At 38.8% G+C, this 288,358-nt stretch overlaps 6 protein-coding genes across 14 annotated transcripts in view; 2 read left to right on the top strand and 4 right to left on the bottom strand.

Annotated features, from left to right (window-relative positions):
• KCNQ1 (potassium voltage-gated channel subfamily Q member 1) overlaps nt 1-436 on the bottom strand; it is a 379,098-nt gene extending 378,662 nt beyond the window's left edge. Inside the window, exon 1 of the mRNA XM_070957421.1 lies at nt 60-436. Coding sequence (XP_070813522.1) covers nt 60-436 — 377 coding nt within the window. The remainder of the gene's footprint in view (nt 1-59) is intronic.
• Nucleotides 437-66,140: 65,704 nt separating this feature from the next.
• Nucleotides 66,141-111,352, top strand: TRPM5 (transient receptor potential cation channel subfamily M member 5). The gene is made up of 25 exons (XM_070957420.1): nt 66,141-66,211; nt 67,224-67,374; nt 68,256-68,436; nt 70,574-70,740; nt 70,943-71,114; nt 72,333-72,397; nt 73,090-73,281; nt 74,122-74,224; nt 75,051-75,169; nt 76,701-77,051; nt 79,288-79,419; nt 83,690-83,813; nt 87,733-87,878; nt 89,545-89,657; nt 94,591-94,683; nt 98,815-99,070; nt 100,307-100,425; nt 101,548-101,680; nt 102,839-103,013; nt 103,975-104,143; nt 105,834-106,012; nt 107,336-107,468; nt 108,239-108,311; nt 108,837-108,927; nt 111,263-111,352. The coding sequence occupies exons 1-25, from the start codon at nt 66,141-66,143 to the stop codon at nt 111,343-111,345; spliced, it is 3,591 nt and encodes a 1,196-aa protein (XP_070813521.1). The 3' UTR covers nt 111,346-111,352.
• A 1,788-nt stretch (nt 111,353-113,140) lies between these two features.
• Nucleotides 113,141-118,807, bottom strand: TSSC4 (tumor suppressing subtransferable candidate 4). 5 transcript variants are annotated; one of them, XM_070933293.1, is made up of 4 exons: nt 118,649-118,807; nt 117,227-117,335; nt 116,615-116,685; nt 113,141-115,262 (listed from the first exon to the last, which is right to left on the bottom strand). In XM_070933293.1, exon 4 carries the CDS (start codon nt 115,181-115,183, stop codon nt 114,134-114,136), a length of 1,050 nt encoding a protein of 349 aa, XP_070789394.1. In that variant the 5' UTR covers nt 115,184-115,262; nt 116,615-116,685; nt 117,227-117,335; nt 118,649-118,807; the 3' UTR covers nt 113,141-114,133. The 5 variants fall into 5 exon arrangements, with proteins under 5 accessions (XP_070789394.1, XP_070789395.1, XP_070789398.1 ...); XM_070933294.1 differs by lacking the exon at nt 118,649-118,807 and adding an exon at nt 118,128-118,264; XM_070933297.1 differs by lacking the exon at nt 116,615-116,685.
• Nucleotides 118,808-123,959: 5,152 nt separating this feature from the next.
• On the bottom strand, nt 123,960-197,040 carry CD81 (CD81 molecule). The gene is made up of 8 exons (XM_070933292.1): nt 196,781-197,040; nt 161,356-161,470; nt 144,183-144,280; nt 142,447-142,521; nt 137,214-137,324; nt 133,648-133,722; nt 130,894-130,983; nt 123,960-128,651 (listed from the first exon to the last, which is right to left on the bottom strand). The coding sequence occupies exons 1-8, from the start codon at nt 196,844-196,846 to the stop codon at nt 128,589-128,591; spliced, it is 693 nt and encodes a 230-aa protein (XP_070789393.1). The 5' UTR covers nt 196,847-197,040; the 3' UTR covers nt 123,960-128,588.
• Nucleotides 197,041-201,090: 4,050 nt separating this feature from the next.
• Nucleotides 201,091-243,420, bottom strand: TSPAN32 (tetraspanin 32). 5 transcript variants are annotated; one of them, XM_070957414.1, is made up of 9 exons: nt 243,332-243,420; nt 238,218-238,335; nt 236,273-236,370; nt 229,114-229,188; nt 220,931-221,032; nt 218,170-218,262; nt 215,832-215,915; nt 212,645-212,784; nt 201,091-204,149 (listed from the first exon to the last, which is right to left on the bottom strand). In XM_070957414.1, the coding sequence occupies exons 1-8, from the start codon at nt 243,404-243,406 to the stop codon at nt 212,674-212,676; spliced, it is 756 nt and encodes a 251-aa protein (XP_070813515.1). In that variant the 5' UTR covers nt 243,407-243,420; the 3' UTR covers nt 201,091-204,149; nt 212,645-212,673. The 5 variants fall into 5 exon arrangements, with proteins under 5 accessions (XP_070813515.1, XP_070813519.1, XP_070813514.1 ...); XM_070957418.1 differs by lacking the exon at nt 201,091-204,149 and adding an exon at nt 204,707-204,886; XM_070957413.1 differs by lacking the exon at nt 201,091-204,149 and adding an exon at nt 210,677-211,182.
• A 20,343-nt stretch (nt 243,421-263,763) lies between these two features.
• Nucleotides 263,764-264,498, top strand: ASCL2 (achaete-scute family bHLH transcription factor 2). The gene has a single exon (XM_070957412.1). The coding sequence runs from the start codon at nt 263,764-263,766 to the stop codon at nt 264,496-264,498; it is 735 nt and encodes a 244-aa protein (XP_070813513.1).
• The last annotated feature ends 23,860 nt before the right edge of the window (nt 264,499-288,358 follow it).

The raw sequence follows: 288,358 nt of genomic DNA, 5'->3' as shown, positions 1-288,358 counted from the left end.
GCGGCGACGGCGGCAGGACCGGCCGGCGCGAGCGGAGAGCAAAAAGTGGTTCGACTCACACGGTGAAGTGATAGACGAAGCACTTCCAGCCGGTGGGTCTCTCCAAGAAGTTGTAAACCCGGCCTTGGATGTTGCTGCGGCTGAGCAGAGGTCTGCGGACGCTGTAGATGGAGACGCGCGGGTCCAAGCTGATCGGCGGGCGCGGGAAATCGGCGCTCATCACTACCGTGGCCGCTTCGGCTACTTCGCCGCTGCTCGGCGGCTCTTTCGCGCCCTGGGTTCCTGCGGGCGAGGAGACGGCAAACGGCGCGTAGTGGGCGTTGGGGGTGTTCTCGGCCAGCTCCAGGGCGGAGGGCTTCAGGCTGCCTTTCCTGGTGGAAAGGGACAGGCGCCCCAAGCTCCACGCCTTGGAGGAGGAGGAAGAAGAAGACGACATGGTCCCGTCCTGGAAAGCCGCGGGGAAGCCAGCCGGGGGCGAGGGAGGGGGGACGGGGGCGAGCGAGAACGCTGCGCTCCCCGGCGGGCGAAGGCAGGCGCAGCTGGAGAGTCTCAACAAACGCGCACTGGCTCTCAACACTGGCTCGCCCGCTCCGTGCCCGGCGGAGAGTTTCTCCTTGGCCCTGCCCACAAAGGGGGAGGCTCCTCGGGAAAGGTCCCAGTTCTCCGGTTCGCAGCCGGCAGCCGCCCAAGGAGTCGGGGCTCAGGAATCCTAACGCGTACGGTTCCCCTCTGGTTAGGACGACCTGCGAGTATACGCCTCATAGCTCCGTACCGTCCTCACAGAAATGAGTTGCATCTTCTCATCCCCTCCTTAAGTACCCCCTAAGTGGCCAGTCGGAGGGTGGAGGGTAATTTGCCCAAGGCTACCCCGCAGAAGGGCCACAGCAGATGACAGTCGACCTTGGCTGACCTCGAGAAAGCAAAACTGGATCAAAAACTTGGTTGGTGTTTGGATGGAGAGATCACCAGCAACTCTGGTGATAGGGAAGTGAAGCATATCAGAAGAAAGCCTTGCAAACGACTTCTAATGAGCTGCTCCCGCCCCCCATACAAACACACATGAACATATTCTTGAAGTCACTACAAGTCAAACTCAATTTATGGGTCTATCCACAAAGGAGATTTTTTTTTTCTACAGTTCATTAGAAGTATTCCAGTTTTGGAGGTTGCTTGGTTAATTCTTGTTTTAGGACCACTCAAAGGGACTTCATTAAGCCAAAATGGGAAAGAATGACTTCGAATTGGTACTTGAGGATTTTCTAGAGGCACTCATAAGACAGGACTTCTCATAACATATATATTAGGAGTGCATGCAGAAGTTATAATGGACGATACATGCATAATGAAGACTTGTGCCACATTTTTCTGTGACATTGTTTCCCCTCCTCCTTTAATAATGAAGTCCATTCAAAGCACAGGCTGTGCACAGTTATTCTGAGCATTGCTGCAGGACAGAGGGAAAAGCAGTGACTTGTGAAACAGGAAACCCACAACCACAAAATAATTACTTCGAATTGAATGTATTTATTTCCATGTAGAAATTATATCTTCTTTGCAAATCATCTTTGCCATGCTGTTATTTACATGATATCTGCACCCTAAGTAGTAGAATGACCACCACTTCTTTAACTGCAATGGTGATTGCTAAAATAATGTTCATGAAACACTTTGAACTCTGTAAAGTACAATAAAAAGTATGGTAAATCTTGGCAGCAGTATTGTTTCGTTCTTAAACCACACCAAAGAGTAAATTAGTCAACTGTATGATTTTTTTCTCCCAGCTGTACTGTCGTCAAACTTGTCCATTGTCCCACTTTTTTACGCAACCACTACTCAATCCCACATTGAATAGGCTTGTTTGGGTGCCCAGAGAGTTTCAACCCCTGTAGAGAGAAGCAAACTGAAGCAATGCTTTCAAGCTGAACAGGAACTAGCCTGACTATATTACATATATTAGAAATGGTCAGTTAATATGCCCTGATCCCAAGAAAATAGATACAGAGGTGCTGCAGCCCTAAAACAGTTAAAGTTAAATTCTCACATAAAACATTGCACTCTTCTAAACTGAAATGAATACCTGATCGTAACAGGTTGCAGTTTATGTAAGCCCCTGGCTATCAGCAAATGTATTACAAGCACCAGATAGCTGTAGCTGTAGCTAGACAAGTAAGATAGAGGGAGCTAAACATTACTGTTTATCTTGAGCCATAGAAAGCGGAAGCATTTGCAAGCAGTTCTTTTTACAAGCCATGGATTTACAGCAGAAAGAAGAGAATAAAAATGGATGGCATACCAGAAAAAAGAACATGAAAGAGCATGAGTGAGCACCAGTGAAATAACAAATGGCTTCTTACATTGAATTACGCTGTATTTGCTTAGCCATGATTTGTTGAGTAAGCTAGTATTGGCTGGATTTACACAATGTACGAAGCTCTGAGTTATATTTAGCAAACCACAAAGGCTGGGTTCACATAGTTTGTTAAACAAAATTACAAACCCACATTCTGGACACATTTCTCCATAGTTATTGTATCCGCACAGTTGCAGCAGGCATCTAAGCTTTCAGAATTCAGTTCAACCTGTGTCAAATCACAAAAGCAAGTCATTTTGGATCTTTTCGTTGGTTGTTGGGCTCAGTCTGCATCCCACTGTAGGATAAATCACTCCTCTTTGGACTGTGTTAAGTGCTATCGATAATAGGATCAGTAGAGTTGGAGATATATGGATATAGAAGCAGTATTTTCCCTATGGAATTTTGTCTCTCATAGTTGTTGAAGCTTGCCAGGGGAAAAAAATGTTGATAGTCTAGTCCTAAAACGTGAATGTCACTGCAGGATTGACCGGTTGAAGTTACCACAGCACTGAAAAAGTGACTTATAGCTGATCCTCACACTTATGATCAGTGCAGCATCCCCACAGTAATGTGGTCAAAAATAGGGCTCTTTACAACCAGTATGTATTTACATTGATTGCATGTCCTGTGATCAGCATTTACAACCTTCTCAACTTGCTTCTGACAAGCAAAGTCAATGGGGGGAAAAGGAGTCACTTAACAACTGCATGTGTCTCTTAACAACTGCATGTGTCACTTAACAATTACAATGATTCACTTAAAACAACCATGACAAAAAGGTTATAAATTGGGCGTGATTCACTTAACCACCACCTTGTTCATCAATGGAAATTCTGGTCCCAGTTATGGCAGTAAGTTGAGGACTATAAGTTCCTTTTTGTTTTCTACAAAAAGATACCTATCGTATAACCCACAAATTTGTACAAATATAATCTCATCTCGGGGACCCAGTGGCTAAGATGCTGAGCTTGTCGATCGAAAGGTTGGCAGATCAGTGGTTCGAATCCCTAGTGGGGGTGAGCTCCCGTTACTTGTCCCAGCTTCTGCCAACCTAGCAGTTTGAAAGCAAGTAAAAAATGCAAGTAGAAAAAATAGGGAACACCTTTGGTGGGAAGGTAACAGTGTTCCATGCACCTTTGGCATTTAGTCATGCCGGCCACATGACCACAGAGATGTCTTCGGACAGCGCTGGCTCTTCGGCTTTGAAACGGAGATGAGCACCGCCCCCTAGAGTTGGGAACGACTAGCACATATGTTCAAGGGGAACCTTTACCTTTACCTTAATCTCATCTCCCATCCTTTTAAAAGCAAAGTTCTACAGTGGATGATGGCTCACTAATCCCGGGTAATATTGAAAAGAAGAATTTAGGTAGTCTTGGTAAAAGACCATATTGTCACAGTGCCACACCAATCTACATGTGTATGTCAACAGTATTACTGAATATAGGCAATTATTTATCTGAAAAATAATAGAACTGGAAAAATTGCAGAAAGCAGACATTAAAATAATCAGGGGGTTCAATCAAGGGAAATCAAATATGCTGATGGCATTTCAGTTTAGAAAAAAGGCAGCTGAGGGGGCATGTGTGATTGAAGAGTAGAAGTGGACAAGGAAATTTTTTTTATCAGTTTCTCAATAGACTCAATAGACTAAAAATTATCCAGTGAAGTAGATTAGGAATGGACAAAAGAAATTTGGAGATTTAATAAATTCGTGGAGGGTAGATTGATCAAAAGCCAATAGTCTTGAATACTCACTGTTACTACCACACTGAGAGTAGCATGCTTCCAAATACTATACGTAGGGAAATGAGTGGGAGGCAGAAAGTTTCCATCTCCTGCTCATAAACATTCCAGAAACCTCAGGTTGGTCACTGTGACAATCAAAAGTCTGGACTAGGATGGGCCTTGACTTGATCTAACAGGTTACTCTTATGTTCTAATGAAAAGCTAATTTAAATACATTTCATTCTAGATTCTAACCAGTTTTGAAAGCAAAAAGTAACTAAACTCAGTAATTGCCAGTGACTGATTAAATAATGAAACCCACTGGGTTTTGCTGATTTTTTTTTTAGCTTTTGACACTACTGACCGTAATATTCTCTGTCTCTATTATCTGATTTGGAATTAGGAGACCCACTGCTGTAGTAAGTTTGCCAGTCTTAAAGATTCATGCGGAAGCATGTTATATGTCTGTCTGTCTGTTTGCCTATCATCCATCATCTATCTACCTATCTATCATCCATCCATCTATCTATCTATCTATCTGTCTGTCTGTCTGTCTGTCTGTCCGTCCATCCGTCTGGACTAGACTAGACTAGACTAGACTAGACTAACAGTTGGAAGGGACCTTGGAGGTCTTCTAGTCCAACCCCCTCCTCAGGCAGGAAACCCTACATCACATATCTATCTATCATCTGCTTTTCTTCCTGACATAGGAATGTGAGAAAGGTTGTGGATCTCCTGAATAATCAATTTGGTACTCTTTGGGGGCAGACAGGAAAACAATTTAAAAGTTAATCCATCGTTGTGCATTTGCAACACAGGTTGTTCTAGATGATGATTAAAAACAAATGCAACAGCACACCTCTCCAGAGATTAGATAAGGAATTTGGGGGTTCACTTGGTCCTGCTATCTATGAAACCCAGATGACAAAGTGACTGTGAGTACTTCAGGGCAATATGTTGCAGCCCTGTTTTGAATCAGGATTATTGATTCAAATCAATAATGTTTGTTTTGTTGGTGTTGGTGACCACCTTTAAAGCGCTCCATGGCTTAGGGCCGGGGTATCTACGAGATCGCCTTCTGCCGCCAATAGCCTCCCACCGGCCAGTTCACTCGCACAGAGAGGGCCTCCTCAGAGTGCCATCGGCCAGACAATGTGGGCTGGCGACCCCCAGGGGGAGAGCCTTCTCTGTGGCGGCACGTGCCCTCTGGAACTACCTACCCCCAGAGATACGCACGATACCAGACCTCCGGACTTTTCGTCGGGCCCTGAAAACACATCTATTTCATCTAGCCGGGCTGGCTTGACCCCATCCTTGCGGTTTTAAATTTGTAATTGGTTTTAACTGGGTTATTTTAAATTGATGGCCAAAATTATTTAATGTTTTTAAACTGCTTTTAAATTTTATATGTTGTGTTTTACCATGGCTGTTCACCGCCCTGAGTCCTGTTGGAGAAGGGCAGTATACAAATTAAACAAACAAATAAATAAATAATAAATAAATAAATAAATAAATAAATAGAAATATACTTCCTGTCAGTCTTCTCTGAGGTTCAATGAGAAATTCCAGATGGTATGAGCATGCACTCATCGGATGAGTGATACAGGACAGAAAACAGTACTTGCATCTCATTGATGTCAGCTGCATTGGGTATCAAATTGATTTGAGGGGAATTTCTAAGTGTCTTCTATGAAAAAGTTTGAAATGGGATTACCTATTTTATCTTACCCAAACCTGCTTGAATGCTAGTTAATAGTCAGCAGCTCCACTCCCGAATCTGCCAGTTAGAACAGCTAAATTAGCAAGGACAAGCAGCAGGATTTTCTTAGTGATGATGGCCTCTCTATGCTGGAGCTTCAGCTTTGTTCTTGATGTCTCACAACTTTAGTGTAGACTATTCAAATTTATTTCATTGTCTTTAAGGTCAGGCGAGATTTTCCTGAGGAGGCTTGATTTTAGTAACCACAACCTTGCTGTCACTTATGATCTCGATGCATCTGAGATCATGGGAGTGAAGCAGTGGCTTTACAAACAACTCTTCTAACAATACAATAATCTTTAGTGCATGATTTGGCTATTGGTAGATTTTTTTTTTTTTTAATTTGATTTATATGCCGCCCTTCTCCGGAGACTCAGGGCGGCTTACAATGCTTAAAGCAATGCTTTAAGATCATTTTCATTTCTGTCAATAAACATTTGTTTCTCACAATAGACCATATGTGACCCATTTCATTTCTCTGAACATTTGTATGTCTTAAATCTGGGAGCGCGGGAGGACCCCTTGCAGGGCCGAGCTGAGGATTTTGTACAGTATCTGGATGATAAAATAACTCAGATTCGGGAAGACTTGGCCGCCGACTGGGTTAGTTCAGACGAGATGACTGAGGCAGGCCTTGAGAGTGTTATCTGGGAAGAGTTCGATCCTGTGGCTCCCGAGGACATGGACAGGATCTTGGGACGACTGAACGCAACCACATGTTTATTGGACCCGTGTCCCTCCTGGTTGGTGCTGGCTTCCCGAGAGGTTACACGAGGCTGGCTCCAGGGGATTATTAACGCTTCTTTGAGCGAGGGTGTCCTGCCGGCCACCTTGAAAGAGGCGGTGGTGAGGCCTCTCCTCAAGAAGCCATCCCTGGATCCGGCTATTTTGGCTAACTATCGTCCAGTCTCCAACCTTCGCTTTATTGCGAAGGTTGTTGAGAGTGTGGTGGCGCGACAGCTTCCCCAGTACCTGGATGAAGCTGTCTATCTGGATCCGCTCCAGTCCGGCTTCAGACCTGGGTACAGCACGGAAACGGCATTGGTCGCGTTGGTGGATGATCTCTGGAGGGCCCGGGATAGGGGTTATTCCTCTATCCTGGTCCTATTAGACCTCTCAGCGGCTTTTGATACCATCGACCATGGTATCATGTTGCGCCGGCTGGAGGGACTGGGAGTGGGGGGCACTGTTTTGCGGTGGTTCTCCTCCTATCTCTCCGACCGGTCGCAATCTGTGTTGACAGGGGGGCAGCGGTCGACCCCAAGGCGCCTTGTTTGTGGGGTGCCGCAAGGGTCAGTCCTCTCGCCCCTCCTGTTCAACATTTATGTGAAGCCGCTGGGTGAGATCATCCGTGGTTTTGGGGTGGAGTTCCATCAGTACGCTGATGACACTCAGCTGTACATTTCCACCCCAGACCATCCCAATGATGCCTTGGAAGTGATGTCCCAGTGCCTGGAGGCCATGCGGGTCTGGATGGGGAGAAACAGGCTTCGACTCAACCCTTCCAAGACCGAGTGGCTGTGGCTGCCGGCGTCCCGGTATAGCCAGCTGATGCCATCGCTGGTTATTGGGGGCGAATCATTGGCCCCCACAGAGAGGGCCCGCAACTTGGGTGTCCTCCTGGATGCGCGGCTGTCCTTAGAAGGGCATATGACAGCCGTGGCCAGGGGGGCTTTTTGTCAGGTTCGCCTGATACGCCAGTTGCGCCCCTTTCTGGACCGGGACTCCCTACGCTCGGTCACTCAAGCACTTGTCACTTCTCGTCTGGACTATTGTAACGCTCTCTACATGGGGCTCCCCTTGGGGTGCCCCCAGAGGCTCCAACTGGTGCAGAATGCGGCTGCGCGGGGGATTATGGGAGCGACGGGGCGCTCCCATGTGACTCCTCTCCTGCGCGAGCTGCATTGGCTTCCGGTGGACTTCCGGGTGCGCTTCAAGGTGTTGGTGATCACCTTTAAAGTGCTCCATGGCTTAGGGCCAGGGTACTTACGGGACCGCCTTCTGCCACCAATAGCCTCCCACCGGCCGGTTCGCTCCCACAGAGTGGGCCTCCTCAGGGTGCCGTCGGCCAGACAATGCCGGCTGACGACCCCCAGGAGGAGAGCCTTCTCTGTGGTGGCACCTACCCTATGGAACAATCTACCCCCAGAGATACGAGTGATCTCCGACTCCGGATTTTTCGTCGGGCCCTAAAAACTCATTTTTTTCAGCTAGCCGGTCTGTCCTGATTTTAGGGTTAGTTTTAAAATTTTTTTAAAAAATTTTAAATATTTATTTTAATTGACAAGTTTTAAATTATGAGCCAAATTTATAAATTATTTTAACTTTATTTTAACTGTGATGTTTGTATAGACGTTTTTTATCTGGCTGTTCACCGCCCTGAGTCCGAAAGGAGAAGGGCGGTATAGAAATTCGAATAAATGAAATGAAATGAAATGAAAATGTCTCGATCCATTTTCACATCTTTGGTAAAAAGTCTACCAAGTTATATAGATTAATTTACTTGCTCCAGTTTTCATTGCATCATACAATCTGTTTAACATTTTTTGGAAATCATTCAGGTTCTTAGCCAACAACGTCATCATCTGCATACAAATGTGCAGTACACCTACTGTATATTCATATTTGCAGCCAATTAATTTTTGACATCATTACAGCAATCTATAAGTAAAGAACCAAGAGGATATTACACAACCTTACTCCTGGCTTAATATTGAACCATTAACCATACAATGTATTTAATCTCACACATGCTTCCCTTTCATCAAGTACTGCTCATATTGTATTCAGCAACCAGCTTTCAACTTCTATGTTCACAGAAACAAGGCGGACCTATTCACTTTATTATATTCTTTGTTTTCTCTGACTCATCAAATGCACAGTCAACTTTCTTTCTCATCATGCATTTCTCAATGATCTCTTAAAGAGTAATAGCCTTGTCTGCAGAGCCCATGCTGCACTTCCCAAACGTTGCTTGTTGCTACCCTTTCAATTGGTATTTTGAAAAATATTTTCTCAAGCAGATTTATTAGAGTAAATTGCCCTTTAGTTTTTGCATTCACACTTGTTGTCTTTCCTGTTATGGAAGAGAATAATGGAATCCTTCCAGCAATAAGGCATAGATGCAGTCTTCACATACACAGACAATAACAAATTGCAAAGCCACTGCATAAGCAAACCACACCTATATTTTAGCCTTTAACAGAACAATAGAATAACAGAAGGGACGTTGGATGTATTCTAGTACAATCCACTGATCAAGAAGAAGACCCTATGTCAGGGATGGCTAACCCTTTTCTCGTTGTGTGCTTTCGGCACACGACAAGATGCAATGCAATGTGTGTCCCCCTGAGCATGTGCACATTACCCCCTCACTCCACACATGTGCACAATTTCCCTCGCCCCCATGCATATGTGCATACGCACCCCCCATTTTTTGCCTAGCAGGCATCCCTGCAGCCTCCTGGGCCCAAAAACGGCTGTGGGGGGCAGGCCACACACACCCATGCATGCATGTGAAACCCTGTGCATGCGCACGTGTCACCCCCCTGCGCCCCATCCCCCGCGCACCCCAGAAATCAGTTAGCTGGCGGGAGGTGCATGTGTGCATGCACTGGGCGATGGCTTGCACGCCCGCAGAGAGGCACATTCCAAGTGTGATTTTACCAAAGCAGTATAAAGTGATACTAATGATACCTATACAAACCTGCAACATTCTCACAGTATTTATCATTTCCTTTTCATATTTTTTTTCTGAGGTGGTAGCTTTTACAGCATTTGTCTCAATTCCTCTCTAACATAATCAGTCACTATTATTTCCAAACAAATATTTAAAATATTCTTTCCATTGTTTTCTTACCTTGTTCCATCCCAAATCATTTCATTTCATTTATTTTTAATTATATCTTTTTTTTCTCTGTATATATCAACTTTCCCTCAACCTCATTTTTACAGCAAGTGATTCCTTATGTGCATTTTTCTCATATACATCCCTCTTCACTATATTCCACCAAGCATCTTTTCCCATACATTCCATAGCATAAATATGTCACTTATGTGGCATTCTGTAATTTACATCTTTCCACTCTGCCACCAACCATCTTCTGCAACCTCTTTCCTTATATTCATGCTCCATTCATTCTTTTAAGGGATTAATTTATCTTTCAATATATTTCTCATGGGACTCATACTTTCCCAAATGGGACTCATGCTTTTATTTCTCGCTCTTATTTTATTTACCTCTAGTTTATCGCACCTCTTTCCTTTTTTTCCATTTCTTTTCTCTCAAGATGAATTCCTGACATTACCCCCAAAAATGGACATTCAATACATCCCACCATGATTGTACCTCATTTTTTTTTCTTTTTATGAACCTGTAATCCTTTTTATCAGGGTAGAGTTGGGACGACTGAAGCACAACAGGAAGTTACGCACTATATTTGAAGTTATGCAGTTATAACTTCTAATATGAAATTATGTGAGGTGAAAAATGTTTGTTTTTATATTGGCTTCGAATGGTGATTCTTAACCCACAGGAATGTTTTAGAAATGGGACAACTGTCAAATAATATCTGTCTTGAAATAAGCTTGCTTAAGTAGCCACTCAACAAAAAGTGCTACATCGCTGGCTTGACTGAAAAAGAAAAGGTTTTGTTCAATAATTTATATGACATGCTTTGCAAAACATTAACCTCATGCACTTTCAGGTTTATTTGCTTCTATGGAAGTTCTTGCTTAATTCATTAAGCCATTGTGCCAGGTTATCTAGGGCTTGGGGTGAGGTTAAGGCACTGTAACATTCCACAAGATATTCTGTAATAAATCAAAAGATTTCATGCCTTCGAGAATATAATTATCCCTTGATTGGGATTCTGTTTTCCTCTTTGAGCTTATTTTGGAAAAGTGGTAGTTCACAAGCTTCTTCTCAGAGCTCAGGTTCAAGGGTTACACTGGTGCTTAGACAAAAATGTGGTGGCAAGATAAGTTGCTATGTAAAGTTAAGCACACAGGGACACACACACAAAGTTATTTTCGGCTCCTGACAAAGGTGTCTCAGTGTTTCTTCAAATGTTTTGTTTAAGTATCAGTTGTTTGCTTCAGAAAAGCAAACTATAACAGAGAAGATGACTTTGTTATTATCATGATAATTATTCACAGGTAGCTCTTCAAACCTGCCAAGACTACACAAAAGGAATCAAATTAGGCTAGGTAACTACTTGGTGAGCAGATGTCACAAAACATGGCATTGCATCACTACAACAGCACCATAATACTGACATCATAGGCACACATGTTAAGGGAATTATTCACACCCAGTATTCCTGATTCTAATCTCATTTATCCTCATAACAACTCTGCATGGAAGGAATCAAGGAAATACACTGAAATTGTACTAGGAATTGAATCTGTGTAAATAACATTTTTTATTCTCAAGTCTTTCTCCAAAGAAATTTGGGGAATACAATTATTGAAGTGGTTCAATTTTTTTTTAGGTATTTGAAGTATAAATGTTAAACAAGTCAACTATTTTTTACAAAAGCTATTCTATGAGCAACTTACAGTATTTTTTTGTGGAAACTCTGAACATTTATAGTATATTGGAAATTACTGGGAATGGATGGAATTCCTTCAAGATAAGGCAATACTATTTTTACATATATGCCAAGGATGTATTTTCCCCCCCTCCACAGTAAGCAAAAGAGGAGCGTTTCACAGCATTAGCCAAGTCATGTTCCCATCAGATTTTTAAGAAAACAATTCCCAATACTATTAAATTATTTTCAGACAGAATACAATCAGCTCTTTCTCTTTCTTAATATCTAAAATAGACAGGCAATATTTGTTCCCTCTTCCTGGGCATAGTATCGTAAAACGATGGCCCATTTTCTATTCTTACACAGTAAATTTGCAGGAAAATAACTTCTGCTAAAACACTGGCAACAGAAGAGGTCCTCTTTAAAGGGAATCCCCAAAAATAATTAGATTGTCTTTTTTAAAAATCTCATTAAGGGCTATCAATGTGCAGATATTGATCTGAGCTTCTGTTTTCCTTTTGGACATACCAATGATTGAAGCTAAAGCACCTTTACCCAAGATATATACCTTGGCTTCAAGAATTGGAAAATGAATTGGAAAAAATACAAGCGATTTCTGCACAACAGATACATGAACAATTGATGTACAGAATGATATATGTATAGGCAAACACCCCCACCCCCGCCCCAATTTGGATCAGAAATTTGTGTAGAAAGCCATCATATTGCAGGTGATTTGCAATTATACAGGATCACCTGTATAGATTAGAGGAACTTTTCTTTTAAAGCAATAGTAGGATTGGGAAAAAACAGAAGCAAATTAGTTTGTTTACATTGTCTCATAGCATTTTTTAAAAAACCAAATTAATTTCTATTCTCAGTTGACCGTCTTTCATTTAAGGTGCTTAAGATCCCTCTTGGACATGCCCCTTTCATTGCATAATTTAATCTTTCATTTCATTGAAAAAACCACTGTTCATTTTCACTTAGCCTTTTCCTCTTGTTTATTCATTTCTCTTGTAAGTAATTTGTTACAAATAATTGGCTTCTGCATTTCAATTTTGTTTTGTCTTTATCACTGTCTTCTTCCTCTCTTTCATTCCTTTCATTTTGGCACTGTTGATAAATACATGCAGATGTATATATGTTAGAATATTAAGCAGTGCCATTGTAGACTGAAGAAGGGCAGTGGGCTATCTCAGTCAACTGTCACTAGCAAAGGATTAATATGAGTCGTGGGACACAGTGGTTAGAATCCAGTATTGCTCACTGCCAGGATTTCAGTTCTGACCAGCGCAAGGTTGATTCAACCTTCCATCCTTTCAAGGTTGGTAAAATGAGGACCGAGGTTATTGGGATAATATGCTGACTCTCTAAACTGTTTAGAGAGAGCTGTAAAAGCACTATGAAGCGGTATATAAGTCTAAGTGCTATTGTTATTGTTATGAATTATGCAAAAGTAGATTCTGCAAGTAGTTGCTCAGGAAAATGAACATATAACTTGAAAATCCTAGCAATGGCTCCTATCACATTTATTATGTTTCATCCCCACAAAATAATCTAGCTTTCTATAAATTTTATCCACTCTAGTTAAAAAAAAATTAGCAATCCATATTGTAAAGTAGTATCATTGAGCAAACCTCAAACCAGTTTCTGTAAAATTGGGTGGACTTCATTCCTTCATAATTGTCTAATGTTTCTGGAAATTTTGACCTCCTCTGATTAAAAAAAATAAAAGAGTTATAAACATTTTAAATTTTTTTTGTTTTTTCTGTGGTAGAAAATAGATGGGCAAAGTTCTGGTTTCCCAAATAACGTTGCAGAATCAGGAGTTACCTACTATATAAACAAGTCAACTGCATTATGGAACATAGCACTGAATATTTGATGAAGGACAATAAAGGAAGAGCCACTAATTTAGAAATTTTCGATTCAAACTTCATTAATATTCATAATTCTTCAAGGCCATTTTTTTGGGGGGGGCAAGAACTTAATTGTTAGGGCTGTAAGGAGGTCATCACGATAATCAAGGTTATGATGTTTATAGAGCTAATTTTCTCCTTTAAAATAAAAATTTAAAACTGTAATTGTGCCACTGCTGTTTGGCAATTTGTGGTTAAATTTTTTTGTCACATATTAAGGTCATTCCAGGGGCTGAAAAGAACATATATTGAGCAATAGTCCATTGATAAATCTTTTTTGCTGTACCATATCTTTAGCAAAGCCATTATTTTCTCATTTTCAGCACTTGCTCAACATTAATATGGGGTTACTGGCACATGCTTATTTTACAAAACTATTGCAATGATTATGCAGATAAAGTGTACTGTATATGCAAATCTTTTGTAATGTGTTACAATGAAACATTGATCTGAATATTTAGAACAGTCAACTATTAGCATTATTAATGCCTTGAAAAATCTACTTTTGAAAGTTACCTTATTCAAATATTTACCATTAAATTTATTTCTAGGCATCTGATATCCTAATAAGATTGTGGTTTTATTACTGCCTTTCTGATGGATCAAAACCACCCTGGTTTCCATAGTTGTCAATTAATTTCATTTCTGTTCTGCTTGATTAATTTGTCACCTCTAAGGTTGATCTGATATATTAATCAGAAATATATTAATCAGGAATAAGCAAAATTTTAAAAAGACAAAAAAAGAGTGAATCAAATAAATGCAATAATATACTAACAACCAGCAGAATAAATCACAATATAATATTCACTCCTCTATTACAATCTTAATATAGTTGTTTCCCCGATGATAAATTTAATACATTAATAGGTATAAAATAAAAATAGAAACCATATATGTACTATAATTTATTAGTTAAGAGGTAGCAAACCAAAAGTAATATTTAAAACAAATATAAACATGTTTTTGAACAATTCTAACTTACTTTCTTTGCAGCAACACAAATTTTAGCTACTGCACATTTAATGACAGATTACAGTGACAAACTGTACCACTTGACCACTTAATACTTTGCATATTTTATACCACTAAACAAAACCCTGGTTTATAGCAAAAGTTGTCAATTTACATCGAAAGTACAAAATGAGGGTCATTTTGCCTTTAAGTTGCTTCATAAACTACAACTGTTATAAATGTAGCAATATTATTTTCTGCTGTACATAACACCTCTACTATATGTTGATATTTATTATGCAATATTTAAGTTGTAAAGTAGCAACATGCATGTAAAATATATTCTTTCAATTACTAGAATAGATTACTACAACCCAATATATCTAGTCCAGAGAAGTACAGTGAAAATAATTAGATTGATATTTTCTTTAACTCGTATTACATTTAGTACCAGGTTGCTATGGGTGTGATCTCCTGGAATTATTTTAATTATACAAACAATAAATATATTGCACAAATTAGCAATTAACTGTGTGTATCTACTAAGAAACACAGAAATTATAATGAATTAATGTAGCGTTGAAAGTATCATTTGTTATTTATTAAGTAGTACCAAATATACTGCACATCATCCTTTGGAAATAATGTCAGTGAGGGCAATGGGATTATATCAGGGTAAGTGATCTCAGGACTTCAATGGCCTATTGCAACAGAGAATAATAATAATTGAGAGTATTGCATGTAATGTTATATAATAGGTTAAAACATAAACATTCATTTGGCTACGTATTAATTTGTCAACCTGGATGGCTCTCTCAATAATAAAGTATTCTTGGTGTCTTACACAATAGGATTAACACATCATGTAAAAAAAATAACAAGTAAAATTAAAAAGGACAAAATCAACAGTATAATTCATGTTCACATTTCTAGCCAAGTACCATCCATTTGTAAATTTATGGCCATGAAAATCCAACAGGATCAGGACAACCCATTACCCAATAACTACTTTAAATTTGTGCAATTCAAGTGTTGCTTTTGTGTCATAAGACCAGTTCACTGGAATGGCCTCCTGTGAGAATTGTGCTTTTATCTGAAAATGTTCTGTTCTGAAGGGTGTTGTGAGGCTAATGCTAAATGCTGTCTAGAATTTATGTTTTGCTATTTTTGACTATAGGTTTTTCTAGTTTTAATTGTTACTTATTGTTATTTCATATTTTAGCTGCCATGTTGTTAGCCATCCATTGGAGTTGAGCATCTATAATAAATATAACTAAATAAGAAAAAAAATAAGAATCTGTGTACAACCATAATGGTGTATAAATGTGGTATATACTTACATAAATAAATATGCAGAGTTGTCCTTGAGGACAATTTTGGACAATCAATTACTGTAAAATGCTGTGGTAAGAATACTGATTAGAACTTGGAAATATAAATATATCATATCAATCCAGAAACATCTTCACGGGTTCCCACTTTTACCACATAAAACTATTTACTGGATGATTGGAATAAAAAAAAATAGGGCACACATAGAAGGTGACTTGGTAACACCAGAGAACAACTTGAGTGTAATCATAACCAACTGGCCATGAGACAACTATATAGTATAATACATCTGCTAGAAGAGCTAATACAATTTTGAGTTGCATCAGAAGGAAGAGCAGATGAGGTGCTAAGTCCTCTCTACTTTGTATTAGTGAAACAACATTGAAAATAATGTCTACAATTCTGGGCACATTTCCTGAAGGATATTTATAGGTTAGAACTGATCCAAAGGAAGGTGATAACGTTCATACATGGACTTGGGAATGGGCTGAAGGAACTGACATGTTCACTGTTCAGAAAAGAAAACATGATTTAGTGTTGAGAAACACAAAAGTGTATAATAGATAAGATGTTTGGAAACTACATTCTATTTCCATAGAAATTTGGGGTAATAATAATAATAATATTGCAAATTCCCAGATTTGTTTAATATAAAGAGAAACTTCCTAACATTAAGATCTGTATAAATGTGGAACACTCTATTTAGGACATGGACATTCCATCTCAGGATGTTTTTAAGAAGAGACCATCTCTTGAGCATAGTTTAATTGTTTTTTCTGAACTCCTTGGACTAGATGATTCTTGTGGTTTGTTTCATATGAGTTGATGATTCTATGCTGTTCATAATTTGAAACCAGAGTATCTCACTTGGTGTGTCTATATTTATATCCTAAGATCTTCTTCAAAGGGCCTGTTGGGGTACAGTGAGTAGCCATTTAGGACTAAGCTATGAATTCTTGTAATTTCCATGAGACACAAATAATTTTTTCAACACCAAACAAATGCATTTTTATTCTCCTGGAGCATTTTAAAAGTGTATTGATCCTGCTGTTATTGTTTAACATTTTTATTTATGCTTTTACTTGCCATTGTTTTGGTGTTTATTCCTTATGTTATTGCTTATTGCATCTTGAGAATGTACCAGTAATTTGTATATGTATTCCAGTTGATAGGTTATAGGCAATAATATGTGGGTGGCAACCATGTCTAATTTAGAGAGGACAGGTTGCCTGGAATAATGTGACCATCCTTGAAATGAAACTGGGCTTCAGTTGTATGGTTAACATATTACCTAAACTTACTGGCATTGTCCTTATCTGTAGCAGGAAGTGCTACATGAACACAGGTATGATTAAGGCTGATAAATTGAACTACACCTTCTTTATCCTACTTGAAGGTATCAATTGACTAAAGCCATGATAGATTCTGGAAGTGGTTGTCTATGGACTGATTTGGTAAGAGCAGATTTGTAAATTGCATTCGTAAGAGAAGTAGGCAGCAGGAAATTAAATGAAATGGAACAAAGAAGTATTAAGATAGAGTTGATCTTATCTTGAGATGTGGAAGTGCTTGAATACATACAGAGAAATGAAGGTGAAGGTTTTTATTATAAAGGAGAGGGCTAAAACGGATGCCAGAGAACATGGAAGTTATTGGAACAGAGTGAAATTATGTATGTTCCTGAGTTCTATAGAACCATGTGGAGTGATGATAATGAGATATATGAAAAAGAATCTGGTGGAATAAAGTAAATGAAGGTTGTGAATAAAAAAAACCTGTATATAAAAGAAAGATAGGTACTAATATTCAAAATGAGAAAAAGAGTTTGTATCAATATATGTGCATATTGTATAGATAGATATAGATATAGATATAGATACAGATACAGATACAGATATATATATATACTGTAGATATAGATATATACATTCATACATACATACATACATACATACATACATACATACATATACAGGTTAACAAAATCACAAATGAGGAGGTGATAAGCCGCCTGGGAAAGCAAAGGGAAATCATCAAAGCCATTAAAAAGTGAAAGTTAGAATATTTTGGACATGTGATGCGACATCCAGAAAAATATGGCCTCCTTCATTTAATCCTCCAGGGAAAGATTGAAGGCAAACAAGGTCCAGGCAGAAAAAGAACATCATGACTTCAAAACCTAAGGGACTGGTTTGGACAAAACTCAGCAGCACTTTTTCATGCGGCTGTTGACAAAAATAGGATTGCCAACATGATCGCCAACATCCAATGACGGATATGGCACAAGAATAATAATAATACAAGACTGTGCAAAGTGTTAGGCAGTTGTGCAGAAATGCTGTAAATTAAGAATACTTTCAGAAATAGAAGTATTAATAGTTTATTTTTATCAATTAACAAAATAAAAAGTAGAGTAAATAAAGTAAAGTAAATAATTAAATGAAAAATAATCAAATCAATATGACTACCCTTTGCCTTCAAAACAGCATAAATTCTTCTAGGTACACGCAGTTCTGCATAGAACTGTATAAGTGAAGAACACACACACACAAACACATAGGGAGAGAGAATAATTATAATGATATAAGTGTAATTATATAATTATAATCATTATATACAATGACAAGGCTTGAATTTTGAAAAGTTTTGCGTGAAAGTGGAGTTGAAAGTTGGTTGTTAAACACCTAAAGAGTCTTAAATTCCATGTAATAAATAAATAAATAAATACATTCCATGTGTCAGGAGGAAACCTACTGAAGTCTTCTTCAGTTACTGCTTGATATCTTCCATGGATTCTCTAGCATTAGGCAGCAGACAGAAGGATATAAACTTGATAAATTTTTCTGCAAAAAAAATTGTAACCATTCTAAACCTGCTCTATATCAGGGGTGTCAAACTTGATTTAATTTTTTTATTAGTTTTTTTTTATTAGTTTATTATTTTATGAAGTATAAAATACAAAGAAAAAAAAACATGAAAAAGACGAGAGGAAAGGAAAAAGAGGGGGTATAATGTAACGGGAGAAAAAAAAGAAAAAGCCACCAACTTCCGACTCTCTTTGGCACAATCAAAGGTAACAACATTACAACCACAACTTTTTGCTTTTACACAACAGTATGTTCAAGCCCATAGCACAAGAGTGTGTGTCCTGAGCACACTCTTGTACTGCAGTGAGTCTTGGACCCTCTACGCATGGCAGGAGAGAAAGTTGAACACCTTTCATATGCTTTGTCTCCGACAAATTCTTGGCATCACCTGGCAGGACAAAGTTCCAAATAGCGCAGTCTTGGAACGTGCTGGAATTTCTAGCATGTATACACTATTGAAACAGCGACTTCTATGCTGGTTGGGGGATGTCGTGAGAATGGCTGATGGTCAGATTCCGAAAGATCTCCTGTATGGAGAATTCGTGCAGGGAAAGTGCCTCAGAGGGAGACCACAGCTGCGATATAAGGATATCTGCAAGGGGGACCTAAAGGCCCTGGGAATGGACATTAACAACTGGGAAACCTTGACCTCCGATCATTCAGCTTGGAGGCTAAAGACGCAGCATGGCCTTCTCCAATTCGAAGAGACACTTGTTCGGCAGGCTGAGGCAGTCTCGGAACCAGTGAAATCTGGGGGGCTGGGCAGGGGACAGAATGTATCTGCCCTCAGTGTGGAAGGGATTGCCACTCTCAAATTGGCCTTTTTAGTCACACTAGATGCTGTTTTAGGACCTCTTTCCAGAGACGATACCATAGTCTCTTGAGACTGAAGGATGCCAATGAATGTACAAGCCATTTCTATAACAATAAGCCTGTCTAGTTTACAAAAACAGAATCAAAGTTTCATTTTTTTTCTCATTGCAAATACAGACTCCGAAAGCAATTTCAAACTAGAGACAAAATTAAATATAATCTCTTATTTGGATAAAATAATAATTTTAACCATCTCAGCTTCCTCCTTGCTGTAGGGAATAATATATCATTCATTCTCATATTTTTAAATCTAGACCATAATATTTTACCAACTTTAGAATATTATTCAGCATTACTGGGTATCAAACGTGATCCCTTTGCAGGCCATATCAGGATTTTGTTTGCCCTTGGTGGGCCGGAGTGGGTGTGGCCTGGTCATCACGGCCAACTGGGTGGGTGTGTCTGGGATCCGGGACATGTGTTCGACATGTCTGCTTCTATATGGTTAGCAACTTTTAGAAGGATGCCCTGGACACTGAAATCATTTTAAGTCAGAAAATCAAACAATAGCAAAGGGCCACTTCAGATAGGACATCAAGAATGCAAACTATCCTTTGTAGGAATGGATTTCCAGAGGGAAAAAAATGCAGATTACAAGAACCAGGAGCACTACTCAGGTGACCCTGGGGAGACACATAAACCTCCATGTGCTTCAGCGACCCTCTAAAAGGTTGCATAAATGAATCATTTCTTCAATTTATTGTAGCAACAAAAAAAAAAGAAGCCTTAATAGCTAACAATAATGTTGTGGCATCAAACTTATATAGCTACCCAATTTAATCGGCTACATGAAATAATGCTCTAAATTAGAATATAGTTAATTTCAAAACCAAACAAATGGATATATTTTTCTATTATACCAACCAAATCTTAAAACATGTTCTTTCAAAAAAATAAAAAAATAATAACCTCCTATTTCTCAGAGTAACCTATTCTTTCGTCTTTCCATCTTTTCACTTTTTCTAACCATAACTGTGTTAATTCTTAAGAGAAAACCTACAATTTTTAGATAGAGGTTATATGAAGGGCTACTACAGAACAAATGGGTGGTGGATGGTGAAAAATAAAATTAATTGATTTTTTTTTTTGATAGCTTGGATAAAGGCATTGATTTAAGGATTGTTGGGGACAGTATTGTAGACCAATTTCTTTATTCGACAATGATTATAAAGTGATCTTGATTGACAAATTCAAAAAAGGTTTACAAAAGTTTATTCTTTAAGATCAATGTGAACTTTTACTTAAAAGACAATTAAAAGATAACATGAGGATTGTATTGGATGAATACAAAGAATATATAAAAAAACATAATGAAAAGCAAGCCACAATAATTTTTAGACAATGAGAAAGCCTTTGATAATTTGAATTGGCCTTTCTTGTTTAAAGTTTTGGAAGATATGGACTTTGATGAGAATTTTATTAGCGTAAGTTACATCTTAAAACCTGAATTATGATTAATGGTGACCTAACTAAACCATGTGATATCTATAAGGGGCAAGATTGTCCTCTGTCTCCTTTATTCTTTATTCTGGTTTTCAGTGGGTAAAATAGAGACATTAGACAAGATGAAAATATAATGGGATTAAAATTTTTAAAAGTGATTTATAATTTGAGAGGTTTTATAGATGACATGGCTTTGATTTTTATAAGATCCCTTGAAAGGGATTGAGTTTTTGATGAAAAATCTGAAGGATTTTGGCCCATTTTACGCTGATGACACCCAGCTGTACATCTCCACCCCGGACCACCCCAACGATGCCCTTGAAGTGATGTCCCGGTGTCTGGAGGCCATGCGGATCTGGATGGGGAGAAACAGGCTCAGACTCAACCCATCCAAGACCGAGTGGCTGTGGTTTCCGACGTCCCGATATAGTCAGTTGACACCATCGCTGAGTATTGGGGGTGAATCGCTGGCCCCCATGGAGAGGGCTCGCAACTTGGGCGTCCTCCTGGATTCACGGCTGTCTTTAGAAAAGCATTTGACGGCCGTGACCGGGAGGGTTTTTCATCAGGTTCGCCTGATTTGCCAGTTGTGTCCCTTTCTGGATCGGGACTCCTTACACACAGTCACTCATGCCCTCGTCATTTCCCGCCTGGACTACTGCAACGCTCTCTACATGGGGCTCCCCTTGAGGAGCACCCGGAGGCTCCACCTGGCCCAGAGTGCGGCCGCGCGGGTGGTTATGGGAGCGACATGGCGCTCCCATGTAACACCTCTCCTGCGTGAGCGGCACTGGCTCCCAGTGGTCTTCCGGGTGTGCTTCAAGGTTTTGGTTACCACCTTTAGAGCGCTCCATGGCTTAGGACCTGGCTACTTACGGGTCCTCCTACTACCACAAATAGCCTCACACCGGCCGGTACGCTCTCATAGAGAGGGGCTCCTCCGGGTGCTGTCGGCCAAACAGTGTCGACTGGCGGCCCCCAGGGAGAGGGCCTTCTTTGTGGGGCACCCACTATCTGGAACGAGCTCCCCCTGGAGATACGGAAGATCCCGGATCTGCGCACTTTCTGCCGCACTCTTAAGACCTTCCTATTCCAGCAAGCTGGCCTGGCCTAACCTTTTCTCCTTTTTTCTTTTAAATTGAAATTTTTAATTCTGTTTTTAAATTATTGGGATGTTTTAAATTTGTCTTGGTCTAAATTGTTTAATCTGGTTTTATTTCTGCTTTTAAATTTTGTATTTATGTATTTTATTTTGTGCCTGTTCACCACCCTGAGTCCTTCAGGAGTAGGGCGGTATATACGGTAAATCTAATAAAACAAACAAACAAACAAACTATTGTCAGATTTTAATATCAATAAACAAAAAGAAAGATGTTGGCAAAATATAAACATACAAGTTCAAGAAAACCTAATGGAAAAAAATCTGGCTTTAATATTGAAAAAAGGTTACATATCTGAGTGTTATTTTGACTAATGTGAATTGTATCTTGTTTCAAAATAATTATGTTAAGGTATGTAACAAAATTAAAAATACGTTGAGCTGGGAAAAATTGCATCTGTCATTGTTGGAAAGAATTTACATGATTAAGATGAATTTATTTATTTATTTATTTATTTATTTATTTATTTATTTGTTTGTTTGTTTGTTTGTTTGTTCGATTTATGTGCCGCCCTTCTCCGGAGACTCAGGGCGACTTACAATGCATTAAGCACTAGCCTTCATACTTTTGTATATACCTGCTTAGTAGGGCTTTCGCCCCCCCCCCAAGCGGTGTTCTTTTTTATACAAAGTCAGCTTATTGCCCCCACAATCCGGGTCCTCATTTTACCTACCTTGGAATGATGGAAGGCTGAGTCAACCTTGAGCCTGGTGAGATTTGAACTCGCAGTAATTGCAGGCAGCTGGCAGCTAAATGCTACTTTAACAGCACTTTAGTCCGCTGCACCACCAAGGCTCTTTTACCTAAAATGTTATCTTTATTTCAGACAATACCTATATTGATGACTGATGTACAATGTCAAAAAGGTATTTTCAAATTTACTAGGCAAGACAAGAAACCGAGAATTAAACACACTTTTTTAAAAAAAAGTTGTATGACTTAATAAGACATTTTTAAACATAGGTAAAAATTAAAATAGTACAAGTTATTTTCCCACAGGCAGCTGTTTCAAGTAGCACTATCAGATTTCTACTTTGTTTGAAAGGCAAAATAGTATTTGTATTGGTCAACTAAAAGAGGCCTCAGGAAGTTTATTAAAGCAAAAGCACTGGATAGTAGCCAATAAATATCTAAATTGTAACAGGAAACAGTTCTGAGCTTCTCCACTATTTATGCAACCATCTTTTTAGCTATAAATGGATGGCTACATAAACAACAATGTAATGTGAATGTTAGATTCTTAAGCACATGCATCTGGGAATCCCATGTTACTTTCTAACTGCTTGCTGTGCATTGACAATTGCTTGGACAAATTCATGGAGGATAAGTCCGTCAATGACTACAAAAAAGAATGGCTGTAAATATCCTCCAGATTCAGAGAGAGAGGAAAAAAAACCATCCCTTTAATAGCAATTGTTTGAAAATAATACTTCTATGAAGGCATTCCCCCAGTTATCTGAAAGGGCAAGAAACTGATTGGTCTTACATTCATATAAAGGGATGTTTAGCAAGCATATATTAAATATTTTGAATCAGTTGGATTGGGTTGGGCAAACATTGCTGGATACCACATGAGCTACTTCTAGTCCAGGTGAAGTTTCACTTTTGCTGTGCAAATATACTAGATAGGTTTAGATATCATTTAATTCATAAATATTGTTTTACTCTGTGGATTCAACAATAATTTATAAACCACAGTGGTTAGATTCATATCTCACAGTATACCATAAACAAACTGTGTTATGACTTTGGAGAAGGTGTGAATCCAGCCATCCATTTTCGCCGATAAATGCAGCAGCAATTCTCTTATAAGCAGAAAATCAAGTTGCATTAAGAAAACTTAAGCATTTAGCGAACAATATGCAAGCTTGCATTTCTCTACTTTCAAACTTCTCTATTTTCAAACTGTACACACATATATTATGATTTACATGTTCAGACTGGATTTGGCAATTTTTATCCACCTACTGAGTCCTTCCCAAGGACATGGGATCGGCAAATTTTGGTGTTTGATGGTGTTAGAGGTATTGTCACAGGGTGTTCAGAGTAAAGCTGCCTTTTACAATTGACGATGGTAAATTTCTCAATGCCAATTGTGGTCCAGTTGTTTTGGGATTGAACACCATTGTTTATCATTATTATTACTATTCTTTCCCTGATCTTCCCTTGGAAAGCATCCAGAACCTCATCCATCCCAAAGGTGCTTTTCAAAAGGCAACTGGACTTTTTGTTTTTTTCCTTGAAGATGCTTCGCTTCTCATCCAAGAAACTTTGTCAGTACTGACTGAATCCTTCCATTCCCTGCCATTTAGTTAGAACTGAAGCAGCTTCTTGGATGAGAAGTGAAACATCTTCAAGGAAAAAAAGAAATAAAGTCCAATTATCTTTTGAAAAACACCTTTGGGACAACCATTACCTGGATGACTGAGAATCTTCATAGATATTTAACCTCATACATCATTTCTGTGCCATTGTAACAGTATTGACTTCACCCTATTAGTCAATAAACCATCAAAGAGGGAGAAAACATTAGGAACTTCAGGAAGTTAGCCAAGGGTCAGGGCAATGATCATTACAAACAGCAATTACAGACCAAGATTTTCCCTACAATTATGAGAACCATTCCGAGAACAACAAGCAAAGGCAGGAATGTGTGGGAGTGTATAAGATATTATATGTAGCCTCCAGAAGACAGTGTTCTAGCTTCTAGGGCACAGTGAGAACACTAAGCTCCCAAACAAAAGAAAAAAAATATGCTAGAGAAAGTTCTGACTTCAAACATTTACAGAAATATATAAGAAGCTTGCAGCCAGACACTAAACTTATTTCAAGTGACTGCATACCACATGGAATATCTGGAAGTTGACACGGCAACTGGACTTCTTTTCTTTTTAGTTTGAAATGTTTCACTGCTTATCCAAGTAGCTTCTTCAATCTGAGCAAATTGGTTAGGAGGACCCCATATATGTCCTCCAGAGAGGTTTCATTTCTCACCTAATCTGGATAGGCTCGTTAGGCAAGTAGGCAGAGATTCTACTGGGATGTAAACGATTCAGCTCCTAGCTGAATTGAGAATCTTCATTGACAACATGGAATGTCAGGTTTCTGCAAGTGGAAGAACAATGTGAGGCATTTAGTTTCTATGAATCCCTCCTACCACAGTCTTTTTGGGCATTTCCTATACAGTGTTGTTCAAACTTTAACCTTGAGAATCCCACAATTTTAATATTGTCAAGTTTGGAAAAGAAGCTACTTGAATAAGCAGCAAAACATTTCAAACCAAAAAGAAAAGAGGTCCATTTGCTACAACTTAATTTCCAGACAGTTCTACCTGGATGACTAAAAACGTTTTTATCCTATATTGTTTCAGAAGATGTGTCAATTTGCAAAAGTTTGTCTCTACCACCCAAGCCCAGCCCAGCCTGGCCCAAGAACTATGGCTGCAATTGTTGCAGAGATTAGGAAAATAAATTCTTATCAAAAAGGCATAGAAGTGCAGAGATGAGAAAGCTACCAACCAATATAGCAACGGTGAAGAATGTTCACTATAAAGGGATATCAAACACTATGTGATGCACCCCTTGGGAGAAATCACCTATCCTAAAATCTTCCTATTTTGCCATCAATACAGTGCTGGCCATGACTCGTAATTTGGAGATTAGGAAGCTGCCTTATGTTGAATTGGCCATTGATCCTGAAGCTTAGTATTGTCAGCATTGATGGCCAGGGATTTTATAGGTCTTGAAACAGAACATTTAAAGAAATCAAAGACTGAACCTGGGGTCTTTTCATTATAAAGAAATTTTCATTACTGTGCTCCAGTCATTGTCATAGGACTCTTGGTCCCAGTTCTTTCCTACCACTAAGTTTCCCTACCTACAGTATATTACTTAACACATAGTTTGTTCTGTCTCATGAGATTATGTAGTAACATTAAACTGGAGGACATGACTTGCCATAGATGAAAGAAGGTAAACACACATGCACACACACAAATCATCATGTGTTTTGACTGCACTTTATATACATATTTATTCAAGAGTAAGGCTAACCAGGTGGCAACATTTAATCCATTTTAGCCAATCTTGAAAAGCTAAGAGGGTCAGACCAGGTTAGTGTTTGAATGAGGTGGGGTTTTATGGTTACACTGGGTGGATGCTCCCTAAATGATAGGAAAATTTAACTTAGCTACAAAAAAGAAAGAAAGAAAGAAAGAAAGAAAGAAAGAAAGAAAGAAAGAAAGAGAAAGAAAGAAAGAAAGAAAGAAAAAAAGAGGCCATGCAGATTTAAACCCTTCTAACTGAGCAATCCACACTTGCATGCTTCCAAATGTTCTAGGGACTCTGAAAGTTGAATCTGATGGTGACAGTCTCCTCATTCCTATTTTTGCATCTCCACAACCTCATTTTCTTTAAACTTAAGAGAGCGTGTAAGAACCTTTCGCAGATCTTTCCTCTGCAAAATTGTCTAATCCCCTTTCAAAGCTATTTTGACTATGTGTATTACCTTGCCTATTACAGTTTTCCAGAGACTAAGAATTCTTACAGCTGCAGAATTCCCCAACCAGCAAGGATTAGGTTAGGATCAAGAAAAGATTGGGCATCCATTTGTCTGGAATGGTTTAAGGACTCTTGCCTTGGGCAGGGGGTTGGACTAGAAGACCTCTGAGGTCCCTTTGAGCACTATGATTCTTTCTATCTAAGTTATTTTCTGATGTACAGTATATTGTCTGTAGCAGTATTTTTCTGAACTTTTAAGGTGGGGATTCCAGAACTGTAACAGAATTTTAAATGATTTATGGGTTTGTATAATAGCTTTCGGAGCCTGGCAACATTTTCAGTTCTACTATGATAGGTTTTAGCACAGCACTTCTTTTTTCATGACTATCATACACTTCACTGCCTATGACACTCTTATGTCCTTACTCTTACATAATGCCAAGGCACAGGGTGATTTATTTTCTCGTGTGATATGTGCAGGCACACCCAGTTGGGTTTAAAAAAACATGATGACTTGCTCAGCAAATCATAGCTTAATATCATAGTTTCAATGTAAATATACACGGTTAGGAATTTTCCACACACACAAATTTATTTACAATGCAAAAATCATTTGGACCAGTTTTTTTTTTCATGATAATGTTCATTCAACCAGCTGGAAGAATTCCTTAAGTTGTCATAACCAAAATGATTTTGATGTCAAGTTGTTTACTGTTTCTCTGCTCACCCCAGCACTTTTACCATTTACAGTCATTACTCAACTTGCCATTGTAAACCAACACAATAAAGGTAAAGGAAGAGGATTGGTTTACTCTAAATGCCCCTGTGACTGGCCTTTCATCCAATACTGAGACTGCTCAAACAATGCAATCCATAAACATTAAATAAAAACTGTTTATATGTTAAAATTACTGTCATGGAATGTTGCTCTGGAAATAGTGAATTTCTCAGCAGGACCAATCATTTCACCCCATAAAGCAATTGTAAAAAAATGCAACTCTGTGCAGAGGGGGAGATCTGGGAAATAGATAGGATAGGAAATTTTTAAAAAGTTCCCAGAAATGCAAGGAGTTATATTGACCGGGTGCAGCAATAAGGGATTTGACAAAAGAAACTTTAATTCCATCATAAATATTTAGAGTATAAAATCGGCTTGACTTACGACTACAATTGATCCAAAAACTTCTCTTTTTAAGTGAGAAATTTGTTAAGTGAGTTTTGCCTCACTTTACAACTTTTCTTGCCACAGCTGTTAAGTGAATCTCTGCAGTTTGATAAGTTAGCAACCCCATTTGTTAAGTGAATCTGGCCTTCCCAGGTGACACAATGACATAAATATGAACCAGTTGCCAACCATCTGAATTTTTATCACATGATCATGGGGAAGTTGCAAAGACCGTAACTGTGAAAAACAGTCATAAGTCACATCTTTCAGTGGCATTGTAACTTTGAACGGTCACTAAACAAACTGTTGTAAGTCAAAGACTACCTGCATCTATTTGGAATGGGGGGGAAATGTCCAAGAGAAGACTCAGAGACCATGAGGAGCATTTTTTATCATTCTGCATAAACCAAGGAGCCAATGCCTTTTTTTCTTTTCTGCTATCGTACTCCCTCATCCTCTGCCTCCTCTGCCATCTGTATTGTCTCTTTCTAGCATTGAAGCTGGAGACAGCAATTTCTTTCCTAGCCAGATCTTGGGAACTTAATCCCTATCTCAGAGTAGGCAGAATTTCCATAGGTCATATCAGTCAGTAGTTGTCTTTGAAACCGTGTCCTAAAATATACACAACTCATCTCTCACCTTTCCTTCTTCATATACGGCCCACGAGGACATAGATATCCTCTTCCCTAAGCAGAAGGCTCCCACCCCAGCTGACTCTGAGCCTTATCTCTTATAAGCACCAGTTTATTATTTGGCAGCCCTGGAAACATGGACAAGCTCAAATCCCAACTCACTTTGCTCTCCCCTGGGTCTTTCTTGTCTTTAGTAGACACCATTCCAGATGCAGGAACCATTTTTCTCTCTGTCTTCTTCAATGTCCTAAAGTGCATGCACAGAGCAAAACATAATTTTATAGCCAATCAGCCTTTCTTTAAAGCAGAGGTGAGGAACGATGGTCCCTTTATGACTTGTGGACTTCAACTTTGAGTCCAGAATGGAAAGCCAATTCAATTGGTGCAAAGGTTAAAGTGCTGGCTTGGAAACTAGAGACTGCGAGTCTGCTTGTCTCTTAAACATGGAAGACAATTGAGGGACTTGGGGCCTGTCGCTCTCTCTTTCTTAAATTCATACGGATGTTGTCATGGGGAAAATCGTTCCCCACCCCTGCTTTAAAGGTTGTCTATGGATGTGTGTTACCACCAGTTTGTTTTTATTTTCTTCCTAAATTAGCCTATAACCCATTTGCAATATTTGCCAAATGCATGTTAGGTACGTTTAAGGCTTCTTCTCTAGCAAATGTCCCTCACAGCATTTAATTGCTATTGCCATTAAATAAACTTTTTAGCCTGTCTGGCTATAACATCACCTGTACATCAGTATTGTACATTTCTTGGTTTTCTTTTCAACATCCTGGCTGTTTTCAGCATAAATCTTCTCTCAGGCCAACATGTCACAACAACCAGATACTTTGGGGGCAGCTATAGAAGCTGCAAGATAAAGAAGGTGTTGAGCTGCTGGAGTAATCTCTTTGTTGGGAGACTCATCACCTAGCAATGACAGAAAGGGCTAACGTTAATGGTGGACGTAGCCAGAGTTTTTAAAAAATGCACAGGGGATTCATTCTCTCTCTAAAACGGAGTTTCCCAAACTTGGCAACCTGAAGATATGTAGATTTCAACTCCCAGAATTTAAGTTCAACTTTAGAAACAGAGGATTCTGAGAGTTGGAGTCCACGGATCTTAAAATTGCTAAGTTTGAGAAACACTGTTCTCAAACAATCATTTTTATCCACTTTTCCACCATATGCAATAGGAAAGAGAGAGTGACTTTCCCAGATGCATGAATTAATTAATTTCAAAGTGCTTTGAAAATTAATCTCAGGACTCTGAAATTAGACAGAAGGCTGTTAGAAGCTTGATGGCGGATATGTATTGATTGCTAGCAGCTCTCCAGAGGAAATTTTGTCAGAAGATGTCGGGCACTGACATCTTGGCATTTATGCATAAAGCATATGTTCTGTCTTTGCATTATACCTCTGAACCTCTTTAAAATAGGACTTTTTTTTTTTACTGGTAGGCTCCATGTTTTCCTTCTTTCTAGCCTACTTGAAATATTAAGGAAATTGTTTGATTTAAGCCTGAATACAAAATTAGCAGAATGAAATTTGAGGGTAGTAAAAACATGTGATACCTTTAAAATTATATTCTCACTCTAATTTACTGACATCATCTTACCAAGCATGAAGGAAGAATTCTTTTCTTGCAGTACTTTCTAAAGTACAAAATGCAGTGGTGGGATTCAAATCATTTAACAACCGGTTCTCTGCCCTACTTATTTCTTCCAACAACCAGTCCACCAAACTGTTCAGAAAGTTAACAACCGGTTCTCCCGAAGTGGTGCGAACTGGCTGAATCCCACCACTGACAAAATGCCTTTCTCTGGAGTGGAGGCATTTAACATCCCTTCCACATTTCTAGAAAATTTTACAACATCATTCTGTTTTACCATCAGAGAAATGTTTCCAGATTCCAGTGATTACATGCTTTATATTGTTGCTACCTAACAATTTCATAAAAGTACTATAAATAATTTACCTGTTAATGCTTATTACCTCATTAGCTTTCTTAAAAGGCAGAGCATAATCCAAAATAATAAGAAATTGATAAATAAATACATGAATGTTAAACCACTTCCAAACTTTTGGCAAGAAAACTTCAGGGAATAGTCCAAGTAGTTGGCAAGAGTCAACATTGACTCAAAGGGACTTAAATCAAACCAATTTAAAAAGCAAATAAATATTTATGAAATGAATTACTGCTCATTAACAAATTTGCATTGGATCAGGCTGTTCTGTCCAATTTTATTTCTGAGGCTCTCATCTGCATTTCATTTTCATGTACCTTTCTTTTCAAATCTCTATTTTATAATATAATTTATATTATTAAAGGCGCTGGTTAACTAAAAACAGGGAATTGCCTAGGACAACTAAGGAGTAATTTATAGTTACATGTTTTGTCTAATTAAAGAGACTAGCAACTTTTCTGTGTATAAAGCATGCAGTAATTACAGTACGGAAATATCCTTCTGATAGCTGAGTCACTGCTCTAACCAAAGCATCCAGTGTACATTTTAAATTGGCCAATCTACAACCAGAACAGGAAAAAGATTCATTTCACAAAGCACCAACACTATTGCTAAACATATTATCAATGTCACCAATGAGAGTATTTAAAGTCAATTCTATATTATCATTTGTGCAATTCCCATTTCCATTCCATTCCACCACTTGGGCTGGTGGGGAGAAAATTAATCATTGGTTAATGTACAGACATTGAATGAAGGCTCCTGTCCTTAATGGCTTACACTGAACGAGACACAGTGAGGCAGATTTTAGTGTAGATCGCATGGAGTTGCCACAATGCACAGAATTAAAGAAACAGAATTCAAAAAAGTTAGGAAGAGAGAATATTTATAGTGCAATTATCACTTTACTTGTTCCAGATATGAAGCAATTTAAGGTGGGATCTTCTCCCAGGGATGCATGGTGTTTGGGAATTTCATTAGATGACCTAGAAACCAGAGCTGGTGGGAATTAATTCACAAATGAATGCTATGTCATGTCAGGGTGCTTCTAAAAAAACCAATGGCAGATCGTTTTCACACCCATAGATACAGGCAGTGATGAAAATATTATGCTTGATTAAGTGCCCTTGAGTTCACAGCTCTAAAATAATGTAGCAATAAAAGAGGCAGATTCTCCTTGTAGCCCCTAATCTAGATAGAGAAGATACTTTGCTAACAAAAGATCTGGACAGACATAAATAATAAGGTCTCTGGTGACATCCTCAACTTCCTTTTGTGCAATTTCTCCCCACTAGCCCAAGATCTGTCTCAATCCTCAGCAAAGAGCATTTCCTTTTAATTTGACATAAATAACTCTCCCCTCTTATCATTGTTTAGAGTGAGACAATGTTTTGGTGCTTGGAAGGCCTTATTTGGGCAGGTGAGAATTACAGTGGGTGGGCTGATGATAGAAAGTGAGGTTGCATTCATGTGGGCAAAGATTAGCTGTTCTGCTCTTTTTTGGTATTTGGGGGAGATTTTCTTGTTTTTAACTTTCTTGTTATTTTAATTTAAAAGTAACATTTTTCTCACTTCATAATGGTGGGAAACTGAAATTTAGCTGTGCAATTGGATATGGTTCTGGGGGCTGCAAAAACACAGGAGGCATTGGGGGCCAAATACAATTCATTTAAGTTATTGAATCCAAAAATACCTCATCAACAGCTTTTCCAGTCATAAGAAAGTTACCTATAACTACTGTTCTAGTCTTGATTCATTCACAAAATTTCCCATTGATAGCAATAGCAATAGCACTTAGACTTATATACTGCTTCACAGTGCTTTACAGCCCTCTCTAAGCAGTTTACAGAGTCAGTATATTGGCCCCAACAATCTGGGTCCTCATTTTACCCACCTTGGAAGGATGGAAGGCTGAGTCAACCTTGAGCCTGGTGAGATTTGAACTGCCAAATTGCAGGCAGCTGGCAGTCAGCAGAAGTAGCTTGCAGTATTGCATTCTAACCACTGTGCCACTGTGGCTTTGCTGATAACAGCAAAATAGAACCTTCTCTTGGCACATCCTGATCCTTTGGCAAGGTCTAGGATTTCCCAGGACAGCACTTAGATATCCGTCACTGAGAACAGGAATACACCTGAGATTAAGAGCTTCCCTACCCCCACCCCAGTGATGAAAACAATGCATTTACAAACTTAAGTTCAGTAATATTAAAGAATTCATACCAGGGATGAAATGCTCCCGGTTCGGACCGGATTGCCTGATCCAATAGCAGAGGCGGGTGGTTCAGAGAACTGGTAGCAAAAATCCACTGATTGAAAGTCAGTCTCTTAAGAAAATGCCAGAATACATACACCCCGCATGCCCAGCTGAGCCGCACAATCATCAGAGGCTTTTTTTTATTTTTAAAAGCATTTTTTCCACAACCTCTTTGGCAAAAAAAAATGCTTTTAAAAGTAAAAAAAAAAAAGCCCCTGATGATCGCGGCTCAGCTGGGATCGTCAGAGGCTTTTAAAAGCATTTTTTCTACAACCTCTTCATCCAAAGAGGTTGTAGAAAAAATGTTTTAAAAGAAAAAAAAGCCTCTGACGATCAGGCAGCTCAGCTGGGATCGTCAAAGGCTTTTAAAAGTAAAAAAAAAAAAAAGTTGGCCATGCTCTCCCAGTCACATTACACCCTCCCCCCCCACCAACCCACACCCACAAAACCGGTAGTAATAAATTTTACATTTCACCACTGATTCATACTGCACAACACAGAATAACTGTTCAACAATTCTCTTCTTTGTCATTCAGCCTGTGGTCTATTTTATTATAATTGGACCAAATTACCTTGCAGATGTTTCATTCCTTTATTGTCCTGTATATAAGAATGATTCACAACACCATCAAATGTGATGACAATGGAAGACATGCTGCCAACAATTCGTGTTCTGTACCTAACCTTGTATTGCTACTTTATTGTTTATAGTCTACATCGCTGAAACCTCACCCTCTTGGATCTACACTATAAATGTTTCATTTCCTTGAATTTCTCACCCATGCTATCTATAACATTTTAGGGCAAGCTAACCCTGAGATCAATTGAAGAAATTTCCAGTTAGCAGAAATAAATTAGTCACTCAGCTGCCTGGACATCATGCCAGAATAATAATTTCCATTAATGAGAGAAGGAAGTAGCTAGGAGATGCATTCCAGAGACTAGGAAGGGTGGGGCGAAGTAAGGAGAGCAATAAGGAACTCTTAAAACAAGGTAAGGCGACAACGTTAAAGAAATTTGGCCAGGTTTGACTTAAAATTGCTGCATGGAATTTAGAAATGCAGTGTCAAGACTTCTACAGAAGACCCACTTCTGGGTAATGAATACAGAAGGATTGGAAAGTGAAGAGAAAGAAGTTAATATTGTCTTGTTTCTCTCTTGAACCCCTCTTAACAAATAGTTTCCTAGCTATCAAGTTTTCTCCTGAACAGCAGATGGATCAGCCAGTAAATTTCATTATAAGTAATGGCTGTCATGAGAATATTTTCAATATGCTATTTAAAAATTTACTTGATCTTCAGAAACTGTTTTTAACTTATCAACTGTGCTCGAAATGTGATAATATAGGAGTAAAGACAACAAGAATTGCTTCAACTTAAGCAAGCTTCAGTTGCTGAATTGCCACTAAACTTGATCAATCCTAAATACACTCTGCCCTAGGTACATTCACTTGGAAGTAAACCATTCATTGCAGTAGGATGTAAGCAGAGTCACCTGGATTAGACACTTGGTATAACAGCCTGTTCCTTGTAACCTACTTTATAATTATGGCCTAGGTAGGTTTGTCAAGGAAGCAGGACAAAAGTGGCCAACAGTGCTTTATCTAATCAGCTTGCTTTATTGGAAATCATTTGCAAAGCTGCTGCAGTGAGATATATGATGTTGCATAAGGAGGACAACTAAAAGAGATCCTAACTTGGCGCTAATACTCTATGGATGCTTCCTTGTGGAATGATATTGCACTGAAGAGCAGCAAGAACCAGTGCCAGTGCTTTTCCACCGAATATGCCTCCTTCTGATCCAGTGAAAACAAAAGAATGCACAGAACTACTAAAGAGCCTTGGTAGTACAGTGGTCTAAGGCACCCTGTTATTAAGCTGGTTATTAAGACCAGCTGCCTGCAATTACTGCAGGTTCGAATCTCGCCAAGGCTCAAGGTTGACTCAGCCTTCCATCCTTTCTAAGGTAGGTAAATTGAGGACCCAGTTGTGGGGGCAATAAGCTGACTTTGTATAAATATACAAAAGGATGAAGGCTATGCTTAGCGCATTGTAAGCTGCCCTGAGTCTCCGGAGAAGGGCGGCATATAAATCAAATTAAAAAAAAAATTAAATGCTAATAAATACAGGTAGTCCTCAACTTGCAACCACAATTGTGTCCAAAATTTCTGTTGCTAAATGAAACATTTGTTAAGTTTGCCTCATTTTATGATTTTTCTTGCCTCAGTTATTAAGTGAATCACTGCAGGTGTTAAGTTAGTAACCCAGTTGTTAAATGCACCTGGCTTCCCCATTGACTTTGCTTGTCAGAAGGTCACAAAAGGGGATCACGTGACCCCAGGACACAGCAGCTGTCATAAATATGAGTCAGTTGCCAAGCATCTGAATTTTGATCACATAAGCATGGGGATGCTGCAATGGTCATAAGTGTGAAAAATGTTCATAAGTTACTTTTTTTCAGTGCCGTTGTAACTTTGAATGGTCACTTAATGAACTGTTGTAAGTTGAGGACTACCCGTATGGGGATTGTTGCCTAGCCTAGCCTAGCTAAGGATAGAGAAATACATTGAAACAGGATCATATGAGAAAGACACCAAGTAGATTTGTGCGCTGTCAAAATCAGGAGCTTGAGAGGTGAGTGGGGAAACAAGCAAAAATCCCAATGTGAGGTCACAAAAGAGACAGACTACAAGGAACCATCCAGTCATAATCCAAAGCAGGCAAGAACATATGGAGCAAAGTGCATAGGATCTGGAGTGTCACAATATTGCTTCAAAGACAATCAATGCCAATTTAAGCCTCTTGTATTAGGAAGTAGTTACAGAAACTCCCTCATAGGCTCTGCTTTCATTTTGGAGCATCATTTGGGCTTACTCAAATCAATAATGTATTATTTAATAAATAACAATTTAAACTATTTCGTAAGGGTAGTTCCAACATAGCTAGACATAAAGTGCATTTCCTACAACCCTTTGCAATCTCAAGCCTCTCAACTCTAGGACAAATTCCTCTTAATGGCAATGAAATCAACAAGCAAGTAACACAATAAATTATACCTACAGTTTCCACATTAGTATGATTCTTAAAAAATGAAGTCATCACTTTTTAGGTTGAGCACAATCCTGTCGATTTACATGGACATGTGAAGTTTTCTTGCCGTGATGTTGAAATGGTTAGCCATTGCCCCCTTTAAAAAAAAACTCATCTTCTTTTCATTTGGAAAAGAGATGGGCATCAAAGTCTTTCTATAAGACATTCACACAAATGGACCCGAATAATGAAAATAATCTTTGCTCTGTACAGAAATAACGCAGTTTCTTTTAAGTCTTTCTGCTAGTATTGTAGGGAAGATTTTATAGTCTGAGTTTAGCAAGGATATTGGCCTATAGTTTTTAACTTGTTGTAGGTCGGTATCTTCTTTTGGAATAAGTGTAATATATGCTTCTAACCATGAGTTGGGTATTTCCTTCTGTAACATTACTTCATTCATAATTTCTAGTAATGGGAGACTCAGTGATTCCTGCAAAGCCTTATAATATTCCGCCGGTAATCCATCTGGACCTGGTGCTTTCCCAGTTTTTTGTTTTTTAATTGCTTCTGTCAACTCCATCATTGTTATATTCCCTTCTAACATCATCTCAACATCTTTTGGAATCTGAAGTAAATTCGCCTTATGTAAATATTGTTTAATATTTTCCTCTTCTATCTTTTCTTTTTCATATAGCTTTTTATAATAGTCTTGTACAATGTTCTTCTTCTCCTCATTTCCAAATCTAACTTGTCCTTGATCATCTATTAACTGTGTTATTTTCCTTGAGTTCCTTTCTTTTTTCAATTTATATGCTAGCCATCTGCCTGGTTTATTAGCATCTTCAAAATATTTCTGTTTAGCGTTCCTGATTTTTTGTGCTAGCTCTTCTTTTGTGCTAGCTCTTCTAATCCCATTTTATGTTTAATCGTGTCCATTTTCATTTTAATGTCTTTTTTTTGTGGGAACTTCTGAAGTTCTTTTTCCAATATCTTATAATCATCCTCTAGAATTTTATATGCTTGCCTTTTCTTAATATTTCTTTTCCTTGTATAGTTAATAATCAGGCCTCTGGCATAAGCTTTCATGGTATCCCATCGATTCTGCAGTGATGTATCCTCTTTTCTATTTTCTTTGAAAAAAAAAGCTAATTCTTTCTCCATGTTCTGTAGGAAATCCTTTTCTTTTAATATTGTAGTGTTTAAAGTCCATCTAGACCTTTTCCTTTGTCCTTTCCAGCTCATCATCATTGGATTATGATCTGCCCAAGTATTAGCTTCTATGGCTATTTCTTCTATGTTCGAGGTCAAGTCCATTGTCAACCATATCATATCTATTCTGGACCATGATAAATGTCTATTGGAATAAAAAGTATATTGTCTATTTTTTGCATTTCTTTCTCTCCATATATCTTTTAAATTTATTTCCTCTATCATCTTAAAAAAAGATTTCGGCAAAATTTTCCTACTTTGTTTTGTTGTCTTTTGTGTATTATAGTCCATTTTCTCATCTACTATTCCATTGAAGTCTCCCATCATACAGATGTTGTCGTAGTCCAGCTCTATTAATTTCAAATGTAATTTTCTATAAAAGTTTTCTTGATTGTCACCAGGAGCATATATCGCTGTTAGCAATATTTTCCTGTTGTTGTCTGTCATTTCTACCATCAAAATTCGTCCTTCTCCATCTTCATAAATTAGTTTGAAAATAAATAAAGACAAAACGAAGATGTTGACAAAAAATATGTTAAAAAAACAGAAGAATTGGCGGAAGTATCAAGGATGCAGGTCACGAATAAGGTTAAATATTTGGGAATACATTTGACAGCAAGATGTGGTACTCTTAAGGAGAATAATTATGATAAGCTTAAACAACAGATAGCGACAGATCTAATAAAATGGGAGAATTTGCAGCTATCATTGATAGGGAGAATATCAACTATTAAAATGAATATACTGCCCAGACTTTTATACTTATTTCAGACAATTCCAATTAAGTTGGGAAAAAATATTTTGAAGATTTAAATAAAATGGTGTTAAAATATATATGGCAGGGCAAAAAGGCAAGGATAAAACTAAAATTGATGCAAGATGTCAGATCAAGAGGAGGTTTTGGTTTGCAGGATTGGGAATTGTATTATCAAGCTTATAACTTGATGTGGATTAAAGAATGGATAACGCTAAGAAATATTAGATTGTTGACTTTAGAAGGACATGATTTATTGTAGGGTTGGCACGCTTTTATGTGGTATAAAAGTACAAAAGTACAGGGTTATTTCAGAAGACATATGATACAAGAGTCTTTGTTATTAAACTGGGAGAAGATCAAACAATGTTACTATTTAAAAATTCCAGTCTGGTTATCACCTATTGAAGCAGTCTCACACGCAATAACATTTAGGAAGGAACAAATTGTTAGATATGGTGAATTATTAAATGAAAGGGGTAAACTTAAGTCAAAGCAAGAACTAGAAGAACAAGAGCTTGAAATGGATTGGTTTTCATATATGCAAATACAGTCTAGATATGATGAAGATTCTAAAAAGGAGGGTTTTTATAGTAACTTGACAAATTTAGATAAAATCTTAACAGGTTCTGATGACCATGTAATTAAAAAACTGTACAGTCATCTATTAGAAGTAAAATTGGCAGAAGAACAAGTTAAAGAAACAATGATTGCAGGGGGGGGGGAAATGTGGGTCATGGGATTGACTTAGAGAAATGGGAAAAATTATGGTTGCAGAATTATAAAATGACAATGTTAACAGCATATAAGGAAAATTTGTATAAGATATTTTACAGGTGGCATTTACCCCCGGCGAGAATAGCCAGAATGTACAAGAATAAATTGGAGAAATGTTGGAAGTGTCATCAGAGTCCGAGCTCATATTACCATATGTGGTGGACATATGCAGAAGCTAAAAGATATTGGACTAAAATCCACAAATGGCTGGAAAAAATGACAAAGAAACATACTGACTTAAACCAGAGACATTTTTATTGGGGATTTTACCAGAAATATATAATAGAGAAATCAGATATTTAATTGTGAATGTTTTAATGGCGGCTAGAATTGTATTTGCTAGAAATTGGAAAGGTGAGAAGATACCCACGGATGACGACGTTATCAAGAAAATCATGGAATGTGCTGAAATGAGTAAATTGACATTTGAAATCAGGGAACAAGAAGATAAACAATATTATTTGATATGGGATCTATTTTATCAATGGTTAGACAAGAAAGAATGGAAATGAAATATGAAATATGAAATAGATAATAAAACATATAAAGGGTTTTTTTCCCCTTATAGAGGACAATTTACTGTTAAATAATTGGTAAATGAGAATAATAATGTAATAAACTGTTAAATAAGAAAATGTTGGATAGAGGATTAAGCACAAAAGATTTGTAACCAATCAATACACTTCCTGTAATTGTAATGGATGATAATTGTTTTATGTTTTAAGTTTTGTTTAAAAATAAAAAAAATTTCCAAAAAAAAAAAAAGAAAAGAAATAACGCAGTTTCAAATCAGCAGAATTTTAATATAATCTGACACCATTATTCCGAGGATCCATTTGACCAAAGATTAGTATGGATACTGAATCATATCAGGAGACAATTACATATGACAGACAGTATCAGGGGTGGGTTCAACTTATCTTTACTACCAGTTTGCAATGGGACCGCGCATGCGCGCTTCGCTCACAGATCACCCATGATGACGTCGTGGTAGGTGGGTGGAGCCTCCCGCCGGTTTTACTACCAGTTCTATAGAACCGGATCGAACCGGGAGCAACCCATCACTGGACAGTATGTGTGTAAGTAATCTATATGAATATTTATATATGATATAAAATGCATTGTAAGAGTGAATATTTCTTTGCTACTGTTATATATCAAAAACACTAGGATTTCTTGAAAGCATATGCATTGAATTTCTTTATTGCATTTCACAGCAAGGAATGCTTACGTCTATACATTTATTTGTAGGCAGAGAAATCATGAGAAACGAAATCAGTTAACATCAATAAAGATTTGGACAAAGGAAATGCCAAAATGATAATAGGAAACTAAATGAAAAATTGTGCCACCAGAACCTCCCAATGCAAACAGAATAAGGGGGAAAACAAACAAACCAGGGAAGGGATTAAACAGCAGAAACATAGAGCAGAATTAGTTGAATTTCTTCAACTAGAAATCCAGCTGGCTTTAATCTAACAACACTACACATGTTTTTATGGATCAGACAAATACCAACAGCATGGGAACTGTAACAAGGAAGTTCAAGTCTGTTAGTTTAGGAAGCTTCCCTCATAATACAGCAATGAGAAGTTAAATGACAATTGAATTCTGTTTCTAGGCAGCAAAAGCATCTGCGGGGATCATGTTTATTTATTTATTTATTTATTTATTTATTTATTTATTTATTTATTTATTTATTTATTTATTTATTTATTTATCACATTTCTTTGCCGCCCAACTCCCAAGGGACTCTTCTGCTATGTTAGATAGCAGAAAAAGTTTCAGGGATGACCTTCAGATAATGACCTCGGAGAGAAGCTAGCTTCATTGTAAGATGGGATGGGAAACATTTTGGTGGCAAAGAAACATTAGGAATATTTGAGAAGCTGGGAGCTGCAAGTGGGTAAGGACAGCATCGTACTTATTGGGATAAGTATGATTGGTTTGGGATGATACCATCATCGTTGTTGTCATCATTATCATCATCATCATCATCATAACCTGTGATATAGCCATTTAATGGCTGAAGTTTCCTCTGTGGCCTAACTCTCAATGGTGGGAAACTGTATTATCAAGAGTTCAGCTGTCATGATCAGAAGGTGGCTTTGAGGACTGCAGAAAGGGAAGCACCATCTGCTCTGAAAGAGTGCTAAAAGGTGACAAGCCACCTCATGGTCCGGCTTCCTGCATTCTCTAAAGCAAGTGGACTACTTCATGTGGGAAAGATGTGTCCTATGCTTGATATTATTTGCTTCCAGAGAAAACAGAAGAAAGAGCCGTTTGTCTAGAAAGGAAGGAGGGAGAGGTTCTACCTCCTGGGTGCAGTTGGGCAGAAATAGGATCCTTATTTTTTTTTTAAAAAAAACCAAACAAGCCAGGAACTATTTGCTCTCATTTGTGTCTTCTAAAGCTGCAGAAAGTGGTCTTGCTTTTTGCAGCTTGCCCTCTGCACAGAATAGTGTTTCAGGGCTGGCATCAGGAGCCTGGCATTTGCCAAGATCCTGCCAAATCCCGCACCTCTGCCACAGCTTCATGCTGCAACTGCTGGTATGGCTGTTCTTGAACACGCAAGCATGGCAAGACTATGGAGATGGAACAGCAGCCATCAGAGGGAGAAGGGATGCAGGGGACGGTGAAGGAAATCCAAATGGAGGATTGGAATTAGACCTAGGCCTCTCAAATTCCGTGCTTGCAAATACAAATATTTTCAATGAGTCAGTATTTGTCCAAGAGTCCTATGAAAAAATAAACAGACTAGCAACCCACTTGGATGAAAACATTTGGCTTTTAAGATTAAGTAGTTCCATTGTTTTCAGGTATTCATTGTTCATATTCACAAAACAATATGAAGTCTGTAGAGAGAGAAGCTCCCACTTCTTTGCTAGCCTTACTTCAAATGCTGGCGCAGATTGAAAACTGTTCATCCTGAGCTGTATTACCCTTGTCCTCTGCATAATTGAAGTTATGACCTGCTACATTCTAAGTTCAGCAAAACTATTTTGGGTTAACCTATTTTGGGGATCCAGGTAGTGTCCTAGCACATCATATGAACCAACCCATTATCAGGGGTGAAATCCAGCAGGTTCTGACAGGTTCTGGAGAACTGGTAGCAGAAATTTTGAGCAGTTTGAAGAACTGGTAGCGGAAATTTTGAGTAGTTCAGAGAACCAGCAAATGCCACCTCTGGCTGGCCCCAGAGTGGGGTGGGAATAGAGATCCCAACTCAGAAGAATGCACAGGTGGCCTTTCAAGAATTTATCATATTTTAATAGGTAAAATACAATCAGTTCAATAACTCCTTGCTCTCCTACTACCTAGAAGACCATTAGCCAGAATTAGTGCACCACTGGATGAAAATATAGAAATAGTAGAATTAGTTTTGGCCATTTAATTTTTAGAATTTCTGGCCTGGGAAAATACGCTTGATATGACTTCTTCCTTTTAATCATGCATGTTGTTTAAGAAGAGTACCTTAAATCATTATTAGAATGGTATAAATTAACAGTGGATAACTTTGAATGCCTGGAAGAAAAGCAATACAGGCATTTACTACGGATTGAAATCCCAAATACTTTGGACAGTTTGAGGGCCAGGATGCTGAACTATAATTGGCTTCCTAATTTTGATGTATAAGCCAAGAATATCAGCATGTCTACCCCCAATATTTAGTGTTAGGCATAAAAGAGCCAACTTGGTGTAGTGGTTAAGGCATCAAGCTAGAAATTTGGAAAGAGCATGAGTAATAGTCCTGCCTGTCACAAAGCCAGCTGGGTGACTTTGAACCAATCACTCTCTCTTAAGCCTAGAAAAGAGACAATAGTGAGCCACTTCTGAAAGGAAACTTCAGGGAGTTATCCAGGCAGTCTCCAGGAGTGAAGGCAGTGTTGGCACTAAAAATGAAGTGAAATGAAATGAAGTTTTATAATTCTATAAACCAAAATAAGCACTCTCAACATAGCTGTCATATAAATTACAAATTACAAACATCAACCAGTGCTCATGAAGCAAAGGTTAGATTTGTAGGAATTAAAATCCTGCCCTTAAACAGTATGTTCATATTAACGAACATGTATTACTTGTTCCTTTTATCTAATAAGCACGGCTATATTTAGCAAATTAGATTTCATTTTTAAAGAGCTTGTTCCCTTTTTCTGTCCACCAGTAAGTTCTATAATTACAATAAAGATGTCTTTGCATTCAGTGCGATTGTATCTGTGCAACATTCAAATAAATGACTTGTGGATGAATACAAATTTGCAGAACCTGCCTGTGTAAATTTATCTCCCATTAGGCAAAACCATTTTGGATATAAGATTTTATCAATACTGGAAGGCAAAACGGGAAAAAAAATCCAAAATGGAGATGAAAAATTGATTGATGATATTGTCCTGATTCCAAAATATTCTGCATTTGAGAAAGCAATAACTATTTACTGTTGATTAAAAGCTGATATTTTTTCTATCGGTGGTTTAATAATCATGGATAGTTTCATTAAAGAAATTAGGAGAATTCACTATCTCATTTAGAATATATGTAATTTTGTAATGGTTTGAAGCTCATTAGAAAAAGAAGATATGCAATGTTGAACAAGTGATGAAATTTGAACATAGTGGGCTTTTCCCCCCCCTCCGCATATGTTGCTAAATAACATTCTTGGGGATCCCTCTAGTGGCTAAAGTAGAAGAATAAAAATGCAGTTTCACAGAGTACAATCTGTTGTTTTACATAAAAAGTAAACAAAATGCTTGACTCATTTAGTACATTAGCTTCAGAGAATGTTTACCAAGATTTCTTTTAACAATTTATATACAGTTTTGCTAGTTTATGCATAAAGTTTAGAATTAATTACTAATCAGAAACATCTGTCTTTCATATTTGTTAATTTTGGTTATTGCATGTAAGATGCACAGAAACCCAGGGGTGAAATCCAAATTTTTTTACTACTGGTTCTGTGGGTGTGGCCTGGTGGGCGTGGTGTGGCTTGGTGGGCATGGCTTGGTGGGCATAGCAGGGGAAGGATACTGCAAAATTCCATTCCCTCTCCACTCCTGGGGGAAGGATATTGCAAAATCTCCATTCCCACCCCACTCTGGGGCCAGCCAGAGGTGGTATTTGCCGGTTCTCCGAACTACTCAAAATTTCTGCTACCGGTTCTCCAGAAACTGTCAGAACCTGCTGGATTTCACCCCTGCAGAAACCATCTATATAAACACAATATATAGAGAGATTAAGTGGTTATTTACAGAGATCTTTACGACAGAGATGCAAGGACACAACAAGAAATGAAATACACTGCAACAGTAGCTAACTGCACCGCCCCCCCAAACCCCTCCTATAAAGAGGTTATATTTATGTCTTTTGCAGTTCTAGCAGGTGTGTAGAATAAAATACCCTAGACCAGTGATGTCCAACCTTGGAAACTTTAAGACTTGTGGACTCCAACTCCCAGAATTCTTCAGCCAGCATGGTTAGAAGTTGAAGTGGGACTTCCGGTGGCTCCACAGACGTCGAGGACGGTCTCCATAGACCGCCAGCCACCCGATCTGTTAAAACCGCCCTGACAGCGCTAAACAGCTGTCCGGCGGTTTGAAAAAACTCTCCTTCGGGCAAAGAAGGAGAGGAGAGCCGGAGGGGGTGGGTAGAGCTCCCCGAAAGTCACTGGATTAATTCCAGGGACTCGGAGGGTGAGAGCTCCTCAGTTCACCCCTCCCATCGCTCCGGATCGCTGGTGCCTCTGTCTTCAGAGCAAGACGTCTGCGTCCAATTCTGCCGGCAAACAGTGAGTTTTAATGATTTTCAACAAGGCAGACAGAGCGGAAGCAAGAGTGCAAGCTTTTTAAGAGAAACAGAACTTAACTCTGTGAATACATTGTTGCAAACGGAGCTCTCTGGAGCTGGAGGCTGGGAGGAAGCCTTTGTTATGGGCGGAAGGGAAAGTGAAAGTTAAAAGGAAACTGCTTGTTAATAGCCCTCTGCCTGAAGAGAAAACTACTGGGTTTTGAGTATAGTTTGAAGAGAGGATTGTTTATTTTGGAAAAACTTTGGAATATACTTTTTAAGACTGTTTACAAGATTTTCTGGCTGTAAAAGGAAAACTTTTCTTTAAATAAAATGGCTGCTAAACAACTAAAGCCACCAACTTCTAAAGGGGGAGGAGGTTCCCCTGTAGTGACTCAAAAACAACAACTTCCGGCTGATACACAGTCACAAGACCTTAAAGAATTTATAATGGGTGCCCTGAATAATCAGACAGAAATGATGAAAGGATTTTCAGAGGAGTTAAAGAAACTTACAAGTGTGGTGGAGGAAAAACATGATGAAATAAGAGATGACATTGTTTATGCAGTTTCAGGATTGGCTACTCACATGTTAAAGATTGAGGAGAGAGTGCGGGAAATTGATGATGCTAATTTGGAGATTGCAACTAAACTGGGAGAGGTTATGATACAGACAGAGAAAGTGGATGACGAGATGGTTATGTTACAGTACAGGTCAATGGAATTTGCCCTGAGGCTGAGAGGTTTGAAAGAAAAGAGTGGTGAAAATTTAAAAGATGTTTGCTCCAATCCTTTAGCAGAGCTGATTCCAGAAAGGCCAGAAGATGTGGCAATTCAAATGGACAAAATTTACAGGGTCAATTCCTGGCTGGCAAAACAAAAGCAGCTACCAAGAGATGTGGTGATCTATTTTACAACAAGGAGAGTTAGAAATGACATTTTGCAAGCGTCTTATAGAAATAAAATTAAAGTGGAAGGACAAGAGCTGGTGGTCCTGAAAGAGCTTCCTCCTAAAATGTTAAGAGATAGAAAGCAGTTTGGCTTTTTGGTGAATGAACTAAGAAACCAGCAAATTCAGTACAGATGGGATGTCCCATTTGGGATAATAGTGCCATACGCTGGGCAAAGACATCGTTTAAACACAGTTGGAAAAGCAAAAGATTTTTATGCCAATGTTTTAAAGGCTGGAAGGCCACCCTCACCAGGGGGTGCTAGAAAGCAATTGGAAATTACTCAACAAGAGAAAGATGGAGGGCAACCACAAACCTATGCTCAAGTATTAGCTGGAGGAGCTATTCTGGAAGAAGATCCATTACTGACTGGGGGTCCACCACCAACCTTGGAATCATTAACGATGATTCAGCTGCCAAAAGATCAACGACTGACAAGGGCTACCTATAAACAACATATGGCACAACAGCCTCAAGATCCAACTCAACAAGCCCAAAAAACGCAAGCAGTGGGAGGAGCTAGGCCGAAGTCTAAAATGGCGGAGGAGGTTCAGCTGATGCTCTCGAAGCTTGGAACGCCCAGAGATGGCAAATAAATTTCTATCTTGGAATGTTAACGGTTTAAATTCTCCACAAAAAAGAAAGAAAATATTTCATTATTTGAAGCAATTTCAGAACGATGTTATTTGTTTGCAAGAAATGCATATTAAATCTTCAGATCAAAAGTACTTGATAAATTCGAAATTAGGTACACATTTTGTGGCATCAGCACCAGAAAAGAAAAACGGCCTAGTAATATATGTTAAAAGAGGCTTAGTGGCCAATTTAATTGAGGCTGATACTCAAGGTAGATATATCGCAATTGAATTAACAACACAGAGTGGGAAGCTGCTTGTAATCGGAGTATATGCACCTAATCAACAACAAGATAAATTTTACAAACTTTTACATACCAAAATACTACAATGGGACTATAGATCCTTATTTTTAATGGGTGATTGGAATGGGGTATTAGATACCCAGAAAGATAAAAAAAGTCTTTCCAAGATTTCCATGCGTGCTAAGTTGCCTAAATCTTTTTTTGATATTTTGGAGGATATTGAGCTTAGAGACATTTGGAGAGAAAGGAACGTATTGGAGAGTGATTTTACTTTTTTCTCAGATAGGCACCAATCTTTTTCGAGGATTGATTTTATATTAACTACAAACGATCTTTTTTCTAGGGTGAAGAGTACGAAGATATGTCCAAGAACTTTAACTGATCATAGCCCGGTTTGGGTGGAATTAGAGCAGGAGAGAGGGGAAAGGAGGTCTTGGAGGCTAAATGAGAATTTATTCAGATATGAAGACAATCTGTGCGAGCTTAAAAAACAAATGAAAGAATTTTTTATTAATAATATGAACAAAGGAACTTCGATGGAGATGGTATGGGATGCGTGTAAGGCTTATATGAGAGGAACATTAATCTTTTTGAATAATAAACATAGATTAAAACAACAAAATAGACGGAAAGAGATAGAGGAGGAAATTAAAAAGAAAGAACAATTGCTTATAATTAATCCGGGAGATAAAAAGGCAAAAGATATGATTAATATTTTAAGAGAGCAATTTAATATGTTAATGGCGGGGCAAGTAGCAACTAGCATACAATATGCCAGACATAACACATTTTGTAATGCTAATAAACCTGGGAGATGGTTGGCTTACACGATGAGGAAAAAACAGAAATCACGTATTATAGATAAAATAGAATTTAGAGGTAAAGAGATTTATCAACAGAATTTAATAAAAAAGGCTTTTTTGGAGTTTTACACAAAATTATATGCTAAAGATGCAATTCAAGATGTTGATATTGATAGATATCTAAAGATGGAGATTCCTGAATTAACGTTGGAACAGAGAGATAGATTGAATCAGCCAATAACTTCTGAGGAAATTGTTGGAGCAATTAAACAATTAAAAATAGGTAAGGCTCCGGGAACAGATGGACTAACAGCTGTTTATTATAAACATTTACAATCCGAAATGTTAGAACCACTAAAAATTTTATTTAATAAGATACAATTAGGAGGAGGAGTACCACCTTCTTGGAAAACAGCCTTTGTTTCACTAATTCCAAAGGAGGACCGAAATTCCATTAAACCGGAGAATTTCAGGCCAATTTCACTTCTGAATACTGATTATAAGATTTTTGCTAAAATATTAGCTAATAGACTAATGCCAGTTATGCAACAAATAATTCACAATGATCAATCAGGGTTTATAAAAGGTAGACAAATGAGATATAATGTTAGACAAATTGTAAACTTATTGGAATATTTGGAAAAAAATAATCAAGTCCCTGCAGCGTTTATATTCTTGGATGCAGAGAAGGCATTTGATCGTTTGAACTGGCAATTTTTGTTTAAAATAATAGAGAAAATGCGCTTTGGGGAATATTTTACACAATCAATTAGAGCGATATACCAGCAGCAATCAGCACAAATCATAGTTAATGGAGGTTTAACAGAGGCTTTTAAAATTGAGAAAGGAACAAGACAGGGGTGTCCTCTGTCCCCATTATTATTTATTTTGACTTTGGAGGTATTACTGAATAAGATACGTGATTCACAAAAATTGAAGGGTATTGTAATTAGACAACAAGATTACAGATTAAGAGCCTTTGCAGATGATTTGGTTATTACCTTATCTCAACCTATAGAGTCGGCTCCATACATATTGGATATAATTAATCAATATGGGAAAGTATCAGGATTTAAAGTTAATTCACATAAGACAAAGATGATAGTTAAAAATATGACTACATTTGAAAGAGACAAATTAGCAAGATTAACAGATTTTGAAATAGTTAAAAAGGTTAAATATCTAGGGGTATACATAGCAGCTTCAAATACAAAATTATACAAAAACAATTATGAGGTACTTTGGCAGAAGGTACAGAAGGATATGGAAAATTGGAAAAAATTACAGTTGTCTTTATTGGGAAGAATTGCAGCAATTAAAATGAATGTTTTACCTAGATTTTTATTTCTGTTCCAAATGATACCTGTGCTTAAGAAAGATGAAAATCTGAGAGAATGGCAGAAAGGTGTTAATACTTTTATTTGGGCTGGGAAAAAACCCAGAATAAAAATGAAAATTATACAAGATACACGTGAAAGAGGGGGTCTTAAAATGCCTAATTTAAGATTATATTATGAAGCAGCGGTTTTATCACAAATCAGTGATTGGTTTAATTTAACTGAGGGGAGAATTTTGAATTTAGAAGGTTATGATTTGTTATATGGATGGCATGCCTATTTGTTATATGACAAAAAAGTGGATAAAGTATTTAAGGTTCATATATTAAGAAATGCTTTGTTAAGGGTTTGGAAAAAATATCAATATAAGTTAAATTATAAGATACCTTTATGGGCAAATCCTAGACATGCAATAGAAAATATAAGTATAGAACAAAAACAGGAGGTGATTACTTATAAAGAGCTTCTTATTATGGAAAGGGGGGTAATGTATTTGAAATCTTTAGATATACTGAGAGAAGAAGGTATAATTTATACATGGTTTCAGTATGGTCAACTTCAAGCTAGATGGAAGGAAGATCAAAAAATTGGCTTTGTGCAAAATGAGGAGAATTTGGTAAAACAAATTAGAGATCAAAAACAAATGCATATTAAAAGGTTGTATAATGCTTTATTGGAAATAGATTCTGAGACGGAATTGGTTAAAGACTGTATGATTAAATGGGCACAAAATTTTCAAGAGCCAGTAATGATGGAAACTTGGGAAAAGATTTGGATTAGAAATGTGAAATTTACACAAGCACAAAATTTAAGAGAAAATTTTTATAAAATGTTTTATAGATGGCATTTAGATCCTAAAAAATTATCATGTATGTATTCTAATGTGCAAGCTAAATGTTGGAGATGTGACTGTGATGATGCAACTTATTATCATATATGGTGGACTTGTAGAAAAATCAAAGCATTTTGGATAAAGATTTGGTGGGTGATGCAGAATATTCTTAAAAAGAGACTGAAATTTACTCCACAGTTGTTCTTACTGGGTATAACTACGGACTGTACAGTTGCAGAGACTAAATTGATTTTGAACTTGATAACAGCAGCAAGATTGCTGGTAGCACAATACTGGAAGAAGGACTTTTTGCCTACTATTGATGACTGGATACTGAAAGTAACTAATTTAGCTGAAATGGCTAAAATTTCAGCATATCTGAAGGATCACACACAAGAAAGGTACATACAGGACTGGAGAAGATGGATTGATTATATACAAAATAAGTATCAGACCAAAAAATATCAAATAGCTTATGAATGATTTCTTTTATTTGTATAAGCGTTATATAAGTGACATTAGAAGTATTATGTTTAAGAAATAGGATTTTATATATGGGGGGTTAAGAATTTTTTTTTATAGGGATGTTAGTTTAATGATTGGTTATGCAATTTAGATTATTGTTAAAGATCAATAGAAATACCTTGTGTTCTGCTCTGGGAAGTCGGGGAGGGGGAGGGGGGGTTGTGGGGGGTTGTGGGGGGTTGTGGGGAAAATATGTTTGTTTTTAAAACTTTTTCAATAAAAAAAAAAAAAAGAAGTTGAAGTGCACAAGTATTAAAAGCTGGCAAAGTTGGTGTTGTAGCACGGGAATAACGAGAGGCACAAGCAGGCTAGTAACAACAGCTCTTTAATTCAGGGTGAGACTTCAGCGAAAACTCACAGGCAACAGTCCTCTTTATATACTTTCCAGAGGCGACCAAGAACCAATCAGGATTCACTATGCATTTGAATTTCCCGCACAAAATAGATACATACACAACACCCCTCCCTTCCCAGAAGGCACTTATTCTATCTATTTACATATTTACATACAAAATCACGCAGGTGATCAGGGCGTGTCTTAATCCTGGTTGACCTGCGCAGTTCAGTTGTTGGTGAGGCGTCGAGCTGGTCGGAGGGACCTCCCGTCTCTCCCGGCTCCGCCAATGGAACCTCCTGGATTTCTCTGGAGGTGTGGCTATCTCCGGCTGGGAGTGTCGGCTCGCTGGGGCGGCGCTGGAACTCAGGGTTGCCAGATAAGTATTCCGGCTTACTCGGGCTTGAGGTAGCTGTGTCGGGAAGACTTGGATAGTTAGGACATGAGTTTTCGTTTGGTAAACGTTTACGCAATTGATCTATATGTCTCCTCCAGATTTTACCATGCCCGATATCAACTGTGTATGACTTTGGACCAGTAATTCCTACGATGGTTCCCTCTACCCATAAGGGCCCATTGGTGTAGCTTCTAGCAAAAACTAGTGATCCTACTTCGAAGTGTCTTAGTCCTCCCCCTTCCCCAGTGAAGCTATCGGAGGAGTAATTAGGATGCAGTCTGTCTAGAATGCATCGTAGCTTTTGGCCCATTAAAAGTTCGGCCGGGCTGTGGCCCGAAGTGGGGCACGGGGTGGCATGCTGTACCGCTAAGAACTCATCTATTCTAGCCTGCCAGTCCCCTGCATCGAGTCGAGAGAGGGCTTCTTTGGCCGTTCTTACAAATCTATGTAAAATTTATTTGGATATGACAAGTTGTATAAGAAATGATATGATCAATACTCTATTCATAAAATATGTGGGTGTGCGTGAAAGAAAAAAACAATAAAACTTGATATATAAAAAAAACACTGCTTTGCAGGCACACATACCCAAATGTTTGTAATGTTTTTAAAAGTTCTGTTTTTTGTATTTCTAAAAATCTATTTTTCTACAAATCTTTTACCTAAAGGCACAAAAGAATTATTTTTTCTACAACATTCATATTTATAGGCACAATTAAAAACATAACATGGCAAAATAAACATATCACTGTAAGTATAAAAGGACATATATTGTATCATAAACAGCTATAGTGTAATTTTGTAAAAAAATCTCCTTCTCTTTAAGGCCTAGGCAATATAAGGCAATTCAAGATAAAGTAGAAGTATTTTGGCTGTATATGATTTCTGAATACAGTTTGAAGCTGGCTAAGATTAAATGAATCCCTTCTGCATATACAAAAAATGTATATACATATTTAGGCAGAACTTTCCCTTCCAAAAAAAAAAAAAAGTTTGGCAACAAGTATGAGGTTTCCATTACAAAGAACATAGGATTGCTGGCAAAGAAGGATGTCTCATGTTGTTTTTCCTTCCATAATGGCAAATTCAGTGTGCATATATTCTTTTCTTTCATTTTCCCAACTCTAGGAAGGAACTTGTTTGCTCAACAACATCATGCAAAGAAGAGATGAAAATAATAGTTTAGCCATCAGAAAATTTGCCTAAATGACAGAAGCGTCAACAAGTTTTTACGGATGTGGAAGCAATCATCATTTTGATGTTGTGCTGGTAGTCCTTGTTTGGCAGCTGCCTTATTTAGTGACTATCCGCAATGGTAATGAAAAAATATATTTGCATGTGGAAGCGAAAAGATATTGGACTAAAATCCACACATGGTTGGAAAAAATGACTAAAAAACACATAGACTTTAAGCCAGATATTTTTTTATTAGGGATTGTGCTGGAAACATACAATAGAGAAGTGAGATATTTGATTGTGAATGTTTTAACAGCTGCTAGAATTGTATTTGCTAAAAACTGGAAAAATGAAAAAATACCAACGCAAGATGAAATTATTAAGAAAATCATGGAATGTGCTGAAATGAGTAAATTGACATTTGAAATTAGAGAACAAGAAGATAAACAATATTACAAGATATGGGATTTATTTTATCAATGGTTAGATAATAAAACATGGAAATGAAATATGAAATATGAATGTTATAAATATATTAGAAAATAAACTTATTGAAGCAACAATGTAATAGTTAAATAAATGATAAATGAGGATGTTGATTTGTTTGACAATATAAGAAACTAGATAATCAGTAAATTTTGAATAGGAGGATGATGCACAAAAGATTTGTAACCGACTAACACACTGTTTGTATTTGTTGATGATGGATTTGTTTTATGTTTTGTTTTAAAAATAAATTTTTTTAAAAAAAAATCTTTGCAACCAATCCTCACATTCATCATCTTCACAGATCTATAAATCAAAGGAAAGCTAAAGTGAGATCATAAGAACAGTTGTGATTTCACTTAGCCACCACTTTGCTAAATAACCAAGTTGCTGGTTCCAACTGCGGTCACTGAATGAGGACTACCAATACTCCAAATATCCACATGACTGCAGCTAATGGCTTACATGATGACTCCAGACTGCTTCAGAAACAGTAACAATGGAAAGGAAAAATAAGCAAAGCAGGTACAATAGAAAGCTATATTTTCTGTATCCTCTCCTGTGGACCACTGTATCAGCAGCAGGGTAGGCAAGTTTTCTATTTCAGAAAGAATAAAGAAAGGAGTGAAACCAGAATATAACCTATATAGTAGGGGAGAGGCATGTATATATAGGTGTGATCCTGACCCACACCAGCCTGGAAGACTCCAGCCTGGGTCCTGAAATCTCATATGCCTCTGCACTTGACTTTCAGCTCTCTGGCTGTTTGGGCAAACAATTCTCAAGTTCCATAACTTTTCCTTTCCATCTCCTGCTGCTCCTTGGAAAATCAGTCTCCTTAGTCCACTGCAGAATGAATAAAATATCTTTTACCTTTTGTCACATTTAAAATTACAATTCAGAAGCAACTTTTGGAGGATTGCTGAACTCAAAGCTTGAAGGGCTGCCCATGGCCGTGAGAACTCAAGTTATTTCTCTTCAAAGCACTAGCAATTCAACTGCTTTTGATAATGGCAGTGAAACAGCTACTGATAGTAACCAAAAGTGGTTTTGGTTACCAGAAAGAAAGATTTGCCTATTTTTTGCATGTTCATTTATTTGTCTGTTCTCTGTACACCGTGAAACCAGTTATTTGATTAGATTCCTTTACCATAGGGACAGAGGCTGGCTATTTCTATCATCATCCCTGCCACAAGATCCAGAAGCAAAGCAAATTTGAGTGAAACAAGAACAGCCTCCTTCATAAGAGAAAAAGAAGAAAACAATTATGCTTTAATTATCCTATGCAGCTGCAGCATTGCAAATCATGGCTACTGAAGAAGATTGTCAACAGGTAAGACAATTAAATATTTTTTTTTCTATCTTCAAGTTAGTGTTGACTTCAGGCAAGTGCCCATTCAAATACCTGCAATTTTCTTAGTAAGGTTTTACAGAAGCCTTTGCCTCCTTCCTAGGGCTGAAAGAAAGTGACTGGCTCAAAGTTACATAGCTGACTTTGTTCCTAAGGCAGGACTAGAACCTGTGGTCTCCTGGCTTCTAGCTTGATGCTTTAACCACTAGTGGCTCTCTAGTTTAAATATACAGAATTTAATTAGTTTTTTTTTTTAGCAATAGCTTTTTGCGGAATGGGCAAGAACTGACTAAAGCAGCATTGTGGGTCACAACAAAAGTTCTATTTTTTTCTATATGCATCACAACATTGCATGCACACCCTGAAAGCACATAGCATGTAGTGTGAAGCCCTGAAGGGACATAGCATGTAATGTGAGGCTTTCATCATTACAATAAAAGTAACAAAACCTCACAGATGTACATAGGTTTTTATTCTTATATTTAAGAAATATGACAAACATCTCATCATGTTAACAATTTTAATGAATTTACCACCCTAACTTCATATTTATCCCTTTTACAACTGTTCATAACATCTCTATTTCTATTCTAGCTATGTGTTTGCTAAGAGCCTAAAATGACTTGATCGCACATAATCAATCCTTAAATTGTTGCATCTTGCTACACAAATGTAGCAATATTTAATACCATTGTGTAAGTCATAAGTAATAAAAGACGCTAGACATGGAATACAGTTAACTTTTTGTGATAGCACTGTGAAAGCAGCAGTCTTCACAGACATTACACTGTAAATGATACATGACCTATATTTCAATATTATCTGTGATGGTGAGGGACTAATTTTATTTACTTATTTATTTATTAATTTTTTATGCCTAATTCTCACCCAATGGCATTATATAATAATGCTAAAGTCTCAGTGGATACCTGACCAATCTCTAAAAACAGAGACCTTAATACCCATTCATGTTTGTCTCCAAATGCTTTTCTGAAATAAATTTGTTAATTTCTGATTTGGGGTCCCCCCCCCATTGTTTTGGGGGGGGACATCCCCCCCATTGTTTTAGTTGATACATCTGGATTTCAGAATACTGCTTCATATGGTTCTGCTGTGGTTTGAATTGTATTCCAAACAAAGATGCTTTGCTTTACCTGGAACAGCTGACATCCTGAGATGATACCTTTAATACCATCAAACAATAACATCTGCCTATCCCAGGTCTTTGCAAAGGACTCAATAGGTGGATAAAAATGTCAAAGCCAGTCTGAACAACAGGCTGATTGTGCGCCAGACACAATAGTAATACCTAGCCCATGGCCTCATGATTGATGGTTACTCATATCTACATTTTGGATATTCATTTTGAATGTTAACTGTACTTCATTTAGCAATATAATCTATTAACATTTTATGGACATTAGTCAACTAGAGTTTACTACAACAGTCAACTATATTAAAATTAGTGAATATTTATGTCAGTTGCAGCTACTAAATCTATTCAGCGTATTTCTGTAAGTATTTCTTATCTTACTTTTGAAGTAGAAGGCTTTGAGATTGCAATTTCCAAACCTGCTAAATAGGTCCATGCTAACTAATAGTAGCCTCTCAGGTATGGATATCAGAAAAAACACGTATTGTGATTTAAAAAATATGTAGGACAAGCAGGGATAAAATGGCAGCATGTGTATAGTCATGTGGCTTAGCATATTATGTGAATACAGTCATATTCTCTCAGTTTGTTCCTCTTTTGATATTTCCTGGTAACAAGGAAAAATTCTAAAAACACAGAAGGTTTAGACCAATGGTGCTGAAACTATTTTATCATGAAAAATACTAGATAATTTACAGTTTTGTTTTTTTTTTGCTTGTTTGGTAACCACTATCCAGAATCCTTAATAGGTTTACATTGTAATTTTGATGAAATTGTAATGTTCAAATGTCATGCAACATTCAGAGTAATGCATTTATGCCATATAGATAAGATATTAATGTTTTAATAAGCTACATTAAAAACTGATGTTGGAACTGACTGGAAAATGAAGTAAGAGATATGGGTAGTAAAGTATGCGATACAGTTTAAACTAAGGCCTTCAGATTGTTTGAAATGCTTCAAGAAAGTAGTCAAATTTAAGAGTTTCCAATTTTTAATATTAAGGAAATATAATCTGATTACATACGAGACATAACAACAAGCATTATAACAAACAATTTCTGTTAAAAATCTCTTGTTTTTTATTCTCCTATTTGTCATTCTTAATAAAAGAATTTGTTCACACTTTAGATAATTTACTTCTTTGAAAGAACATCTGGAGTCGAGTTACTTTAAAAAGTGGCTCATAGTAGTTTATATTGTCCTGGATAGTTAAAGTTCATTTAATAGGAAAGCAATGCAAATGAATAGAAAGCAAACACCAATAACCTCAATAAATATGGGGCAATGTAATTGCGCCATGGAATTAAAGTGCAATAACCTACTAACTGTTGCAAACTAGTCTAACAAGCTGGCATCAACTGGAAAACAGAACAACTCACACCGCCTACATGTGAGAACATGACTCAACCTAAGCAGACCCAACCATGACCTCAATCAGTCTTCATGTGATTTGTTCATTATCATTTTGAAATAGGTCATTTGGCAGTACCGATCAGATAAATAGTAAATAAAAATGTTAATAAAGCCAAATTTATTATCTCTCTTTATGTGTGATACCTTGTTACCTTGTTTTCCCGAAAATAAGACCCAACCAGAAAATAAGTCCTAGCATGATTTTTCAGGATGCTCGTAATATAAGTCCTATCCCCAAAATAAGCCCCAGTTAAGATTGTCAGCCAGGTGGATGCATTTAGTACTCTATTTCCCCAAAAATAAGACCTGACCAGAAAATAAGCCCTAATGCATCTTTTGGAGCAAAAATTAATATAAAACCCAGTCTTATTTTCAGGGAAACATGGTATTTTTATTTAATTTCCAGCTGGAGTTCAGGAGAGACCTAACTTTGCATCCTGCTTTAAGTAATAATACTACTCTAACATATCTCAAGGCTTCCTTGTTTTATTTCACTCATTCATTGGCATCCTTCAGTCTCAAGAGACTATGGTATCGTGCTCTGAAAAGAGGTCCTAAAACAGCATCTAGTATGACTAAAAAAGGCCAATTTGAGAGTGGCAATCCCTTCCACACTGAGGGTGGATACATTCTGTCCCTTGCCCAGCCCCCAGATTTCGCTGGTTCCGGGACTGCCTCTTTGCCTCAGCCTGCTGAACAAGTGTCTCTTCGAATTGGAGAAGGCCATGCTGTGTCTTTAGCCTCCAAGTTGAACGATCGGAGGTCAAGGTTTCCCAGTTGTTAATGTCCATTCCCAGGGCCTTTAGGTCCCCCTTGCAGATATCCTTATATCGCAGGTGTGGTCTCCCTCTGAGGCGCTTTCCCTGCACTAATTCTCCATACAGGAGATCTTTCGGAATCTGACCATCAGCCATTCTCACCACATCCCCCAGCCAGCGTAGAAGTCGCTGTTTCAATAGTGTATACATGCTAGAAATTCCAGCACATTCCAAGACTGCGCTATTTGGAACTTTGTTCTGCCAGGTGATGCCAAGAATTCATCGGAGACAGCGCATATGAAAGGTGTTCAACTTTCTTTCCTGCCGTGCGTAGAGGGTCCAAGACTCACTGCAGTACAAGAGTGTGCTCTTGTACTGCAGTGTTTTATTTAGTTCCTTCACATTTATTCTATGTTCTAAATACTATAGAGGCTTGTTGTGTCCTGCATTAGCTCAATAATAGCAACCAATACACAAGCCCTTGTGTGTTGTGTATATAATTAAGCTGATTCAGAGAGAGGATAAAGGCTTCCGTTTTGAATGGACTAGCTGTTGAAAATCAGTACTACAAGTTCATATGGGCTGAAACTAGCTAGCTCTGTTATTAGAGTAACAAAGAAGTATTACAGAATTACTCTTTCAATTTGTTCTGGGCACAAGATATAAAGCTAATTTCCAATTGAAAAATTATGGGACTTTAAATACAGCCAACCTTGTTTTTTTTCAATACTTTTTCAAACTTTCTAACAAATATCCAAGATAGGTGAAAAATGAAACCAGCCTTAAATGTTGCCCTTTTCATAACTCCACCTAAACAATCCCATGTTTTATTAGTTGTCCATGAAATTAATTTGGCCCAAATTGTTTTGTTGTAGCTAGCAGAATGGGAGGTCAATGCCAGTTAGCTCCTAAACCCTAATTGAAACAAGAATTCCTCTGACATTTCAGTGCAAATACCAAGCCTGAACTCCATTCTCCCATCACATTTCAAAAGCTCCATGTGAAGAACAGCTATTTTCCAAACTAATGTTTACCACATTCCTTTGCCCTTGTTTGGAAACTCTGTACTCTGGATCTTGAGCGAAGACTATTCATTCTCACTTAGAATTCTGCAAGGCAGTCAGTGGGCCATCAGCAGCTTGGCTGGGCTCTCTCAGCAGTGATGGACAAGCAGAATATTTTCTGATACTCCTGAGAAGAACAAAGACCAGGGCTAGCCAAGCCCTCATAGATAGCCCTGGCTATCTGTTTCACTAGGGAAAAATGTGGGCATGATTTTTTTTTAAAAAAAAATATTTTGTGTTTGCATACCTAGGTGTGGAGTAAAAATATCCCAATGCAAATACTGTAAACCCACTTGGCCTCATCATTTCTAAGAGCAGCAACTCAACGCCGTATACAAAAGGTTGCTATTTGACTATTGTTGTTTTAGCACAACAATGTGCTTAGATCCTGAACTCTACAGCACAAAAGAAGAATATGGAAGTGTGGGTCACCTGACTAAATGTTAAAAGAGTGAGGAAACTGAAAATGGAGAAGATGTAGAAGTTGGACAATTGAACAATACAAAACTAGAGATATTTATATAACCAGTGAAAATTAATGTCTGTGGCCTTGTGCAAACATGTTGGGTTTGGCGAATTTAACTTTCTCTTTCCCTCTTTTTTCCTCCCAAGAGCTAGTATTTTTTTTTCTATTACACTTCCCTTCAATATTTCATTTGCATATATTTTTCCTTCTCAGCCCTGTTTATTCCTGTTTTTCAGTTATCAGCCACAGCCTCTGAATTTTTAAATTCTTCCACATTTGGTTTTATTCAAGTTCCTTCCCTCATCTTCTTCCTTTTTCTTAGCAGCATCCCATTTTTCTCTTATTGGATCTTGGCTCAGGCTTTTCTTTTTGATGATTTAACATTTGCTTTATATACACAGGTGTTGTATTTTTGTGAGCACCCCCATGCTGCCGCATTCCTTTCCTCTGTAATTCAGTTACTGAAGAGTTTGTGATAATGCCTTAGAAAAGCTCATCACAGATTGTCACCCAGAGAACATGGAATGAGACATGGAATGAGCCGCGGTGGTGCAGTAGTTAGACTGCAGTACTGCAGGCTACTTCTGCTGATCACTGGCTGCCAGCAGTTTGGCAGATCGAATCTCACCAGGCTCAAGGTTGACTCAGCCTTCCATCCTTCCAAGGTGGGTAAAATAAGGACCCAGATTGTTGGGGGGCAATATGCTGACTCTATAAACTGCTTAGAGAGGGCTGTAAAGCACTGTGAAGCGTTATATAAGTCTAAGATCTATTGCTATCAAGCCAGACTCAGTTCAACGGAAATTCAACTTTAGGCTGAAAGCAGTGGTGAAATCTAAAATTTGTTACTACCGGTTCTGTGGGCCTGGCTTGGGGGTGGTGGTAATGTGCCTGGGTGGGCACGGCCAATTTTTTTTTTTACTTTTAAAACCATTTTTTCTACAACCTCTTCAGCGAAGAGGTTGTAAAAAAATGCTTTCAAAAGGCTCTGACGATCCCAGCTGTGTTGCCTGATCGGCAGAGCCTTTTTTTCTTTTAAATGCCTCTGACGATCAGGCAACTCAGCTTGGATCGTCAGAGGCTTTTAAAAGAAAAAAAGCCTCTGGTGATCAGGCAACTCAGCTAGGATTGTCACAGGCATTTAAAAGAAAAAAAAACCCCTTTTTTTCTTTTAAATGCCTCTGACAATCCAAGCTGAGCCGTGCAATCATCAGAGGCTTTTTTTAAAACTTTTAAATGCATTTTTTCGGCCAAAGAGGTTGTAGAAAAAATGCTTTTAAAAGTTAAAAAAAAGCCTCTGATGATTGTGCGGCTCAGCTGGGCATGGGTGGGGGGGCAGGGATTTTTGCTACCGGTTCTCCGAACTACCCGCCTCCATCGCTACCGGATCGGGTGATCTGGTCCAAACCGGGAGCATTTCACCCCTTACTGGTAACAAGCACAAAGCTGAATTTTCCCTGGAAGAACTGCTTTGTCATTGTGGATCCAGGAAGGTATTGTGGTTTGCAGAACTCTTTACAGTTTTGGCTGATTTCACAACAATGACTGCTTCTAAATAACATTGCAATAAAAAAGTGTTATACTACAGGTAGTCCTTGACTTACGACCACGGTTGAGCCCCAAATTTCTGTTGACAAGCAAGGCAGTTATTAACTGAGTTTTGCCCCATTTTACAAACTGTCTTGTTAAGTGAATTGGTGCAGTTGCTAAGGTAGTAACATGGCTGTTAAGTGAATCTGGCTTCCCCATTGATTTTGCTTGTAGAAGGTTTCAAAAGGTGATCACATGATCCTGCAAAGTCATAAATAGGAACCAGTTGCCAAGCACCCAAATTTTGATCACGTGACCTGAGAATCATAAGTATGAAAAATGTTCATAAGTCACTTTTTCAGTGTTGTTGTAACTTTGAATGGTCATTAAATGAATGGCTGTAACTACTACCTGTACTTATACATTTGCCTCTCGATCCAGTTCAGTAGGCTGGTTTTTTGTTTTAAAACCAATAAGAACCTGGGACCCAAATACGTGAAAGAATGCCTTTCCTTATAATATTTTAACTGTGCATGTAAGATCTGCAAGGACGGCTCTTCTTAAAGCACGCACCGACTCCTTTGAATAAAAACAACCACCGCCTGTGCTATAGGGCCTAACTAATGAATAATAATGATAGCATGAATTTTGCCTGTAGGTCATTAACTTCTATAAAATACTTTCACTTGGGATGTTTGAAAAATGGATGTGAGGACCGGGAAGAGAAAGATAAATACAACAAACCTGGAGAGCTATAGAGATATATTTCATAAGCAAGCCTGAAGAGGAAGTATATACAAATGAAATACTCTTTTGCATAAAGAAGAAAGACTGTGTACATTGAAATGATTAACCTTGTTTGGGCAGCTTCCTCTGCTTTGTTTTTAAAATGGGGGGAAATCATTGAAATCTGAGTCCTTTTGCATACAGCGCTTACAGTAAAAGCTGATTATACTGTAGATAAAGATATATATATATATATATATATATATATATATATATATATATATATATATATATATATATATATATGTATATGTATGTATTGACATTGCACTAACTGAAGTTCATTGTCCCAGCTTGGTTGATTGACATGAACAGAGGGACACAGTTAATATCTTTCACAGGCTAAGGGCCCCATCCAGGAGAATGTAGAAAACACTGCAAATCATGATCTATTTATTTATTTTTGTGGCATGTAGGATCACTGAAGTTTTAGATGTTTTTATTCAATTGCATATAGCCTTTTATTCTTTTCTATCTATCTGTTGGAATGTAATTATGAAAAAGAGCTCAGAATTTTGTTCGTTCATCAGAAAGATAAGTTTCTGAAAACAGGAAAGAACCTCATTTGTTGTGATAAGAGAAACCAATAATAACAAGTAACAGGTTCAAAAGTGAGATAGGTCTGCAGAGGAAAGAAATCTTGAAAAAAAAATCCTAATGCATCCCTATGGGCTCAAAGAGTTGCTGAATGTTAGAAGTCCTATCAGCCAACTTCATCTATCTCTTGCAAGAATTTTTCAGCTATTGGTTCCCCAGCTCCCTGCTTGAAGTCTCCAACAGGAGTGTTATGTCCTTATAAGGACATTTGCCAAGGGATTGGTTACTTCCACCGGCGGGAAGTTTGTCATTGGCCGGCTGGCTGGCCCGAGCAGAATATAAGAAGGCTCGGGAGCCACTGCCAGCAGTCTGTTTTTACTATTCTAATAAAGTGCTGAACGGACCAGAGCTGAGTTGCGTTTCTTTCTGGCGCCGATCTAACATGGAGAATGCCCATTCTTTTTTTTTTTTTAATTTGATTTATATGCCACCCTTCTCCGGAGACTCAGGGCGGCTTACAATGTGCTCAGCAATTGACTCAGTGATGCCCACATATGTGGTTGGAGAGTCAAAATGGCCAAAATAGTGATGGAACCTCACTAGAACTGGCTGTGAAAGCTCAGACTTAAAAGTCCTCAGGAAGATTATCATTCTATGAGTTTCCAACTCTGTGAATCTCTAACTTTCTTCACACTTGACTTAGTTACCAGTTTGCTTCTTTAACAGCCCAGCCATGACAAGGTTCCACATATCCAATGAAAATGAAAGCTCTTTGGACATATTATTTCTTAAAATAGTCACACATTTCCTTTGATAACTTAGGAAAGGTTAACAATATTAAAGTTTGAATTGTGCACATATTCAGTCAATCATTAATTCTACTCACCCACCCTCATCAAAGGTTGCTCATCTGAAGTTCTTCCAATTGTGAGAATAAGAAAGATCCCACAATAATTTCCAACAACCTGGCACCCAAAAAACTTTTCAGGTCTTATCTGCAACTAAAATACAATACTTTCCTAGGAACTAAAATTCATAGACTTAGGCAGCAGACATTTTTGAAAATATTTGAAAGTGTTACAATTTTCAAGTATACTTCTTGAGGTTGGAAGTTAGTGAAACAAGGTGGAAGGAAAGAGAAAAAATGTGGCCATCCTGTCTCCCTCACATCCTGGATATAAATTGTTTCAACTTCTACCCTCAAAACGACGCTATAGGGCACCACACATCAGAACAACTAGACACAAGGACAGTTTTTTCCCGAATGCCATCACTCTGCTTAACAATTAATTCCCACAACACTGTCAAATAATTTACTAAGACTGTATTACTATTCTTCTTCTCTTCCTTACTAGTATCTATCTCTTCCCACTTATTACAACATTACCATGTTGCTTGTATTTTCCAATTGTTTTTATTTGTTTCCTAGTATGATTTGATAGCTTATTAGTAACCTTGACTATCACTAAGTGTTGTATCTTTTTATTCTTGATGAATGTATTTTATTCTCCTTATGTACACTGAGAACATATGCACCAAAGACAAATTCCTTGTGTGTCCAAACACACTTGGCCAATAAAGAATTCTATTCTATTCTAAAAACCATGAGATAGGGGACCTAACAAGAAAGCCAGTTCCCTTTGGTTAGTGCCTACTAGTCTTAGAAGTGGCTCACAAGTTCTATTTGGGTGAATATAAGAAGCAGAGGTGACCTCACAGCACCCATGGTGTATTGGGAGACACTAAATATGGGTTTAGGGTTCTTTTTATGAAAATTAATATTAGTATGAAAGTAGTTCTAAAAGCAACTCATAGCAGAGTAACAAAGTGAAACGAGGAGCTCTCTCACTGCACTTCACAGATTCACCCTCTACAAGCAGTTGATTTAAAACTATTTTTAAAGCCACATTTAATGCTTATCTGAATATTACCTAACAAGGGCTGTGTGGGGGCATGTAATGAAGTGGGATCTCTCCAGCAGGTTCTGACCAGTTCTGGAGAACCGGTAGCAGAAATTTTGAGTAGTTCGGAGAACCAGTAAATACCACTTCTGATTGTCCCTGCCCCCATCTATTCTCTGCCTTCCGAGTCCCAGATGATCAGGAGGAAATGAGGATTTTGCAGTATCCTTCCCCTGGATGGGGAGGGAATGGAGATTTTACAGTATCCTTCCCCTGGAGTGGGATGGGAATGGAGATTTTATAGTATCCTTCCCCTGCCATGCCCACCAAGCCACACCCACCAAGCCACACCCACAGAATGAGTAGTAAAAAAATTTGAAACCCACCACTGGATCTCTCCCCCTTTACTTCACTGTGGTACTGGCGCTTGTGAATTGCTCTTTGGACTGGCAATCAGGTGTGCTGAACTCTTGAATCAATTATGAATCAATTGCAAGCCCAATGTTTGATCCATAGGGAGATGGGGAGGGGATGCAGTTGTAATAGATACTATGTCCTGAGTTTAGCAGTATTCCAGATTAGCACCAGACCTTGTCCGGTAATGCTAAATCTATGCTGAATACATTTGAACAAAGTATATGCAAAAAAGAGCAAGTTTTGAGAAATCGCTAAACTCACCTGCATAGCCATCCATCAAAATTCTATCAGTCTTGCTGCATCCTACCTTAAAGAGAGTTGATATTTTTCCACTTGTTGCTGAGATGTAGTGGAAGGGCATACAAAGCCATGGGAACTCAGCAATCACTTTCTTTAACTTCTTCTGCATTAAAACTGTTAGGAACAACAACATTCCTTGATCCTGTTAACTGAGGCAAAATAGGATTTAGAAATCAAGGCAGTACAATTTACATTGCCATAGTTTTCTTGCTGACTTAAGAAAAGGGGAAATAAATATAAATGCAGCCACCAGAAAAAGCATTTTTTAATAAGTTAAACAGAAAGTAATTTACTTTCCATTTATCGACTTATTATCAGCACCTGACCAGGTGCTGTTCTATGCTGCCACCTATTATCTGTTCTTAAATATTGCAGTACACCAAATGAAAAGTGAAAACAACAGTGTTAATATTGAGATTGCTCCTGTGAGCTGCATCTTCTCACAAAGCTGTGTTTTTTTGAGTGGAAAATAGGTATTTGTAGAACATAAGTTCTATATTGTGAACTGTACCATACATATAATTTATAGGGCTAAAGACTTTGCTTTGGATATAAGATGGTAAATCAACATTTAGATTCAGGTCCCGAGGAGAGTGGTTTTTCCTTTCTCTTAAATCAACATGCTAACATGAACATTGCTTGGAAAAAGGTAACATATTGACTTAGTGGAAAATCCTGCTTCATTTTTTTGGCCCTGATTTTGGCTTGTATCTCACAATGTTCATTTGTGATTTGCTTTGCTTTGAATCATATGATTATTTATCACTGAAGCCTAGTCAGATCATGGGTTAAATATAGGCAAGGATTATGGCATGCTCTCAACAGCTATCAGTTTAAAAGAAAACCAACACAAGGACAAGAACAACAAAAAGCACCTTCAAAGGCCAACTTATAAACCTGCCTGCCAAGAATGCTAGTGTCGCTTTACTTACGTCTTTCAGAAATGTTTAACTAGTTATTTGGCCATCTGTATTTGTGTAATCTCTAGTTCCCTACATCAGAAACACTGCTGATTTATTTCTCCCTTGAGAGGAAAACGGTTTATGCAATCTACAAAATAAAAATAAGGAACCATCAGTATGTGTTTAAATAAAGCTTGTGATTGAAATCCACCATCATTTGGTGCCATCTGTCATTTGTGCAGAATGCCAGGTTATTCCAATTTTACCTTTAATTAAAACTCAGTACAATACCTTACCCTACCCTTCCTACTTTTCAGAGCAATAAAAGAGTTCCAGGGTGCTTACTCATTTGGAAGGCAATCATTGGAATCATAAGGTGTTTAGTTTATGGGACACATAAATAATTTAAAGGCATAATTTAAAAACTCCCCAGAAGACAGTGAAATCCATTGCTTCAGTGTTGAAATTTCAGAGCCTCAATAGATGGCCACACTATTTATAAGTGTTTATATAATAAATCCTCATCATAAGAATTAGTCATCTTCTTTGGCTTCTTCTAGCCTTCTTGGTTCATTTATCTGCAATTTACTTAAAACAACCATGTGGCTGGGAGTTATCCTCATAATTTTGGCTTCCTTTTCTTTCTTCTGTTCAGATCTTCAGTTTTACAAAATAACATTATAATTCTTAACCATTTTATAAGCATATGTTGCCCAAATAAAGAGGTGTTGGGGAGTGGGAGATGAAGAGATGAAAGGCTGAGAGTTAAATCAGATATTAAGTTGACGCTTATGGAGCAATATTCATGCACATAGATTAAGTCAGCTGAACCTTTGATCAAGCTACTGACATTGTGTGGGTTAAAAAAAAGCAACCAGATTCCTCCTTCTCAAGAGGTTGATCCAAACAGTCTTTTATAAGACAGAGCCATGAAATCAATGGGACTTAAAAGAAAATACAGCAGTGTTAAAAGTACTTCCCATTGATTTCAGGGTATTTATATTAGGTTTAGTATGACTGAGCCAAGACGCAATTTATTAATGTATTTGGGTTCTCATACACACAAATAAGAACAGAATGGGAGTTAAAATTCAACATTTTAATTGTCATAGGCCTAAATTAGTAACAATTAATAATGAATTAGGAAGCCAATGACCTTCCAGAAGTTACAGAGCCATCAATCATTGAGTGCCAGTGTGAATATTGGCGATACAGTTCAGTGACTTTTGGAGTGCCATGCTTGATGTTCATCCCAAAGGTGCTTTTTTCAAGAGGCAACTGGACTTTCTTTCTGTTTCTCATCCAAGAGAAGCAAAATGTCTTCAAAGAAAAACCAGAAAGTCCAGTTGCCTCTTGAAAAAGCACTTTTGGGACAACCATGACCTGGATGACAGAGAATCTCCATAAACACTTGAAGTACATGATTATGTATGTATGTATGTATGCATGCATGTATAGATAAATGATAGGGAGAGAGAGAGATTTAGGAGTTGACAGACAGATTTAGGAATTGGCAATTACATATGCATGAGACTGCACATAGTAATTTTCACTCTGGGAATATATTTAACAAAAAGTGGATTCAAATTGCTATAATTAAATAATTGGAAAAATTCTCTCTCTTTCTATTTTGGTGTCATGAATCCTTACTGAAGATTAGCTATATACATTAGATCTCCAAACTTTTTTGGGTGTGGGGGGAAGGTATGAGAACCTGCATGGAGAGGGAATTTGCTGCATGGAGAAAGAACTTATTCTGTTGCAGGTGTCCATTTCCCTGATAGCCAGATATTTTTTATATGGTGGAATAATAATTGCCAAAACATTTTAAGCTGCTACAACTTGATTTTTCTCTTTTCCCTAGATGTTTGTTTTTCAAACCCTTAAAAGAAGAGAAAGCATCTCAAATGAACAGTTGGTCTTGAGGAATAAAGTGTAAGTGTTTTTAAATGATTTGAGAGAAAATAATAATAAAGCAACACTGTTATAGTTCTGCACACATACATGTATACATAATCTCTCTTGCAATTCCCTTTCAGAAACACTACAGTATACAAAATACAGAAAAGGGCTGTAAGGTACTGGAAAAAAGAAATTAAATGTAGAGTAGAAGAGGGGTTGGGGAAGGAAGGCTACAGTAAATGAAATTTAAATTAATATAGTTCACTAACTACCTTGTACTTTTCTTTCGTTGTGTCACATCCGTCTCCCACCCACTATCACTGTGGCTTATAGAGTCTGCAAATGGTCTTACTAGTTTACTGATGACCTCAATGAGCCCAGAGCTTGGTGATGTTTCTTTGGTGTTATTTTGTTCTTATTTTGGATAATACAAGAACTATAATAAAGAACACCCATTCGTTCTTGACTCTATATCTTCTTGTATTACCTTGCACCTTTTTAAGGTACCCCATCCCTATTATCTTAAATTTATTGTTGTTTTTCTCTGGCAATAATCAGCTCTCACATAACAAAATAGCTGGAAACAAATTTCTCTCACATACATTTTAACTTCATTTACTCTTCTTATTTTTCAAGTTTCAATATTCTATACAGAATAATTGTCATCTGATGGATCAATAGCTACCAAGCTATTCATCATGGGTTGCTGCTCATCATGGGTTTGATTAACTGAGAATTTCTCATAATGCTTGGCAAGAGGAGAAGAAAGTACACTAGGTTACTAGCCTACAACTTGTGTCAATTGTGGCATTATCTACTTGTGATAAAATCAATATCATTTAGTTTTGCCAAATTTCAGCCGAGCTCAAATTTACCCTAAGCATCCTTATGCTATTCTATGCATGCTTAGATCAATAATCTAGAAACTTTGCAAGCCATTGCTATTGTTCCTACAATTACATTCACTAAAAAAATACTACTAAATTGAAAAAGTCCAGTTACAATTTGGTATAAAGTTGAGTAGTTCAACTCATTCTTTTTTCAGAGAATTGAGTCAGGACAATGTTTCTGCAGCACTCCGGAAGGAGAATACACAGAATGAAGTGTACAGTAATGAAGAAAAAGCAAGTAGAATGGAATTACCATATTGTATTGGAGAAATTGACTTCTTGGCTACTGGAAAGAAACAGGGAAAGGTACTACAAAACCTCTCAGCATGATCAATATTCAGTAGAATATTATTGTTATTCTATACTGTATTGTCACTGAATCTTTCTAAAAGAGATCCTTAAGCAATATTTTGTGTCAATGCTCATTCAGGGTGTTCTTTTTCATGGAAGAGACTGAGATTCAGTAGCAATATCAGAAAACAAAGGGAATCCCAAAGGTGCTTTTTCAAGAGGTAACTGGACTTCCTGGTTCTTCTCTGAAGAGCTAAAGAAGCTTCTTGGATGAGAAGCAAAACATCTTCAAAGAAAAAACAGGAAATCCAGTTGCCTCTTTAAAAAACTACTTTGGGACAACCATAACCTGGATGACTGCAAATCATTTTGAGGAAATTATTATCTTTGATGAAGGATCTATGGGGACACTGATGAAAAAAATAATATGCTACTTGTAATATACTGTAATATGCTGTTTACAGCTACAGCTACTTGAATGTCTTCTTTAATCTGGTGTTTGATTCAGCTTGTGTTGGATTAGCTCCTGGAATTCCCAGTCACTGTGATCTCAGTCTTTGGCCTTGCAGTTGGGGAATTCTGGGAACTGAAAAGACAACATACCTGGAAGCCATCAGAATGGTTTCTACAGAGTCTTCCATTTTTCAAAGGGGTAGAATGAAGGGGCATGACGTAGATACACAGCACTGTTGTTCCCAAGTTGTTCTTATTTAAAATAGTCCTTTGTGTTCTTTCCTACTCTCACAGTCACGATAACAAAATATTAGAAGCTAACCCCATAAAAAATGCCCATAACCCACTAGTAACATTTACATGTGAGACAGACCGGCTTCTGGTTTCTACAACCCTATTGTTTTTTCATGTGTTTTGTCTGAATGTCCTTTTCTTGATTATAGTTTCTTAAGGTTCCGTGTGCCATCCATCCTGGAGTTATATTTGACCTCATGAGTAACAAGTGGAACCTTCCTGCTCCCAATCTGGTTGTCTCTTTTGTTGGAGAAGAAGAACACTTTCAGGTGAAACCTGGGTTACGTGATACATTGAGGAAAGGATTGGTTAAGGCTGCCCAAAGCACAGGTGTGTTTTGTTTTGTTTTGTTCCTGAAAAAAAACAGCATTATCTTTAATCACCTTGTTCAATAAGACTCTAAAGGACCAAATTTCCAAAAGACTTTATGTTAGGATATGGTTTGAGCCTAACAAGTTGTCCAGGCAATATATGTGTTCTGTGACTTTAATATGAATATATATTGTGTGACTTTAAAGTTTTACTGCTGATTCATTGTAATGCTGAGTCATGCTGTAATTAGATAATCACTAGTTGTAAATGTATTTAAGAAAGGTACTGTAAAGTATTCAGTTAATGATAAACTACCATAGTGTGTGGAGTTGCTACCATTGTGCTATCATCGTTGGATGGATCTGCTACCATCGTGGTTTGTGAACCAGAGTGAGTTTGTTATTCTAACCAACTACTGTTTGTGTGGTAAGAAGAGATTTTTGTATCACTGGACTGATTTAACTGGCAAAGACTTGGATTGATTTAAAGACTATGAGATTGTTTTTTCACTATAAAGTAAACTTTTGATAAACCAGTTTGCACATCTCTTATTCATTGCTCTCAGCAACGTTTCTCTGTGCGCTACACTCTGCTGGTTGGTAACACAACAACAATATCCTTAACATTTTACATATTAAAATATACCGAGAATCTTAAAACGTTTCAGCTTTTGTTGATTCAATTGGCTAAATTTTCTGAGAAGACTCAATCCTATTAGAAATTGGTTTATTTCACTTAGAAGTCTTTTAATTTCTTCTAAAAAGAGCATGAAAAGATCCAAGCAGAGTTACCTTTATAATCAGGTCACCATTTCCTAATCATCATATCTTGGATAGTAATGAAATCCTTGGGCACAAGTAAACAACCTTATTTTATCATTTTGTCCATGGTTTCACTCGGCTTCCTTCATTCAGTCCTCTGTTCAGAGAATCCATATAACGACTTCTTACCTGTCTCTCTCTTAGCTTCCCTAGTCTAAACTGACAAATATGTCCCTTATATCTGTGCTGCAATCCTCAACAGTCAGCTTTGCTACATTCAGGAAGGAAGTCTTCATTTCTCTTGCACATCTTTTTATGCTGCCTCTTTGATCATATAGGTCTGAAACTTGACAAAAGTTGTTCCCCAGCAAAGCAACTACTATTGCAATACATTTCATCACATTCTGTCTCAGAGCATTTACATGTTTACAGGTACTTTAAAAAAAGAGCTTAGTTCTAAGATCTGTGCATCAATTTCAATGAAATTTGGTACTCTTCATCCCTACATGAGAATTCATTCTCTGCAGAGAAAAATGGTGTGTAGCCTATAATGAAATGGGTATTTGTACATGCAAACACATGGGGATATGGTGGGTCAGTCCCTATGGCTCTATCAAACGGGGATCCCTAAACCACTATCTGTTATGGCAACCTCTCACCATCTTTGCTGTGTAGGTCTGACTTGTTGCTGCTGCTACTATCATTATTTATAGAAAAAAACCTGTTCTTTGCATCTTTATTCTGGAGGAGTAAGATGGAATTTCTTGCCCTTCTGTAGCTAACAGATGTGTAATGGACTAAATTCTTCCCAGAAGATTCAAATTGCTTGTTATATATAGTAAAGTCAAGGAGGAGAGAGAGAGAGAGAGAGAGAGAGAGACAGACAGACAGACAGACAGACAGAGACAGAGAGAGACAGAGAGAGAGAGAGAGGCAGAAAGAGAGAGAAAGACAGAGAGAGAGAGAGAAAAAAGACAGAGAAAGAGCAAGAAAGACAGAGAGAGAAAAAGAAAGAGAGAGAGAGAAAGACAGAGAGCAAAGAACAAGGCAGGATACCTAGAAACAAGTAGCTCATTTTTAGGTTCCCAGGCTTTATGATCTCAACATTTTAGCCAAGTTGTAAGGTTTAATTTTGATCAATTGACGTCTGGGAGCATTGTCTCTCATTACATAACCATTTTCAATTTTCCAGTGTTAATCTATGTGGGAATAGAGTTGTTTCTCTGAATCTTGCTTTGGTTTGAATTAAACTAGGCTATCCCTAGAATGATCCATATTAGATGAAGCTCTGCCCCAAGCTCTAGATTTAATCCCTGAACCTGGATTAGGCAATGCTACATGTCTTTAATTCTTAAGTTTATTTAATATCAAGGTCGAAAAATAAATCATTTCAGGTGCCTGGATTTTTACAAGTGCTCTGCATGTTGGAATAACAAAACACATCGGGCAAGCAGTCCAAGATCATATGTTGACAAGTACTTCGTCTACAGTAAAAGTAATTGCAATAGGAATAACTTCCCTGGAGAAAATACAGCAGAGAGATCTTCTGGAAAATGTCAAGGTACCCTCTTTTCATTGGCAAAAATATGGAAAACATACATATAGAGGATACTTAAGAACATGTAATGTTCTGGGAACTTGCTAAGAAGTCTTGCATTTGATGAAAATGATTACATGTAACATATGATTGAATCATATTAAACAGGCATGGTCCAGAATAATAATTTGCTTTTGTGTGAAAAGTGATGTCTTCTTTTTCATAGAATGACATTCTTATAAGCCACAAAACTGATTATAACATCCAAGGGCCTTTGTATTCCCTTGACAATCACCATTCCCATTTCATTTTGGTGGAAGAGAGTGAGCCAGATGGGACAACAAAACTGCAACTTAGCTTGGAGAAATATATTTCAGAGCAGCATACTAGCTATGGAGGTAAGAGGCCCATTCTCAAAGAAAAAAACAATAGTCAAGAAAGGTCCTTATTTGCCATTTGGGCACCATTTGGATGTCTGACATTTTCAGGGGGTTATTGTTGCTTAATGATGGGACAGAGTCAGATTTACTTTAATTAGAACATAATCATTGAAATCAGTAAGACAAATTCATAGATAATGCAAATTTGGCAGCTAATACTGTACCTGTGTAAGTTCTTTGGTTTAGAAAAATATGCAGTAACTCTGTGAGTGTGTGCTCATATGCTCCATAAACATATAAGTCTATGTGATTGTTTGCTCATAACAGAGAATGCAGTGATCCACATGCAAAATGTAACTGTTTTATATGTATGAAGAAGTTAGAGAGATAAGAAGGGAAACAAGGAGGGATGATTTATACCAGTGATGGCTAACCTTTTTCGGACCGAGTGCCCAAAGTGCACATGTGTGCCCCGTGAACCCCCAAAATGCAATGCGCACGCGGCCCCCATGCATGTGGCCCATGCATGTGCATGCGGTCCACGCATGTGCTCCCATTTGCAGATGCAGTCCCCCACACATGCCCTATGCCCCACGTGTGCCCCTCTCCCTGTGCATACGTGGCAGAGACCCAAAGACCAGCTGGCCATTGGGAGGCACACGCGAATGCGTGCCAGAGATGAACTAGGGCAACGGCTCGCGTGCCTACAGAGAGGGTGCTACGTGCCACCTCTGGCACACATGCCATAGGTTTGCGATCACGGATATATACTGTATGTGGTAGCAGCAGAAGAAGCAAATGTTTGTATTAGACATTTCATAAAATGCCATTTCTTCTCGAAAGATGGTTTTCAACTAGTATTAGTTTCTTAATGAATTTGGTCTAAGCATCAGCACATGTTATCCTTGGGCATTGAATCTTAGATGAGCTCATCGCTGGTCATGCTTGGATCCCACCCTCTCTCTCCCTCACTCCCTCTCTTACCCCCTCTTCTCTCTCTCACACACACACATCTATCTCTCTTACTAAACCAAAGTCAACAAAATCCATTACAGCTTAAAGTGATGTGTGATCCCTACAAATATTGTTTAGTTCCTTCTGCTATTTTGTTGCATAGTCAAGTAGAGATGATATTGGGTATAAACTGATTAGAAACAAATAATCAGATGAATTAGTAAATATATATTTTGAATTTTGTGAGAAATTTATTACATATTTTATAATATATTAACTCAGGAACAGGTAGCATTGAAATCCCAGTTCTCTGTTTACTTGTGAATGGAAGACCTCACATTCTTGAGGTAAGACATGAAAATTTTGTTGTCATAAGAATTCTAACTATGCAAAGATTCTGGTGCTGGGCAAGAAACAGAGGATTCTTAAGCACAGGGGCCTATGTGGATGGACTGCTTAAAAATGAAACATATAATATACAGTAGTTGCATAATTCCTGGATAAAGTCCAGATAGAACTTCACAAAACAAGAGACCAGAACATTTTTCAGTTCCTTATTTAGTTAAGTGAAATAATGGGAAGAGGAAGAAATAAGGTTGCTTATGTTGATCAAGATGACTGTCTAGAAGCTGTCTAAATACGAAGTATTTTAAATAAAATAAATAAAATATGGGAAATGTTATATAGACTTAATAATATTAAGTATCAGCACAGGGTGTCCATGGGTACCAAGGTTTTTTTAAGGGATTATCATTGGAATCCCTTCTTTTTCTTTTAAAGTTTACTTCATTTAATGTTTGATCTGATCTTCATTGATTGTTTGCCATTGACTTCAGTGGGATTTTGAAAAACTTTCAGTCTAGCCTGCAGCTCTGCAATTCCCTAGTCTCCCTTCCAAATTCCTGACCAGATCAGCCCCTGCTGCAATCTGACTGGGTTTGATATAAGTTCCATTGAATTCAATGAATAGATTCGTATACAATTATATGGTTTTCTTTTGTCTGAACCTATATGACCCTATTTGTTTTTGTTTCAATAGCGAATTTTCAGGGGGTTGAAAAATTCTATCCCTTGCCTTATTTTGGCTGGATCTGGTGGTGTAGCTGATATCTTAGCTGCACTGATGAGTGAGCCACACTTAATTGTACCACAGGTAGTAGAAAAACAATTAAAACAGAAGTTCCCCACAGAGCATTTCACTTGGAATGACACTGTTCATTGGACTGAAATGGTAAGTTAATTTCTTAATGCATTAAAGGACTGTAAAAATATTTTGGGAACACCTCCATTTCTTCTATGTCTTCTGTCTATCTCAAATCTACACCCTCTCCCCTAAACATATGACTTTTCAAGACAAAAAACAAACATGCCCAAGACATTATATTTTAGGAAATATACAGATTATAAAAGATATCAATAAAACCATCCTATAAAGGTAAAATATAACAGCCTTAAAAGAACATAAGGTAAAATGCTGCTATCAATACCCTGAAAATAAGTGAAAAAGAAAATTTGGGGTCCCTCTATGACCTTCCACTGTGCCATAGGGGAGGGTCTGGGGGCCATGCGACAGCGCATCCCTTTGTTGTGCTGCTTCTCACATGAGAATGAGGCATACTTTAGAGAATAGTTGTTGTCAGGTGTTTGTGAACATTGGCGTGTCAACCCAAATGTTCTGGTGTGTCACCTTTGACAGACATTTCATAAGTTCACCATCACTCGTGTAGGCAGTCCATCAGGCAACTTAACCCCATTATCAATTTGCCCATCTAACTGACTGCAGACTAACTGCTTATCTCCCACAAGCATCTGAGCAACAGCTTTCTGAACTAGATTTAAAGGCAGCTCTAAGCAGAACATATTAAAAGAGTCTAATTTTGGAAGTAATTATAGTAAACTTCAAAGAGTTTGGTTCATTTACATGCCCTGAGTATTTCCAGACAAGGCTAGTATTTATTCTTCTTTTAAGTAGGCCCAGAGACCATGGCTTGCCTCTCATAACCCTTGGCATGTAATATCATCAAAGCATGAATAATCCGTAATTTTAACTGTTGTCTACTTAACCCTTTAGATCCAAAGTATTATCACCCAGGAGCAGCTTCTAACAATGCATTACTTTGAGCAAGAAGGTTCTGAAGAACTGGATACAGTTATTTTGAAAGCCCTGGTTAAAGGTAACCTACTTTTAATCAATGTTCTTTGTTTGTTAAAACACAAACCAAAATCTCAGTTGCTTGATGTACAGACTTTTTTTTTACCTTAAACATAATCCGAATAGCGAATCACACAAGATAAAAATCCATCAATTTCACAAACCAATTCCAATTTAAGCTTCAAAAATATTAAGCTACTATTTTAAAAATAATCAATTGCAAATCAAAGGCTTGCTGAGATCGGAAAGTGACATAACCATTTTTATATTCATGAGCCATGATTGATTAATTGATTATGTGCCATCAAGTCTCTGCATGCTTCCATGTAGTGGTTAATTAGCTGACTGTCTATTATATCATGTCTTTTTGTTGCACCATCATAAAAATATTGTTGGACAACATGTGCTACATATTCATACTTGGAACTGGAAAAAGGCACATGCTCACATCTGGTTCTGTTTTTTTTTTAAAGGATAACCTTTTTTCTGTATAATCACATCTGTAATATATAAATCATCCACATAGAACAAGAAGGTTGAAATTCAAAAATGCACAATTCTAGCTGAACATCTTTACATATTAACAGATTGCTTCTCTAGTTTAATTATAGCACCACTTTTTCTGAGAGAATTAAACACCTACCTAATTCTGCCCCATGAAGGACACCTGAAACAGTACACAAACCAAAACAAATCAGATAAAAATGTGTAACACAATGTAGATTTGAAGCACATTATTTCCTTGAAAAGATTGTGGTTACAAAGTTGTGTATGCTTACTTGGCAGTAATTTATGACCTCTGAGTAAACCTCCACTGTGAATTTATTCTTATTTGATGTTTGTGACAGCTTGTAAGAGTCATAGTCAGGAAGCCCAAGAATATCTGGATGAACTCAAGCTGGCTGTGGCCTGGAATAGAGTGGACATCGCTAAAAGTGAAATATTCAATGGAGATGTGGAGTGGAAGGTAGATCCTTCTTTTTAAAACATACCTTTCAATTATTTATAAAGTTTCAGCAAGATAGAGCTATTATGTGCTTCCAAATTTTGAACTGGGAATCTATGAACTGGAGTTACTGCATAATGAGTCCACCTACACTTTAATGTCTTTGATATCCGTTGAGAAATTCTCTGTGATGGCTCTAATGCATTTTGCTAGATATACTAATTCAGGGGTCCCCAATCCCTGGTCCGTGGATCAACACCGGATTGCGGCATGCCAGAAACCAGGCTGCACAAACAAGCGAAGCCCCATCCATGGGATGCAGTCAGCACATGAAACCATACCCCCTTCAGTCCATCCTCTCTCCACGGTACGAGTCCCTGGTGCCTAAAAGGTTGGGGGCCACTGTACTAATTGATACATATTGTGGTATTTCATCCAGGAGGTACAGGTTACTCCATATAGTTGATGTAATCAGATAATGATTCAAATCCTCTACTTAATCATTTGTGGGGGAATGTATTTATTTATAAATTTTAATTTATTTTAATACATTTTAATTTATTTTTAATAAATTTATTTTACTAGAAGAGTACTCAAATCCTCTGCTCGAAATAAAATTCCCTATACCACCAGGCTTGAAATTTTAGGCATAGCCTCGAACTATGCCGTCTACGTTCCGACCTAAGCTTAGTTCATAAGATTATTTACCAAAATGTCCTACCTATAAATGAGTACTTTAATTTCAACCACAATAACCCAAGGGCTATCAATAGTTTCAAACTCAATGTAATTTGCTTTAATCTTGATTATAGGAAATATGACTTCTGCAATAGAGTAGTAAATGTCTGGAACTCTCTACCTGATCCTGTTGTTAGTCTCTCTAATCCCCATACCTTTTACCTTAAACTGTCTACCGTGGACTTTTCATGTTTCTTAAGAGGTCCATAAGGGGGTGTGCATAAGTACACCAGCATGCCTACCATCCCTGTCCTACTGTCCCTATTTATATGTACTCATTTTATGTGTTTATGGCTATGTTGTGCTTATTTATTTCCTTTTATATGTGTCCATGTCTATGTCTATACTGTTACTTGTTTCCTTGTACTTGTTGACAAACAAACAAACAAACAAACAAACAAACAAATAAATAAATGAATGAATGAATGAAATCATGTAGTGAGGTTTCTCAAGATGCAGGGTAAGATGTTGCCTTAAGGACTGTGTAGTCACCTGTAATGTGGAATGCTCTCTTCACGTTGCATCATTGGTAGATAATTTTTGTATGGTAGTACTGTCTAGTTCATAAGCTTTTTAACTGAACATTTTTTTCTTACATGGTAGATTGAAAAGTTGGACAGAGGGTTATTTTTTCTTGCATTCTTGTACCTGTCCAATTTTAGCTCAGTTCAGAGAGCATAATTTGCAGCATAAAACAATTTCTTATAGTCTTTTGGTTCCCATGAAGCATAATATGTTGGAAAGGATGATACCGTTCCCAATGGTAATATTTAGCAGTATTATAATCACAGTTGTTTTGCATTTCTTATTGTAGTCGGGTGATTTAGAGGAAGTGTTGATGGATGCCCTGGTGAATGATAAGCCAGAGTTTGTGAAATTGTTCATTGATAATGGGGCCGACATATATGACTTCCTAACATACAGCCGTCTTCAAAGCCTGTACTGTAACATTTCCCCAAAGTGTCTCCTCTATATGCTTCTACTTAAAAAACATGAAGAAAACAGACTTACTTTGGCTGGAATGAGTGGACAACATCACAAGGAAGTGGTGGATGTGGGTCCTCTCTTCACTCTTCATGAAGTTTCCAGGGTACTGAAAGATTTTCTACATGATGCCTGCAGAGGTTTTTACCATGACCAAAAACCTGGAGGAAAGAAGAAAGTGGTGAGTGTTTTACTACAAGTTGTGTTTAATGATGAACACAATACCTTTATTTATTTATTTTTTTAAAACAAACAAACAAACAATACATTTTTTCTGAATAGAGGGATGGTCTGAGACAGATCTGGTCCGAAGACCCCCCCGACAGCAGTTTGTCTGGCTGGATTTTCGCAAGGCTCGTCCGAGCCTGCTATTTTCCAGCCAGTCTCACTACGATGCTTCCGTTTTTTTCGAACACAATACCTTTTGAGGTCTTAGAACTCCAAGGCATAACTTAAATACTTTCAGAACCAAAAAGCATGTAATGGCAGAGTGGTATACTCAAAGGAACCCCAGTAGAAACAGTCCCAGTCAGACCTTGAAATCCTGTCTTCAAGGCCAGGAAGCGTCAAGTTCCTTGAGAAGTAATAGTAATAATTTAGTGAACTTGTATGCTACCCAACTCAATTTATTCTGTATGGCATAACACAATACAGCATTGGTTTTGAAAAGAGCAGTTGTATTCATGCTGCTTCTTCTTCCTGGGAAATCCTTGTGAGGTCCAGCAGCCGGAATATGTAGACTATTTAGCCATGACAAAGTCACATGCCCAGGTGCACCATGAGGAGGCTGGTCTACATTGCACCCCACTCAATGTCTTTGGGTGAATACCGTAAGTAGGCAGGTATTGGAAAACTGAACTAACAAAATACATCTTAACCTAAATAGGCTTCAAAAAATACTGTGACACTTCCATTGTAAGTACAGATTAAAACACCTCCTGTGCCTTTCTGCTTAGCAGGACTGTTTTGCCTTCCTGCCTATCTGCTCATAGTCTCTGGACATTTTTTTTCAAGCTATTGAGTTCTGATGAAGCTGAAAATACTACACACAGAAGAGAACGCATCAGGAAGACATTTTTTTTCAAGCTATTGAGTTCTGAGATGAAGCTGAAAATACTACACAGAGAAGAGAACGCATCAGGAAGACATTTTTTTTCAAGCTATTGAGTTCTGAGATGAAGCTGAAAATACTACACAGAGAAGAGAACGCATCAGGAAGACTTCTTCTCAGACACACACACACACACACACACACACACACACACACACATTATATATACAACACTTTTATTGAGGGCCTACCAGAGGTGGTATTCAGCAGGTTAACAGAACTGGTAATGGAAATTTTGAGTAGTTTGGAGAACCATTAAATACCACCTCTGACTGGCCCCGCCCCTGAGTCCCAGCTAATTGGGAGGAAATGGGGATTCTGCAGTAACCTTCCCCTGGAGTGGGGTGGGAATGGAGATTTTATAGTATCATTCCCCTGCCATGCCCATTAAGCCACGCCCACCAAGCCATGCCATGCCCACCAAGCCACGTCCATAGAACCGGTAGTAAAAAAAATTGAATACCACCACTGGGGCCTACCATATCGTCAGTGGACAGCAATAACCTCTGAATCATCCCTCTGAATTTCAGTGCTGAAATATTTGGGGGGGGGGTGGGTTGTGTGTGTGCCTGAAATAAGAGATATCTTATGCTTGTGGAAGCTTGCTTGAATTTTAATACATTAGTGCCTGGTGGAAACTGCTTTTGTTTTTGCCAGCCCAAAATAGAAGCCAATGTTCCAGAAAGCTAGGTTTTGCAGTTAATTTCCACTTCTTTATATGATATTCCATGCAGAATGTTCCAATACCAATTCCTATTCATTAAGGATACAGCAACTCTCTTAATTTAACGGAATGAATTGTCTCATAATCCTGCTAAACAACAACTTTAAGAGAGCCGGGAGATGTGTGTATAATATGTGTGTGTGTTAATTTTGGTGCAGATAGAAATGCACTGTGAGATTTGCAACCGATACCCAATTATATTAGAGAGCCATTGCAATATAAAGAATCATCAAACATACAGGTGCATTTGATTTGTCTCTATAACTATAGCATCTGGAGACGCATCTTATATGTCAAGATATCTATGCTGATTTTACCAAAATGTCCCCTCCCCGTCCCATTGGGGGAAAATTATTTAATGAGAATGGCCAAAAAATTCAGGTAAAAAGATAGCATAAGTTTATTATATACCTGGGTTCTAATCAAGGATTGCTCAAGAACAGACCATTTCTGTTTAGAAAAACTGTTGTGTAAAAGCCCCAGTGGATTAACCTATTAGATTTACATGCTTACAATAAGCCAGCGGTGGCATCTTAGACTAAAAATATTGTTTTTGAAATGGTAAATTGTTGATTTATTTAGGACAAGACAAATGCAAGAAAGTTCCCAAGCCTCTTTGATATGAATCAGAGAAGTGAAAATCCTTGGCGAGATTTATTTTTATGGGCAGTGCTTCAAAACCGACACGAGATGGCGCACCTCTTCTGGGCCATGGTAAGCTTCAAGAATTCATTCTTCTCTGTGTGTATGTATGTTTCTGTGTATGCATTTGACTTAAAAGGCAATTGTGTCTGTCCGTGAAAATATTTCAACATTTACAGTATAGAATAATTTTAGAGGGAACAACCAAATGAGCACAAAAGAATATTATGCAGCTCTGTGTCTTACCTTTGGACTTCGAACATATTCCACTCTACATCTTCTTTTGAAGGCCATATAACTGCTTTGTAAACATTCGATCTAAACATTGATTTGCAGGTTGCTTTTTGGAATAACTTTTTATAACTTTTACAAACGATGCAAATGAAAAACAGGAATGTTGTAAAACTGCAATATATAAAATGTCATGGTTGAAAACCTTAATATGTTTAAAATCAAAAGACAGTTCTTTCAAGTTCTTGGGCTGGCTGAACCAATATTCTCCTGTGTCGCCCTGCATAAAAACAATTTATAAACAGTATGTGAACAATGGCATGCAAATATTTGTTTTAAATACAGTGAGTGTATTTTTGATAAACCCACAAATGTACTTCAATCACTGTGCTTTACTTGAACCAATGGGAAAGAAGAAGTCAACACCACCCCAAATATAGATTAACCACAGATTTGATCAGGGACTGCCAGAGGATCTCTAAAAGACTTTTTTTTTTTATTTGATTTATATGCTGCCCTTCTCCGGAGACTCAGGGCGGCTTACAATGCATTAAGCAATAGCCTTCATACTTTTGTATATTTATACAAAGTCAGCTTATTGCCCCCACAAACTGGGTCCTCAATTTACCTACCTTAGAAAGGATGGAAGGCTGAGTCAACCTTGAGCCTGGCGAGATTCGAACTTACAGTAATTGCAGTCAGCTGGTGTTAATCACAATGCTATCAGTCTGCTGAGCCACCAGGCCCGTTAATCACTTATTGATATTTTTCTATCCTATTTGTATATTGTTGGTGATGTTTTTGCTGCAAGCCACTTAGATTTGTATAGACTAAAATGACATCAAAGAAAGCCATTTCGTCTGGTGGTTAAGGCACCAGGACAGAAAGCAGGAGACCATGAGATCAAGTCCCACTGTAACCACGCAAGCCAGTTGTGTGATTTTGGGCCAGTCATTCTCTCTCAGCCCAGCCCAACTCACATGGACATTATTGTGGAAAAAAATAATAGGAAGTTGGATACGTTTGACATTTTGACTTAAATAATACTGTGTTTCCCCAAAAATAAGACCCTGTCTTAAAATTTTTTGAACCCCGAAATAAGTGCTTGGCCTTATTTTCAGGGATGTCTTATTATTTTGAGGCACATGGAACAAGACAGGACTCCTCTTGCTGTCTTATTTGATTTCCAGCTCTGTCTCCCTAATCCTAACCAGAGGAAATGGCAGGGACCGGCTGCGCATGTGTTTAAATATTTTCGGGGAGGGCTTATTTTTTTGGGGGGGACTTAATTTAGTGCATGTGCTCAAAAGCCCAATTGGGCTTATTATCAGGGGATGTCTTATTTTAGGGGAAACAGGGTAATAAGTAATAATAATAAAGTAAAATAAATAAATAATAAAATAAAAAATAATTTATTTATTTATTAAATAATAAAAATGATAAAGGTGGTATACAAATAAAAATAAAAAATAAAAAAACCCACTTGAAATCAATAAAAGAAATGAATAAATGCTGGAATGACCCTATTCAGACTAAGGAAAGACACAAAAGCCTTGGTAGTACAAGGGTTTAAGGCACCCTGTTATTAAGCTGCTTAAGACCAGCTGCCTGCAATTACTGCAGGGTTCGAATCTCGCCAAGGCTCAAGGTTGACTCAGCCTTCCATCCTTTCTAAGGTAGGTGAAATGAGGACCCAGTTTGTGGGGGCAATAAGCTGACTTTGTATAAATATACAAAAGGATGAAGGCTATTGCTGAGCACATTGTAAGCCGCCCTGAGTCTTCGGAGAAGGGCGGCATATAAATCAAATTAAAAAAAAAAAATCTTCCTCCCTCTCTTCCTCTTCTTCCTCCTCCTCCCTTCCCCTCCCCCCCCCCTCACACACACACACAATTCTTGAGATATTGCCTTTTCTCAAGGGCCATAGCGTAGCAGCCTGGTTACTTAACTAACTAGATTAAAAACTTCACTTCTTTGTAAAAATAACCCGAGAATGCCTCTTGGTGATTTCACAGCCAAGCAGGAAATCTTGGAGTATTTCTGTTTCTGCACAGTTAAGGGTAAAGGTTTAAACACATTGTTTCCTTTAGTCAAAAACAAAACAAAAAATACCAGACACAGCTGTACACAAAACCAAAAACAGAAGCCCTGTCCTGCCAGTATTTTTCAGATTTTTTTTTTCTTTTTTGCAAAGCTTGGGGGCTTCTGTCATGTCTCAGCAAGTTTAGATTTACAGTTTACAGCAGAAGCAGAAATCTCTGAGAGAGTCTTTGAAAAGGAACATAAAAATTGAAGGTTCTTGTAACTTCGTCTTTGAAATTGTGGTTGAAAAGAATTAAACAAAATGCCCTTCTAAATAGCACTTTCAGATCATAATGGTACAGGGCAGTAAAAAGAATCCTTTGAGAACAATTTGAGAACAGTTCTTTCTGGTGGCCATTGGTTTTAAAAACCCTATGCCAGCAAAACTATATCTGAGGCATCCTAAACACTTGCCAGTGCTCTACCTATATAGTGCTGGATGGGAGAGAAGATGTACTTTAACTGTCAGGATTTATTTCATATAGTGAAGCATTTAAAAGCTACAAATCCAGTAGATGATTTTAGGGCCTCTTTCCTTCTGCCTTAATATTTTAGGAGGATGTGCATGAGGCTTAAGTTTTGTTTTTGTTTTTGTTTTTATTTGATTTATATGCCACTCTTCTCCGGAGACTCAGGGCGGCTTACAGTGTGTTAAGCAATAGCCTTCATACTTTTGTATATTTTATACAAAGTCAGCTTATTGCCCCCACAAACTGGGTCCTCAATTTACCTACCTTAGAAAGGATGGAAGGCTGAGTCAACCTTGAGCCTGGCGAGATTCGAGCTTACTTTAATTGCAGACAGCTGGTGTTAAATTACAGTGCCTTTGTCTGCAGAGCTATCCAGGCTCTTGTCATCTATAAGCAATTTAAATAACATTTAACCTGATTAATTGTCCATAAGAATCCCAGTTGCGTTCGGTTGGTCATGTTGTGATGATTGGCCCCTCTCATAAGGCTTAAAAGAGCAGCAAAGGTTCTTGGGCTCTTTGTAGGAAAGCAATGTTGCTAAATCTATTTTCCAATCAGCGTCTCTTGTTTCTGAACTTTGTGGGGCTTTGCCAAGAAAGGCCTTTGGCAGGGTGCCAAAGAAGATAAAGGTTTGTGATAAGCCAAAGGACTTTTTCTGAAGGACTTGTTTGGGAATTAATTTGGACTAAGCTGAGAATGAAGTAATTCCCAGCTGCTATAATAAAATAGGGTTGTTTAAGACTAAATTGTGTCACAACAGGTCACAATGAGAAGTAAAATGTTGGATTAAAGTAGAATAGTAGATCTTGGCCTGATCTAGCAGTGCTTATGTTTTTCTCATTGTTCTTTATTTGGCTGATTTTAACCACTGCCTTCTGTGAACTTTTCTCCTTGGCATGAGCCTTGTATAGCATGAGGATTTAATATGGCATAGATGACTGGGCCAAAATGCTTACGCTTTTTACCCTGCTTGTTCTCATACAAGAAAGGGGTGGTTTGGATGCAGCCTTTGGAAAATGCAAAATTCAGCTTTGTCAAATTGACATGTCTTTGATTATGATCATTTCAAGTTGAAAGCATTTATGGAATTTACATTATGGGGCCCACTTTTCCTTTTCAACTCTCAACCAGGTTCACTCTGCTGAATGTAAGCGTATATATGAGTCTTTAAAAGGCCAAACAAGATCTAACAGAGAGACAGCTTGGTACAGTGATTAAAGCATCAGGCTACAAACTGGGAGACCATAAGTTCTAGTCCTGATTTAGCCACAAAGTCAGCTTGGTGACCTTGGGCCAGACACTTTCTCTCAGCCCTAGGAAAAAGACAATGGCAAACGATTTCTCAAATCTTGCCAAGAAAGCTGCAGGAATTTGTCCAAACATTAAGCATCAACACCAGCTCGAACGTATGTGAGATCTAGTTAATTTTGCTACACTGTGAATGCATGTATAATGTTTTCTGTTTCATAAAAGGCAGGCCATTGAAACTCCACAGTTATACATTTGACTAAATTTGGGAAATACAGCATTTGAGTAGTATTATATGTTATCTTCTTCAGGGTCCAGAAGGAGTTGCTGCAGCTCTGGCTGCTTGTCAAATAGTACGAGAGATGTCCCACCTGGAAACCGATGCAGAAGTGGTGCGCAGAATGAAAGAAGCAAAATATGAGCAGCTAGCAGTGGGTAAGTAGATGCAGCCTGCCCAGAGATTCGTGCCTGTACAGATCATAGTGTGTGTGTGTGTGTGTGTGTGTGTGTGTGTGTGTGTATTTTCAATAAATGACTTTAATATGATGGAGATGGCAAGTCCAAAAACAATTTCCAGAAAACAATCTGGGGAGGTTATTCCCTGTCTTCCACTCTAGCCTGCCATGATTCTATATTTTCATTTACCTTTATAATATTTATTGGTTAGTAAGAGGCAACTAAGCCCAGAATTTCACCCTTTCTTGCCACAGTTGTTAAGTAAATCACTGCAATGGTTTACGTTAGCAACACGGTTGTTAAGTGAATCTGAGTTCCCCATTGACTTTGTTTGTCAGAAAATCACAAAAGGTAATCACATGACCTTGGGACACTATAACTATAGTAAATATAAGTCAGTTACCCAGCGGTTGAATTTTTGTCACATGACCATGGGGATGCTGCAACCATTATAAGTGCAAAAAATTGTCACTTTTTTCCCAAGTTCGTTGTAATGTTGAACAGTCACTAAATGAACTATTGTAAGTTGGGGACTACCTGTATTTACAAAGTCCCATTTATTTAACCAGAAAATATTTTTTTAAAAAAATGAGCTGGTGGGACATAGAATTTGGAAGAGAGTATATTGTATACCTCTAGCTGAAGCTCCCCTTAGTTTCTATCTGTGGTTAGAGATCCAGGGAATGACACCAGAAGCCTCACGCAAAATAAGTATTATATCGCAAAGCCAAAATAGTTCCAACCATAAGAAAGAGCCTTGGTAGTACAGGGGTTTAAGACACCCTGTTAAGGCACCCTATTAAGACCAGCTGCCTGCAATTACTGCAAGGTTCGAATCTCGCCAAGGCTCAAGGTTGACTCAGCCTTCCATCCTTTCTAAGGTAGGTAAATTGAGGACCCAGTTTGTGGGGGCAATAAGCTGACTTTGTATAAATATACAAAAGGATGAAGGCTATTGCTGAGCACATTGTAAGCCGCCCTGAGTCTTCGGAGAAGGGCGGCATATAAATCAAATTAAAATAAAAAAATAAAATAAAAATAAAATAAAATAAATCCCTTCCTAAGCAACGAAGACATCAAACTGATGACATTCCACCCTGCCACAACCTTTATGTTGTGGTCCACCAACAGCCTGTAGAGCTGGCAGCAGAGTCGGACAGTGAGGAGGCTGGGGAGGAACATGGGCCAGGCCTAGAGTCTGGGGAAGGCTCGGACGAGGGTTCTGTGTCGGAGGCAGAAAAAGGGCCATCTGGGAGGTACATGCTACCTCCAGAGCCTCCAGAGTAAGATCTCAGCAAGGCAGAGGAACAGGGGGAGCCTGTTCCCAGTATGCGCATGCGCAGAGCTGCCAGAAGGCAAGAACAGTTAAAACAAAGGGGACGACTCTGCAGTAGGGCTTGGAGATGATTGGCCCCTCCCATAAGAGGAGCAAAGGCACGTGGGCCTTTGCAGGAAGCAACATTGTTAATTCTGTGCAGTTTAAAGTCTGAAGCTCTGTTTGATTCTGGACTCCGTGTGGCTTTGCCAATTAGGTCTTTGGCAGTGTGTCAAGGGAGATAAAGCCTTATCCCGAAGGACTCTTTACAACTATTTGGGACTCATCTATGAATGAACAGAATTCACAGCTGTTAAAATAAAATAGGTTTTTGGGACTATTTGTATGTTTTACTGACTCAGGAAGCCTAGGTCAGAACATTTTATTGTGAAGTTGTGTGGAATTAGAGAGTTTATGTCATCACATCCATTGAGGACCTGTATACTGCATGAGTCAAAAAGACGTCTGTGAAAATATCTACAGACCCCTCACATCCTGGACATAAATTGTTTCCACTTCTACCCTCAAAACGACGCTATAGAGCAATGCACTCCAGAACAACTGGACACAAGGACAGTTTTTTCTTGAATGCCATCACTCTGCTAAACAACTAATTCCCACAACACTGTCAAATTAACTACTAAGACTCTATTACTATTCTTCTTCTCATCCATATCTCTTCCCTATCTCTTCCCACTTATGGCTATATCCATGTTGCTTGTATCTTTACAACTTAAATTGTTTTTATTGTTTCCTAGTATGATTTGATTGCTTATCAGTATCCTATGACTATCACTAAGTGTTGTATCTTATGATTTTTGATGAATATATTTTATTTTTTCTTTATTTACACTGAAAGCATATGCACCAAGGACAAATTCCTTGTGTGACCAATTACACTTGGCCAATAAAGAATTCTATTCTATTCTATTCTATTCTATTCTATTCTATTCTATTCTATTCTATTCTATTCTATTCTATTCTATTCTATTCATCACAACACTCATTTCATTACTTGCCTCTTGTGAAACCCTCCAGTGTGTTCATTTGTATTTTATGGATCCTGGCTTGAATGAGATCTTTCCACTTACCTAAATAAGAGACAAAAATGCCTCTTTCTCTTCCCTCTGGACTAGCTGTTGTCCTTTCCTCTGCAATCTTTCTGCCCCTCAATGAAAGTAAAGAAACCCCCTTCTTTAAGATAAGCACCGTTTCCTTCTATTGTTCAGTCTAGGTTTGGAATGCAAATATTTTGAGAACTTCCTTCTTTATAAAGTAAGAAGAATTGTGTGAAAGTAATATTTAAAAACAGACAAATCTCTCAATTACCAGGGAGGATGCACCTGAAGTTTGGATTTTAAAAATCATTGACTTCCCTCTTTTTTTTACAAGTAGCTTCTATGTTTACAAGCTTGTGGGATCCAGTATAAAATGGAAAAATCTCCAATGCCTTTATTTCTTTATATGAGCAGAGGGTCTAAGACTTTTCTGTAGAGGAATATTCATATGACACCTTCTAGATCGTGAAAGAATTCTAGAAGGGGAATTGTGGGGTTTCGGCCAGTTTCCAACAGCCACCAGGGTCGACTAAAATTGCTTCCATTTCAATCTAGATGTTGCAGTGAAACGGAGCTGGGTCATTGGTGTTTTCAAAAGGATAGAGAAAACTGGCCAAAATAAATGAATGGTTTTCCTTCGTTTTTTTAACTACAGCATCTCTTTCTGCGTAGTCTGTATCAGGGGTCCCCAATTTCTGGGCCTTGGAGCGATACCCATCTGCAGCCTGTTAGGAACCGGGCCACACAAACAGTAGGCAAGCAAGTAAAACTTTATCTGGCATGTGTGGGATCTAGCTTGCATCTGAAACCATCCCCCCACCCCCCGGTGGAAAAATTGTCTTACAGAAAAGCGATCCCTGGTGCCAGAAAGGTTGGGGACCGCTGGTCTAAATGAAGTGGAATTAGAGGCTGGATTAGATGACTATTAAGATCTCCTTTAATTATGTACAGTATTTACAACAGTATTTCAGTTTAGCAGTTTTATTCCAAAGGGAAATGCAGTTATTTATTCTGTCCAGCCCCATTATCCCAATAAATGTAAAGCAAAAGAGAAGAGAAAGAAAAATAAAACATATACAGTAAATATATACATTATATTTATAAACATATTTTATAAACATATCATTTATACATTTACTGTATATTTATGTTTTACTTTTTTTCCTTTACATTAATTGGGATAATAGGAGGAAATAAAACTAATGTGCTTTGATTATCCTGATTGACTTTTCATGGGCTTCGTTTTTACCTATAATTCTGTAATCTGAGCATGGGTGATCTGGGGAGAAAGCCTTAAAATAATTAGGAACAGGAGGCTTGTAATGCATCTTGGTATTTTAGAACCACTTATAGTAGAAATGAAAGATTTCTGTGCCAGAAGAGTCTATGAAAGGGCCATAAATGGACTCTGTAATTTTGTCTAGATCAACATCTCTGCTTAAAACATGTGTAAATGGATTCAAAATCATAGTCCTCATACCTCATTCTGTTTACTTGATCTTCATCTTTACTTTTGCTTTGGCAGAATTGTTCAGCGAATGCTACCATGACAGTGAAGAGCGAGCTTTTGCTTTGCTGGTGAGGAAGAATCGATATTGGAGCAAAACGACTTGTCTCCACTTGGCCACAGAAGCAGATGCCAAGTCCTTTTTTGCACATGATGGGGTTCAAGTGAGTACCCTTCAAGGTGTCCCTCTCTTGAAGGTTTTGGATAATCCACAGTTCAGAAGAAAGAGGAGAGAACATTGTTACGCTTGTACTCAGATTCAATTTATGTTCACTCACTTGTGCATATGGATCCTGTAGAGGCACAGGAATCTCACAACCCCCCTTGCCTCTACCTGGGTTTTTCAAATAGGTGGAGCTAGAGGGTATGAAATATAAACCTGGTCAACAGCCAGGAAAATAATTAAAAATGCATGCAAATAACTTTCAATCGAGCATTGAGGCATGTAAAATCTGATGGAATATACAGAGACCTGATGAACTCAAATATTTTTACTAGTTACAATGTACATTTTGTGGATAGAAGCCACCAAGTCCAGACCCAGAACAACTCAAAGAGTGGATGGGATTCAGGACCCCTTTTATTTCCCCAAGCCCTTGCTTTCATGATTCATAAGTCTGATAGCTATCAATGGGAGTCAGGTGGTTCAGCACCCAACTTCCTTTGTCCATTTTCTGATGACATTCTTCCTTTGATCCTTAACAACTTGATTCTTTCATATCTACCACCTGAAAGGACCTTTTCCTTTCATCCTCTACACATGCCTCCTCTATTTTTAGGTTATGGCCACTTCAACCTACTCTCATGTTCTTACATATCTTCTCTGAACAGTGGAATCAGATATTAGAGGGGCCTGCGAATCATTTTTTAGGAACTTTGGAATTAAAGTCATATATTATGCTCAGTGGGAAGCGAACCCATAAATGACAGCAATACCATTGTGACACACTGTTTTCTTAAAGCAAGAACAAAATCTTTGCACACTAAGAATAAAAACAATAATTGATAACCTCACCAGGAGAAAATATTCTCATTGGAATGTAAGAGATAATGTAATTCAGCATTGTGAAAAAACTGTAACTACTGTACCTGAGCTATTTTTACATCTAAAGCTTCATTAAATGACTGATTGCTTTCTCGGTTATATTAATAATGAAGTTATATTAACAATGAAGATTGTCCTTTGTTAATAAGGTCCATAAATAAACAAGGGAGTGTTATTCTGAGTTGTCAGCTCATCAAAAATCCTAAGGTAGCCTGCAAGAAATTAAAACACTGTAGACACTAAGGGAGATGTTCTTGAGGACATTTGTAAGAACCATTACTTGGATAAAGAGGGCTGGAACATCCTTGAGGTCCTGGGAAGCAAGATAATATTCAGAAGTGACTCAGGCAAACATCCCCTCCGCCAATTTGCTGAGGTAAAAGAAGGAAGGGAAGAAAATTACAACTGGAATTGCAAGACTCTATGATGGCCTATCTCAGTAGAGTTTTAGTCTTCCTGGGAAGTTGATTTTCTAATTTGGTCTGGTGGGGCTGACAAACACATGTAGTAAATGTTTAAACGCAACATACTGAAGATTTTACAGATACAAAGCAACAGAGAAGCCATTTCAAAAATCTAACAGAAGCAGGGCTGTTTTATTTTATTGTTTTAGTTTAGATATTTCATTTTTAAAAGTAGTAATTTATATAGCCACCCATCTCACCACAGTGAAAAAAAATTCTACCTAAAGGGACTCAGCAAATCAGCAAGTCTTTTTTCCCCTTCTTAGCCTTTTAATTGTATAATATCATTGGTTTTTCACATCTATCTTCTCTAAATTTCAGGCATTTCTGACAAAAATTTGGTGGGGAGACATGTCAACATCCACCCCAATTTTGAATCTGATCTGTGGATTTGGGTGCCCTTTCCTGATTTACACTAACTTGATTTCATTCAGGTATGAACCATAGATTCTTTTGCATCAAGAGGAAGAAAAAAGCTTGAATGCAAGCATAGTGATTGTAATAGTGTATTACACTATTACACAATAGTGTAATAGGAATGGCCTTGGGAGACAGGAGGAAGTGGCAAAGCCTAGACAACAGTCTGATAAATGAAATTTGAGTCTGAAGAAGGAAGGGTGGTAAAAGGGTCTCAGAAGGGACCTCCTTGGTTTTCAGGAGAGTAAAAGTGTGAGACAAGAACGGTACCTTGAGACTTGCAAGATTGTTAACATAACCATACAATAAAGATACAGCTGGTACGCCTGGTTGTGTTTCTTATCAGGGCCATTTCACTAGTTTAACAGTGACCTGCAAATAATGAAATGGCAACAGAATATGTTCCTTCTATATTCTGGAAATAAAATATTCTACTTTCTCTATTTAAAACATGTTTATAGAGACAACTTTGCTCTTTATATCTGCAATCAGAATATATTTCAAAAGTATACTCAACCCTTTTTTTAAAAAAAAAAAAACCTGCTATGTTACTGGAGAAAGCAAACTCTCTTATCACTCACAATCTTTAGCCCTGTGTTCCTGACTTCTGCTTTCCCTTTAAAAATGACTTATTAAGGCCAAGGCATCAGTGAAGAAAGTTAGAACTTTGAGGACAGTAATAGTTCCAAAAGATCATGAGAACATTTTGTCCAGGTGAATGACTAATGTAAGAGTCCAGCTCTGTGGTATCTGATTGGTATCTGATTGAAGTGGTATCTGATTGAAGGGGAACAGCTTGGGGAATCAAGATCTGGGTGGGAGATACCCAGTGAAAGATACCAGATTCAGATTACTTGGAAATAAACAAAATTATTTTTTACCCATTTGGAAATACAGTAACTCTTTTATCTCTGAGTCATGTCCTTACCGGCAGGAATCGGGGGTTATTTGATCTTTATGATAGATGGAAATGGAATTTCTTCCTAGCATTCTAGATGCAACCAGACAGAAAGCTCTTGTTTTAATTTCTGCGTATTATGCTGTTGTTTTACTTTTTGCTAGGGAGGAAACAAATGGTCAAAGATAAGTGGTTATAGTTCAAATGACAAGTTTCTTATTTCTCTGTGACTGGAGCATGCAATTATGTTCCTGGCCCAAGGGTAATTGAAGTGATGTTCCTCTTCAGGTTCCCTTCACACTGCTTTTATCGGGGGGAAAATATCATGTACTTTTATTAAATTATTTGAGATTCTTTATATTGCTACCTTTTATAATGCTATGAACAAATGTTCACATTTTCAGGATTCTAGTCAGCAAAACGTTATGTCCTCTCAAGGTTTAGAACAATATTATTCCCAAGACATGGCACTTTAGCCATATTATAATAGCCATATTCAGAGGTGGTTGCATTTCACAAGGTCTCTCCATTTACAGCAGGTTTTCATTATGCCAGTATTGTATTCTCTAAACCTTCCAACTATCATACTTGGCTTTCTATGGTACTTATTAATTTATAAATCAAACACATAGGCTGCTCAACTCATTGTGATTTTAGGCAGTGTATTAGCGTAGAAACGTTTATACATGACATTTCTTTGCAAATGTCTCTGGGGTATACATGCTCCCCGATGACCTTTTAATAAATTTAATTAGCTATTATATTTTAAGCTGTCTTTTCAGCCAATTTCCCTTCCTCTGCATTTAGATGGTGCATAAATATAGACATAGAAGTACACTTTCCTTTCAGTTCCAAGTGATCCTAAGTTGGCCTCTGTCTGAATTCTGCTTTTTCCATGTGTCAATTTTAAAATAATTATGCTACGGAAGTGATAAAATCAAGCAATTGGAAGGGATCAAGTTTGCATGCATCACTTTTCTGAGTATGTAAGCCTCACAGCCAGTGGTGGATTGCTCCCGGTTCAGTCCGGTTCTATAGAACCGGTAGTAAAACCGACGGGAGGCTCCATCCACCCAGCACGACGTCATCATGGGTGATCTGTGCATGTGCAGAAGCGCGCACATGAGCAAAGCAAGCGTGCACGTGCACCCCCGTTGTGAACCGGTAGTAAAGGTAAGTAGAACCCACCTCTGCTAACAGCCGCTAGGAGCAATACATGTCAAGATAATTAGCAGAGTGACTTTATCCTTTTATCTGCTTTTCTTGTCCAGAAGACTTATAATTTTGCATTTATCTATGTAACAAGCTTTAAACTTCCATCACTTCCATCCTCTCTCAGATTAGTTGTCTCTTTCTCTTCTGATGCATGCTGTTTAGGATCTCACTTGATTTACTTCATCTCCATAATGGAGAACATGCTACTGGTTCTGATAGATTGGTGCAAGTTAGGCTTTCCTATCATAATGTCATTTCTTAAAACAAACTCAGTTTGCTTTCATGAAAGCAAAGAAAGAACCAGCCTCAAGAATGCTCTCTAATAAGAACTGTATTCGTAACTTCTCTCACCGAACATCCGTTTCACTGTATAAAACTTTCAGCTATTCAGCAAAAGTTATTTGACCCAGAGCAGAACGAGATTTAAAGATTAGATAGAGAATTAAAATAAAATTTAAAAAATCTAAAAGAAGGCTTATTGGTGTAGAGAGCTTATTTGTAGGAAACAGTGGTGGGATTCAAATTTTTTTACTACTGGTTCTGTGGGTGTGGCTTGGTGGGCCTGGCATGGCTTAGTGGGTGTGGCTTGGTGGGCGTGGCAGGGGAAGGATACTCTAAAATTTCCATTCCCTCCCCACTCCAGGGGAAGTTACTGCAAAATCCCCAGTTCCTCCCGATTAGCTGGGACTCGCAGAGAATTCGCTAGCAGAGAATAGATGGGGGCGAGGCCAGTCAGAGGTGGTATTTACTGGTTCTCCGAACTACTGAAAATTTCCGCTACTGGTTCTCCAGAACTGGCCAGAACCTGCTGAATACCACCTCTGGTTGGAAAGCAGTCAGAAGTGCTACCTATCTTCCGTCTAGTAGAGCTATTAAGTTGATGTAGAAGGTTCCTAGAACGAAAAAGGGTAGCAAATGTACTGGAAGAACTAAGAAAAACAGAAACTAGGAAATAGCAAGAAGAATGAAAGTTTGCAAATGGAAAAAAAACCCTTGTGACATCTAGACCTGAATATGATTCCCTATTTATTAATATTACGGCTATAATATTGAAAAAGATGTAAAGAGTGCATTGTGGGAACTGTTTCAGGTGAGGAGCATAAAGTCTAAAATATTCTTAATGTTTGATTCTGCAACAATTTGCAACAAATGAAGAGTTGCAAGTGAATTATTAGAACCCTTGGGTTTCTTTCTGTAAATTTTAAAGCAACTAGAAAGACTAAATGTAACATGGACAGAAGTAGTTGAAGTAGGCTTACTTCTTAAGAGTTGGCCTCTAGAATATGAGAATATTTGAATTGTTGAATGTATGCCCTGTCTTCCTGATTTGTAGGAGCAATCAAAGTAGTCTACCATCCATAAAATCAATGCAATGAAAAATTGACATCAATTCGAATAAAATACCGTTAAAACAATAGCAAAAAGCTTGATGATAGAGATGCATTTTTGCCATTTTACTGCAGACTCGGACAGAGGAAAACAAACACATTTCTTTGTGTATGTTTGTATGGGAGGGGTCTATATTCCCACAACCGCATCCCCTCTGCCTTTCAGGGTTTTACCTTTGGCTTTCTTGCTCAGTTGTCTTGTTTCTTCTTTCTCTAAATAACTAGAGCTTTCACCTCTGTTAGGACCTCAAAGCTATTTCTGTCTTCCTTTGTTTCTTTTTCTTTAAATGGAGAGCTGCTTCCTGTGTTGCTTTTTGCTGTAATGCCTCCTTTCTTTAGTTTTGAGCTCCAGGGTGGCCACTTACTACTTCATTTTTTTTAAATTTCAAACATTACTATAAATCTGTACTGACAAATTTGTAGCCAGACTTCAGAGTTCAGAGATGCCACGGGCACTAGAGGACATGTCTATTCATTTCCCTTTTGTTTCTAAAGGCACCACTGAGAGAAAGCTTTTTATACATACTATTTGAAGTGATGTATCAGCAGCCAGATTTGAACTTGTCTCAGAAAGAATGTATGTCCCTTGTATAAAAACCTATGTGTCCCAAAACATCTCCCTGCATCTTGTGAAGCTCAGGTTCATTTTCTCAGGGTATCATTTTGTTCACATCTTGAGAACTTTCAGCTTCTCTTGGGCTAACTAACCTTGTGCATAGAAAAGGTATACTTCAAGAGGGAAGCATCCATAGGGGTGCTGATAGTGGCATCCAAATAGCAGATGGCAGAAGTGGTGTTACCATCCCAGCCTTGTTTCTTTGTCTTGCTGTCTGGCATTTTATCCATTTTGGCCCTTGCTAATGCCACTGCTTTAAGGGGAAAAAAAACCTGTCTTTAGATACTTGCTTTGAGCTTCCATACCTAACAACCTAAATTGTACTTCCAGAGTCTCACAACTGTTCTCTTCCCCACTCCTAAAGTTCCTTGGGCAAAAGTGTACCATACCCGGTTTGTGGGGGTAATAAGCTGACTTTGTATAAAAAAGAACACCGCTTTGGGGGGGGGCGAAAGCCCTACTAAGCAGGTATATACAAAAGTATGAAGGCTATTGCTTAATGTATTGTAAGCCGCCTTGAGTCTCCGGAGAAGGGCGGCATATAAATCGAACCAATAAATAAATAAATAAATAACTGCCAGCTCCACATGTATATTTTCCACCAGGCTATTTAGATGAAATAGGACTGTGGCGAACCTGTGGCACGCGTGCCACATGTGGCACGTGGAGCCATATTGGTAGGCACGCGAGCATTGCCCTAGCTGAGCTCCAGCGTACATGCTACTGCAGCATTTTTGTATCAATCTCAAAAATGAAAATTTTATTGTCATTTCAACTGTGAAAAAACAAATTTGTTTTCAATATCATTAAGCATTAAATCTATTTCTTTGCAGTGAGGAGACACAGTCAGTGGAGGACTCAGAATCATTCAAAGATCTTGACCGCCTTGATACAGAAAGGACTTTGCTGTCCTACACAAAAACAGAGTAAGATTACATACATGGCCCTAGAAATATTTTTTAAAGATGCATTTATTAATTGTAGTTGCTATGACCATCCAACCATGTTAAATATAGAGTGTGATTTAAAATTGATGAAGGATGTACTTTTCTTTACAATGTCGAAGTTGTACTTTACTAAACATTTGAATCCCTCAATTTGTTATTTTTAACTGTTATGTTTAACAGTTATTTTTATGAGTATGAAAATCCATCTACGCAAATGCTGCAGAATGCGGAGAAAAATACAGCATGTCAGTGCCCTTCCACAAGTCGCAACTGTGTGGCTTCTCCTTTTGCATATATTGAAATGTTTCATGGGGCTAAGTAGGGCTTTCTATCATTATGTCTATAGAAGTTAGAACTGTATGCCTTTTTGTCTATGGAGATTCTCATTCATCCAGGTCATAGTTGTCCCAAAACTATGCTTTTTCAAAAGGCAATTGGAGTTCCTTTGTTTTGCTTGAAGACGTTTCACTTCTCATCCAAGAATCTTCTTCAGTTCTGACTGAATGCCATTTGGCAGAAATCTGTTTGGGGAGATCTAGAAGTTTGTTTGTTTTTTTTAAATGATGCAGTCCTATTAATGCTTTCCTCCAAAAAGAACAATAGCAAAATTATGGTTATAGATATTTGATCATTGGGAATAATTACCTTTATACCTCCAATTCTCAGTGGACATGCAAATCCAAGAAACTCCCATTGCTTTATGAAACATATTTGTTGCCCCTAAGCTCCACTGAAATGAATGGGGTATACCATGAGTCAGCAACCTGCGGCTCTGGAGCCGCAAGTGGCTCTTTCATCCCCCTGCTGCGGCTCCCTGTCGCTAGTCAGCTCCACAATTGATAAGGCTTTTGGTTAGGATAGGTGGAGGAAAAAGGATACCGCACTAGGAGGAGACTCTATGGTGGGGGAACTGGACTTCCTGTCAGGTCCAGAATTGAACGGGGAGCTTCCAGTTAGGACCTTTGTGGCTCTTTGAGTGTTTAAGGTTGCCGACCCCTGGGGTATAGAGTCAAGCAAATATGTCGTTTAGGAGATGGTTGAACTCAGCCCCTAGTTAGGATGCCAAATTCTTGTCACTTTGGTTAAAATATATAAATTCTTGGTGTGTTACTTAAATGTAAATGGCAAGATCTAAATCCACTGTGGCTCCATTAAGTACAAAGAGATGGTTTGTGGTTTTTTAAAAAAATATGCTGAAAAAACCCCAAGCTTTAATAGTTACTAGGCAGCTTGAATTCTGCTTCCTCCGCTGTATGGATGAATTTTAATACAATATACACTCTGACCACCTTTGCTTCTAATATTCCTGCAGTGAAATTATTACTGCATTTTTTTAAATATTAGTTTGTTGCTATGGGAATGGCTCGGATGAGCACTCATATCAAATGTATGTATAACCTCACTGCAGACTTGCTCACCCAGAGCTCAAAGGAATTGCTCTTTTTATAATGGCTACATTTAATGTTTAATAAAAGTGCCAGGGGAAATTTAAAAACTGTAGTAGGAGTCAGTTCCATTGAGCTTCATTCGAAAGCTTTCTTTCTATACATGTCCTTCTCCTTAGAATCTGCTCCTAGTGTTCATTATCATTCACCATCAGTCACACTGTGAATTACAGAACAGCAATATAAATATGAAATAACCAAAAGAGACGCTATATCAGATGAAATCCACCAGTAGCCTTGTTACAAAGTGTCTTAAGGAAAGTATGCTATCATTAAAGTTGCATGTCCATTGGAGAGCATTCCATGAATCAGAATATAATTTGGATTTTTTAAAAAAAATTCAATTTCAAAAACAAATATTACAATTTAGACTAACATAAAAAGGAAAGCCAGAGGGAAATAAAGGAACAAGTTAAAAAGTAACAGAAAAAAAATGCATCAAATAAATATATAATCAAAATGGCCTTCAACTTTTTCTAGTATAGAGGTAATAAAACAATACAACAACCTCTTTCTAGGTTGTTTCTTTCTAAGTAATAACAACAATTAAAATACCATAAAGCACTAATCAACATTCTGAAAAAAACAATATTCATAATAGTGTCCTCTCTTAATTTTAATTTAACACACAATAAATAGTCAAATATGAATAACTGTATGTTTGAAAAACTACACTATTTCACTAGTCCTCAAATTCCAAATTTTTTCCCCTTATCTTGTAAGATAAGGAGAAAACAGTGGTCTCCAAGTCACAAGAAATTTAGTCAAAGTATTGTCTCTAAGCAAGGCAGTCAATTCTGCTATATGTCAGCTAGCTCTATTAGTTTCAAAGTCCATTGACTTTCCATTGTTGGTATTATTTTAATCTTCATTCAACCTATAGAGCAGGGGTATTAAACTCAAGACCCGCGGGCCGGATCTGGCCAGTGGGGTGCTTAGATCTGGCCTGTGGGGATGGGCTGGAAATACCAAAGGACCGGCCTTTGCCTCTGCCAGCAAAAACAGAGCTCGGGGGGGTGGGGTGGCATGGCGTGGCATGGCGTGCACTCCGTTTTCACTGGCAGAGGGCTATAAAAAAAAGCTAAAAACAAAACAAAAGTAGAAATGTTTCCCTTTTTGCATTTGAACATGCAAGAAGGGACAGGAAAGGAGAAAAGGAAAGAGGAAAGACAAAGAAAAAGAAGGAAAGATGGGAAGAGAGCAAGGAATAAAAAATAAGAAAGAGGGGAAGGAAGAAGAAAGGAGAATGAAGAGGGAAGGAAAAAGAGGAAAAGGAAGGAAGGAAGGAAGGAAGGAAGGAAGGAAGGAAGGAAGGAAGGAAGGAAGGAAGGAGATTATAATGAGAATCAGGGAGGGTCTCAGGGAAGTCCTGCCTTAGCACTTGGCCACCACAGGTGCCCCCGACACGAGTCCTGTGCTATGACCACCATGACCATGCCTATCCTGGCCATGACCACCATGACCACCACCACCCCGGCCTCCAAGGTCAAACACAGCCCTGATGCAGTCCTCAATGAAATCAAGTTTGACACCCCTGCTATAGAAGCTTCTATAAGCCCCTTCTTCAACCCTGGATGCTCTGACATCAGATGTCCACAAATGTCCATAAAGACAAAGAGATGGGACTCTCTTTCAAAATCTCTGCCCTGTGCCTGTCAACACAGAAGTAAGCTATGCTGCATTCAGGGAGAATTATTCTGGAGTATTTTAAATTGATTTCCAGGGTTAAAATGCTATTGCACTCCCCCTCTCCAAGTTTTCATTAAATGTGCTATTATCAGCCTTCCTACGGTAGGTAGATGGACAGAAAACACAACCAGTTGAGCTAATTCTAATTTATTGTAAATCTATGTTAACAGAATTTTGCAAGTCTGAAAATACAGATCTCCTGTAGCCTGATAGGGTAGGAAGGATCCATTCTGAACTTCTTTCTCTGCCCATTATGCAGCTCTCCTCTCCCTTATCTGATCTAGGGAGCATCTTTCTACACCTTTGTTCACCTTCCATGAAATATCATTTCAAATATCATTTACATCTATTCTAGTCACATATTTAGATGTTTGTTATCATAAATCTGGTTATGCTTACTCATAAATGATCATAAATGCAGATTAGAAATGCTGTTTAGACGCAAACCTCTTTTCAATTCATTAAGGGTCACTTTAGAGAGAATGTGATGCCACCACTATGGTATTCATAGATATGTAAATTTGACTTGCAGTGAGATTTGTATTCATCAGTTCTTTGGATGCTGTTTGCTATTCTTAATAGATGGATCTTAGGAACTCATTCCTGAAACATTCTGAATTTATGTCAATATGATCTGAACCTCGGGGGGAAACGTGGGTATCTATTCATCAACTTACCACTGGAATCAATGAGAGCAATCAAAGTTGTATCAACGAAGTGAAGATTTCATTGGCTGTCATTGTTAAAAAGATGCATTAAATATCCCCATACTTTGATAAGGTGGGGAATAGAGCTATTTAAATATAGCAATTACTATTGAATTGGGGAGAAAACTTATCTGGATGCAGTTGCTTAATTTTTATGGAGGAATTTGGGGAAAATAGAATGATCAACCTCTCTCTAAAGCTAGTCTGAGCCTTTGGCAGAACCATGTCAAGAAATGCATTGCTATGGGTCTGTTCTTTCACTTTTGCAGGGCTGATGCCAGACTAGAAGCAGAACCTGCCTCTGGGAATATTACCTATGCAACATTTATGTTTACCCGCTGGAAAAAATTCTGGACTGCTCCTGTTACAGTCTTTATGGGGAATGTTGTTATGTATTTTGCTTTTCTCTTTCTATTTGCCTACGTCTTGTTAGTGGATTTTAAACCTCCACCTAAAGGTCCTGCTATCAAGGAGAACATACTCTACTTCTGGGTCTTTACACTAGTTTTGGAAGAAATCAGACAGGTTGGTGATTTACTCTGTGCTGTCTGCCAGGTTGCTAAATTTATCAGGTCACTGGACCTCTCTAAACCAGAACATGGCAGGAAAAGCAAGGAAAAAAATGCTAGTATTTTACTATAGACACTAGCATCCTGATCCAGACTGGAGCTTCTGTGCTGAAAGATTTATACAGTCAAGAGGAAAGAATGGGTCCTTCTAGATTATTAATGGCTTCAGGAAGTAGAAATCTGCAAGTGGTTGATAAGAATAAATTATTGCATTACTTCAACTATTTCATATCCTTTCCACTTCCTCCCCTTTGAAGAGGAACTGTATGTATCTGCATTTTTTCAGCTGCAGCTATGCAAAAAGCCTTGAGCTACGGTCAATATTGATTGCATTCATTAAATTTTGGCACAGGAAAAACTGAATGGGATTTAGGACATTGATGCAAACACATCAGCAAGTATGATGCCATGCAAATGTCTAGCTTAGTCCGTGCTGATTTTTAATTTCAACTTTTATATTCAACAACTCTGGGAATCTGATAGCTTCAGTGATAAATTGCTCTTGGGCTACAAATATAGACTCACAAGTATTTCCATGATGTCTCAAATTAGAGTATGAAGACTTTGTCAGAATGCAAGAGCATTAAAGTGGTAGGTTCCCTCTTTCCCACAAAAGCCACAGTATCCTATAATCATGAAGCCTGAGAAAATGTATAGTTGTACAATGTATAGTTCAGAATCAATGAATTAATTTTCCGATTCTGTAGATCCCATCTAAGGGTGCTAAGTATAGGCTGGCATAAACAACATGGCTATGTCAGGAGGGCCATCCAAGCCAGGGGTGGTATTCACTTACTTTCCCTACCAGTTTGCAAATATGAGCACGCGAGCATCCACGTATGAGCCTGGCCTTCAGCACATGTGCTTTGCTGGCACGTATACTTTCTGCGCATGCGCCCGGCCTAAAAACCTAAATAGGATGGCATAGAGCAGGGGTGGGTGGGTGAGCCCACCTGTGATTTCCGCTACCGGTTCAGATGAACCGGTCTGAACCAGCTGAATACCACCTCTGATCCAAGCCCATACAAATAGTAGGATGCTCAGGAATGAAAGACCTTTTAGTTATTCAGATGCATATAGGAAGGCTAGGAAAAAAGTGATCCTTATTTTCAATTGTCATATATTTCATACTCAATTTTGAAACTATTGATGAAGAAATGAAAGTGTTAACATAATAGCTGTTAACTTGCAGAGTTTCTTTACTGATGGAGGCATGAATCTAATCAAAAAATTCAAGCTCTATGTAGAAGATAATTGGAACAAATGTGATATGTTGGCTATTTTCTTGTTCATCATTGGAATCACTTGCAGGTATGTGACTTCATATGCTTCTCTCTTCCCCCCCCCTTTTTTTTAAAAAAAGTATGATATTACAGGTAGCGACAGAAGAGATGATACAGTGCTGAGAAAATACGTGGCCAAGCATGGTAGATAACTATCATAAGTGGACCCAAAGGTGCTTTTTCAAGAGGCAACTGGACTTTACGGTTTTTCTTGGAAGATGCTTCACTTCTCATCCAAGAAGTTTCTTCAGCTTTGAAGAAAAAACGTCTTTGAAGAAAACACAGAAAGTCCAGTTGCCTCTTGAAAAAGCACCTTTGAGACAACCATGGCCTGGATGACTGAGAATTTCCATAGACATTTACCATAAATGGAGATTATGAAAAGATCACTAGTTCAGAATCAGAAATGTCTTGGGGGGAAAAAACAAGGAATAACTTATTCAGTTCTTGTAAGAATCAGAGGATGCCTAGAAAAATTCAGTCCGTACAAACCAGAAGAGCTATAATTCAACAGAAATATGGGGTAGATGACTGCTATTCTTATTGGTATAGTTGCCATAGCTCTTTTCCAGGAGCAACAAGGCTATTTGTTATTAATTAGCTGTATTTATTTGAGTTTTTAATCCAGCCAGAGTCACTGTTATGCAAGATGGGCTGCCATATAAATGGGATAAATAAACACATAAACAAATATCTAAATAGTTCAAAATGAAAACCTTATCATGCCTGAAAAACCAGTACTGGTTGCTAATTGCTTTCTGGACACCTAGTGATTTGTCATGATCTTGGATCAGATTAGCTGACGAGACGTCTGTAAGGATTCCCCCAATTTCAGAAAGTATTCCTTGGGAATATGGAGAGAGCATTATTTGCAAGCTATGGCCCATACTTTTGGAAACATAAATTTACGCCCATACTTTTGGAAACATAAATTTACACCTGTATTTATAAAAGAATGTAGTTTGAGCTGTTTTAGTCTGATATTGATAGTTATGTGTTTGTGTTTTCATTATACCTTCCTATTGTGTTCCTATTTTATTTTACTTTATTTTTGCATCTTTTCCACGATAACTGCCTTTGTCCTCTTATCAGGGCAGAAAGGGAACGCATAAATTAAATATCAATACAAGAATATTTCTTCACCCTCCAGAATGTTTAATTCAACCTTTCATGATGGTCGAACAGTATTCGCAATTGATTTTATGGTGTTCACTCTGAGACTGATTCATATTTTTGCCATTCATAAACAACTGGGCCCAAAGATTATCATTGTGGAAAGAATGGTAAGTGCAACATTGCAGAAAGAAATGAAAATAAATGGGGCTGGACTGGGTTTTCAATCCAGCAGGCTCAGGGGAAATTATGCTATTAATTTCAAATGTCTAAGTATCGTTACATCCACCCCTGTATATGCCTTTATTAATGTATCAACTTACTAAGACATCTACCAGGCACTCTGTTGAAGATTTCCTTGCTGTCTGTGCTGGGAACACACAAAATGCTCTTCCCCGTCATGTATTCCCAGTGATGGTATTCATTTTTTTTTACTACTGGTTCTGTGGGCGTGGCTTGGTGGATGTGGTGTGGCTTGGTGGGTGTGGCAAGGGAAGGATACTGCAAAATCTCCATTCCCTCCCCACTCCTGGGGGGAAGGATATTGCAAAATCTCCATTCCCACCCCACTCCTGGGGGAAGGATATTGCAAAATCTCCATTCCCACCCCACTCTGGGGCCAGCCAGAGGTGATATTTGCCGGTTCTCCAAACCTGTCGGAACCTGCTGAATTTCACCCCTGTGTATTCCCCTCTGTGTTTAGAAACCTGCCAAACCCCCCCCCCTTTTTTTTTTAAATTTTCTTTCTTGCTTCCTTTTACTTTTTACCTCAACTTTTAAAACTATTTTAATTTTAGTTAGCTATCTTGGACACTGTTTTGAGGAGAAAGTCAGTATAACATAATGTTGAAGAAATAAAAATAAATTCCACTCTTAGGAGATGCTTATATTTATCTTCTAAATGCAATATATTTGAAGGGACTTCTCCTAAGTTGGAAGTACTAGAAGTTAAAAGAAACTGAAGTGATTTCTCCTGCAAAAGCCGCAGGAAGGAAACTTTTCTTTCCAATGTGTGTGCGTGCGTGTGTGCTCAATTTGACTAGATATATGACTAATAACTGCATTCTAACATATCTGTGCAGCATGCATTAAACAAAATAGTCCTTCCAATAAGTCTAGGTCCTAGTTCAGCATGAAAAAGGATTTTTGAGAATACATGGTGACAAGGAAAAGAAATCCATTGTGATTCTCTCTGAATGTTTCTAATCCAGTAGCCCCCAACTTGACTTTTCCAGATGTCTTGGGACTATAACACATCTGGAAGGGACAAAACGTTGGGGAAGATAGTTTCAGGTTTTAGTTGTGCATTTATTTATTTATTTTTACAGATGAAGGATGTTTTTTTCTTTCTCTTTTTCCTGAGTGTGTGGCTTATTGCGTACGGTGTAGCCACACAAGCTTTGCTTCATCCTGATGACAGTCGTGCTGAGTGGATTTTCAGGAGGGTCCTTTATCGTCCCTACCTTCAAATATTTGGACAAATTCCACTGGATAAAATAGATTGTGAGTTTAATTTCCAGTACTTCAGCAATCCTACTTTTTGATTAAAGGGGCTTTGGCAGATGATAATAAATCAGTCCACAGCATTCTCATTGCACTGTATCTGAAGTCATCTGTACTGCAATATTTTTATTGTATTCACCGTGATGAACGGCATAATCCACCAGGATAACCAGATAGCAATTCAAAATTTAACAGAGGGTGCCGATTTGCACAGCATTATAAGTCCTATTACTGAATCATACCAGCTAGAAACATTTAGTTGCACGTGGGTAAAGCTATCATTTGCATAAGATAGAATTGACAAAGGCAGCAGCGTAAGGCAAACATGAAAGCATTTTGGTTACCTATGGCAAAAGCCTGTTCTAGTCCTTCACCTTGAAGATCAGTCTAAAAAGTTTGGATTTAGGTTTTAGTTAGATTCAGTGATATCAATGAGGTTTATGACAGATTCTTCCAAATCCTTTGGCTGGGGTGTTTCTTCAGAAGTTGTGATAGAAATGGCAAGGTCCAGTTGTCCTCTTTTGCTACATCTTTTGGTTTCCCTGTTAAATTCTGTTCTACTTGGAGGTTTTGGTTCCTAGGCCTGTCCCTTATAGATGCTGCTGCTGAGTTTCAGCTGCATCAGTTCCCTGATTCCTTTGTAAACTCAATGTAGTAGAACCTTGTTTTAGCAAATCATTCTGAAGCTTTAACAGTTTCAACAATCTTTCCTTTCTTCCTTTTCCTTCCTTCCTCCCTCTCTCCTCCCTTCTTTCCTTGTTCCCTCCCTCCCGCCTTTCTTTTCTTTCTTCTTTTTCTTTTTCTTTCTCTTTTTCCTCCCTTCCTCCTTCCTTCCCTCACTTCCCTCCTTCCTTTCTTCTTTTTCTCTCTCTTTCTCCTCCCTCCCTCCCTCCCTCCCTCCCTCCCTCCCTCCCTTCCTTCCTTCCTTCCATTTCTCTTTTTTAAAACTTCACTACCACAGCATCTCGAATGGATTTTGAAAACTGCACCTTGGGTCAGCAGGGGAACCAGACGGCGAGTGACTTCTCGTGCCCCAGTGCCTACGCTAATTGGCTGGTCATAATACTCTTAGTCATTTTCCTACTGGTTACAAATGTGCTGCTTATGAATCTCTTAATTGCCATGTTCAGGCAAGTATAAAAATGAGGGTCTATAAGAAAATATAAGAAGCCTTCTATCTAATAGCCCAGATAGAATAATATATGTCTCTGGGACGTATCTTTTGTGTGTGTAATAGATGGAATTCACAAAAGGTTTTGCAAAGAAAAGCAGTAACAAAATGAACAAACTGAGAGTATAGCTATGTATTCTGAAATAAACCCTGTTGAGTAAGTGTATTGTGATTTACTTCTTGAGAAGTGTTCGCTGGACTGACATATTACATACTAGTTCTTGACTTACAATCATGGTTGGAACCAAGATTGGTTTGCTAAGCAAGGCAATTCTTAAGTGAGTCATTCCCAATCTTGTGATAAATGGTTATCACATGACACTGGGACATTGCAACCATTGTAAATATATGCTGGTTGCCAAGTGCCCAAATTTTGATCAGGTGACCGTGGGGATGCTGCAATGGTCATAAGTGTATCACTTTTTTCAGTGCTATTGTAACTTTGAGTGGTCATTAACTGAATGATTGAAAGTCAAGGACTGGTCTGCTTCCTTAGCACTCATTTCAATGGAATTTGGTTGTCCAGGGTTTGTCACAAAAAGAATTGCTGATAGAATCAGGAAGGTTCTCAATCCATTTAAAATGAAGACTTACAGTAATATTATTCAGCATTTTATTAGTAAGTTTAAATATGTTACTTTTGCAAAGTTTAAATTCTTAATAAAGTTGCACATGTTGCGCAATAGCTGATTTATGCAGATAGTTAAATAAATAGTTCTATCTCTGAAAATAATCTATTTAACTTTATTTTCTCCCGAGATTAATAAGGGAGAACTTTTTATAGCTTATATTGAGTTCTAGACATTCATCTTCAAAAGACTTTTTATGAAATATACCTGCCATCTTGGGACCTTTAAAAGCCACTGAAAATATTTACTATGATCTCAACTAGCCCAGAGATATATGGCAATATAGTTGGATAGCCTTATTCAAATATGCAGGACTACTGATGTGATTTTCCTGGCTTATTCATGTGATCATATTATCTCTTCCTGATCTGGAAGTCCTAAATAGCTTGTGTTCCTTCCAGTTTTGGGTGATGTACCTTTGAGACACAGAACAAAAATAAGAACGGAAATATAAACTTTGTCTATTTTAAACCAAGGGACATAACAACACTAAAACAAATGCAGCCTAAAATATTCTATAGTCAGTGGAAACAGCTACATTCTCAGGTAGCAAATAAATATATCAGATGTAGATATTACATGCTTGGATATCTCCTAAATGGCAGTTGAAATATAAAGCAAGCTGATGAAACAAACAGCTTGTTGAGATTATTGGAAGAAATTTTAACAAAATGGTGCATTGTCTTAGGTGTAGTCTCATTTGTCCTACTCATCAAGTAAGCCGATGTTTGAAGATTCCAGGAATATATTACCATAATTCAGATCAAACTCAAAGCCTAGAACTACCTCTCCAAATCCCTTGAAACAATTACAGTATCATGTTTCATACAAAATGAATTGTGAAATTCATTTTACCTCAGCAGAATCCAAACTTGTTTACTGTCACTGTTAATCACACCGAAAAAAGCTGGCAGACTGCTTCCTCAATTAGAAAAAAAAACACCAAGAACTTTACACATTTGAAAACAATCTTCTCTTTAGCAAATAAGATCTGTTGATACAACCCTTCTTCCTTTTAAGTTACACTTTTCAGGTTGTTCAAGGAAACGCAGACATCTTCTGGAAATTTCAGCGATACAACTTGATTGTTGAATACCATGGTCGTCCTGCATTTGCTCCTCCTTTTATCATTATTGACCACGTTAAACTATTTCTTAGATGGGCCCTTAAGAAGACCAAACACAAAAAAGAACATCTGGGTAAGCTATGGGAAGAATGGTAAAAACAAGTTGAGGATTACATACATACATACATACACACACACACAAACACACACACACACATACATACTGTACATACAGTACATATATTAATGTATAATCATAAACTGTATTATCAGTTTATGCAGTAGTAAAGTTCATTTCTATATAATTAGCTGTGGATTATTATTATTTTTAATTGAAATCATGTAGGGGATGAATAACCTTCCTCACTATGGTGCGATCCAAATGGTTTGTAATCCAAACTATCTGGGTCATTTTACATTGCAGAAATCTGCATTAAAATGGTATTATCTGTAATTACATTAAAACAAATTAATGTTAGAAGCAAAATTGAATTAAACATTATTTTTTAATTAAAAATAAAAACTCACACTTTCTTAAAAATGTATCAGTAGAAACTAGATGTCAGCTTCCAAGCTGCCATAAGGAGAGGAGAGGCTTGAACTTTCACCTACTTAATTCCCCTGAAGAACTCTCTCCACAGAGATGGGATGGGGGGGGGACATTCCTGTGAACTGACGGAGATGGGATGACAAGAGTGGCTTGGAAGATGGCCAATGAGATGCAGAGAATTGGGAACCGGAAAGAGAGGTTTTGGGGGGCCAAAGTTCAGTGCTAACTGCGCATTGAATCAGGGTCAGTTCGTTATGCTCAATAAAGAGAAAAATTTCCTCAAAGATCGGACGTTTGGAAATTCATTTATTTGGAAATAACAACGAAGCTTGACACTATTATTGCTGTAGCAGAGAGAATAAATGAATATCTGTAAGATCCAAAGTTACAAAGGCAGAAGACTATGGGGCATCCCCCTCCAAGAGATTTTTCAATTCTATTACAAGTAGGCTACTACATTTTAAATCAAAATAGGACATTTGTCTACATCGGGGCTGCGAGGAAGCATTCAGAATGGAAATTAAGGTTGCCCACAAATCATCCAGGTAGAGATGAAAATTTGTATGGGGAAACATTTCCTATGTTGGGGGTGCAGGAGTGGTGTCCTGTGCATTTGTGAACTTCTTTCAAGATACAGCAATGAGTCATCCATTGGACGTAGACTAAGTGGTTCCTTTCATACTCACATTCTTAAAGGGTATATTCAAGTTCAAAGGAACTCAATGAAAACTGGGCGTACGGTATTATTGAGTGCCTTCAATATTCATTTGATTGTAGTGTAATATTTAAACTCTATAAAAAAACTAGCAAGTGATGATTTTGCTATATTTTGTGTTGGTTTCCACCCCCTCCTTTGGCAACTGTTTTCTTTTCCACACCCCAAATCTAACTCTCCCTTTCCTTCAGAAAGAGACATTCCAGAAGAACTGGATCAAAAATTTATAACCTGGGAGATGCTCCAGAAAGAAAATTACCTGGTAAATTTGGAAACAAAGAAAAAAGAAAGCAACGAGGAAAAGCTGAAGAAAATGTCAGACAAGTAAGTAAGGGTCAGCAAGTAAAATGCAATTTGATGTAATTAAAAAGCAACATATTTACATGTTTATAATCAGGTCAGCAGCAAATGTTTTATAATGAGTTTCTTTACTTCATTTTCATTCTCTTATTCTTTTCCTGGTTCCCTTTCCCTTTTTGAAGCTGTTAATTCCACCCCCCACATGCAACTTAATCCAACATCATTGTTCTTCAATCCAACCTACTTCAAATGTCCACTGTACAAACGGATCTTTCTGTAGGTGACATGGGAAACCCCAGCATTCAAAAATGCACACACGTTATTTGGAATATGGCCCTTGCAATGAAAATGTCAGGAATGGCATTAATAGAAGTCATTTTTTGTGATAAACTATTCTAAATGTAGAGATGAACAGCAGATTCTGAAGTTTAGAGTCCAGTTCAGACATCCAATGGTTCTTACAGGTTCATCAATTGAATTCTAACTAGAACAGGATTGCACAGAAATGTCAACAGATACCTCCATGTAGAATCTATGTACATGGAATTTGAGTAGCAGGTAGCAATCACTCAAAATCCAAACTAGAAGATATGAGTTGCTATAGTACGTGGATGGATTCAATCAATCTCACTCTTCATTTCCTAGATGGATAATTATTAATTCACAGAAATTATTTGCAGTAGAAACTATTCTAAATATGTCTTGGATAGATAGTTCTACTGAGCTCTTCAGGATCTCCTCTATGACAATGTTCTTCTTCTGACTCTTATTATTCTTGGTTTATTTTTAAACAGGGTTGACAGCCTTTTAAAGAATTTTAGTGGTCTAAAAGAGCAAGAGAAACAGCTTAGATCTTTGGAATCACAAGTAAGATTTTCTTTTTATGCTTCAGTTGCACAATTTTTTATTTGTTCATACATATATTTTACAAGATCAACATTCAGAAATCATGATAGGATTTCATGCATCAATCAATTTTTTTTTGTTTGGGGCATGCTTAGGTGAGGTGGATAAACAATAGTTTATGGCCTTCTCCAGACGGATACTTCAATAATAAATATACCTTTGAAATATGTTACATTCAAAGGACACTTTGGATTCTAAACCTAATAAACAGTTCATAGATTCAAAGGTCTCAATTGGACAAAAGAGCTAAGAAGAAACTACAGTATATGCAATTACGGTACCTAGAAGTAAGCCTACCCAGAAGTTAATGGGTAGAGGATTTCAAAGTTCAGCTTATGATCTACATTCTAATTCTATGACTGTATCACAAAACCAAACCACTATGCCATCAGCTTTGATTTCAGAGAACTTTGCTATAATTAGTATTATAATTGTAGTATGTCTTTAATAGTAATGGTATCCAAATAATTTGTTTTTATTATGCAGATTAGCTATTGCACAGTTATACTTTCTTCAATGGCAGATACTTTAGTGAAAAACAGTTTATTTTTCAGCAGGCCAACTTCAAACTACACATGTGAGTAATGTGCTAATAAAGATTGGGTGGAGTGGGGGAGGAATGCAAAACAGGGTAAAAAACCCCCCTAAAATCCATTAAAGGATTTTAGGACCCAGATTGTGGGGGCAATAAGATGACTTTGTATAAATATACAAAAGTATGAAGGCTATTGCTTAATGCATTGTAAGCCGCCCTGAGTCTTCGGAGAAGGGCGGCATATAAATCAAATTAAAAAAAAAAAAAAACCAGGCTAATAAACAATTCACACCAGAATTGTTGTAGAAGCTTACATAACTGTGTTAAGTACAATGGCTATGACTTCATACATTGCATTCAGTTATAATGAAGGTTTTTTTTAGCTTGAGCTGGGTTTTGTGAATCCAGCCATTTTAATTAATTGTGCCAATAAAACAATGCTTTATTCAATTAACTATGAAAAACAAGCCATAGCCCTTAGGAATGTGTAAACCTTATTTTCTTAATCATTGTATTATAAAGAAAGACACAATGATGTAATGGTTAGAAATTTAAAATCTTGCCACTGCTTTTGACTGGCTAGGACCTAGGTTAGTGGTAGCTAACCTTTTTTTCCTTGGGTGCCAAAAGTGTGCGTGTGCGCATGACAGCGTGTGTGTGCCCACACCCATAATGCAATGCCCCCACATGCCACAGCTCCCTGTGCATGTACATGCAATCCCTCCCATGCTCCCTCGTCCCCCCGTGCATGCATGCGTGTTTCCACGGACCCGAAAATCAGCTGGCTGGCAGGAGGCGCGCGCACATGCACGAGCGACGGCTCATGTGCCCGCAGAGGTGGCTCCACATGCCACCTATGGCACGTGTGCCATTGGTTTGCCATCATGGACCTAGGTAGTGCATAGCAATCCCTCTGCATTCCAGCTTAATCTCCTATGTGAAAATATGAGGAAAATGTTGGCTTGGTACATAGGAGACAAAGTCACCTCTCGATGCCAGGCACTTTAGCCAAACTAGTTTTGCTACATACTAAATAATATCGAGTGCCCTTCAAAAACACATTTTCAGACTGAAACAATTTCAACATCTTTGATCTATCTGAAGGTAGCTGTCAGCCCTTCAAGGCAGACTTTCATTACTTTCATAAGGTGTTAACAGCAGTAACAGAAACTTGCAAGTCTGAATGTGCTTCTTCCCTCCCTCCATTTGTGTGAACTAGGGAGTAGCTTGTCTGAGATATTTTCTCAGGTTACAGTTTTGCCCCGGACTCAGGTTTTAGTTGACAGTTGTCTTGGTTGCAGCTCATCCTCTAGTTATTCTTTCTGCCTGTTCCGATAGTCTAGGAATGTACAGCCTAATTTAGGACCTACTTAGCTTCAGCAAGTCTGCTCCTCTGTATGCTCATTACCACAGAACTTTGGAAGTGTAGTGGTTAGACACCAGATTAGAGAGACTGTGGGTTTTAGCCTCTCTTTGAGCTTGTGGCCAGCTGGGTGACCTTGGGCCAGTCACACTCTCAGCCCTAAGGAGAAGGCAAAGACAAATCACTCCTGAAAATCTTGCCAAGAAAACTGCACAGGGACTTGTCCAGGCAGTTACCAGGAGTCAAAATTGACCTGAAAGTACCAAAACAAAACAAGCAGGCTCTCTCCCTTTGGAACAGCCTTGTGGCGTCTTCAAACATACCTATTTCTTACAGTTATGTTTCTCTGCACTAAAATGAACATGCTATATAATTATTAACCTTCAGATAGCACAATACTCCCTTGGCAGGTACAGAAGGGGCATTTGAATATCAAACTTGGGATATTTAAGATTTGCATATAGGTGGGGGGAATATCCCACACACAACAGCATAAATTATCCACATAGCTGGTTAATTTTAACACCTGCTAATGAGAACAAAAATCTCACTTATCTAATTATGAGCATTAAGATAGCATTGCCCAAGAGTTCCCAGATTTTAGGGATTAGGGCTTCTTTTGAATATGGAAGATCTCATACCTCTTTCTCATGGTAAAAATAAACATAATATATGTTAAAAGTAAGCACAAATGGACTTTCATTTAAGAAAAAAATAATAACCATGTACAATAAGTCAGTATAAAAATGGAACTGTTTTCTCTACCTCTCTAGGCATGAGATAGTGGAATTTGGTCCACAATTTGCCAGATTAATCTTTAAAGATTGCAAATCTATTATTTTCCCATTCTTGAATATCTCTACTGAAATACACAGAAAATATGTAAGGTTTTTTAAAAAGACAAGCTAGCCTTGATAAGTGGCATTATAAGTAATTTGTTCAAATCTCACTATAGCTGCTCATTCTTTATATAACCAATATTTTCATTTAAATTTTCATGTTTCATAAATGCAGGCACTGATCAAATGGTTGCACCAGAAAATGAAGATGGGGTAGATACCAGTCAGTTTGACGATGTGATGTATATTAATAACTGATTTCTCCGTATAATTTTATCTAATGGATATTTTCTTTTAATGTCAGAGCACCAGTGTCATAACTACATATTGCCTTCCTTTTACATTATATCCGATGTGTTTCCAGTAAATTATCTACTGAAATCTCAAAAATGTTTTTTTATTCCGATCTTCATCTTTAAAATAAATGTTATGCTGACTCTGTAAATTCATTTAGACCAATTTGTCAAACTCAATTTCATTGAGGGCCGCATCAGGGCTGTGGTTGACCTCAGGGGGCCGGTCGGGCATGGCCAACTGTGTGGTGTGGCCAGCTTGATGCCACTCCCCAAATTGCTGGCATGCTTCCGTGTTTTCGCACTGGGTGTTGTAGCTCTGTTGCCTGAGCCTGGGCTATCGACAGATGCAGACTCTGAGAGTGAGGGAGGAGTTGGCAAGGCCTCCCTCTCCAGGACCCTCCTCTCTGGCAATGCCTCCGGAGGACACCAAAGGCCAAAAGATAGGCTCAGAGCCAAGCACGCCCCCGCAGCCACAGGTGGACAGCGACGAAGAAAATAAGTGCTGTCTGGACCCTCGGCAGAGGCGCAGGGAGAAGCGTGCGCAGCAGAGGGGAAGGCGTGCCAGAGATTAGCTGAGTCACTGGACCACACCCCACAGGGTATAAATGTGGGTGTGGTGGCCGGTTCAGTTTGTGACGAGCAAAAACTGAAAATAATCCATGATCTCTACGTTACTGGACTTTGCCCGCTTTATCGGACTGCATTTGGACTAATCCTTGTATTGTTGAAACTCTGCCTGTTTTATCGGAATGCTTGCAGTCTAATCTTTGTTTTGTGTGAGTAAAGTCTGAATTGGCAGCTAGCCACTGGGTTGCTGCTAGCTTTATCTTCAAAGAGTTTTGTCGTGTGGCTTATTAACTCCAGGCCGTCTGTGGGGCTGCGTGTGTGGTACGGGGACAGAACACTGGGTAGACCAGGCTGAAGTACTACTACTATTATTTACTACTATTTAATTATTTGGATTAAATTATGATTTTATTGTACTTGTTTCTTAACTTGTGTTCGCCACCCTGAGTCCTTCGGGAGAATGGCGGCATATAAATACATGTAATAAATAAATAAATAAATAAGTAATGCGGGTAGACCGGACTGAAGCAATGTGTCCTGGCCCCTTACATTTTCCAGGATGTCCCCACAGGGTGGATCGGACCAACACTGCAGGCCGAATCCAACCCACGGGCCTTGTGTTTAACATGCCTAATTTAGACCAAACCTTTCAATATTTTCTTATAACCAAGGAACATTTATGTATCTTCTGAGCTTTTCAATTATCCTTCCTTGATATAACTGTATATAGTATTCATTGATCTGCTTCCCTCATTTTGTGCCTTTCCTCTTGAACTTAGTTATATATTACTAGTGTAGTAGTTTCCAATCTTGCTATTTTCCACTAATCATGAGTTAATAGTACAACTACATAACCCTTTTTTTAGCATCATTGTAGTACAAAAGTTTGAATCCAAACATTTAATGTCTTTTTTGTATAAAATAATTAGACTGCATTAGGCATTCTCATATATAGGTAGTCCCAATTTAACAATTGCCCCAGACAGCGACCGCAGTTAAGACTATGATGAAAAAGTAACTTTGTGACCAATGGTCAGATTTATGATCTTTCAGGACTTTAAAGCAAAAGAAAGATGATATAAGATAATAAGCATTGCTGCAGTTTCACTTAGTGATTGCTTTAATGACCGAGTTACCATTTCCAATTGTGATAGCTAAATGAGCATTGCCTATAAATAGTAATAAAACAATTTTTTTCCAACCAATGCATTTATTCATGACCAAACATGCCAAGGTGAGAGTAATGCTGGGGTAGCTGTACAAGAGAACTTTAGCTGAACAAGACGGCATCTTGCTTCCTTAAATGTGAAGGCAGAAAGTGTGATAAGTAGAAAAGGGATAATGGGTAAAGATGGGTACCATAAGAGTAGAGAGAAAACTAGTTTTTGACACGAATGGCTAGCTGCTAACATGCAGGTACAGAATTTTTCAATTAAGCAGTTGTTCCCAAGTTTTATTAACACCAAAAATATCAAATGGATATTCTGCTAGAAATATTATTTTAAGCTCCTTTATTCTTTCATAAACAGTTTGGTCGACACAAATCCATGTACTTTAGAAGAAGCTTCCAAGTATGGAGGGGAAAAAAATATTTCAGTTTTCAAGGAAGTTGTAGCAATTCAACAGTCTGAACCAATCAAGTCTAAGTATGGCTTGGTTGGCTGTATTTTAATTTTAGAAAGCATCTCTTCAAATTCCTTAACACTTTTTCTATGATCTTAACATACTGTATGTTTACATTTTCTTGTCTCTAGCCGAACAACGTACGAGTTGTCATATTTCATGCTTTTATTTTTATTCATACTGTGGAATAATATTGGTTAAACCTTTGCCTCAGCTACAATAAACTGATAAATCTTGTACCTCATCCACAAGATATGTTTTGTCAGTTATGAATTGGTTGAGATATCAATACAGTATACTGTCAAAAAGTTTTGGTATGAATAGCTGAGCCTCCCTTCATAAACAGAAACTCCACATATATTGTTGGACTATGTCAAGGCAAAATGTCCTATATTTATTGCAAAACACAGCGGGATTTTGTTCGAAAGGGCAAAGTTACAAGTATTCTTAGTCACAGCAACAAGCATGTTAAGGAAAACAATTGCCCAAATTCATGCAAATGATGAAGATAATATTCTGAGTAAGCTATCACTGGAAAAAGACAAATATGTTTCTGGCTTTTAGGATTCTTCTTCTTCATCATGGTTAGCTTTGGGTCGGAAATGTTTCCTACTTCTTTTCTTGCTACCGTGAAACCCAATGGTTGTTGTCACATTCTCTTCAGGCACCTCTGGAGAACCTGTGTTGGCTCTTCGAGCACCTCGTTCTTCCAATTTCAGTGGCTCCCAATCTTCCTTTTTTTTCTCCTTGCTTTCTGAGGGACCTAGTACAATTACATCACCTTTGTTCTGGGCATCCAAGTTACCCAGAGGCCTTCCACTGGCCTCTTGGTTTGCATTAATAATGTTGGCCTCCAACTTTTCCTCTGTTGAAGCTCCCCTTTTTTTGTCTGATCTGTCTAAGCCTGCCTTTACTGGTTTATTAAAGATAATTCTTCCTGCACCAGAGCTAGAAGCATCCTGGTTGAAAGATGGTATATAATTTTCAGGACGTGTTGAGCTTTGTTCCTTTCTACCCTTGTTCAAGCCACTCAAGAACTCCATAGCAATTGATCTGTTGGTATCATCACTACATTCTGCAACATTCTCCAAACTGTACTTGGTCCAGCGTTCTGGATGGGCCACATAATCAGGTACTGGCGGGGAACTTTTATAAGACTGAATTGGCTCACGTTGTTTTCCAAAGCTTTCCGAAGTCATCTTGTTTGAAAGGCTGAGTGGTGGCAGAGGGATTTTAAACCTTTTATCAATGACATTGTCTTCACCCGTCAAGGGCACTGCCTGCTTGGCTGCTCCTTCCAGACAATCAAAAATGTTCTGGCTGCGCTGTGAAAAGCTTGAGCTCATGCCTTTCAAATGAAAGGGCTGAACAACTGATTTTTTGCTGTTGTGCAAAGAGTCCCCACTCTTATTTGATTCACAATCCACGTCATCTGAAGGAAGCGGCTCCTCAGGGGACACAACATCAACTTCAGCACTGCCTGCAAACTCAAAATCTTCTGAATCTGAATCACTCAGGGAAATTGTATCTGAGGGAAGGATGCCTTCGTAATCTGTGTCCCCATCAGTCACAATACCCACAAAGGGTTCACCTGCACCTTCGTCTCCCATTCTTGATGATCACTTGATTTGGGTATTTCTGCAACCAAATACGTTTTTCAGCTGTTTCTCAGAGGATGTTTAACACCTCCTAGAACAAAAAGGAAGTGTTACATGCAAATATGTAAGGACACATTATTGATACCTGCTTCTTCATTTACATAAGGGGATTACAAGTTCAAAAGTACCAAAACTTTAAAACAAAATGAGAAAGAGAAAAATTAAAAGAGAAACCTTAATCTATTATCCCAGCTCGGATCACTTTTGTTTTTATAAACGATATTGACATTGTATAAATAGATTCTAAGTAGATTCTACTACAAGATTTCTTGTGATATGTGATTTTTTTCCTATTTATTTTTAAATAAATCTATAATCCTGTAACTTGCCATGCTATTATGATTTTACAAGAGTATACATTCTAACTTATTTCTGCTGTGCTTTCCAGATTGAATGCCATTGGTGCATCTCCTTTTATAAGTGCAAACATCTAATAATCAAATTTGTAGAGAAACTCTCAACTGGTCAATTTTTAGTGCTTTAGATTTTAGCCCAGGGAATAGAACTTCATTTTAATTATTTTAATTATTTTATTTAATTTGATTTATATGCCGCCCTTCTCCGGAGACTCAGGACGGCTTACAATGCGTTAAGCAATAGCTTTCATACTTTTGTATATTTATACAGTCAGCTTATTGCCCCCATAATCTGGGTCCTCATTTTACCTACCTTAGAAAGGATGGAAGGCTGAGTCAATTAAGATTTCATTAAGAATAGTGGGTAATCTATCAGTAACAACCTACCAAGAACTTATATTAAAGATCAGCCACCTTAAATGAAAGCAAAGTTCTTGCTTATAAGAAATGAAATGTAAAATGCAAGTTGAGGAAATCTATGATCTACTGCAGAATATTACCCAAAATTGTGAGAATTAAAAACTTGGTAGTATTAAACAATCTATAACCATCACATTTTGCTTTTTATTTAAGGACAGAGATAATATTTAGCATAAACTAGCGGCTTCTTTGATAAATTATGTGTTCCCTCTTGTGCATTTCTAATATAATGATATCTTTGCGCTGATGTGCAACTATTACCACTTGGAAGGATTGTGTACAAATCTGGCACATAAAGCAACTTTATTTTGTTTTGACAATTCTCTACAATGGCATCCAGAATGTTTAGTGCTCTGAATTAATTACAATTCTGTAATACTTTTGTGTATAGACAAACATGAGGTTTGCTGGCACAAGTTCACACTATTTCTTAAGTCTGAAAGCCTTTTTAGGTACTTAAGCATGTTTAGTAGCCCAACAGTATTAGTATTCTCATTCTTTAGTGATAGATTCCCCATCACAGGAGAACTATATTTGACAAGAGTTGTCCAACAAAGTACTTTATGGTGATGGTAAACAGGCATGGAAGAACCTACTAGCCACTCACCATCTGGAGTATGAACCAGTATTCCATCCTCTGGGTCAGTAAAAGCCACCAAGGTTCTGAGATCCTGTACCCTGGCAGTAAGAGGTTGGACATATCATCAGCGCAATCAAAAAATGTGGAGTTGCAATTTTCTAGTATATCAATAGTACTTGTCACTTTGATAAGTGTACCCTCTAGCTTTGCAATGTTATCATCTACAAATAATTATTTTAAAATTGGAAAGCAAAGATATTTATTTATTAATCTAATTTATGTCTAGTAAAATTTTGGGGCAACATATTATTGCACACTAGGCAAAGACAGCAAGTACTGTACCTCATTGTTAGGATTTACACACCAATGGATCTGTAGGACTGTTTAAGCCATCGCTAACAACCAAATGTTAATACAATACAATTAAATCATCAAGCATAAGAATATAATTGGATGAGATCAGAAAAAGAATCAAACTCAAGTTATCTGTTTTCCAAGGACTAAGAAATGTAGATTAAAGAAATGCACTACAGGTTGTGCATATTATAGATTTTTTTTGTTTCTCTCTCTGATCCATTCACCTCCTCCCCCCTGGTTGGGCAGTAAACAATAAAATTGTTCCAGAGAGAAAAGACTCACAGGATGTTTGCAGCAATCTGATTGCAACATAATTCAGACATAATGGTTTTTCTGTGACTGAAGTCCCCATCAAAATCTTCCATAGTAGTCTTGATCCTTGCTATCTCAACTGTGGGAAAGCCAAAGAGCATATTATCTTCTCCTTCCCTTTCAAGCTTATGCTATTGAAATAAATTAAGTTTATTTTTTTATCTTATTTGTATCCTGCTTGTATTATTTTTACAAATAACTCAAGGCAGTAAACATATCAAACACCCTTTCCTCCTTCTATTTTCCCCACAACAACTCTGTGGGGGTAGATTGGGCTGAGAGAAGGCGACTGGCCCAAAGTTACCCAGCTAGCTTTCATAGCTAAGGCAGAATTAGAACCCAACAGTCTCCCACTTTCTAGCCTGATACCTTAACCATTAGACCAAACTGGCTCTTAATCCTTTGTTTAAGACATATTTAACAGATATATTTATCTGATGGGCCTGAATCCATGATTGCAACATGTCCACAGCTTTCTTGTGATTTTGGAAAACTAAGAGGAAGTGAGAAAACCTTAACTGAGGGAAAGCTTTCCTTTCTTACCAAGGAATGCTTAATGCATTGTTTTTTTTGGAGGCCATGCGATTCATAAATTAGTTATCCTCTACTACAGAGATATTAATATACATATCTAAAAGAAGAAAGCAGGCTGGCTTGCCAAATATATATGACTTTGCATTTGATAATCAATACATCAATCACACTAAGAAATATATTTTAAAAAGCCATTTAAAATTGAAAAATAGCATTTTCCCTATTTAAAAAGGGGGGGGAACAAAGGGCAAAATATAAAATAAATAAAAGCAAACTATGCAACTATTGCTGTTATGCAATAGTTATTATTTATGTGAGCACTGCCACATTACCATACCTCTGTTACACAATTTGGAGGTCTCAACGTGCAAAGCGCGGTTATAATGATTTCGTACAGAGAAGGGATGCTTCTTCTCCTATAAATTATTGACTCTCGCCCTTGTGAACCTAATGATATAATCCCAAGCAGGTAACCTGCAAGACTCTTTCACTCTTGAGTCTTTAAAAAAAAAAAAATTGAATCCAAAAGAAAAAGGGGAAAAAAATCTGAATCCACCTGCTTCGAAAAATTCACTGTCCCAAGAGGCAGGACAAAAATAATCTTAATATCAATTTCGTATAAGGGTCAGCCAGGGGCTTAAAAATAATTAGACCTACGATTTAAGAGGGCGGGGCTATTAAAAACCAGGAGATATCGCGGGCGGCTGCTTGGGGAACGTTCTCAGCCTGATCCGTCCCCACAGAACTACCCTCTCGCATACCCTTCTCCCCACACACGCCCCGCTTCTCTCCCAGACCTCCGGGACCAACGGCCGCCTACGCAGCTGCCCTTTCAAGATACTGCGTGGAACTCCTCACCTGCAAGGGCCCGTTTCTCCCACCTGCGCGCGCAGCCCTCGCCGCTCGATTCCGGATTCGGCGCGCGGTTCCCGGCTTCGCTTTCCCGATGCTTGATGGGATGATAAGTTTTCTCGCTCCGAAAAGGCCTGTTGGAATTTACGCCGCCATCGAACCATTTGAACGACATGTCCCAGAAGTCATTTCGCAACTAAACCAAAACCCGACAAAAGCTCTTCCTTCAGGTTTCCCCCTCCCCAATGTCTTCTGGGAGTTGTAGTTTTTTTTTTATTATTATCTGACTACTGTTAACGGTGCAGGGGAAACTGTTACAGCTTTTGGACGCTTTGTACAGCCTCGCTATCGATATAAGGGTACAACAAATGCAGTTTGCTAAGTTTATTTTCTTTCCTTTTATGCCAGAGTTCGGAGAGTTAATTTAGATATAGGTTTGCAAAAATGTTTTTTTGATGGACTGTTTCCATTTGTCCAGAAATTGAGCAATGCATTTCATCAGCCAAGGACTGAGACCTGAAAAATACAGAGCCACTCTGGTGTCGGGATCAAAACTGGCCCCGGGAGACCCAAATTTAAATCCATCTGTGGAAACTTAAGGGTAGCTTTGCACAAGTCATTCTTGGACACAGCAGATGGTAACACCTTTCTGATTTGGAAGAGCCAAGTCAAAAAGGACCTCCTCAATAGTTGGATCAGATTTCAGAGCTGCAGATTAGACTGCGAAGGTGAAAAACATCCTAGAAGATTTTTTTTTTTTAATTGTTTGGCAACTAAATAGTGAAAAGTTTTTAAGATTGAAAAGCTTAATGGTTTCGCGACCTTTGGATTGTCCTGGTAAAGACATTAATACAAACTAGAAGTGAAAAAAGAAAATAAAAAGATGCAAGGAAAAAATATATAGAAACAACCTCTCTCAAAAAAGCAACCCTCATCATGGCAAGTGTAAACATGTCCATGTTCTCTTCACCTCCTCTTTACTAATAAATACTTCATCCCATAATCCGCAAATCAAGTAAGTCACATCTTAATCCTGTTATCAGCAAAAGGTTCAAACAGTATACTAGGATTTTAATATTAATTACAAATACCATTTCTCCTTAACAAAAAATAAGCTCCAATTTTTTCTTCCATACAGAACTGTCTTCTGTAATCCATTCATGAGGTTGATCCTTGTTACAGCTTTCTTTAGCACTTTAAGCAAATCCAACAAAAGGAAGTTATTGAAATTGTTCTCTGGGATTATAATTTTTAATTCCTTCTTAATTTTTTAAAATCTTAGTCAGTTTTTTCTTTATATCTGGTGACAAATTCTTTTTCAGAATCTCGTTCATATTTTTGTTGGGTAAATTTTGCTGCATATATTTTTCTGTAACATACTGTTCTCAAGAACACACAATATCTGACATAATCAAATTAAATTCATGAGGTAGGTCCCTGTGTAGTTTCTCAAAAGATGTCTCAAAATGTCATTATAGATTATTTGTCTTATTACATCTCCAATCTCACAAACAATTTTTCTTTCTCGCTAGCAAGGATACATTTATCTTTAAAAAATAGTTTCAAAGTTTTAATATTCAAAGTCCAAAGCTCAATGTTTTCTGACCCTATAAAACTTTGAGGCCAAAACCTTGTCTTGCTTTTTGCTGTTCATTTTGAGTTTTAAGATTATAAAAATAAATTTTCAAATAACTTTTACTGAGGATTGAAGGCACTCATCTGGCATTTCCAACCTTGTCACTTTGCGGTGTCTAACTTCACTGAAGCCATTAATAGGCAATTTCAAGAGAAGTGCACAAACTTAGTGACCTTTAAAAAGCTCTGTTTGCAGCTGGAGTAAATATTGTGAATCCCTCCTGTGTCCCAATTACCCTCCACACACCAGGAATCACTGTTTTATGGTCCATTTATGAGGAAGAGGAACAACTGTATAGTTTGGGTGATTTCACGCCTTTGATTGATCCAGAGAGGACTGTTAATACTGCTAGTGTCGACTGCTTTTCTCCAGAGCTGCCTTCCAGTCTGCCATTTTCCCCTTGAAGTCCTGCCTCAGATTACATGTCTTGAAGATTAAGTTGAACAATTGAGAATGCAAGCAATTGATCGGTTTGGCTTAAAAATTGGATTTTTTTCTTAATGGGCTATCTCTTATATCAATAGCTTTTCTTTAACTTGCATCTCTATTTCAATCTATATGTTGTTTGAAGGATTGTTGTTTGTAAGATGAGCTATTTTTCACATTCATTCAGTAGCAACACTGGAAAATAACCATCTGGTTTTCTTGAAAGAAAAAATTAAGTGGAAATCTTGAAAGTTTTTTTCCAGAGGATCCAGTGCTCAGTACATGTGCCCATTCACAAAACAAACAAACAAACAAATAAATTAATAAATTCACTGCCATTGAAATGGAGCTACATAATAGAGCCAAAGTCAGTCACTTGGTGTCTTCTACTGTTTTTTGCACTACACTTCTTGATATTCCTATTGATTATAGAAAAAAGAAGCTCTTGCCCTTTGAAATATCTTATCTACTGAGGTGAGATTGGCTTCCATTCTCCTGACTTTTCATAAGAATCTTAAAACCTGGTTTTGACAAATGGCTTGGGGTACCAATGGGGGGAGTTTCACGCTGGAGGTGGTTGACCTAGTAACAGCTAAACCTACCTCCTCCCCACCAGTGTATCCGGCTCCCTTCTCCATCTTGTGTTAATGATTTTATTTTATCTGCTCTGTCATTTTAAATCCGATGATTTGAATGTTTCTTTTAAGCCACCCAGTGGTTTGAAACAAGATGGGCAGCAAATAAATTTAAAAAATAAATTTATTTCTATCATACAGCATATGCTATTAAAAATACAGGAATGAATGGCAAGGACAGTATAAGCAATGAGGGGACAGAGATTTTAATATTAAAAATAACCTTTTAAAGGTTTAGATTCAGAGGCTCCCATATCTGGGCCCAGCAAGTATAAATTTTTAATTGATCTGAATTTCTAATTTAAAATGGAGGTATGTCACTTCTTCCATTTTGAAATCAGCTAAATGAAGTGGACACTTCTCTGTGCCATTTTGATGTGGAAAAGTCACTACCCGAAAAGGCATTTGATATTTTGAACTGCTTCCAGGGTAGTTAATCTCCCTGAATAACTTTATTAAGCAAAGACTTGTTTGGGTGTCGTAACAGTTGAGACCAAGGTGTCAACCCTATTCCTTTCTCTAATTTAGCAGTTTGGTAGGATGTGAAAATTAATCACACTACACTTTGTAATCTTCATTTTGTTACTTTTGCAATTCTCTTCCTTTTAGTGATCTATATCAAGGAACAAAAGATTAAGGAATCAAAAGTAATAAGGACATTTAACTTGAACAGACACAATAATACAGAATATAATAGTAATATTCGGGAGTTTGTTTAATTACCACCCAAGGAATGGTTCAGAAAGCCATGTCCTCCAAATGGCATTTCAATAAGGAAAGCAAAAGCAGAGCCCAAAGTCCCTTCTGCCATAACTACCAGTTGCCCATAGAAATTCTCAGGTCATGGTTATTCCAAAGGTGCTTTTTCCCAAAGGCAACTGGACTTTCTTGGTTTTTTTCCTTTGAAAATGTTTCACTTCTTATCCAAGAAGCTTCTTCAGTTGATTCATGATCCAAATGTTAAGCAAGAGTCATCTTAAGTCAGTCAAGAGTCAGTTAAGCTGATAGATCTTGAGTGGAACTATAAAGGAGATAGGGAAGTCAAAGTCCTGAGAGTAAGCATTAGAATCTCAATAAGTCAAAGAACATGTGGATGGGAAGCGTGGTTTCTGTTGGGTACATCATCCCCCCTCACCAAATTGTTCCCTTTATAGTACAGAACAGAGGGACCACTGATGCCTTATTCTCCATCTCTATTCTACTGAGTATGTACATAAAGGGGTTACACCTGGAACAATTAGCTATAATTTTCCAAGACTATTCCCCCCCCCCCTTTTAATACACACTGGTTCAGTAAACTTTGGATTCACTACATTATCTTTGCTCAGACTTCACCTTCACAAAAGGCTTGTGTATTAAATCATAATTTGCACTATTATTTCAAATGTCATTATTGCTAGGTAATTCCATGAATGGCTTGCAAACAACAAACTGATGTGCATGATGTAAATTTGGATTTAACGGACACTCCCAAGTGGAGCATAAAACCAGTTTATTGTACTTGGTAATCAGGTGGTGTATAAATAAAGCTGGAGTTTTTTGACTTTAAGTGGGCCACTTTCTTAAACAGAACCAAGATTTGAGAATTATGTGTAGTGGTACTTGTATGCCAGATAGTATGTGTGTACTTGTATGAACAAATAAGTGTAAAAGTCCAGTTTAAATTTCTTGTTCTTATAGTTCAGGTTATTCAGATTTCTGAAGCTGAACAGAAAACTAGTTTTAATACTCTTTCTTCATATCGCCTTCATATCTTTCTGCAGTGTCTATCTACTTTGTTCTTGTTATCCTTCTGGAGATATTTAACAGAACTGGGTTTTCTGACACAGGACATACTGGAGTCATCTTATACAATACCAGGATGAAGCATACTTCAGTTTCAATGTAATTTCAATTTTCATATATACTTTGAGGAATAGGAAGTAGACTGTTTTTAAACAGGAAAAAAGTATAAAAAGAGCAAAGTGAAATTGGATTTCATCCAGAATGTGGGTTAGCACACCCATACTAGGCCAAGAGTAAATTTTACAATATACCTTTTTGGCTGCTAAAATTATTTTCATGTATCTTTTTTTTAAGTTATTTTGAGAGATATTTTAACATTCAATAAACAAACAGGACAACAGTAAATAGATGTGATTTGAAGGCACAAGACTAGCCAAACAATGAGAACAGTGAGGTGGGAAGGGAAGTTGCTTTTTTAGACAGAATTGTTCTGGCAAGAGAGAAAAAACTCCATTTGCAGGATCCTGACTCCATGTTATTGCCCTTAGATTTGAAAGCAGGTTTGTTGTTACAGTGCTTGTACACTATAACAAAATCCTTCAAATATCTACAATTTACCACGCAAGCAAAAGAAGATTGACCACTTTGGAAAAGGAGATGCTGCATTTACCCTCTAATTAAACATATCAAATTTGAGCATAAATGGAGTTTTAGGCTTTTCTAAGAAATAAGCAAGATTCAAATGGAAATGGCTAACAGCTGTGGTGCCCTTCATGTGTGTTTTGGCCTTTGTCCCTTTGTCCTTTGTTCCCAGGGCTGACTTTGCTATTTCTATAGAGATGTGATAGTTGAAGTACTCAGGTGTTGTAAAAAAAGAGAGCTTCCTAGCACAACACACGCTAGAGAAAATGTTTATTGAAATATTTAAAAGTAAAAAAAAAAAAGCCAAAGAAGAAAAGTTAACATAGCTTGTGACAGGTTCTCTTATATAAAACAAAACAAAGCATTCAGTTCCATGTTGCCAGCAGCTCAGTTTGGCCTCCCAGTACAGTACACTGACCTTCTACAATCTGGTCCCTTCCAGAATAATGGATTTCAATTCTTAGAATTTCCCAAATGTTACAGAGAAGAAGGGATTGAGAAAGTCTACCCTCCTTAAATAAGCAGTTTTAAGAGGGCACGTTGACTTTGCACTGGCTTTTTATAAGAGATTTTTTTTCTCTATCATAATTTCTCTCTCCCTCCCACCCTTCCCCAAGCATCTTAAAAAATTAAGATTGAGGCATATCCATATTCCAATTCTGCCAATTTACATCATCTGGGACACATAACCATTATGAATTTTCTTAGATCTAACACAAATTATTGTGAAGATAAAACTTCAGTTTGTTCAACTTGGCTCCAATTGGCATGAAGCCTTCATTCTACCTAAGCTTTTCATCTCATTTTAGAAATGAACATTTTCAATTCTCCACTTTCCTCCAAACATTAAGAGCTATACTGAAAGAGAATTTTTTCTATTCCTTCAATCTCAACGTAGGCACTTTTATGGCTTGATTTTATGGCAGATGGTACCGCACATGGGATACTTCATTAGCCAATTTATCAGCCAGTTTTTGAATCCGGAAGGCATCTGTGTCTCTTTTGCTAATCCCTCAGCTCTTTGTAGACAGATTAAAGAAACAGATCCTGTCATTACTGGTACTGAAAAAGGACTTAGGCACATTTACACAAACAGCAGTCCACACAATATGACTGATCAGAGACTGCATCATTTCAGACAGCATGCATGTGTGTGCTCTGCTAGACAGAGGAAGGAAATCTACATACAGGGGGGAAAAAAATCCCAATATATCAAGAAGAAGCTCTCCATCACCTGTTTTTCAATACATGAATTTCATTTCTGTAAATCATTTGTCAGCTGCAGCTTGAAGTAATAGAGTGGATAACTTGTTTTCCAATGGGATCTTCAATTTCTCTAGACTAGATATAATCAATCTAATGTCTTCCAGGTGTTTTGGACTGCGACTCCCATCAGACCCAGCACAAAAGCAAAGAATCTTGGGAGTAGAAATTCAAAAACAGCTGGAAGACGCTTCTTACCTATCTTTGTTGTTGACTAAACATTACAAACTGTTTGTTTTGAAATGTTGTATACAGTTACACTGCTCAAGTCAACCAAATTGGCTCAATTGCTACTCAATTTTCTTTTTTTTTGGAATTTGATTCTATGAATCAAGACTTCAAACTTGTGAACACTTTTGCTTTTCTAGTCCCAGGAGCAAAAGCAACATACTTGCCACTTTTTAAAAATAAAAAGTACAAATAAAAAAAATCTAGCAGTCTCCATTCACATTACTTGATTTAGAGAGGTACATATTCAATCTATTGCTCAAAATGCATTTTGCTCCTAATAAAAACTTCTAAAAGGGCAGATATCTTTTTAAGCACCCCCTTCTTTGCCATTTCAAACTCTATCTGTTTTTGATCCAAATAGGCAGGTTTTGGTAACCTGGAGAAAATCTTCCTTAATTTTCTTTTGGTCTATTACAATTTATATTGAGCCAGGGCATCCAATCATCATCTACACCAGTATTTACCAACCTCAACAACTTTTAGACCTCAAGCATGCTGGCTGGGGAATTCAGGGAGTTGAAGTCCACACATCTTAAAAGTTGCTAAGTTTGGAAACGCTGGCCTACACCACACTTTCTATTTAAAAAGTGTTCTTTGCTCAAAGCTAACTTTTTGTCCTAATAATGCACTTGATCCATTTCAATTGCTAAAGGACAGAGTAATTAATCTTCAAAAGAGATCTCTGGCTGCTTACATATCACCAACTGAACACTGAACAATATTCAAATACGATATAGGAAAAACAAGACAGAGACTATTTAGTTGCACATTTATACACATTTCTCATGGACATCCAATAAAAGGCTGAGAGTTACACATATCCATTCTGTACTCTGGTGATCCCAATGCGCATGCACACACACACACACAATATATGTATGTAGATAAAATGTACATGCACAACTGATACCTAGGATTTGTACATATACTGTAGTGTAGTATATTGGACCATGTAACCCCAAAGCCTTTGAAAACTGTTAGAATCACTTTTGTTTTTAGTGCATGCAAACTTGACATTCAGGGCAGTGTTGCTTTAAGGCTATTTCTAAGGCTAAAAGATGTCTTCCTTATTTCCTGCAAGCATAATCAGCAAGACTCTTGAGACATAGTTTCCTAAGGATGCCAGAAACAAAATGATTTTTATTTGGGACAGATATTTAAAGAACCCCCATGGAGGAAGTGAATCTGGTTGCTGCCTACACCAGAAAGTGAGAACAAGAGGCAGCGTGGTAGGACTGAGAGAGAAATAAATGTCTAATCAACAGATTATTTTCTGATCTGTCTTGTGTATCCTGAGATTCTAATTTACACAGATTGTTATATTTGCTTTGTCTGCCTGAAGGGAGTAGTTTTTACTCCAAATAATTTACTTTAAAAAGAGACAAGAATACAATCAAGGAGGCAGTTAAGTCCTCCCCCCCTCTTTCAATGGGAAGAGACTAGTATTTTTAATTTTAGAATTGTCTTCCTTTTAGGTAAATATAGATTGATTCAGCTAACATCCAGCTCACTTGTTCCAACTACTATTTTAAAGGACACTGAATTCTACTGCAGCTGATGTGGTACAGTAGAAGAAACCAAGATTAAAATGATTTCTTCAAGAACCGCATGAAAACTGTGGAAGATAAATTTGAGGAACTAAGAGGTGGTAAACAAGATAAGTTTATATCTGTATTAGTGAATTCTGTATTTCAAAAACAAAACTCTATGCTTATGGCCATTCTATGGCACAATGAATATTCCCTGATTTGGAAACTTCCAGATGTATTGGACAATAATACCAATTGTCCCAGGTGATTTTCAAACATCTGGAGGCTAACAGAAAATACAGTTAGCAGAACTGGGGAAAGAACAAGACAATTTCCAGTTTTGCACTAAGGATGGATAAGTGGGAAAGAATGGTCAGAAATCATAAGCAAATCAAAGAGGAGATCATTTTGTGAACTCTCAGCTGGATATATATGAAAGAGGTATCTGTCTGGAAACATAATGGATGAGGTTAGGAGTTCTGGATAACTGCCCAGTTTATAGTTTTCTTGTTCTATTTCTGGTGTACGGAGATGAGGAAACACAGGAATCTGTAGGGGATGGGACAAACAATGAAATGCATGTCATGATACAAAAACCTGGTGATTTGGGTACTTGTGTCTGATGCCAGGACACAAGTATGAAAGGCTTAGGTTTGCTCTGTGACGATGCAATTAAAAAAATATTTCTTTGTCATCACGATTTGTACAGGTTGCCTACTGGAATATAGGTTCAAGATTTTATTTGTGGGGTCATACTCCTATTTATGTATCTTGAGGGATATTATCTAGCTTTATTCAAGTCTTTTCAATGATACAGAATAGTTGTTTCTTTAAAACCAACAAATTACATTTAATGAACAGGCTTCCAGAAATTATTTAATTGGTTTCCCACAATAATTATTTTTGGCATTAGAATACTACACATTTATCAAGCAAACGTTAGGCAATATTTGCAGCGGAAGTAATAATGTGTAAGCAATGTGGGTGTTAAGATATTGAAAGAGTGTATAATCCATTATTAGACCTACATCTAAAAAAAAAGAGAGAGAATTATATCAAAATTAAGAAACCAGGTTGGGGGCTAACTCTTCCTTTCTGTAAATTAGCATTTTGTGAAGATTTGTGACTTGGATCCTTGCTTTGTCTCCAGGAAACGTAATGGACATCAAGGTAATAGATTTATGCAAATTGGTTAAAAATCTTTTTAATGAAGGTGGGGTTATTATTATAAAAAATACTGACAAATGTGCATGTTTAGTAACAGAATAGCAAAACAGTTTAATTCTGCTCAGGGACTCTTGTACACTTATGCTCACACATTTAGTCCAAGAATCCAAGAGTTCTTATAATCAAGACAAAAAAGTTGGAACAGGAAGATTTTACTCTTATCTCCACCAGAGGACAAAAAAAGCAAAACACTTTCCACATTCCTCATAAGGATTAAACCCCTTGAAGAATAAATTCATAAATTCCCATTTCTTGATAAAATGGGAGCAATGGCTGAGAAGAGGGAGAGAAAGCCTATTTTTGATAAAAGCCCGGAACCACCAGCAGGATAGCATTTTTTAAACCCATAAACCGGTGTGTAACTAATTTTGCCACAAATATACAGAAAACTCTCCTTTCCCCCATCCTTTAAAATGAACAAGAAGACTTCCAAGTAAGAATGATACGCTCCGTAGGATAATATCTGAAAAGTTATATACATAATTTTCTTTCTTTCTTTCTTTCTTTCTTTCTTTCTTTCTTTCTTTCTTTCTTTCTTTCTTTCTTTTTTTTTTGTTACAAGTGTCTCCTGATCAGGCAGTGGCACTTCGGGTCACGCTGGCACCACCACTTTAGCACTCTTCTTCCTCTTCTCAATAGACAGAACTATTCCTAATGCCACAGCACAGCACCATGCTCAGGATCATCTCAAAGATCTGCAGGCCGAGAAAAAAAGACGAGGACAGTGAGACTCCAGCCACGTTACAGATAGTCCTTGACTTGCGACACTTTGTTTAGTGACCATTCAAAGTGACAACGGCACTGAAAAATGTGACTTATGACCGTTTTTCACAGTTACGATCTTTGCAGCATCCCCATGATCATGTGATTAAAATCCAGATGCCTGTGTGTGTGTCCGTATCCTGCGGTCATGTGATTCCCTTTTGCCACCTTCCGACAAGCAAAGTCAACTGGGAAGCCAGGTTCATCTAACCAACCAGGTTACTACCTTATCAAATGCAGTGAATCGCTTAACAACTGTGGCAGAAAAGTTGTAAAATGGGGCATAACTCATTTGTTAACGTCTCCTTTAACAAGACTAATTTTGGGCTTAATTGTGGTTGCAAGTCAAGGATCACCTGTACAACTGCAGGCAATCCATTATTTTATTCTCTTTCAAGCAGCCTAATGTATAAGTAAGTTCTGGGTAGCATGTCTGAAATGGGCTTTAACACAAATGGAATTTACTGGTGACTTAACAAAAATATTTAAAATCATATAAACAAAAAAATTAATTCTAATCCTATCTTTCTCTAATTATTTTAAATACTAAACTTATTATTGCTTAACTATTGCTTAACGCATTGTAAGCCGCCCTGAGTCTCCGGAGAAGGGTGGCATATAAATTAAAGCAAAAATAAATAAATAAATAAATAAATAAATAAATAAATAAATAAATAAATAAATAAACAAACAAACAAATAAACAATAAAGACCAAACATGAACTTTATAGATGGGATTTTGCTAATGTTGGAAATGTTACAGAATTTCTAAATTGCCTTGCATTGCAAATGCAGCATAATTAATAGTGATGGAAGCTAAACGCTGTCACACCTAATTTTAATTGGATCAAATAAAAAACTGACAATCCTCAACTTAAGTCCATTCGTTCAGCGACTGAAGTTATGGCAGCACTGAAAAAATGGACATATGACCAATCCTTGAAGCTCTGATCAGGAAGCATCATTTCTGCAGTCATGCGATCACCATGTGCAACCTTTCCTGACAGCTTCTCACTGGCAAAGTCATTGGAGAAGCCAGCAGGGAAGATCACAAATTGCTCCATTATGTCACTCTGGCCTTCCTGCACTCATGTGGTGCCACAGCGCCCCTCTGCCCTGGTTTCCTCCAAGTTATGCATAGGTTGTGCTGGCTTCCCTGCCACACACCCCCATACCCAGCAGCATTCTTGTATTCCTTGCCTGGGACTTCCTGCTTTGACTTGTGCACCTTGGGACTATGACAACAAGTGGGACTTCTGGGATTGTTGTTGCTAAACAATGTGGTTGTGTGATGTTGCCTTTATGTCACTTAGCACCAGCAATCCCAGTCTCACTTGCTGTCACAAACTCAAGACTACCGTAAAGAAAGCCACCTCTAGAAGGAAACCGACATGATAACAAAATCCACCATCTCAATCGAAAAGGCAGAAAGGGATATTAAATGAGCCCTGATTCAAGGAGGGTGAGTCCCAGTTGTTTATGTGAGTTGTTTGCCTGGAAGAGCCTTTCCTCAACTTTTGTCCCTTCCAGATGCATTTTCAGCATGAATTCTCCTGTTTAGGAAAATCTGGAGTTGATCTCCACACACTGAAGTGCATCCAACCTGGGAAAGGCTGAGCTAAAAAATTCCCTTTTTCAATCTTGCTGCCTGGAGGCCCAAGAAGAAGGCTTTTGCATTGTCAACCTGCAGCTTTCTCTGCTAGAGAAGGAGCAAATTAAGGAATATTGGCAAAAGTGGCGGGGCTTCTTTTCTCTTTGGGATAATGCACATCAGCTACCCCAGGAACAAAGATCCCTTTATAGATATAAGAAATTATGTTCACAGCCATCACAATAGAGGAGGGGAGTGGCATGTCTGCTATTTCTTCTTAGCAAGACTGAATATTATTCAATGAGATGGAAAGAGCTCTTTTGAGTGTCTTTGCTTTCCAAGCTTATTCTTGGCAACAAGTTCATCCGTTTCTTTGCCTTCTTTCATCTTGCTAATAAACTTCCTTCCCCCATCCAAAACCACAAACTTGATGAACAGGATAATACATGTTTCGAAGGTCAAGCTCCCCACACCCCTTTTTAAAAAAACCTCCCAATGTCCAGCTACACACAATTCCTGAAAGTGCAGCAATATATTTTGCTCTTTGGGAACATTCCACTGTGCACAACAGAGCCAGCACTTACCATGATTACAGCCACTACTATGGCAGCAATGCCAATCAAGTACAGCTTTCCAGAGAACAGCTCATCAATTTTAGAGTGACAAGTGCTTACCTGAAGTAAAAAGATTATAGATTTATTTAGTAAATTCTCAGTATTGCTCTGGGCAATTCACAATATAAAACATGCAACAATAAGAAAATACAATGCAAGTAAACAAAATCAACATCTTTCTGAAAAATAAACTATATAGACAGAAACACATCTACAAACGGGACAATACCCATCTTGTCCCCAAGATCTTGGAGAGCAACCAGGTTTTCAAAGACATCATGAATATTTTAAGACCTACATGAATCTCTAGGGTGATTTCCAGAGAGCAGGCTTTACAGTAGGGAAGACACACAACATGGCTCTTGATAGAGGACACTGTTTAATCAAAAGGAATTGGAGTGTGCCAACTCTGCTAATTTTTGTCTGCTGGGCAGAAACTATGAGAGATGCAGAGTTCCTCAGATATCCTGGCCCTGATGTCATCCAGAACTTTTCACATGCATCTTGAATTGAACCTGGAAGCACCCTGGTATAGCTCACAAGGCAATGATAGCACATGGGCACAATGAGGTATGTCCATGACTGCATTCTGGATCAGTTGGAGCATGACGGGAGACTTCAAGGTCAGCGCCATGTAGTGTACATTGCAGCAATCAAACTGCAAAGTGACCAGGGCATGAGTGATTGTCTGATTCTCTTGATCAGGAACGAGCATGTGACTCTCAAGCTATGCAAATTCTTCTTGGGCACAGCTGCCACCTATTCTTCAAGCAGGAGATATGAGTCAATGGTGATCTCCAGATTGGCCACTAATTTTGATCAGGGATACTTAATCCCAATACTGAAGCTGAAGAATCCACACAGCTCTTGGGTAACCATAATATCCACAGCTACTCAGTCTTGGTAGGATTAAGTTGGAGCTGGTTTAGTCTCCAGATGCTGGGACAAGAATTTTAACAGCATCACTTGACTAACCTGGATCCAAGAGATAAAAATGGGTATGATCAGCTTATTGAAATTGAGCCTTGAATTGTCAGATGACCTCACTTAATGTTTTTATGCATTCTTTGGTCACCATACCTGTTCAAGAAAGAACAGGCCAAGAACAGCCAAGAAAGAGAAAGAGAAACCGTAAACTGTTTTGAAAACCTATATTATGGAAGCTTTTGTTTCATCCTCCTCCTAGTCTGCCTTCTTTGAATTGAGAACTAAGTATATCCTTCTTCTATTGCCATGGGCAAACTAATTGAAAGGAATATGAAGCATGGCTCCCTCCCTCCCTGCAGAACAATTCAAATCAATTGCCCGTGTATGCATAAACTTAATTTTATAGACAACCATGTACGCCAGGAGTGCTATTCAGCAGGTTCTGGAGAACTGGTAGCGGAAATTTTGAGTAGTTCGGAGAACCGGCAAATACCACCTCTAGTGGGCCCCAGAGTGAGGTGGGAATGGAGATTTTGCAATATCCTTCCCCCAGGAGTGGGGAGGGAATGGGGATTTTGCAGTATCCTCCCCTGCCATGCCCACCAAGCCACACCATACCCACCAAGCCACGTCGCAGAACCGGTAGTTAAAAATTGGAATTCCACCACTGATGTACACAGCCTGTTTGTTTCCATCTTGGTATTTAAAAGTTTATGAAGCTTACTGTTCTTCCCCACCCTGATCCACTTTTGCAGCATGATAAATCGCACCACCTAAAATAGCATGGAACACTCAAAATGATTCCACATGAGATGAATGTGTTTTGCTCTATATCTGAACCAAATTCATGGGGGAAAAAACCGTGTGTCTTGCTCTGAATTGGAACCGCCTTTAAATTTAAATCTGAACTATTCTGCACATCCCTAATTTGCATCACTACAACTTTAACCCAGAACTTCACAAAACTCTGCCACTTTAGACTCACTGAAAATTCTAACTGTGGGAATGGAAGACATCAAGGCAGGAGTCTTCCCACAACAGCTGCTAGTGCTGCAAAACGAACAAGATAAGCAGAGAAATCACATAGAAGACGGCTTTGGGAATTATTCTTAGTCCCTTTATTAGGCTACAGAAAGCATCTGTAGCAATGGCTACAGAAGGCATCTGTAATTTCTTCTGCATAACACTGCAAAATGTGGCATGTCTTTACAATATATGTGGCTTTCTGCATCTGAATGCAGGTGCTCTGGCTCACATAATTTGGGAGGGGGAGGATTTAGAAAGGAAGAGTCATTAAATTCCAAGCAGCTCCCTAAATGCTTGCCCTATGGGATGTGCTAGGTGATTGGATCAGACCATTTTCAAACTCAATCTCATTACTGTCAGCTTCTCCCACTATATAAATCTGGTCTCATTCAGCTCAAATGGCAGAGAGCTATCTTCCTGACGGGCAGCCAATCAGACAAGAATGCTAAGCCCCTGTCCATGATATCTTTCCAGCATTTTGTTCAGTTGGAAAAAATAAAACGGTCTAATGCACGGGTGTCAAACTTGGGGCCCGCGGGCCAGATGCGTCACGTGCTGGCTCCGCCTGGTTTAGCGAAGGGGGAAAAAGTCCCAATACGTCACGTGACGATGCTGTGATAATGCGAGTTTGACATCCCTGGTCTAGTGGCACACTTGTCCCAGTCCCAGTCCCAATCAACTTGCTGTATTGAAGAAAATGGATATACCTTTATCTTTTGTGTAGGAAGTTATCTTTAATATATACATAAAATATATTGATGATTTTCTTACTTGTGTTGCTTCTCCTAGAGTGCATTCATTGGTGAACAAAGATGTAATTGCAGAATCTCTGCCACAGCAATTTAGCTAGGCGGGCAAGGATGGGGGAAGAGAGAGAAAAAGAAAAAGAAATTAATTGTTGGTATTTTCTACAAATATTTTAAATTACATTTTTCCCAAAAATCCCAGTTTTCATCCTGTGGTGCTTGATACCTGAACTTTCCTTCTATTACTTACTCATCATCTGCAGTGAATTTGTATCATATCATGCAGGGATAAAGGGGGGGTTGTGTATCAGAATCATTATAAAAGAACTTTCAACCAGAAAGGAAACAAAATCACTTGATTTTCAAAACTCTCAAAAGGCCGGAATCTCAAAAACAGGCAATCCTTTCCTGGAAAATAATTTTTAAGTGAAGTTATGTAGAAGCTAAGATCTCAATGAAGAGTTATACTCCAAAAAGAAGAGCAGAATTATTTCCCTTCTCTTCCTTTTTTATAAACAGCTCGCCATGCCATTAGAGGCAGTCTAATAAAATGGAAGGTTTGTGGTTACAGGTAGTCCTCGACTTATTACCACAATTGAGCCCAAAAATTCTGTTGCTAAGTGAGAGATTTGTTAAGTCAGCTTTGCCCCATTTTACCATCTTTCTAGCCACAGTTGTTAAGTGAATCACTGCAGTTGTTAAGTTACTAACACATTGTTAAGTGAATCTGATTTCCCCTTTGATTTTGCTTGTCAGACGATCACAAAAGGTGATCATGTGACTTCAAGACACAGCAGCCGCCATTATCAGGAGCCAGTTGCCAAGCATCCAAATTTTGATGACATGATCATGGGGATGCTGCAACGGTCATAAGTTTGAAAACTGTAATAAATGATTTGTTTTTCACTGCTGTTGCAACTTAGAACAGTCACTTAATGAATGGTTGTAAGTCAAGGATTGCCTGTAACCTGGCTCTGCATGGGTGTATGTAAAATAATGCATACACTTAGGGGTGTACTCACTTTTGGTGCCAACTATTTAAACATTAATGGCTGTGTGTTGCGTTATTTTAAGGGGACTGCACATTTACACTATTATACAAGCTGTATACTCACTACTTTACATTGTAGCCAAGTGCCATTTCTTCAGTGTTGTCACATGAAAAGATATACTTAAATATTTACAAAATGTGAGGGGATGTACTCACTTCTGTGATATACTGTATGTATATATGAACAAAATCCAGTAATAACTATTCCTGTTCAGTTGTTTTAAAAATGAACTTTCCATGGCAATGACCTAGAAAAGATTCCCCAAAGCCACATAGTAGGGTATTTTCTCCTTTGGATTCTTTGCACCACTTACAAATTAAACTGTCTTTGTTGCATTTTGGTTCCTTCTGGACATGTGACTGCAAGCGTTGTTCATGTAAACTATAAATCAAGTTAAATTGCTTCACTACCCTGTCATTAGTGAGGAAGGCACTTTCTATGTATGTGTCCTACAATTTTTTGATTACAACTACTGGCATGAAAAACAGTTGTGTGTGAGGCCATCTTAAGTTCAGCACACATTTACTGTAAATTACAGTAACTGTAATTCAGGTTGTATTTTAATTTGTAGCTGAATGCCATTTTGTAATTCTATTTTTTTAAATAGCTATTTTAATAAGCACTAAAGTATTTTTTCTATTTTTTAAAGAAAGGACAGGATATTATATCACAGTTGTATGTCACTTTAGGTTGTATTATAAATATGAGATATTAGTTAATCAAATAATACTTTTACATACTATTGTGCTATTTTAATGGCTGCCTACCATTTCTGAGTTAAAAGTAAAGGTAAAGGTTCCCCTCGCACTTATGTGCTAGTCGTTCCCGATTCTAGGGAGCGGTGCTCATCTCCGTTTCAAAGCGAAGAGCCAGCACTGTCTGAAGATGTCTTCATGGTCATATAGCCGGCATGACTAAATGCCAAAGGCGCACAGAATGCTGTTACCTTCCCACCAAAGCTGGTCCCTATTTTTCTACTTGCATTTTTTTACATGCTTTCGAACTGGCAGGTTGGCAGAAGCTGGGACAAGTAATGGGAGCTCACCCCGTTATGCAGCACTAGGGATTCGAACTGCTGACCTTTCGAGCGACAAACTCAGCGTCTTAGCCACTGATCCACCACATCCCTTATTTTTCTGAATGTACATTTAAATATATAATATATACATGTATTTGTATAATACACAAATATGTCTATTTTGGATGTTTTTGCTTTAAAATGTTTTAGGAGTTCTGGTGGCGCAGCAGACTAAAGCACTGTTATTAACATCAGCTGTCTGCAATTACTTTAAGTTCAAATCTCACCAGGCTCAAGGTTGACTCAGCCTTCCATCCTTTCTAAGGTAGGTAAAATGAGGACCCAGATTGTGGGGGCAATAAGCTGACTTTGTATAAATATACAAAAGTATGAAGGCTATTGCTTAACGCATTTTAAGCCGCCCTGAGTCTCCGGAGAAGGGCGGCATATAAATTTTTTAAAAAAAGTGTCTTAATTTTAATATATTTTTGAATTGTAAGCCGCCCAGAGTTATTGACTGAGATAGGTGTCTATACAAATTGAATGAATAAATAAAAACATTAAATTAAATATTCCTAAAGTATGTTGAATTGGCTTTGCATATGGTAATAGATGTAAGAATTCTTTTTGTTTCTCCCTGGAAATTATAACCAATTCCTTCTGTAGAAGAATGACAAACTAATTTATGGAAGATGCTTCAAAAGCAAAATTAAATTCACAACTGAAAAATAAATCTTAATTTATTTATAATGTGAAAATAATTTTTGAATTATTATCTTATAAACAGGTTCATCTCACACCCAAAGTTTAGGTTTTCCTTAAGATTATGATTTGATAAATCTGTTAAACTTTATAGATTAAGCAGTATTGTAATTAATGTAATTTCTTTATCTTCATTTACAATTTGAGTTATACTGGTTTTAGTTGTTAACTATTGCATAATAGTCTAATATTGACCTTTAATGCAAATATATGGTTTCAAATTGATATAATTGTCTTTTTGCACTTTTTAAAGCTCATTTTATAATGTTTGTAAATCTTTTTTATTCTTTACATTTTTGTTCGATTACACTTGCAAAATCAATGAATAATTTTTTTAAAAAAACTACTCCTTAGAGATTTCTCCTCAGAAAACTACAAATACTTAAGACATAAATAATGGGGGATAGATCCTTTGTAGTAAGACGTTTTTTACAGAATACAGAGTTGGGCTTCAACAGATATGCAGGTAACCCTTGCTTAGCAACCATTCGCAGTTGTGATGGTGATGAAAAAAATAACTTTGTGATCAATCCTCCTATTTAGGACTTTCACACATCTGGAAAGCAAAGAAAAGCTGAAGTTTAGATTATAAGTACAGTTACACTTAGCGGCCATTTTGCTTAATGATCCAGTTGCTGGTCTCAAGGACTACCTCTAATTTACAGTTACTTCAAGCAGGTATTTAACCAACTAACTGCTCAAGCAAAAAACTGTGAAGATTAAATTTGATTCCCAACCAAAGTGTACTGTATAACTTACTGTTTCTTGGAAGGTTTTCACAACAGCGTTCGCCTTTTTTGCCTTGTTCTCATCCTTGTCTTTTGATTGAAGCAATGCTTGATCATAAAACTGTTTGAGATCTTTGGCAATCTGCAAAAGAGAACAGGGGACAATATATTCTCAATGCAATAGATGTGGGCTTTTACAGGTACTCTTTCCTCATTGGTCTGTTCAGCTGCTTGATCTTGCTGATTCCAATAATCTTAACAACCGGATAACCAAACAACAAAGTTCAGACACCTGAATTAAATTTGCAGATCCACAATCACCATTTAGTTGAAGCTAGTTGACAATATGGAACTGTGTATCCACGAAATGGTAAACCAGACTTATTGCGAAGGTCTTTTTTCTATTCTGGCTGGTTATTCTAAAATTAGAGATGGGGGTATAACTCTGTCACTGGGCAATATCAGAACTTTTTTTTAATACTCTTCTTCCAGTGAGAGTGGGAAAGAAAGACTTACTGTTAAACGTCCTAACTATGGTGTAAAACAGCCTACGAAGCATTCAAGGATTGTGGAAACTCTAACAGGAAGTATTTAGTAGTGATAAGAAAATTTCATGAATTATGGTATCAACCATACTGATGAGCAGGAAAATTTCATGAATTATGGTATCAACTATACTGATGAGCAGGACTCTATGCACAATAAAATAACTTAGGCCAACATTCAGTTGTACTGTAGAAGTAATATGTAAACTGTAACATAGGAAACATTACCCAGTATATATTATATACTGGGTAATCTTATGTGCTGCTTCCTGGGGTCTGGGTAATGTCACCAAGAGTATTTTTTTCTTTTTAAACCAATACAGTGTCCTGGATAGCTACTGTTTTGAGAACCAGTGAGCAAGATAAAAAAAAATCAAATGAAGCTCAGTTTGGACAAAATATACTTAAGGAAGGTGGCCTGGTGACTAGCCTGGACAGAGGGTAAATTGGGTCATATTTCCTTTAAAATAAAAGATGTAGTGTTTTTGAAGTATTTGAACTACAATGGCTGTTGTACAGCCATGTATACTAGTACTGCTTTCTCTGCCTATTACCATTTCTAGACAAACTCTGGAGTGTCATTTTTCATCTTTAAACTATGAAAATGCTTTGACTAGAGATCAGTATGAAGCGCCTTTGCAAGGAATGATTCTTTCATTAAAAGAGAAGAGTGACCAGCGCTAAGAGTAAGAGTGTTTTTTAAGAGATTTTTCTGCAACTATGAAACATGTTTTCACCTCCAGCACAACAGGTAGACTTTGTTCATCCTTTTGGACAGATCTTGAAAGCTTTTCAGGATATGATTATAGAATACAAATTATTCCAGAAGAACTATTTTAAACATTTTCTCTTGTTTTCTCTTAACTCTGCTATGAATTCAGTTTGAAACAAAAAAGCAAGCTATATAGACACTATAAATATTTGTTTCCAGGCTTCCACAACTTGGCACCTTAATGTCTGGAAAGAGTATTATAGTCCAATACATCCGGACAGCATCAATAAAGAAACACTAAGTTGTGTAAAATTGTTTAACGGTAGAGCAAAATTGTATAAGAAAAGAGGGTAATTAAACAAAACATCAACGAAAAATAAAAAGGCACTATCTGGAAGAAGAAACAAACAGAGAAATCCTGCTCTCCTTTTGGATCTGTGAGATTGCTTTCATCTCTTAATTTTATATATCCAGGCTGAAATATGCAAGCAAAAGATTGAATTCCCCCTTGTGAGTTTAAAAAAGGGAAACAAGTGGTAAATCAATCATCCCGAATGTTGCAATCCACAATTCCAAAGCAATCATTTTATATAGTAGTTCATGATAATACTGCAGAATGAATAAGATAGTGTACTGAAGTGGTGGCATAGTGGTTAAAGTGTAGTACTACAGGCTAACTCTGCCCCCAGCCTGGAATTCAATCCTGACCAGTTCAGCCTTTCATCCTTATGAGGTTAGTAAAAATGAGGATCCAGATTATTGGGGGCAATATGCAAAAATGCTTACACTATAAACTTCCCAGAGAGTGCACTATGGGATAGTATATAAGCCTAAAATGCTATTTCTATTTTTAAAGAAATTCATGCCATTTTCTTGCTTTGGCCAAAATGTCAACAACAAAAAATTATACTGGACTACTAGAAGTCTGAGCCAGCTGTTCACTAACATGCTTACAGTAAAGCTGTTTTTCTCGTTCTAAATTCTCCCTTGAAATGTGAGCAGCTGAGAAGCTGGATGTCTGATTTAATTTAAAAACAGAAAATGAGAACTTTCTTTATGGAATAATTTGCCCTGGGGAGAAGTTTTAAGTGTAACATAATGCCCGTGTGCTACCTGGAATGGACTATTGGAAAAAAGTACAATATAATTTTCACCCATTTGTACACTTAGGGTTTCATAGGACAGCAGTAATTAAAACAAAGTGGCCATTTTATACTGAAAAATGGATGTGGGTCATTTAAATTATTCTTGTGCGCTGTAATTGTTTCATTCCTTTGTGCATAATCAAAACTGAAACTACACCTCTGGAAGCAGAATAAATGGAACATGGAGTAATATATCAGAATCATATTATTGTCTCTTCACTGGTGTAATCATTTTGGAGCAATGTGTGAGGTTGGGTAAAAAGAAACCAGACAAGAGAAGAGAGATTCAGCCACAGAGCAACAAGAAAGGCAAAAACAAAACTTTTATTTGCCTTTAGAAAAGGAAATAATAGTACTATTAACAAGGTTAGTAAGGTTTATTATAATCGAACATACACTCCAAAAAAGGATACATTAATTCAGTGATTCACTGAATGAATGTTATTGCTACCAATTTCTGCAAGTAAGTAATAATATACACTGCTGGGAGAATATGATTGGGTTGATCGTGTCAAATTGGGAAATATGCTTAGAAAAGTGGGAATCCCAAAACATCTCGTGTGAAACTTATAAAGAGATGAGGAAGTCACAGAACATGGCAAAATAGACTTGCAAAGGATTGTGACAAAGCTGAACATTGTAACCTAAATTATTCAATTTATATGCTGAATATAAAGGAAGCTGCACTGGAAGAGAATAAGGATGGTTTTAAAATTGGAGGAAGAAGCATTAATAGCCTGCACTAAGCAGCTATTAATCAGTAGTGATGACACTACTTGTGATAGCTCTGAATGCAAAAGATCTGCATACTATAGTAACAGAAGCCAAGTGGAAAAAACAGATTAAACATAAAGAGGAATTAATGACAACAAGCTATAACAATGAGCCTTAGAATTGACATCAAAGATATCGAAGCTGTGAACAGCTCTTGCCCTTTAGAATAACTATCAATAGTAACAAAAGTCAAGAAGTACGTCATATAGTAGAGCAGCTATAAAGGCCATGCATATACTACAGTATATGTCTGTACCTAAAAAGATCAGAAGAGTGCAGGCAATGATATTCCCTATGACACTTTATGGAAGTGAAAGTTTCTCTCTGAAAAAGCTGGATAGAAAAAAAAACACTGATACTCCTGAACTTAGGTGTTGGAGTTGAGAATAACATGGATAGCCAAGAAAAGAAACAAGTGGATCATTGAACAAATCAACCCAGCATTACATGAATCCTTCCCTAAGATCTAGTCTTGTTATACTGGCGTTCACTTTACAGTACATAGGTTTTGAGAGAGAATAAAAGGAAATATGACAATGTTGTTGTTATTCAAGAAAATGCGCAAGTTTTTTTGTATTTCAGTAGTGCCTTGCTTCAGATATGTTTTGATGAATTACAAAAACATGCAAAATCCATGTGCCTTAGAAACTAGAATGGCATGGAAAAACCTGCAAATTCAGTTCTCTAAAGACCAATTCTTACGCAGGAAAAACAGCATAATTTACACTCAAGGGAGAACAAATAGCAGATCTGAGGGACCCTAAAATTTGCACATCCTTAGGAGGTCCGGAGGGACTGAAGAATAATTGGTAAGTGACTGTTATAAAAAGTTCAGGAAGGAAGCCAGAGATAGAAGAATGATTGACAAGTTAATATAGGGAATAGCAGTCCTCTATACCAGAGATCCCCAACCTCCTGGCCGCGACCCACCACTGGGCCTTGAGCCTTTCATAACCGGGCCACGGAAGTGGTGAGTGAGTGTGAGTGCATCCCCAGTCGCGTGACCAGTGGACGAGCACCCTCCATTTGTGCAAGCGGCAGGCATACTCGCGCAAATGGAGCTGTGTGTGTGCGCACTTGCCCACCACACCTGTGGAACCACCCCTCTCCACCACCACCGGTCTGCAAAACCGAAAAGGTTGGGGATCTCTGCACTACACGGCAACCTTACATTCTAAGACCCACCTCTTCAAAAGTCTTTTTTCCTCACTCTATCCTGAAATCAGGATTGTTAAACTCTTGGGGACAAGTATTTGTCTTCTGCTTGTCATGACACTTGTAAAAGCACCATCTATGTATGCGTCATAGTAGCTCCGGTGACAGGTAGATAGTTGCAGTGTATTTATTTTTATTAAGCTTCTAGAATTGGAGCCTGCTTACCACAACAAGTGGAAAAGAAACGAGGAGAGCAGACAGATAGTTTCTTATGGCACTACCAGGTGGGGCATCGTGCTGCTCCCCAGGGACTGATCATCCTCCACATATTAAAACTGACACCATTCATACTGTAGCTGCTGAAGTGACATGACCTCAAGATTGGTTTCAGCAGGAATAAATCCAAGTCTCAATTCCTATTAATCAGGAAGCTCACTGGAAAGCTTTTATTACCACCAGCTTTCTTTGAGAAGTTAGGATTTAGAGCCCTTGCTTATCCCATTTTTCTCGCCTTTCATTGTAATATATCAAATGCCATTATTTTCTTGTACTCCATTAATTGCAAATTATGGCAATACGCTTTCCGCTGCAGCAGGCTGGCTAGCACAGAGCAGAGAGGCATTGAAAAGGATGATGTCTCATGAAACAGAATAGAACAGAATAGAAAAGTAAAGTAAAGTAAGAAAAGTAAAGAAGCAGCAGGACAACCTTATCTTTTATAAATGTTTAATCTGGCAGTCAATCAAACCAACCTACTGGGAGACTGGAAGAGTGGGAAGATGAAAATAAAGTGGCTTTGAACACCTGGAAAACCTATGCCACAATAAACATTAAACATCTAACCCTCAAGTAGTTGTAAGGCTCTCAGATGCATCATAAACATAAAAGCTATGCGTAAATGCATAAAATAAATCGTCATCATAAAATGTTTACCTGATCCTTATTAACGAATCCCCAGATGCCAGCAGCCACTTCACAAGCAAATAAGATGACAAGGCATGTAAAAAACTGAAATAAAAAAGATAAATATCAGATTAAGGAAATCTAGAGGCATTTCCACCAAAGAAAAGGTCTTTGGTTCATCCATATATTTTGCAGTGATAGACTCAATTGTTGATAAACAGAACACCAAATGATGAAACACTGTTTTTACTTGTGTTCTTACAGCCATTAATAAAAGGCATACATTTTGTTTAGCCTTCCATTCAAGACTGCTACTAGTTTGTTTCATATTCACACTGTATATAGGAGGACTGGAATAAAAAGAATCTCTCTCTCTCTGTCTCTCTCTCTCCCTCCCTCCCCCCCCCCTCGCCTCCATTGATTACAGACAACCCATTAACAAAGTTCCTAGGTGGAAGACATCAACATTTTAATTGTGTTAAATACAATTAAATTATCATTTTGATGAGAGGGTTAAATTTTTAACAACATTATATTCCAGGTTAATGAAAACAAATTGCAAAGGGGAAATCAAAGAAAATGGATATTAGGTATGTTATGATCTAGAAGCCCCTTTACTGTAATAAGTCATTAAATACGAAAATAATTATTTCCAGGCCCTGGTGCATAGTGACAGACTACATGAAGACACAATGGAAAGGAGAGACAGAGGAACCATTAACAAAACAATGTGAATAAAATGGAACAAGCTATGCTATATCGGGAACTAACTTTCACTTTGTCAGTGAGGAATATGTTTCTGAGGACTATATGCAACTTACTTCAGACAGCTCTATTTTAAATGATCAAAGGAGGAAAATCACTGTCACCATTTTCTTGAAATCTGTTACTTGCTAATTCTCTGGAGCTCAGCCATGTTTGTTTTCCTTCTTCAGATTATTCTTTCTTTAGCAGATATTTGCACTTATTTTCACATATTTGCACTGGCATATTTTAAATTTAAAATAATCAGGTGTGATACAGGCAAAGATCCTTTTCAATGGAAATGTCATTATAATTAATGAAAATAGCATGTAAGCTATTCCAAACATCAGTTATACTACCTTTTTTAAAAACAAAGAAGGACAGTCCTAATTATTTTTTCTCATTTCTGATCTCAGTCCTTCCCCAAATTATATCTAATATGCATTCTCTGGATGATGATCCCTGTGCTTTGAATTAATCGGCCTAACAACAGCATTTTACATTAACTGCAGTTTCTGGTCAGGTTTCAAGAGCAGCTCCTAATAAAGTCAAGAAAGACTGTAAGCAAATTATGAGTAATGACTGCTGAAATGTGACCAGTTTAGGACGAGACAAAACTGGCACACTGATGTAATTGAGAGATGGCACTCCTCACCACAACTGCCACAATTGTGGATCAAGCGATAGCTAAGCATCAAAGAACACTCCAAACCCTTTCTTTCAGGAGAAGTACAGTATAATCTTTTTCAAAATAATCTGAACCTCAGGCCCCAAATTCAATCTTCTACTTACAATACTGGTAGCACCTCCATATTGTCAGATTTAATTTTGCCTTATTGGATGTAGTAAAATAATAAAGTAAATTCTAATTACTGATACAGAAAGTTATATGGAACAATAAAAGTGCCTCATGATCATAAACTCTTCTTACTGTTCGCCATTATAATAGTAATCATTAAACTCAATGAAAGTCTCTCAGGAAATGCTGGAAAATGTAAACAAGAGTGTAAAAGGTCTCTTACTGTTCCCAGAAGGCACTGTGATTCCTGGATAGCTCCATAACATCCTAGGAAACCCACGAACATCATCACTGCTCCAACAGCAATCAAAATGTAGATTCCTGCAGGGGAAGATGAAAGAAAAGTACGTTAATTAAACTCAGGAGGAACATATCTTGCTATGTGATTAACAGGCATGGATATTCTGTGAAAGTTGGATTACAGAAGTAGACAGCGGCAGGAGGACAACAATCCACCTCATAAATATGAATCAGATTGGGTGAAACAAAAGCTGTACTTGGAATGACTTTCTGTTTCTAAAATTAGTGAATCAGATGCTTCGGAGTACCTCAGAAAGACATGCATGAAAGGAGCCTTCCAGCACTTCTTATTCAAATCAAGGGAGCTTCTGTAGATGGAAGCTTCTAATTATCACTTCCAATGCCGCAGTTGGTCAACCCCCTTTTTAAAGGCATAAAACTAATAGCAATGAAAGCTATACGTCAGTTAAGCATTCTGTTGGGAAGAAAGAACCCTACTGCCCAGTTCCCATAGCTTTATGTGTGTGTGTGTGTGTGTGTGTGTGTGTGTGTGTGTGTGTGTGCGTGTGTGTGTCAGGGGTGAAATGTTCCCGGTTCGGACCGGATCAAGCGATCCGGTAGCGATTGTGGCGGGTGGTTCAGAGAACCGGTAGCGATGGTGGAGCAAAGCTCCGCCCACCTGCCCAGGTGTCATTACTTCCTGGTATTAACCAGGAAGTAATGTGTTTTCTACCCTCTGCATGGCACGTGCACTTCCAAACCGGTAAGGAAGGTAAGTAGATTTCACCCCTGGTGTATATGTATCAGCAATGAAATGCACTTACTTTCACTACCGGTTCGGAAATGTGAGTGCGTGCACATGCCAAAAAAAGCACATAATGATGTCCCGGTGGGCGGGCGGAGCCTCCCACTGCCGCCCTACTGGCTCGTGTGAGATGGATAGATCCGGCTGGATTTCACCGCTGATATGTATATGTGTGTCTGTGTGTGTGTGTGTACACACACACACAATATACCATGCTTGGTAAGTGAATCACTACCGTTGTTAAATGAATCTATGGTTGTTAAGAAAATCTGACTTCCCTCATTGACTCTGCTTGTTGGAAACTGGCTAGGAAAATTGCAAGTTTATTTATTTATTTATTGGTTCAATTTATACGCCATCCTTCTCCGAAGACTCAGGGCGGCTTACAATGTGTTAAGCAAGTCTTCATATCTTTTGTATATACCTGCTTAGTAGGGCTTTCGCCCCGCCTCCCCCCCCCAAGCAGTGTTCTTATTTATACAAAGTCAGCTTAATCCGGGTCCTCACAATGGTGATCACATGACCACATGGCACTGCAATCATTATAAATACATGCTGGTTGCCAAGCACCCACATTCTGATCACATGACCATGGGGATACTGCAATGATTGTGCGAGGACCAGTTATAATTCACTTTTTTCCACTGCTGTTGTAACTTTAAATTGTCCCTAAACAAATGGCAATGTTATGCCAATGTTTCTTTTGGGGCTGTGTCAAAAGACTACCAACCAATAATTAAATCAAAATGCGTGACTGTGGGCGGAGTGATGGTGTTTATATTTTGACAGTACTGAACATACAGTACTGTTGGAATATGAAGGGGGGAAAAAAAATAACTTGAAAAACGCTGACAGCACTGCAGTCAGATTTATCTTATTTCCACAAAACACCAAGAAGGGATATATAGAACTGTTTTTTTTTTTAAAACAAAAACACTACAAAATATTTCTCAAAACTGGTAAAAGTGTAGAAGCAGATTTGATATTCAGTGATGCAAATGCAGAGAGATTGCTTTGTAGCGAAATACAGCCTAAATCTTACGCAGATGTCCTCCATTGGAAAGTTATTAAAATAACATTTCTCAAAATAGATAGTAACTACACAGGAGAACTGAATGCTTGATATGGACAAAGAACAGAGATAATGAAATACTGGCACTCCTGCTCAAAAGTCTATCAAGATTTTTAGCCGCTAAAAACAACATTTTTAATTTAGGTTCTAATCCCACAGGCACCCTGTGGAGAATTAGGTGGATCATGGCGCCTTGTGGCCCACAAAAGCTTTCGTTGACTATATGGTGATGCACATAAAGTAAAAAGACTGGGAGTTGCTGCCATGAAGACGATGTGTTCAGTAGACTGGCTGGAGGCCAGAAGAGCAGCAAGAAATCATTTGCAAAGACTTCATTTTAGTGCACTGGGCTGGGAGAGATGAAGGGATTCCAAAGAAGAGGAGCTTCTTTCAAGTTCTTTGAATTGAAGGAACAGACTCATTTTTGAGCCAGCCTCTGGTAACAGATAGATCCTGTCCTGCGTCAAGCTCTATGGTGAAACCAAGGAGGACGCTAACTAAGATAGTCCTCGACTTATGACCACAATTGAGTCCAAAGTGTCTGCTGCTAAGTGAGACTGTTGTTAAGTGAATTTTGCCACAGTTGTTAAGTGAATCCAGCTTCCCCATGCTTATCAGAAGGCCACAAAAGGTGATCACATGATCCCGGGACCCTGCAATCAGCATAAATATTAGTCAGTTGCCAGGCATATGAATTTTCGTTATGTGACTATGAAGACGCTGAAACGGTCGCAAGTATGAAAAATGGTTACAAATCACTTTTTTCAGTGCTGTTGTAACTTCGAATGGTCACTAAATGAACTGCTGTAAGTCAAGGGCTACCTGTATTTTTACATTTCAAGCTCATTTAGATCCACTTGTTTGAAAGCTAACAATACTTTCAAGGAATAGAAGTGGACAAAGATACAGCTTGATGTAGCCTTTTCTCTTTGGTTTATGACATATGACTTGCCCATTCATTTCTTTGGTTCTATTAGTATCCTTTTAAAAAGAGCCAGTTTACTGTAGTTATTAAGTGAGTTCTGATCCCACCTTAGGCACAAAGGCAGCTGGGTGACCTTAGGCCAGTCACTCCCTCTCAGCCCTAGGAAGAAGGAAATGGCAAACAACTTATGAAATTTTTCCAAAGAAACTGCAGGGACTTGCCAAGCAGTTGTCAAGATGCACTCACTTGAAGGTGCATTTTTTTTTTTTAAAAAGCATCCTTTTGCACAATAGCTCAGAGGTTAAAGACAGCCCCGGTTTGAGATCCAAGCTCCACGCAACTGGGTGAGCTCCTGTTACTTGCCCCTGCTCCTGCCCATCTAGCAGTTTGAAGGAATGCAAATGCAAGTAGATTAATAGGTACCACTCAATGGCTCTTGAAACAGAGATGAGCAGCGCCCCCTATAGTTGGCAATGACTAGTGGAATAAAATCCACAGAGACTCCTTTACCTTTACTCATGAGTAAAGAAAAATCAATGAATTGCAAAGGCTGCAACATTTCATTTGTTTTTAAAATCTCATGCATTACATTTTATTTCATCTTCCTCTAACACCTTTTCTTATTTTGGGTGGATGTGATAGGATTTACATTCCCAGAAATCTGAGGAGCTCTAGGATGAATTAAAGTTTTCTCACTGGAAGGCATCAGCACAACAATTCTGCCAAATTTTCAGCATAGCTTGCAAAAAGCAAAAAGGGGGAGAAGTGGATAGGATGCAACATAATGGGAAGAGAGAAAGAGAGATCTGATCACTTAATGGCAGTCAGGAAGTAATAAAATAATTGAGAAGCTATTGGGAGTAGAGCCAGAATTTTTCTGAAATACAGACAAATAGCCTTTATTGAGTTTGTCCCTAACAGCAGAGCCAAGCAGACAACTGGAGACTAATAAAATGAGACCATTTTGTGCAGTTTAATTTAAAACACAAACAATAGCATAACACCCAAGCATATAGTGACCTTCTACATCAGACATTATTTGAGCAAATCAAAAGAGAGTGTTATAGATTTTTAATAGTGTTATATTTTCTTAGCTTTCAAATATATGTTCAAGCTTCTCTTGGCATTCAATCAAATCTATCTACCTATCTATCATTAAGCAAATTTATATATCCATCCAACTCACAGATAGCTGACTCAGGATGGCTTACAAAATTTAAAAAACCCATCATATAATAAAAATCCACAATGACCCCTCCCATGGCAGCAACTACACAGTCATCTCTTTAGAAGAAACCAGACAGTCCTTTCTGTGGCACCAATTCCCTGAAACCTGTATTGTGTAATTATTTAACACTATCATCTTATTAGTGAGTAAGAAGCATCTGAATTAGCTCAAATCCGCTTCCCAAAACCTGGTACTCTTCAGATATATTGGACTAAAACGCCACATAGTTATGAATCAAATGATTCTAGACAGAGAGTTATTACAAAATCATTAAGCTGGAGAATGCTGAAATAATTCAGAACTATAGCCAAAACAATAAAATGGAAAACAAAACAAAACAGAAGCTGGTAAAGTAGGCAACAGATGCCTCATTAGAAATGTGTGAGAGGCATTGCCTTTCTCTGACTGCCCTTTCATCCCCTTAATCTTGTCAAAAAAGAAAGAGCTACCATTAAGGGGAAGTTTGGGAGAATATTGTTCTTATTCTCATGCAACATTCTTTCAACTTTTGTTTTAGAAAGATAAGAAAATGTAAAGTTGCGGGAGAGGAAGTGTAATTTGCTTCTGATTTCTTGTTAAGATTGTGGAACCTATGTGGCAAATTCAGCAAATGGTTCTGATCTCCAACCATCACTAAATGGTTTATTGGTATTTAGAAACCGTATAAGGTAGCTGCCATTAAACCTATAGATGATAGATAGATAGATAGATAGATAGATAGATAGATAGATAGATAGATAGATAGATAGATAGATTTTGACATTTATTTGCCGCCCATCTCATTTCAAAGCAACTCTTTGAGGGCAGCTTACAACATTAACAGAAACACATTTAAATCATCAAATATAAATACATAGATGTAAGCCTCGTCCTAAAAAGGACTCAAAAGTGTGAAAGAGAATTTTTCTGGTATCTAAAAGAATATATCTATCAAGAAATCAGTTCATGTGGCAATGGGGACCGCCATCCCTAGTCAATGCTATATGGTGCCATATGGTGTCAATCTTTTATGATCGCACACTATATGACCGCTTCGCTTGGCAGTGGAAATTCTGGCCCCAATTAGCACTGCTAATTGAGAACTACCTGTAGCTAAAGTCAAAAGGGACATGTCTCTTTTAACTGCTGGTTTTGCTCACATTGCTATTATGTCAACTCTTATCATGTGAATTAGTGGCTGGCAAAAAAGAGTGGTGGAAAGCCCCTAATGCTTTCTCTTTCCCAAGAATGTATTTCAATGAACTCATGATATAATATATCACAGAAGTGAGTACACCCCCTCACATTTTGTAACCATCTGAACCAAATAAGTTTATCTTGGTCTCATCAGACCACAGGCCATGGTTCCAGAAATCCATGTCCTTAGTCTGCTTGTTTACAGCAAACCATTTGTGGGCTTTCTTTTTTTTTTTTTAATTTAATTTGTATACCGCCCTTCTCCCAGAAGGGACTCAGGGCGGTGAACAGCCAAAATTAAAAATACATACAATACAAAAGTTAAGATAATTAAAAAGAATTAAATCATTGGCTTCCCAATTTAAAACCCCCAAGTCTATAAAATTTAAAATCCCAATTAAGAACCATTTAGGCTAGGCCGGCTTGGTGGAATAAATAAGTCTTCAGGGCCTTACGGAAGGTCCGGAGGTCCGGGATCAATCGTATTCCAGGAGGCAGCTCGTTCCACAGGGCAGGTGCCCCCACAGAGAAGGCTCTCCCCCTGGGGGCCGCCAGCTGACATTGCCTGACCGATGGCACCCTGAGGAGGCCCTCTCTGTGAGAGCGTATTGGCCGGTGGGAGGCTATCGGTAGCAGCAGGCGGTCTCGCAAATATCCTGGCCCTAAGCCATGGAGTGCTTTAAAGATGAGAACCAATACCTTAAAGCACACCCGGAAGACCACCGGGAGCCAATGCAGCTTGCGCAGGAGAGGTGTTACATGGGAGCGCCACGTCGCTCCCATAATCACCCGCACGGCTGCATTCTGCACCAGCTGGAGCCTCCGGGTGCTCCTCAAGGGGAGCCCCATGTAGAGAGCGTTGCAGTAGTCCAGGCGTGATGTGACGAGGGCATGAGTGACCGTGCACAAGGAGTCCCGATCCAGAAAGGGGTGCAACTGTCATATCAGGCGGACCTGATAAAAAGCCCCCCTGGCCACGGCCATCATATGCTCTTCTAAAGACAGCCGTGTGTCCAGGAGGACACCCAAGTTGCGAGCCCCCTCTGTGGGGGTCAGTGACTCGCCCCCCACAGAGGGGGCTTTCTTGTGCATCATCTTTAGAAGAGGATTCCTTCTGGGACGACAGCCTTGCAGACCAATTTGATGCAGCGTGCAGCGTATGGTCTGAGCACTGACAGGCTGACCCCATCCCCACCCCTTCAACCTCTGCAGCAATGCTGGCAGCACTCATACGTCTATTTCCCAAAGCCAACCTCTGGATATGACGCTGACCACGGGCACTCAACTTCTTTGGTTGACCATGATGAGGGCTGTTCTGAGTGGAACCTGTCCTGTTAAACCACTGTATGGTTTTGGCCACCGTGCTGCACCTTAGTTTCAGGGTCTTGGCAATCTTCTTACAGCCTAGGCCATCTTTATGTAGAGCAACAATTCATTTTTTCAGATCCTCAGAGAGGTGCCATGTTGAACTTCCAGTGACCAGTATGAGAGAATGAGAGCGATAACACCAAATTTAACACACCTGCTCCCCCTTCACACCTGAGACTTTGTACCACTAATGCATCACATGACACCAGGGAAGGAAAACGGCTACTTGGGCCCCATTTGGACATTATCACTTAGGAGTGTACTCACTTTTGTTGCCAGCAGTTTAGACATTAATGGATGTGTATTGTGTTATTTTGAGGGGACAGCACATTTACACTGTTATACAAGCTGTATACTCACTACTTTACATTGCAGCCAAGTGCCATTTCTTCAGTGTTGTCACATGAAAAGATATATTTACAAAATGTGAGGGAGTGTACTCACTTCTATGATATACTGTACATCTGCTGCAACACTAACCAATCCACCTATAAGAAAGGTCTCTTGTGGTTTTAGGGTTACTAGCAGTGAATGACTAAGATATGCCCTGATCAGACAAAAGCCTTTTCTGTAGGCAAAATAGAGCTGTTATCAACAGCCCATCCAGTTACCCTTATGTTTTTGGATGTCATATCAAACTGAAAACAGACATCTAACGATGTTCACACTGTGATCACGGGTATAATCGGCAGCTACTAACTTATTTAGTAATTTACCAGGATGAGTGCCAGCATTTGTTTATTTAAAATATACGTATGCTTGCCTATTTTAAAACACAACTCACAGCAACAATAAAAGTCCTGAACTATAAAAACCATAAAACAGTAAAACCCCAACCAAAACCCCAGCACTTCAACAGCTGAATGCCCCAACAACCAACCCCAAACTTCCCCCACTCTAACCCTTAATGGTATGTGGGAATGACCTCAAGAAAAAGGAAGAAGACCCACAGTCTAGTAATGCTGTGATAAAAGGCAGGTCAGTCTGCAGATGGGGGAAAAGAAGCATTTTCACAAGAGACCTTCCCTAGTTTTCCAGAAACTAAAAAAGAGAGGAAGGGAGAAATACAAGATTCTGCTTAATGTATCCTTACAGTAGAAATAATACTTTTGTTCCTGGTTGTACTTCTTTTCTGGATAATTCCAGTGTTTGGGTATAAAGTTATGTCTTGATGGCCTTCTGAAAGGCTAAAGGGGGGGAGGTGTTTGCCAGATGAATTATGGTAGGAGGGTGTTCCATAATGTAGGAGCAGCCATGGAAAACTCTCAGGCAATTCCCAATCAAAGTAGGAAATGCCTAGAGAAATGCCAGAATTCTCTTGTGGTATTGCTGTTTTCTGTGGTTTAAGTTAAGCTCTTACAAAATGTTGAGCAAGGGAACAGAGAAAAGGCCTCTTGAGCAAGAACAGCCAAGCATAAACTCCCCACCCCTGGCTAGAGTTTCCAAACTAAATTTTGCTTCTGAAGGTTGCCTAAATAAATATGCAGCACAGCTCAGGGAAAAAAAATGCTTTGAATGCCAGGAATGGAAGCCCCATCCTTGGCTCTCTTTCTTCATTTGGAAAGAGTATGAAATGAGATGGAACAACATCGGCAGCTAACACTGTAACTATAGAATCTAGTGTGTGAATGGTAAATGATCTTATTCAGTTCACGTCAGTTCAAAGTATTTTGTTATGGGTCACAGATGTTTTAAACACACACTGTACCTGCAGGACAAATGTTAACTGTACCACTTCAGCTCCACATACAGGATATCTAAAAATATTTTATATACCAAGTAAACAGCTTCACTTCCTTAAATTGAGTCATAGTAACAGAGTTTGGAGAATGTACCAAGTTTACAGAGAGATAACTAAGGCAAAGGGTATCTCTGTACGGCAGAAACTGTTGCCCATGGGTTGGCTCCACATCTCCCTGCTCCCCACCTACCGTATTTTTCGGAGTATAAGAAGCACCTTCCCCCCCCCAAAAGAGGAGGTGGAAATTTAGGTGCGTCTTATAATGTAGGCCCGCCCACCCACTGGCCCACATCCTTTGGCCTCTGCCTCTCAGCAGTTACCTCCTTGGAAGCAAACAGCAAGAAAAAACAGCTCCTTTCAGCTTTAGCACAGCCTAATTAGCACAAGTTGATTGGATCAGCCTCCCGACTGATTGCTCTCAGCTGTTTTGCACAGGGTTCTGCTGCTTGCTGCAAAGAGGTAAATTGCTGGAGCAGATTTTTTTTCCTTGTGCTAATCAAACTATGCTGAAAACGAAAATGAAAGTAAAGCAGGCTGTTTGCTGCAATGAGGCAAAATTGCTCAGAGGCAGATTTCTTTTTCTTCTTTTCCTCACCAAAAAAGGTAGCTGCATCTTATACTCCCAAAAATACTGAAGTTACAATGTGCCAGGAATCATATCATTAGCTAATTTTTTTTTAACACTGAAGCTCTGTGGTGAAAAAAATCATCCCATTGCCAGGAACTTTTGCCTCATCCTGACTTTAGGCTCTCCTACTCCTTCTAGATCAGGGAGTCCCAAACTTTATTTTATTTATGTATTTGTATCTTACCTTTATTATTATTATTTTTTACAAAGAACTCAATGTAGCGAACATATCCAACACTTCCTCCTCCTATTTTCCACACTACAACAATCCTGTGCGGTGGGTTGGGCTGAGAAAGAGATTGGCCCAAGATCACCTAAATGGCATTCATGGCAAAGGCAGGATTAGAACTCATGGTCTCCTGCTTTCTGGCCTGATGCCTTAGCTACTAGACCAATTGGTTTTCTTTTTGCCATCACATTTGCCTTTAGTGTCCCATAGGTGCTTTTTCAAGAGGCAACTGGACTTTGTTTTTTCTTTGAAGATGTTTCCCTTCTCATCCAAGAAGCTTCTTCAGCTCTGACAGGATAGTGGGGAATGGAAGGATTTTTATTCCTTGCAGTCAGCCGGTAATTTGCATCTTTTTATAGAGTTGTTGAAGCACTTGGAGGTTTATCTGTGTCCTCAGCCTCATCTGAGTAGTGCTCCTGGTTCCTGTAGTCTGCAATTTTTTCCCCTTCTGGAAATCCATTCCTACTCCCATACCATTCAAAGGGTGTTCATCCCAAATTGTATAGCTAAGTCTGTAGAGATTCTCAGACTTAAGGATTCAAAAAAGGTCCACAAGAAAGATACATTGAGGTACTTTTGAGGTACAAATTGGGAAATTTTGTTCTAGAGGGTAAGCCACAGACTTTTCACTCTCGCATCTGTCAGCGGTTTCTAAATTGTTCAGAAGGAAAGCACCTTGAAAGTTTTGTAGCTGTCCCTTCTTTGCAAACGTTCAGACTTTTCCAAGATACAAAGCATCACATGCAAGAGTCACCTTTATCGGGTAGATGCGCAACATATAAATTTAATAAAATAAATAAATAAGAACAGGAGATCTAAGGGTAGTTTTTCTATAAAGTATGAGTTCTTTCATAGAATTTCTTTGCACATTTCATGTACAAGATTCATACTTGCCAAATAAAAAAGCATTACAGAGAGATAACAATTCTCATATCACACACTTATCACCTGTGAGTAGAGCATGGAAGTTTTCATTTTCCTGCTTTGCTACTTAGCTCTGCTAAGAGCTCCAGTCTACCTTCTGGAGAGGACTGCTCCTCTGATTTCTTGAAATTCTTGATCACCTTCACCAGTAGCAAGTGTGTGCCACACTGCTAAGCATGGCAATTAGCAGATGCACTAAGCACAAGTCTATAGTTGGAGCAGAGTTAGCCACAGATGTGGCTATAACTAAAGGCCATTCCTATCCATCTGGAAGGGAGCAAGAACTTTCCATGGGGTTGGAAACATCTCTGGAATTTGTGGTCATTTGCTGTCTGTCCTGAAGAACTGCTTGGTTTCATATTGATAAATTCCCAGGACAGCAGATGCAAAATGAACAAATACGTAATATCAAAATACAGTCTTCTTTAAGGACCTCTATTTTTCTTTGCTTTTATTTAATTTTGCAATGGGTTGATTCTGCTGCTTTTCTCATAAGCTTAACTCTCTGCAAACATCCCTCTTTTTATTGGTTCTAAGGTTATATCCCATAGGAAAAAATGTTTATGGGACGTATTTCTATTAAATCCTTCACAATCGAGGGGTAAAACAACATTTTTTAAAAAAGCAAAAATAACAAAGGTAAAAAGCAGTATAAAACAAAAGGAAAGGAAAACTGGGTGTGAGGATACAGAAGTTGCAAAAGAAAGATTAAATATTGGCTGTGGATCTGAATTAGAGGTTAAATTATAGTCTAAAATTCTATTCTTTCTCAGATCAATTCATAACTAACTTCATTCACATACATACACACACAAATTTGCAAAACAAATATATAACTTGGCTAAGATGAAAAGTTAAACCTCAAAGTCAGACCTATGAGAAGATCATAATATATTGAGCTACAAGTAACATGGTTTGGTAAAGATGGAGAGAGAGTCAAGGTTGAGGTTTTAATACCCCACAATTATGTCAAGGCATGAAGGAAACATACATCAAGAAAAATTAACAGAATTTGTATTCTGTTCTGAGAACCAAATGCTACATATATTTGATCAAAAAACGAGAAAATTTACTGGACAAGATACCTATCACTGGGGCGTTTGTTTGCTTTCAAATTAAATGGAAAACATGTATATTTACTTTATTTATAGCAAGGCAGCAAATTCAATTACAGTAATTTGTTTAAAGTTATTAAATAGAAAACCTTATTTTGCATTTGATACATTAGTCTAGGGCTGTGTCAGACCTTTGAAGTAGTCCAGATAAGAAGCACAACCATGAATACTAAAATTACTCATTGTAAGGTTGCAGAGGCAGTCTTGCAAGTCTGAAAGTAGCTCCCCTCTCCCTCATTTTTACTCTCCCCAAATCTAAGAAGGGTTATTTCTGAAACACTCTTTCTACCCCCCAACCCACTTTAGACTCAAATTTTGTTTATCAGATCATTATGTAGGCTGCAGTTCTTCCTCCTGTCTCACAAGGTCATTAATTAACAAAAGAAGATGACAAGGCTAGCAGGAAAAAAAATTGAAACCTTAAGATGGAATGGTTTGTACTGTACTACTGAAACTCAACATTTCTTAGAATTGAGGTTTATCAGTTGTTTCAGCACTTGTTTTCAACTGAACAGAAATTTCACAGTAGGGCAGAATATTTCAAAATGCTTGAAGGATGGTTGAAACAGACCATTTCAGGCATTAAGCAGCTCACTCTGAATGTGAAATAGTGCCAGTTCATACACTGAATTAGCTTCAATTCACTTGTCTACTGTTCTGGTTTTATTGTTTATTTATTTATTATTTATAAATAATAAATTTGATGTTTACATATCAAGGTTGTAATTATTACTTATTCTCAACTTTTTTAATATTGTAATTTTTAATATGTTGTTGCCTTGGAATAACTCAGTTTTGAAAAGTAATATACCAATGTATAAATAAGCATAATATTGGAATTTTCTTCCTAAAATAAGCAAAGAAATTTGTCCTGCTCTATATCTATGGAGATTCTCAGTCATCCAGGTCATGGTTGTCCCAAAGGTGCTTTTTCAAGAGGCAACTGGATTTTCTGATTTTTCTTTGAAGACGTTTCTCTTCTCATTCACTTGGATGAGAAGCAAAACGTCTTCAAAGAAAAACCAGAAAGTCCAGTTGCCTCTTGAGTTGTCCTGCTCTAGATATCTCATAATTTCAGGTTGCAGATTGTTTGATATTTGGATCCTAGCACTGTTACAAGGGAGATGCTTCTCTCCCCCCCTCCCATTCCTCCATTTCCTATTGCTGAATGTTTGTCTCTGCTTCAGTTCCAGAAGCTCTTATTTTCTTTTCACTGACAGTAACCAGGCTCTACAGCCTGGAGGCCCAGCCAGAGAAGGAACAGAGAGCGAACCCTCCCCCTCCCTTTCCTAATATGGAAAGAAATATATAGCTGCTTCACTTATCTTCCCAAGGCGGAATGAAAGCTGCTGGAGAACAAACAGAGATAAAGAGGATGGAGAGGGAGAAATCTTTTTACATCTCTTCTAGGAAGCAAGGAACTCCAGTTCAGAGAAGGGAGATGAAATAATCCAGGCCTAAACCCAGCCAAGAATTTACACCCAAGAGGCCTATTTTTTGAGGTCCTTTGTGACTACCTGTTGCATCCCACTCCTCAGGCAGTCAACCCCCAAGTGCTGCCTGTAGTCTAAACTTTGGTAAATGTGACTGCAACAGGCAATTCTTTCTCGATGATTGGCTCCTTGCCATGTTCTGCTCCTCCAAAAACCTTGGGAGACGTTTCTACACATTCTATCATCAAGCTTTTTAAAGACTGGCCAGGACAGGCCACAGCTGTTCTGGAATAGAAAGACCCAAGTCCATTCAGTTACTTTGTCACCCGATACATAGGCATCAAAAGTACAATAAAATAATAAATCACCTTCTAGTCTTTGATGAAATAACCAAGTGGCTTCTAAGGAAACTGCCTTGTTTTTTTTTCTGGCTCTGAGCACTTTCTGGGTGCAAATTCTAAGAGTTATCTAATTAAAAGACTCTGTTAGAACTTTTGGATGAATTCAGCAGAGTGACTACAATCCTGGAAATCTCAACTTTTATTTTAAGATGTTTTTTGGGGGTGGTGACGGGATGGAGGATCATGTTAGTTGGCAGTTTCTACAAAATAAGCAAAGGAAGTCTCTAGAGATGTGCGATTAGGACTGTGGTATGAGGAAAAGAACTTAAGCATAATTATCACCCACATTTTAAATGGCTACTGTTTCTGCCATTTCATTTATACTTTGGACACGTATTTCCTCATTCCTCATCTCCCAAAGAAATCAAACACCATATGTTATATATTGGAAACTTTCTCCTTACAAATTATATATAGAAACTGTTAAAAATTTGGCATAAAGCACACCAGTGTAAAAAATAATAATAAATCTATGTATTTTTTTAAAATGAGTTCCAATCACTAGGATGTTTCTTAGATAAGGCAGCTTTACTTTCCAATGTGACTGAAAAACATCTGAGAGATATGATGTAAAGAATATGGGGCAGAAGTGACTAATGCAGCAATGTGCTCAAGGAGTAGCCCTTTTTTTCCTCCAGGAAGCAGGAAAATTACAATGAGAAGAATTTGGAGCAAGCCAGGTGTAGCAAAAATCCCAGTTGTATATCATGAATGATCTGGGAAAATGGCTTTGGAGCAGGTGTAGAAAAGGCATGGTTATTAAAAGGAAATGACAAATATCTTAAGGAATCTAAGCAGAACTGTCTAAAAATATTGCTTAAACAGCCAAATATAGACTGCTTCAAAAGGAAAAAAAAAAAAAGGATGGATAGGTTTTCCAGATGCCTAGCTTTACCATTTAATAAGGTGCCTTCAAGTCACTGTTGACTCCTAGCAACTGCCTGGACTAGTTCCTGCAATCTTCTTGGCAAGTGGTTTTCAGAAGTGTCTTGCCTTGCCTTTTTCCTATGGCTAGGAGGAAGTGACTGGCCCAAGGTCATCCAGCAGGCTGTGTGCCTAAGGCAGTAGTAGAACTCATGTAGAGTAGAACTCATGGCCTTCCAGTTTTTAGTCTGGTGTCTTAATTTTAATTTTATGACCTTTTTTGCCATGGTTGTTAGTGAATCACCGCAGTTAAATGAATGTGATCATTTGTGCTTTTAATAGGCTGTACACCGCCCTGAGTCCTCCAGGAGAAGGGCGGTATAGAAATAAAATTATTATTATTATCATCATTAAGCAAATCCGCTTTCTATCATTAACTTTGTCTGTCAGAAATTGGCTGGGAAGGTTACAAATGGTGATCACATGACCCCAGGACAGTGAAGCTATCATAAATACATGCCAGGTGCTAAGCACCTGAATTCTGATCATATGATAACGAGGATACTGCAATGGTCGTGAAAACCAGTCATAAGTCACTTTTTCAGTGCTATTGTAACTTTGAGCAGTTATTAAACGAATAATTGTAAATTCTGTATTAGTTTTATTTACTCTTACTTTGAATCAGAAAACAGAATGCTGGGTGTTTAACTGAGTGCTTGCTTCTCCCCAGCAAAATTGGCAGAAATATCTAAGTAACCTACTAAGAAGGTCACAGCATAACTTACATTCAGCTTCACAACAGTTTGATTTTTCTTACAAGACTTCCCTTTTCTCAAACTAAAGATAAAAAGTAAAAGTTTCCCCTTTCCAGTTGTGTCTGACTCTAGGGGGTGGCACTCATCTCTGTTTCTTAGCCAAGGGAGCCAGTGTTTTAAAAGACATTTCCATGGTTATGTGGCCAACATGACTATATACTGAGACACATGGAACGCCCACACAGTAAGGCCTGAGTTTTCAGAAATAGCTCTGCTATGCTCACCTACCACACCCTCTGTGTCCTATTTTGGTTATGGTGAGTGACTTGCTCATGAATGTGTCTCATTTACCACTACCATCACATGCCATGATCTCAGATTCAAATCTTCTTCCTCCTGCTCTTCATCCTCAGGTTCAGAGAAGTGCAGGCTGGCTATCTTAAATGTTAGCACCAACTCTTGCAATAGTACATCACTAATGAAGGGAAATATTTTGTAGCTCGGGGTTGGAATGAGAGATCCTTGGTGGTCTCTGAGCTTGGTTGTTTCTTACAGATGTTTCATTACAGGTAACATCATCAGTGCTAGTCCTGGTTGACTAGCACTAATGAGGTTACCTAGTTTGGGTAATGAAACATCTGCAAGAAAACAACCAAGCTCAGAGAGCACTAAGGACCCCACAATACATCACTTTTGATAGCTCATTTTTAGGAACTCCCACTCACCTTGGGTTCCTTTTCCACTAATTTCTCTTGCCAAAAATCATGCTTATTGTTTTATTAAAACCTGATTTGCTATACAAGCTCTCCAACAGCCATAGCAAAAAATGGCCATGGAGGCACAGAACCCTTCTGCTAGATGAGAGGGGGCTGTCCTGCAGTGTGGCAATTGGCGTTGCTAACCTCCCTCATCCATGTGACAAAGATTGTTTCCAAAGACAATCTTTTGTCTGCCAAGGAAAATACTACTTTTGTGTTAGATCATCTTGTTTTCAGCCTAGCTCAGCAGCAGGCTGACAATGAAACTGAGGTTCTCCTGTGAGAAAAGGTCTTCCACCTGGGATAAGAGGGGCTTTTACAGCTGAGGAAAGGTGTCTGTGTGAATGAGCCCTCAGCTTTTCACATGGGTAATCAATCTCTCTCGGGACAAACTCCTTGTATCATGCAGGTCAGCACACAATTCCTGGTATACAGCTCTTTCTTGATCTTTCACTTCTATTGTCTTTTTCTCTTTTTGAACTCACTGGCAAACTCCTATTAGATCAGGAAGTGGTTCATTTGGTCCCAGTTGCAATTTAGCCTCAAAATACATAAATTTCCCTGAGATTTTCAGTTATGCCAGTTTTTGGGATAAAACCTTACATTCTAGAAGAAAACAGAACATTCTGGCAACAAAACATTCTATCTTGCACATAACTAGTTCTGACACTAATCAGTGAAACACTGAGACTCAAGAGGTCATTTTTCTATTGTTATCCTCTTTGTTTAGGGAAAAGACAACTTGGACCAATGGGTAGTGAACAGCAATAAGAACAATGAAAAGTTAAACATTAAGAATGAGCCACTTGATAGTATAAGCAACTCAACTGTGGAATAAGGCTGTCTTGAAATGTGGAATCTCTTTTCATAAGTATTTTTGGGCTGCAATGGGATGAATTGCAGACAGGTGTGATGGCCTAACAGTGAAGATGCTCACCTCCCTCTCGGAAGGTTAAGAGTTCTATCCTAGGTAGAGACAGATGTTTCTCTCTCAGGACGCTAAGAGAAAATATCCATGTAAGCGTCAGGAAGGGCATCCAGCCAGCTTCCATTTAGTTGCTCTGACCCTAACCAGAATTAAGGGGTTACAGGGTTGTACAAAGAAAAAAAAAGTAGGATGAACAGCTATCAGATTTGCAATAATGATGTCATGGATTTAAATGGATGACCTGTGAAAATCTATCCAGTTATGAATTGTTGGTTTGCTCTTATATTTTATTTTGCTGTGGCTGACTTTGGAGGTGGGTGGGGTGGGGTGGGCCATCAGAAAGATACATCCTATTCTTTTATTCTTCTTGTGCCAGTATGAAATGTGTTAACTCACAATGGAGATAACTGGAGATTGAGTGGGCTCCAATTCTTGTTACCCTTTGACAAAGCATTGGAGGTCTATCTCTTTTCCTAGTCATTTGGGCCAGTGAGTGGGGTCAATTGTTTATCTTTGAGCATGGATATATATCTATGCATATGTGTTGTATTAGATGATGGTTTGTGTTTTAATTTAGTAAGCTGCCCAAAATAACTTGTGTGAAATGGGCAACTATAAAAATATTATAAACAAATACATAGATGTTAAGCAAGGAAGTAAGACTTTTTTTCTTCCAAAACCCAGTGATAGTCAGTTGCAGAGGCTCCATAGATGCAAAGGAAAAAAAAAATAACACCAAACAATTTTGTGTTTGTTTCCTTCCCATTATGTTAGAAACTCTAGTTACATAGCTTTTTTTATCTTACCAATGTAGAATGTGTTAGGAGCGGGCTGGTCTTCTAGTGATGACTGCAAAATGAGCGAGGTTTGTGAATCATGACGAATCCATAATCCGACACCAAGAATGATCCCTCCTGCCAGCTGAAAAGAAATGAGGGGTGGGGGGGAGGAAGAAAGCAGATAAGTACTTCAGGTATCCCATCAAATAAATGGAAAGGTGTTCATACTATAAACACTTCATTAAAATATGACAAATAGTGTATATAGAAATCTACATTCTGAAAAAAATAACCAATCATCATATCCATAAAAAACAACTGACTTATAAAATTAAGATTAAAAGAAATCCCATACTTACACATCATTTTATACTTACCTATACTTTCCGGCTTCATTATTTTTATAAATAACTCAAATCAGTGCGCATAACTAATACTCCTTCCTCCTCCTATTTTCCCCACAACAACCCTATGTGATGAATTCAGATAAGAGAGAGTGTCCAAAGTCACCCAGCCACTTTTATTTTAAGGCAGGCCTACAGATAGGCCTGAATTCTTGATTTGCAACTCACTTAGCAGCCGGCACTGAAAAAGGTGACTTATGATTGTTTTTCATACTTAGGACTATTGCAGCATCCCCCATGATCACTTGATCAACATTTGGACCCTTGGCAATTGATTCATATTTATGACTGTTACACTGGCTACGGCAGGGGTGGGCAAATGTGGCCCTTTTACGACCTGTGGACTTCAACTCCCAGAATTCCTGAGACAGCCAAGCTGTCTCAGGAATTCTAGGAGTTGAAGTCCACAGGTCGTAAAAGGGCCACATTTGCCCACCCCTGGCCTAGGGTCATGTGATCACCTTTTGCAACCTTCTGGCAAACAGAGTCAATGGGGAAACCATATTCACTTAACAATTGGGTTCCTAATTTAACAACTGCAGTGATTCATTTAATTGTGGCAGGAAAGATTGTAAAATGAGGCAAAATTCATTTAACTGTCTTGTTTAGCAATATAAAATGTAAGTTCAATTGTGGTGGTTAAATTGAGGATTACCTGTACTGTAGAACTCACAGCTTCCTGCTTTCTAGCCTGGGGACTTAACCACTGGACCAAACTGGTTCGAATATAATTATGAAGAAATACTTTGATAGAAGCCTATCTTGGTGACTTCTTGCTTTTGTATTAGTGAACATTAATCCAATTGTCAAGAGACATTTAAGTACCCTTCACCAATTTCAATTTACTTATGGATGACAGCGAACAACCACACCCATATGACTTCAGAAAGGCTAAGCAAGCTTGGACCTGATCACTCCTTGAATAGGAGACTACCAAGCAATTATAAGAAGTTGAAAAGTCATCCTGAAAGAGGGCAATGGCAAACCACTTCCATATTCTTCACAACAATACGTGAATGATTTTTATGCAGGCAGAGGAATCAAGCTTGACATAAATACATTATATTTATGCTTGCTTTAAGCAATTAATACAGAGATTAAAGTGGTATAGACATTTGATAAAAGAGGCTCTACAGGCCTTCTGGCATAATTTTTTAAAGCATTTATTTGGCAGGAATTGCCATGCCGCCCAGATTTCTGTGAAGCCGATTCCATCAGCAATAAACTGCCCAACAGAATAAAACTTGCAGTGCAAATAGGGTTTATTTCCCCACCTCTCATTTCTGACTAGCATTTGCCCTGTCTTACAATCAAGTAAGTATTATATATGGATGCTGGATGGATAAGACTATGTTCCACATTTATTTTTCTTCCCTGTTCCTATATACATGTTTATATTGTTTTTAATCTATTGATTTTATTGTATACCTTTCTTTCAGAAAATTTTGCACAGGAAACTGTAAAATAAATAAATTTAAAAAATCCTTTTTAATCAATTATCTGTGAATTACAAACCACCTGATTTCACCTTTTTATAGGAAGAGGCCCAGCGGTTTTTGAACTGAGGTCAATGCCTATGCCTACAAGTTACACAAAGCTCTGCTAACATATTTAACAATCAGTAAATAGTTTAACTATTTAGCTAATATTTAACTATGACTACTGTAGGGTACTAGACTTGAAGAGCAATTGCTAATTTCTGTTTTGCATTCAGTGCCCAATTTCAAATTCCAGGTCTTGAACAAGGACTGCTGATGTTCCTTTATCTCTGGAAATACTCTAGTCCCTAAAGAAATTGACTAAATAGGTGTTAATGCAGAGATTGAATGTCTGCTGAAATTCCACCAGGCACAATGCAGATTTTGAAGCTCAATTTTTTTTCAGTATTAAAGCCAAAGCATTATTTTTGAAGAAACGTAGAGAACAGACAAGGAATTGATTTCTGTGCCCAAAAATTGTTTGTATAGAATACTATTTTTACATAGCTTTTTAACTATCAAATATATATTGTAGATATATAGCTTGTGAGTCTATAATCTGTGTATGTGTGTGTGTGTACACCAGAGGTCTTCAAACTTGGCAGCTTTAAGACTTGTGGACTTCAACTCCCAGAATTTTCCAGCCAGTTATGCTGGAAGTTGAAGTCCACAAGTCTTAAAGCTGCCAACTACTTTGGGGACCCCTGGTGTACACACACACACAAAATATGTAGATAAAATGCTTAAGGGTCAATCTGAAACACCCATTCAATGGAAACAGTTTTATAGCAGATTAAAGCCTCTGGATTATTGTTGATTAAATTGCCCATTCTGCTTGATAATGGTGATGTTAATCAAATGCTCAGCTACATCAGTGGATTCTTATTTTAATATTCATTTGCTTTGGGATTAAGACTTCTCCTCTTTTGGGCCATTTGGGAGGCAAATGTACATATTTGAAATTTTGACAAATACACTAAAACAAGATTTTCATCTTCTGCTTTGAAAGCTGCTAGATATATTTATTAATAACTGTTTACATTTTAATCAAAATTACATGAGAAACTGATGCTGTGGTGCAATTTAAAACATAAAAATAACAGGAAAGCTGTTTTATTGGAATAGCTGAACTTAATAAAGGTTTAATACTTTAAATCAGCTGGTTTTGAATGGCTATTTCAAAGATTTTAAGAAATTAGGTTTTCAATTTGACTTACTTCGAATGGTCCAGTGTGTTTGAATAGAAACCAACAATTCACTTTTATAAAACATGAAATGAAGGTCACATTTGTTATATATTTAAACGTGAAATGAAAAATTGGAAATCAACAAACCCAATGTGATGTTGAATTATATTTCTAAACACGGCAGTCATCTCATGAAGAAGTTTGGCTCTATCAATCTTGGAATATGGCAAAAGAGGTAATTGGATTTTAGGTAACTGGAAAAAGGTTGTCCTCCAAATGTTAAGAAATGGATCCATGATATTAATTTGTTAATCTACTTTGGAAAAGTCTCTGTATTCTAAAAGTGAGAAAATGATGCAACATGTTGTATATGGTCTTGATGCAATGTTAAGCTTCACAACTGAATTAATTTATATGGCTATTTATAGTTATTATATGGCTATTTTCCCTGTTAATTACAGGTAATTTTGTTAAGTTTATTTTAATCACTATATTTAGTTTCTGGCTTTTTTCCCACAATATAATCATTATTTACCCTTTTTTGAGTTGGTGACATAGACTTTTTTTTTATATTGGTATTTTAAATACAGGTTTAAATACTTTAGATAGAGTTAAAAAAAACATATCTTGAAATACCCAGTCAGTTTACTAACAACATGAGCAGAATAGGGTGAAAAGTGCTTCAAAAAAAGACAAAAAAGTGCCATCTGGGTATTTTTGACCTATGAAGGGTCTTTTGTACAGAGATTGCCAAGTAATGAATATGTATGTGTGAATTCATCTTGCTAGCTTGGCAGTTGCAATAATTAGCCCCAGTTACAGGACCTGATTAAGACCATGGAAAGAACTGAAATGCAGAGAAAGCATAGAGAAGAATGCAAATTAAAATACGAACTGTTTCAGTGACAGATTTAAATAGAAAAGTATGAAAGGTGATTAAGCAGCAATGGCACTTTATATTACTTTTTATTACTAATATTTCTGTGACACTCAGTTAGGCATACATAGAAAAAACAGAAGATTAAAAACTACCCAATAATAAATAAGGCATATAGTAACAGCAAGGACCAACAAGGATAGAAAATCTAAGATTTCCCAAAAACTTTTTCCTCAAGAACTTTTATTTCTTGACAGAAAATTCACTAGGCATCAAGATACTATACAACTTTTCATAATCTGCAGAATTAGTACGTTATAATAAGAAATAGGACCCAGATTGTGGGGGCAATAAACTGACTTTATATAAATATACAAAAGTATGAAGGCTATTGCTTAACGCATTGTAAGCCGCCCTGAGTCTCCGGAGAAGGGCGGCATATAAATTAAAGAAAAAAAAAATGAATTGGTATTTTTTAAAGGCTGCTTGTAATAATTCCAACTCTACCTGGCAAATTGCCAGCATAAAGGACATGCAAATTAAAGAGCCTAAGCACTAGAACAGAAAAATAAAAGTAATGTTGTAAATATGCAAGAAAAAATATCCAAGCATCAAACAGAAATGTTAACCACTCCATTAGCAAATGTTACTTATACTGAGCTAGGCAATTTATAACATATTTTTATACACACATATGCACACACACACTATTATTTTCACCCACTTGTGCTTTGGGAAGTTTGGCTAAAAACAAAGTATACCAAAATGAATTTCTAAGTTCCCTCCACCCCAAAAAAAGGAATATTCATCACATCATTACACTACACAACTGAAGTCTTCTATGCAGTAGACTGAACAAATATTAAGGGTTACAAGATTTAAAGGCACTAACACATTAGTAAAACTGGAAGACCTATAATGTTAGAATTTTAATGTCAAATCATAGTATAATATGAAAAATAAAGCAAAAACCCATGGACTCAAAAGGAGAATTGATCAAATCAGCAAACTTCATTTGCAGGCTGCATATGTTCAGCTGGCAAGTAGATCAAACAATCAGCCAACATGTTAAAGTCTACTTGGGATTTTATTTGGCTCCTTCTTGGAACTAAAGAAACTATTTTGTATTGGCACAGTAATCCCTGGTTTGTATTGTACCACCAGATAAAGAAAGAAATTGCATTGCTGTTCATAAACAGGAATAAGAAATTGAAACACACTCACCAATTCCAAAATTGTTTTTCCATTCAAAATCAAAAATTTTAACAAATGGAAAACTCATCAATGTCCATCTTACCAAGCAAACTGTTTTAAATGCCCTTCAGAAGATTACAAGCCAGTGGTGGGTTTCAATTTTTTTTACTGCTGGTTCTGTGGGCGTGGCTTGTTTGGTGGGCATGGCTTGGTAATCATGTGACTGAGTGGGCATGGCCAGCTCTATGTCACTCACAGCAAGGTGGGGCGGCACCTTGCTGTGAGTGACGAGTAGACAATGCCCACTCAGTCCCATGACTGATGCTGCAGCGACAAGGCGATTTCCTACATACCTCCCCCCCATTTTCGGCTGACAAAATAAAAGCCTGCCTGCCAAGCAGCCCAGACTGAAAAATGCATGGCTGGGGCAGAGGAACGTTTAACATGCTCCAAACTGTTGCTGCAAGCCTGGGTTTTGTTTTGGGGTGTTTTTTTTTTTTTTTTTGCCAGAAGTCCCTCGGAGATGCACTATTTTTTACCGAACAATTTTTGCGCTGTCAAATCTTACTGTACCTCGTTATTGTGGCGCTGCTTATTGCTGCTGTGGTCGTCGGGGCTGCCCAAGTAAAGAACCACACTGGCTCAGCTCAGCACGACTGTGAGGAGCAAGAGGGGAAGCCGAGGCTCTCACCCCAAAGTGGCCAACTTTGGGTGCTCTTGCTCCTGTGCGCGCTTTCCTGCTCCGGTTCAGCGCTCTCAGTGTGCGCAAAGAGTGTGAAGGGAGACAGACACCGCGCCAAGAAGCCAAGAGCAAAAGTAGCGGTGGTGAGGGCAACAGGGGTGTGTGATGTGCGCTAAATCAAAAGCTTGGTTTTGAGAAAAAGAATGTTTTGTTGGATATAAATGTCAAAACGATTCAATCTCCAGCAAATTGCATTGCATCTAGGCTCCAAGATGTGTTTTTAATCTTTAAGTGCTATAGCATGCCAAATTTCTATTGGGAAAGCTAATTAGATTCTTACATCAGATTCCCAGATGAAGCCAGCACTCCATTAGGCCTCTAAGTGAAATGTTAGGGAGACTCGATCAATTTCTTTTTTCCACTTCTATCTTCTTAATCCAAAAATGGTCCTCATGTTATTTGTAATAGAGTATATAAACAGTAAATTCAAACAACTGCTGGGAATATAATTCATATCAATCTGCTTGTTATAATTAAGACTGAAATTCCACTCCTACCTACGAGTATGAAGGGCCTTCTTGATCTTTTTACTTTTTAAATATAACTTTTATTAAGTGTACCATATCACTGTTAAGTCATGCTGAGAGAAGGAAGTATCTATGAGGTCGTAAAGACAACATGTATTTCCTCCAGCTGTCCTTTGATTTGGAATCAGACTGGTAAATTGTTTTCCTTACTATATATAAAGGCCTTTCTATCCTTTTGAAATTCACTTAGATTAATATTGAATCACAAAAGGGAAATCCTTTAATTTTGTCTGGACTGATAAAGCACAAAAAAACTTCAACAGGAAACAATTGTCCACACTATTTATTTATTTATTTGTTAGATATGTTACATCAAACCTTTCCTTCAAAAATAGATACACATACTATTCTCAGGATTTAGATACAACCACAAATGTATATGCCCAATAGTATTCTACATATGTTTTTTTTGGAGGGGGGGGCGTGTAGGTGCCTACAAGTCGGTATTGATTCGTGGTGGTTGCTTGAATCCCTGCAGTTCTGTAAGAATTATTTTCAGAACTGATTTGTCATTTGCCATAGCGATGACAGTGACTGGCCCAAGATCCCACATTTGGCTTTGTGTCTAAGGTAGGACTAGGAGTCACACTCATAGTTTCTAACCTGGGGCCTTAACCATTGCATAAAACTGGCTCTCTGCTATTTACAGCAGGGGTGTCAAACTTAAGGCCCACGGGCCGGATCCGGCCATGGGATGCTTAGATTTGGCTCATGAAGCCATCCTGGAAACAGTGAAGGACTGGCCCATGGTGCCTCTGCCAGCAAAAATGGAGCTTGGGAGTCCGTTTTCAGACACAACGGCCTCCCTGAGCTCCATTTTCACTGGCAGAGGGATGAAGGATGATGTTGTGGCCGAAAATGGAGCTCGGGAGCCCGGTTTTGCTGGCAGAGAGCTCGGGCCACCACAGGCGCCTCTGACACAAATGACATCAAGCTGGCCACACCTACCCTGGCCATGCCCACTCCAGCTCACAACCATGATGTGGCCCTCAATGAAATTGAGTTTGATACCCCGATTTACAGTAAAAGACAATTTATTTCCAACATTCAGTCATCAACTGAATCTTTTTTCTTTTCCTCAAATTTTCTTTCTCATACTTTAAAGATAGGAACATTTGCTGTCCTCCAAGCATATTCATTCTCCAGAATTTCTCAATACATAATGATGCAGCCAAATTATCAGATCGCTTTAGTATCCCGGGATACTAAATACTAATTTAGTATTTAGTACTAAATACTACTACATTTATTCTATCACTGGAGGTTTAATATTCTTCAATATATGTAGGTAATCCTGCTTATGTTTCTATCAAGCTCTAGCTGTAATTATAGTCCTTCAATCTACTCTTGTCAATTGCTCATGGAACATCTACACTCTTGTAGAGCGCAGAGGGAATGGCCTCAAAGGACAGAAGGAAAAACCACTACCAAGACAAAGGTTCGTTATGAGGGGGATAAGCTCAGGCCAAGAAAGTAATTTGAGTAAAAATCTCAGAAAGGCCTCTGCCTAGTATTGGAAAGGTGTCTCCCTACTCCATTTCCAATGTGCATCAATTTTAAGGTGTTGTTTTTTTGCAGTTGCCTTTATTTCCTCTACTTGTTCTATTTTATTTCCTCCTTATTTGAATAATTTCTAATCTCTCTCCATCTTTTATATTTCTATTAGTTTCTCCTGCCATGGAATTCAACTTGCTATTGTCTGTTTATTAAAATCTATTTGTTAAAATTGAAGGCTATTACAATAATAAGTTGAATTCCATGACAATTCCAGGCCAGCTGTCTATTTAACTTCACTATTTGGCCTGCTTCTCCATTTCCAATATGTATCCTTTTTGTTTTTGGTTAGTTTTTTTAAAAACTTAAATTTGTTTCTTCTACTGTGTCCTATTGCATTTCCTCTCCATTAGAATAGTTTCTAATCTTTCTCCTAAATCTTTTGTTTAGGATAAAATAAAAAACAGCTGATCCCCTTGAATCTTCATCTAGGATTCTTTAGGAGAAATGCCAGCCAGGCAAGTCAGAAATTTCCTGGAGAAGACGTGCTTGGTAGAATTTGTCAGGATGTCAGGATAATTAATCTGCCATCTTTGCAAATCTTTCAATAGGGCAAGAAATAATAATGTGCTTGGCTGGAAGTGAACACAGACAATAGTATTGTTTCCTTTTAATCGCCTTATTTTGTTCCAGATGCTTGCAATAGCTCCACCAAATTCATTCCCATGGATTTTTATATCATCTGTTATAAATCTTCATTTATTTGTATATGAACACATTATAGCAATCAATGTATGCTAATAATTCTACTTATGCTTATTAATGCACAGTTCCCCACCTCCATATTAAGAGTTTGACATAATTTTGTTTCCTGTAAGAGGAAACATTTTTAATGGGCTAGTGGACAAATCTGAATTTTGAGAAAACATTGTTGCTGTTGTACTTGCCAATTCACCACACAACTGCAATAAACTGCAGTTACAAACCACTGATTTACCAGAAGACAAGCTGAATTTAACCCACCCCTAGATTTGCTTGGGGATCTCTATCTCACCTGTTTTTCTTTCTTGTTTTGTAGGAAAGTACATCTTCTATTGTTAAGAAGATGGGCTTTGTCTTACCTGAAAGCCCTTTCTGATTGTGGTGGGTCCGGTGGTCCTCTTCCATGGGAGATGCTCATCCGATGACGTCGGATCGGGTCTGCTAGCTGAGAAGCTCCTCCCTTCCTGTAGCCTCCCAGCTTTCTGATGAGATACGATTTGTAGCAGACCTACACGGTGAGCTGCAAGAAAGGAAACAGGACACCAGAACCCCGCCGAATCGGTCCTGGGCATAAACAGGGCGGGGCGGACCACCGGACCCACCACAATCAGAAAGGGCTTTCAGGTAAGACAAAGCCCATTCTCATTGATCGTGGGTCCGGTGGTCCTCTTCCATGGGACATACCAAAGCCTGGAACTATAGGGAGGGATGTGCCCCGGCCGATGAGGCGGACCGTTGGAGGACCTGTTGGAGAACCCTACGCCCAAATGCCGCATCTGCCGATGCGAACCGGTCCAGTCGATAATGTCTAATGAAAGGGGTCGGGGACGACCAGGCCGCAGCCCGGCAGATTTCCTCCAAGGAAGCTTGAGTGGCCCAGGCAGCGGAGGTGGCCGCACTGCGGGTGGAGTGGGCCGTGATCCGGGGAGGAACTGGTAACGCCTGGGACCCGTAAGCTGTGGCTATGGTGGCCCTGATCCAACGCCCTACCGTAATGGACGAGACTTTTTGACCCATACTGGATGGCTGGAAGGAGACCAGAAGGGATTCCGATCTCCTGAAGTCAGATGTCCGACGGATGTAGATCCGAAGGGCCCTTCTCACGTCCAGGGAATGCCAGGCCCGTTCTAAGGGCCGGTTGGGACGTGGACAAAAATTCGGAAGGACTAGTTCCTGAGCTCTATGGTAAGGGGAATTCACCTTAGGGAGGAACGTGGGGTCTAACCTAAGTACCACCCGGTCAGGGTGGAAAATACAGAGATCAGCCCTGATGGAGAGGGCTGCCAACTCTGAAATTCGCCTGGCCGAAGTTATGGCCAGCAAGAAGGCGACCTTATAAGACAGAAAACGTAGGCCCACTGACCTTATGGGCTCGAAGGGGGCCCTAGTGAGGGCGTCTAGCACTAAGGGCAAATCCCAGGAAGGGTATCTGTGGATAGAGCCCGGGCGAAGGTTAGAAGCCCCCCTGAGGAAGAGGCGGATAAGGGAACGGCTCGAGAGGGGGTGTTTAGAACCACAACACAAAATGGTGGACAGGGCGGAGACCTGTCGGCGGAGCGTGCTAGGAGCCAGGCCCGCTTCAAAGCCGTCCTGTAAGAACACCAGTATCTGCACCGTGGAGGCCGTCGTAGGGACGATGGAGCGACGGTTGCACCATGACACGAAGGAACGCCAGGTGGAGTCGTAAATTCGTGTTGTTGAAGGGCGTCGAGCCGCTTGGATGGTGCTGGCGACACGAGAAGGGACCCTGGCCGCTGTCAGCAAGCTCCGCTCAACCGCCAGGCGGTTAGCTGAAGCCAAGCCGGATCCGGGTGGAGCAGTGGCCCTTGACGAAGAATCACTCTGTCGCGAGGAAGCCGCCAGGGATGCCGGACGGACAGGGCTTGGAGGTCCGCGAACCATGGCCGACGGGGCCAGAATGGAGCAATCAGCAGGAGCTCCGCCCGGAGGAACAGCATCTTTCTGATGACTTTGGGAATGAGGGGCAGAGGCGGAAAGGCGTAGAGGAGGCCGGACGGCCAATCGCTGTGTATTGCGTCCACGGCCTCTGCCCCCGGTTCTGGGTATCGAGAGAAGAACCTCTCTGTCTGGCGATTGGTCCGAGTGGCGAAGAGGTCCACCACAGGGAGGCCCAGGCGGTCGGTGATCATCCGAAACAGGTCCGGGTCGAGTGCCCACTCCCCCTGGTCCACCGACTCCCGGCTGAGCCAGTCCGCCTGGGTGTTTGTCACGCCCGATATGTGAGATGCCCGGAGGGACCTCAGGTGAGTCTCCGCCCAGGCTCCCAGACTCTCGGCCTCCTGCATGAGGTGGCGAGACCGGGTCCCCCCCAGGCGGTTTACATGAGCCTTGGCGGCTACATTGTCCGTCCGTACGAGAACGTGTTTGTCTGACACCTGATCCTGGAAGATCCGGAGAGCCAGATGGATGGCCCGAAGTTCCAACCAGTTTATATTGTGTGTCAAGTCGGACTGGGACCAGCGCCCCTGGGCCAAGGACGAGGACAGGTGAGCCCCCCAGCCCAGGAGACTGGCATCTGTTGTCAGAATAAGGTATTGGGACACCCTGTACTCCCTCCCCTTGAGGACTGCTGCTGAGGCCCACCAGTGGAGGGAGAGGAGGACCTTGTGGGGAAGAAGGACCTTGCGGTCGGAAGTCCCTAGTTGACGCTTTTGGTACGGGAGCAGAAACCACTGCAGATCCCTGCAGTGGAGACGCGCCCAAGGAATGATCCCGATGCAGGAGACCATCTTTCCCAGGAGCTTGGACAGGGATGCCAGGGAGACTGGTCTCCCTGACGACACTGACCTGACCAGTGACCGCAGGCTGGACAGGCGGTCCTGGGAAAGATAAACCTTGCCCTCCACCGAATCGATGATAGCCCCCAGGTGCTGTATGCGAGTCGTGGGTATCAAATGGCTCTTGGCCATGTTGACGGAAAACCCGTGGCTCTCCAGGACTCGGAGGGTGGTTTCCAAGTCCTGGCGCGCTAGATCCTCCGAAGTCGATTGGACGAGGAGATCGTCCAGGTAGGCCTGAATCCTTACTGGAAGAGTCCGGAGGTAGCCCACTAGCGCGGCCATGATTTTTGTGAAAACTCGGGGCGCCGAGGATAGGCCGAATGGGAGGGCTCGATATTGATAATGACGACCCGCATAACAGAAGCGAAGGAACTGCCTGAAATCCACGTGGATGGGGACGTGGAGGTAAGCCTCTGTCAGGTCTATTGACGAGAGGAGGTCCCCGGGCCTGATACCCTCCAAGATGGAGCTGAGGGTCTGCATTTTGAACCGACGGTAGACGACCCGTCGGTTCAGGGATTTGAGGTCTAGAATTGCCCTCCAACCCCCCGACGACTTCTGAATGACGAACAGGCGGGAGTAAAAGCCTTGTCCGTGCAGCTCCTGAGGGACCGGTTCGATGGCCTGAATTTCGAGAAGATGTTGAATGGCCGATCCCATCAGGAGCCGGCGAGCCCGATCCCGAGAGAGGGGGCATTTGAGAAATCGGGTCGGGGGGGGTGGAGAGAAATTCGAGGGAGAGGCCCACCCTGACCGTCTCCCTGACCCAGACGTCCGAGGACGTGGCCTCCCATTGGCTGGCAAACAGGGCCAAGCGGCCGCCGATGGGAAGGCTTGATGAACCGTCAGCGGGATCTGCGGGCAGAGCGCCCACGATCCCCACGGAAGGAGCGTTTGAATTGGCCCCGCTGAGATTGGAACCCTTGGCGCTCGGAGGGGCGGAATTGCCTAGATGGAAAGGACCGCTGACCTTGGCGAGGGTAGGAATTTCCTTCTGGCCCCCGAAAGGGACGAAAGGAAGAGGAGGAGGAGGGGAATCTCTGGCCTGATCTACGAGACATGGCCGGTAAGTATTTACGTTTGTCCCTGGATTCTGCTAAGAGAGGTTCCAGTGGAGCCCCGAATAAGAGGGAGCCTTCAAACGGAGAAGACGCTAGGCGCCACTTAGATTTGGCATCTGCCTGCCATTGCCTCAGCCAGGAAAGTCTACGGGCCGTGATGGTCGCCCCCATGGCCTTGGCCGTGAACCTGGATGAATTCAAAGTGGCATCGGCCGAAAACTCCAATGCCGCCAGTACCTTGTTAATGTCCTGATGGGTGCGAGAGTCAGACACTGGAAGACGTTCTTGTAGCTGCTTGAGCCAAAGAATGGAAGCCCGGTTGAAGAACGAAGCTGCCATTGTAGATCTGACTGCCCATGCAGACGCTTGGTGAGACTTGACCAATACATGCTCCAGACGGCGTTCCTCCGGCCGGAGGTTCTCCTCTGGAGGGCCCGCAGTATACGATGAGGCTGAAAGGGCTGCAACAGGAGGATCAACCGAGGGCACCTGTAGAAGGGAAGAAAGCTCCGGGGCCATATTATATATACGCTTGTCCAGCGAATTGGGTCTAGGCCCCGATGCAGGAGCGAGCCATTGCTTGGCGAGAACATCTCTAAACAACTTGGGCCCTGGAATCTCTTCCGTCTCAATGAGGGGTTCCTCAAATAGAGGTAGAGAAGACGAAGTCCCCTCCCCCGCTGGATTAGGGCGGGGAGTCCCTAAACCAGTCGTCAGCTTAGCTTTATGCAATAAAGATCTGAACATTTGTGGTTTGAATAGACCTATGAAGGAAGGTTGGTCTGGGGATAAGTCTTCATCATCAGACAACTCAGTGTCCTTAACATCCTCACCGGGAAGAGAACCCTGGACAGAAGAGGCTGATGAATGAGCTCTGGCAGGGGGTTGAACCCTATCTGACATAAGACATGAACCTTCCACATCTATGTGAGAGGGTGACTCAGAAACCCATGAGGCTGTTCTGCGCTGTCTGTCGGCCTGAATGCCTTGCTGAATGGCCTGATGGATATAAGCCACCAAATCTGGGGAAATAACAGGCCCCTGCACAAGGTTATCAGAACTCTGCAGGGCTGGAGAAGGAGAAACCCTGCCCCCCCCGGGGATAGAGCCCTAGGGGACTCTTCTTCTTGATTCCCGAAGAGAGATTCATTAACTTGTTGCTGTGGCTGAACAGAAGCCCCATCCCCATCCGGGGATAAGGCTGGAGGCAAGGCCTGGGAAATGGGTTCAGGTCTCACAGGAGAGGAGGCCCGAGCAGGGAGGGAGGTTGAAATATCAGCTTCCTTAATGGAGGCCTCTTTGAGGGCCTTCTGTATTGAGCGTTCAATGGCCTGGTGCAGCCTCACCTCCTCCCTTGATCTAGACTCCGAAGATTTGGAGGAGGCTTTCCTTGATTTTTTAGCAGGGACCTCCGTTGAAGATCCAGGTTTGTCACTGGGAGAGCCCTGTCTTTTGGGCCTGGCCTGCCTGGTGGAAGCCATCGTGAAGAGGGCCCAGACCGCAGAGTTGACAAAATGGCGGAGGGAGAGGAGAGGAGAGCCCAAAATGGCGCCCGCCACGAGGAGAGGAGGAATCCTTGGGATGGCCTAAGGAAGGAGAGCCACAGCCGTCTGCCAGAAAGAAGGGGGCAATTAGGCAAGGGGGGGAGGTTAATCCTTCAAACAATCCTCCCCCCCCGTAGAGAAAAACTTACAGCCGCCTGCTGTACTCCGAGGCTCCTTGTCCTTCGAATCTCCCCAGGCGCGTGGGCGAAGCCCAGGAGGCGCCGAAACGCTGCTGCGCAGGCCGTCAGAACCGCCCTGCCTGCGGTCCCCAGGGAGCTGTTTGAAGGCGAGCCGGAAAAACAAGGCAAACCTGCCCCCGATGAAAGGCTCGCAGCTCCTGCGCCTTCCGGCGCAATGCAGCCCAGCGGAGCCGAGAAGGCTCCAATTTCTTCCTCCGCCCCTTCTGAAGCCGATGCGGTGGCGGGGAAAACGATGACCTAATTCCTGCCGCGGGCTGCTACAGCAGCATAGGGAAGAGCCCCTCTTCGCCGTCAGGGAAGGCTCAACCTACTGGGAGCCTATCCCACCGCGAGCGGTCTTCAGCGGCCTTGGGACGAGACCTTGCTCGCTGGAAACTTTCCCCCCCACTCCGGGGGGCAAAAGGCAGGAAGGCAGGAAGTAATTTGGAAAAAATCCAATTAGAGGCTAGCAAGAATATCCAAGTTCAGGAGCAGCTCAAAACCGTGACTTGATCCAAATCGGATCGAGTCTGAAAGCTGGGAGGCTACAGGAAGGGAGGAGCTTCTCAGCTAGCAGACCCGATCCGACGTCATCGGATGAGCATCTCCCATGGAAGAGGACCACCGGACCCACGATCAATGAGAATATACACATCTTCAAGCAAGGCAACCTATATTGCAGCAACCTGTTCATGGCATCCATTTGGAATCTGGAAGTCTTGTTAGAAATAAAAATAATGCTGGACCTTTCCTTTGCAGAATGCTCCCTTCCTAACTTTTAATTTTTTATTGTCCCTCAGCAATACACTGGGGAAATTGGTCCTATTCTGAATTCTGGTAGTTTGGTGGTTGTTCATTTTGACGTTCTGCATTTTATGAATTTTCATTCAATAGTTTTATTTACTTCATGATAACTAGTCTTTCAATTCCTTCTACATGGCATAATAATCTATCTGAATTCTTACTTTTGAAAAGTTTCACCTCCAATTTGCCTCCTACTCAAACTTTAGTAAAACATTCTTCCTAGTCCTTGTGAAAAGCAGCCTATTTCATGTTTGTAGTCCTTTATCTTGGTTGAGGAAACCATTCGCATGCAGTAGACTTTTCTTTTCTCTTCCAAAGGCAGGAAAGGCGGATGAGAAGACTGCCAGAAATTCTAATTTGTAAGCTTTCATTCAGAGGCATCAAAATCTGTTATGTTAATTGGTTATGTCTAGTTTCATGAAAATAAGGACTAGGGTGACATGATAGCAATGTTTAATATTTTAGGGGCTGCCACAAAGAAGAGGGGGGTCAACCTGTTCTCCAAAGCAAGAAGCAATGGATGGAAACTAATCAAGGAGAGAAGCAAACTAGAACTAAGGAGAAATTTCCTGAAGGGTTAAAACAATTAATCAATGGAACTTGCCTACAGAAGCTGTGGGTGCTTCATCACTAGAGGTTTTTAGGAAGATATTGGACAACCCTTTGTTTGAAATGTTAGAGGGTTTCCTGCTTGAGCGGGGGTGGGGGGTGGGGGTTGGGGGTTGGATAGAAGACTCTAAGAACCCTTCCAACTCTATTATTCTGTTATCATTTGTTCCTGTTTGGATGAGCAGAGAGGGTTAATTCTCAGAGGATTTGATGAGTCTTTGCATCTGTTCCATCCCATCCTAAAATTGTACTTCTAGGAGATAGTACATTTCACAAGACAGTGGATTTGTGTATGTATTTTTTTGGGTTCTTTATAGAAGAATTGCCAACTACTACAGTTATCTTTGTCCTCTTGCATAAACAATTGTATCTTTTCTCTTCAAGGCTCTTTTTTCTTGGTCAGTATGGTCTCTGTTTCTTTTCCAAAACTTCAGAATTTGTTTCATGTGCAAGGATCTGGAAGCTAGTTGAGTTCCAGCACTGCAAAATCTATGTATTACTCAAAGCCACCTGTCTGTGACCTTCAATTAGCCCAAATGGTGCGTCACAGAACAATTTTTTTTGAATCAAGGCACCTCAAATTTGTTAACTTAAAGAATGTGTACAAAATCCCATTACTCCCATGCAATTGATATTTTAAGGAACTTCACATCAGTTGTACCAGCCAGAGTCATGTGGTCACAATTTCCAGTGGTCCCTGCCAGCCTCCCACAAGCAAAGTTAATAGGGAAACCAGGAGGAAGTTGGAAATTGCTCTCACTCCCACTGCATTTTTGCTTGCCTGTGGTCATTCTGTTCATCTGTTTAGGTAAGAAAATATCTCTGAGCCATTGGTTATCTAGTACTTTCTACATCTCTTACTTCTGACTGACAGTATCACCATGCAGATTATTCCTCCCTTTGATCTCTTCGTTGTGGGGAACCCTTTCCTAGGTCATCTTCTATCAAGAAATCCCTGTAATTTTTTTTATAAGATATACTGTAAGATAACCACTGGCTGGCACAATTAACACTTCAGAGGTGAAACTGTATTATTTCAATAAATTTCAAGAATTTAAGGCCCCACCAAAAAGAAAAAGATTTTACAAGAACAAATGGTTTTAAAAAGGCTTAGATAATGTGGTCTCTTCAAAATATTTCAAAAGATGTTTTATTTTACCAGTGATGTCAAAAGTTACTTTCAAAATAGGAAAATACTATATATAATCAAACATCTTATATGTACTACAATCAGATCCTCAGAGAGGATCTACAAGAGGAAACTACAAGTCTGTGGGATCTTTTTTAACTAGAACTCATTTGCCAAATAGAGTCAGGTGTAAAGTGTATAATCTAAACTACACAGTCATTTCACACAATAATCCTCCTGCTAACCTCAAGCTTTCTGTTTCAACTGATTTATTTGTTGTTGCATTCCTATAACACAGCAGCTTTATAACTGATGTTCCCTTGGTGACTCACAAACACTGTATATCACTAAAATGGAGTAAGAAGCAATACTGAATTAATCTGGGGAAGTGCCATTTTACTGCTGTTGTGGCTAAACCAATGAAAGCTAGACATCCTGGTCAATTTTATTACAGATCAATACTTAGATATATATTTATAGACCATAATTTATCATCTCTGTATCCCTACTCTAGGGAGGCTATGGGATTTCCTTTTTGAAAACTCACTAGGCATTTATCAAAGATAATAATCCTTTGAAAATGGCCTTGCGAAACAGAATCAAGAAGTGACCTAAAGGTTTGGCCAATTCTGTGATGAAATCCTGCAGAGAAGTCAGACAGGAAAACGAAGGAAGGAAACCAAATTCGCAGTGTTCAGATGGCAGAGCCTCAGGGGGGCCGTAAAAAAGGCTTTGACCTTGGAACGAAAGCATTCCGGAATGCATACAAATTCCTGTATACACAAGATCACAGACACAGCCTCTGGAATCCTTTTCTTTCTTCCTTTTCCTACAGCCACAGAGATACTGTTTCGAGGAAGAAATACTGAAATTCTCAACTTTGCTTCTACCTACCCCTCTGCCTCACATTCTTATGGAATAATTGGATAGGAGCTCAAAAGAAATTTGACTGGGAAATATTACACAAAGTAGCCCAGCTAAAATATACTTGGACTAAATTGTGACAAAAGTCACTTCCCATCTGAAGAACCAACCTATAAAAAGGAGGTTTAGGAAGCTATTGAAAACAAAGCTGGAAATGAACTCTTGGTTTTGAATAGTGACATCCTTGTCTCTGCGATAGTTGTTGTTGTTGTTGTTGTTGTTGTTATTATTTCCAAATCATTCAGTATCACAAAAATGTTTACTTCTGTCAGTACTGCTAGAGTCTCTTATTTGGGATCCTTATTTGATAGCCCCTCGCCTCTGTATTTAGAAATTGTAGTTGAAGGAGAGTGGAGTGGAAAGAAACAAACTCTATTCGCAACAATCTTTGGATAACTGTCTGTCTTTAAACAGTGCCATGACTCATTTGAACTCAGGAAACCACTTGGAAATATAGTATGGCTACCACACCCTACTTTTTCTTCCTATCTAAATAGATGCTTTAGCAATCCACATAATTGAGAGCTAAATTGATTCAATTATTCAGAAAGAAATATCAGGATTTATGTACAAGGTTAAAAGTGTATCTGGTTTGTTTGTTTATATCAATTTATATGGCTGACCATCTTACCAATGCAATTTAAATGACTAACACGAATACACACAAAAATGCATGTGTAATTTTAGAAAAAAATATAACAATAAAAGGCATGCTTCCTGCTTCCCACTAGCTAACACGCCAAACAGATGAGTGTCAGCCCTGGAGCCATTTTCTCCTGGCATCTTCAGGGCTGCCACAGCAGAGGCCAGTTGAGCTGTGGGAATGGGAGGGGGAGATAGAGATAGCAAGGGGGGTGTAACCAAAATAAAATTCTTTCATCTAAAAACAAGGACATTCCCTGAGGAGGCCAGATGTGAGGCCAGATGAACTTTGGACTGTAACCTGATTGGACCATGTGATGGACTATGTGGGCAGGGGTAGGAAAATGGATTTTTAACTAAGGGAAAACCCGAGGGGCTTTAGAGTCGGGTTTCCCCAGATGTGCCAATATGGCCTACCCAATAAATCTACACTTTGAGGAATATGCTTGCCTTGGAGTTATGATTCTGTTGGGGGTTTTATGTGGAAGCCTGACATTAACCCAACTGTCAGACCTGGAAGCCATCTTTTACATTTGGGCCTTCAGGACTGCCACATCTTCTTCTGTGGGAAAATGGGAGGGGGGATTGCATAGAGTATGTGTGATATGTAGTCAAAATAACATTCCTTTCTCAGAGAGTCAAGGACGCATTGTCCTGGCACCTGGAGTCAGATGACTGGGAGGTGTCTCCGGTTTGGAGGGTGGATGATTGGACCATGTGATGGACATGAGACTGCTGGGCAGGGACTTGAACTTTCACTTGCGTGGAGAAAATCTGGAAACTTTCAGATTTGGGTTTTCCCAGATGTGCCAATATGACATCTTCAAAAAAAGGAACTTTGAGGAAACCCAAGCCTCAGAGTATTCTTTCGTTGGGAGTATTACTTGGAATCCTGACACCAACTCCTAGAGCATGCTCCTACTACATAACCTAATTGTATGGATAGAAACAATGAGAGTAAAGCAGTCCTCAAAATACCATGACCATATAGTGTTTTATGATAATAATCAGCACCTTGAATTGCACTATATCCTAAATCAATTATCAGTACTGACTTTAATCCCGTTAGTCTTGAAGAAATGAATAGGATTCTTTACATTGTACGTTCTGCAACTTCAATTTTGGATCTTACATTGTAAATTCTGCAACTTCAATTTTGGATCCATCTCCATCCTAATTGGCCAACGCAGGGCAGAAAGGATATATGGTTGATTCTGGGTAGTGATGAATGTATCCCTGAGAAAGGGAGTTTCTTCATGCCTTCAGGAAATGGTTGACTCTCCCCACACACACATACACTTCTTAAGAAGCTATCCCTGAACTCAACAATTTTAAATGACTTTTACTCTATCTCCCTTTGAAGAGGAGAAAAGATGATTACCTCATATTTTCAGAGGGCCCTGAATTAAACAGTTATCTCACTTACTTATTTTCATTTTTTATTCGATTTCTATAGTAACTTATTTCAGGCAAGTTAATCTCGGTGGATTTCAATTTGAAAACTATAGAACAGTTAAAACAATAAAAAAACAATAAAAACATAAAAAAAAAACCAGCAGCCAAGATTTGCCTCTGTTTCTTATTTTAAAAAGAGCATTCATTAAAAAGCAAGGGGGGGGGGTTGAACCCAAAATCATTCATACGAGACAAAGTCTACTTTGCTGATGTAAATTGTACATTGAACAGAAGCAGCATAAACCATTCAGACCAAAGCCATACAGTTCCTCAATTTTGGATAAAACTCAGAATCAGCAAGTTTTGTTTCTTAAATCTAATGTCTGTTAAACTAAGGTCTTTTAAATCAACGGTTTACTATAGAAAGCTAGTTTGGAATATGATCAAACCATAACTAAATATTTTGAAGATTAATTAAAGTAGAGCTAGTTTGGCATAGTGATTACCAGGCTAAAAACCAAAAGACTCTGAATTACAGTTTCATTTTAGGCACAAACCTAGCAGACAGAACAGCATTCTTTTTCAGGCCTAGGAAGGAGGCAATGGCAAACCAGTTCCAAAATCTTTACAAGAAAACTGCAATACTGTACTGACTGGAAGGCCCCAAAAAATTAAAAGAAGAGTCCAGAGTAAAAAAATAATTGATAGAATTTTTGTCATTGATTTTAAAAGGTTCAACAGCTTGATCTGGATCTAGAGTACCTTACCACAAATCTTAACTATGTCTGCCTGATGATGCAAGGGCCCCCCTTATATTTATTACATGGAGGTGCTTTTAAAAAGATTTTTACGCTAATAGCAAGTATCTGTTTTTCAGTGACTGTTTTTTTGTTTTAATTGTCCGAAACTGCACAGAATCATAGGAATGGAACAAGAGATAAATAATCTAAAATAAATACTTTCCGATTTTTCTAAGCAGCACCATAGCCACATTACTCATCAGAAAGATTTGAACAATGTATATATGTGGAATGATTCTACAGCACAAGGTCTGTGGAACCATAGTAATAAAACAAAAACAAAAGCTTTCTTTGCAGTAACAGAAAAATATTACTTATTGCAGTAACAAGCAAAATCTGGCCATAGTAGATACTGTTGTGTCTGGTGTATGTCACAGCTATAATTTCAATTTACATTGGACTGGCTTTGGACATGATAATAATAACACACAAATTCAATAACTAAAATTACAATTAAAAATAATATAAAATATTATTATATTCTTGTTACTAGAATGTAAGCTATTACATTCAATGCTTTATATTTGTCTACTGGTAAGTAACACTGGATCACACAAGTTAACTGATCCATAATAATTATTGTATTTGCCCTCCAGATGTTCCTCAACATGCTGGGTTGAGAATTCTGTATCTTTTAGATCAGCAATTCTGGAGGACACTGGGTTGTAGAAGGAAAAGTTAAGCTTAGCAGTTTATAACTACTACACTAAGATGTTAACAAAATTCATATTCGAATTAATGGTTTTCCCACAGGAAAGTGTTTTAGTACACAAGTATAATCTGGCCTTCAGTAATGCAAATAAGAGCAAGATTTTTCAAACACCAAATAAGACTTGTTCGTTCCACATTCTAGACACAGAACGAGGGTCTCACAAAGGCTGATCTCATCTACCAGAAGAGATATCAGTGCTGCTAAAAAAATACAGCATTGTGAAGCTCTGCTTGGTACCTCCAGATTCCTCCTTCATATTTCAATTTAGCCAGAGAAAACATTGCAGCTCATTATTTAACTACCTTTGGGGGAGGAGAAAGGAATAGTTTTCCAATATATGAGCATTCAATGGAGGAGAAAAGACAATCATGGATAATATGGGTTGTTACCACTTAGCAAATGAAGAAACTAAAAGAAAAGAGTGATACTTTGGATCCTTACAGCATTTCTGATAATGACCACTCAGCTGTTTGAAGAACTGTAGCAAGACAAAACTAAACATTTCATTTAGCAACCTGTTCCACAGGCTCAGCTAAGGAAGTTCCTTTTAGCCAGATACTTCTTTCTGGTAGTGTCAACCCACAGGTTTTGGTACTGCCCTCCAAGGCAGTAAGTCCACTTTTTCTTCTGTGTGACAAACCTTCATATCACCCTTCATTCATCTCTTCTATAAGTTAACATACTCAGGTATTTTTCTTATTCCTCGTAGGGCTTGGTTTTCAGATTCTTCATTATCAATGAATTTGCTCCAATTTGTTAAAATTATTTTTGAATTTTGTTATAGAGAACTGGACATGGTATTCCAACTGAAATCTTGATCAGGCAATAGGGTAATTACCTCCTATGATCTGGATTCTTTACTCCCATTAAATAAAACTCTTTTCAGAAGTTATTATATATGGAATCATCATCTTCATCAATTATTTAACGACTGTGAGTCTAATTGTAGAATAATAATAATAATAATAATAATAATAATAATAATAATAATAATAATAATATATTTATTTATTTTAATAAATAAATTATTTTAAATAATTTTAAAATAATAATATTTTAATAATTATTTTAAATAATAATAATATGCAGAAAATAGTAGCATCATGAACATAAATCTCATTAAACCTTATGGGGGTTTTCAAAGAAATAAGTTATTATAATATGAATGTAAGAAACTATGCTGAGTACATTATGAATATGTGGATATTGTTATTTACAGAGTAAAGAAAGTGCATAGAGGGTAGGAGAGAAGTCACAGTTCCCGTTACTGATGTCTCTGAGGAGAATGGAATATTTATCTACCAGCAGACCAGTTGGCCACCTCCAATACCGGCAAAGAACAGCATGCAATACAATCCAAAAATAGATGTGAATTTTAATCCTTTCAAATGGGTGACTCCCTGGACTAAAATAAATAAATAAATAAATCCCTTAATGCAAACCAGAAATCATCATTACAGCAGCAAAGCAAACCAGGAGAAACAATAGTGATAAACACACATTACATGGAAATCATTCTATTGAAATAATTTGACCTTCCACATTAAAGCAGTTAGGCTCATGGCCAAAACTGTAAATTGACCTAGCTGTTTCCAACATTTCCCTGGGACAGCTGTGAGAGATTTATACAGGAAAAACTGTATGAAATACAGAGGCAAGCTTGTCCCTTGGAAGAAAGCAATTCATTTACCAGAAATCCAAAAAGACATGTTGTTGCTTTTGCTTATTAATTAAGGCATATTTGTGTAAATAAAATCTAAACTAATATTATTCATTTAAAATTATGATATGGTTACTTATTTGTAATCAAACTGCAGGTGACTTGAAAACACAACTTTTAATCTGGCACATTCCTATTTTAGAGCATTTGTACTGAAGTTTGTACAGTGAACCACTTTTGTCTTACTTCGCAAAAACTAATTTCTGTCTATGAAGTCACCAAGAATCAAGATCAACTTCAAGACACTTACAGTATATTATCCCATCAAGTGGCCACACCTAACTAATCCTGGCTAATCTCAAAGAGCTAAACAAGATCAGACATGCTATCACTTTGATGACAGACACCATACATCTCAGGACTATAAATTAGATTGGGAAGTTGAAAGAGTATTCTGGAAGTAGACATTGGTAAATGCCATGTTTGTATTGCTGTCGAAAAATATTTATTTATTAATCATTTATATAGCTGCCCATCTCTCCCAAAACAAGTCTGAGACATGTCCACATTGTCCCTATGAGTCAAAATTGATTCAGCAAATATTAATATTTTATTTTATTAAGCTGCCTTAAGATCAGGCTATTTTATTCATCTAGCCCGGGGTCTGCAACCTTAAACACTCAAAGGGCCATTTGGACCCGTTTCCCACAGAAAAGAAAACACCGGGAGCCACAAAACCCTTCCCATGCCTGACTATTTCCTGAACGACCACAAAACTAGCATATGTAGTTGAATTAAATGTTCTGTTTTCTTCTGAAACTTTTCTTTTCTTGGATTATATCCATGGTTATTGAAAAGCTCAATAAATCGTGTGCCGGCGGGTGTCGCATATTGGCGGTTGTGATGCATATTTTGAGTGACAGGGAGCCACAGCAGAGGGGTGAAAGAGCCACACGCGGCTCAGGAGCCACAGGTTGCTGACCCCTGATTTAGCCCTATATTGTGACTTTGATAGGCAAAAGTTCTTAAAAGAAGGTCTTGGACAGAGGTCTCTCACAGATATTCTGTAAGTCAACATGATTCACTGCTGAGGTACAGTCACTAAAGTCATTTTATGTTTTACAACCATATATGAAATATTCAGTGACAAAATATACTATGGAGCATAATCCCTCACTCGGGTTGTTATGAATTACTATAAACTGAACTTGAAATGAACCTTGAAAACAAGCTGTTACAAGCTGTGTTAACTCAAATTGTCTGAAGAGAAGACCTGTATTATTCTTGGATAAAGCATCTAAGATAAGCAAATCTATGTATTATTCTTAAAATTAAAAAATCTACAATTGTCAAAGAAGAATGTTATGTTTGGAAATTAGCAAACATTAGTACGTATCCCTCAAACACTGTCATAATATATACTGCCAGTACACTGTCAGCATATCCAAATATAATCAAACTAGATTTCAAACTGTAGTTTTGAGATGTATTTGGCTGTGATGCTTTTTTTAAAAACAGATTTGCAATAGCCAAACAAAGCCAGTAGTTCCAGAAAGAAACAAGAAAGAAAAAAAAACACCCTAAGACTCTTATATCCTTGTGTGCAAAACAAAGCTGTAATAAAGTAGATTAGAACTTGCAAAATTTAGTAACATATAATCCATCTAACTACACTGTAGATAAGCAATTAAAACAACATAGTAATAGATCTTCTGTTTTAAAATTGACAACTTTAAAGATCATGAATGAGGATTCTAATCACAGCTCTTGCTCAGGAAATAGCCAACAGCTAATCAGAATGTGTATAATCTCAATGAAATAAAAATGGCAACATACATGCCTCAAATCTCTTATTTTAGGTCTATATCATATTTACAGCCACCACAAGAAACAGAAATATGTGTGTGAAGTTTAGGAGTGGAAGATACAATGGAAATGCACTAACAGTTACTACTTGTAATTATATAACCCCGTTTGCAGTGTTAAACGCATGCCCTTGACCTGGACAGCTTGAATAGACAGAGATGTATGAGGAATGTTTTAGTTATCTAACAGATAAAGTAGCTTGGATTCCTTTGGAACTGAACTCTGATTAGGCAAGTCCTGTTGAGAAGGCTAAGTGTATGTTATTAGGGGGAGAAACTGAGCCCAAAGCTCTAATTTAGGGAGGTGGGGTGTCCCAGAGATTGACTCTCTTGCGTCTTTTGTTTAGCATTTACATGAGGCCACTAGGTAAGGTCATCCATTGGTTTTGGATCAGGTGTCACCAGCTAAACTTCTGGACCTCAGATCAATCAAATGATGCAGTTTGTCTTGACCAATACCCAAGGGCTATAAAGGTCTGGATGGGAAGTGAGAGTCAAGCTCATTTCTACAAGACAAAGAGATTTGCCAGTTGCGCCCCTATTTGGACCTAGATGCCCTACGCACAGTTACTCATGCGCTTGTCACCTCCCGTATTGACTACTGCAATGCCCTCTACATGGGGCTGCCCTTGAAAACCACTCGGAGACTTCAGCTGGTGCAGAATGCGGCTGCGCGGGTTGTGATGGGAATATCCCGACACTCCCATGTTACACCTCTCCTACGTGATTTGCATTGGTTGCCGGTTGCCCTCCGAGTGAGATTCAAGGTGCTGGTGATTACCTATAAGGCCCTACATGGCTTAGGCCCGGGATATTTGGGGGACCATCTGCAGCCAGCAACAGCTTCCCATCGCCCGGTGCGTTCCCACAGAGAGGGTTTCCTCAGGGTGCCGTCAGCCAGACAGTGTCGGCTGGTGACCCCCCCAGGGGGAGGGCTTTCTCTGTGGGCGCACCTACCCTTTGGAATCAACTGCCCCTGGAGCTCCGGGTGGCCCCTGACCTCCGCTCTTTCCGCCGCAACCTGAAAACGTGGCTGTTTCGTTTGGCCGGCCTGGACTGATGGGGTTTTAATTCTAATTTAATTTTAACTTGTTAGTCTTAATTGTACTTTTAACTGTTAAATTATGAGATTTGGATTTAATTTTTTAACTTTTTATTAGATGTTTCTTAACTGTTGTGAGCCGCCCTGAGTCCGGCTGGAGATAGGGCGGCATATAAATCTCATTAATAAATAAATAATAAATATTTGGATCATCCAAGACCAGAGATTTTCCTTTTTTTTTTTTTTTTTTTGGTCCATGATGGAATATGACATCCTATTCAGGACTGGGATGCAATCTAGGAATTTTCCTAGATGATTCTTTTTATCATCTGCTGAAAAAGACCAAGACAGCCTTTGCACAGATCCATCTGGTGCACAAGTTGTACCTGTTTGTGGATTAGGAAGTCCTTCAGATACTCATGCCCTGGTTACTTTATGTCTGTAATGTGGTCTACTGAGACTGCCCTTGAAGACCACTCAGAAATTGCCGTCGGATGGCCAAGTTACACTGTTGCTTCAGTTGGCTTCTGGGCAAATGTAAATAGCAATAGCACTTAGCACTTAAACTTATATACTGCTTCAGAGTGCTTTTCAGCCACCTCTAAGTGATTTACAGAGTCAACATATTGCCCTGAACAATCTGGGTCCTCATTTTACTGGCCTTGGAAAGATGGAAGGCTGAGTCAACCTTGAGCCTGTCAGGATCAAACTCCTGGCAGTGGGCAGAGTTAGCCTGCAATACTGCATTCTAAATACTGTGCCACTACGGCTCTTAAAGATGCTGGTTGCCACCTATAAAGCTCTTCATGTCATAGAACCTGGCTATCTGAGGAATCGTCTGTTTTTAAGTAATTATTATATGATTTCCCTCAATACCAGAATTGGTAAAATAAGATGTAAAAGAAGACTATGTGATTGGAGAGAGTTGACGTGGTCCAAGTTCAAGTCCAAATAATGAGGGGTCCTTGGTGTTCCGTGAGCTTGTTTTCTTGGAGACATTTCTTTACCCAAACAAGGTAACATCATCAGTGCTAGTCCAAATAATGTCACATTATGGGAACCTGGAAGTGGGCTTTTCTGCCACAGTATTTGCTGTCTATATAGAATTCCCCCCCCCCCATATATTTATATGGCCTAGCTCCTGACATGATACTTTTTAAAAGGCTTTTAAAAACCCAAAGGGCTCCTCCCAAAGAGTCAGATGATGTACACAAATGATATGGGATGCTCTTTGTTGTTCAGAATTCTTTGTGAACAAAAGTAAAATTAGCTCAGACATAACATGATTTGTCTTCATATCCCCTTAAAATCATGATATCTGTGAAATTTAGGCTTAGACAATTATACATCTAAAATGGGAAAAAAATCCTAAATTCCTTACTTTGTACAGCATCTATTCCTCAACATATTGGTAAAAACTATGCCTTGAATAGTTTCTTAAGAAAACCATTTCCAAAATAAGTATGAATAATAATAGAAAATATTGGGGTGTTAGAATGTGCACAGCTTGATGTTTACAAATAATTGAATATAGATAGAATATCTATATTCTATCTATAGAATCTATAGAATATAGATTCTATTAATAGTGTTTAAAGAACCTCCTATCACTGGAAAGGGAAAAAAATTTCAGTCATCCTTCCTTCTTCTATTTCTGCTTGGAACGTAACAAGAATTCAGCAAACAAAACTTATTTGTCCCTTTCCATGAATGGGAAATCTGCTGGATCACTAACCCTTGAACATTTCTTTTAAAATTTTATCAATTGTACTTTTCATTTTTAATTGTTTCTATTATTTACAAGCTGTTGTGAGAGGGTTTTTATCCTGAAAGTAGGGAGGAGGAAATAGAGAAAGACAATGCAGCCACATTAGGAGCAACATCCAAGTTAATATTCCAAGATTCAAAGGAGACTAATAAAATATAAAGCAATCCAACAAGATTAAGATCAATTGGGGTACTTAGCCTAGAGGGAAAATGGGTGTAAAATGGCTGTAAGTTTTAAGTTATTAACAGCATTAGGTATTCATTCCAAGTTAACAATGGTAATAGGGAAACAGATTTATACTAAATAAGAAGCCACAGCTGAGTAAATATTTACTAAACAGCAACTGAGTACTTAGAGCAAACCATCAAGAAAGGTCATATCTCTCTGATTCTTCAATAAATACTTTGACTGCTGTTTGCCAGATATACTTTAGAAATGCAACATTATGTTTACTAGTAAAGGATTGCACAATGGGGGATGCTTCCTGTAGGCCGATAGTCACACATAAGTAAAGATAAAGGTTCCCGTCGCACATATGTGCTATTTGTTCCCTACTCTAGGGGGCGGTGCTCATCTCTGTTTCTAAGCCGAAGAGCCAGCACTGTCCGAAGACATCTCCGTTGTCATGTGGCCGGCACGACTAAATGCCAAAGGCGCACGGAACACTATTACCTTCCCACCAAAGGTGATCCCTATTTTTCTACTTGCATTTTTCACGTGCTTTCGAATTGCTAGGTTGGCAGAAGCTGGGGCAAGTAACGGGAGCTCACCCTATTACGCGGCACTAGGGATTCAAACCACTGAACTGCCGACCTTTCAGTCAACTAGCTCAGCATTGTAGCCACTGAGCCACTGCGTCCCTAGTCACACATAACCCATAGTTATTTTTTAAAAAAGTGGAGGGAACTGGAGGCATTCTGCTTACATTTCTTCAAACACTGTCTAAAGTACGAGTATACTGGCCTTTAGGAACACAAGTGTGAGGTAACCCTCAGTAACATTTGAGATCAAAGGACAAATGCAGTTGCATCAATTAACTGCTCTGGAAACAAGCATAATAGAGGCAATGTTAGCAGTATTTATTTATTTATTTATTTTAAATTTGATTTATATGCCGCCCTTCTCCGGAGACTCAGGGCGGCTTACAATGCGTTAAGCAATAGCCTTCATACTTTTGTATATTTATACAAAGTCAGCTTATTGCCCCCACAAACTGGGTCCTCATTTCACCTACCTTAGAAAGGATGGAAGGCTGAGTCAACCTTTTAAAGAATATAGCCTGCCTTTAATTCTTTATTATATTATACATACTATTTTATGAAGTACCTTATGAATGACATGATAAAATCTCCAATGGAACATCCAACACTTTTCCTTCTATAGTACCTCCAATGTTCATGAGACTTAAGAGATAGTTCCAGAGTTCTCAAAAACAAAACAGAAGTGGCATAACAGTAGGAGATGAAACCTCAATTCAGATGTTGCTTCAACTATGTTTTGGGAATTAGGAATGTATGATGAGCCTATACATGCTTTGCTCCAGTATCTTCATCAATTATCTCCTTCATTCAGGAGTCCTTATGTAAACCCATAAGCTGCTAAACAAATTGATTTACAAGCCATAGTTTTACAAACTCTCTTCAGCTGTCTTGAGACTGGCACTAAAAAGTTTATCCAATTTGGACTTCACAACAAACTACTGTAAAACACAATACAGAAATAGAGGGAAAGCAGGAGCAGCATTGTATGAACACATCAAAACGTTTTGCTTTTCCCCAAAGCTAAGTAAAAGAGTGAGATAGGTGGCTAGATAAGTGTGATAAACAAAATAAATAAAAGCAGCTTCTCTTAATTTCATACTCAGGTGTTGGCCATACCTGTAGTTGAAGTTTATTTCAACTTTGCTGATGGGAAAATTTTTCAATTCACCTGAAAATAATAGATTAGTTGCAAGAATACAGGTGGGATGTCCAAATGCTCTGTAACATGTTATCTTTGTTCTCAGATCACCAGCAGCTGCCATGAGACAGCTGACTTACTTTGCCTAAAAAGTGCTCAACTTTTAACTCTTGGTTTCTATAGCTACAAGAACTATATGCATTTAAACAATGCTGCATCCTTCATCTAATTTGTTTATTTATACCAGAGCTTAATACAAGATTAAAATGAAAAATAGGACAGCTTTCTGTATGATTGTACAATCAACATTCATACTATTTTTTTCCCCATAGCCTCCAAACAAGCTTTCTCACTCACTCCACAAAGCAGCCAATTTATTGTTCAGCTTCATAAATCTTGTTGCTTTCAGTGGCCATACACAGATAAGTCAATGAACACTGAGAAAGGAATATGAGAGATTTGCCTTATGATGATTGGGTTTGAGGACACTTTTAAGGGACTCTTCTGACTCCCTTACACTTTTGTTTGCCTGGAAGCCATAGAGCAGGGTGTCAAACTCACATCGTCACGGTGGTGTCATGTAACATATCGGGACTTTTTCCCCCTTCACTAAACCGGGTGTGGGCGTGGCCAGCACATGATGCATCCAGCCCATGGGCCTGGAGTTTGACAGCCCTGCCATAGAATATCTGGGGACATGTTCAAACAAGAATCATGATTAAGTTCTTAATCATAATTAACATGATTTGCAACAAGGGTTAACTTCCTTCCCTGCTCTCAGAATTTCATTTGTCCCCAGTATATTCACTTTTCAGCTACTGGTAAGGATAAAATTTCTCAGATTTTGTGATTCCTCCAACTGCAATTCCTAGGGACTGCTGCTTGCTATGAGAGTTCTATTATAGGAAGAATAGAGGTAAATGTTTATCTAGATGTAAATCCCAACTGGCATAAAAGCACCAAGGAACAGGCTTGATTGAAATGTTATTGGCAAAGTCATTTGCAGCTGGAAATATAATTTATTTCTCCCTGCTTCTCTTCAATTTGTCAGCACTTTTTGGCAAGTGGTTGTTTTTAAGAATTTGCTAACTCATTGTGTCCAATACGAATCACAGACGCTCTGCACTTATGGACTTTATTTATGCAGACTTTATGGAAATGTAAGGAGACACGTGTGCTAATATTAATAGGATCATTTTCATAATTGTTTACTTTGGAGAACTGCAAAAATTATCTCACTGCATTGTCTTTCCCATGCGCTGCTTCTTTACATTTCAAGCTAATTTTAAGCTTTTTTTCCCCTTGCTTTTCAGAAGAGAGATTATTTTTTCCCATCCACAACTACTTTATGACAGTAGTTTTGCTTCTGTATGCTTTGCTTCTCATGGAATGACCTTAAATTTGCACAACTCATAAAAATGCTATGAGAAATGATCAGATCAGCCCAATGACCTTGCTTCTATCCTTGAACAAGAGATTTATTTTTCTTATTCTGAGGAAACATTTAGCATGAAATGTTTTAAGTTTCACCAAAAGCGCCTCACTTCCATTTGACTCTATATGATTCTGTTGTTGGGACCTTCAGGAAACCCCATTCTTGTCTGAGAAGACAAAAATACATTCCAGAAAAAGGCAAAGGGAAACCATTTCCGAATTGTGGCCAAGAAACTAAATTTGAGGAGTCTTTAATGATGTTATCATTTTTTCCTAAGAAATCTGAAGAAACTAAATCGTTTTTATAAATGAGGCAGGAAACATTATGCCTTTTTGTACCCAATGCACAAAATCCTCATAAATATATCTTAATTAGATCTCTGAATGCAATGTTTCCTGACACCTGTGTGCAACATTCATATATTCATATTTTTAAAGTATTTGGAAGCAGGGGTGAAATGCTACCGGTTTGGGGTGGTTCTCCCAAACCGGTAGTGAAAATGCTACTGGTTCACCTGAACCGGTAGTAAAAAAATTCTTTAAAAAGTAAAAAAAAGTTCCAACGATTGCACGGCACAGCTGATCGTCTGAACATTTTTTTTTACTTTTTTAAAGCATTTTTTACTACCCGTTCAGGCAATAGGTAGTAAAAAAATGCTTTAAAAAGTTAAAAAAAAAAAAAGGAGGTTACGATAATCAGCTGTGAAAATTAGCTGTGCCATGCGATCCTCGGAACTTTTTTGTTTACTTTTTAAAGCATTTTTTTACTACCTATTGGGGTCTGTTTTTCCTCCCAGGAGGCTTCCCTGAGGCCTGCTAGGCCAAAAATGGGGGTTGAGGGGTCCTTTTTTGCTCCTAGGCGGCTTCCCTGAGGCCTGCTAGGCCAAAAAAAAGGGATTGGGGGGGTGCTACGAAAGAAAGAAAGAAAGAAGAGGGAGGGAAGGGAGAAAGAAAGAGAAAGAAAGAAAAAGGGAGGGAGGGAGGGAAAAAGGAGAGGAAGGAAAGACCACAAACCCGGCACTAGATGCAGCTTCAGAGGATACCTTGAAAGAACATAGCAATCCAGGGCTGGAAAGGACCAGGAGGTCCTAATCCAACCCCCTACTCCAGCAGGACATTGTTAAAGTGAGTTTCTGTCTTTTGACCCCCCAGTCACATGACCCCACCAAGCCACAGCCACAGAACCGGTAGGAAAATTTTTTAGATTTCACCACTGTTTGGAAGTGATGGAGGCCAAGAGAAATGGCAGTAACAGCAAGGGCAGTTATACTGTAGAAAATTCTCTTATTATTATGCAATCGATCACAAGGAATTATGGACAAAACAGTGAGGAAAATTTAAGAAATCATTACAAGAAGTTGAAAACAAATGTCTGGTAACACAACAGAAGAAAAGTCTGAACTGCTCAGTTGCACATCTTACATAGCCTTCTTTTAAAGTTTCACCCTTTTCAGATTTTACCATTATAAATACTATGTCAACATATTATCAAACACTATCTAAAAATAAGAAAGAATTCTAGATAAGGAGAAAGTGGGGAGAGATGCAGATGTTATTTTTTCTCCCCTCCCCTATTTTGGGAGGAAGAATAGAATGATTCGAGATTACAGCAATTTTACCATTTTGCTTTAGTCAATTCCATTGTTTTGGAATACGTTCAGGGACTCATTCCCTAGTTTTCAACATACTGCAAATCTCTTATGTATATTTATTCATAATTCTCTCTCCATCTGTTCAATGTCAATTGTAATAATAACTATAACTTCATTTGCAGCTATCCCTTTTTTCTGTCCTTCAACTCTTTTCTGGTACCTGATCAGAATCCTTTTAAATTGGGATCCTTATAATTCCCACAATCCCAAATTTAAATTGAATTTTGACAGTCTGAGAAACAGAACTCTAAAACATTGTCACAGTTAGCCTGTGAGTGAAGCTAAAGAGTAATTAATGAACTGCAGCTGGTGCATGCATGAAGACTAATCTGAGCACCTTTGTCCACTCTCCTTTTGTCTTCAAATTTAAGATTCTAGAAACAGATTAAGTATACCAAAGGTACATGAACTCTAGCCAGTCTTTATGTAACTAATCATAAAAAATATTTAAGAAGGAAATTTCAAGTTGTTTTTTCAAGCATATTAAATGTATGATATATATGTACTCTGTCATCAAGTTGTTGATGACTCTTATAGACCACACAGATATTCTCCACGGTGAGCTGTCTCTACTTGGGCTTTCAGGTCTTCCAATGGAGCACCCATTGCCACTGTAGCTGAATGTGCATGTGTGTATATGTATGTTTATTTATACTCACAAAACACACAATAGATAAAATCTTGAGACAGATAATCTTGATTGACCCAGCTGTTTAGAAGTTGCTTATAAAGAATTCCCAGAGACTCCAAACCAGATGTCCAGCTCTTTTCACAAAACCCTGGGAATTCTATGAATCCCATTAGTTGTAAAAACTGATTAGGGAAAGCTGATCTACTGTGTTCAAGTGTTTATAATCTTGTACCAAGTTAAAACACTGGGTGCTTGATATGGGAAACAGGGCTGTGTGTGAAACCAGGCACTGTTGGTTTATAAACTACAAAATTATTCTATAAGGCTACATATCTCACAACAGTGACTCTGGTTGGTGTACAAAGATAAAACAAACCACAACACAAACTTATGGTTTACTTATTCAAAAGTGTTAATCACACTGGCACTAATGTAATATATGAACTCAGCTGTAATCTACTACCTCTTCTTAATTCCTCTCTCTTTCCAGAGTTTAATGAAGAGTACAGGGCATAGATTTAAGGAGCATCACAAAGTGACGCAGCTTGGAAACAGGCTAACTCTAGCATGAATAGGATAAAAGAAAACACACGAATTTGTTTTATTTAAGACTGTTTATGAGTTTCCAAATATGTCTATAAGAATTTCTATTAATAAGTTTCAGCATCGTATATATATTTTACTCAGAAGTAAGTTCAACAGTGTTTATACAGAAAATTCAAGTAACAGACATAAATATCTTGCTGTTTACTTTTAAACCCTTACTTGAGATGATGGCATGTAAAACATTTCTATACGGTTTCTCATTGAAATGGTTTAATTGGGACAATGTTTCAGAGGAGCAGTTAGCATATACAAGATATCTTAGCCATCTCCTTCCTCAACAAGTACTCAACATTGCTAGCGTTTGAAAGCAATTAGATTTATAGACATTTTCACACTATATTCCCACATCTTTTTATATTTTTATCCAAGAGCAAGCCTCAAAATCTGAAGGTGAAAACTTAATTTCCTCCCCATATGAATTTTAAGTAATCTGTGAAGGCCTGAATTTCTTTTCTACTTGAAACCACGGGAACTTGGAGAAACTCAAGACCTTCTGAGATTCGGGGTGTGGTTGGTGCAACAACCAAGGAGGAAAGATGAGATCATGAAAGGCAGCCTAAAAAAATGCTGTAAGTCATCCATTTTAAACCAACATTCACATGAATATTCAGTTTGTTCTTTTAGACACGAACGTTCTTATTCCCAATCACTTCAGTTCTCAGGCCGATATATATGCAATAATTTCCATAATTCATTAAATAGAAAGAAGCAAAATCAATGCTAGATTTTTTTTTCTCGGACATGTTACTTCGAAAAAATAAATAAACGAAATTCCCTTAAACATAGCCACTTAGGTAGTGTTCCTAAACCACCCCCCAAAAATCTACGGGATACAAACTCCCTTAAAAAAAAAAAAACTGTTTAACAAACAGGAAACTCATGCTTTCCACTAATTTATAGAATGGAGTTGGCAAAAACTCCAAGGGACAAGAAGTCTCTTGGGAGATCCAAATCTGCTCCACGCAACAAAGCTCTCGCAAGAGTCTCTTATTACAAATCTGCATTCGATTGGGAGTTAGCACGAAGAATAAACATGAAAGTTGGCCAAGGAGAAGTTTCAAGACGCTACAAGTACATAGTTGCACGAAGCATCACTTGGCATCAAAGCCAAATGTGGCTTCTCTACTTTGTATGGGTTTAAAAAACAGGTTAAAGGGGAGACGTCAGAAAGAAAAGCGGGTTGTTGTTGTTGTTTTGCGAATCGGTGCCCGTTCGGCTTTTCCTGCTCTTCTACCCCATTGCTTTCGGGCAAACCCAGATCCTGAGGCTCTGCTGTCTCCCTCCACGCGACATCCCTTTTCGGTCGATGCAGCAGAGCGCTTTTGCGGGAGAAACGTGCCTTGCTGCCTGGATGTGGCGGCCATCCTTCCAACCCAGCGCCCGGGGGAAGGGGAGGGGAGGGGGTAAGGAAAATCGGGCGAAAAAGGCTCGCCCGGCCGGGCTTCCTCGTGCACCAGAAGACGCCAGCCTGGGCTCCTCTCGGAGCCCGCTTCTTTGTTTTGGTGAGGATAAAAAGCAACCAGCTCAGACGACATTAATCACGGAGAGATTTCCCCCGCACCACCCCCGTCGTCCCCCTATCCTCCAACCCGGGACGGAACAAGCGAAGGCCCGGGAAGACGCCACTCACCCAGAAGACAAAATTGAAGACAAACAGCAGGTATTTGATGCACTTGGTACAGCCTTCCACTCCCATCGCTGCGGCGAGGATTTGGCCTCTTGTTTTGGAAAGGAGGAGTTGCGCGTCTTGTAGCTGCGAGATCGGAGAGATATTTCTTTTTTTCTTCCCTTCAGGCACACAGACAACCAAGCCGCCCCTTCTCTTTTCCCGTTATTTCCCCTCCCTTGCTTGGGGTTGCAGACACCCTCCCTCTCTTGTCCCTGGTCCCTAGCCAACTAACTCCTCCCACTGGCTGTAGAAAGGCGAAGGGGGTGGAAAAAATCGCACTGCCTCCTAGAGGCCGTGGCTCCGGGTGCCACCGTCTCAACTGGGGTGAGTGAGTGGGTGGGTGGGGTGAAGCTTGAGGAGCGGGGGGCGGGGGGCTCAGTAAGAGGAGAGAAACCAGTCCGATGCGGCTTTGAGGGAAGTCAAACCGCACGGCTGGTTTTGTTTTGAAATGGAACCCACAATACATAACCAAGGAAAGCGTTCCCCTCACTCGCGTTCCCTTCCTCCGAAAGGAGGGAAACAGACTTGCTATCTGGTTATTGGTGGGTTTTTTTAAAAAAAAATCCTTGTAAAGGTTTTTCATTAATAAGGGATCTGCTGCCCGGCGTCCTGATGGTAGTATCAATGACGAAAAGGTTGCTAGAGGGGTGAACCAATCAAAAGGATTGATCGCTGATGCAATAAAATCATCTCTGATTGCTTCCAGTCTGTTATTTCACACAGAAAGCATCCTCTTCCATCTCGAAAAGCAGAACCCTTCAGGATTCAAGCAACAAGTTTGTGCGGGCAGAAATGCACCAAATATTTTCTGAGTCAGAAAATATTTTCCTTTATATATGTATATCTATCTAAGTCTCTTTCTCTCTCTCTCTCTAAATCAATCAATCTATCTATCTATCTATCTATCTATCTATCTATCTATCTATCTATCTATCTATCTATCTATCTATCTACACACACACACACACACACATATACACACAGTTAATATTGTAAATTAATATACTCTTAATACTAATAGAACTCTTCCTCCAGAAGAAAAACAAATGTTCCTAGACCAGTCTGCAAAGCTCCATTGCAAGATTGGGAACACTTCCCCAGCACTGCAAGGGATGGCATATACAGCAAGTGTGCCAAAAAAAGAAAGGGGAGAATTAAGGAGCTCAAATAAAACATGTTGAAGGGGACATATTACATTGTTAAGTCTGCCATAAAAATCAAAATGCCCCCCCCATCCACCCCGTGGTTGGACCATGATTGAACAGAGTGAAGAGCCTGTAGTACAGTGGACTAAAGCACTTATTAACAACTGCTGCTTGCAATTACTGCAAATTCAAATCTCACCAGGCTCAAGGTTGACTCAGCCTTCCATCTTTTCAAAGGTAGGTGAAATGAGGACCCAGATTGTGGGGGCAATAAGCTGACTTTGTATAAATATACAAAAGTATGAAGGCTATTGCTTAACGCACTGTAAGCCGTCCTGAGACTCTGGAGAAGGGCGGCATATAAATTAAAGCCAAATATATATATATATATAGGCCAAGGGTAGGGCATCTTGTGGTCAAATTTCTTTCCCAAGGATTTCTGAGATTTCTCAATTGCAAAGAAGAGATCTGAGCAAGCAATTGCTTAATTTCAAATTCCCGTGTAAGCAGCAAAAACAGAGGACCCGTGATGGCTTATGCTGAATTCAGACTGCTTTTTGGGCTGGGCTTGGTTTTACCCCCTTCTTTCTACAGCATGCAAACAGCAACTTCCTTTTCTGTGCAGGCACTTGACCTTTTATGACTCCCTAACTATGTAGCGAAGGTGGTTTATAAAAGAAGTCCTGGCCTAAATTTATCTGTTTCTGAAATCTTTTAAAAGTGAACAGCCTAGGACCCATAAACACAGCCTGCCCTGAGCTTAGAGTTGACTGTTGCTGCAGTTGCTGCCATTTTGAGCTGGGAGCTGCTGAAAAATACAGAATAAATAAATCCTCTAAAATAGACTTTGCATGGTTTAAACAAAACAAAAAAGTTCCAAATTCTCCTGATACTCAAAAGTTCCCATCTTGAAAAATGGTGGCACTGACCATTTACTCACCCATTTTGTCCATTGTCATGTGTGTATATATGCATTAAATGTGACCTTCAACCATCACAACTCTGCCACTTTTGAAAAATTATGAAATACCTTTGCCAGGAATGGGGAATAGAGAGGGAAGTATTGTCTTTATTAAAGAACAGAGGAAACAGAGAAAATAATGGATACCCTGGAATATGTGATTATTTTGTAAAGTTCTTGATGCGGGTGAAACTTCACTACTTCCAAATTCATGCCTCTGAACTTGCATAATTTAAAGCAAACTAGCACCTAGGTTAATGGGAAATGAATTGGGCTACTTCCAAAGCCCAGGATCTGGCTGTGCGATTGGTCAGGCTATTTGCAGAGCACTGTTGTTTTTGTTTTTGTTATTCTCTTATTTGTCTTCAGAAGGAAAAACAGATTGTCTCATTGTGTTCCGTGCCTGTTTTTTGCAGTTTGAAATGAGCACATATGAAAATGATCCCAAGCTGGCTTGAAACTATCTAGTGAGAGCATTGGGATTCAAAATTCAGTGGTTTGGAAGTGTCTAATCTTAAACAAAAAGTGAAAATAAGATCCTTTGCCTTTAATCTTGGATCTGGATTACCTTGTAATTTCTGTGCCTCTATAATATGACCATGGGCATGGCCATGGTGGGCATGGCCTAGTTGGCCTCCTACACCACGGTGGGGGCGGGGGCGTTTTTGCCCTCCCCGGGCTCCAAAGGTTTTCTCAAGCCTCCAGGAGGGCAAAAACGGCCTCTCCAGGCTCCAGAGGACCTCTGGAGGCCCAAAATGGGCCTCCAGAACTTCCGGTAGGCCCGTTTTTCAAGCCTCCCCGTGCACTTTGCACTTACCTACATCCAAAACAGGCTGCGTGGGGACTCCTAGGAGGGGCGGGGTGGACGGGGCCAACCAGGAATGGGATTTGGAGGTTCTCCGAACTGCACAGAATCTTAGCTAGAGGTTCTCCTGAACCTCTGTGAACCCCCAGCAGCCCATCCCGATCCAAAGGTTGGAGAAAACTGGGCTAAGACAAGGGTAAGAATCATGTAGCTCTCTAGAGGCTTTTGGGCCCCAGCTCACATCAGTTCTAAGTGGTTCTGCTAGACTCGAGCTTCTGAAACTTAACAATAGCTAAAGGAATACTGATTCAATATTTTCTGGCTTGAATCATTTCAAATTATATGAACTGCTCTTTACTTACCAGATTTTTAGAAGGAAAAAAAGTAATTTTAGAGATTTGAAATCTCTTCCCTTCCCAATATTATGGGTACATTTGCTTACCTGAGTGGATCACTGTTTAGGCTCCTCTACATTTTTTTCTTCCTGAATTAATTACATGTGTGAATCATGAAACAGGTTTCGTTTTATGATGACACAACTACATACAAGAATGAAGGTGTGAGACCAAAGTAAATTATTTTCACAAAATAATATTTTTGCTGAAAAAAAAATGAAACCACATTTTGATATTTTTGTCAATGGATTCCTGTTCACCTTTAATTTATTTTGTAGTGATAGTAACCCATGGCTTTTCAGTATAAAACATCAGGGTTGTAGGGTGAGAGGAAGGCTTAGATATGTGGAAAATCCTTGCACCTTTCTAAAGGAGCTCATACAAGGTCAGTCTCTTGTTGCAGGAAGTTGCAAGTAAGGAATTCATGATGAAGTGAAACAAAAACCTAGGGAATAACTAAACAAGACTTACTTATTTGGCTTGACAGATGACTACCTATGGAAAAATTTCCTACTCAGAATTATAGTGGGATCTTACACAGGGCATTTGGGAAAAGGCTGAACTAAGACATTCACTGAAAAGAGCATTATAGAGTTAACAGAATGTGTCATATGTTAATTATAGCTGGCAGCTCTTTAGAGTGGAAAAAATTATTCATGTCTGATTGACAAAACATTTCTGATGTGTGTTGTCTAGTCCACTGGGAACATTTATTTCCTTTTTGTGAAGTAAAAAGCGGACATAGAAGTTACATTTATTTGTCACACATAGTTCTGAATTTCTGAAGAATTTAGCCAATTTCCTACATACTTACTCATCTATTCTTTTAGATGAATACACTCAATGTTTATTCTTTGAGCTTATCCTTTCAAAATCAAGCAGTTTAAAATTTAATTGTTTTAATAGAATAGTCTTAAGTTTTCTCTCAAAATCTTTGGATTCTCTCAAATCTTAATTTTGGCAGGGATATGTTCTGTGACAAATAGGAGAAACACTGTTCTAGAATTTACTGTTTCTGTTGCCTTACTTTTTTTAAAACCAATTTAGGAATGTTTCCCATGTGTACAATATGGGTCAGTGTCAGACTTTATAGTTAAGAAGGATGAGCCAGATTTTTTATTTGTTTTTTATTTATTTATATTATTAAATGTATAGGTCATCTGAATCCAGTATGACATGTTTTATATAGGAATGATGGAGAACAAAGAGGATGGTTATATTAGAAGGTTCCTTACTGTCACAATCAACATGGGGAACTTTCCCAAAAAATGAGAATACCTACAAATAACAGCAAAAAAGTACGGGATAAAAAAAAGAGCACACAAAAATTAAATAAATTTCACATGGCTTTCTGAATATTTGAATTTAATGTAATGTGCTTGCCATTCTCATGGATTAACAAAATATAGGCTAAGAAAAGGAACTTCCTTGAAAGACTTTATCCTACATTTAACATTGTGCTGTACCTTATTAGCAATTAATGAGATAAAAAAAAATTTCTTCTTATACCTCTTGGTCATTTGATCTCTAGGCAGCATTCAGTAACATTGACCAATGTATCCTGCTGGACTGCCTATAAGGTTTGGGAGTTAAGGAGCACTTTTTTATGGTGATTCTCTCCTTTTGTGGGTTGTTCCAATTAAAGGTAATAAGGAAAGAACCATCAGGGATCTGCTTCAGTATTGGATGGCAGGACTTGGCTCTCTTTTGTCTATATGAAGCCATTGGGAAAGGCCACCTGTCAATCTGAGAGGAATTATTGGTATGCTGATAATACTGTTATAGATTGTCACCCAGGACAGAAATGCTGTTGAAGCTCTCGCCTTTTGCTAATGTTTGGAGGCTGGGAGGGACTAAATTGGACAAAACAAGCCTAAATTCAATCCAGAAAATTGGAGTTATTGGATATCCCAAATGCAGCTCTTCCTGGACTGAGAGGCCATGGTGACAGTGATTAATGCTCTCATCCTCATGTACTTTAGACTAGAACAATGTGATCTGTGTCGGACTACTTTTGAAGATGACTTAGACTTTGCAGTTGGAACAAAATGTGAAAATCAGGTTGCAAGGTACTATTAATTTTGCAATTGCAGCCTTTTGCCAATAGGCCTTAAGTCCAATTCAAATTTGGTTTAACCTATAAATTCCTTTAAGTTTTGGCTGTTAGGCATCTTAGGGATTGTCTCCCACAAATTGATTCTGCTTGTCCATTGCAAGTGTTTAGGGAGAGGACACTCAGGAGTCTGACTTAATATAATAATAATAATCCTACCAACAATAATAACAAATGATATTTGCCTGCAAGCAAGAACAACAGGACCACAAAATAGACAAGATAATAGAAAATGAAGAAGCTAAAGTGCTTTGGGGCTTTAGAATTCAAACAGATAAGCACCTGACACATGATACACAAATTTAATAACTACCAATAATCAAAACAAAAATGTCTGGATAGTGGACATTGCAATAGCTGGAGTTAGCAGAATAGAAGAGGAAGAACTGAAGATAATACAAAGATCTGCAATAGAAGTAGAAAGACTGTGGCAAAAGAAAGCAAAAGATAGATGTCTTGGGTGCAATCCTGAAATACGGTATTTGGAGCACCACTTGAACACCATTGGCATTTGCAAAATGTCCAGTTAGCTGCAAAAGGCAGCTTTATTTGGAACAACATATATCTTGTGACCATGGTTTTAACACTATCAAACAACAACTTCCACCTATCTCGCCTTGCAGAGGACTTGATAGATGGATAAAGAACCAAATTCAGTGTAAACATCTGACCAACTGTGTGGCCAACCATAATAATTTTATTTTTAAATTAAATGCATTTTTAAATTGTATTTATTTAACCATGACCTGGATGACTGAGAATCTCCACAGGCTTTTAGCTATACAATTTGGGATGAACATCCTTTGAATAGTGTGGGAGTAGGAAGGGATTTCCAGAGGAAAAAATTGCAGACTACAGGAACCAAGAGCACGACTCAGGTGACCCTGGGGACACTGATAAACTTCCAAGTGCTTCAAGGACCCTCTAAAAGGATGCAGATTACCAGATGTCTGCAAGGAATATAAATCCTTCCATTCCCCACCATCCTGTCAGAGCTGAAAAAGCTTCTTGGATGAGAAGCAAAACGTCTTCAAAGAAAAAAACAAAGTCCAATTGCCTCCTGAAAAAGTACCTTTGGGACAACCATGACCTGGTTGACTGAGAATCTCTACAGATTTTAGCTATTAAAATTTAAGTGTAATTTTATCTCTACACACACTCTCTAGCCCAAACCTTGGGGTGTGTGTGTGTGGGGGGGGGGAAATTCAACATCTCAGCTTTGATAAAGACTCCAAATATTTTGCATAGTTACCCAGTTACCATGGTTTTTCTCATCCCAATGTTTGCTATACCTCTCAGTTTAAATAACTCCTGTAAAAAAAAAAAATCAGTCTAGCTCCTCTATGCATATGATGAAGCGAATTGCTATTAATGAAAGTGCATACCTTTTAAAAACACGTGTTAACTGGAAACAGTGGTACCAGGCTTCTTTTGGTGTTTTGCTATCATAACATGGGTCTCCTCCAACTATTAGCTTTTGTGTAATTCTAAGAAATTCAGGTCTATTTTCAAGAACAGAAGGAGCAAATGCTAGATGGAGTTTCTCCTCATGATGCAGAACTAGACCAATCTTTTTTTCCCCTTGGTCTTGATTTAAGCCTGTAGTGTAAACATTTTGACATTTGAAAGATCAATTCTTTGGCCCCCAAACTACACAATCAAGCTCTAGATTACAAATGAACTCAATTTGTTATGATCGAAGGTTGGGAGGGCGGGGGGGGAGGGGGCGAAGGCCCAAGCATTTAGTCTGAGATTACTTAGGACACAATCCTTAGGCCTCTCCATTGCATGCCAATGCTGACAGGGATATTTTGGATTTCATCTCTGGGTTCTCATCTTGGAAAGAAGAATTTGGAACCTGATCCTCTTTCTCCTGTTCCCCACGGCCTCCACTGCTGGCTGCTTCTGTGTCTGAGGAGGAAAAAAGACAGATTCCAGATTTGTTTCTAGCTTTGCAAATTGTTTCCAGGCCTGAGTTTGGCTGTAGTTCTTGAAACTCTGCTTCAGTATAATAGAAGATTTCTGGCTGGATAGCTCAGGCTTCATTTTAAAGCATTCCATTAACATAGGAAGAACTCAGACCAAGCAAATGTTTTATATTTCTCCCTGATGAAGGCAGACACTGTTTATGTTAAATGGTTCTAGTGCTCCTCCCGTCAAACTTGTTCTAAACAAACAAGAGAAGTGAAGACACCCTCACTTTGAGTTCAACTCCTGGTGACTGTACCAATATATCCATACATATTATTCTTGTATTCTTGACCACAATTCAGAAATGATTTAGTATTGCCATCTTCTGAGATTGTTTAGTTTTGTTTTTGTTTTTACTTCTCAGTATAGTTTACAATCCTGGTATTCCTGGGAGGCCCCTGCACATACCATATTAAACAGACTCAATACTGCCTAGCTCCTAAACCCAGACGAAGTTAGCCACAGGCTGCCAGTTGCTGAGACCAAATAACAAACAAACAGCCTGTTACAGCAATGAGCTAAATATACTTCACAATCTGAATAGGACTCTGATTGACCATAACATATGGAATTGGTCGCTGTTCTTATTTATTTTTGTTTTTCGGTCAGGAAAGTATTTTAAAAGAATTCATTGTTTGGCTCCAAACTTCATCTTGGTTTCACAAAGCATCTTCTTCCTGCATTGGAAAATGAGGACACAATATCTAAGGTAAATGGATTGCATTAGAGTAGAGTTGCTCGGAAGCCAGTTTGGCATTCAAAGGGATGAATTTCTATTTCACTTTATCCTGCTCTATATAAAATGAAAACACCAGAACCAAACTGTGAGATGCTATTCACATAATTAAGAATAGAATGTCCTTTTGAAAATATATAACGAATGTCGAAGGCCTTACTGAGATCAGAATATTAATTTGGTTGGCTTTAACCCTTTGCCCACCCCCACCCCCACCCCATATTGGTTAGAGTTCTGATGTTTGCTGTTGACATAGGAAGAGAAACTTCCTTCCATAACAACAACTCTTGAGGTTTGCTGTTGACATAGGAAGAGAAACTTCCTTCCATAACAACAAGTGAGGGATCCATGGTGGTCTCTGGACTTGGTTGTTTTCTTGCAGACATTTCGTTACCCAATGAAACAAACAATGAATTGGATAATGAAACATCTGCAAGAAAACAATGAAGCTCAGAGAGCACCAAGGCACCCCCCATTTCAACCCTGAGCTACAAATATTCTCCTTTATTGATACCAACAAGTGCCATTTCTCCTGACCTGATTCTCTTCCTATATCCTGATTGGCATTGGATTCTACATACTTCTTATCTCTCTTTTAAAAATACAGTGAGCAATTATATGAATGACATGAATATTCAGCTCGAACAAAAATAGACAATTAAAAACAACACCATCCATTTCTGGTTCAGAATAGGCTAATATAAGGGTAGGCAGTTAGACAACCTAGTGTTCATGAGGATGAGTTTGTGTCAAAGTACCAAAAGTGGCAGCTGTATTTTCCAACATGCAAATGCGCAAAACAATTCTCAGTTGCAAAACAATTCTTTCCAGTGTTGGGACAATCAACTTCACATCCTGTACTGCTGGAAATCAACTTGTATGCCAACATCCTATTCTGAAATTGATGTCAAATGGGATTATGGTAGTGCTTCCTTTTGCCCATTTCTTTCAAGGATGAGGAGACTGTTCAGAATATATACAGTATATCCTGATTTTTCCAACAATTGGTGAATTACCCACCCTGAGCATTAGTATGAGTGGTACAGTCAGGAGAATTTGAAGGGATATAGGATCCCATTCGTGTTTTTTTTTCTAATGCTCAATAATTTAATAGATATAGTAGGAGATGGGGTGGAAAGGGGGAAACCAAGGTCAGGATCTAGGAAAATATTTCCATCTGAACTAAATTGGGTTACTTGTCAGTTTAACACCGGTTTTTTTTTTTTTTGTCTTTTATGTCCCTGTCAGAACCACTCCTAGCTATCCATATGTCTTCTCAGTGTGAGAAGATTTACTCCCTAGTACCCATTAAACAACCTGACAACTTTTATTGATGCTGTTGGCATCCATAAAGGAGGGGAAGCAAAGCCTTTTAATTTAATTTTCCTTGAAACAGGCAAAAGTTGTACATCCTGCCGCCTGCCTGTTGTGACTGCAGTGACAGCCAAGAGCCTTTTTCGAAGGTTTGTTTAACTCTTTCCTGGTTGTAACTCTGCATAGAAGAATAAGTGGCTGCAACTATTGGGATGTAGCCAGTGAGTGGGGGAGGTGGATTTTGGGGAAATTCCCCTGAAATTCCTTGTATCTGAAGCATAGCCGACTGGAGGAGGGGAGAAATCACCAATAACCAGCTTTTGCCTTGGACTCTACTGCAGCAAAGAGGAAAAGGTCTGCTTTTAACAGAGGAGCAGACACAACCCATTGAAAACTATAGTAGTGAAAGACTGGAACCAGTTGTATAAAGTAAACACCTCTTAGACTGTTCCTTTTCACGACTCCTGGTCTTTTTCTTCCTGTGCAAAAATATGCGGAACACTGTTTTTATTTTGACCTTGCTTAAAAAGAAACTTTGTTCACTAAAGCTGTTTAGTGAACAAAAAGATGATTTCTGCTTGAATGCAATTGTTAATTTTCATTCTAGAGATAGAGATTGCTTTTATACAGAGTAGCAGAAAGGACATAGCTTTTTTTTTTTTTGGCCTAATTTAGTTTTGAATTAATAATGTAACTCCCATCACTTGTTTCATTCAGCTGCAAATCAAACTGCTCACTTGTTTTCATAACTTCAGCCATTTGTTATGTAATATCTTTTGATATATCATGAATATATGTATGAAGAGTGTCACTTGACATTAGTATCTATTCACTTTGCTTGCAAGATCACCCCCACAAGTCATGTCTACCTTGTCTCTATCTCCTGATTTCAGCAGGTCCTCATCAATAGCATATCATTTGTTTTGCTTTACAGTCTGTCAAGCAACACGACAAAAACGAAGATTAGGTTGCTGCACAGGATACAGAGTACAGCTTTATTGGCTGGAGTGTCCAATCTCTGTTGTTGAAACTGTTCTTCCCTTTCAAAGTTTCCCTATTCATTGCCAGCAAAAGTGCTTGTTTAATTTTAAGTTGCTCTTTAGCTTACTCCACTTTAGAAATTCATTAATTAGAACTTCAACACAGATCAAATACATGTGAGAAAAGTGAAACTTATCTCTATAAAAATCTTCTTTATACTCATGTAAGGATTTGCCTATAGATGGGTTATGGGAAGAAGAGATATTTGCTTGTAAGTTTATAAGGGGTGAAGAGTTTTCAAATTTGTTAAGAAGTAAAAGTCATTTTTGGAAGTCATTACTTTCATTTTTATCTTTTTCTTTATCATACTTCTTTTTCTTTCCTTGGACTTTATTTTTTCATTCTATTCCCCCACCCTGAATTTAGTGTATTTGCTTTTACTGTTAAATTCTTTAGTAGCAAATAAATCAAAGTATTTAATGAAAATTATGAAAAGTTCTACTATTTTTATTTATTTAGCATGACCAAAGTTGTCTCAGTACTAAATTCCAGCATGAAACTTGACTGAAAGTGGTTTAGATAATCCATATCCTCTAGATATGCATTATCAGCTGCAGACCAAACTTTTCAGCAACCTATACTAGAAAAGGATTGGAATAATTGATAGTTATCAAAGGCCATTGGGTCCAGAGATGGCCTCTTTAGGAGGCACCACTGCTTCTTTCAAGATTGAGGGCACCACCCAACCATCAATGAACCTGATGTTGTAGCACAGACTCCTTCTTGGCTACTTGATAGCATGACTCCTCAGGAGTCACTGGCTCAAACACATCCCGGATCACACCAGACCATGCCCCAGGCAACTCAGCCTATGCTGCCCAATCAGAGTCCAAGGTGGAACAAATCTGACTGACTTTATCTGCCAGACAGACTGAATAATCATCACAATGGCCCAGCAGATTTTTTGGGGGTAGGGTGGGGTCTCCTTACCCAATAGGGACTGGTTCACCCTAAATAGGAGTGCTGTAGGGAATGCAGTAAGGGTAAGGAAACATTTACAGTTTGCTGCCTTATTGCCATGAATTAATCTCTAATATGAGATCCAGTTTGGTGTAGTTTCTATGTGTAGGCTGAGCCTAACGCATCAGGCTAGAAACTGGGAGACCATGAGTTCTAGTCCTGTCTTAGGTACAAAACCAGTCACTTTGTCTCAAGGAAGAAGACAATGGCAAACCTCCTCTGAAAAACCTTGACAAGAAAACTGCAGGGATTGGTTCATGTCCAAGAAGTGGATGTGGTTGCAGGGGTGAAATCCAGCTGGTTCTGACAGGTTCTGGAGAACCGTTAGTGGAAATTTTGAGTAGTTCGGAGAACCGGCAAATGCCACCTCTGGCAGGCCCCAGAGTGGGGTGGGAATGGAGATTTTGCAGTATCCTTCCCCTGCCACGCCCACCAAGCCACGCCCACCAAACCACACCAGGCCCACCAAGTCACACCCACAGAACCGGAGGTAAATAAATTTGAATTTCACCACTGCGTGGTTGGCGGGATGGAAGTAAAAAAACAAAGCATCCCAATAGAGCAGGGGTCTCCAACCTTGGCAACTTTAAGACTTGTGGACTTCAACTCCCAGAGTTCCTCAGCCAGCAAAGCTGCTGGCTGAGGATCTCTGGGAATTGAAGTCCACAAGTCTTAAAGTTGCCAAGGTTGGAGATCCCTGCAATAGAGACTCTTCCCCATGTCTAGTCAGACTCAGTGTGGCTGATACAGTCAGAGACCAAGAAATGGTTAGTATCGGAAGTATATAAAACAGATTAATCAAAGAGTGTGAATGTTGTTAAAAATGAAAGAGATGAAATCCTTGTCTCAATTGCCATGGTGACCCAAGGACTACTGTTGCACTCTTCTAATATATGGGTAGGGAGAATGCACACAAAAACTATAGGAGATTTCGTTTTTTAACTGGCTGTTAAATGTGACAGAATTGTTGGTAGAATTTTGACTGAAATAATATGAAAAGGGACAATGAGCAACATTTGGGGAGTATCAGACAGAAGGTTTTCAAAACAGATTTTTGCTTTCCAGCAGATTAAGTGAGAAATATATAAAAGTTTATTATATAATAGGTTTAAAGAAGCGATTTAATAAAGTGAATAGACTTGAATTATATAGTATTTTTCAAGAGCAAGAAATTGAAGTGTGATGAATTGATGAACTGATGAATGCTTCCATTATGTAGTGCTTGAATAACAAAACATAAATTGAATTATTTGAGATGGTCCAATATTAAGCAGACAATAAGTCAAGTACTGTGTGTTCTCCTTGATGATTTAATATATTTATGGATAAATTTATGTGGAATGCTTGTGGTAGCCACAGAGTAGTATTTGTGGGGATGTGAACGTAGGTGTACTATAATATGCAGTTGATACTGTATTGTTAGCTGAGAACTCAATTTCCAGTGAAAATTCAATAAATTATATAATGCAATGTGAAATATGAATCTAAAAATTAAGATATCAAAGACCGCTAGGTAAATTTGGCAGAGAAAAGGGAGTGACAAGTGAAGAAAAACTAAAGCAAATAGATGAGTTTATTTATCTTAGTTGGGTTCTTGGCTGATTATGGAAACACTTTTAAAAGCCATATGTAGATTAAATACCGTAATAGTTTTATGCAGGAGTTCTCATTTTTTGTAATAGCAAGATATTCCAAAATGATAAATGAACTTGCATGCCCACAAATTGTTGATAAAATGAATGACATCATTTGGGTTAAGGATTTCAGGAAACCATCACACTACTTCCTCTAAGATGCAGAACTTTCATTGTACTTTCTTGATTTAGCTTAACATTACCAGTTGATTAGTCATTAATTTTACTAACACCTTCCTCTGAAATCTATAGGATGGAGATATACTGTTATATGCTACATCAGAAATCACTATTATCAATAATAGCTCTTAACAATATTGGCTAGATCCAATATTTTAACTATCTCTCAAAACTCATGCTGGGCTTTGCTATGTAAGCAGGGGAGAAATTCAGCAGGTTCTGACAGTTTCTGGAGAACCGGTAGCGGAAATTTTGAGTAGTTCAGAGAACTGGCAAATACCACCTCTCGCTGGCCCAGAGTGGGGTGGGAATGGGGATTTTGCAGTATCCTTCCCCTGCCATGCCCACCAAGCCACATCATGCCCACCAAGCCACGCCCACAACTGATAGTAAAAAAAATTGAATTCCACCACTGTATGTAAGTCTGATATGTGCTTGCATTGGCAAGGCAGGAGTACATGTTGATGAGGGGTCCTAGGTGATCTCTGAGTTTGGTTGTTTTCTTGCAAATATTTCATTACCCTCACTAATGATGTTACCTAGTTTGGATAATGAAACATTTGCAAGAAAACAACCAAGCTCAGAGAGCACCACGGACCCCTCATTTCAACCCTGAGCTACAAATAATTCTCTTTTATTGGGACATTTTTATAATGCTCTCACTTTGCCTGGGCAAGTCTAATTAGCTTAAAAATTCTATGACTCCCCCTCCCCTTTTAAAACTGATGGACTCCTGGTATAATACTATGTGTGATTTTGACTAGAATTGTAGGAATCTCCAAACTTTTGGGTACATTATTAGAAAACAGTTGGCTGCTTGGATTTTTTTTTCAGCATTTATTCATATGTTGACTTTTTGTAAGCATCTGTATCATGAACTGATAGGGCTGAGCACTACTTTGGATGGGGAAAAGATACTTTTGCAGCACATGGAGAACTTCATGGCCCCTGTTGGCAGTCCCTTGAAGCAACTATATCTTCCTAGGATTGCATGAGTACCTTCCAGGGCTGCAGCATAGTTCTGGAAAAGATACATTTGATGAAGCAGTTGCTGATGGATGCTCTGTGAATGCCCATGCATCACCAAAGTACTTTCTTCTCTGTGAATCTAAAGGGACACAGCACTACCGTATCAATTGACCAAGTTACAAATGACAAGTGTAATATTTTTCATGACACCTATTAAAGAAAACTTCATAGAAAAATTATGGAGTGTGCGGAAATGGATAAGTTTACGAAGGAGAGACAAGAAAAAGAGGAAACAGAATATTACCTAGTCTGGGAGAGATGGTATAAATGGTTGGAGGAAAAGGGAAAAAAGGACAAGGAAAGACCAAATAACAGTTGAATTAGGTGGAGAAATATAGGAACAGATGGGAAGAAATAAAAATTGTGGAAAGCCAATTGTGTACACGTTTATGTCAAATATAAATAAAACAATTATAATAATATAATACATTATAATGGTATATATATGATATATTAGAAATATATGTATAAAAGATATACTAAAATAAGAGAGAGAAAATGTATAAGTATGGATTACCGACGCGAAACTGTTGAAAAGAAGAAATTGTTAATATCTCTTTTTGTTTTTATCTAACAGGTTTTCACTTCCTATAGAAAGTTAAGAATTTAAGTTATCGTACTGAAACTGCTCAATCAATACTTGTCTTGGAAGAAAAGACTGTGATTGTTTTTCATTGCCTTCACTAAACACAGAGCAAAGCTGAATGCATGGGAAGTCACACTCGATTCCATAAATTTCTTTTAACAGTCCATCTTAAATAACTATGAACTTTAGTTGATTGGAATGAAATCCAGTGATGATGAAACAAACCAAAACTCAATTTCTGTCATAGAAGCAAGACGGATGTTTACATTAGAAAGATATTGTAAGTTATCTCCAGAGGTTTATTTAAATCAAGAAATTATATAAAAGTGTCAGTAGCAGGGGTGAAATCCAGCAGGTTCTAACAGGTCTGGAGAACCTGTAGTGGAAATTTTGAGTAGTTCAGAGAACCAGCAAATACCATCTCTGTCTGGCCCCAGAGTTGGGTGGGAATGGAGATTTTGCAATATCCTTCCCCTGCCATGCCCACCAGAACCGGTAGAGAAAAATTTTGAATTTCACCCCTGGTTAGTAAGGTTTAAATTCAGGTATTGCAGCAGAACTGACTATGCTGAAAATCGAATGGACAAAAAAAATAAAATAAAAGCAGAGCATTTTCTCTCATTCATTCGGCAGAATTTTGAGAGATGTTTGCTAGTTAATGAGTTCAGAGTAGTTCTGTTTTGACTTGCTATTTTGGGGGCCCCAAATGATGGCTTTCAGTTGCCGAGTATGCTTGTGGTTGAACAATCCTTGCTGCTGGGTTTATGTCATGCCTTTGTGTTTACAGTCAATACTGTGTGCTTCTGAGGTCCTGGCTGAGCACCATTTTAAGGAGTCTATCAACAAATAGTGCAGGCTTCTTACTTCCCTATTTGCTCAGCTATATTTGGAACAGGTCATTTGTGGGGAGAAAACAAGTGACAAGGAGAATAAGCTTCACACATTGTTCACTCACATCTATGGAAAGTCGTCCTTCTGGGCAGGTCAGAAGCCAGTTTCAGATAGCTTTGCCAGGACATATTTGCCCTTCCGATCCAAATTGTTCTTACAATGGATAGAGTACCAAAGGAACGAAGTTAATACCATCCCATAAATCTAGACAAAATAAATAAATGAAAAGGAAACAAACATTTGAAAATATATAGGTTAAATAGAACATTTCTGCACCGCTCTTCCAAGCTATGAGAACAGCAGCAACAAAATGCAATTACAACAAAACCAACTAGGTTTTGAACTAGGAATAGAGTACTTTTTTAGAGCGAGGTCCAGGGGTAAAATTTAGCCGGTTCTATCTGGCTTGGGCGAACTGGTAGCGGTGGCTGCGGGAGGCTCCGCCCGGATGTCATGATGCCATTTTTTTGCGACATTTTAAGCCTCTGCACATGCGCAGAAGGCTTTGTGCATGTGTGGACGATGGCGCGAGCTAAACGAGTGCACGTGCAGCATACACACATTTGCGAACCGGTAGGGAAAGTAAGTGAATTTCACCCCTGCTGAGGTTCATATTTTCTCATGGATAATTTGTTGGAGGATGCATATCAAAGCCTCAAGCGGGTATCACCCACCACATCCATACCACACACAACATCTATTCATGCATCCTTCTCCATGCACAGTGCATTTTATTTCCTTTTCTTCCTCAATATATAAAAATGCTCGATGTAAGGCCGAACAAAATGGATTGGGCTTGAAATGACTGAGAAAACAAAAGTCTTTCAGAAAAATAAACTAAAAGATCATTTTCACTTCTTCCAGGACAAGTCTCTGTAGTCCTGGAATGCATGACCAAAAAATTCTTCTCATCTAAGCAATTGGTGAACCAACTACTGCTATTCAAACCAGCTTCAAATTGGCCGAGAGAATAACACCTGCTGACTAGATCTCAGCTGGAGAGGCCATTCCAGTGGGTAGTCGTTATGAATAGAAAAAAAATGATGATCAATAAGTTGACATTGCATACCATTAGCAGAAAGGAGTGACTTGCAAAGCCTTGTTATGCCCTCAATAATTCCACGAAAGATGGAAAGATTAATGCAAGGATGGAGGCAAATGTTCTTTCCAAAGTAGAGGATCAATACTTTATGTTCTTAAAACATAATTAGGAAATGTTGTAATCTTTCATCTTAATTCTTACACTGCTATCCCTTCTTTCTCCTCAAAGCAATTTCCCAGAAATCCATTTCTTTTATACCCTAATGCAGCTACCAGCAATTAAAGAAACCAATAATAAAATGCAATAAAAGTCTAAAAGAGAAGGGAGCAACAAAACAGGACAAAGCAGATGCAGATGATGCAATTATGTGCATATGTGCACTTTCTGTCATTATATTAATCCTAAATTAGCCGCAAAATAGAATATGTGACACAAAGACTTTAATCATGATTTGGAAGGGGGAAAAAAAGCAAGGCACCAAGTACAGTGGAGTTTATCTTAAGAAACTGTAGCGGGAAACAGATTTACCTGACCTCGGTGCCAAAATTCAAGTAGATTTTTTTAAAAAATTGCTCATTAATTCATTTCTAATTATATAATTACAAGGCCTGATCTTCTCTTGACATTCAAGCTGGGAAAGAAATATCTATATCAGACTGAAAATTAGAAAGGAACTAGACCCCAATATATTAGGGAGAGATATGATACAGTGTATGCATACAATATTGTCATATAAGATTTGCAGTCTAATCCAATACAAATCTAATTCAGATCCCACTGAATTTACTGAAGTTTCATTTTGCACACAGGTGCATGGAGTGCAATGCTTCTCAGCTGATTGATTAAATTAATCCATTAGAAGAACTTCTTGATCATTTAATATGCCATATTTAGTTACTGGACAGCCTAATGTTGATTTTAGTTCATTAACTTAAAAGAAACTATTGATAATTAGAGAAAAGGTGTTTGCACACCCTTACATGTGCAGAAAATAATGCAAGTTTTAAAATGTTGATTCATACTTGTGTATATAAAAAATAAACAAATATTATTTTATAAAAGAAAAATGTTTACTTCTATGCAAATTTATGCAGGTCTGATTATGCAGATTTGTATTTATAAATGCAGTGGAGTAAAAAATGGACCATTAGAAAACAAAGAGTTATATTTCTCTGTGAAAAAAATTAAAATCATCTAAAATCATGGCTGAATGATACTTTTATTAGTAACTTAGTTACTATAAGCTAATACTATGGAGTTCTAATTGATCATTAATTGGCTGGGTTCACACTTCTCATTAAGCGATAAACCTTGGTTCACAAGGCAGACTTCTGGGCTAAATTTAGTGCTAAGCCAAAATTAAATAAATCACATTTTGGTTTAAAATGATGGTGTAGATCTTAATTTGAAGCCTCTGAAAGATCAGAGAGCACCAATGTGGAAACACTTCTGCTAAATCTAGGATAGGGATTCACTGATAGGGTTCAGAGAAGGTTAATCTAGAAATGTTTTAAGATAGACTGTATTTACTAGTATAATTTCTTCAGAATAATATAGCTGGAATTTCTTCTTTTCAGAAAGAAAAGCTGTAATGGCTAATAACCATGACAACCAAAATTATTTCTCCTTACTTTCTGGTTTGGATAAGAAGAGCAAAGACTAGTTGAAGAACAGGCACATATTTGTAACTCAGGACTGAAATGAGAGGTCCTTGGCATTCTCTGAGCTTGCTTGTTTTCTTGCAGATGTTTCATTATCCTAACTAAGTACCTAGTTAGGATAATGAAATGTCTGCAGGAAAAACAAGCAAGGTCAGAGAGTGCCAAGAACAGCCACATTCCCGCACCAGAAATTATGTTGGATTGGACTAATCCAAGAACAATTCAGAGCATATTGAGTCATTTATGGGGCTCTGGATTTGACCCTCAATGAGGATTTATTTATTTGATTGGTGTGCTGTCCATCTTATCCAGAGGTAATCTTGGCGTCTTACATGGCCATAGAGAACAAATCTGAGTTCCAAACAAATAATTTAGCTCTCCCAGTTCTTTTGGTTTAACCAAAACTTAAATTTTACTCAGCAAAATGCAACTTTATGCAGAACTTTAGTTGCAATGCTGCCTCAATTGGAGGCACACAGAGAGAGAAAGAGGTAGAGAGAGAGAGGGGGGAGGGCAGGAGAGGGAGATACTGGAACACAAAGAGTTACCATGAAGAAAATTGTGATGGTCATCAGTATAGAGACAATGTCCATATGTTTTTTCAGGAAGTGTTTGATTTCTTGGAGACAATCCTGCAGTTTGAAAAAAATAGACTTAATATCCACTCACATAAGAGTAAACTCTTATTGAAACACATTGGAATTTACAGTTCTATCAGCCTTCATTGATAGGTTTCAACTCTACGTTATATTCCCTACTTATATTCTTAGTCACATTCTTGTTAATTAGGATTCAAGTTATCCCCCCCCCCCCCAAGCTTTATTGCTACTCTGTGGAGTGGAAAGAAAGATATTTTTGTCTGGATAGTGAGGTTGTTTGAAGGTAGGCTTTTCACTCCATTTCATGCACTATGATGCTCATTTCAATTCTGATCTATGCTGAAATTAAGGTAGAAGTTAGATTTTATTGTAAGCTTAACATTTAGCATGATGTGTTGCCTGTCTGTTACAAATTGGAAATTATTTTCTTAAGTGGAACTCCACTTAAAATTAAATTGAAAGATTTAGGAAAGGAAGTTAATAAAAGCAATTGCCAGGCCCAGAGATTTGGCTAGTTGAAAACCTATCAAATAAAATAAATTTAAAAAAGAAATAGGGAGCAGCAGAGATAACAGATTAGCAGACTCTAACCAAAAACATTTTCATTTATTTTTTGAAAACAAACATTTGGAAGAGGCTATCACTGAGGTCTGTAATGTTCATATTATTATATCTGTATTGTTGGCTACACTTGCATTTTAAATTCCACAATTTAGAATACAAATGATCTTCAGAATAAAAATGAAGTTTCACTTAATTTAGGTGAAAGATGCTGTGCAGTTATAAGTATTTTTGCATTATCTCAAATGCCTTCCTGTACTAGAAAGGCCTGTAAAGTAATCCAGAATTAATCATGATGCCATCTTACTATAGTTTGGGTTTTCTGTCTCTGTTCCATGCAAGGAAGCTAACAACCAAATAAAGCCAGGTTATATAGTTTGCTATGCTGAACACCTTAACAGGAAGAGGGTAAAACAGGAAGTGCAATTTAATGACTTTTGCAATGGCTAATCATTAACTATGATACTGTATCTCATTCTGGTTTACAGGATATTATTATTAGTCTTATTATTAAATTAATTTGCTGCCCAATCTCATGGTGATTCTGAGCGGCTCAGACACATCATAACCTGGAGCTAAGAGTGTACAATGTACATCTCTTTTTCATGAACAAATCAGCATGTTTCATTTTTGGGCTACAATTATCCATAAGTAGAAAGTAGATATAACAAGAAATGGTAGCATGTTCAGATCCAGCAATAGGAGAAACCAAAACAAAAGGCAGGCATCTAGTTTCAGGGAGTGAAACTTCTAGCATATTCTTCCCACAAATCTCCTTCTCTTCAGAAGAGAAGAACAAATAAATGTTCCTTCAAAAAGCTTTTTCAGTACAATCTCTCTCTGGCTCAACCACTGAGTTTTATGGAGGATCCAGATGCCCTCATAATTCATTTGTAATGGCCCTGTGTTTTCTCACTGCTGCATCTTTTTAATTAACTGCTGCAAGAGCAGATCACTTACTTTGGATTGCAGAGTCATTTTGTGTTTTGCAAAGCAAGTTCTTTCTTCTCTCCCAGGGCTTCTCTAAGCTCACAAAACAGGAAGAGATTCTACAGAGTACAATGTCCTTATTCTCTGACTAAATAGTAAGGTCTGGAAGTAAGACAGCAAATTACTGGGATTTGATTGAATTTTATTCACATTTTAAATAAAATGTCAGTGTGAACACTGGAACAGACTACTTTTGTTTTAATCGAGACAAAACTGACATACTTTACATTTCGTTCATTTCAGCTGTTCCTTTCCAGTAGGATTAATAAACAAACCAAGGTTTGTTTCCCATAAGCCTTCTCAAAAGACAGTAAAACAAGTTGATAATTCAGCCTCTAACAACGATAATGTATAATCAACTTTCCTACCATGGTATCATGAAAGCAATAATTTTAAGTCCTGTACTCTAGGGCTGCAAGATGATTTGCACACCCAAGCATTATGTGCTTCAAAAGTGGCATGAATGCCAGTTTTTCTATAGTGCTCTTCACAGGTCTACTATATTTTTTGGAACTATGCTTCACCCTACAGAGAAAGCTCAATGCCACGATGAAAGTGACAATCTTTATCACTGTATTCTAACCTCATGAGAGCTGCTCAGAATCCTGCTTAATAGCAGAACATGGGACAAAGACTGGGGTGGGGGGGAATTCTGATGTTACTCCCATACTGTAGCGAAAGGATCCCTGGGTGCCTGAAGAGAAAGTAATGGCCTTACAGTCCAATGTTCTATTACCTCTTCTTTTATTTCCAGAATTTCTGATGTACACATTTCATCTTCTATGCTGTTTCTTTCTCCAAAGGGTGACTTCTTCCCACAACATAGAAACTAAAATAGAATTTTAAACGTATTATTATTTATTTAGACATAGACTTTGTAGATTGGGGTTATTACAGGCTTTTGAGAAGGAATCTGCCCACTTTTGATTTTGTTTCTTTTTTATTATTCTTTTACTTGATACTCTTTGGTTATTCTTATTTGTTCCTTCTTGTGGTTGGTAAAACCTTGGTTCCAGTTGGTTACTCGTGAGATTATTTATTTATTTAATTTGTATGATTGCCCACTTGTCATACAATTCTGGACTGCTAATATCAAATTAAAACCTCAAATTCACACAATATTAATAAAAATACACTGAAGCCAAGGCAATTCATATACCCACACATGTAAACTTCTCAAATGGATTCACTTTATTTCTGGGTCCCATCAGATGACATTGTTTAATTGAAGAGATCTGCAGCACTTAACCTTGTAATATCTTGTGGAAGAAGAAAAATTCTGCAAATAACCTGGCCCTGTGGCATGAAAGGTTTTGAAGGTGAAATCAGTACCTTGATTATGTGAAAATATAAATATCTAAATAGACATCTTAGGCTGATATTTGGCCTTAGCATGCTATGCAAATGTTGTTAGTTGCAGGACAACAGGACATAGAAAGTGTTTACAAAAGCTCTCCCTCATTTCTCCACAAAAAGGCAACATGCTTTATCTCCAGACACACACACACACACAGAGGCCTGGTAAGACTTCTGCTCTCTCTTAGGCATAGAAACAGATTAACTGTATTTAGGTCATTATGATTATTTAATGCAACCTTTTAATTTTTAATTTATTTAATTAAATAAAGCTTTTTTCACTTTTCACCGAAGAGGAGAACGAGATTTATCTTATTTTTAGTTCAGGGCTGCATTTCTTACAGACTTTAGTAGGACTCTGAGTAGACACGTGTGATAGTTTTCTATGATTGCCTTTCATTAATTAGCCCAGTGATCTGATAATTGCTTTTAGATTGTTCCCAGATTTCACAGAGATTAAAAGCAGCAGAGAAGGGCCTTCATAAAACTATATTTTCTGGTTCCCGGCAAGTTTGGAAACAAACTCCATTTATATTTTGTAAGTTCTTTAACTATATAAAAAAATCTGTTTTTACTGTTTCAGAAATGTGTTGCCAAAGCTCATGACAGAATCTGGGATTTGCAGCTATTTCTGAATACAACGATAACCATGTGATTATAAACATAAAATACAGCTATGAATTTTGAGTTCTAAAAAAAGTGAATTTTGTACAGAAGGGAGGCAAGAACTGTTAAGTATAAGAAACATATTTCTTATGGTCCTTATTAGATATTTTTTAAAAACAATCTGACAGGAAAATATTTCATTTAGTCATCTTTTGTAGAGGACTTGTATATATCTCTCCTCCCACAAATGTTTTCTTTATCTTGCAGTATTTTTCATATATTCAGAATACTGTTATTTTTCATGCCTCATTCATTAGCTACCCTCTCATTCAGAATTACTACGCTGAGTTGCAGATGTCATTCAGTTACATCTTCCTTCCACTTTGTTTTGTTAGTTAGCTTCTATTGTAGATTCCTTAGTAGGGCAAACATTTTCCTCATTTAGAAATATGCTGCACATCAGGGGTGAAATGCTACTGGTTCGGACCGGTTCAGCTGAACTGGTAGTGATGGCAGCGGATGGTTCATAGAACCGGTAGCGATAGCACGTGAGGCTCCGCCCACCCACCTGGTCGTCGTTACTTCCTGGTTTTAACCAGGAAGTAACCTGTTTTTTACCCTCTGTGCATGCGCAGAGGGTCCATGCAGCGCATGCACTTCCGAACTGGTGGGAAGGTAAGTAGATTTCACCCCTGCTGCACATGTAAGAGTATGGGAAAAGTAGGAATTAGTGTGTTAATGACTAAGCAAAATAATTCTTTTCTCAAGGCTCAAAGAGGTGAAAGCAATTCCAAATGAAGCACCAGAGAAAGGCCAACATAAATTTGAATTAATTGTGTAGGAAACAAAATATAGTTATCTCTTCAGTTCAGTGAAATTATTGATGTTTGCTATACCCATTATTGTTCCAGCTGCTAATCTATTTTCCCCAGCAAGCCATTGAGAAGAACTAAAAGACTTGCCACTGTTACAAAAAGTGGCATGTTTATGCCACAGCTGATCACTTTGAAATAGAGATTTGCCTGTGCCAGAATTCTTCTTTTGTGACAAGGATGGTGTTGTATTCTCCCAAGCTTCTGGACTATTTTCTTTTTAAACATGACACTATATTTTATATTTATTTGTATGGTTTTTCTTTTCCTTTTTCCCATTCTCTGAAATAAATAAAGAGAAATAACTCAAAGGAATTAATATTTTCAAGACTCTTCAAGTCTCTTACAGAAAGCAATTCAACTTTCTCCATTTAAATCAGTGGCAGAAATGTATTTATCTTGCATCAGATTATTCCCAAAACATGATTAGTTTCGTATTATTCAAAATGTGAAATAAATTCTGCTGAAATAAAACATTGGATATGGCCATTGGAACTGGTTTTGTTCAAAATGTCTCAACCAGAGGTTTTCTTTATTGAACTGCCACTGATAAGTTGCCCGTTGGCTACCCCAACTGGCAGTTCTGGGATGAAAGAGAAAGAGTAAAAAGAGTGAACTAAGCTGGGGCAAAGCTAACCTATTCCAAAACCACCAGCAACTTACCATCTTGTGAATGGAATATAGCTCCTGTCTTCTGGTGCTGGAAATGTTATTTCTCACATCTTCATAAACAACATCATATACATCAATTATGGCGTTTTCCACCTACACAGATGACATTAGCATCACAATTTGTGAATGTCAATAATTTGGCAAAATAAATGTTGTTGGTATGCATTTGCATATTTTTGTGCATGGGGACTGGATACACCATACTCGAATCCAAGGAAATTCACCCATCTCTCCTTATATTTGTAGCACCTTCCTTTTTTCATCTCCCTTAGATAAGGTAAGGTAAGGTAAGGTAAGGTAAGGTAAGGTAAGGTAAGGTAAGGTAAGATAAGATAAGATAAGATAAGATAAGATAAGATAAGATAAGATAAGATAAGATAAGATAAGATAATTTTATTTCTATACCGCCCCTCTCCCAAAGGACTCGGGGCGGTGCACAGCCAAGTAAAAACACAATACAAACATCATAATTAAATTTAAAAATTATTAAAATTCTTACATTTGCGGCTGAAATTCGTTAAAAACCCAAAAATTTAAAAACTCCAAATTTAAAACTCCATTACACAGATAGCCCTGTCGGAAGAGCAGAGTCTTGAGGGCACAGTGAAAAACTCGGAGGTCAGAGATTGTGTGTATTTCTGGGGGCAGTTCGTTCCAAAGGGCAGGGGCTCCCACAGAGAAGGCTCTTCCCCTGGGTGTCGCCAGCTGACATAATTTGGCCAATGGCACCCTGAGGGGTCCCTCTCTGTGGGAGCGAACGGGTCAGTGGGAGGCTATTAGGTTGCCACCTGCCCCTGCTCCCCTTGAATTTAAGAGCAGCAAATCCAACCCTATCCTTGATCTTTCCAGGGTTTGTCTTCTTGTACTTCCTCTTAGCCACCAAGCATTGCTGCTGTTGGCTTTGTCTTTTTCCTGCTCTTCCTACTCTGAAATACATTGCAACTTTTTCCATTGAGAAATATCCATTTCAAATTCTACATAAATATGAAAGTGGTGGTTCTGTGCCCCATACAGTTTGCACACCAAATGTTTGCACAGCCATACTTGCATCCCAACGTAGATTATTTCTCAGTTTTAGGCAACTATACCTTGTTTGTTTTCTCAAACTTAATGAATATGGGATTCAGTGGACAATTATATAACTAGCAATTCTGACAGCTTGATGAAATTTTGCGGGGGAGGGGGTATTATTTATGATCGCCCACACAGGGCTTATTTTCAAGATTATTGCCTTTTAAATATAGAAAGGCAATTAATAAAAAAAAGAGCACATGCACTCTTTGCTAAAATAGCCTGGGATATGGAAAGTTTAGAATATTTTATGAGCTCGATGTTAGTTAGGGTTGGCTGATCGGTTGAACATTATTCAATAAAAAGTGCATTAAAACTGAGGAAAGGTCCAATAAAGGACTAATCAAAGGTCATTAAAATAAATGTATCTTTATTGACTTCAGTGAGATTTAATTTTTTTTGTTTTAAAGCAAATCCATTTTGTGGAGCTGTGCATGACATCACTCCAAAAAGAGTTTAAAAATATAGGGGAGGCTACTTTTTTACTGTATATATTTACTATATGTACTGTATACAAACCAATAGCAATAAACAAATTCTTTTTCTTGCACAGAACTGAACAACTAAAATATATGGATAAAACACTGTGTAAGATTCTATTGCCTAGTTTATCAGTTCATATCCCTGCATTATCCTCTCTCTCTATTTGCAGGAATTGTAAAGTGTCCCTATAAAAGGGCTTGCGAAGTACCTTTTAAAATGAATATCTAAATGTTGTGCAAATTTGTTCAATAGTTTGGTTTGTAAGTTGTTTTCTGCTGATTTTAAAATTATATTTAATTATGTGTGGTATATACCACTTTTCATTCAAAAAAGTAACGAAGTGGTTTACCTAAAAATATTTTCAGGTTCAATAAAATGTAACAGTATAGTGGAAACAATTAAAATGTAACTGAATAATTACTGGAGCGGCTAACCAAAGCTCAGATAGGAAATAAAAAACAAGCTGTTTTTTAAATTGTGGAAGTAAACTGATTATCGTGAAATCAAGTTTAACGTCTACATTTAAACTGACAACAACCTCTCCCTCCACCCACAACAACATTATAACTCAATATGCAACAAATGTTAGTAGCAAATTGTGTAACTTTTGTGGGAATGATCTGGGTGCTGAATATAAACATTCATTCATTCATCATCTGTCTGTCTGTCTGTCTGTCTGTCTGTCTGTCTGTCTGTCTGTCTATCTATCTATCTATCTATCTATCTATCTATCTATCTATCTATCTATCTATCTATCTATCTTGTATAGCTGACCATCTTAAAACCAAATTTGCAACCAATGAAAACAATATTTATTTATTTATTTATTTATTTATTTATTTATTTATTTATTTATTTATTTATTTATTTATTGGTTCGATTTATATGCCGCCCTTTTCCGGAGACTCAGGGTGGCTTCAGTGCATTAAGCAATAGCCTTCATACTTTTGTGTATACCTGCTTAATAGGGCTTTCGGAGGCCCCCAAGCGGTGTTCTTTTTTATACAAAGTCAGCTTATTGCCTCCACAATCTGGGTCCTCATTTTACCTACCTCGAAAGGATGGAAGGCTGAGTCAACCTTGAGCCTGGTGAGATTTGAACTTGCAGTAATTGCAGGCAGCTGGTGTTACTTTACAGTGCTTTAGTCTGCTGCGCCACCAAGGCTCTTTACAGCTATATTTACAGCTATAAATGCAAAAAGGACAACAAAACCCAAACCAGAAAAACCTGGCACCACAACCACCCTTCCTTGATGAACCCACAGCATTCTTATCCTGCTGTGACCTCATACTATCCCAGTATTTGCGGGAACAGCGGGTTTTAAGTGCTCTCCAGAAGCATAAAAGGTTGGGGGACTTACCAGATATTAAGGGAGAATGTGATCCATGAGGCAAGGACTGCAACAGGAAAGGAACATTTCCAAGGACTCCTGTGGTAGCAATGTTTAAGGGAAGAGACCTGGAGCATGTCTACCCTATCTTCTTTAGTGGGATGGGCAGATACCCTCAGAGAGATAATTTGGTCCTGTGCTATTGAGTACTTTAAAGGAGATAAACCTTGAATCGTACCCCAAAAGAAGCTTTTACACCCTGTTGCAGCTCATGCAACAGGGTGCAAAAAAGGGGAACCTAGGAATGTCCAACATGGAACATTCTGGACCCGTGTAACTTTGAGTGGCTTCAAAGGCAACCCCAATTAGAATGCATTGCAGTAATCCAAATGGTTTCCCAGTCCAGAAAAGGACACAATTGGGATGAATTAAGGAGTTCTTTAGTTCAGGTCTGCCAGTTCATATATTTTGGCCCTCCAAAAGGACCTGAAGACTTGGTTCTGCCAATTGGCTTAGGGTCTCGATGGGGCCGCATCATTCTCATGATTAATGGATTAGATAAGACCCTACCTCCTTCCCATGTGCATCTTGTTCCCGTTCTTACAATCTTCGTCAATTTTAAATTAATTTAATGTTGTTATTTAATGTTTTTTAATGGTTTCTAATGATTGTAAGCTGCGTAGCATCACTTCCGGGCGACATGGGCAGTATAAAGTACAAGTTGAATAAATAAATGTATTCTTGAATGTTAATTTATAGTAAACACTTGTTGGAGGACATTCAGGTTTCTTTGAAAAACAAAGTAAATCCTGAAATTGTTTTGTTCTGTTCTGTTTTAGCTGAATATAATTTCAAAACTACTGTCTTCCAAATTATACTTTGTGTGGCATAAAGGAAGTACTTAATTTCTAAGGTAGCTAAATGAGAAGTACACAAATCAGTATCCCTTGACTACAAGGATGAGAAGTGAAAGACAGAAAGTTCTCTTTCAATTGCTTTCAATTACATGTGCGATTTTGGTACATTATTTATTATGTAGTCTGCATTATTTATATTTCTTTGATTTCTCCTGAAGTAACATCCCAAAGGCAGAAGGGAGTCAATGGTTCATTGGGCAAAACTCTGGATGAAAAAGGTTTGTGCAGTAATAAATGTGCTAAAATGGCAAACGTTTCTTTGTTTTGTTGCAGCAAATTAATACCACATTTATTCTGGAAATTCTTTTAGAATACTTTTATCCTTAAGGATGTTATATGACAGTTTCATAGATGGTTTAAAAGTTAAGTGTTCATAATTAATTTAAAATAAAGTTTTCCTTTTAGGCGCAATTTCCTGGATCAACACTCAGTAGAATGCCTCTTGATTTTATGAAAATACGCATGGGATTGCTTGGAACCTGAAACTTTGGTTCCATTAAAGTAATTAATTAGTTTTCAGAAAATGTATTTGTCAGAATTTTAAAAGAAAAAAAATAGTACACAAAATTACCCTCTCACATATTCTGTATGAATACTGTACCCTTTCCTTATTCTTTTCTGCAGTTCTATTAAATGTATACTGTATACACAGTAATTTTAAAAGCTTCATCTATTGTTATATTTACAGAACTATTCCCTTGCTACTGATTTTCATTCCATGGACCAAAAGTGCAGACCTGTATTCTGAATTCAATGGGGTATCATGATGATATCCCTTCCTTAGCAAAGGAACACAGATGAAGAAGATAGGAAATTGGTTCACATTGAATCAGACCATTCATTTCTCTAGTGCTGCATTGGCAGCATTGACTAGCAATCATTCTCCAATCTTTCAGCAGAGGTTTATCCGGTTCTAGTTGACAAAGTCAAAGACTGCACCTTGGCTCTTCTGCATGAAATTGCAAGATCAGTGTTTTTCAACTTTAAGATATGTGGACTCCAACTCCCAGAATTCAGCAGCCAGTATTGATGTCCTCAAACCTTAAAGTTGCTAAACAATAGCACTTAGACTTATATATCGCTTCACAGTGCTTTACAACCCTCTCTAAGTGGTTTACAGAGTCAGCATATTTCCCCCAACAATCTGGGTCCTGATGGGACGGATGGAAGGCTGTGTCAACCTTGAGTCTGGTGAAAATCGAACTGCCAAACTGCAGCCAGCAGTCAGCAGAAGTAGCCTGCCAGTACTGCATTCTAACCACTGTGCCACCACAGCTCTTAAGCAGTGGTGGGATGCTACCGGTAGCAGTGGCGGGAGGCTCTGCCCATCCGCCCGGACACTTCTGCGCATGCACAGAAGCTTCACACGTGCGCACGAGCGCCCATCCGTCCATGAGCAAACTAATAGCGACAGGTTTTGAAACCTGTCCCTGCTCTTAAGGTTAAGAAACACTGTGCTAGGCCATACAGCTATATACAGCCAGTCCTCGACTTACAACAGCTCACTTAATGACCATTTGAAGTGACAACAGCACTGAAAAAAGTGACTTATAACCATTTTTTACAGGTATGACTATTGCAGCATCCCCATGATCATGTGATTTACCTTTGGATGCTTGACAACTGACTCACATTTATGACAGTTGCAGTGTCATAAATGTGAACACCTTTTGCAACCTTCTGACAAGCAAAGTCAATGAGGAAACCCAGATCCACTTCACAAGTGTGAAGTGATTTAACAACCGCAGTGATTCACTTAACAATTGTGGCAAGAAAAGTTGTAAAATGGGGCAAAACACACTCTTTCCATTTTTTTCCCCCATTTTATTTGATTTATATACCGCCTACTCCCGAAAGACTCAGGGCGGTGAACAGCCACAAGATAAAACACATAAATACAAAATTTAAAAGCAATGTAAAGCCGAATTAAATAATTTGGCCCAAGACAGATTTAAAACACCCCAATAATTTAAAACAGATTAAAATTTACATTTTAAAAAGGAAAAAAAGGGAAAAGATTAGGCCAGGCCAGCCTGATGGAATAAAAAGGTCTTAAGAGCGCGGTGGAAGGTGCGCAGATCCGAGATCCTCCGTATCTCCGGGGGGAGCTCATTCCAGATAGTAGGTGCCCCCAAAGAGAAGGCTCTCCCTCTGAGGGCCGCCAGTCGACATTGTTTGGCGACGGCACTTAACAAATGTCTCACTTAGCAACAGTAAATTTGCTTAGTTGTGGTCATAAGTTAAGGACTACCTGTAGTCTACAGCTTAATTTATCAGGGCTGCTTAAGTTAACATAATGTTTGTAATGTTTTTTTCTTTGGCCAACTGGGATGTTGGTTTGTTTTGTTAATAATTTTTTTGTTATCACCAGTAAGTTCTGTTTGAGAATGAAAGATGCTACATAATGTAATCTATTCCACTCTACAATGTATTGAAATCAAGGCGCCACAACTTTGGTTGCTCAAGGACCGGTGGCAAACCTTGCACTGTGCACAAAGGGCCATATTCTATCAATTGGTGGAGCTAACATCTATTTTTCTCCCAGACAATTAATATTTTTTTTAAAAAAATCAGTTTTAAAGCCTTTCTGACTTTGAAGGCTGGATGTTGGGGGAAGCATGGGATGCAATATTTTTTTGTATCTCTTATGTAGGTAATGACAAGAGGCACTTTTATATTAAGAATACACATAATTAAAACCTCAGCTAAGAGTTCCAAAAGAACACCACACATTAACATCTATGAAAGATGGTTATTAGCTAGAATGGCAGATTGCCTCTTTCCTTGGCTTTAAAAGAGCAATGCCATGTGTTTTTAAAATACAGCAACTCATGTGTTTTCAGTCTGGACTGTCATTGGAATCAAATCCAATTGTTTCACAGTCCAAGTCTTCCAGTAGTCGTACAACAAATGAGCAATGGCAGACAATCCTCAAAAGCACATTATATCAAGTCAGATTTCTCCAACCTGGTGTCAGTCAGACACAGCAAACTAAAATCCTATTCTGAGGGCCTTTTAACATAGTAAACTGGATGGGTTTATATCAGCTCTGCTCTCTCATTAAAATACAGCATGCCAAGGCAGCTCACAAAATATTCTTTTGTCATCAATACTATGCTGATGAATGAAAAGAACAACTTCTGAAGAATCTCATGCCACTTTGCTCACTAAGCAAAGTAATCTAAACTAACTGCAGGCTCTTATACCATATACACATTTGCATTTCACAGCCATAATTTCTAGTTTGGATAGTAGGGAAAGCTGTGTATCTCAACCTTGGCCAGGTATGGCTGGCTGGGGAATTCTGGGAGTTGAAGACCACACAATTTCAAGCAGCCAAGGTTGAGAAACGCTGGTCTAGAGGATTGGGTGCTGGAGTGAAAGATCCAGACTGAGATTTTCTTTTCTTTACAGCTATAGCGAGACTTTCCTAAAGAATTGTTGAATTTGTATGTAGCTATCCCTTTGATAATTTTTTCAGTTGTTAAGGGATAGCTTCTTCATTAGATCAGTTTGCTTACTGGATCTAATGTCCCAGGGTCATATGATCCCCTTTTGCAACCTTCTGACAAGCAGTCAACGAGGGACCCAGATTCACTTAACAACCGTGTTACTCAACAACTGCAGTGATTCAGTTAACAACCGTGGCAAGAAAAGTTGTAAAAGGGGGCAAAACTTACTTTAAAAATGTCTCGCTTAGCAACAAAAATTTGGGACCCAATTGTGGTCATATCTCAAGGCCTACTTGTAGTTTCTGTCCTTTCTGGCTTTGCTCCAAATCTTTCCAATTCTAGAACTCTTTCCATGTAGAAACACTTTCACAGAAGTATGATTTCTCACTCCCTAAATCTTAGAAACATTTTTGAGCTATCATGAAAGTATCCTTATCACTCCTGGCCTCACAATTCAGAGAACCTTTCCTGGGGTGACCAGCATTCCCTCAACTAGCCAAACCAGGAACAGCATAAAAAACCTGAGGAGAATTGCTGTATAACTGCCCTTTCTCTTCATTCCTATGATTTATATTCTGCCTTTTCACATAACAATCCTACTGAAGCCATGCACAATTCAGAAAATTAGCCTTACAATTATCCTTATAAGCTCCAGTGAAATATTCCTATGGGATAATACCATGCAGCAGATCTCAGAAGCATGTTTATTTGAGAATTATCGAATTTGTAGACTTTGCTGCAGAGACTTGGAAACAAACAAAAAGGGCTTGAAGACACTTGAGAGGTTTGAAATGTTTTATGGCTCTAAGTTTACATGAATGAAACTCTTGTAATTAGTATATCTGAAAGTGCGGAACAATTTTGGCAGTTGATGTGTGGTGCAATATTTAACTATTTATCTTTTCGTTTTGTTCACTTACCACAGTACTGTTGGTGACAGTCCAATATGTGGCTATTCCCGAAGCACAGAAAACCATAGTAAAACAGAAGAAACACTACAATAAAAAAAGGACATCAAAATAATTCCTTAGTAAGTGCTGCCATTGCTACTTCAAGTACCTTATCTAGTGCATGTATACTTTTAACATACAAATTTTAAGAAATAGAAAGGTTGTTCTTCACAGCCATAACAGAACAAAAATCTACTTACTGATAAAAGACAGTATTTCTTCTATTTCCTTCAATTAATTTCAAACCTATCATATTTAATTGATTTAAATTGAAAGACACGGAGACATAATTTTTCCTCTAAGAGCAAATGGATTTGCCTGCCTGCCTGTGAGTGAGTGGGTGTATTTTGAGAGCAAGTATTGTTTTGTCTTGAGGTTTCCCTTGTTCTTTTGTTAGGTTGGGCTTGGGCCAAAAGAGAGTGATTAGCTCAGTCACCCAAAAAACCTCCATGGCTGGAGAGGAACTTGAATCTGGATCTTCTTTGGTGTCAGAAAGTCAAAACTTTGCACCGGTCTTCAGTTTTTTTCCTTTTCTCTATTTTTTATACATTAAAGCAAACAGAAATCTGATAACATAAAAGAAATGTGAGCAACACATGATTAGAAGGACATATATTACTTTTTAAATTTTTTTTCTTAGATGTTCATGTATTTGAACAAAAACGACAAAAATGACAGTAAAAGTGACACTGAATTCAAGTTTTAATCAGCTAATGCTTTCAGTTAAATGAAGTGCAGCGGTTATAGCTTTCGGCCCCACAAATCATTTCTAGCCATGTTCTTCCTAGGTGCTTTCCTATATATTTCTTCCTCAGAACAATGTTCATTTTTTATTTCAGTGTTTTTGTGCAGGACTCCATTTCAGTGGGTTAGGTCATGATTTTCTGAATAAAAGAAAGCAGTCACTTTAGTTTCTTGTGATGTACTTGGTTAGTATAATAGATTGGCAAAATAAAAATGAACAAAATTGTGGAATCGATTGAAGGAAAAGCAGGGCAGTTTATTGAATAAATATGAAATTATTATTTCTGTGTAGGAAACCCAACAGAGCAAAATCCTGCAGACTGCCAAGCTCTTAAAAATCCTTTTCAGAACTTGGCCAGTTTGTTCAGACCAGATTTTGTTTATACAATCATGTCCATGCATGCAAAAAAGGAAATGCTTATTTAAAAAAATGTCTGATTTAAATTTCCATGATAACCAGCTGGAGTCATGAATTGTGAGATCACAGAGATGAAGCAATCTACTATTCAACAAACTTACGTGCGTTACATTGCCAGAATACATTTCAAAATCCCTTTTTCAGCAATATCTTTGTTAAAGCAATGTAAGCATCACAAAAACAAAAATGGAAACTTTTTGCGATTTGTAGTTCTCTTATTTAAACTATAAAATCAGATGGTGATCTGGAAATCTGACTTGGAATTTTTCTGAATAAATACTCATTACATCCTTGGGTGGACATATTGCAGGTACCTCCCCTTTAAGAGATTTTGGGCTATGTGAGAAATGAGCCTTTTTTCTCCCCTGATATCCTTTGGACAATCTCTTATCAAAAATCCAGAAAACACTTTTTCTCCTGAACTTCAGGAAGACTTTGATATTAGGGCTACTCAGAAATACAAACAGCTGCTGACTTCTGGTCATTGGATGCCTATTTCAGTGGTGGGTTCCTCCCAGTTCTGTCCAGTTTGGCCGAGCCGGTAGCAGTGATGATATGACGTCACCGAACCGGTTCTCCCACCCCGTCCCCCCACCCCCCCCACTCCCCCACCCCCCCCACCCACATTATTCTTACCTTTTATTTGGTCCCACCCCCAATCTATTGCTGCCTCCTGAGTCCCAGCTGATGACTAGAGGGAAAAAAACTGTTTAAACTCTTGCCGCGGGGCTTCAAAGGGCCGTCCTACAGCTGATCAGTGTTAAAAGCAAATAAATGATTTGGGTCGTAAGTGCGAGGACTTGGTTGTGAGTGCGAGGACCTTCCAGAAATGACTCTGACCAGCTAGCCACGCCTACCTAGTCACATGACCTCCAAGCCACACCCACAAAATAAGCCATGCCCACAGAACCGGTAGTAAAAAAATTTAGAACCCACCCCTGGCCTATTTTTATTAATTTTATTAAAGGTAAATGTTCCCCTCGCACATATGAACTAGTCGTTCCTGACTCTAGGGGGTGGTGCTCATCTCCGTTTCAAAGCCGAAGAGCCAGCGCTGTCCGAAGATGTCTCCGTGATCATGTGGCTGGCATGACTAAACGCCAAAGGTGCACAGAATACTGTTACCTTCCCACCAAAAGTGGTCCCTATTTTTCTACTTGCATTTTTTACGTGCTTTCGAACTGCTAGGTTGGCAGAAGCTGGAACAAGTAATGGGAGCTTACCCCGTTACGCAGCACCAAGGATTCGAACCGCTGAACTGCCAACCTTTCGATCAACAATCTCAGTGTCTTAGCCACTGAGCCACCATGTCCCTTTTATTAATTTTATTACTGATGTGTAAATCTATTGGGCTTGATTAATTACGCAGGATCCAATCTGGGTTGATCATTGGGACCAGAGGTTTGATCCTCCAAGCTTTCAGACTTGTGCTGGAGCCCATCCTCAGGGAACTTCTCTTTTAACTGAATGTGACAAAGCATGAGTTTGAAAATTTGGAGGACTAAATCTCTGGTCCTGGTGACCAACCCAGATTGGATCCTAGGATATGTATATTTGCCTTTATTCATTGATTAATTATGTTGATTTATTTGAATTGTAGTGACATGTTTTGATTTTTATTGTGGATTGCCATGAGTCTTTTGGAAGTACATTGACATAAAGTTAGTAAGTAAATACATCAATTCATCAGTCCCGGACGTGATTTATTAATCTTAAATATATACACAGTCTGCCTGACATGGCCTCAAACCATCTTGATGCATGTCTAACTTATTAGAGTTCATGAGCTGTGTCCCCCAACCTCTGCCAGTTTTAACTGTATTTTGTTTGGAAGGATGTTCTGCTTTCATTGTATTATTGCACAAAAGCATTGATAGCTATATTTATTAAACAAATTTATACAGCCACCCGCTCAGTTTTTGTACCACTCACTTTCAACTGGACTGAGCCAAACTGAGTCATCTTCAAAACTCAGAAATGAGTGTCCAAACCAAATATTATCATGCTGATCACTACTCTACTGACATAAAACTGTTGATGTTGCTAGGAAAGCTATTGGTTCCAGGTACTGTACATGCATATTAATCTCACCTGAATCATATAAAGTAATACATTCAGTATATGGATCTTTTGCAGGTGATTAGTTTTTCTTTGCAACATAAAGCAAACACTTTCAGCATGCATACTAAGTCAGCTAAACCAAGATGTTTACCTTTTCTTTTGCAAGAAGCTTTTACTTTTCATAATTACTGGTCCTCAGACTTGTTACAAAATCACCACTAATTAATCCCTTGACAGGAAAAAATAAGTCCCAAGCACAGTTTGATTCTACCTATACTGCAGCTCATTAGGCCAGTATGTTCTTCTTTACTTTTTTATAATAACTGGAATATATGTAATATTGTTCCATTCACTTCCTTGAAATAAATTAGCCCACTGATTCCTGTATAAAGATGACATATAAAAAGTGGCATTAAGATAAGTTGTCATTGCCTACTTTGTGAGACTAAGAAGTACATTTATTTGCAACTCAGTCTTTATTACATGAGCTTTAATGTTTCCTTTTGAATTACGTAGGTAGCCATTTTTCAAAAACGGATACACAAGAACTATAATATACAGTCCAATATCTAAGATGACTTGCAGAAAAATAAATATCAATGCATGATAAGAATGCCTCAATCCAACCAGAACTTGTTGCTGTTGCTATGGAAGGATTTAATATTGGTATAAATAAGAATCATAGGATTGGAAAAGGCCATTTCGGTCTTCAAGCTGAACCATCTGCTCAATGCAGGAATCCACATTAAAACATTTCATAAAAATTATTGTTTAGCTGTTGCTTAAATGTAGAAATTCAATCAGTTTCTCCTGAATTGGAAAATCAGGCTCTACACTTCTTAAGAGTAGTCAGACAGTAACAGAGAGGGCACAGAAGGATTGGAAGCAAAAGATGGGAGAAATCTCTTCTATTTTTTTAAAATATTAGAAATTATTATTATTTAAAGGACAAAATTGAATACATTGCAAATCCATATGATTCAATCGTTTCCCAAACGACAGCTTTCACAGAGCAGCTGTTATTTTGATGTACTTTCAAATACAAGACAATCTTGCCCTGTCTGTAACCTCCTGATAAGGTCCCCGCAGAGTTAGACTTGTGCGGAATAGTTCAGAAGTACTAATAGTCTTAATTAAAAATAGTCTTAAAAATAGTAATATCATGTTTCCCCGAAAATAAGACCCTGTCTTATATTTTTTTGAACCCTGAAATAAGCGCTTAGACTTATTTTCAGGGAGGTCTTATTATTTTGGGGCACGTGGAACAAGATGGGGCTCCTCTTGCCGTCTTACCTGATTTCCAGCTCTGTGCTTAAATATTTTTGGGGAGGGCTTATTTTCAGGGGGAGGCTTATTTTAGTGCATGCGCTCAAAAGCCCAATTGGGCTTATTATCAAGGGATGTATTATTTTGGGGAAAACAGGGTAATTAGCTGTTTCTTGGCAAGAGGCCTTCCATAAATCCAAGATCATAATAGTGAATTCTGATTCTTTGGCTTTGTAACAAAGCAAGGGAATGATGCCTTCTTTGGTTATGCTAAACATATTCATAATAGATGCTTTTTAGAATGAAGCTGTTAGGAGGAACTGGAAGTGCTCTACCAAACCTTAAGGATTCCAACATGAATTGCTAGAGGAAGTTTGCCAATGTGTTTCCTCTAGATTTAGGAAATGGTTAATTCCTAGCAACCTAAGAGTGAATGTATCAGTACTGTACACTGCATATACCTTCTGGCTGGTAGGATGCAGGCAAGCATATATATCAACTTGCAAAATCAGAGATCCTAACTTGCACAGAATAAAGTAGTCAAGTTTGGGGTACATTTGGGTTTTGGTTGTGCTGATGGCATACCGGACAAAATGTGCCAAACCAAACTGGATGCGGCATGGTTATGACTTGGACAAGTAACCCCATCCCCTCTCACACACACATACTAAAAATAAAACAAAAATAAATAATCAATAGCAGCATGAATTCCTTCATTATTACATACCTCTGAATTTGTGAGCAAATCTAATGCAGTATATGGGGAGGGGGAAATCTTCCCTCAATTTATTTATTATTTATTTATTGGTTTGATTTATATGCCGCACTTTTCTGGAGACTCAGGGCGGCTTGCAATGCATTAAGCAATAGCCTTCATATTTTTGTATATACCTGCTTAATAGGGCTTTCGGCCCCCCGAAGCGGTGTTCTTTTTTATACAAAGTCAGCTTATTGCCCCCACAAACCGGGTCCTCTTTTTACCTACCTCGAAAGGATGGAAGGCTGAGTCAACCTTGAGCCTGGTGAGATTTGAACTTGCAGTAATTGCAGGCAGCTGGTGTTACTTAACAGTGCTTTATTCTGCTGCGCTGCCAAGGCTCAATATAGATAATCTTCTCAAAAGGATTGTTTCACCTTGTAATTTGGTGTGACCCAGAACCATATATCAATGTCATGGCAAGTCTAGACAATAAGACTAGTAACAACAGGGAATGAGATGTTTGGGATGACAGAGAAACTGAAAATTATTGAGGTATACTAAATCTTCTCTGGCCTGTTGCACATGCTTGCGTGAATTATTTATAGAGTATTGAAATAATAGGGCAGAGATTCAAATTTATGTGCTTTGCAAGAAGGGCATCCATGTGCCAATAGCATGGCCTAATTGATCCTGAACATAAAGCTGCTATCAGGTTAGCATTGTGTGAAAATGTATAGCAAGCATTTCTCGTGTTATCTAACGTCACTGGTAACACATCTATCAGACACATTGCTTGTGATAATGCTATATTTATAAAGGGCATGATTAGTTTAGAGTGTAATGGAAATAATAATAATATGTATGTGGATTTGATTAGAGAAACTGAAGAATTTGCTTCAGGAAATCCAGGCAAATTCTAAAACCAATTCTGAAACAGAATAGGAGATTATTTATTTAACTTGAATGAATGAGCCATGGTGACGCAGTGGTTAGAATGCAGTTCTACAGGCTAACTCACTGCTCACTCCAGGAGTTCAATTCTGACTGGCTCAACCCCTCCATCCTTCCAAGGTCGGTAAAATGAGGACTCAGATTGTTGGGGGCAATATACTGACTCTGTAAACCAATTAGGGAGGGCTGTAAAGCACTATGAAGTGGTAAATAAGTCTAATTGAGCCGAGGTGGCGCAGTGGTTAGAGTGCAGTACTGCAGCTACTTCAGCTGACTGCTAGTTCAGCAGATCAGCGGATCAAATCTCACCGGCTCAAGGTTGACTCAGCCTTCCATCCTTCCGAGGTGGGTAAAATGAGGACCCAGATTGTTAGAGGGCAATATGCTATTTAGTATACTGTCTTTGGTATAAGCCGCCCAGGGTCCTCAGAGAGTGGGTGGCATAGAAATATGACTAATAAAATAAAAATAAAATAAATAAGTGCTATTGCTATTTATTGAAGAACCATTTTTACATTGAACCAAGTCTCAGAAATATAATTATTGCCTTATAGAAATATAATTTATCATTACATACTGTAAAACATTATTGTAAGCAAAGCATAAGCTAAGAGGAAGCCATTTTTAGTATCCAGTTTGTAAATTTCTAATAACATACGAAGTTAGATAAGATTTTGTTTTAAGTAATATAGATTTGGAACAGTGAGGGGAAAAAATCCTTCCCATGTTAATTTGGTTATGTCTTTCAGTTGCATGACATTGATTTTAACATATATTTTCATGTACATTATTTTCTATGCAGTAGAGATTGTACAAGATATCACACACAGGCACTTTCCAACATATCTTGATATCTATAATAATTTCCAGAAAGTATCCCAAGATGGAATCACTTAGGATCTTCCTTGATATATACAGGTATATTTCAAAAATAGTTTTTAGAAAAATCTAACTGACGTTTATATTATTCAACAACAGAGCCTACTTACAGCTGCCATAGCACCTTCCAGTTCTTTTATTGTGGCAACAATGCTCATCAAAGCAGCCATAGCCAGAATGATGCTCAGACACATCCCGATGTAGGAAACTGAAATGAAGTTAATACAGAAAAAGGTATACAAAACTCTGTATATTAAGGTCTCTTCTGATAACTATCCTGCAGCATCAGAGTAAGTAAAGTAAAAATATATGGACATGCCCATGTTCTTTTTTTCTTGGCAAGAATATTGTTAAGATCCTCTGACTGGGACTTGGTCACTGATCTCCGCTTGACTCCTTAGCTGGACTTGGTAAAAGACTCATAGATATGGATTGGCCAGATTAGAATCTTTATGGTAGCCAAGAATTAAGACATATCCAAGAGGTGATTGGCTGTCAGTAGTAAAAGGATGTAAATGACTTTCATAATCTTGGGGATGAAATTATTGCCTTCTTCCTTTCTGAGTTCATGGGTTTTTAAGTGGCATTTGGGAGCCTTGACACTGAATGATGATATTATGTCTTTGTAACAGCTTTATCGCTGATCTGGGTCCTACTTCAAGTGTGAAGAAATAGAGGAGATTTGCCACTGTTTTTTTCTTTTATTTTCCCGTCTAATCTACAGACCTACAACTTCCTGATACCAGTGTCTCCCATTCTAGAACTAAGCAAATCTGACATAACTGTGTTTTTGAGATCAACCAAGTTCAGCCAGATATTCATATTTGTTTAAATGTCTTTGTAATAACCAATGCTAATTTGCAGCTAGCAACCTTTGTATCTTCGTTTCACACATTAATTCCCAAGATAACTGAGTTGAATTCTACTAGTAAATAGAAGTATTATATGGATACATCTTGCTTTTCTTTCCAAGCTAGCCACTCAGTGGCTCTCATAATAAAGTTCCAGCATGTGAGAAATAAGGCTACTGATGAAATTTTTTAAGATTGATTTTCTAGTGTTGTGGGAAATTGGTGTTATGCAATCCGTTCTTTAACAGAGGAGAACCCTGAACACTAAACATCCATCAAGATACATGGAACACTTGATCTTCATTTTGGAAATTGGGATTTTCTCCATTCTCTCTGCAGGTGGACGATTGAGTTCTCAGGTCTACATTCTATTTTGTTTTATTTTCTGTGCTTAGTGCCCTTGTTACTATAATTAGGAGGTTGGACTGGATGGGGAAAAGGGCCCTCTTGACTCAATATGATTCTGTAGACTGATGATGATGATGATGATGATGATGATGATGATGATCCATTCAGCCCTATCTGACTCTTGGCGAGGTTTCTCTGTGTCTTCTGATCTTGCACTACTTCTTTGCGTTGTTCTATGCTCTGGCTAAATCATTACAATTTCCTATTGATCTTTTAATTATTTAAATTCAGTTTTAAAATGCAGTTACATACAAGTATTCTATCTTGAAAATTATCTCTTCTTAGAGCTGTCATGTATTTTAGGAATTCTCACCATATATATTTACTGAATTCATATCTTACTTTTCCTCTTGAGGCAGTATATGAGAAAATCAACTTAATTTTATAATCTATAATAACTTCTCTATAAACTAAGTTTGGATTGAGAGAGTATAGTGAACCAAGAGAAACTCTGTGTGTTTTGAAGTTGAGGGAGTATTTGGAATTTGGGCCTCCCCAGTCAAAGTTAACATCTTAACTAACTCCACCAATTAAATTTATCATTTGTTCATCAATCAAGAAATTTATTAGCTGATCAATATAAGATTAAACCAATTGAAGCCAGAACCTAATTGAAATAAATTATATATATATATTCCATATAAGGAATGTAAATCATAGAAATTTAGATCATGATCAATCTTTAAAACAAACAAATGCCAAATAGAACAAAACTCCTATCTCATCAGTGAAATAAAGTACTTTTAATTTTGTACTCCAGTATTAGAGACTGAATCTTGAATATCCCAATACTTACCAATAGTATGGAAATTTCTGTAATAGGAGTTTGTCTCTGAAGAGGCAGAATTTATAACAATGAAGTGTTTCCCACTGTGGGTGATAATGGCCAGTATGCCAACTGATACTCCAAGTAGCTAAGAAGAGAAAAGAGGCATGTTTATAAAGTTGGAATGAGGACTAGAAAAAGCCAAGCTCAAGTTAATATTTATCATGACATACTTAATTAAATAATGAAAAACATGAATATAACTGTTTGGGTTTTACTACCTATATAGGCTGGCGGGAAGAGGCAAGTAAGACTAAGTTGGGATCAGCATATCAAAGGTACAGAATTACAGATAACCACCATAGAGCAGCAAAGAGATACAGAAAGTTCATTGCTGCCATCTAGTGGTCATTTGCAAGTTTGTAGTCCTGAGCTATAGAATTCTAGAGAATTTTAGCAATTCTTCCCCTATTGATCCCAATCAAAAACAAAAAACAAAACAAAACAAAACAAAACAAACTAAACCCAGGAAATATAAAAAGTGCCAGTTCGGCATTGGCTCATCAATTCTCAAGCAAAGTACAGCCTCCTTACTTATACGTAGTTAATTCAGAATATGAGTTGGGCTACTTGCCTCTTTCTTAGTCTGTCACAATGGAACTGGGCAGAAAAAGTTATTCACTGTGATTCACAAGTATTTCCACCCTCCGCTTAAAAGATAATAAGGATGAGCAAAGTTTATCTCTGTCCCTAACAAAGTAGTCGAACAAGATGGGGGGGGGGGGAATCAACACACAATTCAGAAAAGATAACACAATCCTTTGCCCAGCTCAATAAACTACAGGTAGTCTTCAATTAACAGTGGCAATTGGGTTCAGATCTGCCATTGCTAACCAACATGATCATAATGCACGGCCTCACACTTAGCACTCTGGAACTCCTGATTGCAGTGGTTAAGCAAATCATGACAGGTTGTTAAACAGGACCTCACATTATCATCATTTGTGACCTCCTGCGGCTCCCCTATTGACAGCAAAAAAAAAAAGTTGCAAATGGCACCTACATGATTGTAGGATGCTGCAAAGTCATAATTGCAAGCTGGACGCCAAGTACTTGGATCATGAACATATGACCTGGGGACACGGCAATAGCCAAACTCCAAGGACCAGTCATATCACTTGTTCAGCATCGTCCCAAGTTTGAATGGTTACTAAATCAATGATTGTTAACTGAGGCTACTACCTGTAAGCACATTGGTACCTGAGCTGAACTGATTAAGTGTGATTTGGTTCCAGGTGTTTAGATTCTGCTACTATTTTTTGATTCCAATAAAATAGATAATTCTATCTGTTGGCTTGCAGGAGTCCTGCTGCTGCTTCTGAAATATTCTGATGAGAAGGGAATAAACAGGACATGCTTACTTTTATTTCATGAGATATTCAGGATTATGGACTGGGAGAAATTTGCCTCGGGGAATATTTGAGGGGGAGTTTTTTAATAGGGCTGTAAAGAACTTTCCAATTTGCTTCCAAGACTGAATCCAGAAGTTTCCAACTTTTTTTTGCACTTCACAGTATGGGAAGGAATATATAGAAAAGCAAGATTGTCACAAGGAGATGAAGTCTTTAGAGAAAGAAGTTACTAAGACTAGCTATTTCAAGGGGCAAATTTCCAGGACAAAAAGCCAGTCCCTTCACTGAGTCTTTCAGTTCTGGCATGTAGACACCCTTGGAAACAAAGCATTGGGCTTTGTCCACCTTTTATTCTCATTTTCTAAGAATGCCTGTGAGAACTCAATGTCACTCACGTCAAGGGGTCCCTCGCCTGGCCCCTCCCCTCCCAGCCATTCCTTGTCACACACAGCCTCAATGTATCTATAGTTCTGTAAAAATGTTGTTCACCTTTTTTCAACTTTATTATCTACGTACTATAGATGTACTTTCATGGACCACTGAAAGGAGGAAATGGCTCACATGCTTTGCCCAAGAGTGTGATAGGCAACATGTTTTTAAGGGGCTGCCAGAAAGAATGTATAGGCAACATATTTTCCAAAGTACCAGAAGGCAAAACAAGAAGCAATGGATGGAAACTGAACAAAAAGAGAAGTTAAGTTTTCTCCTAAAACTAAGGAGAAACTCCCTGACAGTGAGAACCAATATAGGTGCAGAAATATTTCAGTCATAATTTCACATATAAAATAGCCATTCATGCATATTGTTCAAAACAGTAATTAATATTAGGGCTGATGTTTAACAGCAAGCGTAAAAGTCAAAGAACACAAGAGTGCTTCTTTCTCTGTATGTATACAAAACATCACATACCAGGAATAGCATATTAAGATGGACTTATGCAACCTGATGTACAAAATAAACACACACATATTTATGCCCTGGACTATAGACATTGAATGCATGTAAATCCCTGAAAAATATGTGGTAGCCCTGGGCAAAAGAAAGGCAGTAAAATCATTCTAGGTGTAGGGACAGTGTAAAATATTAACACATGATAATAATGGAACAATTAAAAATAATAGCACAGAGTTTTTTTTCTCTCTCTCTCCCTTCCTTCCTTCCTCTTTCTTTCTCTCTTTCTCTCTCTTTCTCTGTCTTTTTGGGGGGAGGGTGTTTGTGGCTATGACAACTACTTTCAAAATTGTTACTGGATATTTCCTTTTACATGAAACTGCTAAAAGGCTTTTGCAGTCATATAATGCAACAAAACATTTTTAATGGTAAAAGTAAACTGATATATGAAGCTACTTCTAAATAACTATGTAAGAGAGGAATAAATCTTTTTCTGAAAATTACTGGCGCAATAACACAGCTGTAATGTGTGGTAATATTATTTATAATAGAATTTTGGTGGAGGAAATAGAGTAGCAAGGAGATTGACACATTGAGAACTACATGAAAGGAACACAAAAGTGCTAAAGTCACTGTATATGAGTTGGGTAGCTATATAAATTTGTTTAATAAATACAATGGGAAAGGTCTTTGGGGATTCCAGAATTTACATGGCACTAATTGGATTTTTGAACTCCCTTTTATTGTGAGACATAATGGACTAGTTTTACACTGTAACTAAATTACACAAGAGAATGTAGTATATATATCAAAAATAATTCAAAAACAATTTAATCTGATACATTGGGTTAAGTGATGTAGGGCTTGATCTAATTTCAGGCAAGTTCAAGCCTCTGTTAAGAGATACCTGCATTCTCTCTCTCCCTTCCTTTTTCTTTTTCTTTCTTTTTTTTTCTATTTCTTTGTCTCTTTCTTTCTTCTATCTTTCTCATTCTTTCTTTCTCCCTCCCTCCCTTTCTCCTTTCTCCCTTTCTGTAAAGAACCCCAGAAGGCCTTTGACAGGAGGAAGAAAAGCCAGACGTTTTGAAACTCAGAACATGCCCATTGATAATGTGGCATTCTTAGAGCTCCACTATTGATTAGCTTAGCCTGAGCAAGGATAGCTAGCAGCCACTTAACAATAAGCTCTCAACTCAAGCTCAGTGCACATGGGGATCCCCAAACAGTGAGGAAAAACGTTTTGTAGCTTAGCCTGAGCAAAGATAGCTAGTGTAGGGCTTACAATAAGCTCTCAACTCAAGCTCAGTGCACCTGGGGATCTCCCTAAACAGTGAGGATTTCTTTGTTTCTTTCTCCCTTGAAGTCCCCCCCCCGCAGCCATTTTTGCTTCCAGGGGGCTGCAGGGAGTCTTGCTAGGCCCCCTCCCCATGTCCCATTTTGGCCTTAGCAAGCCTCCCTGCAGCCCCTGGGAGCCAAAACGGGGCGCGGGTGGGCGCCACATACCCCCATGTCCCATTTTGGCCTTAGCAAGCCTCCCTGCAGCCCTTGGGAGCCAAAATGGAGTGCGGGGGGGGGGAACTCCTGTAAGGGGCGGGGAAGGTAAGGTCATGAGCCCGGTAGGGGTGGCGCAGCATGCTCGGGGGGGGGGTAGTGCGACTTACATTTAGGCAGGAGGCGGCAGCTCAGTTGGGGCGCAGGGCAGGCGCCACGTGGGAAGGCAGCTTAGGCAGGCAAGCCGCCCGGGTGATAAGGAGGAAAAGGAAATGCCTGGGTGGGGTGGGGACCAGTTCAGGGGCGTGGCCAGCCAGCAATTAATACCGGTTCTGTGACCCTCGCCAATTTATCACTACCAGTCCTCCCAAACCAGTGCGAACCGGTAGCAACCCACCACTGTATAGCGGGCTCCAAGCTGGGGATCTCATCAAGTCTGTCACATGCATTACAGACCATGGCTCCAGCTTGGCTTGGACTTGTGAGCTTCATCCAACCAGGGCTGCAGAGAAAAATATTGCTGAAGAAATACTCTCAATGAATCCTTATGGGAGGGGTAAGAAGTGCTTAGAATGTTGTCAATTGCTCCATTCTAAGGCTCCCTCTCTCCTGGTCACATGATCAAGAGGGAACACACACACACACACACACACACACAGAGAGAGAGAGAGAGAGAGAGAGAGAGAGAGAGAGAGAGAGAACAGCTGCAACACAAGTGGAGGGCCCAAAGACACATGCACACCTCACATGCACACTTCTAGATTAGGAAGAAAGAGCACACACTCATACGCAAATGCCACAGGTTACTTCTTTACATAGAATAGATACCTTCTTTGGCCGCTGATGAAAAAGGGCTTGGAAGGAATTTCAGAAGCTACCATTTTCTTCCCCTGTTTAAATTATTTTAAAAGTCATCCAAAGCTGCATCTCCCAAGATTTACATTACTGAGCAAAATTGTTTTAAAATCTGGTGCTACATCACTTTCCATTTTTTAAAAGCCTTTAAATTCGTGTTTCTCACACATAATAATAATATAATGCTTTCTGGGCAAAGGAGCATGTGCTTATCTGCCTCTGCACAAAGGCTGCAACGTTAAGATCTTTCTAACTTTCAAGACTACATTTCTAACTGCAACTGACAAAGAGAAACCACAAGCCACTGGTTAAAACTATGTAGTGCTGTGCAGTCCTGATAAGACCTTCAGCATTGTAGAATCCTTCAGTTTAAGTTCAGACTCCCTAAAACTATTCGGCACCATTAAGAACTTTCATAATTAAATTACCCCCTTATTAAAATTTCAGCAGTCAACGTGGTACAGCGTACATGTGCTACGTTTCCCGTTTTATTACCATAATGAAGAGGCTGGTCACCAGCAGCTGGCATTTCGTAGCTCGGACCCAGGATCTCTTTCCCATGCCTTCCATTTCTTATCACTAACTATTAGAGAAGTTGCTAAAGGGACTGCCAGAAAAAGTTGCATCATTGCATCTTGGGAAATGTAGTCATAATGACGAACTGTATTTGTGGTTTTGTGTGTGTGTGTGTTTCGTTTTGGTACACTTTCATGTGACTGTTTTATTTTGATAGCCTAGAAAAAAAAGTTCCCAGTGGCACACCCATCCTCAATTACCGTGTGCATATCGTTCATTTCACCATAGAAGTGACTGGGATATCCAGAGGCAAGCTAAACGATCCTGAGCTGTTGGATAGTTTTTGAAAGGTCAGATGTGACCAGAATGAACATTCAATTTTAGTCTGACCATATATATATATTTGTGTTGGCAAATAAACTTCAATAATAAGTCAATATTTTCTTACCCAAACAGAGGAAAAGAATGACCTTGGTTGAGCAAAACAAAACAAAACAAAGCAAAACAAATAAATAAACAAACAAAAAACAGTGGGAGCAGAAGCAACTTCCAACTTCCTGCCAGCTTTGCCTGTATCAGAAATTAGAAATCACAATCATGCAACCATGGGGAAGCTGGTTTGAACATTGTGGAAACTTTAATTCCACAGGAGTAATGGACTTTTTTAAACACATTCTTTAAGTTAGCGCATTTTAGGTACCTTGATTCAAAAATTATTGCAGTATTTTGCACCATTTGGGCTAATTTGAAAGTACAACAGACAGACACATTGAGAGTTTCAGTAGCATAGATATCTGATCAATGCATAAATGCTCTATAGGCATTGGCTGAATAACAGTTATCTGGACAATTGGCGTGGTCTGTAAGCATATTTTACATGTTTTTTATGTAAAGAACAGCATATATTCATACTGTGCCTATATCAAGCAGTGTCTATCTGGTTCTCTAATATATTAACATCCACCTTCAGATGTTAATGGAGCTGAATGTTTATAGTGATTATTGATATTCATCAACATCAGATTTCTTTTGACCAGAGGTTTGCAGTTTTTCTGTGGTTTATAACTGTTATTCAGATTAGTCATTTTAATCATTTTGTGGATGTTTTAAATAGTTTTCTCCATCCCACATTATGTAAGTTTTCATTAGTGTGGTGAGGTGTGAATGCAATAAAAGAATAAATTAGTGAATAAATATTTGTCATTTGAAAAGTATTTAGAAAAGCACGAGGCATTTGTAGCTTTCATCAAACATACAGCACAGATGCCTTTTTTGTTGTTGTCACCATGCATGAAATTTGGGGCTTGCTCACTTCTTTGTCTAGGTGGTTGACAGAGAATAATGTGATACCTTCCGAGGCGCCAGCTCGGAAGAAGAGGAAGAGCCAGCTCCAGGGACTTCGGATGGAGGTGAGGAAGAGCACCGAGAAACTGCTGAAGACTCTGAGCCAGGAGTAGAGGGGCCGAATACAGAGGAGAGATTGCTGGAGGGGCGACCAAAGGGGCAACCGGATGAAGGGCCAGCTGAAGCAGGAACATGAGACGGGCAGCTGCAGCTGGAGACCCCTGAGGCCCCACTGGAAGTACCAGGGGTATAGGGAGGTGAACAGCTGCAGCTGGCCAATGCAGATGAGGAGGAATTGCCTTGTTCCCTTGATTCATGAGCATGCAAGGAGGAAGGAGGCAGGCTCAGCAGAGGGGCTGGCCTCGTTCCTCTTGATGAGCTACACTGGCTAGCCACGATTTAACACAGTACCTGGAGCAGAGTGACACTGCGAACAACCTGCCTGTTTTGTGTGTGTATTTGTTCAGCTTTCGTGAATGCATGCCTTGATTCTGGAACTGGATTGGCGCTTTGCTCTTTTGGACTTTAGTTTTGACTTTTTGAAACCTTGTCCCTGGATTTTGGCTTAGTGATTTTTGTTTGGACTGTGGACTTATTGATGGATCTGAAATTTGGTGGGGAGAGCCTGACAGACTTGTGCTGCGCTCTGGGGAAAGTTGAACTCATTTGGGGGATTGCACTGGTTCATGTGTGTGTGTGTGTGGGGGGGGGTGATTCCAGGGGAACATTAATTGGAGATGGCAAAGCACCAGTAAAGACTGCAATTTTTGAGGGTGTGAGGATGTGTGGAGAGGGACAGGACAAATCAACAGCAATTGTATTTTACCAGAGATTTAAAAGTGAAGAAAAGAGCCTATTTTTAATGTTTAAGCATGCCCTTTTTTTCACAATTCTTCTGGTCTAGTGTTAAAAGGCAGGAAAGAAATTAACAGAGAGGGAAATCTGACAGGGATGTCACATAAATTCACAGTAAGTCAACCAATACATCTACAGCTGAAGAACTTATTATGAATGAAATAATAATAGTTATAATAATAATAATAATAATAATAATAATAATAATTTTAATTATTTATTTAATTATTTTATTTTATTGATTAATAAAAAATTAATAAAAAATAAAAAAATTATAAATTATAAATTGTAAAAAATAAACAAAAATTAATAAACAACAACAACAACAAAACAACAACAAAACAACAACAACAATAATAATAATAATAATAATAATAATAATAATAATAATAATAATAATAATAATAATAATAATAATAATTCAAATACAGATGGATCATCATTTGGAACATAATACGCCAGATATCACAGTTGTTGAGGGCCGAAGCGTACAGTTTATTGATATCACTGTACCAGGAGATGTCAGAGTCGAAGAAAAAGAACAGGAAAAAAATCACGAAATATCATGACCTGGCCACCGAAACTACACGGCTATGGATGAAACATGTAACAGTGATACCCACTGACATTGGGGCACTTGGTACCATGTCCAAGAATTTTATAAAACACATTGAGAAATTGCAGCTTCCTGCAATAACACCAGTGGAACTGCAAAAAACTGCGCTACTCGGAACATCATATATTTTAAGAAGATATTTGGTTGATACCTAGGACGCTGGCAGCAGCCCGAATCAACCATTAGCACCAGTCAATGGTATTTGTGATGCATTTTTAAATGTTCAGTTGACTGAGTTTCATGTTTAATGAATAAAAGAGATAATAAACAACAACAATAATAATAGTTGTGGAGGGTGCATGGTGTGGGGCTTAAATATAAAATATGGCTGTGTCACTAATCTGCATAAAAGGTCCATTCAGAGCTTGCATGTTTCTAACATGAACAGACAAACTGGATGGGGACAGACATATCAGAGTTGTGGTATCAGTATCATGGTAGATAAAGTACAAATACACTGCCATATGCACATGCTTTAGTAAGGTTGTCTTCACTTGAGATGTATCTATTTGTAGTAATCCACCTGTGAGGTCACTAGAGAATGAGTGGTTGTCTGAAGAATCTCTCAAATGTTGGAATGAGCGCGACGGATGCACAAGATGAATCTTGGCCATAGCTGTCACCAATACAAGAAGGAATCCTTCCCTGCCCTGTCATTGACCCATTCTTTTCCTTAATCCTGGGAGAGAGATTGCTTAAGCAAGCTGTCTCTTCCTGAGTGGCCTTCCACGGTGTGCTGCTGCTTAACAAGCATAAACCACAAACTAACAAGTTCCTTGCTCTGACCTTAATAAGTTAATTGGTTACTGCTTTCACCTCCAAAGCAGCTTGCGCCCCACATGCTGCTGCCTGTTACTGTACTAACAAGCTCTCTGCTTAACCCTAATAAGTTAATTGATTACTGCTTTCATCTGTGGTGTGGCTTGTGCCTTGCCACAATTGGTTAGCAAGGGAATCAGACTGCACTTTTCTGTTCCTTCCAACCGCGTTCCTTCTAACGTCCAGAAACATGACTGATGATAAGGTGTCTTGTTGAGAAAATCAAAGCAGAATCAGGATGGATACATGACTCCCATTTCAGCTCTATTTAAGATCATAAAAAAGTACACTGTTGTCTCTGCTGTGCCCTGATCTGAAAACTTATTTTTATTTTTTTATTTTATTTTGAATTTGTATACCGCCCTTCTCCCTGAGGACTCAGGGCAGTGAACAGCCAAGTAAAAACATCAAATACAAATATTAAAATACAATTAAAAGATATATATAAATTTGGCTCCATTAATTAAAAACGATAAACAAAACAATTAAAAACACTTAAAAAATTAGGCCAGCCCGGCTTGCTGGAAAAAGAAGGTTTTAAGGGCATGGCGGAAGGCACTGAGGTCTTGGATTCTCCTTATCTCTGGGGCAACTGATTCCAGAGGGTAGGTGCCCCCACAGAGAAGGCCTTCCCCCTGGGGGTCATCAGCCTGCACTGTTTGGCTGATGGCACCCCGAGGAGGCCCTCTCTGTGGGAGCGCACGGGTCGATGGGAGGTCGTCGGTGGCAGCAGGCAGTCTCGAAGATAGCTAGGCCCTATGCCTTGGAGCGCTTTAAAGGTGATAACCAACACCTTGAAGCGCACCCGGAAGACCACCAGGAGCCAGTGCAGCTCATGCAGGAGCGGTGTTACATGGGAGCGCCATGCTGCTCCCGTCACTACCCGCTCTGCTGCGTTCTGGACCAGTTGGAGCCTCCGGGTGCTCTTCAAGGGGAGCCCCATGTAGAGAGCGTTGCAGTAGTCAAGGCGAGAGGTGACGAGGGCATGAGTGACTGTGCACAGGGAATCCCGATCAAGAAAGGGCCGCAACTGGCGAATCAGGCGAACCTGACAAAAGGTCCCCCTGGTTACAGCCGTCAGATGTTCCTCCAAGGACAGCTGCGTATCCAGGAGGACTCCCAGATTGCGAGCTCTCTCTGTGGGGGCCAACAACTCGCCCCCAATAGTCAGTGATGGAGTCAGCTGACTATATCAGGATGCCGGGAACCACAGCCACTCAGTCTTGGAAGGGTTGAGCTTGAGCCTGCTCCTCCCCATCCAGATCTGCACAGCCTCCAGGCACTGGGACATCACTTCAAGGGCATCGTTGGGGTGACCTGGGGTGGAGATGTACAGCTGGGTGTCATCAGCGTACTGGTGGTATCTCACCCCGAAGCCACAGATGATCTCGCCCAGCAGCTTCACATAAATGTTGAACAGGAGGGGCGAGAGGACCGACCCCTGAGGCACTCCACATATAAGAGGCCTCGAGGTCGACCTCTGCCCCCCTGCCAACACGAACTGCGACTGGTCAGAGAGAAAACTGACTAAAATAAATCCAGATAATCCATTCCTCAGAATTATTTAGAGCTGTAACCTGACCACCTTCTCAATAGCCTTTCCTAAAAAAGGAGAGTTGGACCCTGGGAAAGAAATTGTCCATAATTGTTGGGTCTAGTGATGGTTTGTTAAAGAAGGATGCACCACTTCCTCATTATGCCTCATACAGTGGTGAAATGCAAAATTTGTTACTACCGGTTCTTTGGGCGTGGCTTGATGGGGAGGGTAATGTGACTGGGTGGGCGTTGCCAACTTTTTTAAAAATTATTTTTAAAGCATTTTTTCTACAACCTTTTTGGCAGAAGAGGTTGCAGAAAAAAATGCTTTTAAAAGCCTCTGACGATCAGAGGTAGTGATGGCGGCGAGTGATTTGCCCACCTGCCTGGTCGTCATTACTTCCTGGTTTTAACCAGGAAGTAACTTGGTTTTTATCCTCTGTGCATGTGCAGAGTTGTGCACTTCCGAACCTGTAGGGAAAGTAAATAGATTTCACCCCTGCCAGGAAGGACATGAATCCAACAGTGACTGGGGTTCATTTTTGCAGTCTGAATTTGCTTGTTCAATTTATCAGAGTCATAGCCTCACTGTGATGTCCACTATCCAGACTTTTTCGTCTTTCTTATCAACAATAGTTCAGTCTGGAGTGGCGGGTGCTTATCTGTTTGAATTCAAAAGTCCCAGAGCACTTCAGCATCATATTCTATTACTGTGTCTGTTTTATGGTCCCATCAATTCTTGTTTGCAAGCAAGTGGTATTTCTTACAGATATTCTAATGCATCATTGCTGCTACTTTATTGTGCCTGAATACAATAAGCCTGTTTAGGTTTCCTTCCTATGTCAACTGAACCTACAAAAGAACATTAAAGGAAATGGGACAGAAAGTAGAATGAAAATTGGTGGGAGAAACATTAAATGAATATGATAATTCCTGAAAATGAGGAAGATTTAAGGAATCACATGTTGAAAGTAAAAGAAGCTACTTTGCAGAAAGAGAGACAAAATTAGATAGATAGATAGATAGATAGATAGATAGATAGATAGATAGATAGATAGATGTAAGTAGATAGATAGATACTGGTAGGTAGGTAGGTAGGCAGGCAGGCATGATAGGTAGATTTCCTTTAAGTTAATAGCAATAGGCAATGCCAATCCAATGCAAATAGTTGTAAAAGAGGGTGAAGTAATAATGAACTAATATCTATTTAGGCATAAAAGTTGACAGTATTAAGGGCTATAACAATGAAGTAAAGAGTTATTTGGAAGAAATTAGAGAGGGAGGGAGAGAGGGAAAAGAAGGGAAGGAGGGAGGGAGGGAGGGAAGGAAGGAGGGAGGAAGGAAAGAAAGAAGGTGCATTGCATGGTATAAACTGAAAACTGACTGAACCATTAACACAGCCCCCAATATGAAAAACTGGCTCCACAATTTACACTGTTGCATTCCCTACCTTTGACAATTATATTTGAATGTAAATCTAGAAAATCAAATCTCGGTATGAAATGAATTTGCCCCCTTCTCACCAAGATACCAATTACAAAATTTTACTCCTTAACCTCTTAGATTTTCTTAGTGAACCAGCCCAGTATTAACATTAATATTAAATTTTACTAAATTACTGTTACTGAGTGAATATAAATCGATTAATCTGTTTTTCTTTCCAGTAATCAAACAAAGGAAATTTCAGAATATTTCCACTAGAGGTCCTCAGAGATCTAAAAGAAGCAAATAAATTTTTAGAATGGATGCAGGAGGTCTTTGATACTCAGTTCAACTCTGTAAAATAGTAAATTGTGAAACATGTCTTGTTTGTGGTACATGTATGCATAAAAAGGATTGCCATGACAATATGCTGCAGGGGTTTTAGAAGTTCCAAAACATTCTGATAGAGACGGAAAACCCTCCTATACTGTATCTAGACCATGTAATACTCCCCTATTTACTATTCCATCCTATGCTATGTGAACATTTAAAAAATATTATCAAGAAATGTGCATTTTGATTATGTTTTAAATATGTTCTCCCAATGTAAATATTTTCTCTTAGCTATAGCTTCTGTGTTGCCCATCCAGATGGAGAGAAAGAAAAAGAGGATGAATGAAAAAAAGAGAAAGAAGCTAATGCTTTAAGAATTTTTTTTAAAAAATGGGGCACTTTATTTTCCTTTATTATTCTTTTTCCTTTAGGCTTCTGACAGATGGATGGAGAAAATGAGATGATAGACCGGTGACCTCACTAGAGAGAGTGAAGCAGAAGCTTGCTTTTTAAACAGTTATTTTTAACATTCAAACATGCCAGGTTTATTTTGTTTCTTCTACACACACCTCCCCCATCATTCCTTGTCACTTCTGCCAAAAAATCATAATCTTGTTGGTTTTGCAGATCAAAAGAACGGGTCATTCTGTGTATCAATGGGTCATGTGTTGCCTACTTCTGGTTTAAACCCAAACTCAAAGCAAACCACTTTTGCTTTGAGAGATGCCAATCAACCCAGACTCCTAAGATATTATGTAACCCGAAAAGATATCTAAATTAGAGTCTCTATTTGTGACTTCTATTAGAAAAAAAAAGAAGGATAATTTCTAGCATTCTCTTGGTCTGTGCTCCTGAGCCTATTATGATCCTACACCTAAAGACATGTCCAGTATCAAGCTGGGTGGGAAGCTAGTACCTTGGAGTAAATAATCTTCTTAAGACAATAAAGAAGGCACAGCTGCAGAACTTTGAGAACAAACCTTGGGGGAATGAAATGGGAGGTTTCTTGGGGTGAGAAGATCAAGTATTATCATAACCTACAAGAGACCTTGCCTTCTGGCTGTGTTCACTTATCCTCTTCTTTTCTTTTGTGCTATAAGGAAGGGGAGCCAAAACCTTAGAAACAGATAGACTGTTGCCTGAAGTAGCTCAATAGGGATTTTTCCTCCTCCACAAACATTGCCAGCATCTCTTTTTCCAACAATGGCCATAACATATGTCAATTATAACTGGGAAGAACCTGCTTTTTGAGTAAGAGCCTAGACCGCACAAGAATTCCCAAATTGTATACCAGTTCATTTTTGGACAAGGGTGTGGGAAGAACAAAACCATCAAGGGCTAAAATTGATATTGTCACAGAGTCAGTTGACATTTGAACTATCAGTCATTCTGTTTTGCTGAGGTTGAATGTCATGTTATTTCTTCCTTTCTAGATCTTTACAACCTCCAGATTCCAGGTCAAGGATTCAAGTGCATCTCCTGACTGGTCTAGGTGAAATACTTATATAATTAGAAACCATCAGCTTCTTGTTGTTAAATAAGATAGGGTAGAGGGTTGAGACGGTGGGGGGGGATACCTTAGACTGGGGTAGTCTAAGTGTCCTCCTTTCCCATTCACTTGGGAGAATCGTCCACTCAGAAAAGTTTGTAACTACAATAAAATGGCAACTTCCACCATGCACCAAATCCTTGCAAATTATCTAAAGAGCTATCATGGTCAATGGTGCCAAAAGCATCTGAGCAGGATCAGTACAAGAGCCTTGGTAGTACAGTGGTCTAAAGCACCCTGTTATTAAGACCAGCTGCCTGCAATTACTGCAGGTTCGAATCTCACCAGGCTCAAGGTTGACTCAGCCTTCCATCCTTTCTAAGGTAGGTAAATTGAGGACCCAGTTGTGGGGGCAATAAGCTGACTTTGTATAAATATACAAAAAGGATGAAGGCTATTGCTTAGCGCATTGTAAGCCGCCCTGAGTCTCCGGAGAAGGGCGGCATATAAATAAAATTAAAAAAAAAAAGTAGAATCATGATCCCTCTTTCTAGGCTTAGCTTGAGCTGATCAACATCTGAAGTCTTGCTGAAATTTGACTGAAAAGTTTCCAAGATGCTTCTTTAGGAATACTTGCTAGCTGATACTTTATTGCATCAAACTAACTAGCAAAACCCCTATATCCTTACAACAGTCTAAGCAACATGAGGTAACATTAAATTTAAAAGAAAAAAGAGAGAAAAAAACTGGAAAGTTACACCAAACAACTTTAACATATTCAATCAAAGTTCTTTTCTTTATTATTCTGTCAAAACTGAAGGGAAGAGGGGCTAATATCCTCTTAACTCCCCTTAGAAATTAATTTGCCTCCCCCCCCCTTATTCTGGCTTTCAGAAAACTCCTGAAAATTTAGATAGTCTAGAAGATCTATGATGAGTTGTATGATACCTAGTTTGATGATGGATGTTATGTTTTCATTTTAAGAATTTCAGAATGTTATATATTTTTGTTTTTACCATTGACTTTTTATTTTTGCTTATAATTTCTGTGAACTGCTAAGATTTGTGCTACTGTAGCAAGGTTAAATACCTAATTATTGACAAACAAATTGTGTGTATTCCATTTTAAAGTGTTTTTAGAAATTAACTGATTATATGCCATCGACTCACTTTTGACTCCTGGTGACTATAGATAGATAGATTTTTTCATGATGATCTGTCCCTAAGGTAGTCTTTCAGAAAAGGCTTTTATAATACTTAGTTTTAAAGTAGGTCCTTTTGAGGTATTGGGATTGACCAAATTTTCTATATCAGAATAGGAGTAAATAGGATTTATGCTTTCCATTGTACCTAGAAATCAAGATCACTTTCTATAACAGGGGTGTTAAACTCAAGGCATCCGGATCCGGATCCGGTGTGTGGGGTGCTTAGAACTGGCCCCCAGTGCCTCTGCCAGTGAATACGGAGCTCAGGAGGGCTGCAGGTGGAGGGTTGCAGGAAACCATCGCAACTTAAAATGGAGCTTGGGAGGGCCATGGGTGGCAGAGGGCTTCAGGAGGTTGTTGCAACTGAAAACGGAGCTCGGGAGTTCATTTTCTCTGGCAGAGCGCTTGGGCCACCACAGGTGCCCCTGATGCAAGTGACGTCAAACTGGCCATGCCCACCCTGGCCCCACCCACTCCAGCCCTCTGAGGTCAAACACAACCCTGATGAGGCCTTCAATGAAATCGTTTGACACCCCTGTTCTATGTAGGCCTTTCTGGGGAAAAAAAGTGCACTCCGTGTCTCTTAATTCTTCCCTGCCAGAAAATGTTCTATTTCTTGTTATCAAAGTTATACCTGATATGATACTCATCTTTGTACTAAAGTCTTGGCCTTTAATTTTTGAAGAAAACCATAGCTGAGTAAAGATTTTGTTCTGGAGAACATGTCCTCTTCTATTTGAGGGCAGCTTGCATTTCTTGTGGCAACATTACTAAGGGCTTGAATCTTTGGGGAAATCTTCTGGAATTGAGATGGGACGAAAAGAAAAATAATTTCACGCCAGACATTCATTGTAGACAGCCGAGGAAGTCAAGGGTTGGAAAAAACCTCCTCTTTTCCTGCAGAAACCAGTCTCAGAACAGAGCAGAACATTGCAGGGGGTGTTGCTCTGGCTCCTTGGCATTGAGTCTTTCACCTACTGGCTATAATATGGTTATATGCGCTTTAGAGTTTGCCTGCTAAAAAGAATAAAAGTGATTCACTATAAATCATCAAGTTCCTTTTTCCTCCGCAGAACACACACCAACTAAATTAATTAGCCTAAGCTCCCCTTCACAATCACAATTACTCGAGAACAAAAAGCCCCTACAACTCAAGCCTGCATTCTCTGGTGCCTCACAAGGATGCATTGTGAAAGCTGATTAACATGCATTAGCAGCTTCGCACAATCAAAGCTAAAATAAACTTTTAAACCCAGGCCCAGTTCTTTCTGCAAGAAGGGAAGAAGCGGAAGGGGTTGTGGAGGAAGGGAGGAAGAAAGACTGTTAGAGGTTGCCAGGATTAACATTCATGATGGGACTCCGCCGTGAATGGAAGCAAAGTTTGACTGTGGCTTGCTTAAAAGCGAGCAAGCTAAGAGACGTATCCCTCTACACATATACAGACACATCTCTCACAAAGCAGGGAGGGAGGCGAAGAGGTGAGGTAGTATAAAGCTTTTCAGAATGTATCCAGACAGTTTCAAAATAGTTTGAAGGGACTGAATGGGATGCCAAGGAGAATGGCTTGAAAAATCTTTTGAAAATGTTGCCCACAAAGTCTTCAGTTTTCTTTCCCCCCCCTTCTTCTATTATTTAAAAAAAAAATTCCACAGATATATATCTGGTAGTGGAAAAAAAAGACGCTAAAGAAAATTCAAGCAACTAAACTTAAGAAATAATAACATACATCATCGGCATTACAAAGGTAGAATTGCTGAAGGGATTTTGTAAAAAAAAAAATGGATTTGAAGTGGAAATGTAAGAAATAAATTTAAATTCATTTTTAAAAAATGAATGCTTCTTTACGTCTGCATGATGTATCTCTGACATATAAATCCAATGACTCACTCAGTCCATATTGGGCTTTATAGTTTCCTTATTCCACAGCATGCTAATAATACATTTAAATTCTTAATTAAAACAATTCATTTCTCTTGCAAAATAAGGAGTGCAGAAGGAGCCAAAACCTCCTTCCCTCTCCCAAATTTCCATTTGGAACTTACAAAAAACGAAGACAGATTTATTAGCATTCATTTCTACTTATGCTCATGAATAATTAAAAAGAGAGCTTAGAAAGCAAAGAAAATGTAGAGACATTTTAAATGGAAATGTAATGGAATCTGTTTTTTAAATATATATATATGTTGAATTCACTTTTTATTTAACTTTTTATTTTATTTTTAGTTATATAACATTTATTATCAATGTTCAGTATTTGAACATTCAGATTTGGGTTCAAATCTTAACACTGTTAGATTATTTCACATGATGTTTTGAAGCCAAAATGGAAGTGAAGGAAAGAAAATAATATGGGCTGTCCTGAACAACTTGGAGAAAAACTGGCATTTAGAAATGAATGAATGAATGAATGAATGAGACAGAGGGGGGGGGGAGGGAGGAGGGGGGAAATCTTTCACTCTGCATTGTCTAATGATGTTCTGAATATATGAACTCTCAAACTAGTACCCCGGCCTATTCTATAGATATGTTCCTTGCATACTGTTACATTCTGTACTTTACAAAATTTAGTGCCTATAATCCCATATAATTATGAGTCTGAACTTGATATGTAGAATCATATCGAAGAATAATAATGAAAAACTAAAATGTATCCTAGGATATAGGACTCCTCTGTAAGAAACTGGAGGGGTGGGATGTATGGCTGCCACTGCTTGCCAAATGCCAGTCACACTTTCCTCTGTGACATTTGTACAGGAATAAAACACATTTAATTGCTTATAAATTCAGGACTATGACATTCTAATCTGCTTCTGCTCCGCTTCCCTTTCTTCTTCCAGAATTGATCAATAAGTGTACAATAGGCAGAAATTTAGCAGCAGGTTTGTTTGTTTTTTTGTCAATTAGCATTGGTTAAAGATGAATTTGATGAATTTCAATCTGTTGTGTAACTATGGCTGGCACAGAGCCTGTATCTGTAAAGGAAGGACAGCACAACGTTGTTGTTAATGCAAACAAAACAATGACTATTTATTTATATCTTTTATTGGCTCTTAGAACTCTTATTATTTCTCATCTCCTAGCAGTAAAAATAAATGAGTTTCAAGTGAAATAAACTGTTGTTTTGTTGAGGGTGGTACTCTCCAAGATGCAGTCTACCTGGGGGTGGGCGCCATTGGTGAAGTGAGGCTGAAACAAATAAGAGTCCACATCCTAAATTTTCTTTCAATACACCCTCCATTTCTACCCTTTTATTTTCTCTTACTTTTTCCTCTCCTTCTTTGCCCCTCCCTTCCTTTATAAAGCTGGCTGAATGGCTGTATAGAAGTTGAACACTGGGTTGTAAAAAAAATAGAGGAAAAGCTGCATCTAAGATTTATAATTCTTTGACTGGAAGCTGAAGAAGTTAGAAAAAATTCAGAAACTATTTAATTCTGGTATTCTATTATTCTTTAGCAAAAGTTATATAGTTCTATTAACAAATAAGTGATAGGCTCATCATTGGCATTTTAAAGCATCACATCATAAATAAACAAAGCTCCAAGACCACAAAACCTTTCCTTTTTTCCTTTCTGTAGCGAGCAGCTCTATAATGCTTTCAGTTTATCTAGATATTTTCCATTGATGATACTGACTGATATTGAAAAAGAGTACCTGTTCAGAAAATACTACATGGTTACTTCAAATTTGAGACTGATAACTGCTTACTGTCCAAGTTGTGGCAGGCTGTCTAGTAGCTATGGGCAATGTTGCACTGGTACTCTGTCACCCTAATCATCAATTTGCTTTTGGATCGAAGTGCTTTTTATCACAATATACAGTAGCTATACACGACTCAACTGCCAGGTACTTACCAGACACAATAGTTTCTCTTGGCAAGCTTTGACTGTTCTGAATGAGAGGGGTTCTGAAGGTCTCCTGCCCATGGGAGTTAAGTGATCAGGACCCAAGGATATTCATCTGAGGCTGCCCCGATCAGTGGTGGGATTCAAATAATTTAACAACCGGTTCTCTGCCCTAATGACCGGCTGGCCATGGTGGGAGTGGCCAGGGGGTGTGACAGGCAGAATCAGCCTCCTGCACCCAGAGGTACAAAAACAGGCCGCAGGGGGGACACTGCCTCCCCGCACTCTGTTTTCAAAAACAGGTCATGGGGGGCCCGCACAATACCCCCATGCCCTGTTTTGGGCCTAGTAGGCCACCCTGCAGCCCCTTGGGAGCAAAAACAGGCCACAGGGGGCCACAGTGCACCTCCGTGCCCCATTTTGGGTCTAGTAGGCCTCCCTGTAGCCCCCTGGGAGCAAAAATGGGCCACCAGGGGGCCGCACTACACCCTCCGCACCCCACTTTGGGCCTAGTAGGCTTCCTTACACTTACCTGGAAGCCAAAATGGGGCACGTAGGGACTTCGGGGAGGGGCGGGGCCAGCCAGCAATTTAACAACCGGTTCAGCTGAAGTGGTGCAAATCGGTTGAATCCCACCACTGGCCCTGATATTCTGGAACAACTGTTTCTTACTGTACAACAACTTGTATGAGTTTTCTTTAACCTGTTTATTTCACAGAGCATTTAGGTGCTCATGATCACAGAACTACTTTTAATTTGATGTTTAAAATGGGATATTGTTTTTAATTTTTAAGAACTGTATTTCTGTAAACCACCTTAGTTTACAGTTGGCTGCAGTAGGTGGCATGCAAGCTTTTATTTAGATTAATACATGTCTATACAGATAGTCCTCAACCTACAATTGTTCATTTAGTGACAGTTCAAAGTTATAACAACATTGAAAAAATTCTAGGACCATTTTTCACACTTACGACTGTTGCAGCATCCCCATAGTCTTGTGATCAAAATTCATATACTTGGCAACTGACTCATATTTATGACGGTTGCAGTGTCCCGGAGTCACGTGATCACCTTTTGAGACCTTCTGACAAGCAAAATCAATGGGGAAGCCAGATTCACTTAACAACCGTGTTACTAACTTAACAACTGCAGTGATTCACTTAACAACTGTGACAAGAAATGTCATAAAATGGGGCAAAACTCACTTAACAAATGTTTCCCTTAGCAACAAAAAAATGGAGCTCAATTGTGGTCGTAGGTTGAGGACTACCTATAAAGACCACAATGCTGCCCCAAAACCTGCAACTTCTTCCTTGGCTTCTCCCACATCGATTACACTCCAAAGGAAGACAATAGTGGAGCTCCTTCTGTGGGACTTGCTCTCAAGAAGTGAGAGCAGCAATGGTGGGTTTCACAAATTTTTACTACCGGTTCTGTGGGTGTGGCTTGGTGGGCGTGGCAGGGGAAGGATACTGTAAAATCTCCATTTCCACCCCACTCCAGGGGAAGGATACTGTAAAATCTCCATTCCCTCCCCAATCCAGGGGAAGGTTACTGCAAAATCCCCATTTCCTCCCGATCAGCTGGGACTCCGGAGGCAGAGAATAGATGGGGGCGGGGCCAGTCAGAGGTGGTATTTACTGGTTCTCAGAACTACTCAAAATTTCCACTACCGGTTCTCCAGACCTGGTCAGAACATGCTGAAACCCACCTCTGGAGAGCAGCCATAGAGAATGCAAAGGGATTTAAAGGCCTGGAATATGGAAACAACTACAGTACTCTCATTCAACTTGCAGGAATAAATTCAAAAATATCAACTAAAAGTCCTTAAAAAACAACATGGTAAAACCATTTAAGGATGACATAGAAAAACTTACTGTATGTCTCTACTGGTATGTGGATGAGGGGGAAATCAGGTGATTGGAAAATTGAGTTTGGCACAGTATCAGTTCCAATCCAGATTAAACAAGTGAAGCCACAGACAAAACTCTGGAGGTATTTTTTTCCCCTTTCTTCCTTTAGCCTGATCTCGAACATTTATTTAAACTCTACAACACAAAGCAGTCTATTTTGGCAACAAATGGTATTTAAACATTCTTTTGATTATTCCTTTAAAACTGTAACTCGGCCCTAAGTTGATGAAAGAGCTGAGTATGCAATTAAATAAATGTTGCACGGAGGGTTTGTTATTGTATAAACAAATCTAGACCATTGCAGTAAGTAACACTGAGAATTTACAATGTTTGCAAAGAACAAGTAGACAAGGTTCTACTGTGTTTTCTCTTGTAAAGAGAAAACGAACCCAAGAGAACAGGCAACTCCTCTTTTTCATTTAAAACAGAAGAGAAGGTGGGGTGGGATATACTTGAGAGGGATGTTGATACAACCAACATTATTTTTAACATTATATCCACTTTTGTTTCTTTTCCTATACAGGTAGTCCTTGACTTACAAACACAATTGATGCCAAAATTTATGTTAAAATTTATGAGATGGCTGTTAAATGCATTTTTGCCCCACTTTCTTGCCACAGTTGTTAAGTTAGTGACATGGTTGTTAAGTGAATCTGGGTTGCCTATTGACTTTGCTGGTCAGAAGGTCTCAAAAGGTGATCACATGGCTCTCAGAAACCGCAACCATCATAAACATGAGCTAGCTGCCAAGAGTCTGAATTTTGATCATATGACCAGAGGAATGCTGCAATGGTCGTAAGTATGAAAAATGGTCATAAGACACTTTTTTCCAGTGCTGTTGTAACTTTTAAAACATTCACTAAATGAACTGTTGTAAGTCGAGGACTACCTGTATAATAATGATGTTATAGAGGAAATATGTGTCACAATTCTTTCTTCTCTTCCTTCCTCTGTCTCTCTCTCTCTCCCCCAAACTTCCTTTGACAAAACCTTTCTCAAAAAACCACGTATTTTTGAGTTGTAAATGGATCCAATCATGAACGTATGATTTCTTGAAAATAATATTAAAATGTAAGGTCAATCTGCAAAGTCATGTCTAGTTTGTTTCAATGGCAGAGTCCAAGCATATCCATTGCATTATTTATTGAATTATATTCTCAATTTACATCCATCTTCCGGTTCAAAAGAAGACTCACGCCAATCGGAGTTGGCAATGTAATATAAATGAACAAGGCAATATGAAAACATTAGAAGGGAAGGCCACTATATTATGCTCATCTATCCAAAAATTAAACCCTCTAAATGTAATGTAAATATTGTTTAAATAATACTCCCCCCCGTTTTTTGATAGGGTTTATTGGTCGGAAGTGACGGTGTTAGTTTGTAAAGGTCACACTGACCTTTAACCTCTACTTCATACTTTCTGAACTCTTGTTCTGATCATTTTGTCCTGAGCTGCCGGTCTACCTGTCCCCTTAAGAGACCTGAATTGCTGAACCTGGACTTGTTTTAACCTTCATTACATAAGTGGATCAATGCAATGCTTGCCTTTTTTAAAAAAGAAAATGTTTAAAACTTTAAAAATCAAAAACAGTTCTAAAAGGGTTTTTTACATTTTTTAAAATGGTTTTTGTTTTTTAAAAGTGTGAAATTGATAAGATTTCTGCCAATTTCCCCTTCCGGACCAAGTGGATAGAATTTTTTTTAGAAAGTTTCATTGGTAGACATGAAACTAGACCTCCCTCCCTTCCTTCTTGTGAAATTGACAGGACTCCTACCTCTTTCTCTCTCTAACCAAATGGCAGGAGAATGCTCAAATAATTCTTTTCCTTTTCCTCTGGTCTATGCTAGACAAAAAGAGGGAATCATCAATAAAAATAATAGAAAATGTCTGTCAATGGAAACCCCATTTCCTCAACCTGCCCATTGAAAGGAAAGTGACTGGTTCTTCTTTTTTGGGGGCACAAATGGCATACGAAAGAGAAAAAAGAGCATTCACCAACTGGAGACTTTGATTAGCACACCTCAGACAGAACACCAAATCATTGCTGGGGTTAAACTGGAGGAAGGGGCTGAGACTTGCAACTAATTTATGTTGTGTAGGGTGAAAGTGCTAAAGGCTGCAGTGGCCTTATATCTCAGCGGCAGACCATTCTTCCTGCATGCATATGGTCCTTCCCAATTCCTCTCAATTCCTGGCAAATAGATGGGGAAGAAATGGAGGTAGTGACAGATTTCATTTTCCTGGGCTCCAAAATCACCGCAGATGGGGACTACAGCCAAGAAATTAAAAGATGCTTGTTCCTGGGGAGGAAAGCTATGGCAAATCTAGATAGCTTACTAAAAAGCAGAGACATTACCCTGCCAACAAAGGTGTGTATAGTCAAGGCTATGGTGTTCCCAGTTGCAATGTATGGCTGTGAAAGTTGGACTATAAGAAAGGCTGAGTGCCAAAAAATTGAGGCCTTTGAACTATGGTGCTGGAGAAGACTCCTGCGAATCCCTTGGACTGCAAGGCGATCAAACTAGTCAGTCCTAGAGGAGATCAACCCTCAACTCACTGGAGAAGAGCCTAATGATGAGAAAGATTGAGGGCAAAAGAAGAAAGGGACGACAGAGAACGAGGTGGCTGAATGGAGTCACTGAAGCAGTAGGTGTGAGTTTAAATGGCCTCCAGAGGATGATAGAGAACAGGAAAGCCTGGAGGAACGTTGTCCATGGGGTCGCAATGGGTCGGACATGACTTTGCAACTAACAACAACAAAAAAGAGAAGGGAACTCAGGTTGCAAATCTGCAGTCTGGACAGATCAGATGGCAGATGAAGTGGTCCGATTCAGAAAATGCATGTATTCTGTCAATATTGTAGTGCAGAGATGGATGTGGTAGCAGGTGCAAAATAATTTTTATGTCCCCAGATAACTTCTTCCCTCATTTGCTTGAGTTTGAAAGTTCACTAGTTTTTATCCTTCCTAATAACCTCCTTACCTTTCTTGGAATGTATATACTACCCAGAAATATGAAACTTTTTCTTATGAATATACGTTTTCAAGTTCAGTCATTTAAAGTGGATTTGGGGAAATCTTGAGTCAAGTTCATACAAACATGAAAAGGACTAGGGTGCTAAAACTCAGGATTGTCACCTGCCTCACTCCACCACCACGTATTTACCTGTATTTACCTATCAAAGATGTTTTAATTTATATTCCCAAACTGAGCAGGAGGTTGGTTTCCATTGCCTAAATTCCCTTTCCAAGGCTATGGGTTTGAGTCTGTAGCTCTCTCTGGTATCCTTACAGTTTTTGTGCATTCAGCTGAACATATCATAGCAGTCAGTGTTGGCAGGGGGGCAGAGGTTGACCCCGAGGCCCCTTGTATGTGGGGTGCCACAAGGGTCGGTCCTCTCGCCCCTTCTGTTCAACATTTATGTGAAGCCGCTGGGTGAGATCATCCGTGGTTTCGGGGTGAAGTACCACCAGTACGCTGTTGACACCTAGCTGTACATCTCCACCCCGGACCACCCCAATGATGCCCTTGAAGTGATGTCCCGGTGCCTGGAGGCTGTACGGATCTGGATGGGGAGGAACAGACTCAGGCTTAACCCATCCAAGACCGAGTGGCTGTGGTTTCCGACATCCCGATATAGTCAAACAATGTTGACTGGCGGCCCCCAGGGGGAGAGCCTTCTCTGTGGGGGCACCCGCCATCCGGAATGAGCTCCCCCCGGAGATACGGAGGATCCCGGACCTGTGCGCTTTTCGCCGTGCCATCAAAACATTTCTTTTCCAGCAGGCCGGCCTGGCCTACCCTCTCTTTTAAACTTTTTTAAAATTTTAAAATTCTTCAATTTTAAATTTGTCTTATGAATTTGGGGTGTTTTAAATTTCGTTTCCCGGGCCAATTATTTAATTGTATTTTAATGCTTTTTTAACGCTTGTATTATATGTATTTTATTTGGCTGTTCACCGCCCTGAGTCCTTCGGGAGTAGGGCGGTATACAAATTCAATAAATAATAATAATAATAATATCAAATTATATCTGAAGAATTTGGGCATCTAGAAGAGCCAGCCTCCCAGGTGCAAGAAAAGAGTTCCTCCCCCACCTCCCCATATATTCTCTAGCCACTGCACTGAATATATGACTGTTTGGAACAGGGACAGTATGTGTAATCTTAGCTCCTGCCCACTTGAATAATGGCAGCTACTTCACATGCATTGGGAGCCCTGGGTTTCTAATCACTCAAGGTGGACAATGGGCTTGAAATTATTCAGCCTTTTCAAACTAAGGCAGCTCTCCAGAACAGCAGACAGGATCATTCTACGATTCTCTCTTTAAAAATGCAACCCGAAGAGCCTAATTTCAGGAGTACAGGGAAGAACGTTTAAAGTTCTTGTAGCAAAAAAGCCACGATCGGGACAAAAGCAGAGGTTGCTTTGCTTCCCAGCACACAACTTTTCAGGTGCTAGAATGCAAGCAAGAAGCACGCCCAGACCCCGGCCAGGTTGCATTGGGATGCAAATGAGCTGGAGCGCGTGCTCCTCGCAAGGAAGAGGGATTGTTTATGGAACCTCCGCCAGAGCCACGCGCCGGGCGTACGAAGTTGCCAAGCGAGCTTCCCATTGGGTGGGAGGCGGCCGGGGAGCCAAGCGGGCGGCGGGGATTGTGTGCGTGTGGCGCACGGCGCGTCGCGTGCTGCTCCCGGGGGCCCGCGAGCGGCGGCAGCAGCAGCGCGTGTTGATAAGGGGCCGAGCAGCGAGGACCTCGCAGTAGAGCCGTCTTGACAGAGCGCAAAGGAGCAAGCCTGCAAGAAAGGAAGAAAGAAAGAAAGGAACCCGCGTTCCTCCCAAGCGCAGCTAGGAGTCCCTTGCACAGGTTGCGCACCCAACTTTGACATCTTAAGAAGCGGAGTGCCCATTTTTCAATCGTGGTTTTTTTTTTTTTTTTTTTTTTTGGTACGGCCACTGATTTTGGGCAACAAACTCGGGACTTTTCGCAAACTGCATCTACCCGAAAACCAACACCGGGGTCAATGCCCCACGATGAACAGCGGGGCTCTAGGAACAACCATGCAACCAACAGCCCACGCGGTTTGCAAAAGTTACTCGCTGCACGGTTACAATAGCAGCGGCGGCTCTTTGGGGATCAAGATGCAAGCGGGACAGAGCTCTTCGTCCGGGATGCCTCAACCGTGGGGTGTCGCCACGGGCTGTCCCGGCCAGGTTCAGCCGTCCAACTCGGCCACGCGCTGCAAAGGCTCCAAGCGGCGCTCGAGTTCGCCGGAACTGCTGCGCTGCAAGAGGCGCTTAGCCTTCCCGGGTTTGACAGCGCAGCAAGGCGGCGGCGCGGCGGCTGTGGCTCGGCGCAACGAGCGGGAGAGGAACCGCGTCAAGCTGGTGAACCTGGGCTTCCAGACCTTGCGCCAGCACGTGCCCAACGGCGCCGCCGCCAAGAAGATGAGCAAAGTGGAGACCCTCCGCTCCGCCGTGGAATACATCCGAGCCTTGCAGCAGTTGTTGGACGAGCACGACGCCGTCAGCGCCGCCTTCCAGGACGGTCTCCTGCCGGCCGGCCGTGACGCTGCCACCGCTACTTGCGCTGGCAGCGGCAGCAGCTCGTATTCCTCCGCCTCGCCCTCTTTTGACGGCCGCGAGGGCAGTTCTGTGCCGGGTTCCCCGCACTCGGCTTATTCGTCGGACGAGAGCGGTTACGAGGGGGCGCTCAGCCCGGAGGAACAGGAGCTGCTCGATTTCACTAGTTGGTTCGGGAGCTGCTGAGCTGGAACGGTAAGACGCCGGCCAGCTGATTTCTGATGAAGCGCGCTAGGATTACGCCTTTTTTTTTTTTTTTTGACCTTCCCAGAATCATCTTCCAGCATTACATTTTCACATATCCCACTGCAAAACTTTTTTTTTTGAGGGGGGGGGGGGTGGCAGAGTATATGGAATATGGGGATTCCATATTCGCACGTAATGCATTTTGGTTGATTAGAAAAAAAAAAAGAACATAGGTGATTTAAACCTCCTTTGGGCTGGGTTTTTCGGATGGCGTTGCGCGCGCGACTGGCTCACCACCCACCAGGCAGATGCAATTGAAAGGGAGCGTCGCCGATTGAAAACCACAAACGCTGGTGAGAATTCTGCTCGGCGAAGGCTTAGGGATAGGATCCGGCTAGTCTCAGACAAGGGTGCTAACATGTCTCTTGGAGGCTGCAATTACTTGGCTCTCCTGCAAGCACCTCTCGTCCCCAACTTTGCAAAACGAAAGTCCTTTCGAATGCAAAAAGGTTACTGGGTCAGCGGGCTTAAGAGTGAACAGGAGAGAGCTAACGACTTCGGTTACGTTGGAGTGTCCTTCTGTTTCTAAGGGTTGAAGGGGAGGCCCCAATGCTTAAGTAAGTGGCTTTGACGTTGTTACCTAATTGATGGCATGACTTTAGTTCTTGGTGATCTCAAGTAAGATATTGCACAGTGTGAAATAGTTTTGCATTCGGAATTTCCAGTTGCAAAGTTTTTTATCCACCGATGTTTCCTGGTGGAAAAAACAACATGGATAAGAATCAGTACTTAATATTTACAAACCTTTCATAGAACGTAGAGTAAGGAATTACGCAATCAAGTAGGCAAGGCCCATGCGGTTCTTTGGAATTTTGTTCGTTTGGTTGCAACGTACGCAAAAGGAAATTTTCATCCAAATGCTATTGTTTCCCACCCAGCCCCCTCTTCTGAAAGAAAGCAGAAGGAAGGTAGATTTATAGACCTGCTCTCCCTATAGAAATGGATGGGGTAGATATTAAAACAACATATGGACAAAACAGTACTTTGAATGTGTCGGCATGCGAAACAATATATTTCTTTAGCAGAGTTTGGTACTTGTGTGCAATGCCCCCATTAGTCTGGCTTTGGGATCAGGGAGAAAGCCTTGGGAAGCTCTTTGGATCTTTTCTGTCAGTCACATGCTCCTAATGGCTTTTCTGTTTTCTTTTATAGCAAGACTGAAAGCAACACTGTAGAACCTCAGTACCTCATTGTCCCAGGCTCCGATGCAGCAGAAGAGGACCGGGAATGTCCTATTTTAACATGCACCTAACACTCTTCAAGCCTCATTGCAAAGGATGTTGGACAGTCAGATCTTTCTAACTACATTCTCTGGGTGTTTGTTTATGAAACAAAAGACTGGTGGTTTTGATTCTTTTTTTAAAAAGTGCAATTATGTAAATACGTTTTAGGGGCCATAGTTTTTATCTGCTGTTGTACAGCAGTTTATGGTACCCTCTGACTCTTGAACAACCAATGAAAAGGCTTCTTCTCTGAATCTAGTGGCAGCTGGAGATGTCTGTCAACTTTATAAGGGCAGGGGTGAAATAATTAAAACTTGATGCTTCCTTTTTCTGAATGGGAAGGGGACTATTTGAACGTCAGAAGTAGACTTTATTTGTGTAACTTGAGCTGCCTATGAGAACAAATATGAAGACTTATTTTTGTGCAAGTCTCCTTAATGCAAGAGGAAAGATTTATAGAAAATTGCTTATTAACCCTATCAGCTAGAAAGTTTGACAACTTACCCAACCTAGACAAATTTCTTAACCTTTTGTACTAAGGAAGCATAGAGCTGTTGATCTTAAATGTGTTGAGGATGTTGTTCACTTGTTTATTTTGGGTCTGGTGTGAAGGTTCATTTATCTAAAAAACAAACTGAAGTTTTATTTTTAATGTATTGAAGGTATTTTTGTATGCACTTGCTAGATTTATTGACTTGCGTATATGCAGTTTTTAAAGAGTATCATATTTTATGTAAATCAACTTTATAAATAAAATCTATTTATAATAGCCTGTTTCCATAAATGTCATCTTTTGTTTTCAGGGTTTGTGAAAAAGGCAAGGCCATAGAGAAATACTTTCTACATTTCAGTTAATATAATTGCGGAATAGGTAACTAGACTGTTTATATTACGCATTTTCAGTGCTGACAAGGCAAACTATTACTTCACATACAGAAGGGACAAAATAAAACTTAACGATAGCGGATAGCTTTTTCACAATCTAGGATTTCGGTATCTACCCTCATGTTATCAATGGAATGGATTCCTTCATTTCTCAACACATTATTTAAACTACTAGTAGTAGTGATATTACACTAAATCATAATCTGTTTAGTTTGCGTTTAAGGGTTACATGTGGATCAGGCTCCTGCACTTTGTGAATCATGATTTATGGCTTAGGATAGGTCAGTGATGGCTAACCTTTTCTGGACTGAGTGCCCAAAACGTGTGCGTGTGTGTGCGAATACGCGTTGCGTGCCCGAACCCCCAAAATGCAATTTGCATGCAGCCCCCGTGCATGCGCCCCGATCTATGCATGTGCACTTGACCCCCCGCCCATGCCCCCTTGCATGTGCGTATGGCCCTGTGCATGCGCCCTGCTCCTGTGCATGGGCGCGCAGGCCCCATGCATGTGCCCCATCCACACATGCCCTGCCCCCCATGCATGCACACATGGCCCCCCTGCATGTACCCTGCCTCCTGCGCATGCACAGCAGAAACCCGAAGACCAGTTGGTTGGCAGGAGGCATGTGTGCAGGAGGCGTACTGGGGCAACAGCTCGTGTGCCATCAGAGAGGGCGCTGTATGCCACCTCTGGCACGTGTGCCATAGGTTCGCCATCACAGAGATAGGTGAACCTGGCCATTATGCATTGCCTTGAAAACCTGACTAAAGTCATCTCATCCATTGAGTTATCAAAAGGAATCTAAGAATAGACACATGTAAAAGTTGCTGGCTGGCTGATTCAGACCAGACACACACTCAGCCCAGCTCACCTGACAGGGTTTTTGTTGTGGGAAAATCAGAAGGAGTACAGTACTAGGTATGTTCATCCCTGTAAGTTATTTATAGAAATAATAAAAGGGATTAAAAATTAAAATAAATAACAAGGCCATTGGGTTAACCAAAAATAAATTGGGGTTTAAAATGGGATCAACATTTGGTACAACAGAATCTATTTTGTAATTAAATGAGATAATCTTTCTTCATTTTGAATTAAACCACAGGGACCAGCCAAAGTAATAGTTGTGGTTTTGGATGGCAATAAAGTAAAGACTGGTGTGGTCACTTCGTGTTGTCTTACATGCTATTTTGCTGTTGTGGTATGCTCAGGTTAAGTTCTATTAAAATTGGTTAACGATGGATGTCAGAATTTGCTTCATTCATAAAGAGGAAAGCATAAAGGACTGACCAATATCTGTTCCATGTATATCCTTAGGTTAATTAGAACTATTTCAAAGATATGCCTGGATTCCCAGTGTGGCAAGTATCATCTTTTGCTCTCCTTTTGAGTATTTCAAAATTTCTTCTCAGTTTATAAAATTTCTCTTAAATAAAAGAAATCCTGCTGGGAAAAGAGAGTTTGCTAAATTATTTTAACAGATAATTTGTTGTTTGGAAATGCAGGTATCCCCCCAGGGTAGGAGGAAACTAACAGCACCATTGTGATAAAGCTGCTGTCTATGCTTTGTGACATTGTAATCTATGAAAGGGGTGGAGTTTGTATCATGACAGTATGATGCTGACTTAGTTGTTTTGGTGAAATTCTTTGACCCTGCAAATGCCTCTGTTTAGAAACAAAAATCTGAGTCTTGTGTGCAGAATGAGAAAGTAGCATAGATTTTTGCTTTTTCAACCAAAAAAAAAAAAGTCAGTGCTCCCCTTTCTAGCCACCAACTTTTTACAAATTTAAATTTTGTAAATTAGAATAGTTTTGGAAATGTCCTATGGGCTTAAGGATACTCAGTAAGGTATTAGTGAATCTTCCTATGTAGCTGGGCTTCACTTTAATTTAAACACAGATGGTTCAGGTTCACAAAAATAATAGTGGTGTATTATGATGTGAAGAGTACAGAACGCTTTTTTTTAAAAAAAAACCCTAATATTTGTTGTTGTTAGTTGCGAAGTCATGTCTGATCCGTCGTGATCCCATGGACAACATTCCTCCAGGCCTTCCTGTTCTCTACCATCCTCTAGAGTCCATTTAAGCTCACGCCTATTGCTTCAGTGACTCCATCCAGCCACCTCATTCTCTGTTGTCCCCTTCTTCTTTTGCCCTAAATTGTTCCCAGCATTAGGCTCTTCTCCAGAGAGTCCTTCCTTCTCATTAGGTGGCCAAAGTATCTGAGTTTCATCTTCAGGATCTGGCCTTCTAAAGAGCAGTCTAAACTAATATACTGTCTAAAACTAATACACTGTATGCTGAATATGTATAGTTCAAATTGTAATGCTGGGAGGTTTGGCTTTCTTAGTGTGTAATGTGTGTGAATCCAACCTACGTGTCTTGAGTCTTGAATGAAAACATTTATTTGGTTAATTTGTCCAAAAAGCGTTTTTAAAAAAATACTTGTGAAATATGTGTACTTTACTTTACTTTACAGAAGACAGACATTGATCAGTTTTGCTGATGGGAACAGAAAAAGCTGTTAATTCATTATTCCATGGGTCAAGTATAGAATAAAAAGGAATAATAATAATAATAATAAAAAATACCAAGAGAGAAAGAGGCAATGGGGCTTCTCTCTCTTCAACATATAGTGTTGGAAGCTTTGGAAATCAGAACCAACCTTTTACCCATATTAACAAGAGACAAGCCTGTGACATCCCTCTTCAAATGGAATTTATCTAAGAATGTATGGATTAATGGTATGCCTCTTCTTCAAGTGTCTCTTATTTGCACCACATGTCCAATTCATGGACTAGTTTTACTCGTGCTAAGTCGTGGTTTAGCTGATTTAAAATTAAACTTCAGTGTAAAATTTTGTCAAATAAATTGGATTCACATGAAACATGACTCTTATCAGTCATAACACACTGACTAAAGCTCAGTCAACCAAACAAATTACAGTATATTCAATGGAAAGTGTGAACCCACTCATTAGAGAGTGGACAATGTGCAGACTTAAAGGAGGAGGAGATAGCTTTGAGCGGTGCCAGTAAAATTACTAATACCCTGCTCAGGAAGTTGTCTTACAACACAGCCTTTGCTGAAGGAAAAAGCAACAACTCATTAATACTGCTGTTACTTTTACTGACTTTTATTATAACTGACAAGGAGAAAAAAAATTTGCAGAGAAAATGCCTTTAGCCAACAGAAAGGGGATTATAGGATGAAGAAAAGTTTTTATATATTGTCATTTTCTTGAGCCTCCCTGTCCCTGGGGAAAAGTAGAGGCGTAGTTCTTTTCTTAATTCCATGTTGTTGTTGTTGTTCGTCCATTGTTGTCGATGAAGACCTTGACACCATGTGTTTTTTTAAATCACGTTAAGACTAGATATGGTGTATCCAAGGATGACTGATCAGGCCAATTCGGGCATAAAATGTTCCCGCTCATGTTAGACATGCGTAGGCACTGCAATTGTTATGCTAGTGACTCTGGTCTTATGCAGCTCAAGCTTATGTTGCGTTTTAGCAGTGTGCCTTGCTTCATAAGCTTGACAGCCCTTGTAGATGAAGCCATGCAAGGTAGGGCAGTTTTGTGCCAGAATTTCCCAGGTGGTCATGTCTACAGTATATCAAGTGACTTCAGGAAGACCTTTCTTGTGTCTTTGAAATGTTTCTTCTGCTCTTCATGAGAGTGACTTCCAGTAGAGTTCCACTCCAAAAGAGCTGCTTGGATATCCATTCTAGATAAAACTTCAGTGTCTGGTACTTTCACTTGCCATCTGATGGCAAAGTCAAGTCATGCGGAAGAATTCAGAGAAGAACTGTAAGTACAAGAGCTTGTTGGCTTTCAGTTTTGTCCCTGAGCTGATTCCCTGATGTTCCCACACAGCGAAGGGCAATCTCCTGATTGTCTTTGCTATTCTGCAGTTAACGTCTGCAACAATAGTTACAAGCTCAGGAGAGGGCACTGCCAAGGTAATTAAATTGGTCCATTGGCTGTAGTTAATGCTCTTTGTGATTTTAGGTTTGTGTACAGTGCACGAAGAGCAAGCTGGTGCATCACTTCAATCTTTTGGATGTTATAGTAAGTTTTCACAAGCTGTGGAGAATTTATTCATACTGCTTTGCCTCTCTGGCTCTGAGCAAGCATTCAAGCCACAGTCTTCAGCAAAGAGGCCATCTCTCAGAACAGTCTCCTTCACTTTGACAGCTTGAAATCTCCTCAAGTTGAAGAGTTTCTCATGCATTCCTGTACATGAGGCTGATTCCAGCATCACTATCAGGAAGGGCATTATTCAATATGGCAGTAAACATCATGCTGAACAATGCGGGTGCAAGCACCCAACCCTGTTTGAAGCCATTAATGAATGCAAAGTACTTAGACGATTCTCTCTTATCCAGCACCCATAAAACCATCTGAATGAATGGCAGCTGTGCAAAGGAGAGCAGGGAGATTCTTCAGTAGTTGTCCCATACTTGTTAATTGCCCTTCCTTTAGTAGAAGTATATGCATCTTTTAAGTTCCTGAGGAATGAATCCTTGCTTCCAGAAAGATTGGAGCAATTTGGTCACTTACTCTATTAGTACAGGACCACTATTTATGTAGATCTCAAGTATGGCATCTGCCCTGGAACTTTGCCACTGAATAGCGGCAGAGCTTCAGAGCAGATGCCACACCTGCAGAGATCTACAAAGCCAGTGGTCTGTAACTTCAGCTACTACAAGCTACTATCTATCCAAGGCTGCTGATGTTGACCTGGGGAATCCTCTATTACCCCATAATTAATAGCAGGTAGTTGGTTGAGGATGCTTTTAAGTGTTTAGTCCATTTCTGTAGAATCTCAGACTTCTCTGTAATGAGAATTGTAACTTCTGTGCTCAGGAGGGGGGAACTCTGTTCAGGAGGGGGGAACTCTGAAAAGCTAAGATCCAAGTGTTAAGGGGATTCCCAGAACCGCTTTAAGTCATTACTATCTGTGTATCCCTGTATTTTGTCTGCTTTGGCACTCAGCCAGGCATCTTGCATTTTACAGGGTTTATTCTAATCTAGACTGTCCTGCAGGCACTGGTAAAGGCATTTTTCTTGGCAACTGATGCAAAATTATTCTGATAGACGTGATGAAGGTGGTGCTTTTCAACAAGAAGAGCCACCATCTCCTCATTGTCATCAAACTTATCATGCTGCTAATTGCTTAACGCATTGTAAGCCACCCTGAATCTCCGGAGAAGGGCGGCATATAAAAATAAAAAATAAATAAATAAAATAAATAAATGGGTAGAAGGACTTAGCAGTGCAGATGAATGGACAGCATTCCTGAAGTGTGTCCAGTGTGCCTCAGCACTTCCAACAAGGTATAGGTCACCAAGCTTGGTTTCAAAGTCTTCAGCCAGTGCTGAAGTTATGCTAGTCTGCCACACTCATTCTTCCTATGGCCTTGCTTCATTGTAGTTGCCTCTTGGATGTAACACAGAGTTTCCCTTTGGAGACAATGTGAGCCTGTGATCTGTTCAACGGTCAACAACACACTTGGTCTTGGTCACTTTGACATCCTGCATGTCTTCTGTCCTGCCAGTGACATAGTCAATAAGATGCTTAAAGCAGAGGTGCATATAGGAAGTCTTATTAAAGATAGGCAGACAGTAAGTTGTGTGGGTGATGAGGAGGCAGTATACTGCACAGTAAGAGTAGGCTGTTACTGTTACACTCTCCCATCCATGTCTCCCAATGATTCCCTGCCTGGCTGCAGACTCACACCCTACTCTTGCATTAAAATTGATGAGCGTGATCAGCTTGTTAGTAGAGCATCTAGTTCTTCATAAAACTTGTTTTTCATCTTGTCCGGGTTGGTCATTATAGGAGTGTAAGTGCTGATCAGGATAGTTTGATTTCTGTTGTGGAAGTGAAAAATGTAGTTTTCCAGAAGAGGACACTTGTCAACTAGCTTTATATTATTGGAATGAAAACAACCTGGATATGTCACTGAAGACCCAATAATGGGTCTTATTTCAAAGAAAACATATTTGAGATGTAGGTTCCAGAAGTGCAAGTTGGATTAAATGAAACAATTATTTAGACGGAACATTTTAAAAATATATTTAGGCCAGAGGTTGTCAGGTTCGGCTTCCCAGGTCAAGGTCAAATGTGAGTCAGAACCCAAATTACAAAGCTGGGGTTTCAAAGGAGCATCATCCAAATCCATAGAATTCCAATTTCTGGGTTGGTCCTAGTGACCATGATCAGAGCACCTCTCTCTCTCATCTGGTTGCAGGTGTATTGTTCTATTGACTTTACGTCTCCTGGATATTGAATTCATATCTCCATATTTCCAGCAATTAACTGGCTATCCTCTTACAGAAGAATCAATGTCACATATATGAATGGCTATCTTTTCACAATTTGAATCACTATGTAGCTGAAATATGCCAGAAATACAAAAAAGGCACAGAGTGTATTCCATTGGAGGCAGTTTGCTTTTGAAACAAGCTTCTGCTTTCTCAAACAGTAATTCTCACCTTGGTATTTTCTCCATCTGGCTGAGATATAAATCATATGTGTACATCCATACATGGGCCAATTTCTACCAGTCAACAGAAACTCAGTATAGGGCATGGAAAAAATACTTACTAAAAATGCTCAATAAAAACCAACAACAACAAACTAGCACAAGGGGCATCACATAGAGGCAGTTTGTTCTAGTGTTTAAGGCACCAGGCTGGAAATCAGGAGACTATGAATTCTAGTCCCATCTTAGGTATGAAAGTTGGCTAGGTGATTTTGGGTCAGTCACTATCTCAGCCCAACCCGCCAGAAAGGGTTGCTGTGAGATTAATAGGAGAATAACATATGCTTGCTGCCTTGAGTTTTAAAAATAGCAAGGATAGATGGTAGGTAGGTAGGTAGGTAGGTAGGTAGATAGATAGATAGATAGATAGATAGATAGATAGATAGATAGATAGATAGTGTTGGGGGAAATATCCATCTGGTTCAGTTCCAAGTGGGGAGAAAGACACTGGAAACATGATTGGAAAAATGGTTTATTGATGAACAGGACCACATGGGTTTGAGGTCCTGGGCAGCTGACCACATGGAATGGAGAGTGAGGGTTATTTATACCCTCTCCTGGGCCTTGCCCTTGAGCTTCCTGTTCCTGTGCAAGAAATGTACTCCCATTGGGCCATGCAGGGGTTATAGCTGACCCTGCAGGTTCTCTGATTCAAGCTTGGTTGAAGCTTGCTGGGTGATGTAATGAAGACACTTGTGTTCTGAAAGGGCATTGGGCAATTCCCACTGTTTCTTAATGGCTTCGCCCTGGATTGGATCTTGAGTGAGGGCTAATCCCATCAACCTGAGGCTGAAGGTCTTTTGTTTTGTAGATAGGCTGGCCCAGTCCTTCTCAAACGGCATCAAATATCTGCTGGGGGCAGGGAGCTGAAGCTCTGAGTTTCTGTCTCCCTTAAGATTTCTATTTCTCTTTTAGGGGAAATATAATATTCTGCCTTTTTAATATTTCCTAAAATATTTCATTCTTCTAGGAGAGGGGTGGGTGCTAACTTTCTACAATAGATGATAGATAGATAGATAGATAGATAGATAGATAGATAGATAGATAGATAGATAGATAGATAGATGGATGGATGGATGGATAGAACAGGCAGACAGACAATTCTCTGTGATGAGAATTATTTCAGATGATCTGAACCATTCTTTACAGATATGCTCCCAAATAAAATGAGAGTTCTTTTGCTATAGACGTCTCACTTCCCATTTATCTTACCGTACCATCACTTTCCATCTCCTCTTTTCTTGTCCTATACAACTATGGACACCCTCCCTCCCTTCCTGAAAAAAAAAAAAAAAACTAACAAGGGAACAAAAGCAAAATGAAGGGCAGGAAAATATCCTTTCGGGACAGAGGAAGGGCCTAAAATTGTTCAGAGCAACTTCTGGAACAATAGAAATGCTTCAGCATGTCTACTCTGCCTGGCTGTATCCATCTAAATAAAAGGAAGGTTCTGCCTGGTGTCCCAGCTGGGAGACTTTTTCTTTTCTTTTTGTTGTTGTTGTTGTTGGTCCCTCCTCCCTGTTTGCCCCACCTCCCCTCCCCTCTGGCTCTCCTTCTCTAAAACCATCAAAGTGGTTCTTTTGCACTCCTCCCCTCCCTCTCTGGAGTGGCTCAATGCAGCCTTTTGTGAAGGCCGTTTGCACCTCATTATGCCCATTGTGTTCCTCCATTATCTTGACCCACTCCTTGTAAATGAAGTCTGTAGAGTGAAGAATGGGAATGGGTAAAGAGCTGTGAAAGGGAGAAGAGAGGCTATTGAAATGGGGAGGAGGGATCTTTTCTCCTCCTTTCACCTGTCCCTTGGTGAATTTGAACTGCAACAGGGCGATAGTTGCATAGAATAAGCCACAGTCATTGGAGGACATAATATATAGGGTGCTCATTTGCAAATCAGCTCAGCAAAGATGTTCTTCTGCATTTATTTCCAACCAGTTCTCATTCAACTGGATGAAAGAAAATTTGCTTTCAGAGGCAAAGAGAAATCTTCCTGGGCTAAATAAGATGTTCCTGTATATATGTACATTGTACGGCTCATATTTTTCATTGCACAATCATCTCTCTAGTCAAAGCTTCTTGCTAAGGGATAATTTGAGTGGGCCACTATTTCATGTGAAAAGAAAGAAGTTGGCACTAGGCGGGTGTAGCCCTAGTTATCCTATGCAAGCATCTAACTGAAATATTAGGTCAGATTTGCAGCCTATAATAGATGATTTTTAGTATGACGATTGCAATTGGTATGAGGATTTGATAATGCAAACTGAACAACTCCTGTTCCCCAATAATCTATTTGATAACATATTCTTTAATGTTTTTGAACCATATCTTTATTCACGATTGCATAATCCCATAACTTTTGCTCATAGTTTTAGGGGTTTTTAAAGACTTGGTTGAATGCTGAAATTGTGAAACACTTTTGGGAAGGCTGCAAAGTGGAAGAGGCAGCACTGAGCTAGATGGGATAGCGTTTTTCAGATTTTATTTCATTGCTTTAGAAAGGGTTGTTTGCCTTGCAAATATGCTGTTATAATTAAAATAAAAATGGCTTGAAAGTCCTATCTGTCAGACAGTGCTCAATAATTTCTTGATATGAGTGGACGTGCTGAATCATGCTATCACACTATCAAGAGTGAGCTGGGAAACAATGTACAAACTTTTGTCATATGTGGATGTTGATTAGACACACAGTTAACCTGGAACACAGGTTAATCCCTTTGCTGGGTTTGAATAATACATAGAGCCATAAATTAACCAAACAGACTAGGCTTGTGTAACATGAAGAGCCCTAGAATCAAACCAGGGTTAAAACTAACGAACTTAATATGTTTGCTTATGTGGCTGCTGGGTCTTTAATTGACTTGGTTGAGCATGATGGGTGAACACAACTATAGTAATAAGAATTCACAAATCAGGAGTTTCATAATTTGTTGAATTTAGGACTGCAAAGTTCCCCTTTTACAGTTCTAGTTATACAATAACTGGTTTTATTTATAGTTTGCCTTTTGAAATCCATTCATTTGCATGTCAATGCTGATTGTTATCTTTCGAGGACATAATCAAAGCAATTTCTGTACAATAATGGAACAGTCAAGGCATGCATCTAATACACAAAAAATTCTAAGTAATACTAGATCATTTCATTAATGTTTACATGGTAATAAAAATATGAGATAGTGCTACCTTAGAACTCCTTTGTAGAGATTTACAGAAGTATTATTGTTAAGAACAAAACAAACAACAATGAAGGACCTCTTTGAACTTGTCCTCCTGATCTGAAACTTAAGAAGATAACTAGAAACATAGATCAGATAGACTTTGTTTCATTAATTTTTACATGCTTTCTCAGTAAATTTTACTAATGCTCTGTCATCAGTAATGAACCTTTACATTAAATCCATAATATTTCATAAATAAATATCTTGTACTATATGTGTAAAATAAAAGCCCACAAACCTGTGCTTTTAAGAGAGAAAGAACTTCCTGAACTGTGGCTTTTATTTTACCAGTGGAGGTGTATTTAGACATTTTTTTATTCCAGCTTTACTATTTTTAGAAATACTCAAAATGACAAACATTCCCAACACTCTTTCTTCCTGTTTTCCCAGCAACAATTTTGTGAGGTGAGTTAGGCTGAGAGAGGTTACTGGCCCAAAGTCATTCAGCCAGCTTTCATGACTAAGATAAGGCTAGAACCAGAGGTAAAATTCAGCAGGTTCTGACAGGTTCTGGAGAACTGGTAGCGGAAATTTTGAGTTGTTCGGAGAACCGGCAAATACCACCTTTGGCTGGCCCCAGAGTGGGGAGGGAATGGAGATTTTGCAGCATCCTTCCCCTGCCACGTCCACCAAGCCACGCCCACAGAACCGGTAGGGAAAAATTTTGAATTTCACCCCTGGCTAGAATTCACAGTCTCCTAGTTTTTAGCTTGGGGCTTTCATTACTAGACCAAGCTGGATCTTTATTATATACAGTATTTTATACAATATATTATTTTATACAAGTATTTTGCCTATTTCTCTTCTCCTTGTATATCCTGGCCCTATTGTTGCTATTCTAGACAATCTTCTAGTCTGTGAATCAGATTTTTGAACAGTCTGTTTTTCATGAAGCCGAGAGGAAAATCAGTCCTTCCCCAGCTCCTACAATCTGGCTAGATCAATGTATGTCTGTGCATACACACTGACATCTTTCAAGAAGAACAACAGTTTGATCAAATATAACAAGTTAAATATACTCTTACTCTATAACTGAACCCCATGGCTACATTTGCAAGATATTATGCTTATCTCTAGTTTACCGAATTATTGTTTACTTTTCTGAACCATACACCTGGACCAGAAACTGGACTCGGTTCACACAGCATACTAGGCTAAATATAGCTAGCTGTTTGGGTATGATTCACTGGGATTTGGCAGTGAGCACAGCCTATAAATCATTTCAAAAAGGCAAAAGCAGTTTGTAATGATTTAGGTATAGAATTAATCTGCAAATGAGTTAAAGAACAACTTTGTATTGTTGCACTTTGGGTATAAATTAACAGTTTTATGAAATATCCCAACTTTAAAAAGCAATATATTCATGTTCATGAGTGGTTGTCATCTATTAGTACTATTGAGATGGAAATGACAGTTGAAGCCATTTAGTCAAGCCCCTTTCTCAGTGGAGGAATACCAATTAAAGCATCCTAGATAGACAGCTGCCTAGTTTCTGCTTGAATACATCCAATGAAAGGAAACCCACCAACTCTCTCGAGTTATGGGTTCCATTGTCCACCAGCTTTTACTATTGGAAAGTTTCTCTTTTCCAACCGTCCAACATTCTATGGAATCTGTCTGCAGTCTGGAGTGATAGAGACCCAGATCTTGCCCTTCTGGTCATTCAGGTACTAGATAGAAAAAGTATTGTCAATTTCCCCTTCCTTCGGATGTATTTTCCTAAAGTACCAAACAAGCTACCTAAATGAAATGAAGATAAGACAGAAACCCATTTTAACTTTTGATAATTATTACATTGTTTTTAAGCTGCTTAGAGATTGATGGCTTTATGATCTGTTCTAGAACAGTCCAACCTGAGTAATCTGTAAATTCTCCTGATTCTCTGACAGAATTTGCTGCCCTCCGGTCATTTGACCATTTATTACTTCTCAAAATTTTCTCAGCAGTACTACACATTCAGTTAGACCAGAGGTGTCAAACTCAATTTCATTGAGGGCTGCATCAGGGTTGTGTTTGACCTTGGGGGGATGGGTGGGCATGGCTGGGGTGGGCGTGGCCAGCTCAATGTCACTTCGGTCAGGGGCACCTGTGGTGGCCCGGGCAGGGCTGGGGGGATCCTCCTGCAGCCCTCTGCCAGCGAAAACAGAGCTTGGGAGGGCTACATATGGCCCTCCCAGGCGCCCTTTTCTGCTGCAACAGCCTCCTGCCCTCTGCCAGCAAAAATAGAGCTCTGGAGCTCTGTTTTCACTGGCAGAGGCACTACAGGCTTGTCCTTCACTGTTACCAGGGTAACCCGTGGGTCAGATCTAAGCACCCTGTGGGCCGAATCCAACCCATGGGCCTTGAGTTTGACACTCCTGAGCTAGACTATCAGCAGGTTCCTTCAGTTCCCTAAGTTGCAGTTCCAATGGATCTGGAGATTTAAACTCATTCAAGATAAATAGGCATCCCTTGATCATATTTCTGTCAATCTCAAACATCATCCTATTCTTTACAGCTGCCTGGTTAGTTTCATGCATAGAAGACTGCCCCAAAATAATTGAATACCATGATTTAATAATTTAATAATAATTTAACAAAGTTGGAAGGGACCTTGGAGGTCTTCTAGTCCAACCCCCTGCTTAGGCAGGAAACCCTACACCACTTCAGACAAATGGTTTTCTAATCTCTTCTTAATAATAATAATAATAATAATAATAATAATAATAATAATAATAATAATAATAATAATTTTATTTCTATACCGCCCTTCTCCCGAAGGACTCAGGGCGGTGTACAGCCTATTTAAAAACACAGAACAAAACAACAATTAAAATTTAAAATCATTAAATAATTAGGCTCCAATTAAAATCCCAGAAATTTAAAATACCCCAATTTAAAATCGTTATGTTAATAGACTGGCCTGGCGGAACAACAGGGTCTTCAGTGCGCAGCGAAACACCCGGAGGTCGGAGATCTTATGTATTTCTGGGGGCAGTTCATTCCACAGGGCTGGGGCTCCCACAGAGAAGGCCCTCCCCCTGGGTGTCGCCAGCTGACATAACTTGGCCGATGGCACCCTGAGGAGACCCTCTCTGTGGGAGCGGACTGGTCGGTGGGAGGCTATTGGTGGCAGAAGTCGGTCTCGAAGGTACCCGGGGTCCTATGCCATGGAGCGCTTTAAAGGTGGTAACCAACACCTTGAATCATTAAAAAATGATTTTTATTTTATTATCTGGTAATATTCCAGATAATAAATATAATTCCAATTCCATGAGCAGTTGATACACTGATTTTTTTTTCTTCCTTTTACTTTCATATAAGTACATATAAGAAATAAAATTTATCCAGATATATTCATATGGTCTGATAGTTTTCTGCCGAACTGATATTATTCTGAATTCCTTCATAGCTTTACCTAGGAACTAATATTTTACTATCACTGTTGCTTCTTATGTAATGTTGTAATCTCATTTTCAGTTGTGTAAAAGGCAATATTTAGATTTTAAGTCCCATGTGTTGGAGAAAATGTAGATAAACAGATTTGTATTAGTCTATATGCAGTATGTGGTAGTCCTGTAAAATGTTTTTGGACTGAAATTTTATTACCGTAGATCCTAAAATGGCTTTGCCAAATTCTTTGATAATCCAAGCAGCACTTTTAAATTTAACAAATTGGTTGCACTCAGACAGGTAGGAACAAGATCCTGGAAATCAGGAAAAGATTTGAATATTTCCATACAGTGGGAAATAGGTTGCAAATTTTCTCAAATGGAAAAATTGATCTTCTTCCCCAAAAAAGATTAGGATGATAAAGATCACAATATTATTATAACACAGAAGATTGTTTTTTTAAACTCCATCTGATTTAATATATTATGTTCAAAAAAGGTACATGTCTACTATCTACTTACTGGTTCCTAGATAATCTAAGTAGATAAAGTTACAGATAGTCCTCTGTTAATAATGGTAATTGGGACCAGAATTTCTGTCATTAAGTGATGGGAACAGAATTGGCTGTTAAGAACCTTTCAGCGCCTTTCAGAGGAAAGTGTGTGCCATATGTGTCTCTGGGGGAGGGATGCTACTCCAGAGGGTGGGACAGAGAAGGCACACTTCCTTGGTTCCATATGATGTTTCATTGATGTCCCTCAATGAAATGATGTTTCATTGAGGGACCTGGAGTGCACACAGTCTTCTTGAACATACCAGCTGGACAAAAGAATGATTGGAAATAGTCCTGCAGATAACCAGGCCCTATGTCATAAAGAGCTTTATAGGAAATGACCAACACCTTGAATTGCTTGTATACCAGAAGCTTGTATACCAGTAATGACACAGAGGTATAATGACAAATGCCTGTTATTGCTTACACCACTCCATTTCTGTAGCTTCCAGATGGTCTTTAAGGGCAGCCCCATGTTAAAACAAACCAACTGTACTTCTAATTTGGAAGAGAATACACATAGGCAAAACCATGTTTCCCTTTAAATATTTGATTGCTGAATTTCCATGGTGCAATCATAGGAGACTTAAGGTTTTGTACATAAAATGTACCATACTTCATTACCCACTTCGGAAATCAGGTATAAATAAGAGTATCTCATGGTCATGCATCCAGTTTACTCCTCTCATTTTCTTGAATTTTGATTTTAGAGTTGCTTCTTTGAAAAAGTAGAATATCTGTCATTAGCACATTTGGAAACATTGAATGTTCCACAGAAAGCTAACCTGGGTGTTTACTACTTTGTCTTTATATAAATAAAATTCCAAACAAGTTTATTTAGTAATGAGAAATCATCAAGCATTGTCTCTTGCTTCTTTGTTTCCCTATAGCAAAGCACTATACTGAGTAAAATGTTTCACTTGAATTATTATGTACAAATGAAAAGAACAACTGCTTTGAGATCCTTTAAATAGGAGGCCAGGTTCAAACATTTTAAGCAAACAACAATACTAATTGTATATGTTTGCAACTTCCCTTCCCTTCCCTCCCTCCCTCCCTCCCTTCTCTCTCTCTCTCTCTCTCTCTCTCTCTCTCTCTCTCTCTCTCTCTCTCTCTCTCTCTCTTTCTTTCTTTCTTTCTCTCTCTCTCTTCCCTCCCTCCCTCCCTCCCTCCTTTCTTTCTTTCTTTCTTTCTTTCTTTCTTTCTTTCTTTCTTTCTTTCTTTCTTTCTTTCTTTCCTTCCTTCCTTCCTTCCTTCCTTCCTTCCTTCCTTCCTTCCTTCCTTCCTTCCTTCCTTCCTTCCTTTCTTTCTTTCTTTCTTTCTTTCTTTCTTTCTTTCTTTCTTTCTCTTCCCTCCCTCCCTCCCTCCCTCCCTCCCTTTTCTGACACAAATTCATGTTGTTGCTGTAGAATATCTGGTGCGTCCCAGTACAATAGACCAGAAAAGTAGTCTGCACAAGTATCCCAGCTTCACCAGCAGCAAGCAGGTGTCCAAATCACGTGTCTCCCCATCACCTATCACTTGAAGTCTTCACTGATTGGGTCTTGGCTCGCGTCTGGATATCATTGCCCTTCTTCCTTTATCCTTATACAAGCTCCCACCCCAGTGGTTCAACATTATCCTTTGCTCTGTGGTCAATGATTAATAGCAATCATCAATCTGCCATTCCTGCAATGAATGCAGCAGTTGGTTTGCGATTAACCTTTAAAAACCCGTGCTTCTCCCCCTTTAAGCTTCATGCTAAGATTATCACATGAAATAAAACAAGTTCCATTCCGAGTCTTTAGAGAACAGGTTTCTTCTTTTCATATTGAAATAGAGGGTATCAAAAGCTTCTTTGAAGTGTGTTGCAGGATCTCTCCCTCTCTCAGAAGAAAAAAACCTATAACCAGCATAGCAACTTGGAGTAAAAGGAAACTGTTCCCTTACTAAGGAATATGTTAACCTTCTAAAGATTGCCAAGCCCTAGAACAGGACACTTTTTCTTGAAGCTCACTAGTGACTTTCAGGGGAAAACAGTTTTTCTTCAATAATACTGGTGCAACAATGTTAGGATCCCCAAACAGTATCTTCGTGATATGTGGGCCTGCATGTCAAAGCCTACTGCATGCTTATTTCATCTCTGAGTCAACTCTCTTTAATTAGATTGGCTCACTCAGCCTCCGTTCACCAAACTGAGCCTCACAGTTCAAGGGGAAAGCTGCTTTGCATATGTTCCATTGCTCAGCTCTTTAAAATGTGAACAAGGATTATGCCATTCCGTAGCATGTTTTGTGTGCTGCCTTGTATAAATAAAGCGAATGAGGATGTCAAGGAATGTTATGAGGGGAAAAAACCACCTTGCAATGGTACTTATTACAGGGAACATAGTCCCTTCTGATTTCTTCCTGGGGCATTGCCTCAACATTGAGGCATAATCCTGCACAACTGGACTAAGTATAGTAAACAACAGGGATTTATTTTGGTGAGAGATTTTCAGGAAGACTCAGGAGTCAGAACTTAAACCAACCTTCCTTCCTTCCTTCCTTCCTTCCTTCCTTCCTTCCTTCCTTCCTTCCTTCCTTCCTTCCTTCCTTCCTTCCTTCCTGGTCACCACTTAGCAGCTACTAATTTATCATCGGTTCTCTCACTTAGGCCTTAATCAAATTAAAAGTTAGGGAACAAAAGAAAGACCCTGTTATTATAGAATGATATTAAGAAGGACAATACAGGAGCAATTGAAAGAAAATGAAGAATAAGATCCCAGTTCCCATAATGAGAAGGTGAGGATTTTTTATTGCTTTGACAACATACTTCAATTCAATACAGAGAGGCATTTTGCATCACAGATGCTTAAGTTCAAGATATAAAGCTGCCCTGCTTTGTGAAAATGTCTGGGAAGAGATACCTCAAGATATGGCCCTGATTAATTTTTTAAAATAATTTGCTCTCTGCTGTATAAATTCATGATACTTGGAGGTCTGTTCTTGGGGGTTGATATAAGTATGACAGTGAAATGCCATACATTTAAACTCCATTTCATGGTAGACCTCAGAGGCATTGGGGCAATATCTTTGATTGTTCAACCCAATCACTTTTTATTTTGTGCATCCTCCTCCTCCTCCTCCTTTCCTTACATTATCTCTTTAGGTGCTAAAACAAAACAAGTGAAGCATCTTTCAAACTTTGCTGTAATGGGACATAGATGTGCATTTTTATAACTTTTACTACATTCAGTGTTCAGTCTTGCTCCTCCTCTCAACCTTTCAGTTGGCCTATAATCAAACAAATATTTTGACTCACAATGAAACAAAGTTTATAGACTTGCGTTACGTGCCGGTGAACTGCCTGAACACTTTAAAGCTTGTACCTCCACTGATAAGCATGCAAATGATTAAACAAAATCCAATTAATATTCAAATAAGTTCAGTGCTCCATCCCAATACCTGCCGAGTTTCATTTCTGTAGTAGCCTTTTATCAATCTCAAATATTTGTCTCTTATTTGCATGTCCTTTGTGCACTGTTGGTCTTAAAAGCACACTGTATCTAAGTACTCTTTAGATAGGTCTGGGTTGAGAGGCACACATCACTTGCTATCAGTTTAGCATTTAGAACTTAGTGCCATACAGGTGGTCACCAATGGTCATATAACTAGTATATAACAGTTTCCATATTCTAAAAAGTAAATTATGTGACAGATGAAAGTGGTATCTGATCTCTCAGATCTTATCTATTCACTAAATATTCTTATTCCTAATACTATGCCAAATGTTATGTTGGCATGAAGAAGTTGTTGTAGTGCACACAATACACAGTTGTGAATATGGTTTGAATGATTAAACAGCGTTCTCCATAGAGTGATGATATTTCATTCTGTCCTGAGCAAATATTTCCTATTAAATCAGCTGGATCTGTTTCTGAAATTATCCTCATGGATGCAGTTGGTCTTCCTAGTAAATGTTCGTAGCTTTGAAGACCAAGTAGGGTTTAAAAACATACATTACTTCATTTAAAAATTGAGATAAAGAAGAGTCATGTAAAACTTGGTACCTCCCATTGGAAATGCAAAAGAAATTCACCCTAATCTTATTAATAATGCTGATTATTATTATTATTATAGGAGCCTGGATAGCTCTGCAGACAAGGCACTGTAATTTAACACCAGCTGTCTGCAATTAAAGTAAGTTCGAATCTTGCGAGGCTCAAGGTTGACTCAGCCTTCTATCTTTTCTAAGGTAGGTAAATTGAGGACCCAGTTTGTGGGGGCAATAAGCTGACTTTGTATAAAAAATATACAAAAGTATGAAGGCTATTGCTTAACGCACTGTAAGCCGCCCTGAGTCTCTGGAGAAGGGCGGCATATAAATCAAATTTAAAAAATAAATAAATTATGGAAATATATTGATATGATCCACCCAAACCAGCCTTTACAGAAGCATGAAAGGAGAGGCCTGTTATATTTCCTCTTTCAAGTTGAACTTGACTTCTAATGATATATAAAAAAAGCTTTTATCCATCAAATATATGTTCCTTCTGACAAATGTTCCTACATTTAGAGAAACTGCATTTAAAGAATTCCACTTGTAAGAAGGACATATTGTTGACATTTGTCTCAAAAGACAGTCCATTGGAAAAACTGTTGTAAATCCCCAAATGCTAAGAAAAATTGCATAGAACGGTTCAAGTTAGAAGTGGCAAAAGCCACTTGAAATAATGCTTTGAAATATGATTATTTCAAAGCATTAAAACCATATGAAAAATGCTGATGGAATAAATAAATAAATACTGTATTTTGAAAATCTCCAACAGTAGTATAGCCTGTATACATATTTCTACGGGTATTTTAGTGTTCTCCACAAATGCTATGTATAGTGTATTTATGGAGGTTGCAGAGATGATGTTTATCATCTCACGTGGGACAGTATTTAGCCACTGGAAAAACCAGGAAACTGGGAGGCTCAAAACCAGTCACTTAGCTTCTGGCATCATATTTATCTACAAGAGTCGTAAATCTCTAATGGCAGCCATTGTATCAGTGTTTTCACTATATGCTTTTCAAATCCAAAAATGTGCTCCCGGTTTACAAACATTGCCTACGTACATAAAATAATGCGCGTATAGTTTTTCCATCATTTGGAAAAGAGTAAGCTATATTTGGCCAAAAACATTCAGGAACAGAGATATTTTGGAAGTCAAGGTTCACATTTTCTTGTGGGTTGTATGCCAAATGCTTGATGCCAGTTGTTGTTGAGCCAAAGCTAACCCTCTCTCTCTTTGGGACATTCCCTTTCCTGCCTTCCTCTGCACTGATAAACTGCATTTGTTTTTACAACCCACCTGTTACCCATCCCGCTGACCTAACCCAAGGCAAGTGGCACTCAATGTCATGGATAAAAATGGGGGTGTTCTGCCTACTTAGGCCTTGAGGATTTAGAAATAAGTAGAATAAGAAATAACATGGCCATTTGTTGAGGGATCCAGATAATTTGTCTAGTACAGGGGTGTCAAACTCAAGGCCCGGGGGCCAGATCCAGCCCACGGGGTGCTTAGATCTGGCCTGCAGGGGCACCCTGGAAACAGTGAGGGACCGGCCTGTGGTGCCTCCGCCAGTGAAAACGGGCTCCCGAGCTCCGTTTCAAGCTTTGACGGCTTCCTGCAACCCTCTGCCAGCAAAAATGGAGCTTGGCACGCAGCCCTCCCGAGCTTCATTTTCACTGGCAGAGAGTTGCAGGAGGCTGTCGCAGCCAGAAACAGAGCTCGGGAGTCTTTTTTCTCTGGCAGAGTGTTTGGACTACCACAGGCGCCCCTGATATGAGTGACATCAAGCAGGCCATGCCCACTCTGACCACACACATACATGCACCGAGGTAAAAAACACAACACTGATGCGGCCCTCAATGAAATTGAGTTTGACATCCCTAGTCTAGTAAGTCAAAATGCAAATTCAGTAACTGTAGCAACTTGTGCATTTGTATAATTACCATTAATTTTTATTCCAGTATTATATGGGTGATGACCCTTGTCTTCGCTGTTTACAAGGCAAAACATTCCAGCAGATAAAAAAAGTGAGAAAGTACAACAAGAAAGGGGGAGGGGAGTAGGAAGAGCAGCATTTTTGTGATCTAGGATATGATATTTGTTTTTTATGAATGGTGACAGAATAAAGTCAAATTACACTAAAGTCAGATTATTTGGGGGCAGAAAGGAAACTGAACTGATGATACCAGCTACTTTTCTCTTCCATATGGCGGAAAGCAAGCAAGCAAGAAAAATGAAGAAAGGGAGGAAGAGAGAGAGAAAGAAAAGAAAGAATGAAAGAGAGGGAGGGAGGGAGAGACAGAGAGAGAGAGAGAGAGAAAGGAAGGAAGAAGGAAGGAAGGAAAGGTATAGAAAGAAAGAAAGAAAAAATGAAAGAAAAAGAAAAAAGATGGAAAGGGAGGAGGTAGAGAAATTATGAAAGGAATGGAGGAAGAGAAAAGAGAGAAAGAGAGAGAGAGAATGAAAGAAAAAAGATGGAAAGAGAGGGAGGCAGAGGAGGAAGAAAAAGAAAGAAAGAAAGAAAGAAAGAAAGAAAGAAAGAAAGAAAGAAAGAAAGAAAGAAAGAAAGAAAGATGTAAACTAGTCTATACAGAGGTGGAAACCCCCTCTTTCCACAACATAGTTTTGTTTTCAGCAATTGCTTGAGGTTACCGTTTGCCATCTTTTGATGGCAAAGCATTTGATATGTTCAGGTATTGCCATCATCTCAACTTAGAGATTTGATGTTTGGAGATGTCAGAAGGAACCTTGCATAACTCAAGATAGTTTTCGCATTGCTCACCCAGCTTCAGTTAAGCTCAAAAGCTTTCATCTTTTGCCCTCAATAAACTCAGTGGCTCTTTTTTTCTTTCTAAAACAGCCTGTGGACTATAATTATATATTTTCACCAACTACAACACCCCTTTGAGCACAATACTTTCAGGAGTCAGGTCAATGAGTCTGCCTCAAGTCACTCTGGTCTGTCTGGCATAAGGAAGATAAAACTCTTGGAAGTGATTGTGCAGCAAAATTAGGAAACTCATTTGTGGTATTTAAAGCTACTTATATGAGGTTTTGGATCTGTCATGAAATTTCTGTCAGTACTTAGCCTTCTTTTCTTCCTCCTCTATCTTCCTTTTGCACAGAGAAAAGAATCTGATGTCAGTTTAAAGATTAAAGCATATAAGCCAGTTTCACACACGCCAAACCACAATGGCTAGGAGCACACATTTCATGAAACCAAAACCAACTGAACTCAAATAAATTATGGTTCAGCATAATGAACTGTGACATAGCGTTTTGTTAGCCGTTGTAGGTCAAAGTCCAGGCTATCTAGTACATCATTTTAAAGCCCAAAAAAGAGTGTTTTCTGAGGCATACATTTTGCATGGAAGAACACAGGGAAGAGAGTGGCTAGCCTTTACCTCCTCTCTGTCATTCCTCTCCTCCATCCCAAATGTCCATCTTCATTCTTCTTCCTCTCACAGAATGGAACTGATTTGATACAAGCATCTTTCTTTCAATAGGATGAAAATCAGTTAAGGATGGGGAATGAAGGGAGTACAGGTAGTTCTTGACTTATAACAGTTAGTTTAGTGACCGTTTGAAGTTACAATGGCACTGAAAAATGTGACTTTTGAATGTTTTTTGCACTTATGACTGTTGCAGCATACCCAAGATCCTGTGAACATAGGATGCCTGGCAACTGGCTCATATTTATGACGATTGCATTGACCCAGGGTCATGTTATCCCCTTTTGTGACCTTTTGACAAGCAAAGTCAAATAAGGTAGCTAGATTCACTTAAGAACCATGTTCCTGACTTAACAACTGTAGTGAGAAAGGTTGTAAAATGGGGCAAAATTCACTTAGCAAACATTTTAGTCATGTTGATTCGAACACTGTTGTTTTATGATGCACCCTTTTGCCCAACTGAAGGTAACAGTACCAAACAGACATGAATTTTAGTAGTACACAGATCAGTGATGGCTGTCAGATCTGCCATCATACCG

The sequence above is a fragment of the Pituophis catenifer genome, unplaced genomic scaffold (genome assembly GCF_029215685.1).
Source record: "Pituophis catenifer annectens isolate HBS135680 unplaced genomic scaffold, rPitCat1.0.hap2 SCAF_1, whole genome shotgun sequence".
NCBI lineage: Eukaryota > Metazoa > Chordata > Lepidosauria > Squamata > Colubridae > Pituophis > Pituophis catenifer.
Note: the sequence above shows the minus strand (reverse complement) of the source record. Positions and strands in the feature narration are given on the sequence as shown.

Bases quoted from the DNA above. Each gene is read 5' to 3' on its own strand.
- TRPM5 (XM_070957420.1), top strand. From the start codon at position 66,141: ATGTTTGTTTTTCAAACCCTTAAAAGAAGAGAAAGCATCTCAAATGAA. The intron at 77,052-79,287 runs GTGAGTGTTTTA...TGATTTATTTAG, and splicing joins CTGGAGGAAAGAAGAAAGTG to GACAAGACAAATGCAAGAAA. The intron at 94,684-98,814 runs GTAAGATTACAT...TCACTTTTGCAG, and splicing joins CTGTCCTACACAAAAACAGA to GGCTGATGCCAGACTAGAAG.
- TSSC4 (XM_070933293.1), bottom strand. From the start codon at position 115,183: ATGGGAGACGAAGGTGCAGGTGAACCCTTTGTGGGTATTGTGACTGAT.
- TSPAN32 (XM_070957414.1), bottom strand. From the start codon at position 243,406: ATGGAAGGCATGGGAAAGAGATCCTGGGTCCGAGCTACGAAATGCCAG. The intron at 238,336-243,331 runs GTAATAAAACGG...TTCTCTTCTTAG, and splicing joins TGACCAGCCTCTTCATTATG to CTACTTGGAGTATCAGTTGG. The intron at 218,263-220,930 runs GTAAGTTGCTGG...ATTCTATTTTAG, and splicing joins TATATTCCATTCACAAGATG to TTTCTATGTTGTGGGAAGAA.
- CD81 (XM_070933292.1), bottom strand. From the start codon at position 196,846: ATGGGAGTGGAAGGCTGTACCAAGTGCATCAAATACCTGCTGTTTGTC. The intron at 161,471-196,780 runs GTGAGTGGCGTC...ATTTCTTTTCAG, and splicing joins TCTTCAATTTTGTCTTCTGG to CTGGCAGGAGGGATCATTCT. The intron at 128,652-130,893 runs GTAAGTGCTGGC...CTCGGCCTGCAG, and splicing joins TAGTAGTGGCTGTAATCATG to ATCTTTGAGATGATCCTGAG.
- ASCL2 (XM_070957412.1), top strand. From the start codon at position 263,764: ATGAACAGCGGGGCTCTAGGAACAACCATGCAACCAACAGCCCACGCG.